Here is a 288,358-nt window from a genome sequence, read left to right on the forward strand (position 1 = left end):
TTTTGAATCAATTTAGCTACATCTTTATGTTGTATATTAAAATCCAATGTAGCGCTGGTAGATTTACAATCTACCACAGATTAGGTAAATTTAGTAAATTGGGTGTTAGGAAGGTTAAAAGTTTGCCTCTGTTCCAGCTTGGCTGACGTTGTGTGTGTTTCCGTGCTGACCGGTGTGTGTCGCTGTTACCATTAGTCAGTGTTGGAAAGGCAACTTGTCGAAGTGTATGGATGCTCCTCTGTCTCGGAGACAAGCTCGGTGGAGGTGGTCCTCCGAGTTGCATTCTGGGAAGGGGGTATTTATGGGACAGACGCCATGTTTTAGGGTTCGTTTCACAGCCACCTGCTGGCCCTCCTGGCCGACAGGTATGCGTCCTGTGTGACGAAGCTGGACAGCCGAGGAGATCCCAGGGGAGGACCCGTCTTGGAGAGATCACGCAGCGTGCTGGTCTATAGAGGGGCCTGGTGACTCGGTTGCAGGACATATCCAAGAAAGAAGTAACCATACAGCATAGTGTCGCCGGTTCGGCTTAAAGGTTCAGGCACTGTGACTAGTGGTGTAGTGGAGCCCCCTCCCACACCAAAATATACATTTTTTTCAGGCAAAGGGTTTTACCCTTGCTGAAATTGCTATGCATGTCGACACGCACAGAAATTCCAAGGAAAACGAAAAGAATTTACAGTCACCAGTACAGGACAAACATATACCATCAAAGATTTCATAGGGTGCCACACTGAGGGAGTAGTCTATGTGTTACAGTGTAGCTGCAACCTCCAATATGTAGGCCGAACCAAAAGAGCTCTCAAAACAAGAATACAGGAACATGTCCAAAACGTAAAAGCAGGCTTCCCCAAACACAATGTGTCAAAACATTTTGCTCAGGTACGCAATAAAGACCCCACACGCCTACAATTCTGGGGCATAGAAAAATACAAGAAGGCATGGAGGGGCAGCTATTTGGTAAGAACCATCAGCCAAAAAGAATCCAAATGGATTCATACCATGCAAACTCTCGTACCAGGAGGCCTGAACGTGGAATTTGACCTAAATTGCTTTTTGAGCAATTTCTAATTATGGGCCCACGTCAGCTCCATATAGGTCAACCCCATTGGCCTATGGGACGAAGTACTTCAAATCCTGGGATTAATAAAAATTCCGTAGATACACTTCAGAAGATATTTATCCAGATATTTTATTTCTATTTTAAGCTTTATTTATTTATGTATCTACCCTCTCTCTTAAAAACAAGCAACGTAGAGTCCTCGATAATACTACATGGTCTTTGTTAAAAAACCACCATACGGTGCCGGTAATATGTATATATGTATATTTTTTATATTTTTTTTTTATATATATTTTTTACATATGTTATAAGCTGTTAATTACATTTTTACTAATGAATTTTTAAACTGATCTTAAATTTACACATTTTTAATAGGTTATATATCCATCTCTATAATGGATTACTTTTGGGAATGTTTAATAAAATTTATTTTTATTGTATATATAGATACACTTTTAGGGCACTCTCAGACTCCCTCTACCTATATAACTGAATTAGCCCATCCCATATTTAGGCTAATTTACAATCTAATATTAATCGGTGTCTCTGTATGAATACTGAATGAAGGAACCACTCTCTCATTATATCACATATGATTGATTTATTTCATTTCTAGCACACCTTCAATAGTTTACAAGACTGAAAATTTAACACATCCTAGCCTTGTTACATATACACATTATATATCTTATATATATAATTATTTTTTATGTGCACATTTATCAACACATATATTTATTTCTGTGATGGTCTATACCACCTTAATTGACACGTATGTTTTATACCATCTGTACACTTCACTGTATTTACTCACAGATTCTATATCCCTTTCCCGATTAAATATTGGACTTTTAGTTTATCTAATAACTTGTGCGACCTACGAGAAACAAAAACAAACACTTGATTACACACATAAATGTTTCCTTCCAAAAAAATGGCTACAGATATTAGGACACATACGTAGAGACATACTACACTCTAGCCACAACAAAATGGCCAATACACATTATCCATCGATCTAAGGGAAAATGGCCACCATACAAATTTAGCATTGACCACATTCAAGGTGGCTGCTATAATACTTCCAGCACCTCGCTATTTAACACAGAATAGAGCAACCAATCCGGTTCCCCAGATAAAGATATGTGACGTGTCGTAACGCGTAGGGATTGGCCGGAGTGAGAAGAACACAGGAAGAGAAGCGAGAGTGCGCTGAATGCGCCACACTAGCTTTACTTTGCTGTATCTGCTTTTTAATTTTTGTTTAAATGTAAGAGTCTATTTTTACACTTAATAAATGTCCCCACAATTTAACATACTACACTAGTGGAGCTCCCTTTCTTTCTCTCTCTCCTTCATCCCTAATGCCGAGCTGATTACACTGGAGCTATCTTAGAAGGCATAGCAGGTGATCCTAGAGGAGAAATCCATCACCAAAAACATTGGCTGACAGCAGTGACTACATCCATGGATTATTATTCCCAACAGCTATGATATCATAGCCTGGAGGTGAGAGTTCCGAGAGACTATATTGATAGAAAGTTCAGAAGGGCAACACTCCCCAATTACTTCATTAAGAAACCTTATATTGGATTTATACTTTATCCCTATTATGGACTCTCTACTATAATTTACCCAGCGTAAAGGACTTAATTTCTCCATCCATTATTGACGTTTATTTTTATCTTTGACCAGAGTACATGCACTGATGTGTCTGTTAGCAATAGTTTTGCACCAATATTGTTTTGTCATCAGTTGCTGATTATTATTTATATCACTTAATTACTTATTTAGAATGCTTGTATACTTCTGCACTTATGTAATATATTAATATTTTCACGTCATTATTCACAATCACCTATTTATGTACTCTTTCCTAAACACTTTTTTCACCTAGAGGAAGGATCCCAGGATATAAAATCACTGCGCGAGATCACGTTTTGATTTAACCCCTCACAGATACTCTAGTTGGAGTGCAGGAACGAGCCCTGCTGCAAAGAGATCACGTTTTGATTTAATATTTTTATATGTATGTGTCATAACACACATTTGAGATTTTGCTGCAGTTATTTTATTTTTTTACATATTTTTGCACGGTAGTGATAGCGCAAAGGACACTTTCACACTAAATCTGTGAGGGGTTGCAGTGTTGTGGCACCAGCACCAGTGCCTAAGGCCCAATTTTTTAGCCCCTGTTTAACAGGGGCGTGTAATTACAATTTTTGATGCAATATTTTGCAGGAGGGTTCGTTGCTGCGCTCAACTAGAGTATTTGTGAGGGGTTGCAGTGTTGTGGCACCAGCACCAGTGGCTAAGGCCCAATTTTTCAGCCCCTGTTTAACAGTGGCGTGTAATTACAATTTTTGATGCAATACTTTGCAGCAGGGCTCGTTCCTGCATTCCAACTAGAGTATTTGTGAGGGGTTGCAGTGTTGTGGCACCAGCACCAGTGCCTAAGGCCCTAATTTTTCAGCCCCTGTTTAACAGGAGCGTGTAATTACAATTTTTGATGCAATTCTTTGCAGCAGGGCTCGTTCCTGCACTCCAACTAGAGTATCTGTGAGGGGTTGCAGTGTTGTGGTACCAGCACCAGTGCATAAGGCCCAATTTTTCAGCCCCTATTCAACAGGGACATGTAATTACCATTCTTTATCTAATATTTCACAGCAAGGCCCGTTTCTGCACCCACCAAGAGTAACTGTGAGGACTTACAGTGTTGTGGCACCAGCACCACCACCACCAAAGGCCCAATTTTTCTACCACTGTACAACAATGGCATGTAATTACAATTCTTGATCTAATATTTCACAGCAGGGCCCGTTCCTGCACCCACTAAGCGTAACTGTGAGGGCTTACAGTGTTGTGGCAACACCACCACCACCACCAAAGGCCCAATTTTTCTGCCCCTGTTCAACAGGTGCATGTTGGCAACACCAACATCTAAGACCCAAATTTCTGCAGAGTATATAGGGCAGAATCCTACTTTCAAACATCCAACTTACAAACGACTCCTACTTGCAAATGGAAAGAGACAACAGGAAGTGAGATGAAATCTACCCCTAGGAAGGGAAATTCTCTCCTGTAAGAGTTAATATGGGAAAAACGTGTCTCCTCTCCACTGATGCTTTATCACCAATCCTTGTTTCACTAAAAACCCCAAATTTAAAAAAAAACATTTGTCATTGGAACAGAAAGTGAGGTGAAATCTTCTGAAGAGGAGCACAGACAGCAAAACAAATGTTACAGGGGTGATAACCCTTCCCTATGTTTTCCAAAAGCTTAAAAATAGATTTTTTTGGCTTATCGCTTCCAATTTTGATCACTTATTATTAATCAAATGTGTTCTTGGGTATAGAGAGCAACAATTTTTGTTTTTTGTTTATATTTGTGTGTATCTCACTGTTGTGTTGCAGCTTTTTTAGGTTTTGAATTCCAGCGCAGATTTCCCTTTTTAGCATGATGTGCAGTGTTAGTTTTCCGCCACACATAGCGTTTTACGTTTAGGCCAAAATGTTAAATTTTGGTCTCATCTGACCAGAGCACCTTCTTCCTCATGTTTGCTGTGTCCCCCACATGGCTTCTCACAAACTGCGAATGGGACGTCTGCCACTCTTCCATAAAGGCCAGATTTGTGGAGTGCATGTCTAATAGTTGTCCTGTGGACAGATTCTCCCACCCAAGCTGTGGATCTCTGCACCATGGACCTCTTGGCTGCTTCTCTGATTAATGCTCTCCTTGCCCGGCCTGTCAGTTTAGGTGGACGGCCATGTCTTGGTAGGTTTGCAATTGTGCCACACTCTTTCCATTTTAGAATGATGGATTGAACAGTGCTCTGTGAGATGTTCAAAGCTTGGGAGATTTTTTTATAACCTAACCCTGCTTTAATCTTCTCCACAACTTTATCCCTGACCTGTCTGGTGTGTTCCTTGGCCTTCATGATGCTGTTTGTTCACTAAGATTCTCTAACAAACCTCTGAGGGCTTCACAGAACAGCTGTATTTATACTGAGATTAAATTCCACACATGTGGACTCTATTTACTAATTACAGTAGGTGACTTATGAAGGCAATTGGTTCCATTAGATTTTAGTTAGGGGTATCAGTATTTTTTTACAAATAAATATGTGAAAAGTGTGGCCTGCATTTGTATGCATCCCTCTTTACTCTGATACCTCTAATTAATGTGAAGCCCTCAGAGGTTTGTTAAATCTTAGTGAACAAACAGCATCATGCAGGCAAAGGAACACACCAGACAGGTCAAGGATAAAGTTGTGGAGAAGTTTAATGCAGGGTTAAGTTATAAAAAAAAATCCATCATCCGAAAAATGGAGAGTATGGCACAACTGCAAACCTACCAAGACATGACCGCCCACCTAAACTGACAGGCCGGGCAAGAAGAGCATTAATCAGAGAAGCAGCCAAGAGGTCTATGGTAACTCTGGAGGAGCTGCAGAGATCCACAGCTCAGGTGGGAGAATCTGTCCACAGGACAACTATTAGTCGGGCACTCCACAAATCTGACCTTTAGGGAAGAGTGTCAAGAAGAAAGCCATTGTTGAAAGAAAGCCATAAGAAGTCCCGTTTGCAGTTTGTGAGAAGTCTTGTGGGGGACACAGCAAACATGTGGAAGAAGGTGCTCTGATCAGATGAGACCAAAATGTAACTTTTTGGCCTAAAAGCAAAACGTTATGTGTAGCTGGAAAACTAATGCCGCATACACACGGGCGGCCTTTTCGACCGGACTGGTCCAACGGACTTTCGACGGACTTTTGAATGAACGGACTTGCCTACACATGATCACACCAAGGTCCGACGGATTCGTACATGATGACGTACGACCGGACTAAAATAAGGAAGTTGATAGCCAGTAGCCAATAGCTGCCCTAGCGTTGGTTTTTGTCCGTCGGACTAGCATACAGACGAGTGGATTTCTCGATAGGAACTGGGTCATAACGATGTAAAGATTTGAAGCATGTTCCAAATCTAAAGTCCGTCAGACTCTCGACAGGAAAAGTCAGCTGAAGGTCCGATGAAGCCCACACACGGTCGGATTGTCCGCCAGATTGTCCACCGGATTCGGTCCGTCGGACCAGTCCGGTCGAAAAGTCTGCTCGTGTGTACGCGGCATAACACTGCACATCACCCTGAACACACAATACCCACCGCGAAACATGGTGGTGGTAGTATTATGTTGTGGGAATACTTTTCTTCAGCAGGGACAGGGAAGCTGGTCAGAGTTGATGGGAAGATGGATGGAGCCAAATACAGGGCAATCTTAGAAGAAAACCTATTAGAGTCTGCAAAAGACTTGAGACTGGGGCGGAGGTTCACCTTTCAGCAGGACAACGACCCTAAACATACAGCCAGAGCTACAATGGAATGGTTTAGATCAAAGCATACTAATGTGTTTGAATGGCCAAGTCAAAGTCCAGACCTAAATCCAATTGAGAATCTGTGGCAAGACTTAAAAATTGCTGTTCACAGAAGCTCTCCATCCAGTCTGACAGAGCTTGAGCTATTTTACAAAGAAGAATGGACAAAAATGTCCCTCTCTAGATGTGCAAAGCTGGTAGAGATATCCCCAAAAAGACTTGCAGCTGTAATTACAGAGAAAGGTGGTTCTACAAAGTATTGACTCCGGGGGGGGGGCTGAATACAAATGTACACCACACTTTTCACATATTTATTTGTAAAACATTTTGAAAAACATTTATCATTTACTTTCCACGTCACAATTATGTGCCACTTTGTGTTGGTCTATCACATAAAATTACAATAACATACATTTACGTTTTTGGTTGTAACATAACAAAATGTGGAAAATTTTAAGGGGTATGACACTTTTTCAAGGCACTGTATATACCACAGAACAGTGTTTCTCAACTCCAGTCCTCAAGGCACCCCAACAGGTCATATTTTCAGGATATCCCTCAGATGAAACGGCTGTGTTAATTACTAAGGTAGTGTAACTGATCAAATAACATGTACAAAATAATGGAAAGTCTGAAAACATGATCTGTTTGAGGCGCCATGAGGACTGGAGTTGAGAAACACTGCCATAGAATATGTAACATATTACCCTTACATTGCTAGTCACAGACAGTAAAAAAATACCCCCTAAAGCATGTGTGGTTAGTGCTAATAAAATACCCCCCAACAAACTTTATGGTCAGTGGCAATAAGATTCATGCTTTCAAAGCATTAGTGAGGGCAGCTTCTGTACACGTATCGGTTGTATAGATTTTGTTATGAGTTCACATCCAGACTATCTTTTCTGGCTTTGATAAATTATTATTATTTTTTTTTTCTATTACATCTTGGTTAGCTTTTTATGTGTGCTGTGCTGAATGAAGTATTGGGAAAATTAATTGTCAGTAATCCAATAATTCTATTTCCAGGAGGCCCTTTTTTAGTTAAGTTGAGATTGTTTGCTTTGCCTATTTCTGGTTCTATTTTACAGAATGGGGCAGCAGAGCTCTGGGGGTCGTGTTAGGTGGAACTGTCTATTATGTAAGCCACGTTCGAAGATTACTGGAAAATTTGTTACCGGTAGACGTGTGCAATTCGTTTAGTTCCAAATTTGTTTTTCAACTAATTTCAACAAATTCATTTATTCAGAAATATCCGAATTAACAAAAACCCGTTTAACGAATGTTTCCGAATAGTCGTAAATTTGAATATTAGAAAATTTGTAAATTTGTACATTTGTACGTTCGTACATTCGTAAATTAGTACATTCGTAAATTCGTACATTCGTAAATTAGTACATTCGTAAATTTGTGCATTCGTAAATGCGCGCATTCATAGATTTGTGCATTCGTAAATTTGTGTATTCGTAAATGCGTACATTCGTGAATTAGTAAATTCGTAAATTAGTAAATTAGTGAATTCGTAAATTTGTAAATTCGGAAATCTGAAATGATAATTAACTAATAATAACTTAACTATTACTAACTAATAAATTATAGGTATTGTAATTTCCTTTCAAATTTGGCTGTTAGTGAACATAACAAATACAAATTTATCCGAAGTTACGAATTCTCTGAAATAACAAATTCCGTATCCAAACGAATGGAACGTAATGAATTAATAATAATTAATAACAATAATAATAATAAAAACTTTTTATTATTATTATTTATTATTAATTTGTTCCATTCCATTTGTTTAGATGCAGCATTCTTTATTTCGGATCATTTGTAACTTCGGATAAATTCGTGTTACATTCACTAACAGCCAAATTTGAAAGGAAATTACAATACCTATAATTTAATAGTTATGATTTTCGAATTTTCGGGTTTTTGGATTTTCAAATTTTGAATTTACAAATTTCCGAATTCTCTAATTTACAAATGTACGAATTTAGGAATATACAAATTTTCTAATTTACGAATTTACGAATGTATGAATTTCCGAATGTACGAATGTGCGAATGTACGAATTTCCGAATGTAAGAATTTATTAATTTACGAATGTGCGAATGTACAAATGTACGAACGTACGAATTTAAGAATTGCGATCATAACGAATGACCCGAAAAATGAAAAAAAAAAAAACTAATAAAACGAACACATTTTTTGGCAGTGCACATGTCTAGTTACCGGGTAACTAAGTCTCACTTCTGTTTCATTCTTATAATCTGCAGAAACACAATATAGAACATACCTTCCTGATGTAGAAGTCCTAACATTAAAGTCTCCAGGTCATTTATGTCTCCTGGAAAATAAAATTCCTGCAGTTTGTAAATTTTATTGGGAAAAAATATACATATACATTTTATTGTTATATTATATGTATGCAAAGGGCTGCTAATAAGGGGTTACTGCTGGCCCTGCTGTACGGGCCCCAAGCCCTATCAGTTCAACATGGTTGCCTCGTCAGCCGACAAGCAGGGGTGAGGGAATCATGGACAAGAAGGGGTGATTGGTGTGGCGGGGGCATTTACTAGAACCAATTCCCTGTTTGTTTTTCACAGCAGCTGAAAGCCAGCTTCTCCTCTTATCTCTCCCACTGGCTTTCAGCTGCTGCAGGGGAGCCACATGGGAGCCCTCCTGTCCACAATTCCCTTGCCTCTGTTGCCTGACACCCCCTGTCACCATGCTTCGTTTGTGTTATGTAATTATGTAATACACAGTTAGCTCATAACACAAGTCTTACTTTAAAGTGGTTGTAAACCTCAGACATGAAATATGAACAAAGCATATCCCTCTATAGTGTGTACTTGTCTCTAGGAGCACTAAGTGTCATTTCTGTCTGCTGCTTCATTCCTCTGCTATCAGAATGAGTCACTTCTGACAAGTTTTCCTGAGAAAAATGGTGACAGGAGAGGGAACTCCAGCTAATTGACAGCCTCAGCTCTGTTCCTGTGAGCTGTGTGTGTCCTTCCCTCCAATCAGCTCTCAGAGTTCTCCTCACTGAGTCCTGCAGAGTGTAACTTCAGCTCTTCGCCCCTTTTTTTCTAACAGCTCAGACAAGCTTTATAAATGCTGGACTTTGAACAGATGTAGAGAAGACAAGACTGCAGATAAACAGGTACAATTTATGTAGGAGGATTTGTTTCATCTCTGTGTATCACCTGAGGACAGTCATTTCACTGGTTATATGGAAGGGTTTAAAACCACTTTAAATATGTTATTCAAAATGTGGTTATACTACTTTTGTCATATATTACCTCTGTCCACCTCTGCTTGCCACACTGAACTGTCACCATCTTCTACGGCTATACCAAAGCCTTTATCAGTTTCCTTGTCATCCACAGTCACCTCTGTGAAGGGGTACAGCCCTGATACATAACTACTTTGAAACAGCAATGTCTGCGAATAAATAGTCAAGAAATAATTAGTGCAATGCAGGGCAGAGCCTTCAAACAAAGAACATTTATCATTTGTCATCACTCCCATTGCAAATCCAAAAATAAGGGGTTTACTCCTCATTTGTGCATAGTCTGAAGAGCCATGCAAATCACTGCTTTAAAAACTGGGGACAGCCATGCATCCAGAACCTCTGGGTTACAGCACAGATACAGCCCACAGTGGAGGGTACTTTAAGCCCCTCTCCATACCCTGTCTTTAGTGAAAGTGTGATGTTATCTCTCATTCATCATCAACTTCTTTGCTGGGTGTTTCACATACAGCTTGTGCTACAAGCGAGACTTAGGCACAGAACTTTAACCACTTCTGAAATAGTTGTTGCTTTCACATTCCAACTATAGGCCTATTGATTAATCTGTATATGGCAGCTTTCCTAGATTTGCTGGGCTAGTCCATCATCTTGGTCTCTGTTCTATCATTGATATGTCTCGGGGCCGTGTCCCGGAATCACAGCATCAACTACAACAGCACCCGTTTCCCGGAAGGCATTATGCTGTGCATGAGGGTAGTGTTGATGAAACTTCTGGATGGCTGATTATTTTTGTTTTCTGGTCCACCCTTCTGCCATTGGGAGTTGAGTGGATGGAGCCTGATGGATAATCTCTGCTTCCTCATAAATGAAGCATGCTCAACCCGTGGCCGATGACCTCAAACCTATGGCAACACACACATCCTCTTTTGGATGTACAGCACTCTACTGAATTATTGCTGGGCCTCAATCATACCCAAGCCTCTATTGTGAACGGCTCCCCAATCTTCTCTTTTCTTCCAGGAAGAGGAGCTTTTACCAGAGTGTATTACATCTAGTGGCATCCATGTTTGGGTCCCATTGACTTTAACAGGGTTCGCCGTTTGTAAAATATACTGTATATGTGTGCGCACTGGGCTGTTTGTGCTAATATAAAATACTTTCCTATCTATTTACTAATGCTAGCAGCATATGGACTAAAATACTTATGGTTGATTGAGAGAGTTTAGTTCCACTTTACATACACTTAAAAAAAAAAAAAGCTCCTGCATAGAAAAAGAGTTTAGGCTTCTCTGGTTTAGAGCCCTGTTGTATAATGTTCACTGTGCTGTACTACCCAATGACAAAGGCAGTGGTGGCTGGTGGGTTCTTCTTTTGGGGGGGCGGCAGATAACCAACACCACCCCCGCCCCCAGTTGACACGGCACTGAGACAGCACCCAACCCCCCTGGTGGTCCGGCACTTACCCGCTCATGTGGCGGGGCTGTGGTGTCCACTCCTCCTTTCCTGGAGTGCGGGCAGTGGTGGCTCCAGTGTCCGCTCCTCAAGCTTCCTCCGCCATGTGTCTCCTCTTCCGCCAAAGCACTAGGCATGCAATAGGATCATCTGATGCTTTGGCCAATGGGGAAACAGGTCTCACAACCTGCCACCTGATTGGCGGGGAGGACCTTTAGTGTGAAAATAGCGAAAATGTATTCTCTATGGTCACACAACAGGGTGGGATCAGTGTGCAGTGCTCTGAGCCCCGAGTCCACCCTTTTTTGAAGCCTATTAGAGCCTCTGGCTCTACTCACATGCTTCAAACCCCCCCCCATTGGAATCCATAGTCCGGTGCACTGATATGAATAGGGGGGACGGCACCCCTATCCCCCCTTATGGACAGGCCTCCACTGGAAAAAGGGTGCCAGATGCCCATAATCATCTCCCCCATCCTGCGCCATGCTTTGTAGTTCATCCTGATGATCCTATATCACTACTGTGTCTCGTAGGAAGGGAACGCAAAGTGTGTTAGATGTGAACATTTTTGGGGGGTGCGCCGAGGAGAGTGAGGGTTTCACGATGGGATGTGAAGCCGGATACCAGATACAATAAAATAATGTTTCTGTAGTTCCAAAGTACACATTTTATTTAATTTTTCCCACTTATCATAACTCCAAAATTATCATTATAGTAAAACACAAAATAATTGTATTTAGGAATTAAATTTTGTATCTTTTTAACACACATAAAAAAAACAAAACCAAATATAAATAAGTAAATCTAAGGTCTGCCTATGTACAGTAACAAAAAAAAAAAAAAGTGACAAGTGATCCCTTGAGAAGTAACCATCTACATTCAATGATGAATGTGATCATCATGCAACCAGGTTTCCAAACTGACACGCATGTTGTTCTTAATGGAGGAAAATAACTACAGAACGAAAATATATAAGAGAATATCAGTATTAGTTCTACCTTGGGCAACACGCGGGCATTCTGAGATGCTTTAACCTCATATTTTCTTCCACAGTAGAGAAAGTCAGTCTGGTGAGGTTTGTATAGTCTGTCATAGCGAAGGTTCTTCTCAAAACTGTTAATATCCTGTAAGCAACCAGAAAAAATCAACATCCCTAATTTCACAAATATAGTTTTTATCTTAAATTAAACAACCCCCTTACCTAGACAAAATGAGATGCAAAGAAAAAAACCAAAAAAAAACAAAATACAAAACAAAACATACTTACTAGTCCATGGAGTTCAGCTTTGTCTTTGCACCTTGCAGGCAAAGCTCCCCTTGTACTTCTCTGCTCCCATGCTGCCATCTTGAAATGAGATCCAGCACATGCGCTGTGTCGGAGAGACACAAAGCACTACCGATCGCTGGGCCATCACATGTACGTCAATAATGGGAGGACATTATACCACATCCTCCCAGAACAAGCATGCTCACACCCGTCCGTCATTTCACTATACAGCGGGCGGGAAACAGTTAAATGGATGAAGGTCCACTTTAAAGATTCAATGCCAGGCCCCGATGGCTACACTCCCAAACTTTTTAAAATGCTCAGAGACTCAATTACCCCCTCTCTCCTATCGGTGTACAATTTTATATGGGACGGGGGCCCATATCTTCCGACAGGCCATCAAGCAAACATAAAACTGATTGCAAAAAAAGGTATGGACCCACAGAACCCAGGGTCATACTGCCCAATATCACTGCTAAACATTGACTCCAAAATACTATCCAAGATAATAGCTACCCGTTTGGCAAGCATTGTGCCTTCTCTTATCTATCACACGTAGTCAGGGTTCACCAAGGGCAGATCGGCTGCTTCCAACCTACAAAAGGTGTTAGCCGCCTTAGAGTATGCAAAACAACACCCCCTAGAAGATGTAGCAATTATAACTTTAGATGCCAAAAAGGCCTTTTGCAATGTTAGTTTTCAATGGCTATCCCTAGTAATGCAAAAATTTGGTATATCAGGCCCCTTTTACCATTTCATACATAACTTGTATTCATCCCCGTCAGCCACAGTAATAGCACCAGGAATACAATCTAACCCCATAAGACTGCACAAGGGGACAAGACAGGGATGTCCCCTCTCTCCCCTGCTATTCAACCTGGCCATTGAGCCCCTTTCATGATACCTTAACACCACAGCCCCCATTCAAGGAATCCCTTTTGGGCACGAGGAATTGTGAGCCGCCCTGTTTGCGGATGACATTTTGTTATTCATGACTTCCCCCCAAACAGATATTCCTGCCATACAAAATATTTTCAACTCCTTTCGCAAGTGTTCTGGCCTGAGAATAAATTTTGCCAAGAGTGAAATCCTCTCTTTGGGTGCACACACGTCCCGACCATGGGTGTCCTCCCCCCCTTTTCACATAAACGAGAAGCATATCACCTCTGATTTCGAAAATTGTGGGCGAGCCGGAGGCCTGGTCCAACCTTCCATTATCACTCTTTGGGATATGCGCACTCTTCAAAATGGTCAGTTTTGCTCGCCTTTTATACCCACTACAAACATTTACTACTTAAACATAAAGCTGTACAGTCTTTACATAAGGCAATTTCTGCCTTTTTATGGAAAAAGGGTAAACCGAGAATAGCTCTAACAAAACTTTTTCTCCCAAAGAGTAAAGGGGGAGCCAGCCTTCCAAACATTAAATTGTACAACCTTGCATGTTTAGAGATCAGGCATGGACTGGCTATCACAACTGTCAAAATACTCCAACTATGACCTGGAATCTGCCATGGTCCACCCGATAAATCTGTCAGCACTCCTACATAGCTCTCTGCGACAAATCCCAAGCCATATCAAACAAAACCTGATGTTTAGAGATACGATAATAGCATGGAGAGAAGTAAGGGAAAAATTAGGACTCTCACCCCATGTATCCAAATTCCTCCCAATCCAAGGCAACCCCATGTCCCCCCTTGGTCTACAAAACGTACATTTTTCCAAATGGAAAGACAAAGGGCTGACCAGAGCCTATTATCTATACCACTGTGCAAATGGTGCCCTTAAACCTTTTCATATCATAGCGAAAGAATTTAACCTACCCACCCACCACTTCCTTCCAGTCTCACAATTCTCAGACTTCATCAGCAAGACTTGTTCAAGGAAAAACATTAGATTCCAACCATACTTTTTGGATACTCTGCTTGAGGAGCACAGATACTCTATCTTGGACTTATACCACCCTCTGAACGGGAAATTTGCAAAACCTTTACATGACACTTCGCTCAGATCCTGGATATACCTATATACTTGACTCTATGTGTAACCGGAGCTCATATTTTAAATCTTTGTAGTCTTCAAAGTATGTTCGGAGCATTTTTCTAATAAAAACATTTTTTTACAAAAACTTTTTCGCTTGCTGCTTTAAAACCCAATGGGGAACTTCCACAATTCTTTTTAGAAAAAAGGGGGTCCAACCCGGTACTAGCAAGGTGTACCTAATATAGTGGCCGGTGAGTGTATACAGTATGTGCTTTTAAATTATTGTTGTCTGAACAAATAATGATGAGAAGTCACAATTTCACAGTAACCAAGGATATAGTCACAATTTACCATTTCAACTGATTGGTTATATGGCATAAGATATAGATGGATTCTGAACTTCCTGTGATCTGGATCGGTAACACCGGATATCCTCCAGTATATCAAAACCATGCCATGAAAGGGTATGAGTTTAGTTATTCCATCACTTAGCCACATGAATGGGTATAAAATGATTCCAATAGGGGAAAAAGTAGGATTCTCCAGGACAACATAGTATGGCTCAACTCTAGTTGGTGCTTCCAAGGTTATGTTATCATCTTTGAAGTGAGCACATTTAATACACGAGGTGTCTTCTTTAAAACCTACAAATTAATTTAGAAACAAAAAAGAATGTTTATTTTTTTATTTTTATTAAATGATTTACACAGACTGTGGGGTTAGGTTGGATAAGTATGTTTTTGTCTTTTCATGCCTTTTTAAGCTGGAAACCATATATTTTCTCCACTTGAACCTGGAAAAAAGTGACCTTTCTTTTTTCTTAAGAGGATCACTACAGAAGACACATGTGATGGGGAAATTAAAGGATAAGTAGGTAAAAAAAAATGTGCATTTACTATTTTTGTTTTAGGAGCCTGGAAAACATGGCACCAGCAATCAGCAGATCTCTGATGCCATGCAGGTCTCACAAAGTCAGGAAGACTCAATGAACTACCAAAGAACTCGACAGCAAAGGCTGCCAAGTTTTCCCCACTCACAGAACACAGAACTGGATGACGCGGCTAGGGTGGGCGGGAGGAGCCACGTTTTTTCTTTTTAGATTATGGGAGCGAATGGGGAGAGAAGATCCCCCACTCGTTGCCAAAAGGATTGTGCGTCCCCACCCCCTTTCCTGACCGGCCGGGCTGCGTGCTCGGATAAGGGTCTGGTATGGATTTTGGGGGGACCCCCACACCGATTTTTCGACGTAGGGGGTTCCCCTTAAAATCCATACCAGACAGAAGGGCCCGGTATTCCCCCAGAGGGGAATTCCCTCTCGCGCCTGCCGCAGTAGGAAAATGTGTTTTTCCTATTGCAGCTAGCGCGAGATGTAAAGTACACTGTCGCCGAGAACCAGTGCGATCTCCGATCGCACTGGAAACATTCTCGCGGCGGCGTATTGTAGTTTGTACAAAAGTCCGATGGCTTTGTGTACACACGATCGGACTTTGCTCCATCGGACTTTTGTTGCCAGAAAGTTTGTCCGTTCGCACAGCCAACAAAAGTCCGATGGAAACTGAAAAAGTCTGTCCGATGTAGCGTACACACGGTCGGATGTTGCTCCAAAACAGCTAATTTGCATGTTTGTTTTCAAAAAGTCCGATCGTGTGTACGGCCCTTTACATGTTACACCCTAAATATGGGTGTAACATGTTACGAAAGATGAACTTTTTCTTTAAATCCTTATCAGTCTTCTGATAAACTACAGTAGATTGTTTTGAGCTGTTGTGTGCAAAAAAGACCAGTCGGTTGAGAGCAGATGTGAAGTTATAACTCAAATCTTACTTTCTTAACTGAACTCAATAAGAAAACCCCATAACTAGCATTAGGATATTTAATAAAGTGGTTGTTACAATAATTTGGAAAATAAATTAACAGGTTAATGGCAAATCATATTACATTTATAATTGTGGTCAAGCGAAACTTCTACTTTTTTTCCTCCTTCCCCCTCCTCTGACATATTTGGAACATAATTATTTTTTTGAGGTGGAGTGGGTATCCAGTTTTCAGAGGTACCCATTACCTCAACTAGTTGGATTGACACTGCAATTCCACTGGAGGTTCTCCCCCCCCCCCATCCCGCAACCTTCTGGGACATGTCATAGGTCCCATAGGGCTGTGGGTCCATTCACAAGTCACAGCTAGCTTATCACAGTTAAGATACCAGCTCTGGAGACTGAATAATGGTGAAGAATTGGCCTGGGTGAGGATTGCGCAAGATCTTTGGACATGTGAGTGTCTGTTTAATAAAAGTCAGCAGCTATAGTTTTTGTAGCTGCTGACTTTTAATTTTTGAAAACATGGCTGTAGAACCACTTCAAAGAAGGTCTGCTTATTACATTGAGTCCCCCACCTCCATGTCAAAACACCACGTCATGCCTCTTAGGAAAAAAACAAAAGAATAGATAGAACACATACTTACCTTACATCTGGCTTCCACCTTTGGTGGATAGGTGACCTTGATGTTGCGAACCTTCCAGCAAAATCCTGCAAACAATAAGGATCTGAAATCTTGAGAGAAGAAGCTCATGCTCTGTGCTGGAATGTCTTCTCACGGAAAGCATCTTGATGTTACCAGAAACCAGGTGTGTCGTTTTCTCTGCAGGTATGATGGGGGTGTTTTGGAATGGGGGTAGAGGTCCTAATGTGGACATTGCATTTTAGTGCAAGGTCAACTTTAATCTGTTATCTTTTTGCCCAAAAAACCACATGGACAATATCATTATATTTTTCTGATCTATTTTTGTTTTTTTTAAAGCATCATGCTGCAGTTTGATTGTGCAGTACAGAAATTATAGAGAAAGTAAATAATGCACACACATGCCCAGACCTTGTACCTTTAGGTTCCATGCACACTGGACTTAAAAAACGTTGATTCTACAGGCGTTTGACGTTTTTTTCACCTGCCTCTAGAAGGACTTCTATTGTGTTCTATGTGTCTTTGCACATTATGACTACTACAGGCATTTTCTGTCAGAGGCAGGAAAAAAAAAACCTTCTCTATCGTGTTTTCTAGAGAAGTTTAGGAACTGTAAAAACGTCAGTCTCTCCTAAACTCCTCTTATCTCCAAACATCAAGTTTTAACGTTTTTTTTTTTTTGTAAAAAAAGGTGTGTTGTCTCTGTACATCATTTCCTGGCTTTATAGGAAGTATCTTTTGACCCTGTCCATCTTTCTATGAGAGAGCCACACATTCAGACATGACCAGGAGGGAGGTCACACAACATCAGTTGATTGCAGCTGTGCAAGGACATGCCAACCTCTGGGATAAATCTCACCCAGATTATAAAGAGAGCATTATAAAACATTCATCCTGGGAGGAGATAGTGTGAACTGGAGCACCCTGAGTATTCAGAAGAGTAGAATTGAAGAGTGGAGTGGCAAGGCTCTTAATGGCTCAGGAATCTCTGCTCACAATATCCTTTGCTCTTTTTGTCAAAAATGGCACCCAGCAAAAAAGGGCTGTGAAATGCTTATTTTGGGAGTTAGGCCTCATGCACATGAGACGCCGGTGCAAACTCTGCTGAACACATGTTTTTAAAAGCTGAAACCTGCATTTAGAAACGCCGTTTTGCCGAGTTTAGTCGCGTTTTAGCGCTTTTGCGTCTAGAAGCGTCTGCAGAGCAGCGAATGACATTTTGTGACCCGACTGTGTTAGCACACCAAATTTGGGGTTCCTAGCACCAAGTGGCCCCGAGATACGGGGCCCCAAATTCGGGTCGCAAAATGTCAAGCATTTCTGCAGCAGAGAATTACATTTTTCGACCTGACTTTGGGGCCCCATATCTCAGGACCACTTAGTGCTAGGAACCCCAAGTTTGGATATGTTATAGTGTTAGTCCAACTGTGTTAGCTCACCAAATTTGGGGGTCCTAGCGCTAAGTGAGCCTGAGATATGGGGCCCCAAATACGGGTTGTAAAATGTTCCTTTAAAAACACTTATAAACGCAAACGCGGCTAAACGGCGGTACCGGCGTTTAGCCACGTTTGGTGTCTGAAAAGTGGAAAACTTTTGCGTCTGAACCCGTTTTTTTTGCTTCAGGAAAAACGAGGTTAAATGCAAATGCCTAAAAACGCCAAAAAACGAGACTGTGTACATGGACACAAAGGATAACATTGAATGGGTTCAGGGGCAGTTGACAAAAGTGCCCAACTGCCTCTGAACGCGAGTTTAACAGCGTCTCGTGTGCATGAGGCCTAAAACTTTTGCAGAGGGGAGTGTAGTGCAAAAAACGCCTATAAACTAAAATGCTCTTAAACTCTCATAGACTCGCCTAAACTATGTGCAATATGCTCTCAATTCGCATTGTTTATGCCACGTTTTTTCTGCTCCTAGTGTGCATGGAGCCTAAAACACAAGTCAATCATAGCAATTTCCATCGTAAGCTTTGGTAGATAAAACCAAAAGTGAGTTATATGTTTCAACGGAATCTGAGATGACCGAAAAATGTAATCTTACCTTTTAAGCACAAACAATGAGGCAAGTACACTTCAGAGACCACGCCAGGTTCCAGATCAGTTTTTATGTTGAAGAGAGGACCTAATATCTCATATTTGCTTTGTAGATTGTGGAATAGGGAACTATAACTATTCCAGGAATCCACTTCATATTCAATGGTCACCGGGCGTGTCACCTGGAATTTAATTCTAGTCTTTGAACAACGGAAGAGTCCAGCAGATTGAAGTTCCAGCCTGGGACACATAAGCAGAACAAATGGATCATTAGTAGACAGCAACGTTTACTGAGCCCAGTATAAGCATTAAGGTCAACAACACAACCTTGGAGGACTCATGGGTGTATACACCTAGGCTGAAAATTGTCAGCATATACATTTAAAGTAGGTTCATGGAGACCGATCCCCCATATAAAGTCCATACCAGTCCTTACAGCTTTGTTGGCCAGTGTCTATTGTTCTAAAGGTAACAGCATAACCCAATGTACATGAATGTCCTGAGAAAATGTGTTTAACTACTTTTGAGTTGTCCCATCATGTGGGATATCAACTTGTTTACACATTTATGCCCCGTACACACGGTCGTATTTTCCGATGGAAAATGTCCGATCGGAGCGTGTTGTCGGAAATTCCGACCGTGTGTGAGCTCCATCGGACATTTTCCATCGGATTTTCCGAAACACAAAGTTTGAGAGCAGGATATAAAATTTTCAGACAACGGAATTTCCGATCGTGTGTACACAAATCCGACGGACAAAGTGCCACGCATGCTCAGAATAAATAAAGAGATGAAAGATATTGGCCACTGCCCCGTTTATAGTCCCAACGTACGTGTTTTACGTCACCGCGTTCAGAACGATCGGATTTTCCGACAACTTTGTGTGACCGTGTGTATGCAAGACAAGTTTGAGCCAACATTCGTCGGAAAAAATCCTAGGATTTTGTTGTCTGAATGTCCGATCAATGTCCGACCGTGTGTACGGGGCATTACAATAATATTAGACACATTTTAGAAGTAATAGTTTTGATACATTTGTTTGTAGGGATTGCAATATAGGTTTTATTGGCTATTATGTTGTATTATTGTTGGTTACATGAGGTTATGTACTGCAAATTTTACAAAGAAGACCTCTTTCAAACTGGTGGGCTTTTGCGATGCTAAAATGCACTTTTCCAGCACAACAAAAGTCCCCCCCCCCCGCTAAAGCAACTTGTGTCCATGTTGATGGGCACAAGGGCCTCCTCCCCACAACCCTGGCCCAATGGTTGTGGGGGTCTGTGGGGGGGGGGGTTATTGGAATCTTAAAGCATCCTTTAACAATAAGGAGGCCCACAGATTCCAGCCCCCCTACATTCTGTCAGCCAGGTTCGCCAGCTGAGAGCAGTAATGAATCCCCGGTTTTTAAGGACACCAATGGGTGACTGGTCCTTAACAACCAGCTAATCACTGGTTGTTAAGGACGCTGGCAGGTGCCTGCTTCTAACAACCAGTGGAAAGCCATGAAAATGCATGCAAAAATTCATGTAAACTGCATATGCATTGCATTAAATTATAACGCAACACATTAAAATATGCAAAATGCATATCTGAAAAACAAATACCGTGTTTTAAAGTGCACCAGTGTGAAAGGACCCTAAGAAAATGATGAGCATTTTTAAACATTTGTTTAGTTTCTAATTACTGTTGTAACATATTGTATTGTATTGTATTGTATTGTATTGTATTGTATTGTATTGTATTGTATTGTGATTGTACAGTCTATCTGACTTTTAGCTCATTCTGTGGAACCTGAACATCATATATAGTAGCACTTTTTCTACTGCTGGTATACAGTATATGGCAGCTTTATTCTTCCCCTGTCAATAGTTGTTAGGTAAGCATCAGGTGCCAGCATCCACACGTCCTTAATAACCTGTGATATCTCCCACCCCCATACATTTGGGGAGAGTGATAGTGGCTGATATTGCAAAAATACGGCCTCTGTGGAAGTGTTTCTGGTTATGTCAGTATGGAGCTGATATGTCTCTGCAGACATGTTTTTGGATGTGTCAGTATATTATGGATTGTATCTCTGTGGAGATGTTTTAGTATGGCATTAGAATATATTAAAACTTAACTTAACCACTTGCCGACCAGGCTTTTTCTGGCACTTTTTGTTTACAAGTTTAAATCAGTATTTTTTGCTAGAAAATTCATTATAACCCCCAAAAATTATAAATTTTTTTAGTAGAGACCCTAGGGAATAAAATGGCGATTGTTCCAATTTTTTATGGCACACAATATTTACGCAGCAGTTTTTCAAATGCAATTTTTTGGAAATAATACAAATTTAAATGAATTGAAAAAAAACACAATATATGCCCCAATTTTTTGTAAAATGTGAAAGATGGTGTTCAGCTGAGTAAATAGATACCTAACATGTATGCTTTAAAATTGTGCACACAAGTGGAATGGCGACAAATTACGGTACTTAAAAATCTCCATAGGCAACGTTTAAAAGCCTTTACAGGTTTCCTGTTTAGATTTACAGGGGAGGTCTGGTGCTAGAGTTATTCCTCTTGCTCTAACATTCACAGAGATACCTCACATGGGCAGTGCAAATAGCATTTACATACGCGTGTGTGACTTACATACGCATTCGCTTCTGTGCACGAGCACGCTTACATTTTTTTTTTCTTATTTATTTTACTTTTTATTTTATATTTTTAAACTGTCCTTTTTTTTATTTTAACACGTTTATTCCTATTACAAGGAGTGTAAACATCCCTTGTAATAGAAATAAGGATGAAAAACCCCAGATCTCTTCTTTACCTTTAAAAGCAAAATATCAAAGAAAAAAAAATAGAAAAATTACTTCCAGCCTGGACCAGAAGTGACATCGTAACATGGCTCAGGTCCTTCAAGGCCATAGAGGTGGTCAAAGAGGGTCTACTCTTTGTTCGTCTATGAGAGCAGCTGGTCGCACCATTGGATCGGCGAAACGGTGGACACGGTAAGCTGGAGAAACACCAGTGAGTGGTGGGAGGGGGGGACGCCCCCTCTTGCCACTTTGGAAATCATTCCAGCGGCTTATGAGCCCCTCAGAATGCTTTTATGAGAAAGACAGCGGTCAGCTGGAAAATAACAGTACAGGGATATAGCTGATATCTTCAGCCATAATTCTGATAAACCACTTGTCGACCACAACGTTTATATATACGTATTGCAATCAGCAAGTGATTAAGGAGCATAATAAAAAAATTTAAAAAAGTTCAAAATCACTATACATTCTCACCTTGGGTCAAGTTTTCTTCCTCCACACTAACAATTCTGATATTGCTAAGATAAAATAACAGACTTTAAAACATGAGTTGACAGATACGTTGCTCATACCTGTATACCATTCCTTTTACAACTGGCAAGGCTAGAAGAGCGGAATTCTCATCCTATAATAAAGAAAACAATTATCATAAAGATACAAACTTATATACAGTTTGGCGCAGCATTGGATCCTGACACAGACTAAAAAGACTCTGAAGACACAAATCTCTCAATGGGTAGATCGCACAGTTCTCTACTGAATCACCCATTCCCCGAACCCTGCAAAATACCCTCCCAGCCCTTGTTCAGCCCTAACTCAAGCATTAACCTTTTCTTTTTCTCCTCTTTGTGGATATATGACTTCAGCTTCCATCCTCAAAGTGTTGGCATCTTCCTCCTTTAATTCTCATTAGTGTGCAACACCACACATTTCCATCGTTATTTAGGGTGTAGGAACCTCACATTCACTCACCACTTCCACATCCAGTTTAGCTCTTTTTAGTTTTGGACCGAATGTGCAAGAGTCATATATTTTGTCTTTTTTTTTCCCAGAAATGATGAGAACTTGGCTCACCAACACAGAAAGACTCAGACAACAGTTAAAAAACTGAAAGACTATCTAACCCTGATCCCTTTCTTGAAGGATACGTTCATCTTTAGTTACACCCATATTTAAAAAGGTGAGCTTATCCTTTAAGAGAGGATGGAGGTTCCTCTCTCCCGAAGCTGCTGTCCGACTTTAAAATCGACATGGCTGTTCAGAGCTCGACCCGCAGAGCCGCATCATTCATTCACAGTAATCTGTAAATTAATAGACTACAAGTCCCATCTGCCACTGCAGCAGCTAGCTTGTAGCTCTCAATGAACTATGGGGGTGCTGACGAGTCCCCTTGTACCTCACGGATATGTTCTCCAGATTTCTAACAGAAAGCATATACAGAGGCAGAGGCTAGAAAGCTGGGGGATGTGTCTGCAGGAGCCTGACATTGCACCTGTGACCCACTGATTGGGCTGAAATGCTCTGCAGGTTCCTATAAAAAAAAAAAAAAACAATGAATGCAAATTTTTTTCTTCAACGATATGTGCATTATTTTTTTTTCCTTAGCTTTAGCTAAGAAATATTTGACCTTGCTAAAAAATAAAAAATAAATTGCCCTTACTGCCTTCTTTAGAGTTATATCCTGTGGCCCCAGGAACAGATGGAAATCTTCCTAATACGGACACAATAAAATGATAACAGGGGGCGCATGCGCGGCATGGAAAGGAACGGTCACAGCTAAGCAGAGCTCTGTCCTTCCCGGGCTTACAGCCACATAAATGGGGACATTTTCACCCGCAACAGACACAATTATAGGCATCCCCACACACTGAACAAAGTGTATGCCTACATCGAGGAAGAAGAGAGGAGGACACGAGACGTTCCTCACACATTACCTCCTGAGATCAGCAGAGCAAAGCAGCAGAGTCTCCCTCTCCTGCTAAAGAACCGCTGCAGAATTCTGAGGCATCTGGAACAACACCTGAAAACAGTAAGTACATTCCCCTCTCAAAAGCTGAATTGGACATCAGCCTAGATAAACTATGCACCAAATTACTCACTAAATTCCAGTCAGAATTGCAAAAATCCACCTCTACTCTATACTAAAAAATAGCAGCCCTGGGCACACGTACAGATCTACTTGAAAATAAACATGATGAACTTGCAATTAACAAAGCGCAAAGTGCACCCAATGACACAATAAGACCCAAAGAATAATCAGTGTGAACAACTTCACATAATATAGTAAGTGTCCAATCAATTGTGAACTTCTAGCATAACCACCAATAATGAATACAATTTGATAAAGTCACATGTGGTGTGATGCAACGCGTCAGTGAGGGAGGAGCCAGGTGCCGCTGCTTCCAGGGTACGGCCAAACCTGGAAGCTTTCACTTTCGTTGCTGATCGTTTTTTATCCCTGTGTAAGTTATTACAGCGCTTTCATTAAAACAATTTTAATCTACTAGACTATGGAGCCCACTTTTTTTCCTTTCATTCTATATCTGAGAAATACTGAGTGTGGGAGAGTGCCATTCCTTCCTTTACCAACCTACACTCCCTCTGGGAGTTGGGACCTCGATTGGAAATCGATTCTGGAAGCCGCTCCGGTGCTTACATCCCTGCCCACCTGTGGATCTTAGCTTGATTCAGCCCATTGGGGGCCGCCACTGCAGGTGAGAGGCTGGGGGAAATTATCACCGCACATCGGAACAAAACTGGATGAATTAGACATCTGCCACCACTGTACTTGCACTTTTTTTCACTTTTAGAAGGACTTCTTGCTGTTTACATTTGAAGTCGCATTGAAAATTGCATTGCATGTTTTTGGACTGCACAATATATTATTATCACCTGAAGTCGCATTGAAAATTGCATTGCATGGTGTTGGACTGCACAAAATATTTTCACTTTTTATTTTGTTTGATGCTATTTTTGTTACTAGTTCCCAGTGGATTGGACACCTAATATATCACATGCTAATATTGTCATTATTTATTTCATTTGTTTATCTGCATATTATTTTATATTGTAAGCACATTGCACTTTGTAATTATTTCCTTCTTGGGAGTCGCACTGATTAATTGCATTGCATGTTGGTGCATTGCACTTGATTTTTTCACACATGATTATTATTTATATCATATGTTAGGTATGTGAATTGATTGGACATGCATTCTATTGTTCACAGCTATTGTATTCATTATTGGTGGTTATGCTAGAAGTTCACAATTGATTGGACACTTACTATATTATGTGACGTTGTTCACACTGATTATTCTTTGGGTCTTATTGTTTCATTGGGTGCACTTTGCGCTTTGTTGGTATACACAATATCTTTGCATCTATTTATATTTTTTTATTTACATTTTCAGTTTTTATTTTGGCACATTATTTTAGGCCTTTGACCATTTTGTCCATTTTATTTTGTCATATTGAGATTGAGGTAGCACAACATATTTCATTACACTTTATTATTAGGGTTATGTGAGTACACTATTTTATTTTGGTGGCTCCTTGTGTTTTATCTATTAGTGTGGTTTTTGCGCATTAGTTGTTTCTTATACATGAACTTGCAATTGCATTTAATGATTTATCCAGAGAACATGAAAGTCTATCCTCAGCTTTTACACAATTACAAGCACACGTGAAGGATTTAGACAATAGAAACAGAAACAATAAACTAAGGATTAGAGGGACTCCAGAATCCATTACTGATTTACCTGCATATAGCACCAACCTATTTCTGTTTCTATGTGAATTCCACCGCTCAGGTAGATCCAAGCCAAGGTGCATACGTCCTTAACCTCCAGAAAGAGGAGAGCCCCAGGTGCTGTCTAATGCTGGTACAAGTAGATATGGACGAAGAAATCTGGACAGCCGCACACCGGAATAAATTATATTCGCCTTTATTCGTAGAACAGGATCATGGAGTACACAGGGCACCACAGTGGGGTGGTACAGAAAAATAGCTGACACGTTTCACACTTACATTAAGTGCTTACTCATATTTCTGTTTCTGCTACACCATGCTTTAAGACAAACCCCCCCTTCGTGATATAGTCCTTTGCATGAAATACTTTTTAGTGAAGGAGGAAATAATGAGGGCTGCACGTGGTCTCAGAAACATTACTCTGGAAGGAGTTCAACTACAGATATACCCGGATATTTCACAAGCCACACTGGACAGACACAGGAAAATGAAAGATATCACCACGGTTCTTTCCACAGCCAGAATCAGATACAGATGGGGGTTTCCTTTTAAGCTGATCATTCCACACAATGGTACAACCTATATCGCCACCTCTATCCCTGAAGGTCAGGAGGATATCCTAGTCAAATTGGGCCTATGGAACCCCAATAACCTTCCTCGCACCCCGTCCACTCCTAGACAAGCCCCTATATGGAACACCCCCTCACTTCGTGGAGATAGATGCAGAACCAGACACAAAGTTGGCCAATGGAGTCCAAATTAACTTTATATCCTCAAAAAGAGTTTTTAGAAAGTTATTAATACTCATTCTTTATATATGATTCTTCAGTTGTTCTCTTCCTACCATTTTTTTTTCTTTTTTGGAGCAGATATGCCTTTAGTCATGTTTTACAACATATACATACTTTATTATTTCAGGCAGAAAAAAGCACTGTTTGCTATACTGATTCTATATGCTAAACTTTTTCTTTTTTCCAGTAGCTAAAACTGTTGTCATTATCCCAAAAGGAATCCAACACTGACACCTTCAGCCTTAAATTGGAACTGTGAGTATATTACACCCATTTCCACCTAATATACACAACAGTTCTCACTGAAGCCTTAATGCTGTCATCTTGTGGCCTTAAATGGAACTACGGATATTCCTCAAACTACTAAAGAAGTAAAGACTACTATCCATTTACCACAATAATATCTAACAGTATTCAGTTGAACTTAGAAGAATTGCTAACCGAGCAGCACTCAGACATTTTTTTTTATATTTTATTGTTTTTTTCTTTTCCCTTAATCCCAACCAAACACTTTCCTTATGTCTATTACTTCTAAATTCAGCTGGGATTCTGGATTTTCCACACTGAATTCAGACTCAATTTTTTCATTAGTCTGGAAAACTGAGGAGGTATATAACCAAATATTACCACAGACTTGTCCGAAATACCTCCTCCACATTGACTTTTCTGTATGGGTATACAAAATGGACACTACTATACCTACATAAATTTATATAAGATCACTATGCAGGTATTCCTCGGTAGTACACTTATGTATCTCTCCAAAATTACAATAAGACTATTTGTCAGATAAGGGTACTCACTGAGGCCGAGATGCTGAGAGCGGTAACCTCTTGCGACTAAGCGCACTCCACTCCTGGAGCTTTTACACAATTACAAGCACACGTGAAGGATTTAGACAATAGAAACAGAAGCAATAAACTAAGGATTAGAGGGGCTCCAGAATCCATTACTGATTTACCTGCATATAGCACCAACCTATTTCTGTTTCTATATGAATTCCACCGCTCAGGTAGATCCAAGCCAAGGTGCATACGTCCTTAACCTCCAGAAAGAGGAGAGCCCCAGGTGCTGTCTAATGCTGGTACAAGTAGATATGGACGAAGAAATCTGGACAGCCGCACACCGGAATAAATTATATTCGCCTTTATTCGTAGAACAGGATCATGAAGTACACAGGGCACCACAGTGGGGTGGTACAGAAAAATAGCTGACACGTTTCACACTTACATTAAGTGCTTACTCATATTTCTGTTTCTGCTACACCATGCTTTAAGAAAAAGGGCACAAAGAGGCACGAGTCACCAGCAGACTGGGCAGGTCTTGCGTGAAGGTCACCGGCAGGAAGACAGCTGTGCAGGACTGGAAGATGCTGAAGCTCAAAAAGGAAGATGAACAGCTAATCCAACAACAGGCCGGGGGTCAAACACCAATGACTGGCAAGAGTCTCTTAGATAGGCAAACTGTCTAGTGCAAAGGACTGTTAGCAGGTCTGTCAGCAGGCTGATGACTTAGTACTGAAGATAGATAGCAAAGTCCGTAAACAGGCCGAGGGTCAAACACAGGTAACTGGAGGCAAGTCTGTGAGCAACCCAGGGGTCGAGCACTGACGACAATAGCAAAGTCCAGGAGCAGGCTGAGGGTCAATCACTGGAGACAGGAAGCAATATCCGTAGATAAGCCAAGGGTCAAACACAGGAAGCAGGTGCAGGAGTTCGAGAGGCAAGCCAAGGGTCAGATGCAGGAAGAGATCAGAGCAGGTCAAGGTCAATCAGGGTCACAACAGGAATTTAAGAATCAGGATACAAGCAGGAAACACACGGGGAGCTGAAAGACAAACCAGCAATCTGGCCACAGCACAGAGTGGCTTTATAGGCCAGTGGGAGGCTCATGTTGTGCGAGCGCTATTGCGTACGCGCGTTCGCCGTTCCACTGAGCAGAGCAATATATTACAGCGCACACATGCAAAAAAGACATTTACCTCCAGCAGGGCTAGTTTAAAACACCTAAACAATCTAAAAAATATTAGCAAAAAATATGGGGATTTGGTCACACCATATTGCTATATGCACCTTCTCATCCAGTCCACGTCAACTCTTCTCTACCTTCAACACTCTACTCTGTCCTCCACTGCCTCCACCCACCAACTCACTCACTGCCCAGGAGATTGCCAATCACTTCAAAACTAAGATTGATACAATTCATGAGGAGATCGCCAATGCGCAAAAACCTCCCCCATGCAACACTCCATGTCCACAGATACAATCATTACTTCCCTCATTCAACCCTGCTACTACTACTGAGGTTGCTAAACTTTTATCTAGCACTCATCTAACCACTTGCCCCCTGGATCCTGTTCCCTCGCAAATGCTACGCTCACCCTCTGACTCGATTCTACGCTCTCTAACTCACATTTTCAACCTCTCCCTCTCTTGTGGCATCTTCCCAAACTCTCTAAAACATGCGCTAGTCACCCCCATACTAAAAAAGCCCTCACTGGATCCCACCAATCTCAACAACTTACGTCCCATCTCCTTACTCTCCTTCTCCTCCAAACTTCTTGAAAGACTGGTCTACAACCGATTAAGCGACCATCTGACCATGAATAAACTTCTTGATCCCCTTCAGTCCGGTTTTCGACCTCAACACTCCACGGAAACTGCTCTCCTTAAACTCTCAAATGACCTACTAATGGCTAAAGCCAATGGACACTATTCTGTACTACTTCTCCTGGACCTCTCTGCTGCCTTTGACACAGTGGACCACCCCCTCCTCCTCAAAAAACTCCACTCCTTTGGTCTCCGTGACTGTACTCTTCGCTGGTTCTCATCCTACCTATCCCACCGCTCCTTCAGTGTCACTTACAACTCTACTTCCTCTTCTCCTCTTCCTTTTTCCGTCGGGGTCCCCCAAGGTTCTGTTCTCGGACCTCTCCTTTTCTCAATCTACACCACCTCCCTGGGTCAATTGATTGCCTCCCACGGCTTTAAATATCATCTCTACGCTGATGACACCCAAATCTATCTCTCCACCCCCCAGCTCTCTCCATCTGTCTCCTCACGCATTACCAACTTATTAGCAGACATATCAGCCTGGATGTCACATCACTTTCTCAAACTCAACCTATCCAAAACCGAGCTCATGATATTTCCTCCCTCAGGTGCCACTTCCCCTGATCTCCCTGTCAAGATCAACGGCTCAACTATCAACCCATCTCCCCACGCCAAGGTCCTAGGTGTAATCCTGGACTCTGAACTAACCTTTCGACCCCACATTCTATCACTATCCAAAGCTTGCCGCCTCTGTCTTCGCAACATCTCCAAGATACGCCCCTTCCTAACCAATGACACCACAAAGCTTCTAATCCACTCCCTGGTCATCTCCCGCCTTGACTACTGCAACTCCCTCCTCATTGGTTTACCTCTAAATAGGCTATCCCCACTTCAGTCCATCATGAACGCTGCGGCCAGGCTCATCCACCACACAAACCGCTCAGCGTCTGCTACACCCCTCTGCCAATCCCTCCATTGGCTGCCACTCAGTCACCGAATTAAATTCAAGATACTAACTATAACTTACAAAGCCATCCACAACCTGGCCCCTAGCTACATCTCTAACCTAGTCACAAAATACCAACCTAATCGTTCTCTTCGCTCCTCCCAAGACCTCCTGCTCTCAAACTCCCTTGTCACCTCATCCCATGCTCGCCTTCAGGACTTCTCCAGAGCCTCCCCCATCCTCTGGAATGCTCTTCCCCAATCCGTCCGATTTTCTCCTACCTTATCCACTTTCAGACGATCCCTGAAAACTCATCTCTTCAGAGAAGCCTATCTGGCCCCCACCTAACAACTGTACATTTATCTTCTCAATCAGCACATCACCCACAGCTATTACCTCTTGTATCTCTTAACCTTCCCTCTTAGATTGTAAGCTCTAAGTGAGCAGGGCCCTCTGATTCCTACTGTATCAAATTGTATTGTATTTGTACTGTCTACCCTCAAGTTGTAAAGCGCTACGTAAACTGTTGGCGCTATATAAATATTGTATAATAATAATAATAATATGGTGCTAAGCCCACTTACTGTGACAAAGTACCCCATGATTAGTGATCAGTGGGTCCTACACTATACATGGATTGGGAGATCCTGCTTCTCCGAACCATGAGAGCAATACACTCTTCTATATGGGAGAACTTTGAGGTCTCCACCCATGACACAAGTGGACACTAATGAGAGGCACTTAATGAATTAGAGTGGGGTGCTCCGCACCCAAAGGAATTTGGTCAGAATCCATACAATAAACAAACAAGATATTTGGGGGGCACACCCTAAAAGATGCATTAAAGCTGGTGCAGCCATAGGACCATACAGCAGAGCAAAATATTACAGCGCACACATGCAAAAAAGACATTTACCTCCAGCAGGGCTAGTTTAAAACACCTAGACAATCTAAAAAATATTAGCAAAAAATATGGGGATTTGGTCACACCATATTGCTATATGGTGCTAAGCCCACTTACTGCGACAAAGTACTCCACTGAATCGCGCACGCGCATTAGCTATTTCGCTGAATTGCACACACATTAGCAGTTTAGCTGAATTGCACACGCGCATTAGCTGTTTCACTGTATTGTGCCCAGGTATGCGCCGGAGTGCCGCTCTACCGTGCATGTGCAAAGGAAGGCAGTGATATTGGCGAGACTGGTACTTGCTTCTTTCCTGACACTATTCCAGTTATGATAGTTAAACATATTGCAGTTCTTTGAGACAAGTTTTTTTTTTTTTTTTTGTTATAATTGCACAGTTATTAATATAACATTATTAATCGTGGCTATTTGCCCACATGTCAACATGAATCACTCCCACTCAGTCGTTACCCACCTTCCATTATTATGGATACAATCCAAGTTGTCTAGATGTATTGACTTATATTTTTTCAACTGGTTCACTATATTTTATTTTTTTATTTTCATTAGGAGTTTTTGGATTCTAAACACTATTAGACCGAGATTGAGACAGGGCAGTCTCACAAGTATTCTCAGTCGGTTGGAGATTTTCTTTTCTTCCAACCCCATATTCTATTCCTATCATAGTTTTAAGGTACATTCTTTATTTGTTATCAGATATATATTTGTTTCTATGTGTAATAAGAGATATGGTACATCTCCTAAGAACTTTCTATTCCTCAATTGTATTAAGAGAAATGCCTTTTTCACAAACTTCTTGTACACCTGGTTATCCTCAGAAACAGTAAATTATTGTTGTAACCATAACAATATCTCCAACCTTTTTCATTATACAATATCACTTCCTGTTGGAACCCCAAAATACAATCTACCACCAGAGTATTGCACCATGTTGCAGAGTATTGCACCATGTTGCAGAGTATTGGCAGAGTATTGCACAGTGTTGCAGTGTATTGACATTGAGCAGCGCTGTGGGCACTAAACATCCAGCCCACAGCGCTGCTGCCATCTCTCCCCCTCTCCCCTCGCACTGTACCGATTGGTACACAGAGGGGAAGGAGGAACCGGTTTCATGATGTGACGCCGGTTTGTTTACATGTGATCGCTCCGTCATCTGACGGAATGATCACGTGGTAAACGGCCGCGATCAGCGGCTATTTACCGTGATCCGTGGTGCGCTGGGTCCTCCAGACCCGGTGGTCACGGATGTTCCCGGGTGCGCGCCCCAAGGGACGCGCGGGAGCAACATTCTGGAATGACGTCCCACGGACGTCCACCCAGAATAAGCCAACCGCGCTGTTGCCGTCTTTCGGCTATGGCCCGGTCGGCAAGTGGTTAATGATTTACAACTCATTGATTCATGGAGAGCGTTAAATATAGGGGCACGTGAATATACTTTTTACTCACACCCACATGATTCCTACTCACTCTTGGATTATATTTTTTGCACTTTCATAATCTTAGCCAACGCTCAAGAGGCATCAATTCATCCATGTTCTTGGTCAGACCACCATATAACCACTCTCAGTACACATTTTATAGGTCGTTCTTCAACACCATACTCATGGAGACTCAACGAGTCCTTATTAACAGACCCCAAACATCAAAATGAAATAGCCTCGGCTATTAAAGATTATTTCACATTAAACACTACACCAGACATATCCCCTACTACTCTGTGGCTAGCTCACAAAGCAGTTTTGAGAGGTCACCTTATTAAGATGGCAGCTCAAGCTAATAGGGAAAAGTGGGCAAAGATACATTCCCTCACAAAAGATCTCCAAAAACTATATAAAGAACACACAAACACACATGACCCAGATATTTTTTTAACATGATCTCTCAAAAATGTAACAATTCCATACTTAACATTTAAGGCAGAAAAGGCACTCTACTGGTCGAAAGCAAAATTTTTCCTCTCAAGTAACACTTATTCGACAATGTTTGCTCGTAAACTAAACCAATCAATAAAACCTACTCATGTCTACAAACTTAAAAACAATGTTAACCAATTAGTCACTCATCCACAAGATATTCTTTCCATTTTTTTTCCAAATTCTATTCAGAACTCCTATCCAAACCATCTTCCTCAATCCCACCCACAGCACTATCATGGCTAGACAAAACTCCTATCCCCTCACTAACCCCTTTATAGATTGACCTTTTGAATGCTCCATGCACAGATGAAGAAATCCTCCAAATCATTAAATCTCTCAAAAGAGGTTCTGCACCTGGTCCAGATGGGTTCTCTTCCTTTTATTATAAACAATTTCAACAACTCTTAACCCCTAATCTAACTAAATTATATAGTAAGATTCTAAAAGGAGACCAATTCCCAGAAGAGATGCTTTTAGCCAACATGTCTTTAATCCCAAAACCAAATAAAGATCATACATTACCCCAAAACTACAGACCAATCTCAGTTATTAACAGTGACCTCAAGATTTTTAGCAGATTAGCATCGATAATCCCTTCCATGACATCCCCATATCAATCAGGATTTATTCCAGGCAGACAAATCACAGACAACATCAAACTAGTAACGAATATAATTCAAGACGCCAATATCAAATCACAACCCATACTCCTCTTAAACCTAGATATTAATAAGACATTCGATAGTGTAACATGGAGATACCTATATATAGTGCTGCAAAAATATGGATTTAATGGAGCATTCATCCATGCCTTTCATGCACTCTATCACCACCACCAGGATAAAATTACCAGGTTGTAATTCAGACTTTTTTAAGATGGGTAAAGGCACTAGACAGGGTTGCCACCTTTGTTATTCGCCCTTGCAATAGAACCGCTTGCCACTGCAATATTACAACACCCAGACATAAAAGGTTACACAGCAAATAATAACACATATAAACTCAGTATGTATTGATGACGACATGATATTCTTCCTCTCACAACCCTAACATAACGTTACCAAACCTACTACAAACATTAAAAATTTTCTCCTCCCTTTCCGGGCTAATGGTGAATGTATCAAAATCATTAGGTATTCCTATAAACATTTCCACATCTCAACTAGATAACATTCGATCCTCATTTAACTTCACAGAGTCCCTCCCATACTTAGGTATACATCTCACTCCAGACATCAATAATCTAGCTAACAAAAACTTTCTACCCATGTTACAAAAATTAAGAATGAAGATGAAATTATGGAAATCCTTTAATATTTCATTTTTAGGTAGAATAACAGCCACAAAATAAGAGCCACAAAAATGACTCTTCTACCAAAGTTACTATATATGTTTTGTGCGCTTCCTACAAGATTGAATAATATAATGATCACTAAATTCCAATCAGATGTTAACAAATTCATATGGTCAGACTGTCACCCAAGGATCTCCAAAACAGTATTATAATAGTCACAGAAAAGCGTAGGACTGGGTCTTCCAGATTTTTGGTTATATTATCTAGCACAGCGGTTCCCAACCCCTCTAGTGCTGTGACCCCTTGATAAAATTTCCCAAGTTGTGGGGACCCCTAACAGTAAAATTATTTTAGTAGCGTGGGTTGTCAGCACCCAAGGCAAGACAAGTAATTTGCGCCCTCAACCCACAGATATTTAGCGCTCTCTGAATCCCTTCCACTCGTACAGTATTAAAACCCCTTATGGTACATTTTATTATGTACAACTCTTTCTCTTTGTTCTCCTTTCTTTCCCTTTTATCTCTCTCTATCCTAATTTCTTTTTTTCCCCCCTCCCTCTCTCCATCCATCTTCCTTGTTCTTTCTCTTATTCTTTCTCTCCCTTTTACTTTGTTCCTCTCCCTTCTATGTATTCTCTATTTTTATTCCTTCTCTTACTCCTTGGTGGGGGGAACAGGATGAGTGGCAGTGCTGGCGGGGAGATGGGTTGAGTGGCAATGCTGGGGGAATTCTGATCAGCCAACTTAGGTGCTCTTGTTTAAGGTCTTCTGCTGACACGAGAACTGTAGTGGGGACTTTTAATGGCAACTATAATCACAGGTAGTGTTACTCACTTTGTCTCCGACTTTGTGGTGTCTCTTAGCAGTGACACCTATACCGAAATTAAGAGATAGGGTCTCCTCCAACCCCTCCCATTTTTCATTCCTCACCAGTCAGCTGATTTCTAGTTTCTGCCCCCCCAGCCATGCCGTGAACTGAATAGGCGGCTGCGAAGAGGCTGAGTGGGCAGCCGCGGGCTCCAGGAACAGCCCAGCTGGGTGGCCGCAAAGAGGCTGGGAGAGCGGTGTGGGCTTCAGGAACAGCCCAGGATTCGGTGACCCCTGGCAAATCATCATTTGACCCCCGAGGGGGTCCCGACCACCAGGTTGAGAACCACTGATCTAGCAGCTAGATGGTCCCAAATATCCCAATGGCACATCCAAAACCCTAAAATCCCATGGGTCAAATTTGAAAAAGACTTTTATGGGGTAATAAAGTTCCAAACCATAAATTAATAGTTCTTAATCAGTTAGTCGCAAACTCCTACCAGCTTTGGAAATTACATTATCAAAATTTTTATATGATGTCAAACACGCCCCCATACGCTTCTTTTATAGGTGATCCCAAATTCATATCAATCCACTGAGATTCAGAAGAATTCATATGGTGTATCAATAACAATTTAACCACCCTCAAGACCCTCATAGATGGCACTACATTTACTTCATTCACAGCACTAAAAGAAAATACAATATCCCTAATAGCAAACTCAGAAGATTCCTCCAAACAAGACATTTTTATAATACTCATTTTCAGGTAACAGATATAATATCACCTACATTCTAAGAAAAAAAAAGTTTTAATTCTCCAAGAGCTGCATGTTTAATATCAGAAATATACTCAAATCTGATCAATACAAGCAGTCTGGATAAACATCCCAATATGCTTAAATGGGAACAAGAATGTGACATCACCCTATCCACAGAAAATTGGTCTGACTATATGAACAATCGACTTAAATGCACAAGATCAATCACAATTAGAGAGACAGCAATTAAGCTCTTCACACGATGGTATTATACACCAGCAAAACTCCACTCCATTTTTCCCTCAGTACCTCTTATGCCCTGTACACAAGGTCAGATTTTCCAACGGAATATGCGCGATCGGAGCATGTTGTCGGAAATTCCGACTGTGTGTGGGCTCCATCTGACTTTTTCCATCGGAATTTCTGACACACAAAGTTTGAGAGCAGGCTATAAAATTTTCTGACAACAAAATCCGTTCACGTCAATTCCGACCGTGTGTGGACAATTCCGACGCACAAAGTGACACGCATGCTCAGAATAAATTCTGAGATGGAACAGCTCGGTCTGGTAAAATTAGCAATCGGAATGGATCTAGCACTTTCGTCACGCTGCAATGTTTTAAATAGTTGAATACAGCGCACTCTCTTGTTCTTTATAATGCTAGAAGAATGAAATTGTTTTGCTGCTCATATTCACACAGACTTCTCACAAACTTCTTTCTTTATTATTTCTCGTGATTTAATGAATATAATATTTTGATTAGTCACATCTATCGAAAATAATTTTTTTTTTTTTGGAAATCCTGATATCCTGTTATTTTTTGTCAATTTTTTTTTTACTCCAGAATATATTTGGGTGTGTTTTGTGAGGAGATTGTTTGGTGTTGGTGTCTCTTGTTAATTTCACATTGTATTTTTGAAATGTACCTGTCTACTCACAAACAAACTGTCCTTTTTGAAGGAAAACACACATAGGCAAGTATAATAGAAATAAAAATACCTTTATTAAGGGGTCCTAACTAAACAAAGAGGGAGGCAACGCTGGATAAACTGCAGAAATTGGCGAAGCCTTTGGCCCCCAGGGCACACATTAACTATTTTAATGCCAAATTGGTGGCCTGAGGAGTCCATAAATAAGGGAGTACAATCTGGTCCAGAAGTCCAAGAGATCATGAACAGCAGCAGATGACATGTATTGTCCCCAGGCTACGGTCATACAAGAGCCTGCATCTTTTGTAAGACCAGACTGAACCCAGGGCCATCACTCTCTGGTCTTCCTTAGACGCTTCCTTCCAGGCTGTGGCTCTGGTGTTGGAGGTGTGGCAGGAGGAGGAGGAGGACCTGGAGGAGGAGGACCATGGTTGAGCTCACAAACATGGCTTTGGCTTGTGAGTAGGCCCCTCAACTTCTTATTTAGTGCTTGGAAGATGAGATACTCACATATTAGGCATTGGTCCTCCTCCATTTCCAGCGTTTTTCAGGCTGTTATGTATGCAAAGTCCCCTTGAACACTGTGGGGGTTCTGAGGGCCGCAGTAGCCTTCCAAAATAGGCAAATTGCTGCCTCCTTCATGTTACTCCTCTTCCTGACACTTTTTGGTTGAAGGTGGAGGGGAGGGACCTGGGTATCGGGCAGGCTACTTGGCCCGGCCACCTCCTGGCTGAGACTTTCCTGTGTATGAAAAAGGGACATCGTTTTAGTTTTTGGTTCATCAATCACAACCAGAAATTAGGAATCCAAACTAACATAGATTTAACATCATTAATTTGACCAACAGAAATATTTTGAAGAATGCTATACCTGGCTCAAGCTTGGCTCCTCCACATGTTGCTGCCTGGAAGGCCCAGGTTGGGCATCTGAAGCCTCAGCTGGGGGGGGGGGGAAAGGAAGCGTTGAAGGAAGACTGGAGAGTGCTGGCCTGGGTTCAGTCTGACCTGCCAGAAAATGCAGTCTGTCATAGTACCACAGCCTGGGGACATAAATGTCATCTTCTGCAGCTCCTGATCTCAGGGAATCCTGGACCTTCTTGCGCTCCCTTAGATAAGTGCTCCTCATGCCACCAATTAGGGCCTTCAAATAGGTGATGTCTGCCGTTGGGATCACCGGCTTCACAAATTCCAGCAATTTATCCAGCGCTGCCTTCCTCTTTGTTTGATTCTTATAATGTGGTTGGTTTACCTGCCACAGACAGGGCAGCTCCCTGAACATATCAATGAATATAGGGATAAAGTCCTGATCATTCAATATATCCATTTTCTCTGCAAGACACAACACAAGACAAACCCTAATGTCAGGCTAAAGTCTCCTAATCTTGTCCCAATATAGGCCTCAATCTCTAAGCAGTATAGGCCCAAGTTTAAATGTTACCTTCGTTATCATGATCGGCGCTTCCTATACTCCTTCCTCCGCTCAGATCGTACGTACGACACACGCATGTTACGCTTTATATACACTGTGAAACTCCGCCTGCCCCTGACATTCTTTCTAGTCTATTCCCCACCCCTTCTCATTCGGAGCAGTGGGGAAGAGCACATTTGTGGAGACAGAGCAGGTGCGTGCTAATTACAGCAATGAGGAGGAGGAAAGCCCGGAGCCAGAAATGTCAGGATCCCGGAGGAGATGATTTAAGGCCTCAAATATGTCCTTTGTGGAGATGGTAGAGATGGTCGACATACTGAAGAGGGCCGACTATGACGGGAAGTATGGACCTTACCCCAACCCCAATGTCAGAAAGGCCAAGATCATGGCGAAAGTTGTGAAGAGTCTGCACCGGCATTTTGGGGTGCGGCGATCCAAGGATCAACTGAGGAAACGGTGGTCGGACCTCAAAATCAGGGAGCACGATCAGTATAGAAGGATCAGGAGAGTGCTACAAAAAAGTAAGTAGTTGTCCTGTCTTCCTATTCGGTATTTTTATAATGTTCATGCTGCTCCATGTGCTTTTCTTTACTGTTGTACAGTTTAAAATGGCAACTTTCATGGCCATGGACACATTATTTGTTCATAGGAAATATTGTTCGTTCGCCCAATAAAACACCCTGTTTTGTCCAGATGCATTTCAATGCATTTTTTCTAGCCTACTTCTCTTAAAATAAGTTTGTTGTCTATATGGGTTAGTAACTAGAATGAAATGCAAACTAGATTATGTGTAAGGAGAGGACACTGAGCAGTTGTTTTCACATCTGGACACTGGAGCACTAGTGTGGGACACAAGAACACCATTTTAATTAGGGGGCCCACACAGGTGCTCCAGTGTATACTATAGGGGGGGCTACATCTGTGAAGCTTGTACAAAACAGGCAAGTATTCAAGCTTCATCTTGGAACTCTGCCAAAACAGACAATTGTACCCCACTTCCAAGCAATGTTTCAGATTCCGATTTCTGCCATCAAATATCTGTGTGCTAAGTATACCTATTTTTTTTACATAGGGGATAAAAGACTCAGAGGACACCACTCATCAGAGGAGACAACAGACCCCCCACCTCAGGAAGAAGTGGAAATCCCCCAAACCCAACCAGAGGAGGAGGAGGGAGACGTGGTGGAAATTGTCACCACAACAGGTGAGTGTCTGCGACCACAGGCTCAGGTAAGAGATGGATGCCTGCATATTTATAATACATGGTGTTTTTGTTTTTTATATATTTTTAGGTGATTGTGATGTTGTGGAAGAAGGTCATTTCACCAGTGAAAGTGCCCAGATCCTCATCGGGGAGATAATGGGGTGTAATAGGGACTTGGAAAACATCAAGCAAAACATCAATGATGTTCAAAACAAAATGAAGAACATCATTGATGTTTTAGGGGGAATTTAAAACCCCTAGAAATCCCTAACTTATTTCTGCTTTGTGTTTTTGTTTTTCTGACAATTTTGTGAAAATTTTGTGACATATTATAGAAAAGCCAAATTTTGAAGATGCACACAGTGTGTCAACATGTGCTATCTGCCATCACGGGAGATCAATGTACGCATTTTGGGGGTTCAACCCCTTCCTCAATAATAAATTAGCTGAGAGGAAGGGGTTGCACCCACAAAATACGTCCCTTGATCCCCCATGATGGCAGCTAGCACATGTTGACATTCAGCAATTTGGCTTTTCCAGGGGTGACTTCACCCCATCTGCTGAACGCAATATCAAACACAGTTTATAAATACTCATGTCTGATATTGCCTTCACTTTCTATAAAAGTTGAACTTTGTAAGTTCCAGAGTTGTGTATTTTTTTTTTTGGTTTTAAACATGCCTGTTTTATCTTAAAAGGCAATTTCTACTTTTTAATGGGACCTAAAAAATTGGTATACAACAAACATGTTGGTTTGTTTTAAAAACCTTTTAGAAATGCACATGTGATTATGCTTTGATTAAAAAGATTGAGAATCAACAATGTGTGGCTTCTTCTTTCAATGCTTAAAAGCATTTTTTTGTTGTAAAGTTGGTGTTTTCAGTGACAATGGGGGTTATTTACTAAAGGCAACTCCACTTTGCACTACAAGTGCAGTTTCAGTGCAGTCTCAAGTGCACTTGTAGTGCAAAGTGTATTTTCCTTTAGTAAATAACACCCAACAGTGCTTTATAATTTTATACAATCACGCCATTTTCAGGGCTCCCCAAATTTCAGTCATGGTCAGCTAAAAGAAAGCCAAGCAGTAAATCTAAGCAAATATGTGTTCAGTTTAAAATATATTTTTATTTAAAAAATGTCTCAGACATTGTCTGGCATATTGATGGCCCCCCTACCCGCAAAGTATTCCATGTATCTTAGACGGACCTCGCGGGCACTCTGAGGGGGCAAGCCAGGACGGCCAGCTTCAAGCGCCATCAGGGTTGGTTCATTCATATTAATTCCGGCTTCTGGCCCAACTGAGCCAGCATAGTTCCAAGAATTTCTCCTTAAAAAGTTGTGGAGAACACAGCAAGCTAGGATGATGTGATTGAGTTTATATTCCGCCATGTATATCGGTGTAAGAAATAGGCAGAACAGGCTGGCCATTATTTCATACGTGTTCTCCACCACTCTTCTGGCTCTGGCCAGCCGGTAATTAAAAACCCTCTGGTCCAGGGTGAGGGTCCTCATAGGGAATGGCCACATAAGATGGTCCCCCAGTGCAAACGCTATATCCGCAATGAAGACGAATGGGAGTCCTTCCGCATTGTCTTCTGGAGGTGGCAAGCCCAAGCTGCCATTCTGGAGACGCCTGTAGAACTCCGTGTGGGCGATGACTCCACCAGCTGACATCCGGCCATTCTTCCCCACGTCCACATACAGGAACTCGTAAGTAGCCGACACCACTGCCAACATCACAATACTATTGAACCCCTTGTAGTTGTAATAGTATGACCCCGAGTTGGGTGGTGGGATGATGTGGACGTGTTTCCCATCAATTGCCCTCCGCAGTTAGGAAAGTCCCACCGCTGGGCAAAGTGGGAGGCCACAGTCTGCCATTCCTGTGGGTTGGAAGGAAACTGTGGAGTCAAACAAGAACCAAAAAATAATCATTTTGCACATAAACATTGAAAGCAGATTAGACACAAACATTCTTGGCCAACATCAGTATAACATTTATTTTAGGGAGTATTTAAAGACAAAGGTATAAAGTCCACCTATCAGATTCCTCCCCCCCGCTCATGGGCCATTTAAAAAAATTTAGGGGGGGTGCTTTGGCTAGGTAACCCTCTCCACTTCATTGAGAGATGAATGCCTAAATAATTTGTATTACTTTGGCTAGCCCCTCCTTATTTACACTATTGGCAGCCCACTGGACAGGTAAGAAGTGTCATAATACAAAGATATAAATACACACTGTACACATTTTGGCACATTTTTACATTCTGCTATTACATATCAAGATAATAATAGGATACAAAAACTTTAAACAGTACCATTTGAAAGTATTCAGGCAGGCCCTTGCACTACATGCTTTGAGGAATTCATCCAGAAATATGACCACAAAAGAGATGGGTATAGTGTGTATGGGTTTGGCAAAGTCAGCAGATAGAGGACTGAGGATAGATAGAGGATTGGTATCAGCTGAGTTAACAGTTGGGGGGAGGGAGGGTTCCAAATGATTTTGGGACCCCAAAAAAAACCTCTGGCATTCTGCCAGAATTTAAAGCACAAATCACATTTTTACAAATTTTAGGGGGTGTTTAAGGTAAAGCACTACTATGGAGCTGACAAAATACATTGTTAATTGAGTAGACAAGGTGGATATAGGCCCAGGAGAGCATGCTGGGGAGGTAAGTGAAGGCAAATATGTATGAAGGACAAAAAAATAAAAAAATAAAAAACAGCATGCATGTGGACAACGGGGACATTCACAGCATATTACAATCATGGTAATTAGGGAATGAGGAAAGAAATACAATACATTAGCAAACATTAAATACAATAAAATTAGATGTAAAAGGATAAATCTTACCTTAATATACTCCTTCTGCAGGACCTAGATGATGGCAGAACAGGTCTCTGGGATAATGATCCCCAGAGCCTGGGGGGAGATGCCTGTCGAGAACTTGAGGTCCTGCAGGCTTCTCCCTGTCGCCAAGTACCGCAGCGTGGCGACTAGCCTCTGCTCCGGAGTGATGGCTTGCCTCATGCAGGTATCCTGCCTGCTGATATAAGGGGTCAGCAAAGCCAACAAATGGTGAAATACAGGGTCCGTCATCCGGAGAAAGTTCCTGAAATCATCAGGATTATTCTCACGGATCTCGTGGAGCAAAGGCATGTGACAGAACTGGCCACGCTGGAGCAACCAATTCTTGGTCCATGAACTCCTCCTCACCCTGTTCATGGACTGGGCTTGTGTCAAAGTAAGGACCCCAACACCAAGCAACCCGCACAGCATGAACTCTATGATGAGTACAGTACGTACACGCAACATGGCTAGAAGACGGTCAGCTAGTCAGAACGAAGTAACAGAACGCACTGAAGAACAGCAAGGCCTGTGAAGAGCGACCTGGAAATCAGTAACGAATGGACAAGAACACAATGACAAGTCAATGGGAACTCGCTGCACACACTGAAGACCAGATACAAACCCACAAGCACAAACTGAACAGCAGAAATACGATCTGAAAACCACGAGTCTGAAAAAGCATGAATGGTCTCTCACCAAACTTTTACTAACACGAGATTAGCAAAAGGAGCCCAAAGGGTGCCGCACTTGGTACTGAAGCGCCCTTTTATAGTCTCGTTGTACGTGGTGTACGTCACCGCGTTCGGAAATTCTGACAACTTTGTGCGACTGTGTGTTTGCAAAACAAGTTTAAGCCAAAATCCGTCGGAAAAAATCCATGGATTTTGTTGTCAGAATGTCCGATCAATGTCCGACCGTGTGTACAGGGCAATACATGTTTCAAAGGATGCATCTCCACCGGATCATTCTCCCATATTTTTGGGGATTGTGAAAGGGTTTCTCAGATATAGAAAATACTTGAGGGTTTTGCATCCATAATTTCTGAAAATAACATTAGTCTCACTCTCTCCAACTGTCTTTTATTCACCCTATCATAGGTCTAAATACTTATCACATGAGACTGGTTCACACAATATGCGTTTCCATTCACTGGCTTATCGCATACCACTGGAAATCATCCACACTACCTTTATCCCAATTAAAAACAAGAATCAACAATATCCTCCTTATGGAAAAAATATTCCATACCCTAAACAATACAAAACATATATTTGACAAAAAATGGAACCCTTGGTTTACTCATGCAAAACATATATAATTTATAAACTCTGAATAAATAATTTTCAGTATCAATAACTCATTTAAGAATACTTGAATTATATGTAACAGGAATTGTTCAACCATTGTACATATCAACATGATTTATTGTAATGATGATTCTTTAATCTGTATTTCTCTCAATTTATGATAACCCGTTTTGTACCACTATTTGTACCTAATTAAAAAGTTTGTAAACAAAAAAATAAAATAAAATCATAACAGGATAAAACTCTTACCTACTTTAAGTGTTATGCCCCGTACACACGGTCGGATTTTCCGATGGAAAATGTACGATCGGAGCGTGTTGTCGGAAATTCCGACCGTGTGTGGGCTCCATCGGACATTTTCCATCGGATTTTCCGACACACAAAGTTGGAGAGCAGGAGATAAAATTTTCCGACAACAAAATCCGTTGTCGGAAATTCCGATCGTGTGTACACAAATCCGACGGACAAAGTGCCACGCATGCTCAGAATAAATAAAGAGATGAAAGCTATTGGCCACTGCCCCGTTTATAGTCCTGACGTACATGTTTTACGTCACCGCGTTTAAAACGATCGGATTTTCCGACAACTTTGTGTGACCGTGTGTATGCAAGACAAGTTTGAGCTAACATCCGTCGGAAAAAATCCTAGGATTTTGTTGTCGGAATGTCCGAACAAAGTCTGACCGTGTGTACGGGGCATTAGACTTTGGTGTCTACCTGTAGTGCCAGAAGGAGATACATTATCAACTGGGTCATGCACAGACTAAGCAACGGGGAAACTATTACAGATGTAGATATTTGGGGAGGACTTCTTCTCTGCCAACTGTCCAACCACACAAAAAAGCCTAGTGGAACTGTGCAAGCATTCAAAACATGAAGGAAAAAGCAAACATATGCTAGGATACACAAATTCAAAAATGATGTGTAAGCATTACCTTCCCACAAAGCTTGCATTCCAAAGGATCACTTAGTTGAGGAGAAAAAATATTCTTTGCACATTCTGTAAAAGGTAATAGAACACTTTAGCAAGGTCCAACTGGAATCTTAATTCAAAACCAAAGCAAAATATTTAGAAAACTTGCCTGTTTTTTATATGTAAAGTGTATCTGATAGAAATAATTATTAATGCTAAATACAGTATAATTGATTCTACTACTGGCAATGTGTGACTTCCGTATTTCTGTGTTTACAAGGAGCAGTTTGGCTGTAAAAACCCTAATGCCGCGTACACACGAGCGGACTTTCTGGCAGGAAAAGTCTGATGGAATCGTTTCATCAGACATTCCGATCGTGTGTGGGCCTCATTGGACTTTTTCTTTCGAAAATTCTGACGGACCTAGAAATAGAAATTGTTTTAAATCTTTCCGCCAGAACCAGTTCCTATCGGGAAAACCGCTCGTCTGTATGCTGTTCCGACGGACCAAAAACGACGCATGCTCTAAAGCAAGTACGAGATGGCAGCTATTGGCTACTCGCTATTGAAGTTCCCTTTTCTAGTCCCGTCGTACGTGTTGTACGTCACCGCATTCTAGACTGTTGGACTTTGGTGTGATCGTGTGTAGGCAAGACAGTTTCAGTGGAGCTCCGTCGGAACTCCATCTGAAAGTTCATTCCGACGGAAAAAACGGTCGTGTGTATGCGGCATAAGTGTCACATTTTACTTCTGAGTATGCTTAATTCCTTTGCCACTTCTCTACTACAACTTCTATGACTGAAAATGATGTACAGTATATAAAAAAAAATAAGAAATATGTTTTTAGTCTTAATATCCACCTTAAATCAAATCGCAAATTGCATATTGTACTTGTTTGTAGCCTAAATACCCAAATTTGCACTTAAAACTGTAACTGTGTAACCAGGGGAGGACTGACCATTCGGGCATATCAGGCACTGTCCGAGGGCCCGGAGATCAGCAGCGGGCCCGCCCCTGACTATTGCCAAACATCCAGAGGGGACAGAGAGAGAGAGCTCTGCTGTCTGTCAGCATATACCCCCGATCTGCAGGTTTCCCGGATACTGCACGTACCCTGCTGACATTTCTCTCCCTCCAGCACTACTTTGGGCATAACTATAAGGCTACTTTCACACTGAGGCATTGCAAAACCGCGGTAAAAACGATGAGCGTTTTTAGCGTGGTTTTCCTGTTTTTGCCGCCACCCCAATCCTATTGTGGTGTTTGAGGGAAAAAATCCTGCAAACAGCTTTTTTGGAGCATCTTTGGGGCGCATAAAATAGCGCTGTAAAAACGTCTATCCTAATTGAAATGAATGGGAAACGCTGTAAAACCGCAGTAATACCACTTTAAAACCGCGTTAGCGGTAAAAATAGCACTAACGCCCATGCGTTTTAATCGCGTTTTTATAGCGTTTTTTATGCGTCAGCAAACCTGACCATGTGACCATGTGACCATGCAGTCATGTGACCTTCCCCACAGCTTCTGGGCGGTTTTAAAGTGGTATTACTGCGGTTTTACAGCGTTTCCCATTCATTTCAATTAGGATAGACGTTTTTACAGCGCTATTTTATGCGCCCCAAAGATGCTCCAAAAAAGCTGTTTGCAGGATTTTTTCCAACGCACAGCCAGCACAACGCCTCAGTGTGAAAGGTTACACTGAGATACATGGGGGGCGTTTTTCATGTGGTATTTAGGCGGTAATTTTAGCGCTAAAACGCCTGAAAAACGCCTCAGTGTGAAAGGGGCCTAAGAGCTGTGAGTACCCCCGCTCTCACACCAATCCAGCCTGTCACTGTCTCTTGTAGCCCTGCAGCCACAGCACAGATGCCTCTGTGATCTTTCCTGCGTGCTCACCCCTCCTCTCCCTGTGATTGATGAAGGAGGTGAAGTCCGTTCCGGCCAGCTACTGTCTCTTCTGGTCTCTCGGTAGGCCCAGCCACTGCACGTTTCTCTGTGTTCCTTCCCGTGCTCTCCCCCTCCTCTTCTCAGGCTTGATAAGAGGTCACTGCACTGGCTCCTTCTCAGCATTCCAGCCAGCACATCTCCCACCCCTGTGTTCTGTGAATCTCCCTGAGCTCCCTCAAACACCACAATAGGATTGGGGTGGGGGGACATTAAGAGCACCTGTCTTTGCTCAGCAATAGCTTGGTCTGTCATTACAAATTCTGGCCCTGCTACCTGCACTCTGCTGTAGGTGAGCAGCAGGTACATCTGGCTCCCTTGCTGGCCTGGCCACATGAGGAAAGGAGAGGAGAACTAATAACCAGGTCCTGTAAAAGGGACATCTACACTGATATGTGCAGTCCCAACAGTGCCCACCAATGTTGCCAATCAGTGCCCTCCAGTGCTTGCAATCAGTGGTGCCACCTACCAGTGCCTCCTCGTCAGTGCTGCCTCATCAGTGGAGCCTATCAGTGCCACCCATAAACGGCTTTTGCTATTTATTTTTCAAGTGCCCATCGGTGCCTCCTCATCAGTGCCGCCTATCAGTGCAGTTTCATCAGCACACATCAGTGAAAGGGAAAAATTACCTGTTTGCTAAATTTTATAGCAAACTATGAAAAAAAATGTTGGTCTTTTTTTCGTTTAGTAAAAAATAAAAACCCAGCAGTGATTAAATAACACCAAAAGAAAGCTATATTTGTGTGAAAAAAAATGATAGAAATTTCATATGAGTACAGTGCTACATGACCGCATAATTGTCATTTAAAGTGTGACAGCACTTTGGGCAAGAAGGGGATAAAAGTGCCCAGTAGGCAAGTGGTTAAATAGGGGCACCCTGGAAGGGCAGAACATACGGGGGGCACTCTACAGGAGGATGTAAGGGGGCACTCTAAAGGTACTAACTCCTCCAGAGATTTCCTTGGTGCTTCTAAAGTGCCCCCTTATTTCCTCCAGAGTGCCCCCTCCTTTCCTTTACCACTGGCAGCAGCTGCAGGTATTTGTGTTTTCTATGCTTCAGTTCATGAATTGGCAGGAGCCTCTGTCTTCTGTTTATTCATTTGCAGTGCAGCTGAGGCTACAGAGAAAAGGATTGTGGATTTGTCCTCAGTCCCTTTCTCTGTTTCATAAATGAGACTTGGGGGGTCTATTTAGACCCCTGATACTTCATCAAAGCGCCCCCCCAAACAGCATTGTGAGAAGAATGTAAAAAAACATATTAAAATTAATTGAACATTAGAATAAAAAAATGTAGAAAATCAGACTAAAATTTCTAATTAGATTAAAAAGCCACACTAAATACGCAGCATAGTTTAGCCACACATACTGTGTGCCACAGCATGCTATGCACACCGCAGGTCACGTTAATGTTGCATCATAAAGATGGCTGCTGCGTGGTGGCCATCTTTAACAGCTTCAGATCTGCGCTATAGCCGAATGACTGCTACAGCGCAGATCTACTTTGCCAGGAGGACGTCTATTTTGCTCGAGCAGCCTGCATGCCCCCTGCAGGGTGCGCGTGGCACGCTCTGTGATCAGCGATTCTATGAGACTCGCTGGATCACAGATCAGAGTAATGGGTCGATCCTGACCCCTTACCACGTGATCAGCTGTCAGCCAATGTCAGCTGTATTTTTTATCCTCATGCTGACAGCGTGAGGAGAAAAAAAAAAAGCCAATCACCAGCAGCTGTCAGAGGGACATAGGTCCCGATCAAGGAGAGCAGCCGCCAGCTCATCTGTGCCCAACTGTGCCACCTACCAGTGCCCACCAGCGCCGCCCATCAGTGCCCACAGTGCCACCCATCAGTGCCCACAGTGCCACCTATCAATGTCACCAATCAGTGCCTCATCAACAGTGCTTCCCATCAGTGTCACCTACCAGTGCCCATCAGTGCCATCTATCAGTGGTACCTATCAGTAACACCTATCAGTGCCCATCAGTGCCACCCATAAGGGCCCATCAGTGCCATCTTATCAGTGGCCATCAGTGCCGCCTTATCTGTGCATATTAGTGCCGCCTTATCTGTGCATATCAGTGCCCATCAGTGCAGCCTATCAGTGCCCACCAGTGCAGCCTATCAGTGCCGCCTCATCAGCGCATATCAATGAAGGAGAAAAATTACCTGTTTGCAAAATTTTATAAAAAACTATGAAACTTTTTTTTTTTCAAAATTTCCCATCTTTTTTGTTTAGCAAAAAATAACCCCAGTGGTGATTAAATACCACCAAAAGAAATCTCTATTTGTGTAAAAAAAAATGATAAAATGTAATTTGGGTACAGTGTTGCATGACAGCGCAATTGTCATTCAAAGAGTGACAGCGCTGAAAGCTGAAAATTGGAGGGGGGTTTAAGTGCCCAGTAAGCAAGTGGTTAAACCTGGGGGCCCCACGATCTGCTATTGCCCCATGAGTTGTCAGTCCACCCCTGTTTGTAACTTTTGGAAATGCCAGTAAAAAGTTGGCTGTGCCAGTAAATGTTGGGTGTTGTGTCAGTAAATCTCAATCTGGTAGGTTGGTAACATTGGGTGTTTACATCAAGCTACCTCTGATCTGTCACATTTAGGTCAAGAAAAATGGAAAGAGACAGCATCTTTTTCAATTGCTTTCTTCCAGGCCTGGACAGACTCGGAGGTAGGTGGGTGTTTACGGACACAAGTCAGTTTACATCCACCTGTCCACAGAGCTACATGGAGCTTATAATCAGGTCCACCCATTGTTGGACTGACTTTTAGTGCTTTTTTGTGAAGATAGTTGCTTAGAACACTTATCTCTTAATGGTGTGACAAGGCTCCCATCTTTGCACTGTGAGTCAATATTATCACATAGTTCCTTTGATCTTTCATGGTTGTGTTTTGTTTCAGAACTTTTATAGGTGTGCCCAATCTCAGAAGGTTTATTGTGTGAATGGACCTTGGAGAATTCATCAATGGGTGGTTTATTTGAACTCTCAATTCTGTACAGTATCCTAGAAGTGTCATTGTTGAGTTGGGTCACTGGGAAACCTTTGCTAGGCAGTTTCTCCAAACTCTCAGAATTTAACCCTATCTTTAAAGTTTTACTGCTGAATTCATCCTTTTGGCATTCATTGTTGGTCAGCTTCTCTGAATTTTCTGAAAAGTACCAAACTGTAGACTTTCGATTAAGCAACTGTGGCGTAGGTTTGTCTTTGATCCGTGTATCAGGAGTCTCATAGATGTCCTCATAGATATTCTCAAAGATATACTCAGTCTCAGAGCTGTCCCATGTCTCTAAGTTCTCAATACTGGATGGCATTTTTTGACTCTTGCTGCTACGTGGTATTAAAATCTCATGTGTTGATTTTGTGTTGGGACTCTTGTCACCATGCAGTGGTTTTGAATCTTCAGTTTTGCACTTTGTTTTATTGGTGTCTGTGAGAGTTTCCTCCAGATTGTGTCTGCTGTAATGAGGATCAGGACCTCCGTAGTTGCTGCTTTCATGTACCACTGTACATGTGTGAAACAAAGAGAATATGTTTTAATATGAAAATCATAGGACAGGAAACAATGTACAAAATGTTTAATTGATATGTTTTTGTTAAATGCAAACCAATTTTCTGATACTGACAGTCCAATCCAATTGGTCAAACCTGTTTTCCCACTTTTTAAAAAAAATATTTTTTTACTTTTATTTATGTCTACAATTTTTGATTTCATGTAATACACAATTGAATATATTTTATTATATTTAGCTTTTTTGTATGTATTGTAAAATATTTTATTTTTATTCATTGTTTTTTTTTTACTTTTTCTCATACCTGAAGTAGAAGCTATCAAGTTTCTCAGTTTTGTAATTAGGGTTTTATTGTTGTTTTTTTCAGTTTTTGAAATGAGAAGCAAATCACAGGCCAGTTTCTCAATAGTGGGCTGAAGCTTCAGGATCCGAATCTTCTCCTCATGGCTGCTGTCCTCCACATCATCAATCACCACAATCACATTGTCTCTCCCTGTGGTTGCACACAAGTATCAACCATATTAGTCACATTCTTGTTCCATCACCTTTACCCTTACCATTCCTCCTCTCTTTCCCTCCTGTCCTTTTCATCCTTTCTCTTCCTTCCTCTCCACTTGATCCCTCCACTCCTCTTTTCTTTATTGTCTTCTTCCTTCTCCTTTCCCTTCTCTCCTCCACTGTAAGGAAATGCTTGCCAATAGACAAAATAACTCCTCTTGGTGGATTTTTTGCACAGGCTAATACATGTTCCTATTTGTGCTCACAGGAATCGGGCACTGGCTAATGCCCTTCTGCATTATCATGAGTGTCAGTGCTTATGTGTACCTGTGAGTGTGACAGATGTGACAGGCTATTTAAACTCAGCCAGTGCTCAGGATCAGTGATGATTTGTCTTCAGCCTCCTGTGACCCGTGATTCTATATCCTGATTCCAGTTGCTGACCTGTCACCCGGCTTGTCTTGACCATTCTCTGAACTCCACTTGCACTGACCTTGACTTGTCCCCTGACCTCCACTTCTGTCTGCTCCATTGGCTCCTACTTTAGTGATTGGTTCCAGACCCAGCTTGTTTTCTGATTACGCTCCTGCCTGTGCCCTGTATCTAATCCATCCGTCTGTGTATGACCCGGCCTGCCTGACTTTGCTACTCTGCCTGCTGTCACCAGTACTAGCTGCTCACCTGCTTGCCTGCTTACTGAAGCCTTCTGATGACTTCTGATGCCCAGCGTGGACACCTACCCTGCTGCTAGCAAGACTTACAAGCACTCATGCCACTCTGTACTCTTGTGCCTCCTGTCTACACTATTGAGTCAGAGGTGTAAGGAAGGCCTTCCTCATCATATCAGGCTCTTCTACCAGGTACGTGATATCTCCACTTCTCTCCTATCCTGTCCTCTAGAATCATATCTTCTCTTCCTCTCATCCTCTCTTCTCACCTCCCCTCTAGAATTATATCCTCTCCTCTCCCCTATATATTTATCAGTTAGTCTAACCTTCTCTTATGCCCTGTACACCTGGTCGGACATTGATCGGACATTCCGACAACAAAGTATATAAAGAAAAAATGGGGAAATGGCGCTAACCTATTATGACACAGTATTTAAATTGCAATTGCAGTGAAAATAAAAATCAAAATAAAAGTAAAAATGAAGACGGCCGTCTTTGAAAACGTCCTATGACGAAACGCGTAAGGCGGAGTCACGCTCACACGTCACACCTGGAAGCTCTGGCTGGAACGCAAGCTGGGACGCATGCTAGGACTGGCTTCCCGGTCTCATTCTTGTCTATAGCTGTGCTGCACTGGGTCTATTGTTTTATGGATTATATACTTTTTAAATAAACTAGATATACTTCACTACGGAAGCTCCCTGTTTCTTTTTGTGTGGAGGAAAAGACAGATTGGTGGTGGTGAGTTACGGAGGAGCCCAGCTCTGGGACGTTTGCCGGGAATCTTCAACCGGATTGCTGGTGCAAACCTACGGAGGAGCGGAGTACAAGCGGGACATCTAAGGGGACATCCATCCCAAGACACCCACTCTATGCCCATTACCCCTGCAGGGGTGATTGCTTCTGGTGAGTGGGGGAACATTGGGGGAGCACTTGGAGTCACCAGTCTTTATGAGCACAGAAGTCACAGTTTTTATCTTTATTTTCATTTGGATTGCATATGGTGGGATCTCAGCTCCGTTTTTTTTAGCAGAGACTTTGTTTGTTTTTTCACAGAGACTTTGCTTTTTCTTATAGACTTTGTTACATACACTATAAACGAGGTTACTAATAATTATATAACCGTATACACACTTGGTCTGGATTTCATACAGATCTTGTTTATACACTTCACATGAGTCAATGTGTGGTTTAATTATACAATTACACACATACATGGACTTTCCGGAACTAGTTTAGTAGATGCTTCACTGCTCATCTCATTAGAAACACAAAATATTGGATTGAATATACACATTGATTATACACTTCAATATCTATTATCACTGTTGTTTGCCCCAAGGGGTGATACACTGTAATAACTTTATGGTTTTTTATAATTAGCATAGCTGTGATTTAAAATACTGTATGCTTAAAATACCTTCATGCACGTATATGGTACCTACTTTAACATTTATTAATTTCACTGGGTTTTGCACTATTTAATTTTATCATGTTCATTTTTACTTTTATTTTGATTTTTATTTTCACTGCAATTGCAATTTAAATACTGTGTCATAATAGGGTAGCGCCATTTCCCCATTTTTTCTTTATATACTTTAATAGCTCCCAGTGGGAACTAATTAGGGGGAGGCTGCAACCCTCCATCTCCTGAGCCCGTACTTTTAACTTATTATTCATTCCGACAACAAAATCCATCGTTTTTTTCCGACGGATGTTGGCTCAAACTTGTCTTGCATACACACGGTCGCACAAAGTTGACGGAAAATCTGATCGTTCTGAACGCGGTGATGTAAAAAACGTATGTCGGGACTATAAACGGGGCAATAGCCAATAGCTTTCGTCTCTTAATATATTCTGAGCATGCGTGGCACTTTGTCCGTCGGATTTGTCCACACACGATCAGAATTTAAAGGATCGGATTTTGTTGTCGGAAAATTTTATAGCCTGCTCTCAAACTTTGTGTGTCGGAAATTTCAATGGAAAAAGTCCGATGGAGCCCACACGCGGTCGGAATTTCTGACAACAAGCTCTGATCGCACATATTCCGCTGGAAAGTCCGACCGTGTGTACAGGGCATTAATCTGTAAATATATCTTTTACCAAGTAACTGATTCAGGCTGTCCAGTTCCTCGTCGTAGAGTGATCCGGGTATATCAGTGATGCTGACCCGTCCTCTCTTCTTGGTGTGATATATAATCCCGAAAGAGCACTGAGATGCATTATCAATAAACTGATGAAAACCACTATTGGATATGACGGTGGACCTCACATCCTGAACACAATCGCTGAAGTCCCTCGATGAGAAAAGTGTCACCAGCCAGGCATAATCACCTTTGTCAGATCTGGAGAATATGCCAATTGAGTGTTTCATTGCTGTTTTCCTCTGAAAGAAGATACAAAAACAGGTAAATATTTAAATCCATATTGGAAATGAACCTTAATGAATTTTTCTATTAGTCTGCACAAAGCCTTAAAGATGAAGTTTAATCTCCTTAAATTTTGCCTTTCCTGGTTCCTCCCAAACTTCTAATGGATTTTTGTTAAATAAAAACCTTTCTGCTTTCTTTACATGCTTCATGTTGGACCAAATGATGTCATCCCTGAGTTGCTGTGCCACTCAGTACTCGGTGGGCTGTCTCTTGGGAGGAGTAATGCAAATATCAAAATGCCTTGATGGGTGGGTGTCAGCATAGAGTAGTGGGCACCCTTAGACACTTTGTATTTGCATGCAGACCACCATAGGTGTGATGCTGAGCCTCTATGCATGAAAGAACTGAAATCCAATGAATGAAAGGGACAGGATAGTAATGTTGAAGAGGAAAGGCCTAGATGATACTGGATTGCCTCCAGCCAGGAAATGAGGCTCTGTCTGACTTGCTGCAGCTCCTAATGCACACTGTAGCAAGCTCACAGTGTGCAATAAAATCAGAGAAAGCAATTTGAGTACAGGAGACGAGTCGTTACAACTGTGCAAGACTGAAGGGAAGGCCAGAGTTCATCTTCACACCATTTCAATGACATCCTCTGGAATAGTTAAAATTTAACATTTTTTTACACCCATAACATGGGGCTGACAAAGCATTAGGGGTTTTCCTGCTTGTTTTCAGACTAATTCTCCAAACTGAAACTCCAGAGCAATATGAAAACAGCCCAGGAAACAACAGGCTTTTTTTTTAAATCAGGTAATTATATCCTGTTAGACATATTAAATGGAACTGGATGGAAATCCAAACATATTTATATGCATCATTTTATATTTCCCTAACTAAAATAAAATGTAAAAAAATATATTTTTATTCCGGACCATAAAAAGACTACTGTGTTAAACATTTTTGAGCTCATGTGTAAAAACTGAATAACCTATAGCCGTAGGAGTGAGACTTACACTTATGGAAATCTATCAAGATAAGATGTTACCATCACTGTACTCTTATATGAAGCGCACCCCATAACTGAACAATATTCTTAGTAAGTTCATACCTTTCCTGATGTTGCGTGTTGGAAGTGGTGTCTCTACAGCAGTATGTAGGTTGTCCTGGTGTGGTTTGTGTCTGTTTGCTCTTGTTAGTTGTAGGTCCTTCTGCTCTATAACATTAATAAATGTTCATAGTGTATCCATCAGAAATCTGAATTGTAAGCTGATACAGAGGTGTCTGGTGGTGTTAGTAGTGAGGTGTGCACTTTGTCCCCCTTTATGATCCTGTTTATTACTGCTCAATCCTTGAAAATTCCTTTACTGATTCACCAACACCTTTTGCCTTTCCAGCAACCTTTGGGATCTCTCTGTCATGGTGAATATTCTCTTCTAAACAGAAGCACTATATAGAACATAAACAAGACCTTTCATCCTTATTAAAACTTTTTTCAAAGTCACTTCCTTCACACTCTTCCTTATACAATCTCATGTAATTTTCTTTTATTAGTTTAGTAAATATACTTTTTTTTTTTTTTTACTGTGTTCCTCTTCTACTTTCTTATTTCTTGCCTAAAAGAAAATGCAAACTGTGACAGTGCTGCAATTCTCTAAGCCCAGTAGAGCTTTATGTTTCATAACAAGAAGTCAGAAGAAAAAGTCAACTTGTTTCTTGGGCTCATAATTTCTTCATCAGGGCTAGGAAACAAGACATTACAAGATAACATAAACAAGAGGAGGATCGAAGAGGCAAGAGTGACATTCCCTCGGCCACCCATAGCCTCCCAGGATATCCACGTCACATATCTCAGAAGGCTTCTGGTCAGGAAGGCCTCATTCACACCCATGAGAATAGCAGGATGTTCAACTGAAAGACAGCTGGACAGTTGCACAGACCTGCGTGGATGTCCCAACACATCTCCCACTGTACATCTGTGCAGGTCTGATGCATGGATTAGGATGCAGTCCCATGTGGGTGAAGATGGCTCTTGTACAGATTGGTATGCCTGTGTGAATGAGGCCTAAAAGTATCCTAATCCTACATGTGAAGGGGCATCTCTGTGATGTACAGAAAGTGCTGCTGACATCTACAAAGGAAAAAAGTGCTTCCCAAGATACAAGTCATTAACAGCTTGTTTGACAGCAAACAAACCCCTCTGAGGGTCTGCTTTGTATTTTGGGGGACATTTGGATGGGTGTGTGTGTTTTCTTTTCTTTTTTTTAAGAAGCTGGCAATAAAGTACATTTTGCTTGTTTGTAAATGTCATTTTTGCTTTAGCACATCCTACAGCAAGAATGAAAAAGATGCACAGAGACCCTTCCAAAATACCTACCAGACTGTTGTGAATGCCACAAAAAAAATGTGTGAGGTCCTCCTAAAAATCCATACCAGATCCTTATTCTTAGCATGCAGCCTGTCTGGCCAGTAAAGGTGGGAGGATGAGCATGCACCCCCCTGAACCATACCAGGGCACATGTCATCAACATGGAAGGGGTGTATAATTTGGTATAGTTTGTATAATGGTTTTGTGGGTCTGTGGGTTGGGAGCTTATCAGAATTATGAAGCCCCTTTAATGATGAGGGAGCCCCCAGATTCTGGCATCACCCCTATGTGAATGAGTATAAAGTACATAGTACTACTATTCTGTATGGAGTACATAATGCCCTACTTATTCACAAATAAAAAGCATTGTAACCTAGAAATAGACAGCCCAACATTTCACATATCCCTTATTTAAAAATAAAAATCCCCACAAATGTCACTCATTGTCAATGCATCATATAGCACAATGCCGTCTGCCCACTGACTCTAACGAGACATTACCGATCCCGACAGTACACATAGCCAAATGAGAGTTCCCTAAGATGTCATCAGCTTTATAAGGGAAGGGGAGGGATGATGGTGGTGACATCATTGACGAAATATGACCATGGCCATATTTCGTCAACGTCATTGCACATATATGGCCGGTGATTCTGAGTGATATCACTGGTTCCTAGGGATACTGTGGGTGCAAATTTCCTCCATATGAACCAGAGACAGCAGGAAGCTATCACATAAAAGGTGTAGAAATGCTCGGCTCCTGCTCAATAGGCAATAGTTTGAGTCTTTGTCCGGACCCCCCAAAAACCAAAGTTTGATCCAAACCTAGGTTCAGACTAAAGCATTGTCTAATCCTTAAAGTGTAAGTAAACCCCCCCTATAGTTTTCAACCAAGGAAGCTGCCATCTTTGCCTCTGTTTAATCTACAACTGCTATGATGCTGCACATGTGATCAGTTATGACACCAGCCATTGGATGGTTTGACACTTTGGTTGAGAACACAACCAATGTGAGTGTTACATTTCCGGCACGTGAAACTGGTTTATGGATGGGTTTACTTCTGCTTTAAAAAAAAAATCCCTCTGGGTGATCTATGTACATTGAAAGGATTATAACAACCTTTTTTACAGACTCCTACTTTTTGTTATTCGGAAGAAATCGCTGTTTGTTCCTCTGTGTTTAGTGAGTCTAATTATCAGTCAGCTGGGGCAACTGCAGGGCTCTAATGAGGAAAGCTGCTGGGCCTGCATCCCTTTAGACATGCTCCTATTGGAAATATATATCGTTTATTTGATTTTGCATATGCTAGGGCCTCCATACCAGTAGGTACGTCGTCATGACCAGAGGCATAGCACATCAGGGCCCTAATGGTTTCAAATTGTATGCTCTCCTCCTCATTTACTGCCTCCTCAGGCATAGCCTGGGCTATATGTTGCGCCTGAGCTGCCAAGTAATAAGCCCAGGGATTAGGAAGGGCAAGGTCTCCCGTTTCCTTAGACTTTTGTAATTGTTCTAGTTGTATCTTTGGGGGTTTTTCTAGCCATATGAATCCTCTAAAAATGGAATTAATAATTCTAAACATCTTCAGAGGAATCACCATAGGTGTGTTGTGCAGCATATATAGTAGTTGGGGCATAAAAATCATCTTTATCAAATTGACTCTTCCGACCAAAGACATTCTAAGGCGGGACCAGATTTTTGTCTTATCCCGAATCCTATTCAATAGTGGGGTCAGGTTAAGGGAGACAAAATCAAGTGGTTCTGATGTGACCTGAATACCCAAGTACTTAAGGCCAGTAGACACTAGGGATTAGCCGAACACCCCCTGTTTGGTTTGCATCCAGAACATGCAAACAGGCAAAAACTTTGTTCGAACACTCAAACACCGTTAAAGTCTATGGGACACGAACATGCAAAATCAAAAGTGCTAATTTTAAAGGCTTATATGTAGGGATGAGCTTCGAGTTCGAGTCGAACTCATGTCTCGAACATCGGCTGTTCGCAAGTTCGTCGAACAGCGAACAATTTGGGGTGTTCGTGGCAAATTCGAATGCCGCGGAACACCCTTTAAAAGTCTATGGGAGAAATCAAAAGTGCTAATTTTAAAGGCTTATATGCAAGTTATTGTCATAAAAAGTGTTTGGGGACCTGGGTCCTGCCCCAGGGGACATGGATCAATGCAAAAAAAAGTTTTAAAAACAGCCGTTTTTTCAGGAGCAGTGATTTTAATAATGCTTAAAGTCAAACAATAAAAGTGTAATATCCCTTTAAATTTCGTAGCTGGGGGGGTGTCTATAGTATGCCTGTAAAGGGGCGCATGTTTCCTGTGTTTAGAACAGTCTGACAGCCAAATTACATTTCGAAGGAAAAAACCCATTTAAAACTACTCGCGGCTATTGCATTGCCGTCCGACAATACACATAGAAGTTCATTGATAAACTTGGCATGGGAATTCCCCACAGGGGAACCTCGAACGAAAATTTAAAAAAAAAATGATGTGGGGGTCCCCCTAAATTTCATACCAGACCCTTCAGGTCTGGTATGGATTTTAAGGGGAACCCCGTGCCAAAAAAAAAACGGCGTGGGGTCCCCCAAAAATCCATACCAGACCCTTATCCGAGCACGCAACCTGGCAGACCGCAGGAAAAGAGGGGGGACGAGAGTGAGCCCCCCCTCCTGAACTGTACCAGGCCACATGCCCTCAACATTGGGAGGGTGCTTTGGGGTAGCCCCCCAAAACACCTTGTCCCCATGTTGATGAGGACAAGGGCCTCATCCCCACAACCCTGGCCGGTGGTTGTGGGGGTCTGTGGGCGGGGGGCTTATCGGAATCTGGAAGCCCCCTTTAACAAGGGGAACCCCAGATCCCGCCCCCCCCTGTGTGAAATGGTAAGGGGGTACTTACCCCTACCATTTCACTAAAAAACTGTCAAAAATGTTAAAAAATGATAAGAGACAGTTTTTGACAATTCCTTTATTTAAATGTTTCTTCTTTCTTCTATCTTCCTTCATCTTCTTCTTCTTCTGGTTCTTCTGGTTCTTCCTCCGGCGTTCTCGTCCAGCATCTCCTCCGCGGCGTCTTCTATCTTCTTCGCCTCGGGCCGCTCCGCACCCATGGCATGGGGGGAGGCTCCCGCTCTTCTCTTCTTCTCTTCTTCATTTTCTTCTCCGGGCCGCTCCACACCCATGCTGGCATGGAGGGAGGCTCCCGCTGTGTGACGGCGTCTCCTCGTCTGACGGTTCTTAAATAACGGGGCAGCGGGAGCCTCCCTCCATGCCAGCATGGATGCGGAGCGGCCCGGAGAAGAAAATGAAGAAGAGAAGAAGAGAAGAGCGGGAGCCTCCCCCCATGCCATGGGTGCGGAGCGGCCCGAGGAGAAGAAGATAGAATACGCCGCGGAGGAGATGCTGGACGAGAACGCCGGAGGAAGAACCATAAGAACCAGAAGAAGAAGAAGATGAAGGAAGATAGAAGAAAGAAGAAGCATTTAAATAAAGGAATTGTCAAAAACTGTCTCTTGTCATTTTTAACATTTTTGACAATTTTTTAGTGAAATGGTAGGGGTAAGTACCCCCTTACCATTTCACACAGGGGGGGGGCTGGGATCTGGGGGTCCCCTTGTTAAAGAGGGCTTCCAGATTCCGATAAGCCCCCTGCCCGCAGACCCCCACAACCACCGGCCAGGGTTGTGGGGATGAGGCCCTTGTCCTCATCAACATGGGGACAAGGTGTTTTGGGGGGCTACCCCAAAGCACCCTCCCAATGTTGAGGGCATGTGGCCTGGTACGGTTCAGGAGGGGGGCCACACTCTCGTCCCCCCCTCTTTTCCTGCGGCCTGCCAGGTTGCGTGCTCGGATAAGGGTCTGGTATGGATTTTTGGAGGGACCCCACGCCGTTTTTTTTTTTTTTTTTTTTTGGCGCAGGGTTCCCCTTAAAATCCATACCAGACCTGAAGGGTCTGGTATGGAATTTAGGGGGACCCCCATGTCATTTTTTTTTTAAATTTTGGTTCGGGGTTCCCCTGTGGGGAATTCCCATGCCGTTTTTATCAATGAACTTCTATGTGTATTGTCGTACGGCAATGCAATAGCCGCGAGTAGTTTTAAATGGGTTTTTTCCTTCGAAATGTCATTTTGCTGTCAGACTGTTCTAAACACGGGAAACATGTGCCCCTTTACAGGCATACTATAGCACCCCCCAGCTATGAAATTTAAAGGGATATTACACTTTTATTGTTTGACTTTAAGCATTATTAAAATCACTGCTCCTGAAAAAACGGCCGTTTTTAAAACTTTTTTTGCATTGATCCATGTCCCCTGGGGCAGGACCCAGGTCCCCAAACACTTTTTATGACAATAACTTGCATATAAGCCTTTAAAATTAGCAGTTTTTATTATTCATGTTCGTGTCCCATAGACTTTAACGGTGTTCGCGTGTTCGAACAAACTTTTTGCCTGTTCGCATGTTCTGGTGCGAACCGAACAGGGGGGTGTTCGGCTCATCCCTACTTATATGCATGATATTGTCATAAAAAGTGTTTGGGTACCCGGGTCCTGCCCCAGGGGACATGTATCAATGCAAAAAAAGTTTTAAAAAGGGCCATTTTTTCGGGAGCAGTGATTTTAATAATGCTTAAAGTGAAACAATAAAAGTGTAATATTCCTTTAAATTTCGTACCTGGGGGGTGTCTCTAGTATGCCTGTAAAGTGGCGCATGTTTCCCATGTTTAGAACAGTCTGAAAGCAAAATGACATTTCTAAAGCAAAAAAAAAGTCATTTAAAAGTGCTAGCGCCGGCTATAATGATTTGTCGGTCCGGCAATACACATAAAAGTTCATTGATTAAAATGGCATGGAATTTCCCCACAGGGGAACCCCGAACCAAAATGTAAAAAAAAAATGCGTGGGGGTCCCCCTAAATTCCATACCAGGCCCTTCAGGTCTGGTATGGATATTATGGGGAACCCCGTGCCAAAATTTTTTTAAAAAATGGCTTGGGGGCCCCCCTCAAAATCCATACCAGACCCCTCAGGTCTGGTATGGATTTTAAGGGGAACCCCGCACCAAAATTAAAAAAAAATGGCGTGGGGTCACCCCAAAAATCCATACCAGACCCTTATCCGAGCACGCAACCTGGCAGGCTGCAGGAAAAGAGGGGGGATGAGAGAGCGCCCCCCCTCCTGAACCGTACCAGGCCACATGCCCTCAACATTGGGTGGGTGCTTTGGGGTAGCCCCCCAAAGCACCTTGTCCCCATGTTGATGGGGAGAAGGGCCTCATCCCCACAACCCTTGCCCGGTGGTTGTGGTGGTCTGCATGCGGGGGGGCTTATCGGAATCTGGAAGGGGACCCCCAGATCCCAGCCCCCCCATGTGAATTGGTAATCGGGTACCCCTACCATTTCACAAAAAAAGTGTCAAAAATGTTAAAAAAGACAAGAGACGGTTTTTGACAATTCCTTTATTAATTTCTTCTTCTTTGCCCGTTTCTTCTTCCATCTTTTTTCTTCTGGTCTTCCTTCGGTGTTCTTCTTCTTCTTCCATCTTCTTCTTCCCCCGCGTCTTCCTCCGCTTCCTTCTCTGGTCTTCTCCTCTGGCCTCTTCTTCCTGCTTCTTCTCCGCCTTCGTCCTGTGCACAATCTGCCTTGGAGTCACCCTGTTTACATAAATGGGTGACCCCGCTCCCCTCTGACAACTTGGAGAAAGCCACAGGGATATCCCCGTGCATCAGAGGGTGGCGGGGTCACCGGGTGGCCCCGCCCTCCATTATGTAAGAACTCTCAGCTCAACAGAAGCGTCACACAGCAGAACACTCCCACTGAGGTGGATCGTGTGGAGGACGAAGGCAGAGAAGAAGCCGGAGGAAGATGCCGGACGAGAAGACCAGAGAAGGAAGCGGAGGAAGACGCGTGGGAAGAAGAAGATGAAGGAAGAAGAACACTGAAGGAAGACCAGAAGAAAGATGGAAGAAGAAATGGGGAAAGTAAAAGAAATTAATAAAGGAGTTGTCAAAAACCGTCTCTTGTGTTTTTTAACATCTTTTGTGAAATGGTAGGGATACATTTGTACCCCATTACCAATTCACACGGGGGGCGGGATCTGGGGGTCCCTTTGTTAAAGCCCCCTCCCGCAGACCCCCACAACCACCAGGCAAGGGTTATGGGGATGAGGCCCTTCTCCCCATCAACATGGGGACAAGGTGCTTTGGGGTGCTACCCCAAAGCACCCTCCCAATGTTGAGGGCATGTGGTCTGGTACAGTTCAGGAGGGGGGGCGCTCTCTCATCCCCCCTCTTTTCCTGCGGCCTACCAGGTTTTGTGCTCGGATAAGGGTCTGGTATGGATTTTTGGGGGGACCCCACGCTATTTTTTTAAAAATTCTGGCGCGGGCTTCCCCTTAAAATCCATACCAGACCTGAAGGGCCTGGTATGGAATTTAGGGGGATCTCCAGGCATTTTTTTTTTAATTTTGGGGGGAAATTCCATGCCATTTTTATCAATGAACTTTTACAGTATGTGTATTGCCGGACCGACAATTCATTATAGCCGGAACTAGCGCTAGCACTTTTAAATGACTTCTTTTCCTTTAGAAATGTCATTTTGCTGTCAGACTGTTCTAAACACGGGAAACATGTGCCACTTTACAGGCATACTATAGACACCCTCCAGGTATGAAATTTTAAGGAATATTATACTTTTATTGTATCACTTTAAGCAATGTTAAAATCACTGTTCCTGAAAAAACGGCACCCCGATGTATGGAGTCGTCTGGGAGGCCTTTACTATTTTTGCCAAGAGGCGGCCTGTCTGCTCTCCCTCCTCATAAAAGACCTGCTTGTTAAAAAATCTTTTCCTATCTGCCGCCTCTCCTGTAATCCGAACAACCGTCTCTTGTGCAGCTAGCCACACTTCCCTAGCTGCGTCAGAGGGGTCTGCAATATATTCTGCCTCTAGCCGGCATACCAACTGTTCCATCTGATCTTTAATAGCATTTGTTTTAATGCCTGAAACCACAGTGATCAATATTCCCCTGAGAAACGCTTTGAATGTCTCCCACGTTAACCTTAAATTGGGATGATCTTCATGACGTCTCCAGAACTCAGAGATCTCAGCCAACACCCACTCATGGGAAGGAAATAGGTTGAGCCAAAACACATTGAGTTTCCACGGTGCCCTAGGCAAGTCAGCAGCCGGCATGGCAACCAAGGAAACCAATAGGGGCAAATGGTCTGATACACCCCTTACCAGGTATCTAATGTCCTCCAGCAAATGTGCTGTTTGGGGTGTACAGAGACACATGTCAATCCTTGACAGGGAGAGGTGGGTCTTAGAAAAGCAGGAGAATTGTTTCTGCAGTGGGTTACGACTGCGCCATGGATCAGGCCATCCAAACTCCTCCGTGAATTTCTGCGATGCCATTCGAGCTCTTATGCGAGAAGTCGCCGGAGGAGGGTGCTTATCCAGAACTGGATCCATATAGCAATTTAGATCACCCACAAACATAAAGGGAACATCTGGGTGGCCCAACTGGTATGTCAATATCACCCTTAGTACCTCTGTAATAAAAGGAGGTGGCACATATATGGCAGCAAGTATACATTTCAATTGGTGGATTTTACACAGTAGTATCACATAACGCCCCTCATCATCTATCAATTTGTCTATCAGTTGAAAATCTGAAGCGCAAAGCACCAACACACTCACACCTCTAGATTAAGAGTTGTGCGTGGAATGGTACGCCCAACCCACCCAGGAGAATCCTAGGCATGAGACCGTCTCCGGTATCAAGTGAGTCTCCTGCAGTGCGTAAATGGCGGGGGAGTATTTTTTAAGAATGGTGGTTACCATGGTACGTTTCAGAGGACTTTGAATTCCCCTAATGTTCCAAGAAAGCAAAAAAAAACAGTACACATTTAAGTATATTCTTATAGGAAATGTAGGGTAAGGCATCTTGTGTACCCTAGGCGCTTTAGGGTATGCATAGTTGTGGTGCGCCAAGTGTAACAAAAATAGAGTACCGAAATGATGAGGGTGGCCTCTTGCACGGTTCCGGTCCAAGCACCCCTGGTGGTGGGTACAGGGAGTGCGAGGGCAACGAAAGGGTGCAGGTGCCTGCAGGCAGGAAAAAAAACGGGGAAAAAAACTGCGCTAAGATATGTGTAAGTGAAATGTGTGAAAATTTGACCGAAACAAATAAAATTGTGAAAAGCAGCAATTATAATTATATGACACCCATATAGCAATTAGATATAAAAGCATAAGAATCACGCTCATTTATAACTATAAACAATAAATATTACATGAAGTGAATAAATTGATAATCACTGCAAAAAAAATTGATCAAGTGATAAGCAAACTTGAATATGTGTAAGATTCAAAACATAAAAATGAGTCTCTGTGAATAATAACAGCAAATATCATCCACCCGTGCAAAACAAAAATGTCCACATAAGACGATCTTCATCCACGATGTAACGTAAAGATGTGATCCACCATCGGTATAGAAGGGGTTACTTCTTACCAAATAGACATGATCCCCCACTATAGAGGATCATAAAAAGCATAACAGCTGTGACTCTGAAAGTATCACCCATGCTGGTCTGCTGCTGTGTCCTCGGTTCATCGCATTGTATGGGCCGGCTCATAGGAAATGCATAGCATGTAACAAGAATATGGAAACTCCGATAGTGTAAAACCTTTTAAAATTTATTCAGTAGCATAGACAAAAACACACTTACAGAAGTCGCTTCATAAGATAAGCCTTAAGTCCGATGTGTCGGTCGTACACACTCGGACAGACCCGTCCTACTGGAAGTGAGAGCAGTGACTGGAGGTGACGTCCAGTGCCTGCAGGCAGGAGGCTGGAACTTGGAGATACAGGAACCTCTGCTAAGGAGATGTCGGAACTGATCCCAGACTTGTTCAGCGGGAGCCAGATCAGGGTCAACAGCAGAATCAGGAAAAAGGCAGAAGTCGGCAACAGGCTGGCAGCTGGGTACCAAATCAGAAGGCAAAACCATAGTCAGGAACAGGCAGAGGTTGGCAACAGACTGGCAGTGGGGTACAGAATCAGAAGCTAGAGCCGTAATCATAAGTCCAACCCAAGGTCAGTATTGCAGGTAGAGGCAGTTTCAGCAGGCAGGGGAGATCCAAGAGAATGGTCAGAAGATAGCTGGGTTTTCTGGAACAAGGTCAATCAGGCAGAGTAACAACAGGAACACAGGGACAAGCTGAAGACGATCCAGCACTGATGCTAGGCAGACTCTCTGTTTATATAAGGTGCTATGTGCCAGGATTTGCGGCAGTGTACGTGCGTGCACAGTAGAGCCTTAGTGCACTGGCGCATGCGCGTTAGCGCATTGGCACTCATGTGTGCGCATTCGCATGGAGGTGCCATTGTGCATGCCCACTCTGGATCTCATTTGTCTCTGGCTACAGTTCCATGCATGCACATTGGCATTAGCGGAACAAGGGTTGGCAGCTGCTGCACGGAGACGGGTGCTTGCTGTGTGAGTTCTCTGACACCCCTTTAATGATGAGGGAGCCCCCAGATTCTGGCATCGCCCCTATGTGAATGAGTACATAGTACTACTATTATGTATGGAGGTACATAGTGCCCTACTTATTCACATATAAAAATAATTTTAACTTAGAAATAGACACCCAAACATGTCACTCATTGTCAATGCATCATATATCACAATGCCGTCTGCCCACTGACTCTAACGAGACATTACCGATCCCGACAGTACACAAATGAGAGCTCCCTGAGCTGTCATCAGCTTTATAAGGAAAGGGGAGGGATGATGGGGACATCATTGACGAAATATGGCCATGTCCATATTTCGTCAACGTCATTGCACAAATATGGCCAGTGATTCTCAGTGATATCACTGTTTCCTAGGGATACTGTGGGTGTAAGGTTCCTCCATATGAACCAGTGACAGCAGGAAGCTATCACATGAAAGGCGTAGAAATGCTCGGCTACTGCTGAATACTTTGAGTGTTTGTCTGGACCCCCCAAAAACCAAAGTTCGATCCAAACCTAGGTTCAGGCTGAAGCATCATCTCATCCTTAAAGTGTAAGTAAACCCCCCCTATAGTTTTCAGCCAAGGAAGCTGCCATCTTTGCTTCTGTTTAACCACTTGCCACCCGCCATATAGCAGAATGATGGCTGCAAAGTGGTTTCAATATCCTGACTGGGCATCATATGACGTTCTCAGAATATTAAGCTGCTGCATGCCCCCGGGGGCGTGCATCGCGACAATCGTTGTTGCGGTGTGTCAGTCTGACACACCGCAACTCCCATCTTGGAAAAGAGTCTCTGACGGAGACTCTTCACCACGTGATCAGCCGTGTCCAATCACGGCTGATCAAGATGTAAATAGAAAGAGCCGGTAAACGGCTTTTCCTCACCCGCGTCTGACAAACGCAAGTAGAGGAGAGCTGATCGGCTGCTCTCCTGACAGGGGGGGTCTGTGCTGATTGTTTATCAGCACAGCCCCCCCTCGGATCCCACCCAGGACCACTATCATGCTGCCCAGAACCACCAGGATGGCCATCCACACTAGACAACTAGGTATGCCCCCCTAGACCCCCAGGGAAATACTAATTTGTGCCCAGGCAGCTGCCAATCAATGCCCAGGCAGCTGCCAATCAGTGCCCACTCACAATGCCAGTGCCACCAGGGATGCCTATCAGTGCCTCATATCAGTACAGCGTATCAGTGCCCATCAGTGCCACATATTAATGCCCATCAGTGCCCAGCAGTGCCGCCTATCAGTGCCACCCATAAGAACCCATCTTTGTAGCCTTTCAGTGCCCATCAGTGTTGCCTATCAGTGCCCACCAGTGCCACCCATGAGTGCCCATCAGTGCTGCCTATCAATGCTCATCAGTGCTGCATATCAGTGCCACCCATCAGAGCCACCTACCAGTGCCCATCAGTGCCGCAGTGTTTTTTTTTTTACCAATGATATTGCAAAGGAAAACACGTGTTAAAATTGCAGGAAAAGTACCTTCTCCTGCTGGCTTCTTTAAAAAAAAAAAAGAAGAGAGAAACGGGGACCTCAAAAGGTCCCCCAACAGATTTTTTGCTTTTTTGTTTTTAATATAATAGGTTTTTTTTTTTTTTTTTTTAGCTATCTCTGCTTCTTTTCATATATGGCCAGGGATTCCAAGTAAGTGAACAGCGACAATGAAATTACTGGCAGTGCCGGCATCCTTAACAACCATTGACAGCGGGAAGCTATCATGTATAATACAGTAGCAGAAGTAATACCACTATTATACGTTATGTTCAGCTTCTGCCAAACGGGTCAATCTTTAGCCATTCATCCGAATGCCCAAATAGCCAAAATCTGATCTAAACTTGTGTTTGGACTGAACCTTGAGCTCATCCCTAAAACATGGGAAGCCATGCTAAGGCCCCTTTGCACAGTGCAGTCTCCAACTCTAAATTATCGTCCAAATCTGAACCATACAGGATATATAGCAACAAATACATTAGAAGCGGGCTTACCTTAGAGGTAGACTCCTTTGCCGCGTACACACGATTTTTGTTCGGTTGTTGGCTCAAACTTGTCTTGCATACACACGGTCACACAAATGTTGGCCAACAATTCCAAATGTGGGAACGCGGTGAAGTACAACACGTACGATGAGCCGATAAAAAGGAAGTTCAATAGCTAGTGCTCCATCCTTTGGGCTCCTTCTGCTAATCTCATGTTTATCTCGTGTTAGTAAAAGTTTGGTGAGAGACGAATCGCGCTTTTCAGCCTCGTGCTTTTTAGTTTGTTTCTGCTTTTCAGCTTGTGCTTGTCGGTTCGTATCTGTTCTTCAGTGCCTGTTGTCAGTTCGTTCCTGTCTTTCAGTGCGTTCTATTTATAGTTCGCTTCTGTTTTTCAGTGCGTTCTTGTCCTCTCATTTCTGATTTTCAGCTCATTCTTGTCAGGTCCTTTCTGATTTTCAGTGCATTCTATCAGTTCGTTCTGAGCAGCCGACCATTTTCTAACCATGTTGTATTCTCGTCGGAGAGATTGTGCTGTTGTTGGGCTTGGTGTTGGAGTTCTTGCTTTGACCCAAGTCCAGTCCATGAACAGGGGGAGGAGGAGTTCTTGGACCAAGAATAGGTTACTTAATAGTGACCAATTCTCTCATATGCCTTTGTTGCGGGAGCTCCAGGAGAATAATCCTGATGATTTCAGGAACTATCTCCGGATGACGGACCCCGTATTTCACCATCTGTTGGCTTTGCTGTCCCCCTATATTACCAGGCAGGACACTTGCATGTGGCAAGCCATCACTCCTGAACAAAGGCTCGTCGCCACCTTGCAGTACTTGGCGAAGGGGAGAAGTCTCCAGGATATCAAGTTCATGACTGGGATCTCCCCCCAGGCTCTGGGAATCATTATTCCAGCGACCTGTTCTGACATTATTCAGGTCCTGCAGAAGGAATATATTAAGGTAAGTTTTATCCTTTAACATCACATTCTATGTATTTAATGTTTGCTAATATATTGTAGTTATTTGATCATTCCATAATTACCAAGATTGTAATATGCTGTGAATGTCCTCTTTGTCCTCATGCATGCTGTAAGCTTTTAATGCTTCTTTTTTGTCCTTCATGCATATTTGCCTTCACTAACCTCCCCAGCATGCTATCCTGGGCCCATACACACCTAACCTAGTCACTTAACAATGTATTTTGTCAGCTCCATAGTAGTGCTTACCCTAAACACCCGCTAAAATGTGTCCAAATGTTATTGTTGTCCTTAAATTCAAGCAGAGTGCAAGAGGCTTTTTTGGGGGGGTCCAAACTAATTTGGAAGTTAACCGATACCAATACTCAATCTGCTGACTTTGCTCAACTCATACACACTATACCTACCTCTTTTGTGGTCATATTTATGGATGCATTCACCAAAGCATGTAGTGCAAGTGCCTGCCTGAATACTTACAAATGGTACTGTTTAAAGTTTTGTTCTCCTATTATCTTCATAGGTAATTGCAGAATGTAAAAATGTGCTTCAATTTGGACAGTGCGTATTCATATTTTTGGATTATGACACTTCTTACCTGTCCAGTGGGCTGCAAATAGTGTAAGGAGGGGCTGGCCAAAGTCCCACACATTATTTATGCATTTAGCTCTCAATGAAGTGGAGAGGGTTACCTGTCCAAAACATCCCCCTCCCCTCCCCACCCTAAAAATTTTCAATGGGCCATCAGAGGGGGTGAGGAATCTCATAAGTGTCTTTAAATACTCATTTCAATAAATGTTATACTTATGTTGGTCAAGAATGTTTGTGTCTAATCTGCTTGCAATGTTATGTGTAAAAGTACATTTTTTTTTACTTGTTTGACTCCACAGTTTCCTTCCAACCCACAGGAATGGCAGACTGTGGCCTCCCAATTCGACCAGCAGTGGGACTTTCCCAGCTGCGGTGGTGCGATGGATGGGAAGCACGTCCACATCGTCCCACCCCCCAACTCGGGGTCATACTACTTTTATTCCAAGGGGTACAGTAGTATTGTGATGTTGGCGGTGGTGTCGGCAACTTATGAGTTTCTCTATCTGGATGTGGGGAAGAATGGCCATATGTCGGATGGAGAAGTCATCGCCCAGACTGAATTTTACAGGCTTCTCCAGAATGGGAGCTTGGGGTTGCCACCTCCAGCGGATAACGTGGCAGGCCTCCCGTTTGTCTTTGTGGCGGATGAGGCCTTTGCGCTAGGGGAGCATTTGATGAGGCCGTTCCCCATGAGGACCTTGACCCTGGACTAGAGGGTTTTTAATTACTGGCTGGCCCATGCCAGAAGAGTGGTAGAGAATGCCTTTGACATATTGGCCAGCCGGTTCCGTCTTTTAGAAACGTCAATAAATATGGCCAAATACAAAACTGAACCACATAATTTTAAGCTATTGAATTCTCCATAATTTTCTGTGTAAGAATGCAGCAAACTATATGGCCTCAGTTGCGAATGAGGCCGACTTTTCTGCCGCAGAAACAATGACCGCGCTGGAAACTGGCCGTCCTGGCTTGCCCCCCCAAAGCGCCCGCGAAGTACGGCAAAGACTACTTTGTGGGATATGCCAGAGAATCTGTAAGCGCTTTCAAATAAATTTATTTTGAAAAACTAAACTCATATTTCATTTGATTTACTGTTTGTGTTTCTTATCTGTCTCCTAGGTTCTCTAATGGCCTTTTTTTGCCCATTCTCTTCAATAGTGCAAACGTAACTTATTTGATACATGAGATGACAATCTCTTCTTCAGCTACTTATTATGGTGTGCTGTGGGTCTGCTACACACACACACAATGTTTTTGTTGTTAATGTTTGTAATGCATTAATGATAAAAATATTCATCCTTTTCAACTCCATGAATTAATTGCTTGTAGTCCCTAAAATGGCCTGATTTTTGCAAATTTTACAGCACAGTGGGGGTTATTTACTAAAGGCAAATCCACTTTGCACTACAAGTGCACTTGAAAGTGCACTTGTAGTGCAAAGTGGATTTGCCTTTAGTAAATAACCCCCATTGTCCCTGTAACTACACCAACTTACTTAAAAAAATGGTACTGAGCATTGAAAGAAGAAGCCACACATTGTTGAGTATAAAACATTTTACTCCAAGGACATTCACATGTGCGTTATAAAAGGGTTTTTTAACAAACCAACATCTTTGGTGTATAACATGTATGTGTGACAGTAGATATAGCCTTTTTTGTGACTAAACAGGCATGTTTAAAACCATAACATACACATCCCCAACTCAGGAACTTACAAAGTTCAACTTTGATAAAGTGAAGGCCATATGAGACATTAGTATGTCAAAACTGTGTTGAATTTGCCTTCATCAGATGGGGTGATCTCACCCCTATAAAGCCAAATTTTGAAGATGCACACAAAATATTACTCAAAATGTGGATTTCCCTCCTGATCCCATGCCTAAAATGTGTGTCTTTTTCCTACATCTATTTTTCTAAAGCTACAAAACACACAGTGTGTCAACATGTGCTATCTGCCATCATAGGATATCACTGTACGCGTTTTGTGGGTGGAACCCCTTCCTCGAAACTGAAATAGGTGAGAGGAAGGGTTTACACCCACGAAACACGTCCATTGATCCCCCATGATGTGAGCTAGCACATGTTGACACACTGGGCCTTATTTCATAAAGGACAATCCACTTTGCCCTACAAGTGCACTTTCAAGTGCACTTGCAGGGCAAAGTGGTTTTGCTTTTTTGAAATAAGCCACAGTGTATTAACATGTATTAACATGTCCTTTTTGATGTGACATGTGCAGAAAAACAGGCAAACACTTTAAAGTGGTGCCAACAAAAAAGAGAAGGTCATGCAATGCTCGACAGTAGGTATGTAAAAATTAAAGATTTTATTGTTACATACAAAACATCATAAAAATTCCAATATAGGTTGTACACACTTGTTCAAGGATACATCTAGAAATTTAAAACAGATGATGAAGTATACTCATTCAATAGTAGCATTGGAGTGATTGTCCCAACATGTTTCGCCACTTTTGGCTAATCAGGGGACATTTTAAAAGCAAAATATATGTAACACTGCATATAAAAAAAGTACAAGCATTACATTGGCTTGAAATATAATACAAAATAGTAAAGTAATTTAATGACGTACAAGCACAATAGGGTATATTAGGGTATACTGTTGACCGCTGGACCCATCAACAAAGGTTCACCCATATGCAAAACTCATACCTGCAATTAAATGTTGGGAACAAGGAAAACCCTCGCTGAGTGGTACGCATGGAATATGCTGGAAGAGGCCCTGATGAGCTTGTCAGCTGTGATCTAGCCAAAAAGTATTAATAAACGTGTATTTTATAATTAAATTGGGGTGTATGTTCTATTCATAAAATGGGGGGTGTTGTTAAGGGGGGGGGGAGGAGGAGGGGAAGGGGGAAGGGAAAGATTTTTTACTCACCTTTTTTCACATTCTTTATTAACCCTCCCCCTTTCACCTTGCTTCCTCTAACCCCCACACCCACCTCTCTTCTTCCCCTTCCATTCCCTCCTTCCCTTCCCCCCAATTTTCCCTTCTCCCCTTCCCCTCCCCTCCTCCTTTCCTGCCCCCCCCCCCCCATTTTTTGAATAGAACATACATGAATTAGAAGAAGGGGATTTTTTGACAGTTTCTCAGGTTTATGCCCTTTTCTTCTTTTAGTTTCTCACTGCTCAATCATGAGACCTTTGTAAAGAAGACTCCCATTTATCTCCCACTGGATTCTAAATCTAGCTCTCTCTGTGCTTCAGAAATAAACTTTTGAATCCCTATTAGAGACATTCCTTACTCTACTCTCACCTAAAAGGTGGTATTCATTGCATTCAAACTGTGAAAGTGGTTTTCATTTGGGTTAAAATTGTACCTATTGCAATTAAACCCATTTAATACATCCTGTATACCATTCAAATAGCAGGTCTGAAGGAATGATTTCAAATCAAATTAGTTGATGGCAAGAAACACAAATGACAAATGATTTTTTACAAACAATTGAACAAAAATCTAACCTTGCATGGCCAGCTTGAGGCTTCCTTCTTGTCGAAAGCTAATGCCCAGCTCCTATTGCATTCCCTGTCTGTTTGCTTGACCAAGGATGGCTTTACAATGAAAAACAATTAAAATCTTGTCCCCCATCACCACCCTCCCTAACCTTTATTCCAGGGATATGCAATTAGCGGACCTCCAGCTGTTGCAGAACTACAAGTCCCACGAGGCATAGCAAGACTCTGATAGCTGCAAGCATGACACCCAGAGGCAGAGGCATGATGGGACTTGTAGTTTTGCAACAGCTGGAGGTCCGCTAATTGCATATCCCTGCTTTATGTGATACTCCAGCCTTTTTCCAGAATCTCAGGCCTTACAATTAATCATGACAAATCATGGGCACAAAATATTTCTTTACAGGACAGCACCAAAAACAGCCCTTGAACAATCGTATACGTTTTGCTGGGAATCGGAGGCTCTCCCATATCTAGGTATCCAACTGACGCCCTCTTTCAACACCTTATATTCTCAGAACTATCCTGCACTGTATAAACGCCTAACGACAGACATGGCTGGATGGCTATTACACCCTCCGTCGTGGTTTGGCAGACAACACTCTTTAAAAATGAATATCCTCCCAAGACTTATATTTTTTCGTACTATTCCAGTGGTATTGGTTATGTCTGATCTGATTGTATTTCAAAAGAATCTTCTTCAGTTTATATGGGGAGACAAGAGGCCTAGGGTGAAGAAACACACATTGTTTACCCCAAAAAAGAAGGGAGGACTGGGAGTTCTTGATCTGCTGAAATACTTCTATGCGGCTCAGTTACAAAACAACAGTGATAAATTTGCGCTTACTCTAAAATGTGAGCAGCCGACACAACAAATAGAATTTTTGTTAAAGTGACAAGTAAAGCAAAGTGTAGCGCTACAAAAAATAAAGTACAAATGATAAATGCACAAAATGTGAAAAAATAAATTACATATACTGTGGTGTCTAAATTGAGGTTAAACATCCATCAATGTGCTAGTAGTTTACAATCTATATATAAATAGGGCCATCATGGTCACCAGCTGTGAAAAAAATGGTGAAATGAAATGAAAATGATTGGAGGTTTACCGGAGGGTTTGAACCCAAAACAGCATACACCGTATGGGTCAAACCAGCTTGTATTGCCAACCTGCAATAGAGGGAAGATCTTGACAACCTGGAGGCAATGGAGTTTCAGGAGACTTCATGGAAGTGTCTTCTCCGCACAGATAATTAAGCATCCCGAAACGTGGCCCATATAGAATAAAAAAGGAGCCACATAGTCTAATTGCGTAAACACAATAATTTTAATAAAAAGAAATACACTTACATTTAAGTAGATAAAAAGCGCTTGTGTATAAAATAAAGGCGGCAGTGGAGTCCTCCCAATGCGTTTCGTCTAACAGGACTTTGTCTAAGGGTATCCATCCACTGCAGCCCGACTCCTTAATATAGGCACTGTAATCCCTGTAATGAGAATCCAGCCCATTCAGTTCATTAATTTGGCACTTCCGGGTTGTCCAAAATGGCGGACCTGCGTGCGTTACAAGCCTCGATCTCATGGGTGTACTCTGCGTTCCAACGCCAAATTTGGTTATCGACCCAAATTTGGGAGAGGGAAAGGCTATTAGCTATTATGCGGACACTCACCAGCTTCTTTAACCCCTGCAGGGGTAACACGCAGTCACAGTGTATGCCACTGTGCGGCAATCCACAGGCAGTTACTGGGTCAGGATGATGTTTTAGGCATAAAAGAAAAAGGAGATTCCCATAGCGTAAAACCATAAACACTCTTTATTTAAAAGCAGATGACAGAGTGGTACTCACATTTTAGCAGTTTAAACAGGCAACCAAGTGTCATCAAAAAGGAAAAACGTCAGGTTTTAAAAGTTGTGTTTCACTGGGAGATAATGCAAAGGCGTCAGATAGGCGACGCCCTACGTGTTTCGTCAGAGGACATCTACGGGAGCATGACCCCTTGCCTCATCTCCCCTCCTTTTATGCTGTGCGATGCGTGCTGTGCGCTTGCGCTCCACGAAAATCTCCGGCGGCCATTTTGCCTTAGATTTGCAGACCGAAGTCCACGGCCATTTTGCGTGTGACTTTGCAGACCGGAGCCATATAGGAGCGTCTAATAAGGTGACTAGTGCCTTGTAAACCGCGGCCATTTTGTCAGTGGTTTTGCGGACCGAAGCCTTGTAGGAGCGGTTAGTGAAGTGTTCATTTACCTACAGTATACAGGCCGACGTCCGCGGCCATTATTCTGTGGTTTAAACTGGCCGGGGAAGGACTATGGAGTGACACCGTACAGACGAAAAATGCCGTTTGCAATGGTGTCACCTTATGCTAGTGAATAAAGATAACCATAAATGTGTTAAAAGTAGGCAGTAATTGGTCCATCGCACAATATAAACGGGTGATAATTATTCCCTGACGAGATACACATTAAAAATACGTAAATGACATATAAAAATACAACCATATATATTTAATAAGAAAAACTAAAAATAAAACTACATTCTAAAATATATAAAATAATAATAATTTGTTCATATTTAAATCTGCACGCATGCATGCTTACACAATTCACATACGAACAAATGAATAACTGAACCCCTAAAAAATGAACCCCTAAAAACGAGAGGGGGAGGAGGGGGGGAGAGAGTAGAATTGGTCATCCATGGAACAAGAAATATTAAAAGAAGAAAAGGAGACTTTGTATTATTATATGGATATGATACTTCCAAATTGTGTTTTAAATATAGTATTATTTTAATAATTAGTAAGAAAACAATTTAGGTCGACATCTATGTTCATTCCTGCTGGTTGTAATGTGTCTAGCTGGAAGATCCATCTGGTTTCGTTTTGCGACACTTTCACTTTTTTGTTATCACCCCTCCATTGTCCCTTAATCTTATCAATGGCATAAAAAGTTAGGCCTGTGGGGTCTCTGTTGTGGTGAACTCTAAAGTGTCTAGATACACTATGCTTTTTGAAACCATTTTTTATGTTTGTAATATGTTCTCTGATTCTTATGTGTAATTTCCTAGTTGTACGTCCCACGTACTGTTTGCGACACGGGCATTCTAATACATAAGTGACGTGTGTGTTATTACACGTTATCAGATCCCTAATGGTGTATTAATTTCCATTAGATGACTAAATTTAGTCGTCCTTTTGTTTGTTTTTTTGCTCACTCTGCACGGCAGACATTTGCCATATTTGTAAAAGCCTCTTAAATTATTGTCTATTTTAATTTGTTTTGGAGGGTCAAGGGCATTATGCACTAGTTTGTTCCTAAGAGTTGGGGCCTTCCTATAGATAAAAATAGGCTTGTTTGGTAACACAGAATTTAGAACCTGATCTGATTGGAGGATTGGCCAGTATTTTTTAATAATAGATTCCATAGTTTTATATTGTCTATTGTATCCTGTTAGGAAGGCAAAACCCATGTTTTTATTTTTTTCTTGTTTGCGTGGGTTTTGTGTACCATCTATTAATCCATTCCTGTCCATATTTTTCACTTTTTCTTTCAATAGTATTAAGTCCCTTCTTTTATATCCCTTATCAGCAAATCGATTAATTAGAACCTCTGCTTGTTCGTCAAAGTCAGTTATGCTACTGCAATTTCTGTGTATTCGCACCAGTTGTCCCTTTGGGATATTCCCTATCCACTTTGGGTGATGGCAGCTACTTGTTGGTATATAGCCATTCCTGTCTGTGTTCTTGAAGAACGTTTTTGTGTTGAGGTGTCCATTTTCTTTATATAGCTGGAGGTCAAGGTAACTTATATTTTGTTTACTCCAATTGCCGGAGAAGGTTAAACCATAGATGTTATGATTAATTTCAAAATACCTTTAGTTCCTCTTCAGTACCTCCCCATACTATGACGATGTCATCTATATATCGTCTATATAATTTCATGTTTGGCCTGTTAATACTGTAGATTTGTTCTTCCTACCATTTATTAAGGAGCAGATTAGCTATACTGGGGGCATACTTAGCCCCTTACGTCTACGGGGTCACGCTCCCGTAGACGTCCTCTGACGAAACGCGTAGGGCATGGCCTATCTGACGCCTTTGCATCATCTCCCAGTGAAACACAACTTTTAAAACCTGACGTGTTCGACTTGAACTCGAAGCTCATCCCTATTCCTAGGCATGTTTTACCATGGCATTTCACCCATGAAGAAAAATAATTATGTGGCTATTCATCTGATAAATAGGTTAAATATGTTAAATGTTATTGTAAATGATATTCCAGTCATAATCAACCTAAAAAACAATAACTTTACCCATATTCCTATGAGAAACAGGTCAAATATATTAGATAGGATGTTTAGCTAAGATATTTCACCCATAATCCCCATGTAGAAAAAAAATATATGCATATTCTTATCAGAAATAGGTTAAATAGGTTCCTATGCATATTTATAAATAATATTCCACCCATAATCCCCATGTAGAAAAATAATTATATGCATATTCTCATCAGAAATGGGTTTAATATGTTGCTATGTATATTTATAAACAATATTCCACCAATAATCCCCATGTAGAAATATAATTATATACATATTTATATCAGAAATAGGTTTAATATATTCCTATGTATGTCTAACTACAATATTCCACCCATAATCCCCATGTAGAAAAAGTATATGCATATTATTATTAGTAATGGGTTAATTATGTTCATTGTCGGGTGTTAACATGATATTACTCCAATAATCCCCATGAGAAATAATAATTCTACCCATATTCCCATCAAAAACAGGTCAAATGTAATTTTTACATTACTTCTGTATCCTGTTGTACAGCTGCATATATATCAGCAAGTGAATAGTTAAACATTAGCAACTGCTTCTTGCAACATTGTATCAAGCACTGCAGGAAAGAATAATATATTTTGAGAAACAACAGAGTCATTACCATGTATATATGTGTATATAGTACACTGACATCTAGTGAGAGTTCTCAGTATTGCAGCCAATAATCCAATCATCCCATCAGCCCAATATGCAGTTTAGTACGTCCCGTAGACCAGTTGCACATGGATGTCAGAATTTACTGACGTTTATATTCAGGACTTTGTTGACAAAAAGAACCTGAGTAAAGTGTTCTGTAAAGATCTGGCGTAAAGGAGCATAAATGTATACAAATGTAAAATTCATATCCCCCCCCCCCCCCCTTATATATTTATACATGGAGATCATATCCCCCCTTATATATTTATACATGGAGATCATATCCCCCCCTTATGTATTTATACATGGAGATCATATCCCCCCTTATGTATTTATAGATGGAGATCATATCCCTCTTATGTATTTGTACATAGAGATCATATCCCCCCTTATATATTTATACATGGAGATCATATCCCTCTTATGTATTTGTACATAGAGATCATATCCCCCCTTATGTATTTATACATGGAGATCATATCCCCCCCCTTATGTATTTATACATGGTGATCATATCCCCCTTATGTATTTATACATGGTGATCATATCCCCCCTTATATATTTATACATGGAGATCATATCCCTCTTATGTATTTATACATGGAGATCATATCCCCCTTATGTATTTATACATGGTGATCATATCCCCCCTTATATATTTATACTTGGAGATCATATCCCTCTTATGTATTTGTACATAGAGATCATATCCCCCTTATGTATTTGTACATGGAGATCATATCCCTCGTATGTATTTATACATGGTGATCATATCCCCCCTTATGTATTTATACATGGTGATCATATCCCTCTTATGTATTTATACATGGAGATCATATCCCCCCTTATGTATTTATACATGGTGATCATACCCCCCCTTATGTATTTATACATGGTGATCATATCCCCCTTATGTATTTATACATGGAGATCATTTCCCCCCTTATGTATTTATACATGGAGATCATATCCCCCCTTATGTATTTATACATGGAGATCATATCCCCCTTATGTATTTATACATGGAGATCATATCCCCCTTATGTATTTATACATGGAGATCATATCCCCCCTTATGTATTTATACATGGAGATCATATCCCCCTATGTATTTATACATGGAGATCATATCCCCCTTATGTATTTATACATGGTGATCATATCCCCCTTATGTCTTTATACATGGAGATCATATCCCCCTTATGTATTTATACATGGAGATCATATCCCCCCTTATGTATTTATACATGGAGATCATATCCCCCTTATGTATTTATACATGGAGATCATATCCCCCTTATGTATTTATACATGGAGATCATATCCCCCCTTATGTATTTATACATGGTGATCATATCCCCCTTATGTATTTATACATGGAGATCATATCCCCCCTTATGTATTTATACATGGAGATCATATCCCCCTATGTATTTATACATGGAGATCATATCCCCCTTATGTATTTATACATGGAGATCATATCCCCCCTTATGTATTTATACATGGTGATCATATCCCCCTTATGTATTTATACATGGAGATCATATCCCCCTTATGTATTTATACATGGAGATCATATCCCCCCTTATGTATTTATACATGGAGATCATATCCCCCTATGTATTTATACATGGAGATCATATCCCCCTTATGTATTTATACATGGTGATCATATCCCCCTTATGTCTTTATACATGGAGATCATATCCCCCTTATGTATTTATACATGGAGATCATATCCCCCCTTATGTATTTATACATGGAGATCATATCCCCCTTATGTATTTATACATGGAGATCATATCCCCCTTATGTATTTATACATGGTGATCATATCCCCCTTATGTATTTATACATGGAGATCATATCCCCCTTATGTATTTATACATGGTGATCATATCCCCCCCCTTATGTATTTATACATGGAGATCATATCCCCCTTATACATTTATACATGGAGATCATATCCCCCCCTTTTATATTTGTACATGGTGATCATACTGTATCCCCCCTTAACCGGTTCCCGACCGGCGCACGACGATGTACGTCGGCAGAATGGCATGGACAGGCAAATGGGTGTACCCGTACGTCCCTTTAAATTTGCCCCTGTGCCATCGCGTGTGCGCCACCCGGGAGCTCGGTAAGTCGGGTCGCGGTTCCCGCGGACTCAATCACCGCACGGATATCTGGGATCATCTCACGGAGAGGACGAACGGGGAGATGCTAATGTAAACAAGCATCTCCCCGTTCTACCTAGTGACAAGTGTCACTGATCACAGCTCCCTGTGATCGGGAGCTATGATCAGTGATGTGTCACAGCTATCTCATCCCCCCCTACAGTTAGAAACACTCCCCAGGACACACTTAACCCCTACAGCGCCACGTAGTGTTAACCCCTTCACTGCCTGTCACATTTACACAGTAATCAATGCAATGTTAATCGCACTGATCACTGTATAAATGTGAGTGGTCCCAAAATTGCGCCAAAATTGTCCGACGTGTCCGACCAAAATGTCGCAGTCATCGCAGACATCACCGCCATTGCTAATAAAAAAAAAAAATAATAAAAATGCCATAAAACTATACCCAATTTTGTAGACGCTATAACTTTTGTGCAAACCAATCAATAAACGCTTATTGTGATTTTTTTTTTACCAAAAATATGTAGAAGAATACGTAGCAGCCATAACCAAGGGAAACATTTTTTTTATATATTTTTGGGGGATATTTCTTATAGCAAAAAGCAAAAAATAATGCGTTTTTTCAAAATTGTCACTATTTTTTTGTTTATAGCGCAAAAAATAAAAACCGCAGAGGTGATAAAATACCACCAAAAGAAAGCTCTATTTGTGGGGGAAAAAAAGATGCCAGTTTTGTTTGGGAGCCACGTCGCACAACCGCGCAATTGTCAGTTAAAGCAACGCAGTGCCGAATCGCAAAAAAAGCTCTGGGCTTTGGCCAGCAAAATGGTCCGGCGCTTAAGTGGTTAATCTCCTCTTCTCAAGCGTGAATAAATTCAGTTCCTCTAATCTTTCCTCATAGCTGAGCTCCTCCATGCCTCTTATCAGTTTGGTTGCCCTTCTCTGCACTTTCTCCAGTTCCCCGATATCCTTTTTGAGAACTGGAGACCAAAACTGAACAGCATATTCCAGATGAGGTCTTACTAATGATTTGTACAGGGGGGGAAATGATATCTCTCTCTCTGGAGTCCATACCTCTCCTAATACAAGAAAGGACTTTGCTTGCTTTGGAAACCGCAGCTTGGCATTGCATGTTATTATTAAATCTGTAATCTACTAGAACCCCAGATCCTTCTCCACCATTGATTCCCCCAGGTGTACTCCCCTAGTATGTATGATGCATATTCTTAGCCCCCAAGTGCATAACTTTACATTTATCTACATTAAACCTCATTTGCCACTTAGTTGCTGTAGTACGGGTCTATATTCATAATTCATTTTAGTTATTGATTTACAAGAAACTTAGTAATAGTTTTATGTTGGTGTATAAGTAGTCACTTCTATCTATATACAACATGCTTAATACATGAGACATCGGCTTCATTATGCTATGGGAAGTTGGGAACCTTTGACCTTTTCTTTTCACCAGTTGTAGCTATTGTTTTCCCTGCTATATATATAAAACTGTGAGGCCAGGGATTAAGTTTGTGTTGGATTCAGACGGGAAGTACAAATCAAGGACCATCATCTCCAGGAACTTCAATTGAAGGAGTTATGAACTCCCCTGGTTTGAATATGTTGTATTTATCTGTATTGTATCATCTTTAATCAAAGCTAATCGATACTACTTGTGTGTTTTAATCATTATACTTCTTCCACAAATCCGAAGGGTAAATATATAAACCTGTCAATAAATGAATAAATGTAACACGGAATTGAAACCCTTGTTATAGTTCCTGTGAGGGGGAAAAAGGACTTGGGAGTGTAGTCGCTCCTTCCCACTGCCAACTGATGATGCAGCCACGCAGGGTACATTGGGAACTGTAGTTCTGGAGAGGTACTGCACTGTGGAGGCTATTGGGTGGCAAAAGACAAGGAGATGATCCCCTGCATACAGAGGTGGAGAAGACTGTCTTTGCCCGGGCATTCTCAAACTGAGCGGGATCTTTCTGAGCTGCGGACCAGAGCTTTTACATTGGTGGCTACTGCAGGGAGCCAGACAGTTAGACATTTTGCCTGTGAGCCTGTACAGGGACAGGGGTGCCATTGCTGATCCTGTGCAAAGACCGGGTTGCCATTTCTGAGTCTGTGCAGAGACCGAGGTGACATGGCTGAGCCTTTGCTGAAACCAGGGTGTCATTGCTGAGCCTGGGCAGAGACCAGGCTACCATTACTGAGCCTGTGCAGAGCCTGGGGTGCCACTGCTGTGCCTGTGCAGAGCACGGAGTGCCATTGCTAAGCCTGTGCAGACAATGGGGTACCATTGCTGAGCATGTGCATAGACCGGGGTTCCATTGCTGAGCCTGTGTAGTGATAAGGTTGCCATTGCTGAGGCTGTGTAGAGACTAGGGTGCCATTGCTGAACCTGTGCAGAGACCGGGGTGCCATTGCTGAGGCTGTGTAGAGACTAGGGTGCCATTGCTACCTGTGCAGAGACCGGGGTGCCATTGCTGAGCCTGTGCAGAGACCAGAAACAGCAACTGAGGACCTAAAGGATGAGTACCGAGCCTTCTGGGATAACGGACCACATAGTGTACTGGACAGGAATCATTTTGCACCAGGAGTGGTGAGCGGAAGGAACAACCGTTCTTAAAGAGGTTCAAAAGCCTAAATATTTTTTACCTTAATGCATTTCCCTGCATTAAGTTAAAAAATGTTTAGGTAGCAATATCATCCCCCTCATTCCCCCTGTATATTTACTTGAGTCCTCACTTGATCCAGCGTTGTGCCCGTCTGTAGCAACTCTCTCCTCTCACTTTCTGGTCTCACAGGCTTTTTTGTGGCTTCAGGAGCCTTTGGCTGTGTTCTCCTGAATGCAGCGGATCACAGGGCTGGGTGCAGGATCAATGAAATTGGTCCTGTACCATGTGATCGATGTGTCCAATCACAATAATCACATAATGTAAACAAAGGCTGCATGGTACAGCCATCAGCTTTTTCTTCTCATACAGACAGTGCCTATGAGAGGAGAGAGCCATTGCAGCGATCTTTGAGTGATCTACAGAAGTTACACAGTGTTTTCACCAGCATGTGCCATCAAAACAGCATTTTTTTCACCAAAACCACCAGTGAAGACAGCTACTGCGTCCCAGTGTCCCTGATTGCTAAACACACCACTGTCCTTGACCACTAACACAAATGAACCTGATATTTAGCCACACCAGACACACTGGGGGTTATTTACTAAAGGAAAATCCACTTTGCACTTAAAGTGCACTTGGAAGTAAAGTCGCTGTAGATCCGAGGGGGACATGCAAGGAAAATAAAAAACAGCATTCTAGCTTGCACATGATTGGATGATAAAATCAGCAGAGCTTCCCCTCATTTCTGATCTACTCCTTAGATTTAGAGCGACTGCACTTCCAAGTGCACTTGCAGTGCAAAGTGGATTTGTCTTTCGTAAATAACCCCCACCGTCTCCAGACCAGTGCAGCCAGCCTGTGTCCTTATTCCAAACCTGTGTCAGTGATGCCCAGCGAGTATACACACAAGTGAGATTACCACCACACCATTGCCCGTGTCAACAGAACCAGTGAAGCCAGCAACACTGTCCTAAATACTATCCCACTGTTGTAATATGTAGGATATTATATGATTATATATATATGTACACATACATTACAATATTGACCAGGCCAGAATTCATTTGACAATGGTTGAGTTGTTCAAGTCAACTCAATTTTAACATATCAAAGGGACAGCTGATAACCCTTTTATGTGTTATTCTTTTGCAAGTCTACCTAGGTATGTGAGGTCTGGGCTGTTAACCTAATTGAACATTTCAAAGGGTACATTGTTTACATACTTAAGGATGATAAAGGACCATAGAAGAAGTATTTATTGATAGTAATTAGACTTGAGGGGGTAACAATAAGATCAAAAAGTATTTTGGGTTGACCTAGCAGAAACCCCCCCTAGTGTACTAGTTTTTCAGGGTGGGGGGTGATTCAAGCTGGCAATCAGTCTTTTCATTCTCCATGAAAGTGATAGAAGGAACTGGGTTCTCTGAAGGTGTATGAATGCTGCACAAATAACCTGTCACCTATTTTATATTTACTCTGTTAGATCTTGTCATCTGTTGCAAGTATCTTATGGACTTTGTTCTGTCTGAAGTTTCAATAAATGCATCTCTCTGGAAGAATCTGGTTGCTTCTGGAAATTACTCACATTATAATAATTACTTAATAATCATCTACCCACCTTACTACATCACTACATCGGTGCCATTCAAGTGACCAGAAGAGCATTTTCAGGACTTAGTAACAGAAGTCGGTGATGACAGCAATCCTGTGAGGTGGACAGAAGTCTGGTGGAGACCCAAGAGCTGTGCTGTGACTCCAAAGTCTGGTTGTGACAAGAGAGTCTGATCCACAAAATTGAACAGGTTTGGAACCCCAGAATTATTCTCTGGAGACTGGAAAACAAACAAAAAGTCGGTCGTTTACCAGAAGACCTGAACTGGAAGCTGAAGAAGCAACTTCAAGGTGGAGCCTCAAATGCGGTTAGTAAAATATTTCCTTTTTTTTAATTACTAGTACTATAGTCAAAATGTTTACTCAGTGTGAAGCCAGTGTCAGTTCTGATAAAGTTAACAGATGGGTATTAAAATGTATTAAGTGTCATGGTGGTCCTAGAAAAATGTAAGCAGACATGAACTTTTATGAAGGAATTTTTAGAGAAAAATGTTTTTAATAACAAAATTTCAGAAAGTAAAAGAAAAGGTTGTATTCTGCAGGGCTTGTTATCTTGCTGTTTAATTATGGAAAGTTCTTTGAGAGGTAAGGTTGAGGAAATTGCCCAGTTACAGAATGCATAATAGCAACAAGGTCTGTGAGAGGTTAAAAAACCAAAAATCAGAAACTGAGACTGTAAATTTAAAATTGCATGCAGTTACCATTGGGGAAGCTTTGCTTGAGAAATCTAAACGTTGTGATGAATTATCAGAGGAAAATGAGAGATTAAAATTAAGAATTATGGAATTAGAGAAGAGATCTCAGGAATGCTGGTATGCATCAAATCTTGGATTCAGCAATCTGCAGCAAAATACAAACTCAAACTTTTTATCAAATGAAACAGAACCTCATGTTAAATCTGATAATTCATTGCCAGCCGCACCCAGTGTGACCACCACAGTTAACAACAATAATAGTAATGCAGGTGAAGTTAAGCTTGTAATGAAACCTCTGAAACCAAAAGAGTAATGCAGCGTACACACGGTCGGACTTTTCGACCGGACTGGTCCGACGGACACCGACGGACCAAATCCGGCGGGCAATCCGATCATGTGTGGGCTTCGCCGGACCTTTAGCGGACTTTTCCAGTCGCAAATCTGACGGACTTTAGATTTGGAACAGGCTTCAAATCTTTACGTCGTAACTCCGCCGAACCCAGAAATCCGCTCGTCTGTATGTTAGTCTGACGGACAAAAACCGACGCTAGAGCAGCTATTGGCTACTGGCTATCAACTTCCTTATTTTAGTCCGGTGTACGTCATCACGTATGAATCCGTCGGACTTTGGTGTGATCGTGTGTAGCCAAGTCCGTTCGTTAGTAAGTCCATTGGAAGTCCACCAAAAGTCTGTTGAAAGTCTGACGAAAGTCTGTCAAAAGTCTGTCGGACAGGCTGTCAGACTTTTGTAGCTGAAAAGTCCGACCGTGTGTACACGGCATTAGATGCAATTCTAAAAGAAACAGGAATGGTTCCCTGCCATGATTTAAACTGATTTTTAAAATGGTTTTGTGACTTGCAGAATGTCAGAGATGTGTACAGTCTAAACCCGTCTGATTTAGAAATAGGGTCTTGCAACATTCTATAGGAAGTGGTCTTTGGTAGATCTGTATTCAGCCTCTTAGGACAAGGGACATATTACTGGAATTATTGTGTGTTTTGTATGGCATACGTTATGATGTTACTATTCGTGGGAAGATCCAACAAATGCAAAATGAATCTCCCCATGAATTGTCACATAGGATAGCAACTATTATGGAATTTTTGGTCGGTAATAATCTTGCATTTGAGCGTGGAGGCTTGGTACATATGAGTATGGTTCTGGATGTTTAGGACAAATACTGAACATAAAGATCAGAAGAAAATATCTAATGATAACAGCAAGGGAGGGAACACTGGGTCAAACATCAGTAATATTAATATCAAAAACAGAGCTGATCAAATAATATTAAGAAAATGTCCAAGACCTTGATACCATTTTCTCAAAACAGAAATATGACCACCCTTATGCCTAGTTTGGTGTAGGGTCCCCTTGGCAACTCTATGTCGATTTGCCCCCCCCAGATAAATCTGAGAATTTTGGATTGGAATTTCTGGAGTTGGTCCCGCAAGATTGGTATAGGAAGTGACCTGAAAAGATAGAGAATGTGTGGCAGTAGAGTCATTTTTACAGAGTTAACCCTGCCCAACAAAGAGAACCCCAATTTGCCCCAAAGTGTAAGATCTTCCTCTAGTTTGCGGTACATCGGGGGAAAGTTAACAGCATACAAGCGGTCCACTGAGGCAGCCAGATTGACTCCTAAGTAGGGGATAAACAAATCGCTCCATATGAATTGGAATTTATCTTTTAATAATGCGACTAGGTTTTCTGTTAGGTTTACATTTAATGCCATAGGTTTTGAAAAGTTTACTTTGAGACCTGCCACAGCACCAAAGTTATCCAATAGTTTACATATGTTAGGTAGTCAGATTAAAGGAGAGGTGACGAAGAGTAGGATGTCGTCCGCAAAGAGGGTGCACTTGTGAGTTTTTGCGGGCCACACTGTACCCCATGGATATCCGTGTGGTCTCTAATGGCAATGGCCAGCATTTCAATGACAATAGCGAAGATCAGAGGACAAAAGGGGCATCCCTGCTGTGTGCCTTTAAATATCGGGAAGGAGTAAGAGTAGAATCCCTGTAATCAAATTTTTGCTTCAGAGTTTGATTAGAGGGCCCCTATCATGTTCATAAAGGTTTGTCCAAATCCCCATTGATGCAAGATAGGTATAAGGAATGACCAGGAGACAGTCTCAAATGCCTTCTGTAGGTCTAGGGAGAGCAGAAAGCCCGTTGGGGGGGGGGGGGGGATTACCATCTCGACTGGACCTTAGAAGAGAAATGATGTCACTGCTCTTCAAATTTGGTCAGGGCCTTGTCATTCCGGTATAAAGCCAACTTGGTCCTTGTGGACATAGAAACTAATGAAGGAGGAAGGTCTGCCATAATTTTGGTTAGAATCTTGAGATCATTATTTATTAAGGATGTGGGGTGGTAGTTAGCGACTAAGCTGGGGTCTTTGCCTGATTTGGGAATCACTTTGATGAAGGCTGAGTTCAGGGACTTATCAAGCTGGGTTCCTTTATGTAGCTGATTAAAAAAGCGGGCTAAATAGGGAGTTAAGGTAGTGGCAAAATGTTTATAATATAGGACCGAGAATCCGTCCGGACCGGGAACCGAGTTTTTTTTAGATTATTAATTAACTGTGTAACCACTTCTGCCGATATCAGTTCCTCAAGGCTATCTCTATGGTAGTCCTTAATCGTGGGGATTTTTATAATTAAGAAAAGTTTCTAAGGAGTTATCTTGGCTCGTTTTTCCAGTACTATATAGTTTCTTGTAAAAGTCATGGAAAGCTTCCATGATCTTTTGGGGATTTTGGGAAAGAGTATTACTTCCTATCTTAACTTTAGGTAAGGTATGCATCTTTAGTTTAGAAGTCAATGTGGTCGCCAATATGGATCCTGCCTTGTCCCCTTGATGATAAAGCGGACGTCACTCCAGCGTAAGCTTTTTTCGGAAACAGCTGTTAGAGACAGTTTCTCCATGAAAACAGAAGTGGGGCCTTGTTTATGTTGTTTGTTAAGGAGTAAGAAGTCTTTTTCTAGTTTTTCTATATCTGCCTTTTGCGCCTTTCGTAACCTCAAAGCCATTTGAATGAGCTTTCCTTTAATGGTAACCTTATGAGCTGCCCATAATGTAGTTGGGTAAATGTCCTCTTTATCATTCAAAAGGAAGTATTCTCGAATATTTTGTTCTGTTTCAATGACATGGGTTGGGTTACTAAGGATCGAAGCATTAAGTCTCCGGTTGGCCCTTTTTTTCTGTTCCGAGGATCGTCCTATTGTTAGGAAGAAAAGAGTACATTGTCTACATTGCTCGCAGGCTCCCATGAGTTCTCTTCTGCAGAGTATCCCTTCCATTTAATTAAGAACTGAATTGTCCTACCTCTCCATCGACAGTCAAGAATGGACTCCACTTCAAATTCTGTTTCATCTCCTACCAGGAACAGAGGTGGGCGTACTTCTTCTCTCCCTGGAAAAGGACTAGAAACAGTATGTTTAAGCATAGAAACATGAAATACAGGATGAATTTTATAAGACTCTGGCAGGGCAAGTTCAAAAGCTATTGGATGAATTTCACGTCTTTTTTCAAATGGACCAACAAACTTTGGTCCCAGTTTTCGGGACGGACATGGCAGTTTGAGGTTTGCTGATGAAAGCCACACTTTGTCCCCTATCTTAAAGGAAGGTTTTCCTCTTTTCTTTCTGTCATATTGTTTTTTTGTACTCTTCTTGAGCTTTTTGCATTGTGTCCTGAAGTGTTTGGTAATTTGTTTGTATGAAATTTATTCTGTCTTGAACTGCCGGAACTGACAACTCGGGAATGATATTGGGTAAAAATGAGGGATGGAAGCCGTAATTTGCCCAGAAGGGTGACTTGGTTGGTAGCAGCGTGGACAGAGTTGTTATATGCGAATTCCGCACAGGGCAATAATGAAATCCAGTCGTCCTGAGAAAAAGAACAAAAATACCGTAGGTATTGCTCTAGCGTCTGGTTGGTCCTTTCAGTTTGACCATTACTCTGTGGGTGGTAGGCTGTGGAGAAACATATCTCGATTGATAGTAATTTGCAGAGATTTCTCCAGAATCTAGAGGTAAATTGCACACCTCTATCTGACACAATGTTGTCTGGTATGCCATGCAATCTGAATCTCTTTTATAAAGATCTTTGCTGTGTCCATGGCGGAAGATGTGCCCATCATTGGCAAGAAGTGTGCCATATTGGACAGTCTACTACTACCAGGATAGTTGTAAATTCTTCTGAGGGGGGTAAAACTATTATAAAGTCCATGGATATCTTTTTCTAAGGTTGTTCCGGGACTGGCAGTGATCTTAACAGGCCCAATGACTTAGCGTTGGACCCCTTGTTACATTGGCATGTTGTACAGGAGTTAACATATTTCCTGCAGTATGATCTCAGGGTGTTTTTCAGACCCCAAAGTGGCCAGCAAGCTGGTGGTCATGAAAAGTTTTTAGAACTTGAAGCCTGGCTTGTTGTGGGGCAAAAATTCTGTCTTGATGCCAAAGGAGTCCCTCCTGACTTCTTAGGGAGGAGATTTCTGCCTCTATGCACTGAGTGGATGCCTGCTCAATTGAAGTTCTTAAATAAGGCTGGATCAAGAGGAAATTTTGAGGAGACAAACTCGTACTGGGTGTGATCTCTTCAGGGGTATCAGGGAACATTCGGGACAGGGCGTCAGCTTTTCCATTCGTAGACCTTGGGCGGTAGGTGATATGGAATTTAAATATAGAAAAGAATAGAGCCCATCGAGCCTGTCGGGGTCTCAACTGCTTGGCAGTGCGAAGATACTCTAGGTTCTTGTGGTCTGTAAAAATTAATATAGGGTGGATGGCACTTTCCAGGAGGTATCTACATTCCCCCAGAGCTTAATTGCTAAGAGTTCCCGATCCTCTGCATCGTAGTTCTTCTCAGGCTGGCTCATCTTCTGAGATGAGAAGGCCACGGGATGAAACAATGCTTTGGGACCCTGGCATTGGGATTGAACTGCCCCTGTGGCTACTTCCGAAGCATCAACTTCCAAGATGTAGGGCAAGGCAGGATCAGGATGCTGTAAGATCGATGCACAAGTAAAGAAGGATTTCAGTTGGTCAAAGGCGGTTTGTGCTGCTATGAACCACTGGAATTTGATATGTTAGTGGGTTATCTGGGTAATAGGTGCTACGGTGGTAGAGAAATTCTTTATGAATCACCTGTAGAAGTTTGCGAAACCTATAAACCTCTGAACGCCCTTCTTATCGGATGGAGCCTTACTAGGTATTTGAAATGTCCGAACATTATTCTGAACGCTGTTTTCCACTCGTCCCCCTTACGGATACGGACAAGATTGTAAGCTCCGCATAGGTCTAGTTTGGTGAAGATATGAGCCATACGGAACCTCTGGAAGAGTTCGGGGACCAGGGGGAGTGGATATCGCTTTTAAGGGTAATTTTATTTAGTTCCCTATAGTCCACACATGGTCTCAATGACTTTTCCTTCTTCTCAACAAAGAAAATGCCGGCACCGGCAGGAGGGGAGGAAGGGCGGATAAACCCATTTTCTAAGTTTTTATCACTATATTCCCTCAATGTCTCAAGTTCAGTTTCGGAAAGAAGAAATATATGGTATCTCAGCCCCCGGTAGTAGCTTAATGGGACAGTCGTAGGGACGATGTGGAGGAAGGGTATCCGCCTTCTTCTTGTCGAAGATGTCTAGGAATTCCCGGTAGGCTGCTGGTATATTGTGTTCCACACTGAGTGCAGGTAGTACAGTCAGACAATTAGAAAAGTCCTTGGATTCAGGAACAAAGCAATGCTGCGGGCTGTAGGAAGAAGTGAAGAGTACTCCCTTTTTGGACCAATCAATCTCAGGATTGTGTGCCTATAGCCATGGGATTCCCAGGATGACAGGGAATATAGGGGAGCTCAGGACGTTAAAACGTATAAATTCCTGGTGACCTGAGTTGGTAGAGGTAAACACAGGTGCTGTTTCTTGGGTGACAGGCCCGGATTTAGGCATTGAGCCATCAGCCAGATGGACTATCAGTCTTTGCTTTTTGTGATGGAGAGGAATAGCGAGTCTTTTTGCCAAGATCAGATCCAAGAAACAGCTACATGCCCCAAAATCAAGTTTTGCCTGGAGCTGAACTTCTTCTCCTGCCACCTGTAATGAGACAGGAAGAACAATATGAGTTGGGGAGGACTTGGAAACCTGGAAGTGGACCGCAGTGCGGGGGGTTGACTTCCTAGGTCTCAATACAGGCAAAGGTTCACCTGTCGCCAAGCTGCATGGGTTTCAAGGTAGGCGGGGCTTTAGGCAGCATCCTGGTGGGACGAAAGGTTTGAACACGTTCAGACTAGCGTTCCCGTAGGCATTTGTCTAGCTGAAGTTCTCCCTCTAGAGCTTTAAATAAGTTTAAAACATTTATTGACATTCAAAAGTTTATTCATAAGGTCAGTATTCAGTGCTACATGATTTTGAACCCCTATCGTTCTAACATTGCGGTTTATGCTGACATGGGGAACTCTGATTTATTCAATGCTTCATTATTTAACCCTCCTGGTCACTTGACCCCTTCAATCTCTGTTTTTAGAGGTTTGGTTAATAATGATTTGCAGTTGTTGCAGGTTAAGAAGAATAGGAGGGAGTTTACCTTTAAAAAAGGATTGGAGCTTCTCAAGGAACGATGAGGAAAATGATATTGTCGTACGCTCCGCCGATAAGGGGGACGGGATAGTTATACTAGATAGGGAAGCTTATAATAACGAAATGTTAAGGCTACTCTCTGATCGAGAGACTTATATTCCTTTGAGAGGAAAGCCTTTCTCTGATTACAAAAAAAGAATTAGTTGTTTTGGTGGAGGAGGGATACCAGCAGAGGATTATCTCTAAAAAGGAGAAGGCTTTCCTAGTTCCAGCTGCTCCTAGGGTTCCGGTAATTTATTACCTACCCAAAGTGCACAAGGATCCGATTTGCCCCCCTGGGAGGCCGATCATTAGTGGGATTGATTCGGTGACTTCCAGGGTGGGCAAATACTTAGATCATTTCCTACAACCCTTGGTGGTTAACACTCCATCTTATTTGTGGGATTCCACACAGGTTATCAATGCACTTGAACTTGTGGAATAGAAGGAGAGCTATATTTTTGCTACTGCTGATGTCTCTTCATTATATATGGTTATTTCACACCAACATGGCAGAGAAGCAGTTGAATTTTTCTTGAAGAGTGATACTCTTCAAGACAAACAAAGATCTTTCATCCTGAGCCTTTTGGACTATGCTATGGAACACAATTATTTTTGGTACGGTGGTTCTTACTACGCGCAAAATGGAGGTGTGGCCATGGGGGCCAAATTTGCCCCCAGTATGACCAATCTCTTAATGGCCAAATGGGAGGAAGATGTCATCTATCATGAAGAGATACATAGACGACATCCTCCTCCTGTGGGATGGGGACTTTGAATCCCTTAACGATTTTATAGCAGGGTTGAATAATAATGATAGGGGCATCCTCCTTACGCATGAAGCCAGTAAAACTGATATTCATTTCCTTGATCTTAGGATTAAAGTTGTGGATGGTGCAGTGGTCACATCAACCTACTTCAAGGAAATGGGTCGGAATGGCTATATTGATTCCAGGAGCTGCCATCACAAGTCCTGGCTTAAATCAATCCCTAAGAGCCAATTTTTGAGACTGAAGAGAAATTGCACAAATCAGAAAGATTTTGTGCAGGAGTCCTCAATACTCAGGGAAAGGTTTCTAGAAAAAGGGTATGATGCCAATGAACTGGAAGGAGCCTTCAGAAAGGCTCTGGATAAAAACAGGGGGGACTTATTGGTACCTAAGCCTAAAAGGGTGGATGATAGTTTTAAATACTCACTCGTCACTACTTACTCCAACCAGCATTATGAAATCAAGAAAATTATGCAAAGACATTGGAAGGTTCTAAAGGGGGATAGGGTCCTAGGGTCTAACTTACCCAATATGCCCATGTGGTATATAGTGGGGTTCCTCCTTTGAAATTACAGTTGGCTATTAATGTAGTGGACCCTCCAAAACAACTTTCTTTTTTTCAGAACATGGGGGGGTATTTTCCTTGTAGGAAATGTCCCATTTGTAAATTGAATGCCAATTAGAATAGGAGAACTGAGTCATTTCAGTCCACCTCGACTCAGGAAATATTTTCTATAAAACCGTTCATTACGTGTTCTACCAAGAATGTTGTATACATCATTCAGGGCGTGGCCTCGCAGTGCTTGCCATCACGTGTTCTGAAGAGTTTATTTGCACGGGCGTTCTGCCTCTAATTATCCCGGCTTTTTAATGATATTTTTAATGATATTTTTTTACTGGAATTTTTTTTTATATTCTCTTGTGGTTTATTTTAACCAATAAATACCCTAAACGCTATCACACTATTGGAGTTTTTTCTCCTTATACCTTTGATTTTGTATACGGACTCTTCCATTCCTGAGTCCCCCCTCTGACGTTGGAGCAGTTGGATCATCCCGTCTATACGGAAGTCGGTGGTATACGCTGTCAAGACCTGGTGATTAACATCTTGTCCCCGCAGAGGGTGAAATCTGCAAGCCCATAAGACCTTGCCACAGTGGAGGTCCAACATTTGGGGTAAGCGCACACCTATTACTTCTCTCGCTGCAATCAATGCACATCTGATCAGAAGTATTTTGACTCATCAATCCTTAGTGTGTGGTGATGAAACATATGAAGCGGATGGTTTCCTTCTTTATCTAATGCAATTCATATGATTATGGACTGATTATAAGTGTTTTTGGTTTATGATTTTTGACTTTCAACATATTTTTTGCACTTTTGCATAAATATTCCATGCACTTATTGTCATTTGGGTTGGGATTTACATACACATTGTGTCTCCTAAGCACTTTCAAAAATTTTTTCATTGTTAGAACACCTTTTTATAAAAAAAATATTTTTTTTCTATTGCTAGCGCAATTAAGTTTATTTATATGTTTACCACTTCATAGATATTTGGAGTTTTATTTGCAGCTGCACCTTTTGTATATATATACTTTTCTATCACGCATTGCTCATTAGCGCAGGTTGATTCTACCATTTTCTTACATCATTCAGTGCCCCTATGGTCTTCAATACATAGGGCACACCATACGTATGTTGCAGACAAGGTTGAACATGTTGCTAATATTAAGAGGGGGTTTCTTAAGCATAGCCTCTCTAAACATTATGCCTTGAAACATAACTGTAACCCTGAAGGCACCACCTTTCTGGGTATTGATAAGTTTTCTGGCCATTGGAGAGGGAGCAATATGGTTAGGGACAGTGGCGGCTGGCGCTTAAAATTTTTTGGGAGGGCGCAAACTGAAAAATTAAACTTTTAGTAATGCAGGGCTGTAAATAGGTGATTATGTATCATTACTGCTAGGTAAAACTGTGCCTGTCAATTGCAGCCTCACTGTCCCCATTATGTGGGGTTGCCACCATTCCTGTACCTGCTGTGCCCATTATTAGGGGTTTCCACCATCCCTGTTCCAAATTCCCGGGTCTGTACACCTGCTGTGCCCATTATGAGGGGTTCCCACCAACCCCTTTGCTGAGTTCCAGGGTCTGTACACCTACTGTGCCCATTATGAGGGGTTCCCGTCATCCCTGTGCCGAGTTCCCAGGTCTGTACACCTGTCCCCATTGAGAACGTCCATTTGATGACGAAACGCGTCTGGGTACACACGCAGCGACGCTACCACATGACCAGGAAGTAGAACGAGCTCCGCTTTGTGATTTTATGCCGGCCGGCGTTTTGTACAATATTTATGCAAAATTCATCCTTCTATTTGTAAGTGCATTACTTTTATCTAATAAAACGTTCCTTGAATGTATTACACCATGGATAGTTTATTTCCTTTTTGGGTCATGTACTGAGGACATGGATTTCCTGGCTACAGAGGGTGAACCAATCATTTCTTGTCACCCATGAAACAATTCCTAGTGTGATATAGAGCCTAGCTACCACTGTGAGTCGGTAAGCACAATTTACAGCCACGGTGGTGGGATATCACCCTTTGTTTTTGTGTGCACACCAGGGTGTTGGTACGTTTGTATGTCCACACAAGTATATAACCATACTACACTATGGCTAGCTTTTTTGTTATTTTTCTCCTATAATTACTGAGGGAATCATATCTTGAATCTGGACAGAGCAGATCGGTTTCCAACCCAAAGGCCCTGGCTGGGTTTAAGCCATTCGTCTATTTTGTTTGGTGTTCTGGTAAGGGCAACTTACTCTTGTGATTTCTGGACTGTCAATTCATCCATATATGTTGAAGTATTCTGGCGATCTGGAGTTTTTTTCCATCATAGGAAATATCTGGACTTTATTTTATTTCTAATTTTTAATTTTTAATTTTCAATAATTTTTTTGTGTGTTATTCAATTTTCTCACCTTAATAACGTTTTAGATAACGTAATAAGTATTTAGCGCGGTTTATTATTTTTACAGGTCTGTACACCTACTGTGCCCATTATGAGGGGTTCCCACCATCCCTGTGCTGAGTTCCCGGGTCTGTACACTCGCTGTGCCCATTATGAGGGGTTAATTTTGTTTATTGAAAAATCTTACAAACAACAACTTATATACAATAAAACCATAATAAATAAATAAAACATATTTACAAAATAATTGAATATGATTATACAAAACAAGAACATAATAAATGATACAAACCAGATTGCGCACTACACAATCCCTACGGGAGAGCCAGATTAAGGAACATCACCGTCACCATGCATGTAGCCTTTCCTCAAAAATATATTTGAACTTGAAAATCTAGGGGAGTGAAACAAGAATACAAAGAAAAGCTGCATACCCCGAGATCAACAGGCAGCAGCTACAGAGTCCTGATATTCCTCCACACCCTTATCCAGGCCTCCTGCTGCCACCTGCCTTTCTCAAGACCCTGAATCTTCCTAACCTCACCCAGAATGTCCTGCACCACCACTTCAACAGGGAGGATTTTACTCCGTAAGGATACCTGACACCATGAACTCCACGTGAAATAACGGACTACTAGACTAACTAAAAAAAGTGTTTTCAAATCATAATCCCGACGAGTCTGAAATGCCCCATACACCCACTCTGCATAACTCATATGGGGGAGGAAGGGTATACTCAGAGCCCTCCCAACCCTCTTGTACACCTCTATATTAAAAGGGCATTGAAGTAGAAAGTGATAAATGGACTCCACCACTCTTCCACACTTCACTCTCGGGCAGCCCCGATCACTCATGTAAAGAAACTTCAAGTTGCCCTTCACATATAGTTTTCCATGAAAGGCAAGCCAAGCCTGATCCCTAAACTTCATTGGGATTCTCTCCAAATTAATCAATCGCAAACCCACCCCCAAAATCAGGCTTGGGCAATCCCTTAGGCCAGTGGCTCGCAAAAAACAGAGCTCATGATCCGCTTCTCAAGAAGTTTCCTTGGAAGACATCTGACTTCTCCTGCTGTTACTTGCCACTGCCGAAGCATTTTCAAACACGGGGCAACATAAGCCGGAAGCTGTTCATGCTTGACCCTCAGGCTTTTTACTGGCCCACCATTCTCCCAGTCTCGCAGAAAGGGCCTTAACCAGGACTGGAAAATACTAACCCACCCAGGCGGTCTCTCTGCCAACATGTTACCAAGATTATACTTCACAAACATCAGAGAGAAAAAGACTACAGGGTTGACCATCCCTAGACCACCCTCCCGCCTAGGAAGGTAAGTCACATTCCTTTTGACAAGGTTTATTCTGTTCCCCCATAACAGCTGGAAGAAACAACTATGGATCCTGGTATAGAGAGAAACGAGCAAAATGCAAACAAAACTGACATACAGAAAAATCGGAATCAGGTAAGTCTTGATCAGATCAACCTTTTCCCTCAAGGAAAGCTGCCAACCTTTCCAGCTTGCCACCTTGACATCGGCATTCTCCAGCCTGTTCACACAATTTGCATGACCATAGTCACCTGGGCCGAATTCAATGCCTAGAACTCAAATTTTTTGTTGGGGCTCCGGGAAGTCATCCGGAAGAACAAAGCTCTCACCTTCCATGCCCATCCAGAAAGCTTCACACTTGTCCTGGTTTACCTTTTTAACCTGATGCCACAACCTTCAAAGGAGGCTCACCAGCGATGCCCAAAGGTACCCCGCACAAAAGTCCACTCTCTAGCCTTCTAATGAAGGGGTCGATTGCAAACACATATAGCAGAGGACTCAATGGACACCCCTGACGCACACCCGAGACAACCGCAAAGGGCTGCCTGACCCAACCATTAACCAGAGGAAAGCTTTCAGCCCCTTTGTACAAAATCTTGAGCCAGTCAATGAAACCCCTCTCCAGGCCATATTTGTCAAGAAGGTGCCACAAGTACTCATGATTAACCCGATCAAAGGCCTTAGCCTGGTCCAATGTCAGCAAAAATTTACCCCAACCAGCAGCCCTACAACGCTCCAAGGCCTCCACCGCTGAGAAAGTGCTTCTACCTTGGACCGAACAGTGCTGGTGGCGGGATAACAAACTGCCTGCCACTGGTGATAATCGCCAGAAGAAAATCTTTGCCAGTATCTTTCTATCGACATTAAGAAGGCTAATGGGGCACCAATTCCCAATCATCGAAGGATCTTTACCCTTTGACAGAAGGATCAATGCAGATTGCCTCATGGAGGGAGGGAGAGAACCTTCATTCAAACAGCCATTAAAAACCTCCGCAAGGTAGGGAGCCAGGATCGTCTTAAAACATTTATAGAATTCGGCTGTCAAACCATCTGGCCCTGGCGTTTTCTCGATGGCCAGTTTATCAATATCCTGGATGACCTCATCTGCACTGATTTCATCTGTCAAATTCATCAAAGGAACATTACTTTCCATACCTGGTGCAGAGTCCAAAAAAAACAACGTCCTTGTCCGATCAAGGTTCCTTCCTCCCAGGAGATCGGCATAGTATGACCTGACAACCTCCAGGATCCTTGACCTAGACTTCGTCAGAGAGCCCATACTGTCCCTCAGGCCACTGACCGTCTTAACTGCTACGCTCTGTTTACAGTTCTGGTAAGGGTCGGGCGAATGGTATTTCCCGTAATCCCTCTCCTGAACCAAAGAGGCGTGCCGATCATATTGATGTCTCCTAAGGAGGAGCTTTACCTCAGAGATCGCCCCAGAATCTCCTCCATTCGAAACAAGGCGGTCAAGTTTCCTCCGCAAACGCTGGTAGGTGATATACTTATCTTGCTGCTCCTTTCTTCCTATGGCCTTGAAAAGCCGCTGTTTAACAAGCTCCCACCATTCTGACTTGCTGTTGCAAAAGTCTAGGATCATTACCTGTGCTTGAAAAAAAACCTCAAAGGATTGTCTTACTCTATCGTCTTCCAGGAGGGCCGAATTCCATCTCCAGATACCCCTCCCTCTAGGTGGCATGTCTGGGGCATTCAGAGTCACAGATAGAATACAGTGATCAGAAAACTCCACTGCCCGACACACAGGTGCCGAAAAAGCGGAGTCTCCCTTTAAAAAAACCTATCTATCCTACTCTGACTATTACCTCGCTGAAAAGTGAACCCCGTGCTATCTGGGCAGCGCTTAATGTGCGCATCTACCAGACCTGCTTCCCTAACTATCGCATTAAGAAAAAGGGTGTCATAGCCCAGCTTATCCCTGAAACCTCTCCTGTCTTTAGACCTAGTAATGGTGTTGAAATCACCTCCAAAGATAACCTGCTGGGCCGTAAAAAGAAAAGGCTTAATCTTTGTAAAGAGGTATTTCCTGTCCCACTTCGTCTGGGGACCATAGATGTTAATCAGGCGCAAGTCCTGCCCCTTCACAGAGACATCTAAGACCATGCATCTCCCTATCTCTACCTCAATTACCCGTCGGCACGTTACCATACCAGAAAAAAGGACCGCAACTCCGCTGTAAGGCTCGGCTGCAAGAGACCAAAATGAGGGACCACGTCTCCACTCCTTCTTTGCCAGATGTATATTGGCCAGACTACTCAGATGGGTTTCTTGCAAAAACAAAATGTCAGCATCAAACTCGCTGAGCAAAAATAAGGCCATATGACAAGCACTTACTGATCTTAAGCTGGCAACATTAATGGTTGCCACTTTTAATGGAGTGGGAACTGCCATTAGGGTAGTTGAGGCAGCCGTTTCTTAGCCTGGCTACTCCCTCTTCCTGGAGAACCAGTGCGCTTCATTGCACCATGGGACTCATCATCAATAGAGGACACTGAACTGAACGAGTCCCACTCATCATCATCATCAGACAGGACCTTAAACTTATTTTCCAAAGGCAAAACTTTAGGATTTAAGGTAACTGAACCCCTTTTTTTCCTTCTTTTGCCCCTCCTCCTCCTATTCTCCAACCACTCCATGTCATCCTTAGACAAACCAGACTCAACAGCCTCCCCACACCTATCCTCCCCTTCACCCCCCCCCCACTCCCCCTTCACTTATCTACCACCAGGCCAGCCTCTCCACCATCCTCCCCACTCCTCTGCACCCCACGATCCTCAATAGAAACCTTGCAGCGTCGGGGGGAGGGGGATTGGCACCACACCTGACGCACCTGCCTCAGCATCTCTTGCTGCCTCTGCAATTTTAGAAGACACAGAAGGATTGGACACATTTTCGGCAACTGGTACCTCACCTACAGAAGACACGGGCACACTAGGTAAACGCACAGACTGGGGAAACACAGACACATTGGGTGTTGGCACAGAATGGGGAGACACATTAGGTATTGGTACAGACTCAGATGGACTCACAGGCACCCCAGCTGCTGAGCTCTGAGCATCCTCCATGTCCAGGCGGAAGAACTCTCTCATGAGCTCAGGCTTGTTGTGCATTGCCTCAAGACACTGACTGTAAGGATGTCCCACCGCATTGCACAGATTGCACCTGATAATATTACAATCCTTCGCCAAATGTCCTATACCCTGACACAGAGAGCACTTCATCACTGGACAGGAGGATGCAAGATTCCCTTTATCACCACACTTATTGCAGAGCTTTGGCTGGCCTGGATAAAAAATGGTCAGCCTGTCCCTCCCCAGGAAAGCTGAGGATGGCAGATACTGGACGACATTGTCAACGACCTTTAATTTTAGCTGCACAGACCATCCCCCCGTCCATATTCCCCGATCGTCCACAATCTTTTATAGGGGGCTCAGGATGTCTCCATACCTTCTCAACCAAACAGTTAAATCCCCTTGTGGTATGGACTCATTGCGGACCAAAATTGTGACCATTTTAATGAGGGGCGGGTGTGATACAAGCTTTGGGATGAGTCCTTTCCAGTCCGGCAGGCCCCTACACACGTGTTCATACTTCTCCTAAAATATGTCCAAAGACTCCGGATGGATAAAGGACAAATCATACTCATAGGAACCTGCCGGACTGATCAGGGCGAAGATATCTGTCGGTGTAAACCCCATCTGCAGAATCTTATCCACCACTGCCCTCCTATGTGGGGGGATTCCACCGCCTTCCCATTTTAACTGAACACCTTTCCTCCTTTTAAACAGGGAGGAAGATAAACCATTTTCATGCTCCCTCCCTGCTTGCTGCTCCTTCCCAGAACCTGTAGCAGCAACACCAGCATACGTTTTTCTTACACCAGCAGCATTTGCAGTCTTGTCCTTAGACACATTCAAACCTGCTGGCAGAGAGTCTGAATCAGCTGGGATAGCAGTCTTCTGATTAGCAGAGGCAGGACCCTCCCCCTCCCCTGAACACACAGTTTATTTACTGGGATCAATCACAGTCATGGCTGCTGCAGACTCCTGGAAAGTTGTAGCACTACTGCACCCAGCATCTCCTCCACCATTCACAGGAACAGCCGCTGTGCCTGGTCCAGGCAAAGTCTCTGTATTGTCCATGGACCTCTCTGCAGACTGAAGCTGACAGTTATTAGCAGATGTTATTGCATGCTGTGTATTGTCTATGGGTCTGGGCTGACTGCCTGCAGCACTACAACCCTCAGCAAGCACATCGTCATTAAAGTTCACACCATCCTGCACACACACTGTACCTGCACCTTGTCTCTCCACAGGTCTTTCTTCCACAGGGCTAGGAACGGTGTCCATCTTCTCCTCATCATCCTGGGAAGCCACACCTGGAGGTGATTCAGGTTTATTGATAAAATCCAGCATGCCAGAACCTTCAACCTCCTGCTCAGATGTTCCACATTGCTAGGGAGTGAAGGGGACAGAGGCCTCCACCATTGAGGACTCAGCAGATGTCTGGGCCCACTTTCTCACCCTCTGCTGTCTGTACCTGCATCTCCTCACTGGTCTCCTCACCCTCCATGCAGGAAGCAGCTCCTCTTCTCATTTGGCTGAATCTTTCTTCATTCCTATATTTTTCTTTAAATGCTCCACTATTCTCCTTCAGAGAACTCACCAGTTCTTTCTGTTTCCACAGAGCTTGTTCCAGGTCTTTCAACTCAGGCCTCAGAGCCGGTCTTTTCTTGCTGAACACTTTGTCACAAATCTGTTTTTTCTTTTTAAATTCGTTTTTCAAAGCTACCAATTTCTCCTCTACCTTCTCAATCCGCTTCAGCATTTCAACAACCCTCCGTCTAAAGGCAGACAGGGACTCATCTTTCCTTAGGCCAGGCCCAGTGTCGTCCACAGGCTGAGGCCTATCCAGGGGGCCTCCACCAAGGTCCTCTCCAGGATCCTGCATCACTCCTGGGGCAGAGGAGCAACTCTAGCCCCTGGTCTCTGGAAGCACAGAAGCAAAGGAACTAGCAACCTCACACCTCACCGTCAAGGAGCAGAATGGCAGTTTCCCACCATCCCTGTGCTGAGTTCCTGGGTCTGTACACCCGCTGTGCCCATTATGAGGGGTTCCCACCATCCCTGTGCTGAGTTCCTGGGTCTGTACACCCGCTGTGCCCATTATGAGGGGTTCCCACCATCCCTGTGCTGAGTTCCCAGGTCTGTACTCCCGCTCTGCCCATTATGAAGGGTTCACACCTTCCCTGTGCTGAGCTCCCGGGTCTGTACACCCGCTGTGCCCATTATGAGGAGTTCCCATCATCCCTGTGCTGAAAAAAATTCTTCTTTACAAGTGTGTTCTCAGATCTGGGCATTCCTCTCTAGGGGTCCAATCACTGACTGACTACCTCTCCATCCAACATTACTTTTTAACTCTTCCAAACTGTTCAGTAGCTCGGTACATTCTCTGCACTCATTTAAGGTGGCCATAGAATAGATGATTCCTTTTTAATTTCATTCCTACTACGGCCACCTTAAATGAGTGCAGAGAATGTACTGAGCTGCTAAACAGGTAAAAGAGATATAAAGTAATCTGGGAAGGAAAGGGTGGCAGTCAGTGATTGGAATGGTCAGATCTGAGACAGGAGGCTGCAGGATGAGAGCAGTGAAGATCTATGCAAACAGGAGATAGTGAAGGAGGGGGGAGGGGGAGGATCGGTGTGATAGGGAAGACAGAAGGGGAAGTAAAGTTGGAGAATAAAAGTGCTGCTGTGGAGTCACTCAGGACACAGTGATAATTGCCACTTCTGTCCCCCTCCAGTCCTGGCATGTACTGTACCTGGAGATTTCTGTGTGATCCCTCTGTGTGCACTGCTGGATGCAGAGTCCATGTCAAAGGGAGATGAATGGACAGCTGCCTCTGCCTCTGCACTGACCTATCGCTCCTTGTCTGCCCAGAGCCTGCCACCGTTCTTCTGCTGGTGATTCCCCTCACTTGCTGAAGCAGACAGGCAGCATGTGAGCCAATGACACCACAGGTCAGATAAAATCCTCACCCTACAGACCCGACAATCAATTACAACAGGAAACCTAATGCTAGAGGTGGAGTTTTCGGGGGACGCAGAGCTTATAGCCCTGGGTACACTCTAAACTATGCCAATAGAGCTTCTTAGCCCCAATCACGTGTTTACACATGGGTCATCCCTCCAATAGCACCCCTGTGTCTGGCTCCCTTAACACACCCACTTAAAGGGACACTTTAAAAAAAATGAATTTATTTTTTTAATTTTTTTTTTAATAAGTAGCTTTGGGGGGCTGCCACTGGTTTGGGGGGGTCTCCAGATTAGAAACAAGGTGGATCTATCAAGCCCAAACATTCACTCCCTTTGGAATGAATGTTGAATGGGATATTAATTCTTTCTTTAATAATGGTTGAATTGTATTAAAGTTTTGTATCCTATCCCGCTGCCATCTAGGCTTGGAAAGGTGTCTGGAAGACATTTGTTATTGTACCCTCCTTTTTGCAAAAGGATATGCTTCTATCATTTTATGGTTTGATATAGATCAAATCCTTTATATTCTCTGTATTAAAATTCTTTGTATTTTTTGTAGATGTAACGTTGCTTTTCTACCACAAGATGTCGCCGTTTCTCAGGCCTTTTCCACGTCCAATTATTTCAGTGTAAAACTGATATTGTCCTTTTTGCTCATTGATCACTTTTTAATGATGTTTTAATTATGCCTTTTAGTTTTTTTATTTAAAGAGGGAGTTTACCTAAAAATATTAAAAGCCAGCAGCTACAAATACTGCAGCTGCTGACTTTTAATAAATGGCCATTCTCTGTGAGGGAATCAGTAAGTGAAGCGGTGCGGCTTCACTTCCCGGTTCCCTACTGCGCATGCGTGAGTTGCGCTACGCATCCTAAGTGGTCCCCGCAATCTCCTGGGACCTGTGTGTTTCCCAGGAGACAGCGGGGGGTGTGGGAGGGGGCGTGACTCTCGTGGGAGTCTATTCCAGAAAGTGGGTGCAAATACCTGTAGTAGACAGGTATCTGCACCCCCCCCCGAAAGGTGCCAATTGTGACACCGGAGGGGGGGAGGAGTCAGATGAGTCAGATCTGCTTTAATATTAGGTAGTTTTTTTGGTGACCAGAGTTTAGCTGTGTTCTTCCTGTTTCCGAATGCAAGTTACTTCCGGTCTGTGGGGCGCACCTAATTTCTGGCATCTAAGACGGTCCGTCCCTTATCAATAAGAGAATCACACACCCTTTCTATTCTATGTTCTGTCATTGTGTCCAACAATATAGCGTCAGCTGCTTTTTCATTGTTTATTGTATAATTTTTAAATGCAACAGATTTATGTGTTTTATTGTTTGTCTAGCTGAATGGCCAGTTGGATGAGACCTTCTAGAGTTGAGGAGGTTTTCACTTTGGCCAATTCATCTTTAAGGGATTCAGCCTCAGCTGATACTGATATCTCAAGGCTGCCTCATTCCACCCTGAGTCTGTGGACCATTCCACCGTATAATCTTCCACAGGGCGCTGACCCTGCTGTTGGGTATGCAGAGTAGCTTCAGCAGTGGCCACCCGTAGTGGGTCATCATATAATTGTGCCATGGTTTCGAAGAATAGGTCCACAGAGTTAATGACAGGACTCTTCTGCTCCAATATGCCATGGGCCCATGCTTGAGGTTCATCTCTTAGTGAGGAAATTATGAATCCTACCTTTACTGTTTCAATAGAAAAAGTATGTAGTTGCAGAGCCAAGTACAGGAGACAGGCTTTTTTAAATGATCTGAATTTATTTCGGTCTCCAGAAAAACGTTCCGGTGTTGGCACTCGTGGTTCCAGAGGGGGTATCGCCACAGTAGGAGTAGCCACGGTGCATTCCTGGGCTGGAGCGGCAGCAGGAGAGCAGGCTGAAGATGGGCCTTGATCTGTGGGTGCAGGTGTCACTGGCAGGTGCTGCAGGTGGCCCTCTTATTGGAAGTATCCTTCCTGAAGTTTTTGGACGACTTGAGTGAGGACCGTGATTTGTTGACATACGGCTTCCAGCAGGGAGACACCTTCGTCAGCCTCTGACATGGCTGGTTTATCTCCTGTCAAGAACTTGGTAGGAGGCCGAGATGCTGGGAGGGCTCCCCTTGCGGCCGAGCGCAGCACACCCGTGAAGGTGACACAGGAGGTGTGGTGCCCATAGATGCTAGGAGGGTTCCCTTTGCGGCCCACCGCAGCACACCCCTAAAGGTGACACAGGAGGCGTGGTGCCCGCAGATGCTAGGAGGGCTCCCCTTGTGGCTGAGCGCAACACACCCCTGAAGGTGACACAGGAGGCGTGGTGCCCACAGAAGCATGGGTTGCCTGATTGCTGGAGCTGGTTGCCAGGAACTTTCTGGGAAGGCAAGGTATACTGCAAGGCAGGCGTGCTTGGAAAGTCCAGGAGATGCGGACCAGTGGAGCAGACCTGATAGCTGAGTCAGGAGCCAGGCCAGGGGTCATTCACAGTAGGACAGTCCAAGATCAGTGTGACCAAGGGTCAGCCGAGTCCTTGCACAGGAGACTGGTAAAGCAGAGTCCGTAAGCCAGGCCGGGGTCAGATGCAGGGAGCAGGCAGGAATAAGTCATGGTACAAGTCAAAGGGTCAAGTTGGGGGATCAAGAAGAGCAGGTCAAGGCAAGGTTGGTACACAGGAAATTAGATAAGCAGGATATACAAGGCACAGGAACACAGAGGGAAGCTGACGATAAACCAGCAATGCACCATTGTCAGCAGCGGGTTTAAATAGGCAGTGGCGCCACTATCACACTGTGCGTGTGCCGCTATGCATGCCTGTTCGCCTGTTCACGGCGTTGCGTGTCCTTGTGTGTTGATTCGCGCCAGCGTCCTTTTGCCTATGCCGGTTCGCGATCCCTGCACTATTGCGCCTGGGGATGCGCCCATTTCCCTGATACCCACTCTACCCTTAAACACACAAACATTGTCCCTCAATAAGAGGGAAAGTCCTGGACGAGAGAGAGGAAAATTCCGCTTCTCTGGGGTCAGGAGGAGGTGCATGAGCATCGCTCCGGTCACAGTGCCCCCCCATATTAAACTAGCGAGGGCTACAAAATAGGAGGCAACACAAACACCTGTAAAGTAAAGAATACACATTAAAACAAGCCTTGGTGAGGCAAGTGCATGGCATGAGAGAGGGGGAGGAGGGGGTGGTCTGGCTACTGGTAAGCCGGGGATGGCGTGGAGGGATAGAGGATATGAGCGTCACGCTCGGGAAAGAGAACATGGGGCAAGAGTCTGCTAAAGACCATTTAAGATAGGTAGGGTAAGTCTAGTGGCAGTGAAATAGATTAGCCAATGCCCCAGAAAGAAGGATGGGTGCTGTCCAGGTGATTCCTGCTGGTATAGTGGTTGAGAATGAGAGTCATCAGGACTGCACATAGCTATGTATGGACAAGATATGCAATATTACATAACCGTAGTCAGGCAGTTGCATCCTAGGAGGAATACTTTGGGTCAGGGCATCTATGTAGAGTGGGTCACCGGGAAGGCTGTTTCTACAAAGAAAAAGTATTTTCACTGGACTGTAGTAAAAAGACATCAAAGGAATATGAGAGGGTAACATTCTGATGAGAGGGATTGAGAGGGATTCCAGGATGTCTGTAGAGTGGACAGCATAGCTAGTACAGGGTCTTCAGGGGCCAGGCCCAAACAAGAGGGGAAGATGAGATCTCAGCGATTTTCACGGATCTATTTCAGGTGAGTCGGCCTTCCTTAGCTTTTTTTGAGTTTGATTTTTTGCCAATGTGAGGTAAGTGGGCTAGCCGGGGGGGGGGGCCTCTTGGACGAGCTGGATGATGAAGTTTGCATCGGGGGAGGAGGGTTCCTGGATAATATGCCCAGCTTCTGCAGTAAATTCTCTTCTTCATGAAAGGTGGAGAATCTGTATGGCTTGTTATTGATCTCAAATTTGAGACTGAAGGGAAACAGCCACCAGTATTTGATGTTCTGCTGAGTCAGTGCCGCCAGTAGGGGTTTGAGTGCCCGTCTCCTCTGGATTGTGGAAGCAGAGATGTCGGCTAAGATCTGGATCGGGTGCCCCATGATTTGTAGTTGGGAGACGGATTTGGCCCTTTTCATGACTTCTTCTTTAACCGTATAGTAGTGAGGCTTAACAAGAATGTCACGGGGGAGTCCATCTGATCGTGGGGGCCCTAGGGCCCTATGGGCTCGGTCAAGTTAAATTCTGTGGGAGCGAATATCAGGGATAAGTTCTTTGATGAGGGAATTAACAGCTGCAGGGATATCTGTGATAGATTCGGGTAAACCCCTGATTCTAAAATTGTACCTTCGAGACCTGTTCTCGAGGTCATCAATTTTGGCCATCGCGAAATGCAGTTGGTTGTGAAGGTCCTGTTCCACCTGCATCCATGTTTTCTATGGTTTCAATGCGAGAGCCCAGGGATTGTAGATCCATTTTAATATCAGAGGTTATTTTAGCTGCAGTCTGGGCCAAGCCCCTGTCCAGCATCTCTGTAAATTTAGTAAACATTAATGCTATGTCCTGGGGCTGTGAGGGGAGCTGTCCTGCGCCAAGCAGAGGGTCACTAGGCCCCAGTGAGGTGGCAGTCATAGGAGACATGAGAAGCTCATTCAGGGTTTGATTGAGGAGGGACTCTGTGGAAGCTGGTGAGGTTGGGCCCCTGGGTGGTGTGGTGTTGGGAGATGCTTCACATACCTCTCCTCTCTGTGAGTCCCGCCAGGCTGAGTGAGCAGGGATTCCTGGATGTGTTGCCTCGTGCAGCGGCTGCTCCACCACTATCTTGGAATTCTCGTCAGCCTCCAGGATCATGTTAAATTGTGCCTGCAGACTGTGCCAGGTCATCCCTGTGGACATATATGTGGTCCAGAGGGTATGCCCACCTTTAGGCTTCCGTGCTGGGGTGTTTTAGCCGATGCCTTTGGCTATGAGGAGCTCCGAATGTCCGGAGCGGAACGGAGCTCGGTGACTAAGCGTCCATCTTCCAGAGCACCACGCATGCGCCTCTTTTTTTAATTCATTAAAGTCTATTTTTTCCAAAATTGCAAAAAAAACATAAAAAGTTTCAACGACTGCCATTTTACTGATTTTGACTTGTAAGCAACAAATGTCAGAAAAAGGCCCAGTCAGCAAGTGGGTATTCTATTTAGATCTGGAACTTACCCATGTAGACAATATGATTATCACCAAAACCCACTTTAAACCTACAGGGGGTACCTCCTATCCCCAATTATAAAACTTTACATCAGCTGCTATGGAAAAGAAACATTGCACAAGGACAGCTTTGTAGGTTGGAAAAGAACTGTAGAAATAAATCAGATTACATCGGAGTGACACCCTTAACAAAAATTCAGGGAGAAAAAATACCCCAGTGAGTTGATCAATCAAGCCTTCAAGTATTATCTAAATGTATCCTTGTCTGATAGAGACTTGGACTTAAATGACTGAGCAACCTAACATCTTCAGTCTCAAATATTGACTGTACAGAATGCTTTGCACTAAAGAACAAAGGTGTGCACGCTTGGCCTTGGGTTTGCAATATATAGTAGCCCTCAAAGTGCCATCATCCTGAACATAAATTTCATTCTCAAGGAATGCAATTCATTCCTGATTACTCTGCATTGTAAACTTGAGATTAAATGTATTGCCTCCAATAGCCATAAATTGGGTTAGCTGAGTACTTGTCAGACGATAACATGAAAACATCATCAATATATCTGTACCATAACATATTATGGGGCAGGTATACAGTATAGATGTCATCAGAAAATAGACTACGTCCCCACCTCCAGGTACAGGTTGGCGTATGATGGGGCACAACACGTGACCATTGCAAAACCCTGCACCTGGAGGTAGTGGGAACCACCAAAGAAGAAAACATTGCTGGTAAGTGCAGGTGATACTCGAAAAATTTGAATATTGTGCAAAAGTTCATTTATTTCACTAATGCAACTTAAAAGATGAAACTATTATATGAGATAGACTCATTACATGCAAAGCAAGATAGTTCAAGTCGTGATTTGTCATAATTGTGATGATTATGGCTTACAGCTCATGAAAACCCCAAAGCCACAATCTCAGAAAATTAGAATATTACATGCAATCAATAAAACAAGGATTGTACATAGAACAATATTGGACCTCTGAAAAGTATAAGCATGCATATGTACTCAGTACTTGGTTTGGGCCCCTTTTGCAGCAATTACTGCCTCAATGCGGCATGGCATGGAAGCTATCAGCCTGTGGCACTGCTGAAGTGTTATGGAAGACCAGGATGCTTCAATAGCGGCCTTCAGCTCTTCTGCATTGTTCGGTCTCATGTCTCTCATCTTTCTCTTGGCAATGCCCCATAGATTATCTATGGGGTTCAGGCCAGGCGAATTTGCTGGCCAATCAAGCACAGTAATCCCACGGTCATTGAACCAGGTTTTGGTGCTTTTGGCAGTGTGGGCAGGTGCTAAGTCCTGCTGGAAAACGAAGTCAGCATCCCCATAGAGCTCATCTGTGGAAGGAAGCATGGAGTGCTCCAAAATCTCCTGGTAGACGGCAGCATTGACCCTGAACTTAATGAAGCACAGTGGACCAACACCAGCAGATGACATGGCTCCCCAAATCAACACAGACTGTGGAAACTTCACACTGGACTTCAAGCATCTTGCAGTGTGTGCCTCTCCATTCTTCCTCCATACTCTGGGTCCTTGGTTTCCAAATGAGAGGCAAAATTTGCTATCATCAGAATAGAGGACTTTGGACCACTGAGCAACAGACCAGGTCTGTTTTTCTTTAGCCCAGGTAAGACGCTTCTGACTTTGTTTGTTGTTCAGGAGTGGCTTAACAAGAGGAATACGACATTTAAAGCCCATGTACAGGATCTGTCTGTGTGTGGTGTCTCTTGATTCACTGACTCCAGCCTCAGTCCACTCCTTGTGCAAGTCCCCAACACTTTTGAATGGCCTTTTCCTGACAATCCTCTCCAGGCTGCGGTCATCCCTGCTGCTTGTGCACCTTTTTCTTCCACACTTTTCCCTTCCACATAACTTTCTATTAATGTGCTTTGATACAGCTGCAGCGGTACCCCCGTAAGGGCTGCTGACTTGGTACTTAGCAATCTGCCAATCACCCTGCTGCCATACTCCCCACTTTCAATCAAAGCAAAGAACAGTCCGTTTTATGGTTTTGTCATATTTATTTCTGGATACAAACTTGGATGGGAGAAGGATAATATGAGATGCCCTTATTCTTTCACACATTACAAGTTGTATATAGTTGTTCAATGGCTGTGGCCTTGCAAGAACACTGAATACACTCCTTTTTTCCCATCTTTTTTAGTTTTAGTTTCATTTATTCTTCTGCAGACTATTACTTCATCTTCTTCTGTGCAAATTCTTACTGCAAAAACATATATCAATGTCCTAATTCCTCCCTTTCATTTGAACAAACAAAGAATTACTCTGAATAACTCCTCAGTTGTAGACCCTGATGGGATTATCCCTGGGAATCAAAAGGCCAGAAACTCACACTGCTTCTTCCCAATGTCCCAGGGAGTTAGACACCCCCACAGTCTTTGGAAGGCACTGCCATTTTGCTAACCAGGCCCGGAGATGACTTGATATCCCCACACGATGACCTGACACATAACCGTGAACGGACTTCTGCTGTCAGCCAGTCCAGGACCATTAATGCTGTGTTCCCCCAGCCACAGCATTTTACACTGACCTTTTCTTTAGAGGGTAATAGTTTCTTTTGTTCCCGATCATGAGATGTTACTCTACTCTCCTCTGCTTGACTGCTACTTCTTCTTCTAGATGTCCTCCAGCATGCAAGTCCTATGTTCCCCGGTCACAGCAGCTTGATACTCTTTTGAGGATGGAGATCTTTAGCTCCCTCCTGATGGTTCCTCCATCCCTCCTCCCCACGTGGGGACATCCGGAACATCACCTCAGTATTCCATTGTCGCTTTCTAGTTTTCACTCCTCCCTGGAAGCATGTGACCCCAGCTTATATGAGAGGCCTGCCTCCTGCCAATGCAAGTTAATGATTGGTCAGGGCTCCTCACATGAGCTGCCTGCCACTCAGATCTCAAGTCCAACCTCTCTTCCAGAACCATCCATCTGAAAGCAGGGGAGGTATCTCAGAGTCAGATTGCAGGTGGCCACACCCCCCACTACACTGATTACTGCCAGTCCCAAATCACAACAACCAGGCCTAGCCTAAAGCACAGGCCTGGCTAAATTTACCTGCACTTGGGTCCTGGGCTAGAAAAATACTACTCTGTCACCTACCTTTAGGTAGAGGGTGTTACACAGCACTTTGGGAAAATCTAACTTCTTTTGCAATTACCTTTTAAGGCTTTCCCTCCTTATGGAGGGTGTCAATGATGGTTTTCTGCACAACTGTCAGGTCAGCAATCTTTCCCATGATTGTGATTCCTACTGAACCAGACTGAGAGACCATTTAAAGGCTCAGGAACCCTGTGCAAGTGCTATGGCTTAATTAGCTGATTAGAGTGGGACACTTTGAGCCTAGAATATTGCACCTTTTCACAATATTCTAATTTTCTGAGATTGTGGATTTGGAGTTTTCATAAGCTGTAAGCCATAATCATCACAATTATGACAAATCACGGCTTGAACTATCTTGCTTTGCATGTAATGAGTCCATCTCATATATTAGTTTCACCTTTTAAGTTGCATTAGTGAAATAAATGAACTTTTGCACAATATTCAAATTTTTCAAGTATCACCTGTATGTGTTGAAGAAGCATTAAAATAAATCTACTACTGTATATGGCCAGGAGGACTGACTCCTTTCTTTCAGGAAATCTCCAACCACTTCCATGCGGGATACTACAATACAATGCTTCTATGTGAGAACATGGGGTGGGGGTTAACAAAATGTTGTCTATGGATCTTTGAACGGTTTTGTTGCACATTATATGTGCATAAGCCCAATAGCTAAATTTGTGGTATTTTAGGATTAGTAATGATCCATTCAGTTTTTATTAAATAAATTTACGAAATAAACATTGGAAATGTTTTTAAAGTATTATTGTTGTTACTTGATGTATCTTTAACCGCATCTGGACCACCCACCGCACAGGGCAGGGCGGCCCGACTGCGCGAAACAACATACCTGTACACTGTTTCCTCTTTCTGGATCTGGGGCGCGCACACGCGTCACCGGTGACTCTTTCCCACTGTGATTGGACACAGCGGGTCCGGCGGCTGCTATGGCCGCCAGGAACCGACGATCGTTCACTGGAGAAGCAGAACGGCGGTCGGCCTATGTAAACAAGGCAGACCGCTGTTCTGTCACAGAGGAAGAGAGAGATCTTGTGTTCCTGCTAATCAGGAACACAGATCTCTCTCTTCCTCCAGTCAGTCCATCCACCCACACAGTTACAAAGTACACCCTAGGAGCACACTTAACCCTTTGATTGCCCCTGATGTTAACCCCTTCCTTGCCAGTGGCATTTATATAGTGACAGTGCATTTTTTTTTAGCACTGATCAATGTGTTAGAGTCACTGGCCTCCAAAATGTGTCACTTAGTGTCCGATCTGTCTGCCGCAATGTCGCAGTCCTGCTAAAAATCGCAGATCGTCGCCATTACTGCCATAAAAATATCCCATAGTTTGTATTCGCTTTAACCTTTGCGCAAACCAATCAATATACGCTTATTGCGATTTTCTTAGGTTTTTTTGCCAAAAATATGTAGAAGAATATATATTGGCCTAAAATGATGAAGAAATGTGTTTTTTTTTTTTTTACATTTTTTGGGGGGATATTTATTATAGCAAAAAGTAAAAAATATTTTTTTTTTTCAAAATTGTCGGTCTTTTTTTGTTTATAGCACAAAAAATAAAAACCGCAGAGGTGATAAAATACCTCCAAAAAAAGCTCTATTTGTGGGGGGAAAAAAAGACATCAATTTTGTTTGGGCACAGCATCGCATGACTGCGCAATTGTCAGTTAAAGTAACGCAGTGCCGAATCGCAAAAAATGGCCTGGTCGTTAAGGGGGGTAAATCCTTGCGGGGCTGAAGTGGTTAAAATCTGTCTTTTTGGTTTATTTATGAGAGAGAGTCAGACAAATGGAACAGAAAATGACTAGTACCAATAACCAGTACATTAAAGTACTGGATTATTAGATATTCCTGTCAATCCTTTCCAGACACTGGAGACCCTGCCCTGGTTATTGAGGTCTATAACCAATAAAATGGATGAAGTATTACAGAAGAAAGGGGAAAAAACACAATGCATATAACTCCTTCATGTTTTGCTTTTTTATGTAATCTATAATTATCTTTAGAATTTTTTGACAGCAGACAGCTGTTAGAAATCTGCAGGAACCTTGTTTGACCAGAAGGTGTCAGTCTTCAGCTCTACACATCATTCAGAACTCTTATGAGCCCTCTGACCTCAAAGTCTTTGTACCTTTGTTGTCTTTCCTTTCACTACATCCATTTTTTTTTAGCATTCAGCCCACGCCCAGTGTTTCTGGGTGTAAGTCCTAACTAGGGCCTCCTAACCAAGATTCTCCAGTCATATCCAGACATGTCTTTTAATTATGGTATAATGTTGATCGTTCATCATTTGAAGTGGTGTTGCATAATGTTTTGTATTTTTATTACTATGTATTTTTTTTTATTTATGTATTTATTATTATGCATTCTTTGTATCATTTTTTTAAAATATATCTGTACATTTTTGCTATTATGTGCAGAGCTAATCGGGTGGACTGTAGTGGACATTCCTTGTGTAGCAGGATTTGTTTCCCCCATTGAGCATTCCCTTGTTCCTCCTTTCATGCTGCTCAACTGCTGTCTGCCAGAGTTGTAAATAGTGCAGATCACGATCATACGGACACCCCCCCCATCCATCTCCCTGATTGGTTGGCCCATAGAGAGCTAGCCTGACAGCTCAAAATCCTTCCTTTCCCATTGGGGGGGCTTGCCTGATGAAGGAGGTGGGACCTCTGAAACGCGTTGCGGCCGTCCCCGCTGCTTGTTTGTTTTCGATCTCCTGTCAGCAGTGCACGTGAGAGCCTGAGATGCCACGGGTTTTTTTCCTTTGCTGCAGTGGGTCCATACCTGTGCCCTGCGGCTGTCCTCCAGTCCACTGAGATCGCTGATTGTTGCCTGCACACCACATCAGCCCTGTACACAGCGCACAGGAGTTTTCCATGTAAATGGATCTGTAATAAATTGATGTTGCTTTAATCCATACTTACCTGGTGCCCTTTCTGTTGCTTTGTTTGCTCATGAGGAATTCCCAGACCTGGCTGAGGAGCTGCCAGTGACTTAATGCAGTGCTGGGACCAGATCTTCTAGAGCCCATGGTGAACATGCCAAACTGTGCCCCCCCTCAAGATGTATGAGCATTATGTGTCAGCAGCCCCCCCCCCAAAAAAAAGGAAATTGAGCACTAATCTACATACAGTACTTATCCTCTAAGCATAAATTCTCCCTACTCCCAGAACAAATCTGCTTCCCCTGTTGAAATCCCCCCAGTAGAAATGCCCCCCCCAAAAAAATCACCCCTTCTACCACAAATCCTCTCCCCTTCAAATCCCTCAAACCCCCCCCCCCCCACACACACACACACACACACACACTTCAAAACCCCCCTCTAAAGCACAAATCCCCACCCCTATATCCCTCCTACCTCAAATCCTTCCTACCAAAAAAAAAGTCCCCTCCTAGCACAATATTCCCCTCCTCCATCTACCATATCACCTCTTCTAGCACAACCCCCCCCACATCCACATCCTCTTCCACCAACCCCCCATCCTCTTCCACCAACCCCCCAACACAAATCCCCCAAATATCCCCCCCTCCTAGCACACATCCTCTTCCACCAACCCCCCCAACACAAATCCCCCAAATATCCCCCCTCCTAGCACACATCCTCTTCCACCAACCCCCCAACACAAATCCCCCAAATATCCCCCCTCCTAGCACACATCCTCTTCCACCAACCCCCCAACACAAATCCCCCAAATATCCCCCCCTCCTAGCACACATCCTCTTCTACCACCCCCCCTCCTAACACAAATCCCCCAAAAATCTCCCCTCCAAGCACACTTCCTCTTCCACCAATCCCCCCCCCAACACAAATCCCCCAAATATCCCCCCTCCTAGCACACATCCTCTTCCACCATCCTCCCCCCTCTAACACAAATCCCCCAAAAATCCCCCCTCCTAGCACACATCCTCTTCCACCAACCCCCCCCAACACAAATCCCCCAAATATCCCCCCTCCTAGCACACATCCTCTTCCACCAACCCCCCAACACAAATCCCCCAAATATCCCCCCCTCCTAGCACACATCCTCTTCTACCACCCCCCCTCCTAACACAAATCGCCCGAAAATCCCCCCTCCTAGCACACATCCTCTTCCACAATCCTCCACCTTCTAACACAAATCCCCGAAAAACCCCACCTCCTAGCACACATCCTCTTCCACCAACTCCCAACACAAATCCCCCGAAAATCCCCCCTTCAAGCACACTTCCTCTTCTACCAATCCCCCCCAACACAAATCCCCCAAATATCCCCCCTCCTAGCACACATCCTCTTCTACCACCCCCCCTCCTAACACAAATCCCCGAAAAACCCCACCTCCTAGCACACATCCTCTTCCACCAACCCCCCCAACACAAATCGCCCGAAAATCCCCCCTCCTAGCACACATCCTCTTCCACCAACCCCCCCTCCTCCTAACACAAATCCACCAAAAATCCCCCCTCCTAGCACACATTCTCTTGCACCAACCCCCCCTCCTAACACAAATCCCCCAAAAATCCCCCCTCCTAGCACACATCCTCTTCCACCAACCCCCCCAACACAAATCGCCCGAAAATCCCCCCTCCTAGCACACATCCTCTTCCACCAACCCCCCCTCCTCCTAACACAAATCCACCAAAAATCCCCCCTCCTAGCACACATTCTCTTGCACCAACCCCCCCTCCTAACACAAATCCCCCAAAAATCCCCCCTCCAAGCACACATCCTCTTCCACCATCCTCCCCCTCTAAGTAAAATACATTTTCCTAAAGAACAGTACTTTGGGAGACCATGAACACTCAAAAGAGATTATTTAGTAAAACGTACAAATTTTATTACACATAATAGACTTTATATCAAAAAGAAGCTAAAACACATGATAACACTGGAATGCACATGGAATGAGAATATGTAACAGTGGAAGAAACCCAGACCAACTGTCAGACAGACAGATGAAGTCCAATGCGTTTCGACATATGTAGTAAGGGTCTTCTTCAGGGAAGGGAAGGAGAGGGTTAAGAAGACCCTTACTACATATAGAACATTACATATTCTCATTTCATGTGCATTCCAGTGTTATCGTGTGTTTTAGCTCCTTTTTGATATAATGTCTATTATGTCTAATAAAATTTTTACTTTTTACTAAATAATCTCTTTTGAGTGTTCATTGTCCCCCAAAGTCCCGTTTTTTAAGGAAAATTTCTTTTACATGTTGTATAAGGTATGTGGACCTGAACCTCTTTTTCCCCATACAATCAGTCTCAACCATTTTTCTGTCCTCCTCCCCCCTCTAACACAAATCTCCCGAAAATCCCCGCTCCTGGCTAGGGTTGCCACCTGTCCGGGATTCACCCGGACAGTCCGGGTTTTGAATCCTGTGTCCGCGTTTCAGTCCACCTGAAACCTGGACACATTATTCAGACAGGAATGTGGCTTGGAACAAGTCCTGACAGGAGGGTGAGGGGGCACCATGCACGCTGTATTACTATTCTCTTTGGAGTGCCTAAAGGTGTCCCAGGTCTGTGATATATAGTGTATTTTAAAACTAAAAAAATTTGCTGTGTGCCGCTAAAGTGTTCGGGTTTGGTTCGAAGAAAAAGTGGCAACCCTACTCCTAGCACCCCCTCGAAATTTCCTCTCTTAGAACAATTCTTACCCCCTGTGGCCCCCCCCCCAAATTCCCCCTCCCAACACATATCCCCCCATCTCTTCCTGGTGCCCCCCCACCTCACATCATACTACACTGCCCAGAGCATCTGCCCTGTCTGCCCACCCCTTGTCCCTGGCTGTATGTGTCCTTTTCGCCCATCTGTGAACTGTTCACCCCGCCCCCCCCCCCTCCATCCCTACTGTCTTCTCTGCCAAAGTATGGACTTTATGGACTCTTTTACTATCAGGTTTATTTGCATGTCAGTGAAGTGCTGACTCACTTGTTATTTTATAGTTTCTGTTTTGCTTCTTTTCTTATTTAAAATAAAATGAGAACCTTTGCGCTATTCGGCCGCTAGCGCTGTGCTTTTAACCCCTGCTAGTGGCTGAGGAAAGGGTTACTAGCACCTGTGTTGCGGCGCTGCCGAAGTGCTTTGCCATCGCTTCATCAGCGATGCCCATTCATTCCAATGGGCAGGGGTGGTGGAGGAGGGGTGTATACATACAATGCTCCCACACCACCCGAAAGATGCTGCTTGCAGGACTTTTTTTCCCATCCTGCAAGCGCACCGCCCCAATGTGAAAGCACTCTGACTTTCACATTGGGGTGGCTTGAGAGGTGCTTTTTAGGCACTTTACAGGCGCTAAAATGCCTGAAAAGCGCCCCAGTGTAAAAAGGGTCATACAGTGCCTTGCAAAAGTATTCACCCCCCTTGGCATTTTTGGTGTTTTGTTGCCTTACAACTTGGAATTAACATGGATTGTTTGAGGATTAGCATCATTTAATTTACAGAACATGCCCACAACTTTGAAGATTTTTTTTTTTTATTGTGAAGCAAACAACAAACAGGACAAAATAACAGAAAAGTCAATGTGCATAACTATTCACCCCCCTAAAGTCAATACTTTGTAGAGCCGCCTTTTGCGGCTATCACAGCTCCAAGTCGCTTTGGATAAGTCTCTATGATCTTGCCACATCTTACCACTGGGATTTTTGCCCATTCCTCCTTGCAAAACTGCTCCAGCTCCTTCAAGTTGGATGGTTTGCGCTTGTGAACAACAATCTTTAAGTCTGACCACAGATTTTCTATTGGATTGAGGTCTGGGCTTTGACTAGGCCATTCCAACACATTTACATGTTTCCCCTTAAACCACTCAAGTGTTGCTTTAGCAGTGTGTTTGGGATCATTGTCCTGCTGGAAGGTGAACCTCCGTCCTAGCCTCAAATCACACACAGAGTGGTACAGATTTTGCTCAAGAATATCCCTGTATTTACAACCATCCATTTTCCCTCAACTCTGACCAGTTTCCCAGTCCGGACTGCTGAAAAACATCCCCACAGTATGATGCTGCCACCACCATGTTTCACGGTGGGGATGGTGTTCTTTAGGTGATGTGATATGTTGGGTTTGCGCCAGACAAAGCGTTTTCTTTGATGGCCAAAAAGTTCAATTTTAGTCTCATCAGACCAGAGCACCTTCCTCCATACATTTTGGGAGTCTCCCACATGCCTTTTCACAAACTCAAAACCTGCCATTTTGTTATTTGCTGAAAGTAATGTCTTTCTTCTGACCACTCTACCATAAAGCCCAACTCTATGGAGCGTACGGCTTATTGTGGTCCTATGTACAGATACTCCAGTCTCTGCTGTGGAACTCTGCAGCTCCTCCAGGGTTACCTTAGGTCTCTGTGCTCCTCTCTGATTAATGCCCTCTTTGCCCGGTCCCTGAGTTTTGGTGTGCAGCCGTCTCTTGGCAGGTTTGCTGTTGTGCCATGTTCTTTCCATTTGGTTATGATAGATTTGATGGTGCTCCTAGGGATCATCAAAGATTTGGATATTTTTTTATAACCTAACCATGACTTGTACTTCTCAACAACATTGTCCCTTACTTGTTTGGAGAGTTCCTTGGTCTTCATGGCAGTGTTTGGTTAGTAGTGCCTCTTGCTTAGGTGTTGCAGCCTCTGGGGCCTTTCACAAAGGTGTGTCTATGTAATGACAGATCATGTGACACTTAGATTGCACACAGGTGGACATCATTTCACTAATGATGTGACTTCTGAAGGTAATTGGTTGCACCAGAGCTTTTTATGGGCTTCATAACAAAGGGGGGTGAATACATATGCACATGGCAATTATCAGCATTTTATTTCTGAAAAATAGTTTTATGTATCTATTTTTCTAATTTTACTTCACCAACTTAGACTATTGTGTTCTGATCCATCACATATAATTCAGATTAAAAAAACATTGAACTAAAGGCTGTAATGTAACAAAATAGGTAAAAAGCCAAGGGGGGTGAATACTTTTGCAAGGCACTGTAAAGTAACACAGTGCCACGATCGCAAAAAAAATGGCCTGGTCATTAAGGGGGTAAATCCTTCCGGGGCTGAAGTGCTTCATACCGCTTTAAAATAATCGCTGGTGATCCTACCATAAAGGTCATTGTTTAGTCACTTCCTGTTATTGAGTGACAACACTCTGTCCCTCTCTTCCAATTGGTCTCCTGTGGTGCCACACTCTAATGCCCCGTACACACAGTCGGACTTTGTTCGGACATTCCGACAACAAAATCCTAGGATTTTTTCCGACGGATGTTGGCTCAAACTTGTCTTGCATACACACGGTCACACAAAGTTGTCGAAAAATCCGATCGTTCTGAACGCGGTGACGTAAAACACGTATGTCAGGACTATAAACGGGGCAGTGGCCAATAGCTTTCATCTCTTTATTTATTCTGAGCATGCGTGGCACTTTGTCCGTCGGATTTGTGTACACACGATCGGAATTTCCGACAACGGATTTTGTTGTCGGAAAATTTTATAGCCTGCTCTCCAACTTTGTGGGTCGGAAAATCCGATGGAAAATGTGTGATGGAGCCCACACACGGTCGGAATTTCCGACAACAAGGTCCTATCACACATTTTCCATCGGAAAATCCGACCGTGTGTACGGGGCATAACAAATTGTCCTTATGAAGACTATAAGCAGCTATGCTGATGCAGATTACACAAGATTTAATGTTGGCACCATCAGTAAACCTGCCCTAAGAAATGCCATGCAGCTATTGCGGTAGTACATGCAGGCATGAAGTGACTGAAAACAGGCTGCAGGAGAAATGCACAACTGGGGTGCAACAAAGGATGAGAAAAAATGTTGGAAATATTTATTAAAAAAAAAATAGTGCATCAGCAAACGAAATGTATCTTGGTTAGGTTTTCTCATTTACTTTAACTGGTTAAATCGTTATTTTAATAAGCTGTTTGGAAATACAAAGTTTGCTCTCAAGGATCTTGTAGTCCTGAAAACTTGAAATAAAAAAAAAAAAATAATAATAATTAAAGTATGACGAAGAGATAACCAGCTGCTTGGCCATAACCCTGACTCTCCCACTTTCATTATATTTAACGGGAACATTTTAACCACTTCCCGACCAGTTGCCGCAGTATTATGAATATACAGTCAGGTCCATAAATATTGGGACATCGACACAATTCTAATCTTTTTGGCTCTATACACCACCACAATGGATTTGAAATGAAATTAACAAGATGTGCTTTAACTGCAGACTTCCGGCTTTAATTTGAGGGTATTTACATCTAAATCAGGTGAATGGTGTAGGAATTACAACAGTTTGTATATGTGCTTCCCACTTTTTAAGGGACCAAAAGTAATGGGAAAATTGACTGCTCAGCTGTTCTATGGCCAGGTGTGTATATTCCCTCATTATCTATATAGTATCCCCCTTTTTTCCCTCATTATCCCATTTACAAGGAGTAGATAAAAGGTCCAGAGTTCATTTCAAGTGTGCTATTTGCATTTGAAATCTGTTGCTATTAACTCTCAATATGAGATCCAAAGAGCTGTCACTATCAGTGAAGCAAGCCATCATTAGGCTGAAAAAACAAAACAAACCCATCGGAGAGATAGCAAAAACATTAGGTGTGGCCAAATCAACTGTTTGGAACATCCTTAAAAAAAAAGAATGCACCGGTGAGCTCAGCAACACCAAAAGACCCGGAAGCACACCGGCCGGGCTGCAAATCCATGTCCAAGTCCAGAGCGGGCTGCTCCTTCAGCCCGCGCTGCTCATCTGGCCTCTCCGCGTCTGGCCGGCTGCCTATTCGGGTCAGGAGTCGAGACAGGCGGCGGAAACTATGCCTGCCCTATGACTGTCTGTGAAGAGGAAGGAGGAGCTCCGGTGGATGGATCCCATCCTAGTGCCTGCTGCAGCCTGGCCAACCGCCCAGAGAGAATGTGAGTGCCCAGCCATGCCGCCCTCCTGTGTGCCTGGATAGGAGTAGCGGCAGGGACAGCTGCATATGGAGGATATGTATATTCCTCCTGCAGCCGCTGAATGATCGCTTCTTCTGAGGGCGTTCATTGGCTGCAGAAAGAATATGGAAAGATCAATTCCTCCATATGCAGCTGTCCCCGCCGCTCCTCCTATCCAGGCACACAGGAGGGCGGCATGGCCGGGTACTGACGTTCTCTCTGGGAGGTTGGCCAGGCTGCAGCAGGCGCTGGGATGGGATCCATCCATCGGAGCTCCTCCTATCCAACTCTTTTACTGCCCCGTGCTCCCTGGTTCCTCCCAGTTCTCCCTGCATACCCCCTCTGCTCCCTGGCTCCCCCCCAGTGCTCTCTGGCCCATTCCCCCCCACTGTGCTGTTCAGTCCCCCCCACTGCTTCTCAGCTCCCCCCATGCTCCCCCCCACTGTGCTGTCTAGTCCCCAATTCCTGTGCTCCCTGGCTCCCCCACAGTGCTGTCTAGTTCCCCCCCCCACTGCTCCCCAGCTGCCCCACAGTGCCCTCTGGTCCCCTCTGTGCTCCCTGGATCCCCCCATGCTCCCCCCTCCACTGTGCTGTCCAGTCACCCCCCCACTGCTCTCCACCTCCCCCCAGTGCTCTGTGCTCCCTGGCTCCCCCCACACTGATATCCCACCACAGTGCTCTCTGGTCCTCCCTGTCTCCCCCCATACTCTCCCCCGTGCTCTCCGACCCCCCGTGCTCTCTGGCTCCCCCCAACAGTGCTCTCCAGCCCCCCCAGAGCTCTCTGTTTCCCCGTGCTCTCCAACTCATCCATATTTATGGATCTGACTGTGTGTGTGTGTATATATATATATATATATATATATATATATATATATATATATATATACTGTGGCAGGTTGGCTCCCCTGGGCGAATCACCATATCTGTACGTCGGCCGCTTTAAGAGCACTAGGGGGCGCCCGCGATAGCTCCGAGTCCTGAGAGACACAGAACAGAAGTCTGTCATTGTAAACAGACAGATCTCCATTCTGTCAGGGGTGAGGAAACAGATCTGTTGTTCCTGCTGATTAGGAACAGCGATCAGTCTTCTCCCCCAGGCAGCCCCCCCCACAGTTCGATCGACCCCTAGTGTTTACCCCTTCCCTGCCAATGACATTTACACAGTAATCAGTGGCTATTTTTAGCTCTGATCACTGTAAAAATGTCAATGGTCCCAAAAAAGTGTCAAAATTGTCCGATGTGTGCGCCACAGTATCACAGTCCCAATAAAAATTGCAGATCGCCGCCATTACTAGTAAAGAAATAATAATAATAAAAATGCCATAAATCTATCCGCTATTTTGTAGACACTATAACTTTTGCACAAACCAATCAATATACGCTTATTGCGATTTTTTTTTTTCTTTTACCAAAAATATGTAGAAGAATACATATAAGCCTAAACTGAGGAAGATATTTGTTTTTATTAAAAAAAAAAAAAAAATGGATATGTATTATAGCAAAAAGTAAAAAAAAAATTTTTTTTTTTTTTTTTCAAAATTGTCGCTCTTTTTTTGTTTATAGTGCAAAAAGAAAAAAAAATGCAGAGGTGATCAAATACCACCAAAAGAAAGCTCTATTTGTGGGGAAAAAAGGACGTCAATTGCGTTTGGGTACAGCGTCGCACGACTGCGCAATTGTCAGTTAAAGCGACGCAGTGCCGAATCGCAAAAAATGGCCTGGTCAGGAAATGGGTAAATCCTTCCGGTCTGTAAGTGGTTAAATGAAAATAATATGTCAACAGAGAAAATCTAACCAGATTTCAGGTCCTTGAGGCACCATAGGGATAATAGACAATCCCTGTGTCCAGGGGACCCGTTACCCATATTAGGTCCCCAAACTGCAATATACCACCTCAGGAATGATATTAGCTAACTGCAGACACTTGTATATTGTATTGGAGTGTGTTTTTAAAAAAATGACATAGCTGTTTGTGCATTAAAACTGCATTTAAGTTTGTTGTGAATGTGAATCGAATGTTCTAAGGCTACGACCTGCAGATCAAATGCGTGAATGTGGAAAACCAATCGATATAGTCACTAGATTGAGCTGAAGAGCATACTTATTAACTATGATAGTCAGCACCATCTAGTGGCTATAATGTGGTATTCACACATTTTCAATCTGAAGAATATTGCCTGAGAACATTCAAATTTTGCCCCATTCGCACAGAACAAATTTGCATGCAAGTTTGAAGGATGAAATAGCTACGTCGCACTTTTTTATTTTTTATAAATACACCCCTTACTGATCCAGCTACATTGTCACTACAAGCTGACTGCACCAAATAGAGGCCACTACAACAAAGATGGGTCCACGACCATTTTACAGGCTTCCAAATTAAACCTCCTTCAAAAACCCGAAACCTCACACCAATCGCTATGACTTCCAGACTATCATATGACAGTAGGGATCCTGGGAGGGAAGCTCTTTCAGCATCTGCAGATCCAGTGGTGGCCCATCCATTAGGGGCGCAGGGGCGCCGCCCCCCCCTTATCTGTGCGCCCAGCCCATAATCTACATGCAGGGCGCTGGACACATGGATTTCAATGTTTTTTTGTTTTTTTTAAGCACATGATTAGAGCCTGAGGCTCTAATTGGTTTCTAAAAAAGTGGACTCGGGGCGCAGAGCACTGCACCCTGAGCCCACCCAGTTGTGTGACAATAGCGAATTAATATTTGCTAATGTCTTCCTGCTTCTCCTCCCGGACAATCAGAAAGCGAGTCCTGAGACCCGATTGGCCAGGGGGGGTCTTAGGACTCCCAGCCAATCGGGTCTCAGGACCCACTTCCTGTGCGGATGGGAGGAGAGACAACGCCTGTTCAGCCAGGAGCCTAGAGAGAGGCGCAGCCTCCGAAGGTAAGGCCGGGCTGATCGTCGCCTTCCCGTCCGTCTACCTGCGGTGGGAGGCTGGTGGTTGTGCGAGTGAGGGGTGAGGTTTGTTTGTTTTGTTTGCCGCCCCCCCCCAAAAAAAATATTGAGCACCAGCCGCCACTGTGCAGATGCCCAACTGAACTCTACACACTTCTCCCAGCAGACAACCCCTTGGAGCTCCTCCCAACCAGCCTACATCCCTCCAAACAGGTCACCCACAGTCCAATACTCCTCACTTTTATGCTGGAGCTTGGCGCTCCAGCATAAAAGTCTTGTAGATGTAGTTTCCTCTTCCAGCAGATGATCACAAATCCTCACAAGGGAATGTATACTGAAAAACAAAACAAATGCAGAGCGCATCTAAAGCCTCGTACACATGATCGGACTTTCCGTTGGGAAATGTTCGATGACAGGCTGTTGGTGGAAAATCCGACCGTGTGTCGGCTCCATCGGACAAATGTTGCCGGACTTTCCACGGACAAATGTTGTATGGCAGGTTTTCAAATTTTCCGCTGACAAATGTCTGTTGTCGGACTTTCCGAGCTTGTGTACACAAGTCCGTCGGACAAAAGTCCAAAGTACAAACACGCATGCTCGGAAGCAAGGACGAGCCGGAAGTGGTCGGTCTTGTAAACTAGCGTTCGTAATGGAGAATTAACATTCGTGGCGCGGCAAATTATGAAATCTCCAAATGCAGCGCACAATTCTCTTCTTCTTTAATGGGATAATAATGAAGCTGCTTTGCTGGTGATACTGATGGAGTTATTGCAAAACAAGTTTTCAAAGTTTTTTTTTTCTAGTGATATCAAGAATAATATTATGGGGGCGTGGCTTGTGCACAAACGAAATGGCCGCCTAAGCCAACAACTCTGACAAGACACCGGGGACAAGCGACTTATTCATCGGCACAGCGCACATTGGGAGCCCTCACAAAGCTCCACAGCACTACCGGAGTTCGATCCATGCAGTCCCACAAACGGAAAGAAGATAGATACCCCAAGAAGATAACTGACTTCTTTACAATGCCAGCAACACCTGGAGAGAACTGGCAAGATGGCGCCAGCGGGGATAACACACAGGCCTCATCTTCCTACACGGATCTCCCAGATGATGATCCTGGAACAAGGGCAGCAGAAAGCGATCAACTACCCACCCGGAGTACGCCTCCTCACAGCTCGGAGCCAAATAGCTTAGTAAAGTCACGAAAGCGAATGGATCCCGCGGCGCAGGCCTCAGGCACTATGAGCTCTGCCTCTCCTCCAGACCAGGTAGGCCTTAACATACCATCCTCTATTGCAAACTACCCCACATCTGGCCAACCAGTCCTGGACACTACAATGACATGCTCCTATCCCTACAATCATCCTTAATGATAAATATATCCACCATGATTGGCAAATTTTCATCTGAAATTCAGGGGCTGGGGGAACGGGTACAACACATTGAGCACAAAATGGATTACTGCACCACAACTGTAAATGACCTCATAAATGCTTACAAAGATCAATCAGACGACACAGATTGGATCAAAACAAAGCTTGCGGACCTCGAGGACCGTTCGAGGAGAAACAACGTTAAGCCCTGGGGGGTCCCCGAGTCGGTAGCCCCGATTGATCTGCTAAAATACATAGGAGATATGATTGCCCAACTGCTACCCGAAATATTACCGATTGAACGCAGTATCGATCGTATACACCGCATACCAAAAACGAAATGTCTGGAGGCATCAATTCCCAGAGATGTTCTCATGAAAATCACTTCTTTCCCACAAAAGAGAAACTACTGGCAAAGGCCTGATCAGCCCCTGATCTCCCAGCTCCATACACTGGGATACACTTATATGCCGACCTCTCCCAATATACCCACAACATGCGGCGCCAGATGAATACAATCACTAAAGCCCTGAACAACCATAAGGTCCCATATAAATGGCAACACCGGCCACTGTGATTATCACCAAAAATGGGGCATCACACACAGTATCTAACCACGACGATGGTCTTCTACTACTGCAGTCATGGGGAATAATCCTTGATCTCCTAAACAACATGAAGAAGTCTCCTGCTGGACATCAAAAGCCAACTCCCCAGCATAGGGAATTCCGCAACTCCAGAGGAAAATGACTTTTACGCTGAATTTTACTTCCCCAACAACTTATAACCCCGGCCATAAGTCTAGCTGAAGTGACACATATTCAGAACTTTACCCCCCATTTGGTCAGTATTACCCGTTAGGTATACTGACTATTGAGTTACAGTTAATAGTTACCTTTTTATCGTTATCACATTTTCGCCCACACCAGTGGGACACAGTGACTACTAACCAACCAGCTGCACAACTCATCTGCCACCCAGGATACGGATAGAGCCTAACCAGGCCTACCAGTGTTGCATCTGTGTTCTAACCGAACTAATTTTTTTTCATCCTCACCGCCACAGACTATACAGGGCACAGTAACTACCCTTTCCTAGCCGCTTGAGACTGGAAGGTCACCCAGAGGACTCCATCATCTGATACCCAACTGAGAAGTGGACATCCGCCCAATAAAAGTGAGTTTGTGCTTTAACATTTTCACATTGACATCCACGAATCTATAATGGCTATCAACGTATTGTTCATTAATGCCAAGGGACTGAACCACCCAGCCAAGAGAGCCTCCCTATGGAAAACAGCGCTGACTCATGACAGCGATATTGTATGTGTTCAAGAAACGCACTTTGCCTAAAACGCTACCCCCAATTGCCAGCATAAGGCATACCCACACATCTACAAAGCGTGTTTCTCCAAGAAGCAACGAGGAGTACTAATTGCCATCACAGATACCATATCTTTTCAACTACATAAATGTTCATTGGATCCAGAAGGTCGATTTATAATACATGTATGTACCTTAAACATTGTTGCATACACTTTGGTGACCGTTTATGCCCAGAATCATAGACAACTGCACTTCCTCAAAGACAGCCTTAAGGCAATCAGAGAAATACAACAAGGTCTCTTGCTAATCTGCGGGGATTCACCTCTCCACTAAACTCTTTTTTAACGAACAATGACTTGTATGATGCACGGAGGTGTGGTCACGTGGCTGAAAGGGATTATAGGGATTATACATACCTTTCCCCCGCGTCACAACATATTCTCACATAGACCTATTTATATCAGATAAGTGGTTACTGCAAAATATTCATGACTCCAAAAATCCACACCATCGCCTGGTCAGACCACGCACCTGTAAGCATCAAAATTACAAACAAATCAGCCAATCCTAACTCTTTGATCTGGAGGGTTAACAACTCTCTCCTTCAGTACCCACCCAATGTCACATACTTGTCCCAGAAATTGGAGGAATTCTTCCTCAATAACACTGGCTCAGTGGCTGACCCAGCGGTCCTGTGGAATGCACATAAATCCTTCATGAGTGGATTCTTTATACAACTTGGCTCCAAAATGAAAAAAAGGAGGATGCAGATGTTGGAAGAATTAACTGCAAAAATAACTGCAGTAGATCTCCAAAACAAATCAAACCCCTCATCCACACTACAATCCCAAATATTCAAATTGTGCCACGAACTTTGCTCATTACTACTTGAGGGATATGAACTGAACCTTAGGAAGATAAAGGCTAGATCTTACATAACAAGTAATAAAGCAGGGAAGGCTATTGCCCGCCGCATCAAAGGGCAAAGTTTAAAAACGAGGATAGCACATCTAATCCATCCCACTACCCAAAACTAAATCTTTAATCCCCAAGCCATAGCGGATGCATTCAGCTCCTGTACAACCTTAAATCTGACAGAAACATCCACCAACCCATTCAGACTGAGATGCAATCCTTCCTCAGTCAGATCAATCTACCCTCACTATCGTCTGACCAATTATCATATTTGAACAATCCTTTCATAGAAACAGAAATACAGTCGGCCATTGACAATCCTTCCTAATTCTAAATCCCCTGGGCCGGACGGCTACACTGGGGAATACTTCAAAGTGTTCAACAAGACACTAACCCCACACCTATGCAAACTATTCAACCACGCTGCATCCCCCTCCTCGTTTCCTACTGAAATGTTATCGGCACTTGTGATCACCTTACCTAAGCCCGGTAAAGAGCCTACCACCCCCCAAAATTTCCATCCCATATCACTACTGAACCTAGACCTCAAATTATACACCAAACTACTGGCGAATAGACTTGTAGACATTCTCCCATCACTAATACACAGAGACCAAACAGGCTTCACCAAATGTCTTCAGACTTCAGACACCACCAGGAGACTGATTAATATTATCCACCATTCCAACTCAACAGGAACGCCTTCTCTGCTTCTTTCTTTGGATGCAGAGAAGGCGCTCGATAGAGTAAACTGGAATTACCTATCCATGATTCTTCTAAAATTCGGTTTTGAAGGACGTATCCTCCAGGCCATATTAGCCCTTTACCCCAATCCATCGGCACGAGTATACACATCTAATTTACTATCAACTCCATTCCACATAACCAACGGAACAAGGCAGGGATGCCCTCTATCCCCTTTCATTTTTAATCTGATAATGGAACCCCTAGCTGAACATATTCGGACTAACACCAACATAACAGGCATCACTATAGGAAACGCAGTAAATAAAATCAGCCTATTCGCGGACGATGTAATCCTGATGATTACTAATCCATCATCATCCCTTCCAGAAGTCCAAAAACTCCTAACCTGGTTCGGAGAGGTATCCTACTATAAAGATAAAGCCACAAAATCTCACATTCTTGACCTAGGATTAGACGCAGTGCTACGAAATCTCTTACAACAGCAATTCCCATATACCTGGGCAGACAAAAGTATACCCCACCTAGATATCCATCTCACGAGCTCCACAAAATCTTTATTTTCACTCACATCGCTTTACGAGCCAAAATCCAAGCTGATCTCCACGATTTATCCAAACATGAGTTCTCCTGGTGGGGAAGACTTGCTGCGTTCAAAATGATCCATCTCCCACAAGTTCTATACCTATTTAGGACTCTCCCCATCCCTATACCTGCCAGCTTCTTTCTATCCCTCCAAGCCATGCTATCACAATATGTCTGGCGCGGGAAAAAATCCAGATGCTCGCACTCAAAACTCATTAAACATAGACTGTATGGTGGGGTGGCTTACATAGATTTTCGAGACTACCTCCCGGCCTCCATACTAACTCAAACAAAAGAATGGTTTCTTCCCTCTCCTACCACCATTTGGGGCTCCATTGAATCCACGTACAACACATATGGCCCGACAAACCTTTGGCTATTCGCTGCTCAGATGGGAACTAAAATCCCTTCATACTTACCTCCATCCATGAAAATAGCCATTAAAACCTGGCTATACTTATTGTCCAACCACCCTACGAACGTGCCACAGACCACCTTGAAAATCCCCTTACAAGCTTTAAACTTCATCATGAACCAAATATCCTTCACCTCCTGGAATAGAAGAGGCATCAAATATCTACATAACTTATACTCAGATAGCTCTCTCAAAACCTTTTCTGCCATCCAGAAAGAATTCAACATCCCTCAAACTGATTTCTATCAATACGTTTGAATCAAACTTTGCTTACAAAACTGCCCAAACATCCCTCATACCATACATGCATCAGCATGGTCCTTCCTGTCATCACCTGTTCCACTACAAAAGGGAATCACATTATTTTATAACATCTTCCAACAAAAACAGATTTTCGTTAAATCGCCTTCACACATCCAATGGGAAGCAGACTTACAACAAACTTTCACAACTCTTCCGTGGCACAAGGCATGTAAAATCACACAAAAAGCCTTCAATTGTTCCACTCTAGTTAAAATAACTCTTCAATGGTACTACACCCCTGCCAAAATATCTAGATTTAATCCTCAACTTCCAGATAGTTGTTGGAGACATTGCGGACTACGAGGGGACCTCCTACATATAATGTGGAACTGCCCCAAACTGCTCCTGTACTGGAGAAATGTATTTCATATGATCTCCGACGTATCTCAACAACAGGTCCTACCGACTCCGGCCCTGGCAATCCTCTCTCTTGGCATAGACCGATTTCCCTACACCTTGCAATATACAATCGTTCAACTACTTCTAGCTGCAAGATTAATGCTCACCAGAAATTGGAAAAACATTGTTCCTCCCACAATAGCTGAAGTAATCGACTTAACTCACTTACACTGCACATATGAACGGATGTTGGCGTCCTCCACAGCACGTCTCCACGTATTTCTCAACCACTGGTCGCCTTGGATCTCCTGGTACACAAATACTGAATTGATACCTTCTCCCTAAGTGTGTATAACCAACTCAGATACCACGATGAGGTGGCCACACTCCTTCTCAGGCACAGATTGCTCCCATAGGGGTGTCTGAGGGAAGTGGGGTCATCTCTTCTACTGCTGACCAGCCCTACCATCTTTTATGATGTAAGGGGACATACAACCGAAACAATTATCTATAGACTGGACATAGATGGTTGACGCACTGTTTCCAAGCATTATTTTGTGCACCACCTATATCGAATCCCGTTTAAGTTACTGTATAATTGATATACAACTGTTGAACTTAACATATTTCTGCCTTTTTTTTATCTTATTGTATTAAATACCAATAAAAATCTATTGAAATAAAAAAAGAATAATATCATGCTTTTTTTTTTTTTTTTTGGTCAAGTTACCACAACACCATTATCCCGTAGTTTTTTAAGATCAAAGATACAACTATGTTGGCGTCCCTTGTTAATTTACATTGTATTTTATAAAATGTAACTCCCAAACTGTCATTTGAAGTCAAACACATAGCCAAGTATTATTCTACACAATTATTTTATTGTGCAATAAAAAAAGAAAACAAATAAAATTAGACATGCTATCTGCCAATAGAACTTAACCAAAAAGTGCATTCTATGCATCCAAAAATATAGAAAATATACCAAATCAAATCATTATTATTCAACCAAAAAATAATGTCAAAGCAATAACTCCAAGGCCAATAATAAATAGCACGTTATCTCCTCAGATTCCGCAACATGGCTGGTTGACAAACGGCTGTTCAGAAATGAACTGAAAAGTGCGAAATGAAAAGTGCGAAATGAAAAGCGCAAATCAACACTCACTCAACTTCTACTAACACAAAATTAGCAGAAGGAGCCCAAAGGGTGGCGCTAAAGAGCTGAAAAACAACATAGTACCTCACTACGTTTGTAATTGCTGGCCAACAATTGTGTGGCCGTGTGTATGCAAGACAAGTTTGGGCCAACGCCCTTCGGACAAAATCCCACGGTTTTGTTGGTGAACAATCCGATCGTGTGTATGAGGCTTTAGAGTATTGGTAGGCAAGCAAGAAAATTGAAGTATGCAGCTCACCATAGCGGGTGAGAAAACACCAATTTGTGTCTCGGCTGACAAGCTTTCAAGCAAGAACTCACAGTCAACTTCCAAGAGGTCTTCAACAACACATCCCAAGGTTGGGTGTAACACACATAACTTCCATCATGTTACACATGCATTGTCTGTTTATTTGCCCTTAAATAATATTGTTTCTTCCTCACTCCATAGCTAGGGGATGCTCTATGTAGTTAACCCCACCCCTTCCTCTTCATGCTTTTGTCTTCATTCATCACATGTACTGTATTCTGCTGGATCTAGACACACTATGATCTGATGTACATCTGTTATGATCTGCACAAGTTATTGGATTGACTGCTTGCCGACCATATAACGTACATATAAGGTGGCAAGGCGGCTCTGTTGCTCAGGATCACATACCTAGTATGTGATCTCGCACTTCTGGGTCTGGGGCGTGCTGGTGCGCCACTGGCGACCCACTGTGATTATACACAGAGGGAGCTGATCTGCGGGTACTCAATGTCCGCCGGCACCCACTGATCATTAGAGGGGAGAGAGAACAAAGATCTGTGGTGCCGCACATCCACGGAGTCCTATGGTGGTAAAAGCCCAGCCTCAGCCTGGGCACCTGCCAGGCCACACTCCCAACGCGTTTCATTCGCCACTACCCAAGTGTTGTCATGAGGCAGAAGATACCATGCACGTGGGGAGTATATGAGCATCATTGGAAGTCACTCAGGATGTATAAAGGGCTAGCAGGTGTGTATGGTTGATAATTCAAGCTGTGAGGGAGGAGTAATGAGGTGACCTGCCGATCATAAGCAAGGCAGATCGCCATCCTGTCAGTAGGTATTGATCCTGTGTTCCTGCAAAGCAGGAACACAGATCTTTGCCTTCCCCTAGTAAAAGCACCTCCCCCGCAGTACACAAGCACTGGCTAGGCACACAGTTAACCCTTTGATCACCCATGATGTTAACCCCTTCCCAGCCAATGTCAGTAGTACAGTGACAGTGCATATTTTTAGCACTGATCACTGTATTAGTGTCACTGGTCCCCAAAAAGCGTCAAAAGTGATAGTTAGTGTCCGATTTGTCCGCCACAATATCGCATATCGCCGCCACCCTAGTTTGTAGACATGATAATGTTTTTTACCAAAAATTTTAGTAGAATACATTTTGGCCTAAATTGATGAACAAATTTTACTTTTTCATTTTTTAATTGGATATGTTTTGTATCAGAAAGTAAAAAAATGTTGTTTTTTTTTTTTTTTTTAAATTGTCGCTCTTTTTTGTTTATGGTGCAAAAAATAAAAGCCGCAGAGGTGATCAAATACCACCAAAAGAAAGCTCTATTTGTGGGGAAAAAAAGACATAAATGTTATTTGGGTACAGTGTCGCACAGCCGCACAATTGTCAGTTAAATTAACACAGTGCCGTATTGCAAAAAATGCCTGGTCATGAAGGGGGGTAAATCTTCCGGAGGGCAAGTCGTTAATAAAAGAAAAAAAAGGAGTAGCACTAACAATGAGCAGAGACACATACATGTGTCCATTCACAGCATACATATACACAGTGTGGATCAGCTCAGCAAGATGGTGGCTGGCCCCTCCTAGCTTGATGTCATTACACAGGTCCCATGGTGGACTGAAACCGCACAGTTCAAGCAGCTGACCATAGAGATTATATCATTCTCCTTTAACCACTTCAGCCCCGGAAGATTTTACCCCCTTCCTGACCAGAGCACTTTTTGCGATTCGGCACTGCGTCGCTTTAACTGACAATTGCGCGGTCGTGCGACGTGGCTCCCAAACAAAATTGACGTCCTTTTTTTCCCACAAATAGAGATTTCTTTTGGTGGTATTTGATCGCCTCTGCGGTTGTTATTTTTTGCGCTATAACCAAAAAAAGAGCGACAATTTTGAAAAAAAAGCAGTATTTTTTACTTTTTTGCTATAATAAATATCCCCAAAAAATATATAAAAAACTTTTTTTTCCTCAGTTTAGGCCGATACGTATTCTTCTACATATTTTTGGTAAAAAAAAATTGCAATAAGCGTATATTGATTGGTTTGCGCAAGATGTATAGCGTCTACAAAATAGGGGATAGATTTATGGCATTTTTAATTTTTTTTTATTAGTAATGGCGGCGATCTGCGATTTTTATGGGGACTGCGACATTATGGCGGACACATCAGACACTTTTGACACATTTTTGGGACCATTGTCATTTATACAGCGATCGGTGCGATTGAAAATGCATGGATTACTGTGTAAATGACACTGGCAGTGAAGGGGTTAACCACTAGGGGGCAGTGAAGGGGTTAAGTGTGTCCTAAGGAGTGATTCTAACTGTGAAGGGGCTGTGCTTGAACACACAGGACAGTGATCACTGCTCTCGATCAGCGCAGTAGATCTCTGTCCTGTCACTAGGCAGAATGGTAAATGCTTTGTTTACATCGGCATCTCCCCCCGTTCTTCCTCTCCGTAACACGATTGACCCGGCACCCAGCGGACATCGAGCTTGCGGGACCCACGGTCACCGCTTCTTAAAGGGGACGTACCTGTACGCCCTTTTGCCTGCCAGTGCCATTCTGCCGATGTACATCGGTGTGCGCTGGTCGGCAAGCGGTTAAGGGGGTGTGGCAGGGTGTGTGTCCTATGCCTACATACTTTTGATAATAGGTGTCCCTCATTCCCGTCTCAAACAGTTGGGAGGTATTGTCACAGCCCATGCTATCACAAGGGATCTTGTTCATCCCTTGTGATAACAAAGTTGATCAAAAAAATAATATATATTAAAAGGTACAGTGAAAAAAAAAATGAATGTAATTAAAATAAATAATAAAAAAATAAATACATTTTAAACTCCCCTGTCCCCCGATGCTCACACACAAATACGAAGGCGCACATAAGTCCCGCACACATATGTAAAGAGTAGTCACATTACATGTGTGAGGTATTGGCGTGAATGTTAGAGCGAGAGCAATAATTCTAGCACCAGACCTCCTATGTAACTCTAAAATGGTAACCTGTAAAGGCTTTTAACCGGTTCCCGACCGGCGCACACCGATGTACGTCGGCAGAATGGCACGGCTGGGCAAATGGGCGTACCTGTAAGTCACTTTGTATTCGCCGCCGTGCAGTTGCGTGCGCGCGCGCGGCAGCCGGGAGCTCCGTGAGTCGGGTCGCGGGTCCCACGGACTCGATCGCTGCGGGGATACCCGCGATCGCCTCACAGAGAGGACGAACGGGGAGATGCTAATGTAAACAAGCATCTCCCCGTTCTGCCTAGTGACACTGTCACTGATCTCTGCTGCCTATCATCGGCAGCAGAGATCAGTGACATGTCACATGTAGCCACGCCCCCCCCCCCACAGTTAGTAACACATCCCTAGGACATACTTAACCCCTCCCTAACCCCCTAGTGGTTAACCCCTTCACTGCCAGTGTCATATTACACAGGAATCAATGCATTTTTATAGCACTGATTGCTGTATAAATGACAATGGTCCCAAAAATGTGTCAAAAATGTCCGACGTGTCCACCATAACGTCGCAGTCACGATAAAAATCGCAGATGGGCGCCATTACTAATAAATAAAAAAATAAAAATAAAAACGCCATCACACGCTATCCCCTATTTTGTAGACGCTATACATTTTGCGCAAACCAATCAATACACGCTTATCGTAACTGCCATAATGTAGCAGTTACGATAAAAATCGCTGATCGCCGCCATTACTAGTAAAAAAAAAAATAATAATAATAAAAATGCCATAAAACGATCCCCTATTTTGTAAACGCTATAACCTTTGCGCAAACTAATCAATAAACACTTATTGCAATTTTTTTTTTACCAAAAATATGTAGAAGAATACGTATCGGCCTAAACTGAGGAAAAAAAATTTTTTTTTTTAAATATTTTTTGGGGATATGTATTATGGCAAAAAGTAAAAAAAAATGAGTTTTTTTCAAAATTGGCGCTATTTTTTTGTTTATAGCGCAAAAAATAAAAACCGCAGAGGTGATCAAATACCACCAAAAGAAAGCTCTATTTGTAGGAAAAATAAGACGTCAATTTTGTTTGGGTGCAACGTCGCACAACCGCGCAATTGTCAGTTAAAGCGACTTAGTGCCGAATCGCAAAAAACGCACTGATCAGGAAGGGGTTAAATTCTTCCGAGGCTGAAGTGGTTAAAGCGTCGCCTATGGAGATTTTTAAGCACTGTAGTTTGTTTCCATGCCACGGGCGTATGCAATTTTAAAGTGTGACATGTTAGGTTTCGGTTTTCTGGGTGTAACATCTTTTTTTTTTATATTTTACCAAAACATTTGGTATTATATTGTGGTTTTTTTGTGCATTAAAATGTAATAAAGCGGGGTTTTTTTCCCCAATACATGTGTGTGAAAAACCGCTGTGCGAGAATAACGTGACAAAAAAATTGCAGCAACCAGCATTTTTTTTTTTTCGTCCTGGGCCTGTGCTTTCAGAAAATATATCATGTTTTGGGGGTTCTAAGTAAGTATCTAGTAAAAAAAAAAATAGATTTTTATATGTACAAGAGAAGTGTCCGATTTGGTTTGGGCAGCTAGTGGTTAATCTTGGAAGTAGTCATTGTGATTTTCATACAAAAACACTAAGTCGTTTACATTGCTCAGAAAAATTGTTATATTAAAAGGCAGTTCCTTCCTTGAGCAAATAATAGAAATGATTCACCAATGCTAATGAAATCACAGATACAGAACATGAACTTAGTCATCCTGTGCAGCCAGTGATAAGCCCTGGAAAAACTGGTTCTCCGGCAACCACTCTGGTTGTAGGCTGAACATTGAACCTGGGTGTGAGAGGGAAATGTAAACATTTCAGACTTTGCTGGCAGGTAACAAAGGTCGCTCAGATCCCTACCAAGGTGGAAAAGACTTCTGAACAGGCTGAAACGCCCAACTCAGCTCTTTGGGCCGGAATATAAGGGGTTACGTGGCTTATTTGGATCCATAAAAGACGTTTTAAGAAGGATTTTGGGTGCCGAAATTCCTTCCTGCTTTCATGGTGATATTAGGATGTTACATTCCCATCTATGTGCGCTGAGGAATACCAGATAAGAGGAAGAGGAGAGGCCTGGAAAATGTGACTTTCCTGGAATACTATCTAAGGAATAGGTGAAGAGTCAAAGGCAGCCAAGAAGACCAGCAACAGACCCAGTTCTTCAATACCAAAGATCATTTCTGGCCAAAGGAAAACACCTGGAGACAGAACCCAGATTATCTGAAGGATACCACCATCCCTCCATTCATGGTATGACAGCTGCAAGTCCTAGAGATCTTATCAAGGTAATTCACACCAAACCATGGGCGACGTTATCGCTAAAAGTGAGGTCAGAAGGGCGATTCTGAAACCGGTGGGAGGTGGGAAGCAGCAGAATAACCCAAGTTTAAGAATCACTTTCCTTTACAGAGTCGCTCAGTAGATCACTCAATAGTGAGGGAACCACATCTCTGGGGCCAACGAGATAGTGACTCCAAGGAAAAAATTAGATGGTATTAGTGATGCTGTTGATCCTGTTGATTAACAATTTGTCTACCAGCACTGTTTATAAATGGATATTTGACATACGCATCAAGTGTTAGGCGCACCTTCATCCAAAAATGGCAAATTGCACTAGACCTAGGAGGTTTTTCTGCACACTTCACAGTGAGAGCAATAATTCCAGGCCCATCATTAAGGGTTGCATTTCAACTGATTGCCTGTAAAGGGTTTTAAGGAGTTGCCTATGGGCAATTTTGGGTACCAATTTTTTTTCCCCATTTTACAGGTGCCTGCCATTTTAAGGCTTGACATGTTGGGTATCTATTTACTCACCGCAACTTCATATTTTACTGAAATCTTGGGTGATATATTATATGCATTAAAATGAACTGATCTGACTGACCTATAAGAACTTAAAGTATAGCTAAAGGTAAAACTTTTGATTTAGTTTTGGATGGCGCGCAGAGGGGTTAGAACCACTGTCCGTTTTTATTGCTGTCTGTGCCCCCCATTAAGGAGACTCCCCCTCTTTATTTGTCCTGTTTACTATTAAATATTGAAAACTAAAGTAAAGAAAACCCCAAATTTTGGGTTGTCCCCAGAAAAGTAATAGAGGAGAAATCTTTGAATGGGGACACTAGTTCTGGTGCCCTGGGGGGCCCCAAGAGATTCCCTTAATTCCCAGAGATTTTCTCTCAATTTCTGTTTGGCTATGGGGACAGGAAGTGAAGGGAAATCTCTCCAATGGGACACAGATGGTGAAAAAAAAAAATCTGACAGGGGTTATAGCCCTCTCTTAAAAAGTTTTGACTATAGTTCTTCTTTAACATTCTTCTCCTTGCAGTGGGTTCCTAACCCCACTCCACGGGTGAACTCATTTTGCCTAGGATGATAAATAAAGTAATACTTTATATACAGCTTATTCCTAGTTCCCCAAGAAGCTGGTGCTCTCCCCACTGTCTGATTCTCCTGAGAATTTTATTTATTTATTTATTTATTTACAGAATCCTGTTTTCAACTTTTTTTTTTTTTTTTTATTCATTTTTGTTTTTGTTCCAACTCATTAAGCTTTGACAAAAAAACCTGGAAGCTGATTGGTTTCTATACAGAGCTGCACCCAATTTTGCACTCTCCAGTTTTAGTAAATCAACCCCTTTCTGTCTACATGCATTCCAGCTAATAGGTGTGCTGAAATAGTACACCATTGGAAGCCCATGTAACAGAGTGACACTGACAACCCAGAAGCACAACTGGGAGAGAGACAGGGGACAGAGACAGAGGGTTGTGACACTATAACTGGAATATCAGGAAGTGCCTGAGCTAGGACCTTCATGGATCACAAGGTATTATTTTAACTGCTTGTTCAAAATATTAATTTTGCATTTAGAAATCACATGAACATGTTAAAGTCACTAAACTCTGGTTTATATATATATATATATATATATATATATATATATATATATATATATATATATATATAATATATATATATATATATATATATATATATATATATATATATATATCTATAGATCTATATATATAGAGATCTATAGATTTAGATATATATCTATATCTATATATATATATATAGATATATATCTATATATATCTATATCGATATAGATATAGATATCTATATATAGATATAGATAGATGGATGGATGGATGGATAGATAGATAGATAGATAGATAGATAGATAGATAGATAGATAGATAGATAGATAGATAGATAGATAGATAGATAGATAGATAGATAGATAGATAGATAGATAGATAGATAGATAGATAGATAGATAGATACATAGATAGATAGATAGATAGATACATAGATAGATAGATAGATACATAGATAGATAGATAGATACATAGATAGATAGATAGATACATAGATAGATAGATAGATACATAGATAGATAGATAGATAGATACATAGATAGATACATAGATACATAGATAGATAGATACATAGATAGATAGATAGATACATAGATAGATAGATAGATACATAGATAGATAGATAGATACATAGATAGATAGATAGATACATAGATAGATAGATAGATACATAGATAGATACATAGATACATAGATAGATAGATACATAGATAGATAGATAGATACATAGATAGATAGATAGATACATAGATAGATAGATAGATACATAGATAGATAGATAGATACATAGATAGATAGATAGATACATAGATAGATAGATAGATACATAGATAGATAGATAGATAGATACATAGATAGATAGATACATAGATAGATAGATAGATACATAGATAGATAGATAGATACATAGATAGATAGATAGATACATAGATAGATAGATAGATACATAGATAGATAGATAGATACATAGATAGATAGATAGATACATAGATAGATAGATAGATACATAGATAGATACATAGATACATAGATAGATAGATAGATACATAGATAGATACATAGATACATAGATAGATACATAGATAAATAGATAGATACATAGATAGATATATCTATATCTATATATAGATATATATCTATATATATATATATATATATATAGATATATATCTGTATATGTATGCTTTCATCCCCCTCCTGCCCAGGCCAATTTTCAGCTTTCGGCGCTGTTGCACTTTGAATGACAATTGCGCGGTTATGCAACACTTCACTAATATAACATTTGTATCAATTTTTTTTTGAGACAGATAGAGCTTTTATTTTTTTTTGGTGGTATTTAATCACTACTGTTTATTTTTTTGCTAAATAAATAAATAATAATAAAAAAAAAAAAAAACGAAAATTTTGAAAAAATATGTTTTTCTTTGTTTCTGTTACAAAATTTTGCAAATAAATAATCATTCTTCATACATTTAGACCAAACTGTATACTGTTACATTACTTTGGTGAAAATAACCCAAACCAGTGTATATTATTTACTCTTTAGGAAAGTTACAGAGTCCACAAACTATGGTACATAACGTATTTATTGGCGTATAACACGCGCCGGCGTATAACACGCACCCCAAGTTTAGGAGAGAATTTTAAGGAAAAAAACTTTTAGGAGGGAAGTTTACATTACATTAAAATGCCCATCAATGCAGCCTTTTCAGTGTCAGTGCAGCCTTGCCCCGGTGTCCATTGCAGCCTTGTCAGTGCAGCTTTGCCCCAGTGCAGTCTTGTCAGTGCAGCCTTGTCAGTGCAGCCTTGTCAGTGCAGCTTTGCCCCAGTGGTCAGTGCAACTTTGCCCCAGTGGTCAGTGCAGCCTTGCCCCCAGTGTCCATGCTTGGACAGATTGCCACCGACATACACATAGCATGTACGGTAGTTTTAAATATGGCGCCGTGGAGTTCGGAGGGACTCGGCGGAGCTGAACGAACGCCGCCGAGATACACATAGTCGAGTGTTATCGGCTCTTTCCGGCGCCGCTCACAGTCCCGCCCAGTCCCGCCCTATGATGGACATAACACAGGTCCAATGGCGGGACTGGGCGTGACTGTGAGCGGCGCCGGAAAGAGCCGATAACACTCGACTATGAGTATCTCAGCTCCGACCAGTCACTGTGATCTCGGCGGCGCTCGTTCAGCTCCGCCGAGTCCCTCCGAACTCTGCGGCGCCATATTGAAAACTACACGCTATGTGAATGTCGGCAGCGATCGCCGCAGATAGAGCACAATTAGCGGGGATCGGCGTATAACACGCACCCATGATTTTCCCCTGATTTTAAGGGGAAAAAAGTGCGTGTTATATGCCGATAAATACTGTATATATGAAAATTGATCAACCGGATGTACTGACGGCATATTTCATTTCTTGAGGCCTGAAAAATGACAGTACAAATACCCCCCCCAGGGTTAGGGTTGTGGGGAAGAGGTCCTTGTCCTCATCAACATGGGGACAAGGTGCATTGCCGGGGGGGGGACCCCTCCGGCAAAATGCCCTCCCATATTGAGGGCATGTGGACTGGGTATGGGTCATGGGGGTGGCCTTTCGGGCTGCATGCTCAAATAAGGGCCTAGTATGGATTTTGAAACATAAAAACATAGAAAAGTAATGCAGAAAAGGACAATGTAGTCCATTGAGTCTTTTTTTGGGGGGGGGGGCGGGTTTGTTTTTGTATTGTTTTTTTTTTTTTTTTTTTCATTAATTTTGTTTTCTGAGTATAGAGTTATGTTTGTCCAATGCATGTTTGAAGCCATTTACTGTTGACTGTCTCACTACCTCTGCTGGTAGTTTATTCCAAGCATCAACTACCCTTTCAACTATTTCAAGCATTTTTTTGACATGGGGTCCCCCTTAAAATCCATACCAGACCTGGAGAGCCTGGTATGGATTGGGGGGGGGGCAAGCACTGTTTTTTTTTTTTTCAATGCTGGCTCTTGTTTATATTCTACTGTCAGCAGGGATCACCTATCGGTATTAGGACACCAACACCTTTACAACCGATGACTCATCCGTGCTGCTGACAGCAGTGATAAGTCACCGGTTAGAAAGGCGGTGGGTGCCGGCTCCTTAAAATACCAAAGCTCTAAAGCTTTTTAAAAACATTGTACAAAAATGTGCAAAAACGCACATAAAAATGAGCAACAAAACACCCCCAAAAAAAAGCACAACGCACAGGTTTGAATGCAGCCTAAAATATCACCAGCTTCTAAAAGATGGTAAAGTGTAACAAAAGTAAAACAAAGGTAAAACATAAAAATGACATACATGTTGTGGAATTAAAATATCATTTCCTTTCCTTCCATTTCTTTAAAATCACCATCCATTTTACATTTCTTCCGTTACTTCTTGGCCTAAGCAAATGGTGTCATATATGATGTCATATATCCCAGGAGACTTCAGGAGAGGAGAAGAGGAGGAGAGGTTTTCTTAGCTAATCTTACTCTCCTGCATGCATGCTTGAGCTAAGGGCAGATGGATTCCAGGAAGTTAATGCTACATAAATCATTTGCCCTTTCTCAAGATGGCCAAGACCTGAAATGCTAGGGGGGTGTTTTTCAAAGTGATTTCTCAACACAATAAAGCATGGAGTGTTTTTGAAGCACGTGACAACTCCCTTAGAGCTATCCACCTCATCCACTGGGCCCACATCAGCCAGAAGTTCAGCCCCTATCTTATATTATCCACAGATGACCGCGTCGACTGGTCTTTTCTGTGAGCGGTCTTAGAAACTTTCGGACTAGGTCCCCAGATGCTGACATGGATTATGGCCTTATACTCGACACCCACTGCCCAAGTTAAGGTGAATGGCTTTTTCTCCTCCAGGTTCCCGATTAGGAATGGCACAAAACAGGGGTGTCCTCTCTCCCCTCTGCTCTTTGCCCTAATTTTGGATCCCTTTTGCGCTCCATACGGGCCAGGGGGGTAAAGTATGGCAATACGAAGCACAAGTTATCGGCCAATGCCGATGATGCGGTGGTCCATCTTATGGAACCCCTGATTTCGCTGCCAAACCTTATGAAGGAGCTTTAACGGGTTGGGGCACTCTCTAACTTTAAAATCAATTATTTCTAAATTTGAGATTTTACCGATCGTGCTCCCCTCGCCATTGGCAACGAGTCTACAAGTGGCGTTCCCCTTTACATGGGCCAAGTCCTCATTAAAATATTTAGGCATTCAGCTAACAGATCGATTTGAGACCCTATATAATAGTAATTACCCCACATTATTGGCGGCAGTTAGACAAGATCTTCAAAGTTGGTCTAAGAATGCGTTCACATGACTAGGGCGGGTGAACATAAATAAAGATGAACATCCTCCCACGTATACTCTTCCATATGCAAATGGTGCCTGTGCTGTGCCCCTACCTACTGTAATACCTTTTTTTTTCGACACTTACAAATATGATGACTGACTTTGTGTGGAATGCAAAGAGACCCCGAAGGGCCATGCAAGTGATGAGGCGCCCAAAAAAGACAGGAGCTTTAGGTGTGCCTGATATTGGACGGTACTACAGGCTATCGTTCTTCAGCAATTTTTAAATTGGTGCTTCCATACCCGGTCTAATCGGTGGCTTCCCCTGGAAAATATTTAGCAGGAAGGAACTTGGTGTACGCCCCGTGGCTGCCGAGGGAGCACAGGGGGCTGTCAGATGCCACCTCACCTTTAACAATCCAGGCTCCTAAAGTCTGGGATCGACTTAATTGCTTACACTCTCTGCCCCCCGTGTCTCCCCTGGCCCCGCTCAGGGGCTACTTATGGTTTGCCCCGGGGCAGCAGATCTCCTTTTTTGGAAGCTGGACAGATGACACGAATGTCAGCTGTGGTAAGTTCCTGGAGAACAGTAGACTCCCTACACTTGAAGCTCTTAGGGCTCGTCACGGTAGCTTCCCTATAGATTTCTGGCGAAATATTAAGATCAGATCTTCAAAGTTGGTCAAGAATGCGTTCACATAGCTGGAGCGGGTGAACATTATAAAGATGAACATCCTCCCACGTATACTCTTCCATATGCAAATGGTGCCTGTGCTGTGCCCCTACCTAATATCTTTTTCTTTTGACACTTACAAGTATGATGGCGGACTTTGTGTGGAACGCAAAGAGACCACGAATAGCCATGCAAGTGATGAGGCGTCCAAAAAAGACAGGAGATTTATACCCGGTCTAATCTTTGGCTTCCCCTGGAAAAATGTTTAGTAGAAAGTAACTTGGCGTATGCCCCGTGGCTGCCGGGGGAGCACAGGGGGCTGTCAGATGCCACCTCACTTTTAACATTCCAGGCTCTTAAAGTCTGGGATCAACTTAATTGCTTTGACTCTCTGCCCCCCCTGTGTCTCCCCTGGCCCCGCTTGGGGGCTACTGTTGGTTTGCCCGGGGCAGCAGATCTCCTTTTTTGGAAGCTGGGCAGATGACAAAAACGTCAGCTGTCGTAAGTTCCTGGAGAACAGTAGACTCCCTACACTTGAAGCCCTTAGGGCTCGTCACAGTAGCTTCCCTATGGATTTCTGGTGACATATTCAACTTTGTCACTTTTTTGCCACACAGGGACACCCTATCAGGGATATCCCTATCAGGGATATTTCCCACTTACGCCATTTGAGCTCCTCTTTATTGCAGAAGAGCCTATCGCTTACATGGTCTCCGAACTCTACCAACTGTTGGGCTCCGCCACCTCTGTCACTAAACCACTTTACATCAGGGAATGGGAAAGGGACTTGGGGATGAGTTTCCGGGACACAGCTGGACCATTTGTATCAGCTCACTCATTCTAGCTCCATAGAGTCTAGAACCCAAGAAACGAACTACAAGATATTGACTCGCTGGTACCGGACACATGCTGCTTTGTCACGGATCTATCCCTCCATCCCTGACCATTGCTGGAGAGGCTGTGGCCACTGTGGAACATTGTTACACTTGTGGTGGGAGTGTCAGGTGGTCAGGGCCTTTTGGGAGGATATTAAAACTCAGCTAAAGGAATTATTGGGCTTAGATTTTCCGTTCTCTTCGCTGCACTTCCTTTTTCATGTCCCTCCACTACCAGTCAGCCAATACAAGAAAAGAGCCTTGCTGCATCTCCGAAATGTGGCTAGATGCTTGCTCCCCATTTATTTGAAGTGTGCACATGTCCCAAGCTGAGAGGGATGGATACGGAACGTGCAGGAGATTAAGGGAGCTGAAGAATGGGTGGTAACTTGTAAGGGCACTAAAGAAAGGTTTAATTATATATGGGCACTGTGGTCAGAACACACCTCTGATCCAGGGCATGCCTCGTCTAGCCTTGAGAAGGCATTATTGGAACTACAGTAGCTGAACCATCCCTCATCGGACACCCCCGACACTGCACTTTACCTGGTTAGACAGTTCCTATAACCTCAGATGGACCATTATTTCTTTAATACTTCTCCTTTGCAGCAATGATCATTGGTGTGAGCATTCATCAACATTTTTCTAATGGAAGCACAGGTATGTGCTCTTGGGAGAGAGTTCACCCCCTCCTCTATACTATTCTTTTTCCTTTTCTTTTTGTTCGAATATGTTATTGTTCTGAATAGGTCTGTCACAATTACGATCAATGGTGGCAACCCCTCCCTCCCCTTCTGGCCCTAGGGAGGGGACTTATTTCTGTGTTCTCTCCTGCTTTAGCTCGCTCCCCGGATGGGACCTCTGGTTGTGGGAGGTCTGACGGAGGCCTATTAGGTCCCCCCCTTCGCCAGAGGCCTGCAGGGTAGAACCACGCTGGTCCTGTCCTTGTGGACAGGACGATTACTAATGGAATGTTTTAATGTTCACTTGACACTGCCTATGCCTGCCTTGGTCAAAATATGTGTTAGCCTTATAATGTTCTTCTTAGTAAGAAAAGTTTGACATGTTACGATACGGTGTATGCCACGTGATGGCGCTCACGCCAGTTTTATGTACATTACATGTTTTTCTTTTATATTTCACAAATGCTCGGAACAACTATTGCCATTTGTATCTTTTTACTCTGCTAAAAATAAAGATAAATAAAAAATAGTGTTTTTGGTTTGTGGTGCTCAGATGCAGTAAACATCCGCTTCAACTTTTCTTTTACCCGTGCCCGAGTTTTATTCTGGAGTGACCCCCATGTTGGCCCTTTACTCCCCTATGGATACATTACACTGTTAGTCCCCTAACAGAGCACAGAACCCAATACTGTACAATTTTTAGTCCTACCACTCCTTGTACTATACCTGATATTGTATACACCTACTTTCTATATTTAGGAGACAAGTTACCATGTTATAATTGTATCAGATTCTTAACATTGCTTAACAACTGTTATCACCTACAGGAATGTGGATAGACGAGTCTCCTAATGACCCTCTTTCCTGTGATTGTCATCCCTTCTGTACCCGTGCTATGCATAACTTTATATATATATATATATATATATATATATATATATATATATATATATATATATATCTCCGGGTAAAACTGTACATTTAAAATAAAGACATCATGTTACTGGTTACTCTGTATGCCTGTTCTTTTCCTATTTAAAACGATGGAGGAAGGCGCTGTTTAAAATTTTAACCCTTTATTAGGACATGCAGTGTTCAAATGTATTTTACAGATCAAAATCAAGGACTGCAAACACAGTACAGACAGGCTTAATTATGTTGAATTAGTATTTCAATAAATACCATATTTATCTGCGTATAACACACAATTTTTCCCCCTGAAAATAGAGGGTAAGTCATGTGTGCGTGTTAACCGCCAATATTGGGTCACATACAGTCCCACCTCCTAGAATACTCACATTTCCCGGCATTGGACCAGTGTTCTGTCTATCATAGGAGCCGGTCCAGGAGGCGGGACTGCGTGTGACTGCGAGCGCCGAGTAAACAGGAGATCCCTCTGTGTAATCTGGCAATGATCAGGCTGCATTGATGGACAATGGTGAGGCTGCAGATAGAATCTGATCAGGCTGCAATGATGGGCAATGGTGAGGCTGCAGATGGGCACGGATTAGTCTGCATTAATGGGCAATGGCAAGGCTGCAGTTGGGCATGGATCAGGCTGCATTAATGGGCAATGGCGAGGCTGCAGATCAGCACTGATCACACTTCAATGATGGGCAATGGTGAGGCTGCAGATGGGCACGGATTAGTCTGCATTAATGGGCAATGGCAAGGCTGCAGTTGGGCACTAATCAGGCTGCATTAATGGGCAATGGTGAGGCTGCAGATGGGCACGGATCAGGCTGCATTATTGGGCAATCGGGAGGCTGCAGATCAGCACTGATCAGGCTTTAATGATGGGCAATGGCGAGGCTGCAGATGGGCACTAATCAGGCTGCATTAATGGGCAATGGCAAGGCTGCAGATGGGCACGGATAAGGCTGCATTGACACTGACCCTTATTTTGCTTCAAAGTTCTTTATTTAAAATGTAATTTTTTTTCCTGAATTGTCCCTCTTAAAATTAAGGTGCGTGTTATACACCAATAAATATGGTATTATGTATTCATTTAATTATTGTGTACTTTAACTATTATTAGCATTAGCATTGCAAAAATATTGGTATCGGTTGTGCAAATGCTCCAATACTAAAACTGATACCATAAGACCCGGTTCACATATATGCAATCAAAAAGAAAGTATTTAGGAGCACCCCTCGTGTGCCCCTGACACAGGAATGAATGGACTATCTTGGTACCCAAGGATAACAATGAAATAATAAAAATAGTTAACTTTTATTAATCCATAGTTAAAAACAAAGACACATGTCCATAGAAATAAAGTGTAACAATTAAAAAAAACTTGACAAAACATTATTTTCATGCGGTTGTTTATTAATGGAAAGTAGGGGTGCAACGGATCAAAAAACTCATGGTTCAGATCGTTCCTCGGATCAGGATTCACGGTTCGGATCATTTTCGGATCAACAAAAAAAAATCTCCCCCACTGTAATATCCACAATCTCCCCCACTGTAATAATATATTAGCAGGGTATGGCAGAGTATTGCAGGGTATTGGCGGGTATATTGGCAGAGTATTGGCAGAGTATTGGCAGGGTATTGGCAGGGTATTGGCAGAGTATTGGCAGGGTATGGCAGAGTATTGGCAGGGTATGGCAGAGTATTGGCAGGGTATGGCAGAGTATTGGCAGAGTATTGCAGAGTATTGGCAGGGTATGGAAGAGTATTGTCAGGGCATTGCAGGGTATTGTCAGGGCATTGCAGAGTATTGTCAGGGTATGGAAGAGTATTGGCAGGGTATGACAGAGTATTTGCAGGGTATGGAAGAGTATTGTCAGGGCATTGCAGAGTATTGTCAGGGTATTGCAGAGTATTGTCAGGGCATTGCAGAGTATTGGCAGGGCATTGCAGAGTATTGGCAGGGCAAGGCAGAGTATTGGCAGGGTATGGAAGAGTATTGTCAGGGCATTGCAGAGTATTGTCAGGGCATTGCTGAGTAGTGGCAGGGTATGGCAGAGTATTGCAGGGCATTGCAAAGTATTGGCAGGGCATTGCAGAGTATTGTCAGGGTATTGCAGAGTATTGTCAGGGTATTGCAGAGTATTGTCAGGGTATTGCAGAGTATTGTCAGGGCATTGCAGGGCATTGCAGAGTATTGGCAGGGCATTGCAGAGTATTGGCAGGGCATTGCAGAGTTTTGTCACTGCTGCCATCCGAACTCTCCCCTCCACTGTACAGATCAGTACACAGAGGGGAGAGAGGAACCGGCGTCATGACATGACGCCGGTTTATTACAAGTGATCGCTCCGTCATTTGACGGAGCGATCACTTGGTAAACGGCCGCCGGGTGTACCAAGATGACCGCCGCTCTGGAGCTAGGCCGAAGCCGCAGCCTTTCTTATGGCCGAGGCCACAGAGCGCTCTGCGGATCGCGGGTGTCCTGATCCGCGGAGGTTGATCCGTACGGATCATGGATCAATGAGGATCCGTTGCACCCCTAATGGAAAGTAGTTTGGACTCTTTGGAAGTATGTTGAATCCTTTACATGTTTCACGGTAAGAACCGCTTCTTCAGGAGAAATTACACAATTCATTTTCAACAATACAGTAAAAGAACAAGGTAATGATGAATAAACAAAACGGTATATGAGGGAGGGAGAAAAAAAGGGGGGATTTGGTTGCTTACCCAAATGAGCGAGCAAACAGGAGCAGCAAGGATAAGGGATGCCCGAGGGTGGCCCCCCCACAGCGGGCAGGGGGGCAGTAAAGCAGACACATGTGTAGCGCACTACTCCCTTGGGAGCTGCAGTGTTTGTTCACTTGCCTTACTACCAACCCGCTGCCCTCCACCTTCCAACCCACAGAATTGAGACAGTCAAGATTCCATCAAACTTAGTTTATTTTGTAGAACTTTAACTTGGTTAGGGAAAGGATCGGTTGAGATGCTCTTTGCTATTCTTTCCAACACATATTGCGATACTGTGGTACAGAGTCACTCTGAATAACTCTCACAGATTTGGCGTTAAGTGAAGTAAGTCCTGAGAATACATAGTTCAGATTATAAAGAGCCACTCTGAATAACTCTTAACCCATACTTGCTTCCAGTTATGCTTTGCAGCTTTACACCCTCCTGTTTGTTGCTACTTCCCAACTGTACGGCACCTCCAAATTATGCCCAAAGAACGATACTCTGAATAAAGTCCTTTGCCTGACCGTTTGGATTTTTCCTGGGTGTTAATTCTTTAAGGCCAAATCCCTGCACAGTCTTATTCATTGACCCACACTCCAACACCCTTTTTGAGGTATTGATTCTTTAAGGCCGAAGACCTGCACCTCCTCCTTCAAGACCTGCACTTTAACACCCTTAAGTCTTTGGAAGTACTGTTTCCCTGGGTTTCCACTCACTTGTCTTTCCGATCAACGGTCCATGATTGCCACAGGGGGTCGATCACCCAGTCTTTTTGGTGTTAGTTGAAGCAACTTCCTCCCGATGGCTCCTCCATCTCTCCTCCCCGCATGGCACATTCCCCTCCCCAGAGGGGAGAGCGCCTGAGCTGCACCAGCCCCTACATGCTGTCTTCTTCCTTTCCAAACTCCAGACCTCCCTGGGAGCATGTGACCCCCACCTATATACAAGCCCGGCCCCTTTCCAATACAAATTAATGATTGGTCAGAAGCAAGGTGGTCACACCCCCCCTCTAAACTAGCACTCCCATTCCCCCAAATCAAAACAACCAGGCCTGCCAGAAACCACAGGCCTGACTAAATTTACCTAAAACTGAATTCTAACACGAGAGCACTGTACCTACCATTTGGGTAGTGACCGCTACACACGTAACCAGGTACTTAAAATGAATATAAGGTATAATACCCTAAACAATGTGTTTTCTTTGGCAGAACAGGTTAAGGTAATAATTATCCGAGTACCATAAGGGAATGTATAGAGAAGAAAAAGGGGGGGGGGGGGAGAAGTGGGAAAGGAAAAAACAAGAGGTAAAGAAGAAAAGGTAAGGTGGAAACATGGGGGAGATAACGAAGGAAAAGTGGGGGGGGGGGGACAAGGCAAGGAAAGGACAATGGGGAAAACAGACAGGTAGAAAAGAAGGAAGGAGAGGTGGGGAAAAAAAGAAAGGGAGGGGGAAAAAAAGGAGGATAAAGGGAGGGGAGGAGAGAAAAAAGAAAAAGGGAAGAACAGGGTGATGGAAAGGAAGGAAAAGAAAAAGAAAAGGGGGGAGTGAAAAGGGAGGAGAGGGAAAGGAAGGAAGGGGGAGGGGGTGAGAGAAGGAAAGCGGAGCAGGGCAAGAAAGATAGATCCCTCCCTCTACCTCTCTTCCCCTGCTCCCCTTTCCTTCTTTCGCCCCCTTCTTGTCAACCATGCTATAGCCGAAGGAGGGTACAGCACGGTCGCAAATTTCCAGGAGGGCATCTGTTGACATCCTCCCATAGCCCTGCCTCCCTGTGTGCCCTCTGGGATGCGCATCAGGTGCTCTCTGTGATTGATGAGTCCTTTGGACACAGCTGCTGACAGATCGAGGTAAAGGGCCAATCACAGCGGCCCATTATCATGTAATCAGCTGTGTCCAATCACAGCTGATCACATGTAAATAAATGCCGGTTATCAGCATTTCCTTTGCTCAGCGCTGTCACTGTCTGAGGAAAGGAAAGCCACTAACCGGCTATACTGTTACAGGGGACATTTACACTGATAATCAGGACATAAGCTCAGCCCCATCAGTGCCAATCAGTGCCCATCAGTGCTGACGATTAGTGCTACCTCATTTAGTGCTTCCTCATCAGTGCCCATTAGTGCAGCTTATTAGTGCTCATCAGTGCAGCTTATCAGTGCCCATCATTGCAGCCTCATCAGTGCCCATCAGTGCCGCATCATCAGTGCCCATCAGTGAAGCCTCATCACCGCACATCAGTTAAGAAAAATTACTTATTTGCAAAATGTTATAACAGAAATGAAGAAAAAGAAAAATGTTGATCTTTTTTCCTTTGTTTAGCAAAAAATTAAAAAAAAACCCAGTGGTGACTAAATACCACCAAAAGAAAGCTCTATCTGTCTCAAAAAAATGATAACAATGTCATATATTTACAGTGTTGTATGACCGCTCAATTTTCATTCAAAGCGTGACAGTGCTGAAAGCTGAAAATTAACCTGGGCAGGAAGGGGTTGAAAGTGCCTGGTAGGCAAGTGGTTAAACAGATTTTGTTCTCACTTCCAGTTGTATATACAGGACAGGAAGTCAAGAGAAATTTTCCCAATGGGCCACAAAAGCTACAGGGGTTTTAAACACTCCCTACTCTATCAAAACTGAAAAAAAATGGATTTAGATACATATCTTCTTGGACTAACTTTAAAGGTCATAGGAAAGGTGCACTTTAAAGTTTGGGTTCAAGGACTAGATTGAAATTGAAGATGGCCACTAAAATTACATATCTCCCTTAGATTTACCAACACAGTGATGGCCTAACAGATTGGATATAAATGAAATGAACAGTTGAGGTAGGCTCTCATAGTACATGGCCGATGATAAATCTAAGCGAGATTGTACAATCAGTTTGTAAGGTGTGTTTGCAGCCAGGGGTCATGATAGTGTTATCTCACATTATATGAAAGCATACATTATAGTATTTGGCATGATTATTTCATTATTGTGACTGAAACTAACTTCCTCAAATGGTACAGTGTTACACTATAATGAATGAATAATTAAATAAATAAATAATAATAATAATAGTAATATTGTACCTATTTTTAGTTTTTGTGTCTATTTTCCAGAGAAACACATCCCTTTAAAGATTTAATTAGAGCTCAATAGTTGAAGTCCGAAGTTAAAGCATCAGTTTTTCAAAAGACAAATATTTAACTCTAAAAGAGATGGATACAGAAGCGGGAATTAAAATTAATCTAATGAGACAACGTATGGACCAAAGCTATGGTAAGTTCATGTATTGTTTTAGCTTTCATTTCTGTTAACTACAGATCCAATCGCTTGTATTAGCAACAGAAATGTCGTACACCAAGACACAAAATATTCTAACTTTATTAAAATATCCCCAGGAGCAAATTCTATTCTGACATGTTTCGAGCTAGGCACAGCTTTTTCTCAAAGCTTTCTTCAAGAAATGTGTAGCGCAAAACATGTCAGAATAAATTGAAATACATACTAGCTTTTCACATCTACAAGGAATCACTGTGCTGTGTATTCCACCCAAAAACCACAGGTATGGGGAAATGGAATACCTTTACCTTTTCCTTTCCTTTTCCTTTTCCTTTCCTTTCCTTTTCCTTTCCTTTTCCTTTCCTTTCCTTTCCTTTCCTTTCCTTTTCTTTTCTTTTCTTTCTTTCTTTCTTTCTTTCTTTCTTTCTTTCTTTCTTTCTTTCTTCCCTCCTTCCTTCCTTCCTTCCTTTCTTTCTTTCTTTCTTTCTTTCTTTCTTTTTTTCTTTCTTTCTTTCTTTCTTTCTTTCTTTCTTTCTTTCTTTCTTTCTTTCTTTCTTTCTTTCTTTCTTTCTTCCCTCCTTCCTTCCCTCCTTCCTTTCTTTCTTTCTTTCTTTCTTTCTTTCTTTCTTTCGATCGACACATTTAGCACTTCAATGTGTATTTCAATAGCCAACCCAAATTTAAATTCCAATTACATTGATAAACGTCCAAACACTCCTAAACTCTACTAAACTAGTTAGAAAAATTCAGCTTAGGCCCCTTTCACACTTGTGCGACTTGCAGCTGTGACTTGGGACTGCAAAGTCACATGACAAGTCGTACCCCATGATTTCCAATGAGTATTCATATCTGTGCAACTTCTAGTCGCAGCGACTTCAAAGTAGTCCCTGCGCTACTTTGGTCCAAATTTCTCGAAGGTTACACAGGCATTGCTTCAAGTCGCGTCAATCACAGCGAAAAATTGCGGGAAAATCGTGCGACTTTCAGGTTGCACAAGTGTGAAAGGTGCCTTTAGGTGAGTTTATAACACAGATTTTCTCCTGTCAGGAGAAACTGCGTTTTACAATAAACCAGTATGCATGAGGCTTAAATGTCTAAAAATAATGAGCTTTTACCCTTGTCTAGGAAGCCACAGGTGGGGAAAGCTGGCCATAGAAATTAATAGTTGTACTTCCATGATACTTCCGTGTTCAAAAAAATATATTGTATGCTCATGTGCGGGTAAATGCTAATGCAATGAAGCATTGGTGTTTACACAAGTTTTGGGGCCTACAGCCATTCACTTCTATATCTGGCTGTATGCTTCACATGTGGCTCCCTGGCCATTTTTCACGCTAGACATATTTAATGTCTAAGGACGTCCCTGTGCATGTACCCTTGAACAGATAATAAGAAGTTTAAAAATGAATAAACCATTAAAAAAAATAAATAAATAATAAAGTTGACCGCACTTGAACACCATTATACTGTAGTTTCTCTTTGAAACAACAGCAGAATTCAAACATTGCTAAATTTATGGCAATGGGATAAATTCACAGTTATCTACCGCTTTAAGAACCGTGGTAAAATACCTCTTATGCCCCGTACACATGGTCGGACATTGATCGGACATTCCGACAACAAAATCCTAGGATTTTTTCCGACGGATGTTGGCTCAAACTTGTCTTGCATACACACGGTCACAAAAAGTTGTCGGAAAATCCCATTGTTCTGAACGCGGTGACGTAAAACATGTACGTCGGGACTATAAACGGGGCAGTGGCCAATAGCTTTTGTGTCTTAATTCATTCTGAGCATGCGTGGCACTTTGTGCGTCGGATTTGTGTACACACGATCGGAATTTAACCGATCGGATTTTGTTGTTGGAAAATTTTATAGCTCTCAAACTTTGTGTGTCGAAAATCCCGAGGGAAAAAGTCCGATGGAGCCCACACACGGTCGGAATTTCCGACAACACAATCCGATTGCACTTTTTCCGTCGGAAAATCCGACTGTGTGTACAGGGCATTAGTGTTTTTCAAAAATTGTTTTGCAATTTACGGAATAAAACACTACTAAAATACTGCATGAGCTATTTTATCAAATGATGAAGTGATGTGGTATTTTAGTAGTGAAAGCTGAAAAACATGGTTGTTAATGAGTGGGGGGGCCACCAGCGTCCTTAACAACTAGAAAATATCATGGTTGTTAAGGAGCAGGTAGCTACTGCATCCTTAATAACCATGACACCGCCACCCATGTTAAAGATTTGTTCCCTTTTCCTGGCCTGCCGGGCTGCATGCTCGGATAAGGGTCTGGTATGGATATTTGGGGAGGACCCCAGGTCATTTTTTTTTAATTTTGGCTTGGGTTCCCCTTTAAAATCCATACCAGTACCGAATGGCTTGATATAAATGGGGGGGGGCACACAGTTTTTTTTTCTAATTTTGCCGGCAATTCATTTTTTTGTATTCTGCTGTCAGCGGGGAACCCTACTAACAGCAGATTAATCCTGGCTGTTAAGGACATGGCAGCCGCTGTGTCCTTAACAACCATGATATTTACTGATGGCCGAAACGCGTCAACATTTGTGGATGATGTTATTGCTGTAATGCTCAAATAAATATTTTCTGTGGAGAAGCTGTTGAGTTGTCAGCCTGTACTTTCTATGCTTCTTTTCTGTTCTATGAGGCTTTCTCCTCTTTCTCTCTACTTGCTCCTACTGACTGCAAGTTTCCTCTGTTACTGGTTACCCGCCCTAATAGATGCTTACTGAGGTAACTTCATCCACGTGTCCTGCTTCACCAACATGAGACCCTGTAACTATAATGGTGTCCTCTCCTCTCCTCCATATTATATTACTTAGACTAAAGATAAATCACCGCGCTATAATAAAATTGATACATAAAAAGCATACTGAAGAAAATAAAATTGAAAAACCAAGGTGACAATTCACTAATCAAAAACAAAACGTAAAAGCAGCTGCTAAAAATGGGATACACACATTACATAATAAATACAAAAGAGGAGCAGCGCTGTGACAAAGAAAGTGAAAAAGTATATGTGATATACCCAAATCAAATAAATAAATAAATAAATGAGTAAATACTAGACCCAAGTTTGCACTAGGTACCAAAGTTCATATAAATAGGTAGAAAAAGTCCTATCCAAGATCAATCATAAGTAGTAGACAAAATAGGAAGCGTAGATAGGTAGAAATCCAAATACATCAATATGTCCTTCACCGCACCACTGTGGTATTGATAAAAATGCGCGCTTACCAAACGGCAAGCTTGAAAAAGCTTGCGACCTTAACCCGGTCGGGGCCTTTCAGGATGGAACCATCAAAGGAAAACACACATCACCTTCGCTTGGATTAAGCACGCTCACCACCAATTATCACTGTTTTATGGAGATGTACCCCTGGCGTAAATGGTTTCGTCCATTTTGAAAGAAATGGGGGCCAACGACTCGGCAGACAATCACACCTCCCCGCCAGATATCCCCCTCACCGATGTCCCCTCAAGCACAACGGCTATAATATTCCTCAAAGCGGCCGACATTCATCCCACGGGGAGCTGGGTGTGTGTTCCGATGAATGTCGGCCGCTTTGAGGAATATTATAGCCGTTGTGCTTGAGGGGACATCGGTGAGGGGGATATCTGGCGGGGAGGTGTGATTGTCTGCCGAGTCGTTGGCCCCCATTTCTTTCAAAATGGACGAAACCATTTACGCCAGGGGTACATCTCCATAAAACAGTGATAATTGGTGGTGAGCGTGCTTAATCCAAGCGAAGGTGATGTGTGTTTTCCTTTGATGGTTCCATCCTGAAAGGCCCCGACCGGGTTAAGGTCGCAAGCTTTTTCAAGCTTGCCGTTTGGTAAGCGCGCATTTTTATCAATACCACAGTGGTGCGGTGAAGGACATATTGATGTATTTGGATTTCTACCTATCTACGCTTCCTATTTTGTCTACTACTTATGATTGATCTTGGATAGGACTTTTTCTACCTATTTATATGAACTTTGGTACCTAGTGCAAACTTGGGTCTAGTATTTACTCATTTATTTATTTATTTATTTGATTTGGGTATATCACATATACTTTTTCACTTTCTTTGTCACAGCGCTGCTCCTCTTTTGTATTTATATTATATTACTTAACATGAACACTGTATCCTTTTTACACAGTCCTGCACCTCTTGGACCCAATAGCTATGGTCACAGGAGGTCCCCACATCAAGAATGGGCATTAATACGGCTTGTAAATGTATGTCTCTGCTGGGATTATGTGATTTACATGGCAATTAGAAAAAAAAACTGTGATTAATATATATCTAACTCGGCTTTTCGGATACCTCCTAGCATATCAGGGGCTGTGTCCCCATTGTTCAGATGTGCCATGAGGCATTCTCCTTGTTGATTTATGCATTGCTTCTTTGGCTGTACTTCTTGTACTTGCATTGACGCAATAAAATGTTTGAACTATCGCATGCCTGGACCACTGCTTGTTTACCACATGCATGTGTTTATTTATTTCCCTTAGTGAATTAACTTTAACGCCGTTTTATGCAGTATTTACCGGGTGGTTTTGCTTTTTTTTGGTAAATACCGCTAGGGATAGTGAATTTTTGGTAAATCCGCTAGGGATAGTGAATTGACAATTTTAGCATCACGTGCAATATTTGTGGGAAAAAGTGACAGAACACCTAAATACCGCATGTGATCTGCTTTGGCGAATGGAGCCCAATGAATTTACTATTCCCACTAAGCAGACACCTGTGTTTACCATGTACCCCAATCTGCTTCTCTGCCCTTTACGTCCCGTCCTAGATTTATCTCATTCTTATTGCTGTCTTTTTTGTTCTGTTTAGCCGAAAAGAAGAAAGGAAAGACATCGGTAAGCAAGTTTTCTGTATTTTCATTTTTATAATCTAAATGATTGTTATGCATTCTTTAGTTTATAATTTTATGTACAGTATTTTCAAAGAGTTGAATCCGGCGTGTCTATCAGGTTTCCATTAGGGTGTATTTATTGAAAAAAAAAAGTCCTATGCCGCGTACACACGAGCGGACTTTACGGCAGACTTTGCCCGGCGGACTTTTCGACGGACTTTATGACAGACTTTCCAAATGAACAGACTTGCCTACACACAATCCACCAAAGTCCGTCGAATTCGTACGTGATGACGTACGACCGGACTAAAACAAGGAAGTTCATAGCCAGTAGCCAATAGCCGCCCTAGCGTGGCTTTTTGTCCGTCGGACTAGCATACAGACGAGTGGACTTTTCGACCGGACTCCAGTTTGACGGATAGATTTAAAACATGTTTCAAATCTAAGTCTGTCCAACTTTTGAGAAAACAAAGTCCGCTGGAGCCCACACACGATCGAATTGTCCAACGAAATCCCGTCCGCCGGGCAAAGTCTGCCGTAAAGTCCGCTCGTGTGTACGTAGCATTAGGCCTCTTTCACACGAATGATCCGTTCAGGTCCGCCTGTCAGTTTTTTAGGCGGACCTGAACGGACGCTTCATAAACCTCTATGGAGCGTCAGATGTCAGCGGTGACATGTCCGCTGACATCCGACCTGCTCCGATCCCATAAAGTATAATGGAGGAAAAACCTACTTTTCCATCCGTTATTGGATCGGGTGACGACGGACTCTACGGTCCGTCTTCATCCGATCCCCCATAGGGGAGAGCGGCGCTCTGACAGGTCCGTCGCTGCACAGTGTGCAGCGATGGACCTGTCATCTGCCTGCTCAGTGGGGATTGACGGAACGATCCCCCGCTGAGCAGAGCGGGCTCCGTACACACGACACGTGAAAGAGCCCTTATTCGCCTTTTTTTCCAGCCAGGTCATTAAGCCAAAAGATAACTTAAAAGGTTAGGTATTGATGTTAGATGAGAAGACTTGGCTCACCATTGGGTTTGAATTCATCCCAAAGTCATTCAATGGGGTTGAGATCAGAGCTCTGTGTAGGCCATTCCAGTTCCTCAATGGCACTCTGGTCAAACCATGCCTTTATGGAGCTGGCTTGGTACACAGGGGTACAGCCATGCTGGAACATAAAAAGGATTTTCACCAAACTGTTTTCCACAAGGTTGGAAGAACATAATTCTCTACAATGTCTTTGTATGGTGTAGCATCAACCGTACCCTTCCATAAAAACACCTGACCTCAATCATTTAGAGAGTGTCCATATACACTCACCGGCCACTTTATTAGGTACACCTTGCTAGTACCGGGTTGGGCCCCTTTTTGCCTTTAGAACTGCCATTCTTCGTAGCATCGATTCAACAAGGTAGTGGAAACATTCCTCAGAGATTTTGGTCCATGTTGACATGATAGCATCACACAGTTGCTGCAGATTTGTCGGCTGTATATCCATGATGCCAATCTCCCATTCCACATCCCAAAGGTGTTCTTTTGGATTGAGACCTGGTGAATGTGGAGGCCATTGGCATACAGTGAACTCGGTGTCACGTTGAAGAAACCAGTTTGAGATGATTGGAGTTTTGTGACATGGTGCATTATCCTGCTGGAAGGAGCCATAAGAAGATGGGGACACTGTAGTCATAGAGGGATGGACATGGTCACCAACAATGCTCAGGTAGGCTGTGGCATTTAATCGATGCTCAGTTGATACTAAGGGGCCCAAAGTGTGCCAGGAAAATATCACCCACACCATTACACCACCACCACCAACCTGAACCTTTGATACAAGGCAGGATGTTGTTTACGCCAAATTCTGACCCTACCATCTGAATGTTGGAGCTGAAATTGAGACTCATCAGACCAGGCAACTTTTTCCAATCTTCTATTGTCCAGTTTTGGTGAGCCTGTGTGAATTGTAGCCTCAGTTTCCCGTTCTTAGCTGACAGGAGTGGCAACCAGTGTGGTCTTCTGCTGTTGTAGCCCATCTTCTTCCCCATTCTGATGCTCAGTTTGAACTTAAGCAAGTTGTCTTTACCATGTCTAGATGCCTAAATGCATTGAGTTGCTGTCATGTGATTGGCTGATTAGCACCTTATGTTACAATAAGCAGTTGAACAGGTGTACCTAGAAAAGTGGCCGGTGAGTGTAGTTTTCCCCATACAGGTATGAGGATCAGTTGACCACATACATTTGGCCATAAGGTATATATAGTTTTCTGTGCATACTTTTCATTTTGTATGATTAATGAATCTCCTTTATCCTGTTGGCAGCCCGGCTACGTGATTGGGATGTTAACCACCCTACAGCAGAGCGACATAGCATGGATAGATACGGAGCTGAGGCGTGGTGGTGAAGGCATAAAGGAAATCAAATATTACAATGTGTCTAACATTAAGACAAAAGATTTTGACAAGGCCCTTTCTGATTCTACATTCTGCCTGTACATCCTCACCGAACATAAATGGAAAACTCTCCTTTCTCCTACAGAGAGAAAAAAAGCTCTCGCAAGCTTTGGTAAGTGAGAAGATAAAGTACAGAGATACACCATATTACCAAAAGTATTGGGACACCTGTTTTTACGTGCACATCACATTTAATGTCATTCCAGTCTTAGTCCGTAGGGTTCAATATTGAGTTGGCCCACCCTTTGCAGCTATAACAGCTTTAACTCTTCTAGGAAGGCTGTCCACAAGGTTTAGGAGGGTGTCTAATGGAATGTTTGACCATTCTTCCAGAAGAGCATTTGTGAGGTCAGGCGCTGGTGTTGGGCAAGAAGGCCTGGCTCACAGTCTCCACTCTAATTCATCCCAAAGGTGTTCTACCAAGGTCAGGACTCTGTGCAGGCCAGTCAAGTTCCTCCACCTCCATGTCTGTATGGACCTTGCTTTATGCACTGGTACGCAGTCATATTGGAACAGGAAGGGGCCACCCCCAAACTGTTCCCACAAAGTAGGGAGCATGAAATTGTCCAAAATGTCTTGGTATGCTGACTCCTTAAGAGTTCCCTTCACTGGAACTAAGGGGCCAAGCCCAACCCCTGAAAAACAACCCCACATCATAATCCCCCCCTCCACCAAATGATTTGGACCAGTGCACAAAGCAAGGTCCATAAAGACATGGATGAGTGAGTTTTGGGGTGGAGGAACTTGACTGGCCTGCAGAAAGTCCTGACCTCAACCCCATAGAACACCTTTGGGGTGAATTATAGTGGAGGCTGCATGCCAGACCTTCTCATCCAACATCAGTGCCTGACCTCACAAATGCGCTTCTGGAAGAATGGTCAAACATTCCCATAGACACACTCCTAAACCTTGTGGACAGCCTTCTCAGAAGAGTTGAAGCTGTTATAGCTGCAAAGGGTGGGCCAACTCAATATTGAACCCTACGGACTAAGACTGGGATGCCATTAAAGTTCATGTACGTGTAAAGGCAAGCGTCCCAATACTTTTGGTAATCTAGTGTAAGTTTAGTTTTGGGATTATTACAATCTGTTCTCAATACAGGGAAGAAGAAACCGATTGTGCTAATTGTAGACATGATTGACAGCAGTGATGAGGAGAAGAATCGGATTATAAAGGACCAGCCCAAAATTAAGGACTATATCATGGATCTCTTCTTATTCAAAAGAATAGAAGAAAAATCTGACATTCCACAGGATAGCGGCATTGGCCAAGGATCTATGAGTTTCCGAGGTGAGAATAAACATCTTCAGCTGGTCACATTGTATTATCATGGTTGATATTTGTCACAGAACCCACGTGATTAAAAGGAGGCTTTAAAAAACCTGTGTTTCTGGGTTCTGTTCCTATCCAGAACTCGGCCTGCATGTGATTCCTAGGATTGTGTGGATTTACTCGATGTGCTCCAGTTCACTCCTCCAGTATGTCTCTGTAGGAGTATGGTATAGGCATTAGATTGTAAGCTCTTTGAGGAGAAATCATTTTAGAAGCAGGATCCAGGAGAGATTCTATTCTTCACACTCTCATTTGTTACCCCTTAGAGCCTTTCTCAAGCTTTTTATCACAAAGGAATCCTTGCAACAACTTTCCTGTCTTAGGCAACCCTTGTTAATGATTACTATAGCTTCAGCTTACAGCATATTAGCATTATAGTCACGGTGTAGATTTTCCCTTACATTTGAGGTCATTGGGGCAGAGAAAATTGAGTACTGTCCGTGATACTTTTTTTTATTTGCACTAACATACAATTTTTCAGGACAAGCTTTCGGGGTATGTCCCCTTCTTCAAGGTCCAAGCACTACTGATTCACAAATTTTTAAGCAGAATGTTAAAGGAAAAAAAAAAAAAAAGACAAAAACAAACACATACAAATCAATGGTAATAAAGATAGCAGCAGAGTTAGTGAGATAAGACAGAGGGAGAGCTATAGAATGCAGGGGGGGATACTAGTCACAGAGGGGGTCGTAAAACTTTAGCATAATGTGTAAGGAAACCAAAATCTAAATTCAGGCCATTATTTTTCGTGTCAAAAAAAAAATATCATTCTTAGCTCAAACGTTTTCCTTTCCTGGATAGTTCTGAAATTCCCTTTAAGAACTAAAACATTGAGGTCTTCTATAGTGTGGTCCGATTGTGAGAAATGATGTCCCACAGGTGTGCAGAAACTGTCTTCATTATGCAGGGCTGGTGCAAAGGATTTTTGACACCCTAGGTGAAACCTAATTTTGCCACCCCCCTGGCTCCACCCCTGACTCCACCCCCTTTGTCCTGCCCATGTACATCCCACCTTTTTAATGAAGGGCCCATCAAATGCATCCTCACCAGTGCCCATCAATGCAGCCTACCAGCACCCATCAAATGCATCCTCACCAGCGCCCATCAACGCAGCCTCACCAGCGCCCATCAATGCAGCCTCACCAGCGCCCATCAACGCAGCCTCACCAGCGCCCATCAATGCAGCCTACCAGTGCCCATCAACGCAGCCTCACCAGCGCCCATCAATGCAGCCTCACCAGCGCCCATCAATGCAGCCTCACCAGCGCCCATCAATGCAGCCTCACCAGCGCCCATCCAATGCAACCTCACCAGCGCCCATCAAATGCAGCCTCACCAGCGCCCATCAAATGCAGCCTCACCAGCGCCCATCAAATGCAGCCTCACCAGCTCCCATCAATGAATGTTTGCTTGCTTCCATTCATTTGGGAGTTGGGACACAGACACAGTCCTCTGCCGCAGCTGCGCCTCTGACACTATGTGCGAACGGAGCTGCGGCTGTCAGCTGATGCTGAGACTTAGTTGCTTTTTGCAGAGAGAAGAGGGTAGGAACACCGGTGGCCGGGCGCCCTAGGCAGCAGTGTGTTCTAGGTGGCTGCCTAGTTTGCCTAGTGGTGGCACCGGCCCTGTCTTTATGTTCTTTGATGGTATGTCTGTGCAAATTCATCCTCTCTTGCAACTTCTGTCCTGTTTCACCAACATAAGATCCTTTGCTGCATCTGTTGCATTGGATGAGGTACACAACATTACTGGAGGTAGTAAGATCCCATGATATTGAAGGTCCCATTTGTGTGTGTAACGCTTTTGGATAGCTTGATCTGGTTGCATAGTTTGCAGCGTTTTTTATTGCAGGGTTTGCTTCCATTATTTGTGACTTCATAATCAGAGTGAAGTTTCCTGCTGATTAGTTTGTGTCTGAGGTTGGGTGGTTGTCTGAAAGCCAATAATGGGGGTTGTTGGAATATTCCTTTCAGAGTTTCATCCTCTGTTATAATGGGTTGTAAATCTTTGATTATCTTTTTGATCCCTTCAAGTGCTGGGTTGTATGTGGTGACTAGAGGTACTCGGTGATTTGTTTTTTTCTCTGTGTATTGGAGGAGATTTTCTTGAGGTTTTCAAGGCTGTGTTTATGCTGTTGTTGATGGTTTTGTCTTTGTAACCTTTCTTATGGAAGGAGTCTGCCAGTGTTCTGAGATGTTTATCTCTGTCTTTTGGGTCTGAACAAATTCGGTGGTATCTGATGGCCTGGCTGTGTATGATGGCCCGTTTAGTGTGTTGGGGGTGAAAACTGGAACTATGAAGATAGCTGCATCGGTCAGTCAGTTTTCTGTATATCGAGGTGTGTAGCTTGTCATTCCTGATGTATACTGTAGTGTCCAGGAAGTTGACATGTGTTTTCGAATAGTCCATTTTTAGTTTGATAGATGGGTGAAAAGTGTTGATCAATGAGAAGAATTGGTTTAGATTTTCTTCACCTTCAGTCCATATCATGAAGATATCATCAATATAGCGGTAATATCTGTATGGCTTTTGTTGTATGCTGTTCAGGAATTTGTCCTCCAGGTCAGTCATAAATAAATTTGCATATTGGGGTGCCATTTTGCTTCCCATAGCAGTACCCATACATTGGAGATATATGTCATTATTGAAAGTGAAGTAGTTGTGTGTAAGAATGAATTTGATGAGCTGTGTAACATCCTCAGCAGTGTATTTGTGGTTTGGCGAGGATGATAAGAATCTGTGACATGCCGCCAACCCATCCTTGTGAGGGATGTTACTGTACAGAGATTCTACATCCATAGTGACTAGAAGTGTATTAGGTGGTAATTGTTGTATATTGTTCAGCTTGTTCAGAAAATCAGTGGTGTCTTGCAGGAAACTGACAGTGTTCATGACTAAAGATTTTAACATGTTTTCTACAAGGCCTGAGATATGTTCGGTAAGTGTATTCATACCTGTTATGATGGGTCTGCCTGGATTTCCTGGCTTGTGAATCTTGGGCAGCATGTAGAAGTCTCCAATTTCTGGATTATCCGGAATCGCATTGATGAGTTCTGAATGTAGGTGGCTTGGTATTGTCGCAATGAGATCTTTTAATTGCTTAGTAAAATCCTGGGTCGGATCATAATCCAGTTTTTTGTAGTAAGTAGTATTTGCCAGCTGCCTCTGGCCCTCGTGTATATATTTGTCTGTGTCCATCACAACGACTGCTCCCCCTTTATCTGCTGGTGTGATGGCTATGGCCTGATTATTGCGCAGATCATGTACAGCTCTTCGCTCCAGTGGTGAAAGGTTGTATAGTATTTTCTTTTGCTGGGTGGATATCGGGAATGTGACTCGCAGCCTGAAGCTGTCAATATAGGTATCGAGTTTGGAGTTGCGTCCTTGTGGAGGTGTGAAGTTGCTGTTCTTTTTCTTTTTGTCACCTCCTATTGTCCTAGGATTCCTTTCCTTACTGTGAAAATATTCTTTGAGCCTTAGTCTCCTGAAGAATTCCTCCATATCTGACCATACCTGTAAATTATCCAAATTGGTGGTTGGGCAGAATGTGAGGCCTTTGGAGAGGACTGTTGTTTCTGGTGTAGAAAGTTTATGATTTGACAAATTTATGATTCCGAGTTCCTCTGTTATATCCACATTTTCTGTAAAGTCGGCATTTACACAAGGGATACGTTGGGATTCTGGATCGGGTTCCAAGTTGCTGATAGCAGGAGTTATAGAAGTTGTGTTTGTTTTGTGTTGTTTAGGTTGTATCCAAAAGGTCTGCTCTTGGTAGCTTTTGGAGTTTTTTTTGCTTCCTGTTCATGGCAAGTTTTTGCAGCTGTCTTTGTAAGGTTTCGATTTCATTCTTAATTTGGTTGATGCTTGTAGGGTCCAATGGTGTTGAGGTTTCAAACACAAATGGGACCTTCAATATCATGGGATCTTACACCTGTACCTGCAGTAATGTTGTGTGCCTCATCCAATGCAAAAGGTGCAGCAAAGGATCTTATGTTGGTGAAACAGGACAGAATTGCAAGCGAGGATGAATTTGCACAGACATACCATCAAAGAACATAAAGAAGACAGTTTCTGCACACCTGTGGGACATCATTTCTCACAACCGGACCACACTATAGAAGACCTCAATGTTTTAGTTCTTAAAGGGAATTTCAGAACTATCCAGGAAAGGAAAACCTTTGAACTAAGAATGATACTTCTTTTTGATACGAAAAATAATGGCCTGAATTTAGATATTGGTTTCCTTACACATTATGCTAATGTTTTACGACCCCCTCTGTGACTAGTATCCCCCCCTGTGTTCTATAGCTCTCTCCTATGTCTTATCTCACTGCTGCTATCTTTATTACCATTGATTTGTATGTGTTTGTTTTTCTCTTTTGTTTTTTTTTTCCTTTAACATTCAGCTTAAAACTTTGTGAATCAGTACTGCTTGGACCTTGAAGAATGGGACATACCCCGAAAGCTTGTCCTGAAAAATTGTATGTTAGTGCAAATAAAAAAAGTATCACGGACAGTACTCAATTTCCTCTGTCACAATTGCACTAATACGGCTACAATCAAATTAGGTCATTGGGGAAAATCCCCCCTTCCAAATAGCTAAAAGAACATTTGTTGTCAGTGGTTATCTTTCTGAGAAGTAGGGAAAGAAGTAGTGATTTTTAAGACTTTCTTTCCCTACTTTATATTTTAAGCTGGAGCAAGCTCTGTCCTTATCGGCAATCCTAGCGGTTTGCCATGCAAGAGGACTTGGTGGAGCTTTGAGCTACACCTGTAATTTGCATTGTGGTTCTGAGAAGCTGAGATTCTAAGGTTCATTGCTCAAGGAACTCCTAGAAACCTCTGGAGGAACCCTGGTTGACGAACACTGCCCTAAAGGGATGGTTCCATACACTGTACAAAGTGTAGGATTATGTGTTGTGCTGTAAAAGAATAACATGAAAAAATTGTGTGTGTGTATATATATATATATATATATATATATATATATATATATATATATATATATATATATATATACATATATATATATATATATATATATATATATATACATATATATATATATATATATATATATATATATATACATATATATATATATATATATATATATATATATATATATATATATATATATATACATATATATATATATATATATATATATATATATATATAGTATTGTGACAAAAGTATTGTGACACCTGCCTGTACACACACACATGAACTTTAATGACATCCCAGTCTTAGTCCGTAGGGTTCAAAATTGAGTTGGCCCACCCTTTGCAGGTATAACAGCTTCAACTCTTCTGGGAAGGCTGTCCACAAGGTTTAGGAGTGTGTCTATGGGAATGTTTGACCATTCTTCCAGAAGCACCTTTGGGAGGTCAGGCACTGATGTGGTCGAGAAGGCCTGGCTCTCAGTCTCCACTCTAATTCATCCCAAAGGTGTTCTATCGGGTTGAGGTTAGGACTGTGTGCAAGCCAGTCAAGTTCCTCCACTCCAAACTTGCTCATCCATGTCTTTATGGACTTTGCCTTGTGCATTTTTGGTTCAATTATGATATCAGGAAGGGCTTCCAAAATCAATTTGAACAATTTTTCATAATTTTCTGTTCCTGTAACTTACACATTTTTAGGCCTAGTTTGGATTTCCATTGATTTCAATGGAACTTCCAGTCTGACAATTCTGAATTTTAGAGTTTTGAGGTAAGTTTTTCTTTATTTGAAGATTAGGAGAACAACAGTTCTGTTTTGGCTTTTAGATTTTTTTTATTTTTATTTTTTTTACTCAGCTTTGCAGTAAAAAGTATATACAATTATAATTGCAATGGTTTGTCTATCATAATCCCTATAAAAATATCCTAAAGGTGAAAAATCTTATTGTACAATCTCTCTTTAATCACCTTTAGCTTTTTACAATGAGGGTCCATCAATCCATTCAATTTATATAGATTTAAGCGGACTTTCATATTACAGTCTAACATCTTGCTACCCACGTAATGTGTATGTGTATCAGCAAAATGAATAGGATTTATTGCTTTTATACCATTGAACATCCATGGGCAGCAGTGCTGAATGTGCTCTTACTGCTCTCCCCTGGCACAGTGACCGAGCTGTTAAAGACAGATTTTGGTTCATACTAATAAGTCAGCGGGGCCGGCTCTCGATCATGTGACCACTGTGACAGCCAATCACAGTGGTCACAAGACTCTAGCCTTCCTGCCACCGGGTGGGGGGGGGTGCAGACCCTATTAAAGGGATGCCGGGGCTGGGTTGGAAGGGGTTCGGTTGATTGTTCAGACTACACTGTTTGTGATATACTGTTATATATTGAGTTATATTGTAGTGAAATGTCTGCTTTCCTTAGGTGGATCCTTGAAAAACAAATTACCTGAAGAAAATCTGGATGAACACAGAAATCCTCCATACCATATACCACATCCTACTGGCAGAGGTAGTCCTCCATTTCTTCTGAAGAGCTTATAAGAAACTTATCACCACCATAACATGTTTCTGCACTTTCAGTTAACTATTACAAGACACAAAGACCTCATTATTAGTTTAAAAGGGGTTATTTTCAGAACCAGCCATTAAGCACTGATAAGTTATGCAGTATACAGTATCTCACAAAAGTGAGTACACCCCTCACATTTTTGTAAATATTTTATTATATTTTTTCATGTGACAACACTGAAGAAATGACACTTTGCTACAATGTAAAGTAGTGAGTGTACAGCTTGTATAACAGTGTAAATTTGCTGTCCCCTCAAAATAGGTCAACACACAGCCCATAATGTCTAAACCGCTGGCAACAAAAGTGAGTACACCCCTAAGTGAAAATGTCCAAATTGGGCCCAATTAGTTATTTTCCCTCCCCGGTGTCATGTGACTCCTTAGTGTTACAAGGTCTCAGGAGTGAATGTGGAGCAGGTGTGTTAAATTTGGTGTTGTCGCTCTCACTCTCTCATACTGGTCACTGGAAGTTCAACATGGCACCTCATGGCAAAGATCTCTCTGAGGAAAAAAAGAATTGTTGTTCTACATAAAGATGTCCTAGGCTATAAGAAGATTGCAAGGACCCTGAAACTGGCAGGTGCAGCATGGTGGCCAAAACCATACAGCGGTATAACAGGACAGGTTCCACTCAGAACAGGCCTCGCCATGGTCGACCAAAGAAGTTGAGTGCACGTGCTCAGCGTCATATCCAGAGGTTGTCTTTGGGAAATAGACATATGAGTGCTGCCAGCATTGCTGCAGAGGTTGAAGGGGTGGGGGGGTCAGCCTGTCAGTGCTCAGACCATACGCCGCACACTTTATCAAATTGGTCTGCATGGCTGTCATCCGAGAAGGAAGCCTCTAAAGATGGTGCACAAGAAAGCCTGCAAACAGTTTGCTGAAGACAAGCAGACTAAGGTCATGGATTACTGGAACCATGTCTTGTGGTCTGATGATACCAAAATAAACTTATTTGGTTCAGATGGTGTCAAGCTTATGTGGCGGAAACCAGGTGAGGAGGACAAAGACAAGTGTGTCTTGCCTACAGTCAAGCATGGTGGTGGGAGTGTCATGGTCTGGGGCTGCATGAGTGCTTCCGACACTGGGGAGCTACAGTTCATTGAGGGAACCATGAATGCCAACATGTACTGTGACATACTGAAGCAGAGAATGATCCCCTCCCTTCGGAGACTGGGCCGCAGGGCAGTATTCCAACATGATAATGACCCCAAACACACCTCCAAGATGACCACTGCCTTGCTAAAGAAGCTGAGAGTAAAGGTGATGGACTGGCCAAGCATGTCTCCAGACCTAAACCCTATTGAGCATCTGTGGGACATCCTCAAAGGGAAGGGGGAAGAGCGCAAGGTCTCTAACATCCACCAGCTCTGTGATGTCGTCATGGAGGAGTGGAAGAGGACTCCAGTGCCAACCTGTGAAGCTCTGGTGACCTCCATGCCCAAGAGGGTTAAGGCAGTGCTGGGAAATAATGGTGGCCACACAAAATATTGACACTTTGGACATCAATTCGACATTTTCAGTTAGGGGTGTAGTCAATTTTGTTGCCAGCAGTTTAGACATTAATGGCTGTGTGTTGAGTTATTTTGAGGGGACAGCAAATTTACACTGTTATACAAGCTGTACACTCACTACTTTACATTGTAACAAAGTGTCATTTCTTCAGTGTTGTCACATGAAAAGATATAATAAAATATTTACAAAAATGTGAGGGGTGTACTCACTTTTTGTGAGATACTGTATGTATATATATACAAATAAGCAGGTCCAAACATGGGAAACATGATTGCAGTCACAGGCAGTTTATAGAGTTGCTCTCCCTGCAAAAGAAGCCTTCCTGGGCCCAGGGATACCTGTACTTTTTGCTTCACCCTAATTGGCAGTATAGATAGTCTTCTGCTTCCTCTGAGATAGAACGTTCCTTTAGAAACATTACAGCTGAAATTAAACACAGAATATTGTTTTCAAATGAAGAAATCAGTAAGTAGCATCAGTTAATGCTACTGACTAACAGACTTTTATTGGTCCACTAAGGTCTGTGTCCATGATTTGCCCATAACCACCTACAGGGTAGCAGAAGTGCAGCGGAGCCCAAGCTTCATCAACACCAGATAACAAGATGTTTGTAGGGAGAGACCTATTTTTGGGCCTTCTTCTTAAAATAGAACTTTGTTAACTATATATATATATATATATATATATATATATATATATATATATATATATATATATATATATATATATATATATATATAAAAATTAGAGGTGATTCCAAAGTGAGGACGATGTTAGATTTGATTCACACTGACTTTGAGTCTCAACCTAAATCCAAATTTCAGTGTTTTTTTTTTTAGAAATTAGAATTCCTCAAAATCTTCAGGAAGAAAGAGACCAAGGACGTTTTTTTCCCTTTGTCAGCTGTTGGCTGATCACCTCTAGCTTGACTGCCAGTGCCACCAGGTTCCACCCATCTAGTATTCCTGGTTGGATTTTGTTAGATTGAAGTGGCAGATGTTTGGTCCCATTATCATATCAGGAAGGGCTTCCAAAATCAGGCAGACTGTCATATTACATGTATCGTATATGTGCAGCAGCAAAGAGGGTGCACTTTAATGCCTACATGCCAGACATATGCCTTCATGGACAGCAGAGCTCGTTGAATGCTCCCAGCACAGTGACCCAGCTGTCTTGGTTCATAAAATAGATCAGGAGTCAGTGCGACAAGCTCCCGATCATGTGACGACAGTGACAGCCAATCACACTGGTCACATGACCCGATCCTTCCTGCCCATGGGGTACAGACCCTATTAAGGGATGGCAGGGTTCAGTGGGAAAAGGTTAGGTTGATTCTACAGACTGCAATGTATGCGTCAGCTCATGGTTTGTCAATGAAGAGTTATATAATAGTGAAATGTCTGTTTTGCTTAGTTGGATCATTGGAAAGAAAATTACCTGAAGAAAATCTGGATCAATACAAACATCTTCCATACCGTCTTCCCCAACCTGCTGACTCAGGTAGTCCTCCATTACTTCTGAACAAGACCTTAAAAGAACTTATCACCATCACAACATATTTTTTCTGCGCTTTTAAAAAGATAGTAGAAGACACAAAGGACCTCGTTATCAGTTCAAAAGGGATTCCCTCTAGAACCAGCCATTCAGTACAGACAGGCATACGGGCCTATAGCTTTCTTTATATTAGCCTATATGTCCAGTCTCTCAAACAGGAGAAAGAGACACTTCTACATATTTTGGTAATACAAATCACAATAAGCGTATATTGATTGGTTTGCGCAAAAGTTATAGCGTCTACAAGATAGGGGATTGATTTATAGCATTTTTATTGTTATTATTTTTTTTACTAGTAATGGCGGCGATCTGCAATTTTTATCGGGACTGCGACATTATGGTGGACACATCGGACACTTTTGACACATTTTTGGGACCATTGGCATAATACAGCGATCAGTGCTAATAAAAAGGTACTGATTACTGTAAAAAATGTCATTGGCGGGGAAGGGGTTAACACTAGGGGGCAATCAAGGGGTTAATTGTGTTCCCTAGTGTGTGTTCTAACTGAAGGGGGGATGGGACTGTCTAGGGGAGATGACAGATCGCTGTTCATACTTTGTATGAACAACGATCTATCTCTTCTCCCCTCAGAGAATCACACACAGATGGCAGTTCTCGCTGTGTCACGAGCGATCGCGGGAGCCCGGTGGACATCGCGCCCACCAGGAACTCGCATCGGCTTCGGGGGGGAGCAGCGGGTGCCTGTGCGCGCCCCTAGTGGTGAAACGAGGTAACATAACATAATTTCGCCCAGCCATGTATTCTGCAACAGTAAAACTGTGGCGGCTGGTCGGCAAGTGGTTAACCCAGATAGCAGCCAATCACAGTGGTCACATGACCCGATCTGTTCTATCCCTATTAAGGGATGCCAGGGTTGGGTGGGAAGAGGTTAGGTTGATTGTACAGACTACAATGTATGTGCCAATATTAGAGTTATATTATAGTGAAATTTCTGTTTTTCTTAGGTGGATCATTGGAAACAAAATTACCTGAAGACAATCTGGATCAATACAAACATCTTCCATACCGTCTTCCACAACCTGCTGACTCAGGTAGTCCTCCATTACTTCTGAAAAAGACCTTAAAAGAACTTATCACCATCACAACATATTTTTTCCGCACTTTTAAATAGATAGTAGAAGACACAAAGGACATCATTACCAGTTCAAAAGGTATTCCCTCTAGAACCAGCCATTCAGTACAGACAGCATACGGGCCTAAAGCTTTCTTTATATTAGCCTGTATGTCCAGTCTCTCAAACAGATGAAAGAGACACTTTAAAGGGGGTAGAAAATGCCATATTTATTTAGGTACAGTATATAGTATATGCAAATAAGCAGGTCCAAATCCGGGAACAATATTGCAGTCGCAGGTGGCCTGTTTAACCCAGATAGCAAGCAATTGCGAGTTTGAAAATGACTTGCTAAACTGATGCTAGACTTGCCAGGCTTCACAAGTTTGTTGCACAGTTGCAGCAAGTCCGCATTGCATGACTCCAGATCAACTTTCTTTCCAAACATTCTGCAAGTCTGCTGCAAGTTCTGGTTCAATTAAGTTGTGCAATAGTCATCCCACCACAGGGGGCACTGTGGCTGAATTTTCATACTGTAGACTTGCAGAACTCTTTCTGTAGATTACCACTGCAACTTTGCTCTTGCTAGAGACTTGCCACGTAAATTTGCTACAAATTGGAAAAGTATCAACTAGAACTTGTGCTTTAAGTGCTCTCTAATGCCGTGTACACACGGCAGGACTTGCGAACGGTCTAAACTCTATCGGAATTTCCGACGGAAAGATTTAGAACATGTTCTATATCTGAGTCTGTCGGAAATGCCAACAGAATGTCTGATGGGGTACAAACACGGTCGGAATGTCCGACCGAAAGCTCCCATCGGACTTTTTCTGTCGGGAAGTCCAGCCGTGTGTACGTGGCATAGGTGTACAACTTGCCAGTGAAAATATGCAGCAAGTTAACAAGACTGCCACAGATTTGTGATGAGTTATCCTTGCTATCTGGGAAAGAGTCACTCTTCTAAAAAGCCTTCACTTAGACTCATAGACTCTCTGCTCCCCCATAGTTGGGAGTACAGGTAATCTTCTGCTACCTCTGAAATGAAACTTTCCTTTCAGAAGGACTCTGATTGAAATAAAAAGTAATGCTACTGACTAACAGCCTTTTATTGGTCCACTAAGGCCTGAGTCCATAAATTACCCATAACCACCTGTTGGGTAGCAGAAGTGAAGAAGATCCCAAGATTCATCAAAACCAGATGTTTGTTGAGGGAGACTTATTTTTGTGCCCTCTTCTTATGACACATGTTCATTAACAAAGGACATTTGCCTGGTATAAATAGGGGAGGACTAGGTTTAGGGTAGCAAATTGGCATTTGCCCCTGGGACAGTACTTATAAAATATGTTAGCCCTGGGTGGGGATACATCACCATTCAAACACTGATCAGAGACAGACACTCAATCAGTGACACATGCTGGCCATTATATAACTGCCGGTGTCTTGCCGAGAAATTTCCCCCGGCAGATGAGGACCCCCCCTGTACTGCGCAGGCGCAGCGTTTGCGCAGTACGAACGACTACGGAGCTGCCGAAAATAGCCGAAGCTGAAAACCTTGAGTGAGCTGTACACGGCGCCTGCGCCCTGAGTCCAGGTTCAAGCCCCACCATCCAAGTGGACAAAGCATTGCGAGTGAAGCGAGCCTGCGAGGGGCCCTGTTACAGGCGCCGTGTACAGCTGACTTACAGCTATTCAGCTTCGGCTATTTCCGGCGGCTCGTACTGCGCAAGCGCTGTGCCTGCGCAGTACAGGGGGGCCTTTATCCGCCGAGGGGAACTTTCTCGACAGAACACCGACTCCCTGTTTAGAGCTACAGTCATGACATCTGGCAGTGGGAAATCTTACAGAACCAACTTCATTTGCAGTTCCGAGATGTCAGGAGGCCAAGGGAAAGGCAAGCTGGTGTTGGAAGATGTGTAAAAGTGTACCACAATAAAATATGATTTTTAGAAACGCATCAGCTTTCAACATGTCCACCAAGTAATTATGCAACATTACACACTTTATTTAGCCCACATAAATCTGTACCTCCCCTGAAAGGACCAGTTAGTTTTGTTTTACAGCTGGGAAAAAGGTTCCCAGTTCTGTGGGTATAAAGGTGGATCACATTCCTCCAGCAACAGTCTCTATGTTTGGTTTGTAAGGTTATTATCCTTTGGGGTTGGTCACATGAAGTGATCAGATTCTCAGTGACTAGTCCATCTTTAATCCCAACCACTGTAAACCAGACTTACTGCCAAATGACACTGATGCATCTCCCTGTCCCATTCCATTCCCTTAACGTTATGAAAGGTAGAGGAAAGGTAGTGCTCATGAAGCACTCTGAATTCTTATCCTGGGGTGTTAGCTTTGACCTGAGCCTATAATGTATTTTGAAGTGGGGTGTTCAGGCGGTAGGCTGATCCCTACCTTCAGTGGTGACCAATGCCTTAATATTTAGTGATTGGAAAAGCTGTCTTGGGAAGTCAGTTGTTCTTGTTAAGAGGGAAGTATTTTTTTCTGTTATTTTTTATGTCTATAAAAGTGTAGGGTGTACAAGGGGGCTAAAAGTCTTACTGGATGGGGGTCCTATTACATGGAAGGTATAGATGCAGTTCTAATGGGTAGATGGGGTTTTGTCAGTGAAGAGTTTTATTGTGGTTAATTATCTGTTTTTCTTAGGTGGATCATTTCAAAAACCAATACCTGCACCAAAACCGGATCAATACAGAACGCCTTCATACCGTCTACCAAAACCTGCTGGCACAGGTAGTCCTCTAATACCTCTGAAATAGACCCTATGCAAGCTTATCATCTCTATAACATCATTAATTCTTGCATTTTCACATAGCTAGCAGAAGATGAAGAAGACCTCATTAACAGTTGAAAAGGGGTTCATCCTAGAACCTGGGGTAGCTAAAGTTGTCCCATTTGATGGTAGCGTAACTGGAGGACCTATCGGATGGCAAGATAGCTAGGGGTCTTATTGTATGGCAGAGCAGCTGGGGGTCCTGTTTGATGGCAGGGTAGCTGGGGGGGGCTTTGTGGATAACAGGGCAACTGGGGGGATCTATTAGATGGCAGAGGAGCTGTATATCCAATTGGATGACAGGGCAACTGGGGTGGCTTATTAGATGTCAGGGCAACTGGAGCATCCTATTGGATGTCAGTGTAGCTGTAGATCCAGTTGGATGACCAGGTAACTGGGGTGCCCTTTTAGATGGCAGGGTCCTATTGGATGGCAGAGTAGCTGGGAGTCCCAATGGATGGCGTTTCCTATTAAGATCATCCTATTATACCCTATTAAGAAAATGTATCATCCTTGTATAGAAAACTACCACCCCCCCCCCCTAGAGCCGGGTGCTAGAGTTTACCAATACATTGGTTACTTATTTTGTTTCTGTCTAACAATGATTTTCTTTTTCAGTCTAATCATTCACTCAGATATCAGTCACTAAGTTATCATTCACTCAGTCAGCTATGATAATGTTGCTAGGATTTAAATTTTTTTGCTTAACAAGATTCATGGTACATATATTTTTACCCACAGGCCTTCAGACTGAAACAACACAGGTAAAAAAAATGTGTCATATTAAATTTGCTATGCTATTGCTTTATTATTATTATTATTATTATTATTATTTGGATAGTAAAATGGCTGTAGATTTTTAATGTACAACCGATCCATTTCTGCCATTAGCTTTTTAAAAATTAAAATATTAAAAAATATTCTATCATGCTGATAGAGTAGGTCTGCTTTGGGTAGATTGGAAAAGATTAAAATTTAAAATGAATCAAAAATGTATAGTATGCAACTCATGAATAACTCATAAAGATTGCACATTGTACGTTTTCTAAATGATTCAAACCATGGAAGGTTATCAAAAAGTTTAGCAAAAATATATCATGGCTGGCAAACTTCTGTTTAATACTTGAACACTTATTACTAAGTATAGATTAACTTCTCCTTTGCTTTCTTCTTAGAGATCGGTAGACAGAAAACACATAGTGGGTATTTTCTCCAGATCAGGGGAACAAGATTACGCCTGGCTGGTGAGACTCCTCAAGGAAGTCTTCCAGGATGTTGTTGGGGATGTGAAATGTTGTTTCGTCTCCAACAATGGACAGCAGGAACTCATGGATGGCATGTCTCAGTGCACATTTGGCATTCTTTATCACACCAAGAACAGAGGGAGAGTCAACATTACCGATGTGGAAGATGCTCTGTATGATGAGGAATTGGAAACCATTTCTGCTGAACTTGGTAAGAAATAAGATGTAATAGATAAACAATGTATTTAATCATGGAACGACTGGGCTGGGGGAGGGGTTGACGGGCATGAGATAATTTGCTCCCCATGTCACGCATAAACAAAACAGGTTGGGCCGGTGGTCAATAAGTGGACACACTTCACCATTCAGACTTAATGAGAATGGGACCTGCAGTTGGTGACACCACGTGGTGGAACTTATAATTCTACAGCTTCCCATTGAGAACTTATATCATAGCCACTCATAGAGGGATGTCTTTCAGCACCATATCTCTTTGTGGCTCTGAGATATCATATGACTAAATGGTGAGAGAGAAAAAGAAAACTGATGTTGGAAGATGTAAAGAGGTTTCTCACAATCAACAATATCCTTAGGAACACCACCCTGGCATTGTAGCACATTTTAACTGTTGCAATTCCTATAGCCAACAGCAGTGGTCTCCAAACTGTGGCCCAAGGGTCAGATGCAGCACTAGCTTTTATCTGGCCCTCAGGGGGATTATTTAATCCACTGAAACCAACAATGGGGCATAATTCCCCCTTCCCTCTGACCCAATGAAGGTGCACAATTCCTCCCACTGACACCAACGATGGGGCACAATTCCTCCCAATGACACCTACGATTGGGCCCACTGATCCCAATGAAGTGTCACAATTCCTCCCAATGACACCAACAATGAGGATCAATTCCTCTCAATGACATCTACAATCGGGCCCAATGATGGGGCACAAATTCCCCCAATGACACCACTGATGGGGTGTCATTGTAGGTGTCATTCCTCCCAAAAACACCTACAACTGGGCCCACTGATCCCAATGAAGTGGCACAATTCCTCCCAATGACACCAACAATGAGGTACAATTCCTCTCAATGACATCTACATTTGGGCCCAATGACAGGGCACAATTTCTCCCAATGACACCACCTATGCGGTATATTTCCTCTCAATGACACCTAAAATTGTCCCTAATGAACTATAATAGGACACAATTCCTCCCAATGACACCAAAAATGAAGCATTGGTTTTCCACACTGATGTCAGGACCTTTTTTTACTCCCAATGGCCACAGTCCGGCCCCCCTAAAGTCTGAAGGACAGTACACTGGCCCCATGTTTAGAGAGTTTGGAGACCCCTGGCCTACAGAAATCTGTACTTACCATGAAATGGCCTGTTGGACCCTTCAAGCCAAAGGTCACCAGTCCACCTCTCTGAGAATATTGCAAAAATAATTCCCATCAACAAGGCAAACCAATCCAAGCTACTTATGCTACCCATTAAACACTGCATCTGTGCCAAAATCACAGGCGTGCGCACAGGGTGTGCCAGGTGTGCCTGGGCACACCCTAATAACCCCGTGTGGTGCATTTTTCCAATGTTTAGTCCCCTAATATTTCACCAAATAAAACAAATCTATTTTTTTTATTCTAAAAAATGTAAAAAATTATTAAAATAATATTGTATCTGCCCTACTGCCACCACCAATATCTGCCCTTATGACACCATTCACTGCTCTACTGACACCTTTCGTATATATATACACATGCACACACATATATGTTTGAGCTTTGGGGTGCACACCCTAATGCAATAGGCTGCGCACACATATGGCCAAAATTATTAACTTCAGTGGGCTTGCCTTCATTTGAGTTTTGCATATTTTACTGCAGCAATAACTTAGACAACCCCTTCCAGGGTCACTGGCAGTGCCCAACCTGAAAAGGACAAATAATCAAAATTGACATTAATCGTTTTATATTTTCTCTTGTAGGCAGGAGAAACATCATTGTGGTGATTGATGATCTGGAGGAGGACATGAGCAGTGATTTGGAGAAGACTCGGATCCTACGGGCACAGCCCAGAATCAACAAACTGGCTTGTGAACTCTTCCTCATTTCAGTTTCAGAGAAAGCCAATAGACTGAGACTTTCGACAAAACTAAAACCGCTCAAATTTATTTTTGAAGGTAGAAATTTAATTTTATTTCTTACATAAAAAGTTCCTTTTTAACACGTTTAAGTGTAGCTAAAACCAAAAGCAAAAATGTCATATATTGCAGCTTACCAATTCTTAATTATGGCAGGCGGCATTTGTTTTAGACTTTTCTTCTACCCGTTGATCCTGCCAGAAAGTCATTTTTTTAAAATTTCCTTTAACAGACCAAGCTGTCCTGCAAATGTAGGGTTGAGAAAAACCATTTACCACTGACAGGGGTGCTTACAATGGTTAGCATCTATTTATTTAAAGCTGAAGTAAACCCATCCTTTTAACCGTTTAAAAATAATAGCTAAATTCCCGGCACATGCCGGGAATGTAACACTCCCATTGGTTGTGCTTTCAACCAGACTGTCAAACCATCCAATGACTGGTGTCAACTGATCACATGTGCAGCATCATGGCAGTTGTAGATTAAACAGAGGCCAAGATGGCAGCTTCCTTGGCTGAAAACGATAGGAGGGTTTACTTCCACTTGAAATAAACTTTTATTCCAAAAGAAAAAAAAAAAACTCTTGCTGTAGCTGCTTAAAAAGAGTTAGCTGAAGGTTGGCTTTATATCTGCTAGTCCATTTAACACCCCCCCCCCCTCCTAAGACTGACAATGCTGCTGTCCAAGGGTGGCGCTGTTGCTCCTCAATCCAAAGTGGAGACACCTTAAGACAAAAGGGGTGTCACTGGCCAGATCACCAGGTGAAAATACAGGAAAAAAAAGCCTAAAAAAAGAAATCTAATGCACCCACCGTGTTTTTTTTGTTTTGGTATTAATATGGCTATTTAACCACTGCAAGACTGTAGGACGTCCATGGATGTCCTTTGGGCGAACTGGTAATACCGGCGAAGTGGTTATACCGGGAAGATGCCTTCACCTGCAGGTATCATCCCTGAATCAAAATTTCCAGACAGCGATTTCCTGTTGAGCAGAAGTGATTGTCCGACTTCTGCCATGCCGCTGCCTTCCCCGGGCTCTGCTGTCCAATCGCGGGGCCTGGGAGCAATGCGACCGGTGGTGACGGTATCACTACACAGAGAGAGGAACTCCTCCCTCTCTATGACCCTGGAAACTGGAAGCGACAAAGTCTCTTCCGGTTCCGCCTCTTTGTTTACCTTGCCGTTAGTGACCAGGAAAGCAGCCAATCAGACTGATCTGTGTCTGATCAGATGCATTGGAGGCCAGAGGAGAGATTTGGGGTCTAATAGACATCAGATCTCTCCATAAAGAGGACCTGTCATGGCCCATGCTGTCACAAGAGATGTTTTTTCAGGAATAAAGTTAATACTAAAAAAAAAAAAAAATTAAAGAGACAGTGTAAAAAAAAAGTTTTGGGTAAAATAACCCTGTCAAGACTAATGCCCCATACACGCGATTGGATTTTCCGACAACAAAACTGTGAAATTTTGTTCGAAGGTTGTTGGCTCAAACTTGTCTTGCATACACACAGTCACACAAATGTTGGCCAACAATTACGTACGTAGTGATGTACTAGACGTACGGCGAGCTGATAAAAAGGAAGTTCAATAGTCATGTGATATCTCCATTACAAACGCTAGTTTTACAAAACCGAGCGCTTCCGGCTCATCCTTGATTCCGAGCATGCGTGTTTGTACTTTGGACTTTTGTCCGACGGACTTCTGTACACACGCTCGGAAAATCCAACAACAGACATTTGTTGGTGGAAAATTTTGAGAACATGCTAGCCAACATTTGTTGGCGGAAAGTCCGTCAACAAATGTTCGATGGAGCGTACACACGGTCGGACTTTCCGCCAACAAGCTTACATCCAACATTTGTTGTTGGAAAATCCGACCGTGTGTACGGGGCATAAGTCTATTTCTGACATTTGTTGCTTACAAGTTAAAATCCATATTTTTTTGCTGGAAAATGACGTAGAACCCCCAAACATTATATATATATATATTTTTAGCAGAGGTCCTAGAGAAAAAAATGCCAATTATTACAATATTTTATGTCAAACGGTATTTGCGCAGCGGTCTTTCAAACGCTATTTTTTGGGAAATGCACTTTCATGAAGTAAAAAAAAACTAAACAGTAATGTTAGCCCAATTTTTTTGTATAATGTGAAAAGATGATGTTACGCCGAGTATATAGATACCTAACATGTCATGCTTTGAAATTGCGCACACTCGTGGAATGGCGACAAACTACGGTACCTAAAAATCTCCATAGAAGATGCTATTAAACAAATGTGACGGTTACCAGGTTACAGTTACAGAGGAGGTCTGGTACTAGAATTATTGCTCTCACTCTGACGATCGCAACGATACCTCACATGTGTGGTTTGAACACCGTTTTCATATGTGGGCGCTACTCACCTATGTGTTCACTTCTGCACGCGAGCTCGTCGGGACAGGGTGTGTTTAAAAAAAAAAAATTTCTTATTTATTTTACTTTTTATTTTTATTTTTACACTGTTTTTTTTTTTTTTAAAAAGCATGATGACAGGACCTCTTAAATATGAGATCTGGGGTCAAAAAGACCTCACATCTCATATTTACACTAAAATACAATCATTTAAAAAAATTTAAAAAATAATTAAAAAAATGTCCCTTTGAGAGCTGTGGGCGGAAGTGACCTTTTGACGTCGCTTCCGCCCTGCATTGTTATGAAGACGGATGGGGCCATCTTCCCCCTCACTTGTCGCCATGCCCAGCAAGGGTGAAGATCTGATCGTTCCGCCGCTGCCGATGGATCCGGTAAGCGGTGGAGGGGTTGACCCTCTTCCGCCGCCGATAAAAGTGATCTTGCAACAAATCCTCCTCAGAGACCACTTTTACCTTAAACCGGACCGCTCACTGAAGAAGAGGATACCGGGGTTATGGCAGCTAGCTGCTGCCATACCAACGATACTCCTCTTCAAACAGCCGACGTATAACGACGGTGGGCGGTCCAGAAGTGGTTAAAGTGTGTTTTTTCCCCAAAAATTGTGTTTTAAAAAACGTTGCGCAAATACCGTGTGTCATAAGAAAAAAAATTGCATCCGTCATTTTATTCTATTGGGCCTCTGCTAAAAATATATATATAATGTTTGGGGGTTCTAATTTTAAAAAAAGATAGATTTTTACATGTATGTGAGAAGTGTCAGAATTGGCCCCGGTATTGAAGTGGTTAAGGACCTACAATGTACCTACAGTCCTTTTGATACATCTACTAATGCAAGCACCAATGTTAAGCCTCGTACACACGGTACAATTGTTGGCCAACCGAGCGTCTCATTTTTGTCAAAAGGGCGTGTGCCAGGATCTTGTCTTTCATACTAACTGTACACAATTTTCGTGCCACAGACACGAACATAGTGACGTACTACGTGGAATTTCAGCTCTTGAACGCCGCCCTTTGGGCCCCTTTTGCTAATGTCGTGTTTGGTGAGCATTGATTCTGAGCATGCGTGTTTGTACTTTCGACTTTTGTGTGACGGACTTGTGTACTGACCTTCAGAAAATCAGACCGTTGTCCACCGAAAATTTACTAGCCTGTCATCCAACATTTGTTGGCTGAAGGTTGGACAACAATTGTCTGATGGAGCATACTAATGCCCCGTACACACGGTCGGACTTTGTTCGGACATTCCGACAACAAAATCCTAGGATTTTTTCCGACGTATGTTGGCTCAAACTTGTCTTGCATACACACGGTCACACAAAGTTGTCGGAAAATCCGATCGTTCTGAACGCGGTGACGTAAAACACGTACGTCGGGACTATAAACGGGGCAGTGGCCAATAGCTTTCATCTCTTTATTTATTCTGAGGATGCGTGGCACTTTGTGCGTCGGATTTGTGTACACACGATCGGAATTTCCGACAACGGATTTTGTTGTCGGAAAATTTTATCTCCTGCTCTCCAACTTTGTGTGTCGGAAAATCCGATGGAAAATGTCCGATGGAGCCCACACACGGTCGGAATTTCCGACAACACGCTCCGATCGGACATTTTCCATCGGAAAATCCGACCGTGTGTACGGGGCATTACGGTCAGATTTTAGGACAACAGTCTGTTAACAGACAATCCCCTGCCAACAATCGTACCGTGTGTATGAGGCTTTCGTTTGACAGATGAGGTCCCATTCTGTAATGCAGAGTTGCTGTCAGCAAGCTTTTCTTTAAGAATTGCTACTTTAATGTTTTTTGAAATGTTACCCAATGAAGCATTGTAGAGCCCAATATGAGCAGCAAATTTACAATGTATTTATTTTAAATAAAACAGTTTAGCTTTTTTTTTTTTAGTAAATGTAATTCTTTCTTATTTAGATTTTAATGACCCCAACTATCATTAATTAATTATTTCCTCTACTGTGCTCGTCAGCTTTTTTTTTTTGCCAAATTATGTCTTCCAAAAATTCACAATTGTTTTTAAAGTCTTAGCATTATAAAAACACATTTGCGTTCCAGAAACGCGGGCAGAAATGCTCGTGTCTGGTTTTCAGCAATGCGCAAATGCAGCAAAACATGCAACAAGCTCACGGAACCATTATTTTTTAATGACACCCCCAAATTTGGGGGACAGTCCCATTTTGTTGCAGATTTGTCACACAACAAAACAGGCAAAAGTCATGGTAAAATTTGCTTGGCTCACTGCTAAAAAAAAAAAAAAAAAAGAAGGTATTGAGCTACTTTTGCATATGTGTTGTGCAAAGTAACGCCCACTGAACTGAACGGCCTTCCCTATGCTGTTACATGACAAACACACCAAAAATGCAAAGTGTCGTGTGAATTGGGGCCTTAAATACACGTGATGTGTCATTGATATTTTTATGACATTTGGTGTCATAAAAATCAAGACAAATTGCAAAATAAAAAGAGCACTTTTTATCTATAATAATGCTGGTTGTCTTAATACTTAATAAAGAAATGATTCAAAAGAAAAACATAAACCTATCACTGGTCATAAAAACTGGGAAAAAAAACAATTCTGTTTTATTTTCTATTTTTTTTAAACATATATTGAATATCAGTGCAAAAAAAAAAAAAAAATCTGAAGTACGGACTCAATGATCATTTATATACCAAAAAGATATAGATTTTTCTTTTAAGCCTGGAGACAGCACATAGCTTAGACTTTTTTTTTTTTTTTTTTTTTTTTTTTTTTTTTTAACATATACTGTAGAAAGTAAAACAAAATAATCAAGACGAATTGCAAAAAAAAATGAGCACTTTTTATCTATAATAATGCTGGTTGTCTTAATACTTAATAAAGAAATGATTCAAAAGAAAAACATAATCACTGGTCACACTGGGGGAAAGAAAACAATTCTGTTTTATTTTCTATTTCTTTTTTAAACATATACTGTATATCAGTGCAAAAAAAAAAAAAAATTAGGAATTCAATGATCACATTCCACAGATGGCTACTATCTGTGGTCATTGAGGCAAGACTTATGACTTTCTTTTTCATTTTTTGGTGCTCATATCTGCTTATATACCAAATAGACATAGATTTATTTATTTATTTTTTGAAGCTTGGAGACAGCACATGGCTTTGGCCTTTTTTATTTTTTTTTTTTATAACATATACTGTAGAAAGTAAAACAAAATAATTTTTGCAAGACAAGAAAACACAGGCATCACTTCGGTATCATACTTAAAAACAAAATTGCAGCAAAATTTTGTGTAATAGGCCCAGAGCTGAAATTTGAATGAATGGAGCTATTGGGTAAAAATTACAAATTGTATCACTTTCTGAAAATTGTAGGTCATTATTTGCCGTCTAATTTAAGATAATCACATTATATTTGCTGTGTTTTTTTTTTTTTTTTTTTATTTTACTGTCAACATTTTTTTTTTACTTTGTTTTCTTCTTAAACTGAAAAATGCTAATGTTTAATATCCTAAAAAAAATAAAATAATTTGCAGTCTAAATTAAGATAATCACATTATTACATTTGCTGTGGGGTTTTTTTTTTTTTGTATTTTACTGTCAAATTTTTTTTTTTTTACTTTGTTTTCTTCTTAAACTGAAAAGTGCTCATTTTTAATATCCTAAAAAATAATGTAATGTGATTTTTCTAGGTGACTATGCTATTCTAAAAATGCAGAACGCCGGTAACCCCGACCAGCACAATCATCCTCCGAATACTCGCCCTGTGCCTCCGTATACTGAAAATGGTGCAGGTAATTCTCTCTGATTTCTGAAGAAGCATCTTAAAAGTAGTTACCACCTCTAGAAATCCCCCTCGGGGGTAAATCATAGGGGAGTTGAGCTTTATTTCATCGACATGATGCACAAGATTCAGGAATTGGGGTAACTGGACACAAAGCTTGGGGGAAGAACTTTACAGTGTGGTGGTTCTCTTTAGCCCAGTTGAACCCCAATGGGATCCCTGGGAGTCAGCTTGTATGGAGGGAAAGGATAAGATTAACAGGTTGTAGGGATTGGTCCAGAACTCCAGATATGAGTTTTTTTTTATCTGTCGCAGTAAAAGGGTCTATCAAGAGTTGACAACCAATCCATTTCAGGGGTAATTTTCTGAAAATTGTAGGTCATTCTTTGCAGTGTAAATGAAGGAAATCACATTATTATATTTGCTGTTTTTTTTTATTATTTTACTGTTAAAAATATTTTTTTTTACTTTGTTTTCTTCTTAAACTGAAAAATGCTAAGGTTTAATATCCTAAAAAAAAAAATGTAATGTGATTTTTCTAGGTGACTATGCTAGTCCAAAAATGCAGAACGCCGGTAACCCCGACCAGCACAACCATCCTCCGAATACTCGCCCTGTGCCTCCGTATACTGAAAACGGTGCAGGTAATTCTCTCTTATTTCTGAAGAAGCATCTTATAAATAGTTACCACCTCTAGAGACCCCCCCCACTTCAGCCTTGAAAGAGAACTCTATTCCAATCAAAATCTGAATGTTTTAATGTATAAACTGTAGAAATCACAAAATATAACCAACCACCGTCACACTTTTAAGCTCCTCATGTTGCAGTGGGTAATGCCCTGTACACGCGACCGGTTTTGCCGTCGGAATAAACTCTGAAGGTTTTTCCGACGGAATTCCGCTGAAGCTGTCTTGCATACACACGGTCACACCAAATTCCGACCGTCAAGAACAAGGTGACGTATACAACACGTACAACAAGACTATAAAAAGGGCTCCTTCTGCTAATCTCGTGTTTATCTCGCATACAGACGAGCGTTTTTTCCGATAGGAATTTGTTCCGCCGGAAAAATATAGAACATGTTCTCTATCTAAGTCTGTCTGAATTTTCGACGGAAAAAGTCCGATGGGGCATACACACGGTCAGAATATACGATGAAAAGCTCCCATTGGACTTTTTCTGTTGGAAATTCAGACCGCGTGTACGCGGCATGAGAATATAATAAGTCCAGTGAATACCGTTCCAATATTCTATGCTAACAGAGAACAGAGTATATAGAATTGAATAAGGTAACTTCCAGCTAATGGGGCCATTAGTACTTGGTGGTGCTGCTCCAGGTATAGCGCCCCATTGGCACTCAGGATAGTAAGGATGTCAACATAAGAAAAACTCCTCCAGTGAGCAATGAGCATTTAAACATAAAACCACCACTCACCATAGCCGATCCTTGTGTGGATGAATACATGTGAAAGCTTCATTCAAGGCCACTCCTCGGGCCATGCCCCCTGTCATGTTTTACCCCGCCTACCAGGGCTTAATCATAGGGGAGTTGAGCTTTATTTTATCGTCATGATGCAAAAGATTCAGGAATTGGGGAGATGGAGCACTGGACTCAAAGCTTGGTGGAAGAACTTTATAGTGTGGCATTCTCTTGCCCAGTGGAACCCCAATGGGATCCCTGGGAGTCAGCTTGTATGGAGAGAAAGGGTAAGAGCAAGTTTTATACAGCAGTTGCTTTCGGTCAAAAAAAATGTGTCAATACATAAATAAAGAAAAAAAATGAAATGTATGCAGAGCAAAAGGCATGAGAAGTTCATGGAAGCACATCAAGTATCAAGTATCAGGGTTCTTCCTAGAAATGATGGTAACCCCTTGCTGCTGCTGGTGCCTCCTGTCCCTTTAAGAGGTTTTTGTTGCTGGGAGGTGAGGCGAGGTTTATGATCATTTAACCACTGTCATAGCGGTCACATGGTCACATAGTCGGAAAGCTCTCGATTGCAGGTAGCGTTCAGGGCGCTCACTTTCGGCACAGCTTTGTTTACATTCTGGCACGCATATATGCTGCAACTCAGCGTTAAGGCCCACCTGTGGAGAGGCCACATATATGTGTACCGCTGCCGTGAAGGGGTTAAGTAACTGTGATTAATATTTATATATAAAAAGTACCATATGTCTGCATAGGATGAGCTGCCACATAAACAATCCATAAGCCATTTAGTAGACAGCAGGTACTTCAATAACCCCCCACCCCAACCCAACACACACACACATAATGGGGCAAACCCTTCAAAGCATCAGCTCAACGCTGATGGCCATCATTATCTGGTGACCAAAGAGGTTGTTTGGACACGGGTAAGGTCTTAATGCAACTTGATTTATCCCCAAGGGAAGCTTTTGTACTTCTTACTATGGGTTCATCATGGCACTAACTACCATAAAGGAAAACAGATAGGGGTTTTAAAAAAAAACATTTTTTTCAATGAAAGCCAAGAAGGGTTAAATTTGTGGTATCAAATTTTTTTAACTATGAAGACCTTAATTCAAGTAATTCAAGACCTTAAGTCAACCCCATAGTCCCATAGCCATCAAACCAGCAACGTACATGCTCCCTGCTGATTGAGCTCTAGCTCAGACTCAACAGAGGGCATGTTGGACCACTGTAAAGAGACCACTGCTTTCACACAGAGAGCAAGAGTCTTTCTCTGAAGCATTCTGCCAGGAGAAGGGTTTTTCTACTCAGGATGTGGCTGTTTTTTTACGGAAAACCAAATCTAAAACTTTGAACACCTTTTGCTTTAATGCACCTGGAATGTATTCAGCTGAATTTCAAGTTCCCAAATTCCCACGTTCAATTGTGATTTAAAATAGACATTGAGGGTTATTTACGAAAGGCAAATCCACTTTGCACTGCAAGTGCACTTGAAATTGTACTGAAAGTGCACTTGGAAGTAAAGTCACTGTAGATCCAAGGGGGGCATGCAAGGAAAATAAAAAACAGCATTTTAGCTTGCACATGATTGGATGATAAAATCAGCAGAGCTTCACTCATTTTAGATCTACCCCTTAGATTTAGAGTGAATGCACTTCCAAGTGCACTACTTTCAAGTGCACTTGTAGAGCACTTGTAGTGCAAAGTGGATTTGCCTTTCGTAAATAACCCCCATTGTATTTTATTCCGTGTGGCATAATAAAATCTTTATAGATGATGCTAGGACATCATCACCACTGGCAATGACCTTGTCGCCTTTAGTCCACATTGCCATTACGGACTGCAGGACTTCAAAACATTTTTTGTTGTGTATATATAGTAAGTGGGGCCTTCAAGTCAAACCAGGACTTTTCATTGTACAGGTATAAAAAGGGATGCCAGCTTGGCGGTACTACACGCAGTAGTAAGTGGCAAGTGTGCCCTATTACTAAAAGGCGACGCACATGTCATGGGCCAGTCCAGAGACCGGTGACCAAGATGGCAGTTCAGGCGTACTGACAAATTTTTTTATGCCGAATCTTTGCAGGCATTAGTTAAATGCTGGGATAAGTGTATAAATGTAGCAAGGGGGTGTTGAAAAATAAATGCAGATTCCACTTCTTGAAATTAGATTTTTTTATGATATAAACTTAAAAGTCCTGGTTTGACTTGAATGCCCCTGGTATTATCATTGTATGTTTGTTAAGTTCTGTATTTAATTTTCTGCCTTGTTGACTTAGGTAATGCTTCACCAGTCCAGTCAAGAGAAAGAATGGCAAATGTAAGTATGGACATACTGTACCTTTATTTGGTTATTTTATATTCAATTTTGCAAACATCACATAGACTTTTTAATGCAGTGACAATATAGAGGTAGGGCATCGATAATGCAATGGAATTGATGTATAACTAGGAGATAAATCCATATATATTAGGCTTCTTCAAGTTCTTCTTGTGTTGTGAATAAAAAAGAATGACCAATCACATTTTAGTTTACTGAAGTTGGAACAACAAAATGTGGATTATCATTGGTGGCACTTGGTGTCCAGCAGTGGGTTCTCTCAGGATCCAGAAGAGGACAGAGTCATCAGAGGGGGATGACAGGGGACTGGTGACCTTGCGGGGCTTTACAGTGCTGGATAAATGTGTCCACCTCGTGGATCAGTGGGAAAGAAGGAACCTACTCCTTTAGTAAATTACCCCATTGCTTGCTAGTATGTGATATCAATAGTGTGCTGAATGGTGCAATCAGGAAGCACTTTACTTTTTCTAATTGACTTGAGAAAACAATTGGTGTAGGTGGGTCCTGGAAACATTTTAGATTTATAATACAACTCGGTTGTCCGTCCGTAAATGTCTTTACCAGTATGTACACATTCCTCAAGCTCATTGTAGCAGCAATCTCGTGCTTCACTGAACTCTACATTCTTTCTACAACTGATTTTCAATCTGAAAGCATAAGTTCTAACAAAAGAACCAACAATTTAAAGTAAAGAACAGGATATCTTTGAATGTGAAGAAGGAAATAAAATCCTAAACTAATACGCAAATCTGGTCTGAATGGTGCAAATATTTGACAAAATTATGATGATAATTGTCCATACAGTAGAACCTCACCGGGAGATTGCTCACTATATGACACCATCTCCTCTAACAACACCACAAACCGCTCCTCGTTGTCTTTAGGAGGAAATCCTTTGCAAGCGTAACACACTAGCAAGTCAGAGGCTAAATATTGCCATTATTGTATGTAATATGCAACCTGGCAGCACTTACCCAAAGCTATTACCCAAAGCTATTGCCCAAAGCTCTCAAAATGTTAAATTATTTTCCTGAATAGAATGTGAATTCTTGTTGGCAGGTGTAGGATGACCCCCTACACAGGTGGTGCTGTGCACTCGCCAGGGAGAGTGGAGGATAGGAGGAATGCAAACACCTCTTAGGCCTACATACGTGTTAGCAGGTTAGTGGCTATCCAATTGGATGCTGCTGGCCTGGATGACATCCTGGGTGACCTCAGCGGCCATCTTTATTGAGGGCTTATAAAGTTATTTTGCATGGGGCTAGGTCAGGGACAGGAACCCACCCAACTTCAAGTCTAAACGTGGCCTTACTGAAATCCCGCCATGCATACACAACATGTGGTAGATGGACCCAAAGCTTCCGGGAATGTGAGATGTTAGCAGCATGGCTATGTTATTCTATCCTAAACCTGAGAGTGTGGGGATGGGTTTAAAAAAAATGTATTCCCAAAAATAAAAAAATACTACTACTACCATTCTAAAAAAAAGGAGGTGGGAGGTGCGTTAGAAAAGAAATTTAAAAAAGGAGGTGAAAGTTTACTTTAAGGGTCCTTTCACACCATGCAGTAGAACATATTGGCACATGTTGTGGTGTTGAATCCAACAAGAGGAATGTCCCAAATGCTGTCCACCAACATGTCCGACATACACCTCCATGACTAAGCTCCAGGATCGGGGCAAAAGGTTGTGGGCGTGGCCTGGACAGAGCTGGGCTGAGGCTGCTTTACTAAGGCGACTGTCGGGAAGGTCCCAAACACTGCACACCAACATGCCCAACAGTTGCCTTAGTAAAGCAGCCTCAGCCCAGCTCTGTCCAGGCCACACCCCTGACATGTCCTCGCACAGGGCCTAGTCATGGATGCCACTGTCAGGCATGTTGGTGTGCAGCATTTGGGACATTTCTGTTGTTGGATTCAATACATCTCCCCAGGCAGCACCCAGAGTGTGAGCCACCCGATGGGGGACGATGGAGTATGGAGGGGCACCCCTATTTTTGTGAAGCGTAGTGTGGTTTGTTATGTGTGTTGCCATCCATTTTTTTTTGTCACCTGTTTTGAATTGATAGGTACCTGGAAGGTACTAACACTAACAACAATTTATTTTTATATTTTTACTTTGAGTTGTGTCATGTTGCATTTGCATTTACATGCATTCATGTGCATTGTGCTAAAATGCCGGGTAGTTTGCAATGCCCATGTACACAACATAGTGGTGTGAACGAGATACATATAAAACCATTGTTTTCTTTCTTTTTTATCCAAAAATATTTTATTGGAGAATAGGGACAAGGAACAGAACTTAGCAATGATTTAGAGAGGTAAAAAAATAAAAGGGTCCAGTGCACATCAGATAATATGAAAATTACAATCTTAAAGGAGAAGTATGGGTTTGGCTTTTTTTCCATAATCATACTTACCTAGGTGGCATCTCTGCACTGAGAACCGAGCCATCGAACACCGCTGATGGCTTGGTTCTCTCGGCTCCCCAAGAGGACAGCTGCTGATTGTCAATCAGCAGCTCTTCTGCTCTGCTCCTCCACGCTCACTGGAGCGCTGAGCTGTGGAGGGATGGGGGAGCGGCCGTCTCAGCAGCTCACTGAGATTGCCATCAGCCCAGGCACCTGGCGGATCCAGACTTCTGAGGTTGGGATGACCTAGACTGATCTGAGTGACGTCAGCAGAGAGCGCACTCTGCTGAAAATGGGTCACAGGAGTGCAAAACAAATTGCACTCCTGTGACCCTTAGGAAAAGCCCAGACAAACAAGCCCAGGCTGGACTTCCCCTTTAACAACTTAGTACAGCTTGTGCATTCAGAAATAAAAATTCCCCACTGTCATAGGAAAATAAAGTAAAACTCAAGTTGTTTCAGAACCCGCTAAAGGGTTAGCAATGAGATGATAGAATATCTAGAGCCGTTGTTTCCTAAAGGAGGACAACAACTATGAAAATTGGGGGAAAAAAATGGAGGGAGGAGAGAGGAGGTGGGGGGGAAGAGGGTGGGGATGAAAGGGAATTGGGGGATAGGTAAGATTAGAAAGAAGGGAGCCAGCCCCCTAGCCGTATGTGGTCTTCTTCCAACCGACAGCCCCAGACAGCAATCTAAAAGTGAGGGGGACAGTGGAAATAAGGGCAACTCATATGTTAGATAAGATTAGGGATAAGCAAGGCGCGGCTGCCCTAATCCCTCTAGCTCCGGCACTTAGGGAGGGAGGGAGTCAAAGAGATGTGCTCCAGTATCATAGTGGATCATGCTTTAAAATACAGTATCTAAGAATTTTCAGGGAGTACTTCTGGTAGTTGGCCACTAAGGAGAGGGGTTCATCACATGCTGATTGGTATAAGTCGTTTAGAAGTGAAACCAGCAGGTCCGAATACTCATGAATTTGGAAGGAGAATCAAGCGCAACATGGATCAGTTCCTCTATCTCTCCAATTTTATGGAGATGGATGAGCCACTGAGACATAGACAGCACACGTTATGTGTCCCAGTGTATCAGAATACATTATTTTGCAGAGTTAAACATATGCACGGCTAGGGTTTAAGGAGGTAATGAGGAATGGTGCAAAATAATTTGCACTGGGGTATAATCCAGAGTGTAGATAGTAACCTGAGAAATGATTTCATGTACCTTAGACCAGTAGGCATTGGATAGGACCACAATATATGCAGGATGGTGCTCGGTGCTGATGAACATCTCCAACATAAATCACAAACAATGGGGTTGAACTCATGGAAAACCATTGTTTTCTATGTGCCCTTGCAGTGGCCTGTGTTTATTCAGTGTGAAAAAAGGTCACTGCACATGGTGTGAATGCGCCCTAACTTCCTCTTATGCCCTGTACACACGATCGGATTTTCCGACAGAAAAAGTGCGATCGGATTGTGTTGTCGGAAATTCCGATCGTGTGTGGGCTCCATCGGACTTTTTTGGTCTGAATTTCAGACACACAAAGTTTGAGAGCAGGCTCTAAAATTTTCCGACAACAAAATCCGTTGTCGGAAATTCCGATCGTGTGTACACAAATCCGACGCACAAAGTGCCACGCATGTTAAAAATAAATTAAAAGACGAAAGCTATTGGCTACTGCCCCATTTATAGTCTTGACGTACGTGTTTTACGTCACCACGTTCAGAACGATCAGATTTTCCGACAACTTTGTGCGACCGTGTGTATGCAAGACAAGTTTGAGCCAACATCCGTCGGAAACAATCCATGGATTTTGTTGTCGGAATGTCCGACCGTGTGTACAGGGCATTACAGTCCAAGAAGGACACAGGAAGCAATGAAAAACCTCAGTGACTCCATCCTCCACTGTCTCACAGTGTGGTCTTTTCTTTACTTTTCCAGGCTGTGGCAGCATCCTCCAAGTCTACGGTCGCCATCTTCTCCAAATCAGAGGAGAGTGACTATTCCTGGCTGAGTCAGCAGCTCTCATCTATAGGTCTCGATGTCCGATCGTATAAGATTTCATCTTCCAATCAGCCCCAAGAAACCGCATTCCAGTGCAAGCTTGTAATCTTGTATCACAATATGCATGATGGGAAGTTACGTCTTACAGACGCCAAGGATGCCATGTACCACGAGGAGCTGGAAATGCTCTCCATTAAATTCGGTAAGAGAATCCCAAATGTATTTATTGCTTTTACACTTGAGGTTGGCCTTCACAAGGTATGAAACACAACAGCTTGTGTTTTTCCTGGGTAAATACACTATTTCAATATACATAATTTTATAAATGTATTTTCCGGTAAGTTCTAAAGTGTGGAAAAAATATCCAAAACTGCTAGCTTACTCAGAAATATGAGATCCTCAGTATTACTGAAATGTCAACTAAAGGCAAACCTTTTTTTGTCTATTTTTGGACAGAGTGGAGATGGACCAGATCCCCTGTCAGATATTTCTTGCTGTCTGGGTCCCCATTAGGGAGATTCACCCTCTCATTTTGTCGTGTTTATCATTATCTCTTGAAAGTTGCAAAAACTATTACATTGAATTTCTGCATCCCCCTTGGCCCTTCTGATATGAGGGATGAACAAATAGATGTAAACAAGCTGGACTATTGCACATTAAACAAAAAAAAGATCAGTTCTGCTGTTCAGCACCCTTGCGGACAGCAATACGTATACCGTATATACTCAAGTATAAGCCGAGTTTTTCAGCACATTTTTTTGTGCTGAAAATGCCCCCCTCAGCTTATACTCGAGTCAAGCGCTTTTCTGCAGCAGAGAATGACATTTTCCGAACCAAATTTGTGGCCCCGTATCTCAGGGCCACTTGGTGCTAGGAACCCCAAATTTGGTGTGCAAACCCATTTTCCGAACCAAATTTGGGGCCCCTTATCTCAGGGCCACTTTGTGCTAGAAACCCTAGCTTTGTTGTAGTGCTAGTTCCACTGAGTTTGCACACAAAATTTGGGGTTCCTAGCACTAAGTGGCCCCAAGATACGGGGCCCCAAAATTGGTCAACTGTGTCCATCTGCAGCAATGTCATTTCGGGACCCTTTGGGTCCAGAGACCCCAAATTTTGGCTGCAGCTAGGGGGCATCTAGGAACCCATAACTACCGAGTCTAAAGTTCGGGGGACCTATGGCTGCAAATGGGCACAGTGAGGCATGCAAATGGGCACATTGAGGCTGCAAATGGGCATTGTTGACCCTCTTTTCCACTTACAGTAGCTGCGCATTTCTCACCCTCGTCTTATACTCGAGTCAATACGTTTTCCCAGTTTTTCGTGGTAAAATTAGGTGCCTCGGCTTATATTCGGGTCGGCTTATACTCGAGTTTATACGGTATATACATTGCAGTTTGCAAGTGTTTTACTGGGGTTATGGCTGAAGCTATCAGCCATTACCCCGGTATCTATTTACTTTTTTTCAGTCAGCGACTGGCTTTCTCATGAAAGCGGATCTTTAGGCTAATTAGCAGCTGGATCGCTTTTAGAATCGGCGTGAGTGGACATCCCCCCACCCCTCCTGCCGCTCACTGGTGTTTTTTATGGGCTTACTGCTTTTACCAGTGTGCCCGAAAAATGATCCGATGGGTCGTTCGGCTGGCTATAGAGGTTCCCAGAGACCACATCTGATCGCCTCTATGGTCTTGGAGGACCGGAGCTTCATCATGACGTCACTTCCAATCTAAGGGGGAAGTAAACAATTTTTTTTTTTGCTTTTGCTTTAAAAGGTAGAGGAGAGATCTGGGGTCTTATTGACCCCAGATCTCTCCATAAAGAGGATCCGTTATTCCTTCTTTCTATTACAGGGAATGTTTACATTCTTTGTAATAGGAATAAAAGTGATCAAAAAAGTGAAAATTATAGGGACAGTGTAAAAAATAAATAAATAAAATAAGAAAAAAAAAAAAAAATTAAAGCGCACCATCCCTCCGTGCTCGCGTGCAGAAGTGAGTGCATATGTAAGTGGCGCACACATATGTAAACAATGTTTGCACCGCACATGTGAGGTATTGCCGCAAATGTTACAGTGAGACCAACAATCCTTGAGAAAGATCTCGTCTGTGACTGTAAAAATTTTTAAAGCGTCGGCTATGGAGATTTTTAAGTATCGTAGTTTGTCGCCATTCCATTCACAATTTTAAATCATGTTAGGTGTCTGTTTACTCGGCGTAACATCATCTTTTATACATTACTAAAAAATTGGGTTATACTGTATATTTAAATTCATTAAAGCGGAGTTCTGCTGAAAAAAATATTGCAGCTGCCGACTTTTAATATATGGACACTTACCTGTCCTGGGTGCCCGCGATGCCGGGACCCGAAGCCGATCTGTCCCTCGGCTCTCGGGTGGAGGCGCCGCCATCTTCGGTAAGGGAATCAGGAAGTGAAGCTTTGCGGCTTCACTTCCTGGTTCCCTACTGCGCATGCACGAGTCGCGCTGAGCAATCCCACTGGTCCCTGCTGTCTTTTGGGACCTGTGTGTCTCCCAGAAGACAGCGGGGGGGGAGACAGAGGAGGCGCCGGATGTGACATAGGTCGCCGCGGGGACCTATGCCCCGGAAGTGGGAGCAAATACCTGGATTACACAGGTATCTGCTCCGTCCTCCCCCCTGAAAGGTGCCAAATGTGACACCGGAGGGGGGGAGGAATCCGAAAAGCAGAAGTTAAATTTTTAGGTGAAACTCCGCTTTAAGGTTTATTTATTCCAAAAAATTGCGTTTGAAAAACTGCTGCACAAATGCTCTATGACATAAACAATCCCTTGTTTATGTCACAGAGTGCACTTGCAGAGTGCCGTCATTCACTTGAATGGGTCACAGCCAGCCGGTGCTACACCTGCTGACAGCACAAAGGGGTATAATTGCAGCTGCAGCATGTGAACATGCCCAGCCGCTGCCTCCACAGCTAAAAGGTGGTAGGGGTTGAGGGGTGGTAAAAGAGAGGCTCAGCTGCAGAATTTTTTTGCCCCTCAACCACTAGTGTACTGTAAACAATTAAATGTTTTAATAAGTTAAAAAAAATAAAGTGTTTTTATGTTATTTTTTTAACATTGATAAGTGTTAAAAAATGTTTTAATACATTTTAAAATGTTTGTTCACATTTAGTGCGTGTGTATATGTGTATATATTTAAAAATATATATTTAAGGTATATATTAAGGTAAGTACCATCCCTTGTGCTGATTTTTTAGATAATTTTTTTAACTTTTTTTTTAGGTACATTTAGGCTTTAAGGATGGCAGCTTTGTAAATAAAAATAAAAGAAATAGAAAATAAGAAAAAAAACATAAAAATGTGTATATAAAGGCATTACTTACATTACAACAGGAACATATCAATTCAGCCAATCTTCATTCTTTCATGTACATACAGTGACGTTTACATTTTCATTTTTATACTCAGCAAAGTAGTATGAACAATTAAGAAACTTTATTTGAAACCATATATACATAAATGGACAGTAATCATTGTGTGTTAAATAGCTTTGTCTTTGTTCTGAAATACTGCCACTTGCTGGCCACTAAAGGGACTACAGGCTAGGTGAAACTCATGCCACTACAGAAGTATAACAAGTGAATGTGATACACATGATATATTTCACCCATATAAACAATGACATTCTTTCCACTAGAGCTCAATAGAGAGTGAGACTTGAAATACAGTAAAACCTTGGATTGTGAGCATAATTCGTTCCAGAAACATGCTTGTAATCCAAAGCAAATTTTCCCATAAGAAATAATGGAAACTCAAATGATTTGTTTCACAAACATTGTAGTCCCTATAAAAAGATTATAGCAATGTGATAGGTTGTGTAACCATAAAATTTTCCATCCACAAATGGAAGCCTCCACAAGGGGATTAGAAGTAAAATTCAGCAGGAGCTTCAGAGTATAAAAGAGAAGAGAGGCGCCTCTAAGTGTAGCAATATGGTTACATTTAATGAAGGTCCAACATTTAGCAACTCACATGGTTGATGTTTAGGAGAGGCACGTCTTAGTATGGAGGCATCCGGGGTAAAGTTGTCCACATAGACCATCCCCCGCACTGCCGGCTCTCACCACTGTCAGTCTGCAATCTTGACCGGGAAGACTACCCTGCAGTAGAGTGATCTGAAAGCGAGGCTCGTGGAGCGCAGTGTGGAAGGGATGACATTGATGGCGGTGCGGGGGATGGTCTATGTGGACAGCTTTACCCCGGATGCCTGCATACTTAGATGTTCAACACTGTTCAAACCACACATGTGAGGTATCGCTGTGATCGTTAGAGCGAGAGCAATAATTCTAGTACAAGATATCCTCTGTAACTTTAAACTTGTAACCTGTAAAAATTTTTAAAGCGTCACCTATGGAGATTTTTAAGTACCATAGTTTGATGCCATTCCACGCGTGTGCGCAATTTTAAAGCATGACATGGGGGGGCTGTGAACTATGCAGGGAGGGCTGGGTAGGTGGAGGCTGTGTGATGTGTAGGGCGGCTGTGTAATGTAAAGGGGTCCAGAGGTGCGGGGGCTGTGTAATGTAAAGGGGTCCAAAGGTGCAGGAGCTATGTAATGTAAAGGGGTCCAGAGGTGCAGGGGCTGTGTAATGTAAAGAGGTGCAGAGGTGCGGGGGCTGTGTAATGTAAAGGGGTCCAAAGGTGCGGGAGCTGTGTAATGTAAAGGGGTCCAGAGGTGCAGGGGCTGTGTAATGTAAAGAGGTCCAGAGGTGCAGGGGCTGTATAATGTAAAGGGGTCCAGAGGTGCGGTGTGTGTAATGTAAAGGGGTCCAGAGGTGCAGGAGCTGTGTAATGTAAAAGGTTTCAGAGGTGCAGGGGCTGTGTAATGTAAAGGGGTCCAGAGGTGCAGGGGCTGTGTAATGTAAAGGGGTCCAGAGGTGCGGGGGCTGTGTAATGTAAAGGGGTCCAGATAATGTAAAGGGGTCCAGAGGTGCTGGGGCTGTGTAATGTAAAGGGGTCCAGAGGTGCAGGGGCTGTGTAATGTAAAGGGGTCCAGAGGTGCGGGGGCTGTGTAATGTAAAAGGGTCCAGATAATGTAAAGGGGTCCAGAGGTGCAGGGGCTGTGTAATGTAAAGGGGTCCAGAGGTGCGGGGGCTGTGTAATCTAAAGGGGTCATGAGGTACGGGGGCTGTGTAATTGAAAGGGGTCCAGATTATTATCTTAATTTATTAGCAGGTGAATGCTGCCCTCCATGAATTCACATCCATTGAATCCAGCCCTTAAGTGAAAAAGGGTTGCTGACACCTGGTCTAGCTTATCATCACCTGGTGATTTGGTGTTCTGATCTGGAAAATTACAGGATTTAGAAGTATTTAACATGTGGGAAGTATCTCACCAAAACTGAAATTTCTTTTGCAGGAGATGCCTAAAATATGGTTTGTACCTTAGTGCAGACGTCTAGAAAAATCAGTGATCCAATCACACAAGCAGGAAATTACATTTTGGGGGGCATTTTGTACACCAACAATGTACAGAATGCCTCCAGGCTGCCATATTGCCTTGAAATTTACAGCAGCTGCACACTGAAAAGGAAAGCTAGTTTTTAATAACATGGCTTGTGTAGCAATTGTATATGATATATTATTTTTGTTTACCTGCTATATTTTTTCTAATGAACGGGAAGTTGTATTTCATGGTCACAACAGCAACAGTATGGCAAGGGAATGTATATTGTAAACATATCTATTTTCAGATGTATGACTTGCAATTTCCATTTTTCAAATATTATAAATAATATAATTAAAAAATTTGAAGTCAAATAGCAATGATTGCTTCTATCATGTAAGCAGGGGCGAAATGACCATTCGGGCACTCGGGCACTGCCCGAGGGCCCCATGCCACTATGTCAGTCCGCCCCTGCATGTAAGCATTATATTCAGAAAATGTATGGGGAAAAACAAACTAACATACTTATTTACAATGTTTTTGTATTTATTTTTTTAAGTTTGCACAGTGACCAGTGCAAATAGCAATTAGAAGAAGGTCTGACGGCAGAATTGTATAAAATCGATACTCTATTAAGACATTTTTGGATTGTGAGAAAATACCAAATGTTATCATTTTTGCGATCCTGTGTTTTTTGTGATGGTTCTGCTATATTCTCGTGCTTGCATTCTTGTAGGTTGGGGGAAGGTTAGTTTACTTTCTAAAAATGTAATTTCTCTTTTGGTTTCAGGGAAGCGTAGGCTGATTGTGGTGATCGATGATCTGGTGGACAGCGATGAAAAAATTAAATCTCAGATCCTCGAGAGGCAGCCCAGCACCGGGAGGTTCGCCAAAGACCTTTTCCTCTTCAGTATGAAGGAGAAAAAACACCTCAACGACAAAAATCTAACAAAAGATGGAAAAAAGTTGATGGACAAAATTAGCGCAATAAAGGAATTGCTGATCAAATAAGGGGGGGGGGGGTTATCCTCCACATTTTTTACACAATAAAAACAAATGGCCATCCAACACAATGATACAAGGCTAAGAAAAGACCAACGTCCATTGAGTTCCACCACGTTCTTCCAGAAGAAGCTGTCAGTTAGTGTTGACAAAAGTTGTTCTGCAGATCCAATTCTTCAACTAGTGGACCCTATAAATACAAACAGAAATACCATTTATTCTACCAAAACACCCAGTCTTCACGTCCCATCAGCCCACCTCTCTTTGCAAATATGTTCCAAAGACTGATTACTTTAATATTGAAGAGCCTGCTCCATGCTGGTGACATATTGGCTTCTCTTCATGTCAAGTAGAATAATGAATGATTATGAATGACTAAAAAATGTCCACTCTTAAAGTTGTGTTACTTTGTCGCTTGCACCCTCTTAGGAGTGAAAAGATCAATAAAGTCATATGCAGTCTTATTTTTTCTTTTGGATACGTGTTGTAAGTTTTGTCATTGGGGAGATTCCTCCTCACATCCTGCTGCGCAACTAGCACAGGACGTGTAGAATAACCTCTTTAACCACTTGCCGACCAATTCACGAACATGTACGTGGGCAGAATGTCTCCTGTGCACAAAGCAACGTACCTGTACGTTGCTTTGAAAAGCCCGCCGTGCCCACGTGACCGTGTCCGTGGGACCCGCGGACTCGATGTCTGCTGGTGTCCCGCGATCGTGTCACGGATCTGCAGAACAGGGGGATGCCTGTGTAAACAAGGCATTTCCCTGTTCTGCCTCTACTGCTCCCTGTCATCGGGAGCAGTGATCAGTGTCGTGTCACTGGTAGCCCATCCCACCCCCACAGTTAGAATCACTCCCTAGGACACACCTATCCCCTTCCTCGCCCCGTAGTGGTAAATCCCTTCCCTTCCAGTGTCATTTACACAGTAATCAGTGCATTTTTATAGCACTGATCTCTGCATAAATGACAATGGTCCCAAAATAGCGTCAAAAGTGTCTGATGTGTCCGCCATAATGTTGCAGTCACGATAAAAATCGCAGATCGCCGCCATTACTAGTAAAAAAAAATGATTAATAAAAATGCCATAAATCTACCCCGTATTTTGTAGACGCTATAACTTTTACCAAAATTATGTAGAAGTATATATATTGGCCTAAACTGAGGAAAAAAATAGCTTTTTTATATATTTTTTGGGGATATTTATTATAGCAAAAAGTAAATAATATTGCTTTTTTTTTCAAAATTGTCGCTCTTTTTTTGTTTATAGCGCAAAAAATAAAAACTGCAGAGATGATCAAATACCACCAAAAGAAAGCTCTATTTGTGGGGAAAAAAAGGACGTCAATTTTGTTTGGGTACAATGTGGCACGACCGCGGAATTGTCAGTTAAAGCGACGCAGTGCCAAATCGCAAAAAATGGCCCGGTCATTGGGCAGCCAATTTCTCCGGGGCTGAAGTGGTTAAAGGGAACAAACACAGCAATAAAAACCCTTTTTTGGAAGACTGTAAAAATACACACAAAAGAAAAAAACTAAATCGACCTAATCACTTAAATTCAATACCCTCGGGGGTGCGCATCGCGGCGATCATTGTTGCAGTGTGTCAGTCTGACACACCGCAACTCCGATCTAGGTAAAGGGTCTCTGACAGAGACTCTTTACCACGTTATCAGCTGTGTCCAATCACAGCTGATCACGATGTAAACAGGAAGAGACGTTGATTCCTCACTCGCGTCTGTCAGAGGACAGCCGATCAGCTGCTCCCCTGACAGGAGGGTCTATGCTGATTGTTTATTAGCGCAGCGCCACCTCTGATGCCCACCCAGGACCACCAGGATGCCGCCAGGACCACCAGGGATGGCCACCACATTGGACCACCAGGTATGCCACCCTAGACCACCAGGGAAATGACAATCAGTGCCCAGGCAGCTGCCAATCAGTGCCATTGAAAAATGCCTGCCAGTGCCAGTGATGCCTATCAGTGAAATCCAGTGCCAGTGCCAGCCATCAGTGCCCATCAATGCCCATCAGTGCCACCTTTCAGTGCCCATCAGTGCTGCCTATCAGTGCCCATCAGTGCTGTCTATCAGTGCCACCCATAAGTACCCATCAGTGCAGCCTTTCAGTGCCCATCAGTGTCGCCTATCAGTGCCCACCAGTGCCACCTATGAGTGCCCATCAGTGCCGCCTATCAATGCCCATCAGTGCTGCATATCAGTGCCACCTATCAGTGCTGCCTATCAGTGCCGCCTATCAGTGCCCATCGTCAGTGCCCATCAGTGCCACCTCATCGGTGCCATCTCATTGGTGCTACCTCATCGGTGCCACCTTATCAGTGCCCACCAGTGCACCTTATCAGTGCCCATCAGTGAAGGAGAAAACGTACTTATTTACAAAATTTTATAACATAAACAACATTTTTCTAAATTTTCGGTCTTTTTTTATTTGTTTAGCAAAAAATAAAAACCGCAGAGGTGATCAAATACCACCAAAAGAAAGCTCTATTTGTGGGAACAAAATGATAAAAATTTAGTTTTTCAGTACAATGTAGCATGATCGCACAATTGTCATTTAAAAAGTGACAGCACTAAAAGCTGAAAATTGGCTTGGGCAGGAAGGTGTATAAGTGCCTGGTATTGAAGTGGTTAATATGTAACACTCCACCTCCTTTGCGAGTCCCAGTCATGCCAGCCTTTCCCTTGGTGTTCTTTATGCTAGGGACAAAATTAATTGGGGAATTTACACGAATTGATATAAAAATGGCTACCTTTATTCTCTCTCATTATCTTAGAATACGTGCTAGTATTTTGTATGTTCAGGTGGTTATCCGATGCTCTCATAAAACACTTGGAGAATGGTGCAAAAAAGATTAATATTTCACCAACTAACAGAACGTTTCCTGCAGAGTTTCAGTAAATGTACAGCATACATAAATTATATTGAGTATAGTCCACATTCCAGCATGCTGTCTTCTAACCAATAAATGTATTTTCTTCTCATTTCTCATTGTATTTGTACAGTTTAAGTTAAGTTATGAGGGATTTGTACACACAGTCATTATATTCCATGGGTTCCGCTCTTGTCCTTCTGCCTCCCCAAGTCACCACCACAACATTTGGTCCCACTCCAGGCCCATCACCCATCATAATGTCACCATCATACCTTCATGTTTATTAGTCCCCTCACCATCACACATCTAGAAAGAAATGCCTGCAGTCTTTGACACTATCATACTACCCAGTAGCTGCTTTGAGATGGGGCCCTGGAGCCGAATCTGTGGTGAGTCATTTAGGTTAAAACTACTGTAGATGCAACCCAGCTGAAGGTAAGCAGGGAAGGCTCCTAAAGTTAAAATCCAACTCTGGCCAATATTTTTCTTTTTATTTTATTTCATTTTAAATAGATCATCTGTACTAAAGACTGCACTTCTTTTTTTATAGACTCCTATCTTTGAAAGAAATCTATTTTATTTTAAATAATTTTATATCAATGACAAGATGTAGTAGACAGTAGGAGACCTTAAACTGCGAGCCTGGAGGGCCATAAGTAGAGTTAAGGTCTAAACATCACACACACCTTTAGAGCCTAGAACATTTTTTTCAGGCGCTTCCAGGGTCACACACTCATCCAGCAGTATCAAGCTTTGTCCTGTAGTACTTAGCAGAGTTTTCTGGGTGTCTCATACGCAATCCCATTCTTTTGTAGATAAAGACAAGCCTTCACCCCAGGGACTCATAACTTATTTCAGGACTTACATGTACTACCCATCCTCTCTCATTCCTTTGCAGGCTTAGAACCAGGTAGACATTTCTCCCTCATCAGTGGTGACCACACTTATGGAAAGTTGTACGCACTTAGTGCCCAATCCTCCATCCCTTTCATACACTGCTCATTCCACAGATTCATTCACTAGCTCCTCTGGGAATAATGGAAACCCATTCATCTTTAAGCTTAGGAACTTTAACTGGAAAGTTCTTAAATACTGTATGTAAAAAAGAAAAATGGTACATTGATACCTTAAATCAAGCACTCAAGTCCACCATAAGAACCTTAATCATATATGGTTGATGGACTTCCATACTGTTTAACAGTCCCACTCACTAGAGTATGTTATATGCTTCTACGATCTCCGGATGTCCATGCAGGGATTTGGTTCTGGCCCTGTGCTCCACCAGGCAAGTTGCCTCTTACCATCAGCAAAGTGATGGTGCTTCTGTTACTGCATCCATAGAATGATCTTCACACCTCAACAAACAGGTTCCTTTATAAGTGCTTGAGGATGCCTCTCCACCATTTAAAGAACAGAGCCGCTGTTTCCATACAACAAGGGGGACATGTAGTCAATTTTCTTGAAGACCCCCCACACACCACCTTTCAAGCTGGCAATCTATTATCAAACCCAGCACAATAAAAATGTTTTAAAACCAAAAATGATTTTTTTTTAACTATAAAATGAATTGCTCTTTTCAAAGTCAAGATTCAGTGATTCCTGAAGGATTGAAGCCAAAACACAGCAGTTAGCATCCCCAGATGATGTGGTTAGCAGTTGCAGCCTTTGGGGTTGATTTATTGAAGACAAACAGGCTATTCACTTTGCAAGGGAGTTTTCAGTTTGTGATTGTGGTTAAAATTCACTTTGCAAAGACTACCTAATCACATGCAAAAAAATAACAATAGAAAAAACAATAATGATTGAGATACATAGTTACAGTACATAGTTAATCTGGTTAAAAAAGACACAAATACATCCAGTTCAACCAACACAGAAAAAAAAACACATACACACAAATAAAAAAACCTCCATATACATACAAACCTCCTTATACCCACAGTTGATCCAGAAGAAGGCAAAAAAAAAAAAACAGTAAAGCTGAACCAATTAGCTCCAGCAGGGGAAAAAAAATTATTTCCTGATTTCAGTCGGATAAAGGAAGGCAATCGGATATTCCCTGGATCAGCTTTGCCTATACAATGTTAGTATCCAATTATATTATGTGAATTTAGGAAAGAATCCAGGCCTTTTTTTAAAACAGGCTATTGAGCTGGCCAGTATTCCACATTTTCACAGCTCTTACTTTGAATGAACCCTTCCATATTTGGAAATGAAATCTCTTTTCCTCTAGAAGTAAAGAGTGCCCCCTTGTCCTCTGTAATGACCTTCAAGTCAATAACACCAAGTTCACTATATGGACCCCTTATGTATTTATACATGGAGATCATATCCCCCTTATGTATTTATACATGGAGATCATATCCCCCCCTTATGTATTTATACATGGAGATCATATCCCCCCTTATGTATTTATACATGGAGATCATATCCCCCTTATGTATTTATACATGGTGATCATATCCCCCCTTATGTATTTATACATGGAGATCATATCCCCCCCTTATGTATTTATACATGGAGATCATATCCCCCCTTATGTATTTATACATGGTGATCATATCCCCCCTTATGTATTTATATATGGTGATCATACCCCCCTTATGTATTTATACATGGAGATCATATCCCCCCTTATGTATTTATACATGGTGATCATATCCCCCCTTATGTATTTATATATAGTGATCATATCCCCCCTTATGTATTTATACATGGTGATCATATCCCCCCTTATGTATTTATACATGGAGACCATATCCCCCTTATGTATTTATACATGGAGATCATATCCCCCCTTAATCTCCTCTTCTCAAAAAAGGAATAAATTCAGTTCCTCTAATCTTTCCTAATAGCTGAGCTCCTCCATGCCCCTTACCAGTTTGGTTGATCTTCTCTGCACTTTCTCCAGTTCCCCGATATCCTTTCCATTAACTGGTGCCCAAAACTGAACTGCATATTCCAGAGGTCTTATTAGTGATTTGGATAGCCTTGCAAAGTAAAAAATTGCCTACAAAATGCAAAGTGAACATCCAGTTTGCCTTTAAAAAATCAACTCCTATGTATTTTTTGAATGACAGGTCTGCGTTGAGTTTGGAATTTCACCTATATTTCACACAAGCCCAGAACTTTTAAACGATAGTTAAAAAAAAAAACCCTAGATAAGGCTATTAGCAGAGATGTCAGACTGATAAAGAAAAAGAAATTCTAAAAGCCTATTTATAACCCGGAAGACCTGGAAAAAAAAAAACACTTGGTTTGATTCATACAGAGAACTTTGTCCTTTGTGTTAAGTTGTAAATGCAAAGTTTGGGCTCACATTAATTGTAGAGGAAAAAAAAATTGTTTTCACTTGCAAGAGGAGCAGTAACAAAGATGTAATAAAAACCGATCAATGTGGAAGTGACAAGACAAGACCGCACATACACAGATGACTGCAAGAACCTGAATATCCCATGTACTAGAGAGACAACATCATCCGAGGTTCAACCAATGTCCAATCTACTACTGGACCAGCAAACGGTCTGAAGGTGATTAGACGAAAAAGGTAAGAGTTGTGCCGGTAAGAGAGAGAGAGAAAAACATGATTCACCGTCGTAGAGGGTGGTGGTGGGGGGGGGGGGGGAGGGGGGGTTGCTGTAACTGCAGTTATTTTTAACCCCTTCATGACAAAGGCAAAACAAATCTTAATGCCTAAACACAGTTTTGAAACTTTGACATGTGTTAGTATGACTGTACATATCATCATAACTACTTAGTTTATCCAGGTGGATAAAACCTTGTTCAGGACAAGTTGGGCTTTCATTTGGTTGTAAATAGTAATGGATATCTACTTATTTATTTTTATTTAATTTTATATATATATATATACATATATATATATATATATATATATATATATATATATATATATATACATATATATATATATATATATATATATATATATATATATATATATATACAGTGGGGACGGAAAGTATTCAGACCCCCTTAAATTTTTCACTCTTTGTTATATTGCAGCCATTTGCTAAAATCATTTAAGTTCATTTTTTCCTCATTAATGTACACACAGCGCCCCATATTGACAGAAAAATACAGAATTGTTGACATTTTTGCAGATTTATTAAAAAAGAAAAACTGAAATATCACATGGTCCTAAGTATTCAGACCCTTTGCTATGACACTCATATATTTAACTCAGGTGTTGTCCATTTCTTCTGATCATCTTTGAGATGGTTCTACACCTTCATTTGAGTCCAGTTGTGTTTGATTATACTGATTGGACTTGATTAGGAAAGCCACACAGCTGTCTATGTAAGACCTTACATCTCACAGTGCATGTCAGAGCAAATGAGAATCATGAGGTCAAAGGAACTGCCTGAAGAGCTCAGAGACAGAATTGTGGCAAGGCACAGATCTGGCCAAGGTTACAAAAAAATTTCTGCTGCACTTAAGGTTCCTAAGAGCACAGTGGCCTTCATAATCCTTAAATGGAAGATATTTGGGACAACCAGAACCCTTCCTAGAGCTGGCTATCCAGCCAAACTGAGCTATCGGGGGAGAAGAGCCTTGGTGAGAGAGGTAAAGAAGAACCCAAAGATCACTGTGGCTGAGCTCCAGAGATGCAGTCAGGAGATGGGAGAAAGTTGTAGAAAGCCAACCATCACTGCAGCCTTCCACCAGTCGAAGCTTTATGGCAGAGTGGCCCGACGGAAGCCTCTCCTCAGTGCAAGACACATGAAAGCCCGGATGGAGTTTGCTAAAAAACACCTGAAGGACTCCAAGATGGTGAGAAATAAGATTCTCTGGTCTAATGAGACCAAGATAGAACTTTTTGGCCTTAATTCTAAGCGGTATGTGTGGCGAAAACCAGGCACTGCTCATCACCTGTCCAATACAGTCCCAACAGTGAAGCATGGTGGTGGCAGCATCATGCTGTGGGGGTGTTTTTAGCTACAGGGACAGGACGACTGGTTGCAATTGAGGGAAAGATGAATGTGGCCAAGTACAGGGATATCCTGGACAAAAACCTTCTCCAGAGTGCTCAGGACCTCAGACTGGGCCAAAGGTTTACCTTCCAACAAGACAATGACCCTAAGCACACAGCTAAAATAATGAAGGAGTGGCTTCACAACAACTCTGTGACTGTTCTTGAATGGCCCAGCCAGAGCCCTGACTTAAACCCAATTGAGCATCTCTGGAGAGACCTAAAAATGGCTGTCCACCAACGTTTACCATCCAACCTGACAGAACTGGAGAGGATCTGCAAGGAGGAATGGCAGAGGATCCCCAAAGCCAGGTGTGAAAAACTTGCTGCATCTTTTCCAAAAAGACTCATTGCTGTATTAGATCAAAAGGGTGCTTCTACTAAATACTGAGCAAAGGGTCTGAATACTTAGGACCATGTGATATTTCAGTTTTTGTTTTTTTTAATAAATATGCAAAAATGTCAACAATTCTGTGTTTTTCTGTCAATATGGGGTGCTGTGTGTACATTAATGAGGAAAAAATGAACTTAAATGATTTTAGCAAATGGCTGCAATATAACAAAGAGTGAAAAATTTAAGGGGGTCTGAATACTTTCTGTCCCCACTGTATATATATATATATATATATATATATATATATATATATATAGATATATATATCTATAGATATATATATATCTATATAGATCTATATAGATATATATATATATCTATATAGATCTATATAGATATATATAGATATATATATATATAGATATATATATATATATATATATATAGATATATAGATATATATCTATCTATATATACATATATATATACACACACATATATATATATATATATATATATATATATATATATATATAGATATATAGATATAGATATAGATAGATATCTATATCTATATCTATATATCTATATATAGATATATAGATATATATCTATATATACAGTATACATTACTATTTCAGGCCAATTTTTAAATTCCTTTGATGATGATATATATATTTTTTAAATGTAGCTGTATCTTACTCGCTAATGCCATGACCTACCACAAAAGAACAACCCTAAACAAATTACACTGCTCCTAACAATCGCAAAGATACTACGTGTAAATTATTTGTTGTTTGTCCAGAAACAATAATTGACTATTTGCTTTCTACCTTAAAGTGTTACTAAACCCACAACAGTAAATCAGTCTGTATATGCAGTAAAGCATGCTTGTTATACTCACTGTGGAACTTAAGGGGGTTAATCCTCTGCATTGTGTAAAAAGGCTGTTTGATCTTGTATGTACAGATCCTCCCCCTCCTGCACTGTCTCCCTGGACAAGTCCAGGAAAGACAGAGCCTTTGGAGTCACTCTGCACATGTTCAGTTTGGTGTGTATTGCTAGAGAGTTTTTTTTTTTCTTGGGAGGGTGCATGTGATCAGCACAGGGCCAATCAGCACTGTCCAGACAGAGGGTCAGGGATCCTGCAGCCTCATAGGACAGCTCAGTACAGTATGAAACCTCCTCTTAGAAGCTTCACCAGGAACTGATAGAAGTCACAAGACTGCTATATACTGCTGATGAGAAAAGGTATTTAGAAGTTTATATTTACTAAAATAATTGCATTTCCATGTTCTGTGTACTGTGGGAGACCAGATATAGGGATTGCAGGCTCCTGGGTTTAGTAACACTTTAACTAAAACCGGTGCTAAATCTTAAAAAAATGCTTTTTATTAACCTACCCTAATTACACTGACCCTGACATTGACTCTGAGTATGACCTTTGACACTAATCTTGACCCCCAACCCTGACACTGAAACCCAATGCTTCGACATAAGGATGTGTCATCGGGGGCCCTTAATGACGCATCCTTATGTCGAAACTTTGGGTGGAGCTAAGGACGTGTGACGCAAGACTCTGACCAGAGACACGGCAGCATACCTGGTGGTCCAGTGTGGTGGCAATCCCTGGTGGTCCTGGCGGCATCCTGGTGGTCCTGGGTGGGCATCCAAGGAGGCCCCCCTTGTCAGGACCCCCCTTGTCAGGAGAGCAGCCGATCGGCTGACCACAGTTAAAATGGATGCAGCCAGACTCAGTTGAGGGAGATTTCTGCAGCACATTTGGCAAGTACAGAATCACAGTATATATAAAAAAATATGCAAAGTGGTTGAAGGGAAGCTTCAGAATGGCAAAGATGTTTTTATTACAAATGATGTGAGCAAACTTCAGTTCCTCTTTAACCACTACTACCCCCCCCCCCAAAAAAAATACATTCTGCTACTCCTCCAGAGTATGGCGATACCACGTGTGAGAATTTTACACAGCCTGGCCACATAGAGAGGCCCAACATGCAGGGAGCACCATGAGGAGTTCTAAGAGCATAAATTGCACATCTAATTGAGCACAAGGGGAGATATGTAAATATCCATGGAAAAAGACCCAGTCCAATGGGGCCGCATATTTGTGTTAGGTCGGCGTGAAGGGGTTAAATGAAAACAGATAATATGAAGTGTTAAGTAATTAGATAATATTAAATATAGATTTTTTTTCCTTGGCACTGTCCCTATCAATTATTTTAGTTCTGTCTTCTTTTTTATTCTTCATGAATTCATCTTCACAGAGGATGATGGAGACGAAACATAAGGTTGGCATTTTCTCCAGATCCGATAGGAAGGATTACGCTTGGCTGATATCCATTCTCAAATCGCAAGACTGTAGTGATTGGGTCCAGGATGTCAGATCCACTGTCATATCTAACACATTAACGGCATTCATAGGTGATGCATCTGAGTGCACATTTGGAATTCTGTACCACACCAAGAACAGAGGAGGAGTCAACATTTCTGATATAACCGGAGCCCTCTACGATGAAGAGATGAAAATCCTACATGATTTACTTGGTAAGGGATAGATCAATACACACTGTACATAAATAGCAATTTCAATTGTAATTCCCCTGTACACATTTCATTATTCAAAAAAAAAATGATCGCAGCTTCACCTCATTCACCTTCTAAATGAATATTCTCTACTTTTTTCGTTTTTTTTTGGTTATGCTCCATTTTATACCTAAAAACATTTTACATATTAACTCTTTTTTTAGGAGGAGATGGCTGACACACCGACTCCCGAGCTGACAGGCAGGGAGGGAGGGGGAGAGAGGAGAGACTGCAGGATGACGGAGTCACCTAAACTGACCACGGTATCAGGGATCAGCAGCCATGATTATCGTGGTCAGTTTACATAAGGGAACACAGGAATACAGTAGGCAGGATCAACCAGGTTTTCTAGAACACAGAGAGGGACAAATGACACAGCACAAGTACTATGCTGTGTATCCTGCTTTAAAGGATCAGCAACCCTGCTTGGTTCCTGGCGTTGAAGAGCATGTACACGAAAGGAGAGGTACTCCCACGTTCAAGACAAGTAGGCCCCACCCACATGTTGGTGTTGGACTAGGCGGTGATTATATTAGATATTTCTTGGATGACTTGTCTATTTTTAGCTTTGTCTATCTATAATTTTATTGTATGGAATAAAAATGATATCTTTATAATACATTTGTGCTAAAATGGTTGTAAAGACTGTTTTTTTTACCTTCATGTATGCATGAAGGTAAAAAACCTTTAGGCGTGTTGCTCCCACCACAGGCCTCCCTCATACTCACCTAAGCTCCCTCCCAACCCAGTGATATGCACGAGAACCTCGGCTATTCCAAGACTCCCTCTCCTCATTGGCTTAGACAGCTGCTGTCAATCACAGCCAGTGAGCCAATGAGGAGAGAGCGGGGTGGGGGCACCTCGGCTCTATGTGCCTTATGGACATATAGGACAGAGCTCAGGATCGAGTACACAAGTGGGTTGCTATTGGGGGCAATGGTCAAGGGGAAGGAACCAGGGGTGCTGCTGGGGGACCCGAGAAGAAGTGGTTTGGGGCTGCTCTGTATAAAACCAATATACAGAGCAGGTAAGTATGACATGTTTGTTTTTTGTTTTTTTTTAAGCCGAACCTTTAATATCACTTTAAGTTGAATACCTTGAAAGTCCATTTACTTCTATACTTTTCCATTTTTGACAAAATCTCCATTAACCTAGCTCGGAGAAACATAAGTGTAACTACTCTTTTAAAACATCAACTCAGACTTTATATATACGGTTTCCATTATTATTTGCAAGCACCGTGATCATCCCTTCCCAACTTCTCTCCTTTGTGAATACTTGATTATTTGGGGTAAGGTGCTAAATACTAGGTGTTTACCTTAGTCAGACACAATTCTACAATTAACTCCACTATGTGTATCTACAGGGAAGGAAAATTTCATAGTGGCGATTGATGATCTGAAAGACAGCAGTTATGAGGAGAAGAGACGAATATTGAATATTCAGCCCAGCATCGGAACATTGGCCTGTGACCTTCTTCTCATTTCAAACACAGAGAAAACAAACACACCAACACTGGTAACAAAACTGAAAAATCTTCGACCTTTCCACTCCACGTCAGGTATATAATATGAATTATCCTTTATGTGAAATGATAAAACTCTAATGCCACATGTTTGATTTGTTACGATTTTGCTTATAAACACATTTGGATATCCAACATGAGAGTTATCAATATAAAACCAAACAAAATTTGGAAGCTTCCAATGTATTTTAAATACGTTCAGCAACCGTTCTCTATTTAACCATTTATTTTGTTTTTCTTTCCGTTTAATTTTCATATTAAAATAAAACACTTTTTTTTTTCAGAAAAAGTACCAGAAGTCCACCACAGTCATGATGGTCTTTTCTGCAGCAATGATATAAAGGATAACATCAAAATCAAGACTCCAAACTTCAAAAATAAAAACCCTGAGTTTTCATCCAGATGTGAGAGTCCTATGACACAGAACAATACTCCTGAGGTTCAGATGAACGTTTGTGCTCCTGTGATGTCCAGCAGATCAAAGGATGATGAGGAGCCCATCTACATGAATCTTCTTCCAGGCTTTGATAGTTCTGAGAGGTTGGCTAGCTTTGACAATCCCAATTGCTGCGGCAACATTGAGAATCTTCAGAACTCCTCCAGCAATGAGAATCTGAGGACATGGGGTAGGTCTGAGAGTTGTGAGACAGTGAACAGGAACGAGGGTCCAGAAACATGTAGCGGCTTGAAGACTTTAGACACAGGGAATGTTTGTGTGAATCCTAATGTACCATTTGGAGATGAGCTCTTCAAGGAAATGCTTGAAAAAATACGCATCAAGCAAAACTCTGAAACACAGCCCAGCTACAATAATTCTGAAACAGTGTCCAAGAGCGAGAAGCCTCCTACATTGTGCAACCATAAGAATTCACAATCAACATGCAATAATAAGAGCCCTGAGAAACATTCAAACACCCCAAAACCCAAGATATGGTTCTATGATGAGAATACCCAATCCTGGCGCAGAAATGAGAATCTTGAAACACTGTCCAGTGATAACAATGCAAAGACACCATCCACATCCACTCCTAGTAGTTATGTCCCACAGCCCAGTAAAGGGAATCTTAGAACACAGACAGAGCCATTGACCAAGAATAAAAACCCAGAGAGAATATCCAACAATGACAATATGAAATGGTACTTTAATGAAACTAGTCAGACGTGGTACAGAAAGTAGAAAGTATGACCAAGCCACGCAAACTGTGACACAGACCAGATACAGTGTTTTTTGTTTGAAAAACATTTTGTATTATCTTGTTTTTAACTGATATAAAAACATCTTATCTGCTGGAAATATGCACTGACAGATATGTTTTGACATACAAATACCATCCAAAACTGGTCAGATGTATGTTATCATGCATTTTGGGCTTTTGAGCGAATCAAGCTGCATCCATGATGGTTCATTGGAGTACCTGTGCCCATGAACCTTTAGACAGAGGTAACTATGATTTACTAAACAACTTTAACAAGGTCCAAAAAGCATTACACGGTAATTACATGATACTATGTGCTACTGGATGCTCCTGATCTTAGTAGAAATTAATTGTGGTATTTTTTTAACAAAATAATTTATAAAAAAAGTAGAAATTTATTAGAACATTGTTAAAAACAAACATCCAAAGGTAAGTATTGATATTACAGTACTAATACAAGTGCAGACTGATTTCATCTCTACATGTTTCACCTTGGTAATTGGCTTCTTCAAGAGAATTTATTGATATCAGGCACAGTGAGCACTAAAAATAGAAAGAATTTTTAGAAGGATAGGACAATAAACAGTCACAAAACATCATAAGTATATAACAACAGTTTACAAGTTAGAAACATTCCTGAATTTGGCAGAATGCATAGCGCCAAAACCACAATTGATCATATTGATTACCTGTATGTTTAAAAACTATTTGTGTGTAAATTGAGGCTCCAGAATCATAGGGATATGAAAAATCGGATCATCAGGTATAGCCATAGAGGGGGATGTATCTAAAGTACAGCCACTGGTAATGGTCCGAAACTGAAAGGTTGAGTGATGGAGACAATTAGACCTAGGGTGAAGAATAATCCCCAAACCAATTTTAATTCCCATCCCACAAAAGTAATCTATAACTTTTACCCTATACCAGGAATCCTTTGAAAAGTTCCCAGGCTAGAAGGTTGACTTTTCACCTCCAATTCCAAAAAGGGATGAATAGAAAGACAAAAGATGATAAGAGAGATAGGATGAACTCATTTCTGAACTTTCATGAAGTCAAATCATGACCCCTGAGACAGAAAGATAATAAGGAATCCAATCAATAATTAAATATTCCAAAGCCTGAGGACCAACAACAACACAATTCCACAAGGATAAGTAAAGTTACCTTAAATCAGAGCTTCAACAACCAATCTCTCCCCTATTTATATAAGGGGAGATAATATAATATAATATAATATAATATAATATAATATAATATAATATAATATAATATAATATAAAGCTATCTATATTACCCCCCACATTGGCATACGAGCCCGACTGGCACACTAACCAACTGAGGGTCATAGTAACCCATACTCATGGTGGCCTCAAGCAGTCATTTGGGGCTGAAGGAAACAAAAAAAAAAAAAACAAAAAAAACCTGATATTTACAGAGCCAGGGGACAGGCTGCATATGCTCAGTTTGGTGTGCTCAGTTTGGAGAGTTTTTTTTTTCTTGGGAGAGTGCATGTGATCAGCACAGGGCCAATCAGCACTGTCCAGACAGAGGGACAGGGGTCCTGCAGCCTCATAGGACAATTGTGGGATAATGAAAACTCCTCCTTCAAGCTTTAACCAGACAGTCATAGAAGTCACAAGACTGCTATATACCGATGATAAAAAAAAAGGTATTTAGCCGTTTCTGTTTACTAAAGTAATTGTATTTCTATGTTCTGTGTACTGTGGGAGACCAGGCCAGGGCCGTTTTTAAGGCAGGGCAAAAGGGGCAGATGCCCTGGGTCCTGTCATTGTTGTGGGGCCCAAAGCAGCTGCCTCATACTTGCCAACTATCCCAGTTTAAATTTCCTCGCCCGTTGAAGTTTGAGTCCCGTGCTGTGTCCAGATATCTCAGTGTGAACTGCCGCTACTAATGCTGCCCAGCTCTGCCTTATTGTTTTGTACAAATGACTCACCTGCAGACACTGTGTTTACATGTAAATAACCGGCAATCATATGTAAATAGCGGCAGCATTCATATGTAAATAGATGCATCAGGTGGCATAGATATGTAAATAAAGGCAACATTCATATGTATATCATGCTCCCTACAGTGAGGAGATGATGTGTTGTAACCTCTAGCAACCAATCAGTGAGCAGTATTACTGTACAGTAATCTCTAGCAACCAATCAGTGAGCAGTATTACTGTACAGTAATCTCTAGCAACCAATCAGTGAGCAGTATTACTGTACAGTAATCTCTAGCAACCAATCAACAAGCAGAAATCATGTGCTGTAACATCTAGCAACTAATCAGTGAGCCTTAATGTGTGCTGTAACCTCTAGGAACCAGTCAGTAAGCGGTAATGATACAATGTAACCTCTGGCAACCAATCGCTGCCTGATCTGATACAGTAAACTGATTTTAAGTCTAGTTGCTAGACTTAGCCCCCCCCCATACAATAAATAGACATACAATAAATACCCTGTTTCCCCGAAAATAAGACCTAGCGTGATTGTCAGTGATGGCTGCAATATAAGCCCTACCCCCCAAATAAGCCCTACCCTGTTTCCCCGAAAATAAGCCCTACCCTGAAAATAAGACCTACAAGGACTTTAACTAGGGCTTATTTGGGGGGTAGGGCTTATATTGCAGCCATCACCGACAATCACACTAGGTCTTATTTTCTGGGAAACAGGGTATTTATTGTATGTCTATTTATTGTATGGGGGGGGGGGGGGCTAAGAAAACGTTTGCCCAGGGTCCAATCAATATTAAAGACGGCCCTAGACCAGATATAGTGAATGCAGAGTCCTGGGTTTAGTAACACTAAAGTAAAAAAAAATCTTCTGCTTTTAGAACCAGTTTGAGTAGATATATGAGGTGAACAGGAGGTATTGGTGTTTAATATATTTAGTATGAGATACTTGTATATAAACAAATAATAGCAGGTAATCCTATGGTTTTAATAATGTTTAATATGAATGGGAATAAAACAATAAAACATTGTGGATTCCTAATTATTTTGTTGGTGTACTTATGACTCGCTGTACTTTTCAAGTCTCATGTTTTAAAAAAAAGAAAAAAAAACATATTGTGTATTTTTTATGTGATGCTACAAAATTGAAAACAAAATGCCCTGGAATGATAGATTTTTTTTTTTGTTTTATCAAACAAATAGTAATGTTAAAAAAAAAAAAAAAAAAAGATAAAAAATAGGGAGAGAAGGGGAGGAGTAAATAAAGACTAATTAAGGCTGTGTAGGGATTTTTTTTAGTTAAAAAAATCCAAAGTGCAAATATTCCAATTTCACTTCAATTTAAAGTGACATGTGAAACACTGGCTTCCGATCGCCCAGCGAATTAAATTCAAAATACCAAAAGCAACATACAAAGCCATCCACAACTCTGCTCCAAGCTAAATTCACCAATCTTGTCTTCAAATATCACCCAAACCTTCCTCTCAAGACCTCCTGCTCTCAAATTTTCTTATCTCCTCCTCCCATGCTCATCTCCAGGACTTCTCCAGAGCCTCTCCCATCCTCTGGAACTCTCTACCTCAATCTGTCCATCTATCTCCTACTCTGGCTCCCTTCAAGTGATCCCTGAAAACTCATCTCTTCGGGCAAAGCCAATCACGCCTCCAACTAAGCTTTTATCACTTCCATCAGTTTATCCCCCACAGTCACAACCTTTTGTACCACTTGCCGCGCCCTATTAGATTGTAAGGGCCCTCTTAACCCTCTTGTATTGTATTTGCATTGTCTCCCTTTATATTGTAAAGAGCTGCATAAACTGCTGGCGCTATATAAATCCTGTATAACAATATAATAATAATAATAATGTTATGAGATGAGTCTCATTTTTTTTTTTTTTTTTTTTACACGGCATTGCCTTTTAAAATATTGAAGCAAAATATAAAAATGTTTTAAAATTTAGAATTTTTAGACTGAGCCCAACTATGCGCCATACAGACCATCAGATAAGATGTAAAAGGTTTTATTATTTTATTTCTTGAAAAAATATAAAGTGAAAAAGGTCATAAAACCTAGAGAAGAATGAGGAAAACAATGTTAAAGATTGTGCTGTGCTTGTAAAAAGAACAATTAAAAATATAAAATGTATAGATATCTTGGCAGCCTTCAAGGACACTTCCCCCTGCTGTAAATCCTGGAATGTTCACATCTCATATGTCAATAGACAGAGGATGGTTATATGTCAACTCTTTAAAATATGCTGCCTGAATAATTCTCCCAATTGGCCAATGAGATTCAGGTTACAAAATGAAACTCTATAAGCTTTAACTTAGAAATTCTCCCTCTATGACCAATGGATAAATTCATGCATTGCATGAATCTATCTATGGCCGCCGCTGCCACCCCCTATTCAGGCGCCCGGCCCCTTTTCGGGCGCCCGGCGCCTGAATTACAGCGGGGGGGGGGTGTTTTTGAAGCACCTGATTAAAGCCATAGGCTCTAATAGGCATAAAAAAAAAGGTGACCTGCGACCGCCATGCTTGGCACTTGCAGTTCACCCGGGTGTAATAGAACAGCAAATGAATATTCAATGTCCTAACGCTGAACCGTCTCTCCGCCAATCAGGTGCTCGGGTCTGTTACCCATCACCTGATTGGCTGAAACAACAGGCGCTGTGATTTAACACCTGATGGGAGGAGAGGACGGGAAGAGACACGTGAACACACCGCACGGAGGACACAACAACGCTTACCGCCATCACCCGCTGCCCCAAAAGACAGGGTAAGTGCCGGGCAGACGGCGAGGTGGTGGGGTGGTCACAGTAGCGGCATTGGATGGGCAGAGTGGCAGCATTTGATGGGCACAGTGGTAGCATTGGAAGGCACAGTGGCAGTGCTTGATAGGCACAGTGGCAGCATTTGATGGGCACAGTGGCAGTGCTTGATGGGCACAGTGGCAGCATTTGATGGGCACAGTGGCAGCATTTGATGGCACAGTGGCAGTGCTCAATGGGCACAGTGGCAGCGTTTGATGGGCACAGTGGCAGCATTTGATGGGCACAGTGGCAGCATTTGATAGCACAGTGGCAGCGCTTGATTGGCACAGTGACAGCATTTGATGGGCAAAGTGGCAGCATTTGATGGCATAGTGGCAGCATTTGATGGGCACAGTGGCAGCCTTTTATGGATACAGTGGCGGCATTTGATGGCACAGTGGAAGCATTTGATGGGCACAGTGGCAGCATTTGCTGGGGACAGCGGCAGCATTTGATGGCACAGTGGCAGAGTTTGATGGGCACAGTGGCAGCCTTTGATGGGCACAATGGCAGCATTTGATGGTACAGTGGCAGCATTTGATGACACAGTGGCAGCATTTGATGGCACAGTGGCAGCATTTGATGGGCACAGTGGCAGCCTTTGATGGGCACAATGGCAGCATTTGATGGTACAGTGGCAGCATTTGATGGCACAGTGGCAGCATTTGATGGGCATAGTGGCAGCCTTTTATGGACACAGTGGCGGCATTTGATGGCACAGTGGCAGCATTTGATGGGCACAGTGGCAGCATTTGATGGCACAGTGGCAGCGTTTGATGGGCACAGTGGCAGCCTTTGAAGGGCACAATGGCAGCATTAGATGGTACAGTGGCAGCATTTGATGGGCACAGTGGCAGCGTTTGATGGCACAGTGGCAGCATTCGATGGGCAGAGTGACAGCATTGGATGGCACAGTGACAGCATTTGATGGGCACAGTGGCAGCCTTTGATGGGCACAATGGCAGCATTTGATGGTACAGTGGCAGCATTTGATGGCACAGTGGCAGCATTTGATGGGCATAGTGGCAGCCTTTTATGGACACAGTGGCGGCATTTGATGGCACAGTGGCAGCATTTGATGGGCACAGTGGCAGCATTTGCTGGGGACAGTGGCAGCATTTGATGGCACAGTGGCAGCGTTTGATGGGCACAGTGGCAGCCTTTGAAGGGCACAATGGCAGCATTAGATGGTACAGTGGCAGCATTTGATGGGCACAGTGGCAGCGTTTGATGGCACAGTGGCAGCATTCGATGGGCAGAGTGACAGCATTGGATGGCACAGTGGCAGCATTGGAAGGCACAGTGGCAGCGCTTGATGGGCACAGTGGCACCATTTGATGTACACAGTGGCGGCATTTGATGGCACAGTGGCAGCACTTGATGGGCACAGTGGCAGCATTTGCTGGGGACAGTGGCAGCAATTGATGGCACAGTGGAAGCATTTGATGGGCACAGTGGCAGCCTTTGATGGGCACAATGGCAGCATTTGATGGTACAGTGGCAGCATTTGATGGCACATTGGGTTTTTTAATGGGCACAGTGGCTGCCTTTAAAGGGCACAGTGGCTGCATTTGTTGGCACAGTGGCTGCTTTTAAAGGGCACAGTGGCTGCAATTGATGGGCACAGTGGCTGCAATTGAAGGGTACAGTGGCGGCATTTGATGGCACAGTGGAATTGATGTTTTTTTTCAGTATTTTTCAGTTTGTTTTTCTCCCCCCAAAAATTTTGAGCACCAGCCGCCAATGGATTCTATTTTATTTATTTATTGGGGTAAATCTATGCAAATTTCTTTTTATACTAGGTTCACATCTAGCCATTTCCTGTGTGCCATGTTTGCATGGGTACAGCACCTTATCCATTTGAATGGACTGATGTACCTGCAGGAAACACAGGAAATAGGTCCCTGTACCTTTTCAAAATTGCAGCCGCACTACAACCACATGTACCCCATGTGGTTTCATGCACTTACCTCTTCAGATGTATGGTGGTGCCATTAAGAATTAATGGCAACCCTGCGCATCTGCTAAAGAGAAGCTTGTTTTTCCTGTGGGTGCGGGAATGCATATAAATGTCATACGTGTGAACCTAGGCTTACGAATTAGTTGCAATTGGTCACGTTCAACCAAACTTCCTTCATTAATGTTGAAAACATTCACAATTTATCCAAGCAGTATGCTTACTTCTAATTGACAGTTCCTGGGCACAATAATCCTTCAGTTTCACATCTAAAAATGTATGCAGGTGATGTTTAGTAGGGAAAATTCTGTGTTTTGCTAAGACTAATCTACTGTTTATATGTCTGTCAACTGATTTCCTTGAAAAGGTTGGTTGAAAAGGTTGGTTCAAGGTGAACTGAACTTTGAAGATGTGTCCAAAAAAATAGCAGGCAGTAAGCAAATCAATTGGTTATCCATATTGAATGTGGTCTACCTTCAGCTGATCTTTTCCCTATTATTGACTTACCATGCTTTGTTCTGCATGGTGTCTCTGTGTGGAGGAGGCCATCTTGGTAAAGGCAGAGCTTTGATTCCTATTTTTAGAACCTCCAGTAAGGAGAACACTGAGCAGCAAAACAGTCCAAACCTTACTCCAAATCTCCTGAGACTAGCAGTCAACAGAGCCTTAGCTCTCAAACTTATACGCACTTTAATGGCATCCCAGTCTTCATCTGTAGGGTTCAATATTGAGTTGGCCCACCCTTTGCAGCTATAACAGCTTCAACTCTTCTGGGAAGGCTGTCCACAAGGTTTAGAAGTGTGTCTATGGGAATGTTTGACCATTCTTCCAGAAGCACTTTTGTGAGGTCAGGCACTGATGTTGGACGAGCAGGCCTAGCTCACAGTCTCCACTTTAATTCATCCCAAAGGTGTTCTATCGGGTTTAGGTCAGGACTCTGTGCAGGCCAGTCAAGTTCCTTCACCCTAAACTCACTCATACATGTCTTTATGGACCTTGCACTGGTCCAAATCATTTGGTGGAGGGGGGCATTATTGTGTGGGGTTGTTTTTCAGAGGTTGGGCTTAGGAGCTCTTAAGGCATCAGCATACCAAGACATTTTGGACAATCTGATGCTCCAATCTTTGTGGAAACAGTTTGGGGTTGGCCCCTTCCTGTTCCAACATGACTGGGCACCAGTGCACAAAGCAAGGTCCATAAAGACATGGATGAGTGGGTTTGGGGTGGTGGCACTTGACTGGCCTGCACAGAGTCCTGACCTCAACCCAATAGAACACCTTTAACAAATGCTCTTCTGGAAGAACGGTTAAACATTCCCATAGACACACTCCTTAACCTTGTGGACAGCCTTCCCAGAAGAGTTGAAGCTTTTATAGCTGCAAAGGGTGGGCCAACTCAATATTAAACCCTACTGACTAAGACTGGGATGCCATTGAAGTTCATGTGCGTGTAAAGGCAGGTGTCCCAATACTTTTGGTAATAAAGTATATGAAGCTGTGAGCACAGAAATGTCACGTACCATTATTTACCAATAAGTATCCCGCTATATTTCAGAAGAAATTCTTGACATAATCAAGCATGATTGGTGCTTAATCAGCTGCAGTGGAAGGAGAGAAAAGCATTGGAGGACTAACAGACCTTCTTAAACTCCAAAAGGAGGGCCTGTGACCTGCCTAATGCTATAACATAGTTTGAGAGACCGTTGGGTGCCAATGAAGTGAAGCCTTGTTGTGTGGGAGCTGTCTCGCTTAATCTACTGAGCTTGTTTGAAGTTTTCCTTCATTACACTACGTGTGCAAATCTAAATGTTCCCAGTGCCTCTTTGCCTATGTTGTTCTGGAGTACCTAAATGTGTGTGGGCAGCAGGAAGGGATTATAAACATACACTTAATGGTCCATAGAATCCAGCAATTTCTTGCTTGCAGCCAACATTTTACATGTGAATCTCTTCTTCTTCTGTGCCACCATTTTGGATCCAGGATCATTGGGAACCAGGTGTTAGTTCCTAAGTTTGGCACTTGGTCTCCTTGTGACACGCCACTATATAATGCTTTACAATTGGGAAATCACTCATAAATTACGGCAATCTTGTGACATGCCAGCATTTATTGCCCGGAGGCCTTCTGGGATCTGTGATGTGGATATTCCAGAAGGCTGTAGGAAGCTGAGAGAATGTCATTCTCACCTAGGGGTCCTCTTCAGTCTTCCCCTTGTTTACATTGCCTTGTTCCCTAGCCCTGATGAAGAGAGAAACCTGAGCCTCAGAAACACGTTGGCTTTATCTTCTGTCTTTATGTTATGAAACATAAACTCTCTACTGGACCTACTCCAGACTTGTAGTGCTCTCAAAATTTGCGTTTTCTCTCAGCAAGAAATGGAATGCAGCTAAAAAAACAGATAGATTTGGCTGTGACCCACCGTCAATTCAAACTTCTTCTATTCATCACCACAGCAGCCAAACAGACCATTGCGAAAGCCTGGAAACCCCCTCCTTTATGCATTCTAGCAATGAAACACAGAATCACTCAAGCTATGGGTCACGCCAAGATTGCGGCAGTCCCATTAGGCAAAGTTTCCTCCTACGAAAAACTGTGGAGGTCCTGGACCACTCAATACCAACCCCCGGACTTTAATAACTCACCGTGACCTATTGATTATACAGGCCATGGTCCTCTCTAGGGACTCCTCTGACCTCCACTCCCCCCTCTCCTTTTTTCTGGCTTACTTATTTCCTACTGCCACCTACCCTCCCCTCCTCCAACCCACTAAGCAACCTACCTACATCTCGACTGGGATAAGATGTGGCCTTAGTCCCCCACGACCCCTGTGCTCTTTTTATAGGACTATTTTTACAGCCTAGCTTTGATCCAATTTACAACATGTTCTGCATAGCACTACTTTGTTGGACCTAGCTTCCTCCTTATTGCCTTTGACAAATATTATGTTGTGTTGACTTGTTATTTGAACTTTCCTGATTGGACTTGTTTGTCATGTGTTTTGGTATGTATATTGAAATATGTTCAATAAAACATCTGAACAAGAAAAAAAATAATAAAATGACACGACTTAGGTAACTGTAACAAACTGTTGATTCTAAGGTCCCTGAGGAGGACACACAGCCAGAATTCGAGGTTAGAAGAAACTCATATATTGAGGAAAGGGTTCTTTATTTTTTGAGCAGTAAACATGTTGAATATACAGGACTATGGGAATTGTTAGATAATACAAAATCTCACACACGTAGGTTGAACTGGATGGACCTGTATCGTACTTCAATTTGATAAACTCTGTACCTATGTAGCATGTTATTTTATAAGAGGGAGTGGAGAGGAAGTGGCTGAGAAAAGGTTTGAATACAGGAGATAGCCTGCTTCAAGTTCTGTTTAGTGCTCTGACACTTTCTCTTTAGAAGAGAAGACTTAACATGATAGAGAGATCCCAAAGGTCGCTGGATAGCTGGAGGTGTTAGGGGAACAAGGAAAAAATAATTCAAGGAACGAACTGCGAAATAAACAGGATCATAAAGGGGGACAAAGTACAGACCTCACTAATAACACCACCAGCCACCTCTGTACCGGGCTGATCAACTCTAAACTTCCATCGTTTAATGAATATACTGTGAACATTTACAGATAGAATGTTACACAGCAATAGGACAGTCACCTAATGAGAACACAGGGACACAAACCACGCCAGGACAACCAGAAATCTGCTGGAGAGACACCACTTCCAGAACCTCATCATCCAGAAAGGTATGGCCTGACTGAGCCCATAGTTTAGTTATGGGAGGACAAAAAATGGGGTGAGATTTTTTTTTTTTAACATCTGGGTACATCAGTGGTAACGTTGTACCTTTATAGATAGACATACGTGCAAGTCTCACCTCTATGGCTAGGGCAGGACGATGGGGCTGGGAACTTAACATCTGGGTACATCAGTGGTAACATTGTACCTTCATAGACAGACATACGTGCAAGTCTCACCTCTATGGTTAGGGCAGGGCGATGGGGCTGGGAACTTAACAACTTAACAGCAGAGGTCTCACCTTTGGGTCTTGGGAAAAAATAAATTGATAAAATGCATTATTCTGTATATATATATATTAGGGTTGCACCGATACTAATATCGATATTGGTGCCGATACCGAGTATTTGCACAAGTATCGGTACTCGTGCAAATGCACCGATACCTGAAACCAATACTTTCAGGCTCGGCTCTTTGAGCTGTCAGTGGGTCTCCCCTGTGTTAAAGAAGTCCGGTAATTGGAGCTGTCAAAAAAAAAAAAAGAAAGCAGCCGGCAATGTTTATTAACAACATTGCTCAGCCCTGAAACACTAAAATAAAAAGAAACATTGTTTCTTTTTGTATATTTCTGTTTCTTCATCTGCAGATCAAACGGATGAACAAATGTTCCTCTGTTTAACCCCTTAATAACCCCATAATTTACTCTAATCAGCCTTAATTAACCCCCTATTCTCCTCCATTTAATTATTATTTTCCTGCTTTCTTTCTTTTGTTCACATCTATTTTATAAATGATAAACAATTAAAACTTTTTTTTGTTTTTGTTTGCTTTGTTAGTGAATATTTTTACACATATATTAACATATATTTACACATTTCACATTGAAAAAGTGCTAAATTGAAAAAAATCAATTGTAAAAAATATGGTATCGGTGCATCCCTAATATATATATATATACATATATATATATACACACATGTATATATATATATATATATATATATATATATATATATATATATATATATATATATATATATATATATATATATATATATATATATATATATATATATATATATATATATATATATATATATATATATATATATATATATAGTTATTTTTTTAATTTTTTTTTATTCAGTGGTAACTGAATATTAGGGGTCTATTTTTGGATGCTTTCATTCAACCTTCACACAGCTTTCATCCAAGACTCACACATTATTTTTCAAGTTGAATTTCAAGATGTGTGAATCATGGAAAAATCCTATTGACCTCCCAATGTGTGTTAAATAGATTATGACAGTTATTACAAAACGAATGTTCCAGGTAAGTTGTGTGACTTGAATTTGTAAGGTGTAATTTTTTTTCTAATTATGGAGAAAATGTCTTTGATGGGGTGCAACCAAAATTGATAGTTAGTGTCTATCTAATGTATATACCAATTTGTTAAAATAAAGTGATTGTAAACCCTTATTTTATTTTTTTAATAACTTATTTTATTTTAATAACAAACATGTTATACTTACCTGTGCTGTGTAATGGTTTTGCACAGAGCAGCCCCAATTCCTCCTTTTCTCGGGTACCCCGCTGGTGCTCCTGGATCCCCCCCCCCTCTGTCCAGTGCCCACCATAGCAAGCTGCCATAGACACACACAGTGTGGCTCAAGCCCCCACCCCTGCTCACTGGCACATTGCTGGATCGAGGCGGGGCTCAGGTAAGCATAAGGCGGGGCTGGGGGACAATGGGGGGGAGCTGTACCTTAATGCAGACAATGCTTTAAGGTAAAAAAATCTTTGGCCTTTCGAACCACCTTAACCTTTCAGAGGAAGGATTGCCTATTCATTTTGTTTTTCATCTCTTTGTCCTGCATTAAACCAAATTCCTATTTAGTTCAGTAAAGCCTAACTTTATTAAAAATCGAATTAAATGTTAAATATAAAATCTAGAAACAGAAACTGAACAACGGTAGAAAAAGGACCGAGTGTTCCATTATTTATATATTTATTTATTTTTGTGGTGTTTTTTCATTTTTTTATGAATTTTTTACTTTTTTGTCTTTTTTAGTACAGATTGTTGTCCCAAACATGTTTTTATACCAAACTATTGCCATACTAATCCCTATAGTTCTTAATGCACTGAATAAGTTGCCTATCTGCTTGGATGCCATTATTGCCCTTGGTTCACACCTATGTGTTTTCTAGTGCATTTTGCAGAAATGGAACACAGTCCATTCAACATGGATCTAGTTCACATCTGTGAATTTGAGCCAATGCATTTTTTGGAAAGGGTCGGGGACTTTTTCAGTTTGCATTTTGCATGTGTTAGGCTTCAATGGACCTGCACCAAAAAATGCCAATGTTCTCTCTAGCACTCAAGTAGCATTAAAGTCACATCAAAGTAGTGCAGTAATCTTTACATGTCCAAAGTTGCATTTGAAGGTTAGAGTTAAGGGCTAGAGTTAGGGTTAAATGTTAGGGCTAAGATTATGGTTAAACATTAGTGTTAGGAATAAAGGCAAGGGTTAGGGCTAAAGGCTAGAGTTAGGGTTGGGGTTAGCTGTAATAAGACTATTAACATCTAACCCTAACTCTAACTCTAACATTTAAACCTAACCCTAACTCTAACCCTAACATTTAACCCTAACCCTAACTCTAACCCTAACATTTAACCCTAACCCTAACTCTAACCCTAACTCTAACCCTAACACTTAACCCTAACTCTAACCCTAACATTTAACCCTAACCCTAACTCTAACCCTAAAATTTAACCCTAAACCTAACTTTAACCCTAACATTTAACCCTAACTCTAACCCTAACATTTAACCCTATCCCTAACTATAACCTTAACTCTAACCCTAACATTTAACCCTAACCCCAACTCTAACCCTAACATTTAACCCTAACCCTAACCCTAACCCTAACTCTAACCCTAACATTTAACCCTAACCCTAACTCTAACCCTAACTCTAACCCTAACATTTAACCCTAACTCTAACCCTAACATTTAACCCTAACCCTAACTCTAACCCTAACATCTAATGCTAACTCTAACCCTAACTCTAACCTTAACATTTAACCCTAACCCTAACTCTAACCCTAACATTTAACGCTAACTCTAACCCTAACATTTAACCCTAACCCTAACTCTAACCCTAACATTTAACCCTAACCCTAACTCTAACATTTAAACCTAACCCTAACCCTAACATTTAACCCAAACCCTATCTCTAACTCTAACATTTAAACCTAACCCTAACTCTAACCCTAACCTTTAACCCTAACCCTAACTCTAACCCTAACATTTAACCCTAACCCTAACTATAACCCTAACATTTAACCCTAACCCTAACTATAACCCTAACTATAACCCTAACTTTAACCCTAACTTTAACCCTAACTCTAACCCTAACTCTAACCCTAACATTTAACCCTAACCCTAACTCTAACCCTAACATTTAACCCTAACTACAACTCTAACCCTAACATTTAACCATAACCCTAACTCAAACCCTAACATTTAGCCCTAACCCTAACATTTAACCCTAACTCTAACCCTAACTCTAACCCTAACATTTAACCCTAACCCTAACCCTAACTCTAACCCTAACATTTAACCCTAACTACAACTCTAACCCTAACATTTAACCATAAGCCTAACTCAAACCCTAACATTTAACCCTAACCCTAACTTAACCCTAACATTTAACCCTAACTCTAACCCTAACTCTATCCCTAACATTTAACCCTAACTCTAACCCTAACTCTATCCCTAACATTTAACCCTAACTCTAACCCTAACTCTAACCTTAACATTTAACCCTAACCCTAACTCTAACCCTAACACTTAACCCTAACTCTAACCCTAACATTTAACCCTAATTCTAACCCTAACTCTAACCCTATCATTTAACCCTAACCCTAACTTTAACCCTAACATTTAACCCTAACCCTAACTATAACCTTAACTCTAACCCTAACATTTAACCCTAACTCTAACCCTAACATTTAACCCTAACCCTAACTATAACCTTAACTCTAACCCTAACATTTAACCCTAACCCTAACTCTAACCCTAACATTTAACCCTAACCCTAACTCTAATCCTAACATTTAACCCTAACCCTAACTATAACCTTAACTCTAACCCTAACATTTAACCCTAATCCTAACCCTAACTCTAACCCTAACATTTAACCCTAACCCTAACTCTAACCCTAACTCAAACCCTAACATTTAACTCTAACCCTAACTCTAACCCTAACATTTAATGCTAACTCTAACCCTAACTCTGACCCTAACATTTAACCCTAACCCTAACTATAACCCTAACATGTAACCCTAACCCTAACTCTAACCTTAACTCTAACCCTAACATGTAACCCTAACCCTAACTCTAACCTTAACTCTAACCCTAACATTTAACCCTAACCCTAACTCTAACCTTAACTCTAACCCTAACATGTAACCCTAACCCTAACTCTAACCTTAACTCTAACCCTAACATGTAACCCTAACCCTAACTCTAACCTTAACTCTAACCCTAACATTTAACCCTAACCCTAACATTTAAACCCTAACCCTAACTCTAACCCTAACATTTAACCTTAACTCTAATTCTCACCCTAAACTTAAGGGTTAAATGTAAGGGTTAGGGATAAGGGCAAGTGTTATGACTAAGGGCTAGAGTTAAGGTTAAGGTTGGCAGCAATTGTTAGGGTTAGAATGCTCTCAGTGATGGCATCACTTGGTCTAGAATAAGGTATGTAATGAAATCAAAATGGTTTTATTTAAAAATTCCATTAGCGTATTGATGAGGAAACAGGGGTGGGAGGAACCAGGAAAGGCAAAATGTAAGCAAATAAATTTTCAGCTTTGAAGCTGTGTGCAGAATAATAGAAAAACAAATCATTAAGGTCAATATCTAGTTTAATATTCTCCTGCTTTTGTATTTTCTTCCAGAGGAAAACAGAAATGAAGCACTCGATTGGAATATTCTCCAGATCTGACAAAGGTGATTATGCCTGGCTGGTGACACTTTTCTCATTGAAGGACTTCAGCGATTGTGTTCAGGATGTGAGGTCCACCGTCATATCTAATAGTGGTTTTCAGCAGTTTATTGATGATGCATCTCAGTGCTCTTTGGGGATCCTATATCACACTAAGAACAGAGGACGAGTCAACATCACCGATATACCTGGATCACTCTACGACGAGGAACTGGACAACCTGAATGAGTTACTTGGTAAAGGATATATTGACAAATGAACAGAAAGATAGACTGACTTTTACAGAGAGGAGAGGAGAATCTATGGTTTTTGAGGGTAGCAGACAGAAAAATAGAGAAGGAGAGCATAGAAGAAGATATGATTCTAGAAGAGGGAGAAAGATATATTTCTAGAAAGGAAGAGAAGGAACAGGAGAGGAAAGGAGAGGTGAAAAGAGGAGAGGAGTAAAAAAGAGAGGATATCATTTTAGTAAGGTGGTGAGAGGACTAGAAGAGGACAATATTACTCTAGAGCAAGGGTGTCAAACACTATTTCATTGTGAGCCGTGAGTATTGTGAGTAGGGATGAGCTTCGAGTTCGAGTCGAACTCATGTTCGACTCGAACATTGGCTGTTCGCAAGTTCGCCGAACAGCGAACAATTTGGGGTGTTCGCGGCAAATTCGAATGCCGCGGAACACCCTTTAAAAGTCTATGGGAGAAATCAAAAGTGCTAATTTTAAAGGCTAATATGCAAGTTATTGTCATAAAAAGTGTTTGGGGACCTGGGTCCTGCCCCAGGGGACATGGATCAATGCAAAAAAAAGTTTTAAAAATGGCCGTTTTTTCAGGAGCAGTGATTTTAATAATGCTTAAAGTCAAACAATAAAAGTGTAATATCCCTTTAAATTTCGTACCTGGGGGGTGTCTATAGTATGCCTGTAAAGGGGCGCATGTTTCCTGTGTTTAGAACAGTCTGACAGTAAAATGACATTTTGAAGGAAAAACCCATTTAAAACTACCCGCGGCTATTGCATTGCCGACAATACACATAGAAGTTCATTGATAAAAACGGCATGGGAATTCCCCAAAGGGGAACCCCGAACTAAAATTAAAAAAAAAAAATGACGTGGGAGTCCCCCTAAATTCCATACCAGGCCCTTCAGGTCTGGTATGGATATTAAGGGGAACCCCGGCCAAAATTAAAAAAAAAAAAATGACGTGGGGTTCCCCCTAAATTCCATACCAGACCCTTCAGGTCTGGTATGGATTTTAAGGGGAACCCCGCGCCCAAAAAAAAAAAAAATGGCGTGGGGTCCCCCCAAAAATCCATACCAGACCCTTATCCGAGCACGCAACCTGGCAGGCCGCAGGAAAAGAGGGGGGGACGAGAGTGCGCCCCCCCCTCCTGAACCGTACCAGGCCACATGCCCTCAACATTGGGAGGGTGCTTTGGGGTAGCCCCCCAAAACACCTTGTCCCCATGTTGATGAGGACAAGGGCCTCATCCCCACAACCCTGGCCGGTGGTTGTGGGGGTCTGCGGGTGGGGGGCTTATCGGAATCTGGAAGCCCCCTTTAACAAGGGGACCCCCAGATCCCGGCCCCCCCCTGTGTAAAATGGTAAGGGGGTACAAAAGTACCCCTACCATTTCACTAAAAAACTGTCAAAAATGTTAAAAATGACAAGAGACAGTTTTTGACAATTCCTTTATTTAAATACTTCTTCTTTCTTCTATCTTCCTTCATCTTCTGGTTCTTCTGGTTCTTCTGGCTCTTCTGGTTCTTCCTCCGGCGTTCTCGTCCAGCATCTCCTCCGCGGCGTCTTCTATCTTCTTCTCCTCGGGCCGCTCCGCACCCATGGCATGGGGGGAGGCTCCCGCTCTTCTCTTCTTCTTCATCTTCTTCTTTTCTTCTCTTCTTCATTTTCTTCTCCGGGCCGCTCCTCACACATGCTAGCATGGCGGGAGGCTCCCGCTGTGTGACGGCGCTCCTTTCGTCTGACAGAAGAGAAGAAGAGAAGAAGATGAAGAAGAAGAGAAGAGCGGGAGCCTCCCCCCATGCCATGGGTGCGGAGCGGCCCGAGGAGAAGAAGATAGAAGACGCCGCGGAGGAGATGCTGGACGAGAACGCCGGAGGAAGAACCAGAAGAGCCAGAAGAACCAGAAGAACCAGAAGATGAAGGAAGATAGAAGAAAGAAGAAGTATTTAAATAAAGGAATTGTCAAAAACTGTCTCTTGTCATTTTTAACATTTTTGACAGTTTTTTAGTGAAATGGTAGGGGTACTTTTGTACCCCCTTACCATTTCACACAGGGGGGGGCCGGGATCTGGGGGTCCCCTTGTTAAAGGGGGCTTCCAGATTCCGATAAGCCCCCCGCCTGCAGACCCCCACAACCACCGGCCAGGGTTGTGGGGATGAGGCCCTTGTCCTCATCAACATGGGGACAAGGTGTTTTGGGGGGCTACCCCAAAGCACCCTCCCAATGTTGAGGGCATGTGGCCTGGTACGGTTCAGGAGGGGGGGGCCGCACTCTCGTCCCCCCCTCTTTTCCTGCGGCCTGCCAGGTTGCGTGCTCGGATAAGGGTCTGGTATGGTTTTTTGAGGGGACCCCACGCCGTTTTTTTTTTTTTTTTTGGCGCGGGGTTCCCCTTAAAATCCATACCAGACCTGAAGGGTCTGGTATGGAATTTAGGGGGAACCCCACGTCATTTTTTTTTTAAACTTTTGACCGGGGTTCCCCTTAATATCCATACCAGACCTGAAGGGCCTGGTATGGAATTTAGGGGGACTCCCACGTCATTTTTTTTTTTTTAATTTTGGTTCGGGGTTCCCCTTTGGGGAATTCCCATGCCGTTTTTATCAATGAACTTCTATGTGTATTGTCGGCAATGCAATAGCCGCGGGTAGTTTTAAATGAGTTTTTTCCTTCAAAATGTCATTTTGCTGTCAGACTGTTCTAAACACAGGAAACATGCGCCCCTTTACAGGCATACTATAGACACCCCCCAGGTACGAAATTTAAAGGGATATTACACTTTTATTGTTTGACTTTAAGCATTATTAAAATCACTGCTCCTGAAAAAACGGCCGTTTTTAAAACTTTTTTTTGCATTGATCCATGTCCCCTGGGGCAGGACCTGGGTCCCCAAACACTTTTTATGACAATAACTTGCATATTAGCCTTTAAAATTAGCACTTTTGATTATTCATGTTCGTGTCCCATAGACTTTAACGGTGTTCGAACGAACTTTTTTCCTGTTCGCATGTTCTGGTGCGAACCGAACAGGGGGGTGTTCGGCTCATCCCTAATTGTGAGTATCTGTAAGACTATATAAATTTATCCAGGGCTTTTTTTTTTGTGAGAGAACCACCCCCCTCCTCTGAAACACATCGACTGATGGGTGTGGCCAAATCGCATTAACGGTGGGTGGATCTTAACCGCTTCAGCCCCGGAAGATTTTACCCCCTTCCTCACCAGATTCAGCACTGCATTGTTTTAATTGACAGTTGGGCGGTTGTGCGATGTTAATCCCAAACAAAATTTAAATCCCTTTTTTGCCACAAATAGAGCTTTGTTTGTTTTGGTGGTATTTAATCACCTCTGCAATTTTTATTTTTTGTGCTATAAACAAAAAAAGAGCGACAATTTTGAAATAAAAAGCAAGATTTTTTTACTTTTTGCTATAATAAATATCCCCCAAAAATATAAAAAAAACACATTTTTTCCTCAGTTTAGGCCGATATGTATTCTTCTACATAGATGGATAAAGATGTGGTGTTGCGCTAATCCCTTAAATGAACAATAACTCTACATGTGCTACCACAGTGATGGTGGGTGTCTCTAAAATGTACAACATTAAATCATTACTGCTTAGAGAGTGCCTCTATAATAAAAATGTGCAGTGCTGGTATGACTTCTAGCAAAAATATTATATAAATAAATACCTAACATGCAGGTGATCTGCTAAATACAATAATCAAAAAACACAAATACATGAAAAGTGAACAGTGCTTGGGAATGGTTGTGCACATAATAATTAAAAAAAGAACAACTTAAGCATTCCTGGTCTCTAATAGAACAGGTGTGCACCTGGTGTGACTCAGCACGCACCTAGGTGTATATATACAACGTGTATACAAGTGTATAATAAACAGTGACAGTCTTAATAATAATAGGTGGTGAAAAGTTCATTAACATGCATGCAGCACACATGCAAAATAACAGTGCTCCACTTGAAAATAATCTGTTCAAAGTCCTCTGCCAAGAGGAAAGCTGCTCTTGTAAACCTTCTGTGTTGGTAAGTTACAGTAGTGAGCTGGCAGTGGAGGGCAAGAGCCAGAGCCCTGGGTGCAAGGGCCACATTAAATGGTCTGGCGGGCCGGATTTGGCCCGGGAGCCTTGTGTCTTGACACATTTGCTCTAGAGGGAGGCAAGGAGAGGAGAGAAGAGGGGAGGAAGGAAGGAAAAGAGAGGAGGGGAGATAAAAATAGAAAAATGAGGAGTGGAGGAATGGAAAGGAAAAGAAGGAAGAGGAAGGATGAAAAGGACAGGAGGGAGGTTATAGAGGAATGGAAAGGAGAAGATGAGAGAATGTGACTAATATGAGTGAAACTTGTGTGTGTCCACAGGGAGAGACAATGTGATCGTGGTGATTGATGATGTGGCAGACAGCAGTGATGAGGAGAAGATTCGGATCCTGGAGGGTCAGCCCACTATTAGGAAACTAGCTTCTGATTTGCTTTTGGTTTCAAAAACTGAAAAAAATAACACCAAAACCCTAATGACAAAACTAAAAACCTTGACACCTTTTAATACTACTTCAGGTATGAAAAAAAAAAACATATAAAATATCTAAATATAATACAACTTTTTCAAGTGCATATTAACCATTTAAGCCCTGGACCATTTGGCTGCCCAAAGACCAAAGCACTTTTTGCGATTCGGCACTGCGTCGCTTTAACTGACAATTGAGCGGCCGTGCGACGTGGCTCCCAAACAAAATTAACGTCCTTTTTTCCCCACAAATAGAGCGTTCTTTTGGTGGTATTTGACCACCTCTGCGGTTTTTATTTTTTTACGCTATGAACAAAAAAATAACGACAATTTTGAAAAAAAAACGCATTATTTTTTACTTTTTGCTATAATAAATATCTCAAAAAAATCTATAAAAAAACATTTTTTTCCTCAGTTTTGGCTGATACATATTTTTCTACATATTTTTGGTAAAAAAAAAAAAAAAATCACAATAAGCGTTTATGGATTGGTGTGCGCAAAAGTTATAGCGTCTACAAAATAGGGGATGGTTTTATGGCATTTTTTAAAATATTGTTTTTTACTAGTAACGGCGGCGATCAGCGATTTTTATCGTGACTGCGACATTATGGCAGACAGATCAGACACTTTTGGCGCGATTTTTGGGACCATTCACATTTATACAGCGATCAGTGCAATTAAAAATGAGTGAAGGGGTTAACCACTAGGTGGCGCTGTAGGGGTTAAGTGTGTCCTAGGGAGTGATTCTAACTGTGAGGGGGGAGGGGCTATGTGTGACACGACACTGATCACCGCTCCCGATTACAGGGAGCTGTGATCAGTGTCCTGTCACTAGGCAGAATGGGAAAATGCTTGTTTACATCAGCATTTCCCCGTTCTTCCTCTCCGTGAGACAATCACGTGTATCCAATTGGGCAAGCCCATTTTCCAACTTCTATTAAAATAAATTTTACTTTATTTTATGTTTAACAATATTTGACAATAGTTGATTTAACCGCTTGCCGACCGGCTCACGCCGTTATACGTTGGCAGAAGGGCACGTACAGGCAGATTAACATACCTGTACGTTGCCCTCTAAGAAGCAGTTTGCGGGCGCACGAGCGCTGCCGGCGGTGCGTGCGCGCGCCCGCCGCAAACTGCTTCTTAGAGGGCAACGTACAGGTATGTTAATCTGCCTGTACGTGCCGTTCTGCCAACGTATAACGGCGTGAGCCGGTCGGCAAGCGGTTAAATCAACTATTGTCAAATATTGTTAAACATAAAATAAAGTAAAATTTATTTTAATAGAAGTTGGAAAATGGGCTTGCCCAATTGGATTGGACTGGCCAATATCAGACAAATGGTTACATATTACAAACAAATAACAACCTTTTGCACATTGCTTCCTACCCTATGATCTGCATATGAAAACATTTTCTTTTTGTTTCACACATGTACAGCGTTACAGGGAAGCAGCACCCACAGAGTTCCTGAACCTCAGTCCGGCAGACACAATCTGGAGGAAAAGCTCACAGACGCCAATAAAACAAAGCACGGAACTGAAGATATAAAACCACTGCATGGTGACAGGAGTCCCAACATAAAATCAACATATGAGGTTTTAAAGCCATTGAACAGCAACAATAGTCCAGAAGTATCATTCAGCAATGAGGGTCCTCAGATATGGAATGACTATGTTGATTTTAAGTCCATGAGGAAAAGTTCAATACCAATAGGCAGCAATGAGGAGTCTGAGATACCATTAAGCCCTCCACAGTTCTGCAATATTTACTATGAAAGTCAAAAAATACCATCCAGCGTTGAGAGCTTAGAGACATGGGACAGCTCTGAGACTGAGAACATCTATGAGACTATTGATACGTGGATTAATGACAGACCTGACCCTAAACCTAAAGAAAAGTCAACGAATTGGTACAGCTCTAAACATTCAAAGATGCTGCCCGGCAATGAATACCAAATGGATGAATGCTGTAGTAAAACTTCTAATATAGGGATTGATTCTGAGATATCAGAGAAACTGCCTAGCCTTGACACACCATTAAGGAAAATGATTCCTATGCCACCACCTGCACGTAAAAGTCCCAATAGTCAGTCCAACAATGCAAACTTTTCTAATGTGATGGACGAACTGAAGGACCATTACCCAACCAACCAGTTGAACAATGAAACTTCTAGGATGCGGTACAGTTCTGAGAGATCAAAGAAACCACCCACTGATGAATTTTCAGAGATCCATTTATACAATAAACCTCCTGAGATTGGGTATACTTATAAGAGTTCTGAGCCAAAACCCAGCTGTGAGAGGTCAACGGATCTATGTGATAATAGCGACTCAATGTGCAAAGGTGAGAGCCTTGACACACCATTAAGGAAAACGAGTCCTAAGCCACTATCTGCACGTAAAAGTCCCAATAGTCAGTCCAACAATGTAAACTTTTCTGATGTGATAGATGAACTGAGAACAAAACTAAATAAAATAAAGACCTAGCCCCACCACACCTCTTCTTACACAATGCATAGCCACTTGCTGACTGCCCCAAGTGCAGTTTTACTCATGCACTTTCAGGTAGAGGGCGCGAATGCGCGCCACTAGCAGCTTGGTACGATCAGCGGGTACGGCGCACTCGAAGTCCGTCGGCACCCGCCGATCATCCCGCAGAGAGAAAGAACGGCGGTCTGCCTATGTAAACAAGGCAGATCGCTGTTCTGACAGGAGGGAAGGCATGGATCCTGTGTCTCTGCAAAGCAGGGACTAGGATCCATGTCTTCCCCTAGTAAAAGCACCTCCCCCACAGTTTGGAAAAACACTGGATAGGCACACAGTTAACCCTTTGATCGCCCCTGAAGTTAACATCTTCCCAGCCAGTGTCATTAGTACAGTTCTAGTGCATATTTTTTTAGCACTGATCATTGTATTAGTGTCACTGGTCCCCAAAAAGTGCCAGTTAGTGTACAAATGTCCGCCGCAATATCACAGTCCCGCTATAAGTCGCCGATCGCCGCCATTACTAGTAAAATAAATAAATAAATAAAAATGAATACAATTATCCCATAGTTCATAGACGCTATAACTTTTGCACAAACCAATCAATATACACTTATTGGGAATTTTTTTGCCAAAAATATGTAGCAGAATACATATTGGCCTAAATTTATAAAGTAAATTGGATTTTTTTTTTAACTTTTTCCGTGGATATGTTTTATAGCAGAAAGTAAAAAATATAGTTTTTTTTTTTTTTTTATTGTAGGGCTTTTTTTTATAGCACAAAAAAAAAATGCAGTGGTGATCAAATACAACCAAAAGAAATCTCTATTTCTGGGAAAAAAAAGGACACAAATGTTATTTGGGTACAACGTCTCACGACCGCGGAATTGTCAGTTAAAATAACGCAGTGCCGTATCGCAAAAAATGGCCTGGTCATTAAGGGGGTCAAGTGGTTAGATATAGGCATCATTAGAATGATAAGGAATTTGCTTTTCTGTAACCTTATTGTTTTTACTCCATGTTTTTGCCTGTTACCTGCAAGAAAACATATGGAGACAGTTCTTACTTTATAACATAGATAAAACAGAGGGTGAATTTGAGGCCTTTTCTCCAGCAGGACAGGGGTCCCTACTATTTGAGTGGTGGACGAACATTTGCACTTTATTTTCATTCATATATAATGACATGTGGCCATGCTTTAATGGAACAATCCTTCGATACTGATCACACTGTACTCATATTGACATCAAGATGAGTTCTATTAAAGTGGAGTTCCACCCAAAAATGGAACTTCTGCTTTAAGTGTTGGTGACCCCCTGACATGCCACATTTAGCATGTAATTTTTTTTTGGGGGGGGGCAGATGCCCTCTTTATAGAGGCACCCAGCTCCCACTTCCTCACGGGGCTCCGCAGCACCGGAAGGAAGTTCACCTCTCCCCCCTCCCTCCCTGCAATATTTTGGGACGTGTCACAGGTCCCAGAAGATTGCCCGGCTATTCACAGTGCACAGTGTGGCTCACGCATGCGAAGTGCGTGCCCGACTGTGAAGCCACAGCCGGGCATCCACAGTTACAATGCTGGCGCCACAGAGAGGAGGGGGTGGGGCTTAGTTTGCTCACATCGCTGGACCCTGGGACAGGTGAGTGTCCGATTATTAAAAGTCAGCAGCTACACTTTTTGTAGCTGCTGACTTTTAAATGGGTGGATCTCTGCTTTAAATACAGTAGTTTACTGGTTTTCCTTTTCCTGAAGAAGCCAGCAAGACCCATGAAACGCGTAGACATATGTGATTCCATGTTAGAATTATGTATACCATGTATAGTGCTTATTTTTTATTTACTGTATGTGTGATATTTTTTACCATCTAGTATCCAATGTACAGGTAAAAAAATTGGTAGACGTGTATGCAAAACAAATTCAACAATTTGTGATATTGATTTTATCTTTGAGGGTAGCATTTACTCCCGGCGTTTAATGTTTAGAAATGTTTGTAATAAATATGATCTATTTTTGCTGTGTTGGTATTATTTACTTCTATTACATGTGTTGATGACTTGACAACCTCAATTTGTGGATAGGGAATTGGCTAGATAATGATTAGGGATGAATCAAACTGTTTGGCTAAATTCAATGGGTTTCGGATGCCGAACCCTATTGAAATCATAGGGGAGCTGAATCTGTCAAATTAAAAAATGTCCATTTCCTGGGCAAATAGGCAAAGGGTTGTCAAAAAAAATGTACGGGGAGAGGGGGGTACTGCCCTGAAGAACAGTTACCAGTGCAAACATTGAAAAGAAAAAAGTGTATGGGAGCCTTTAAACAAAGGAAACATGTTTGTAAAGGATCGGCAAGTAGCATCTCCCATCTGATTTCTATTGAAAAAAAATCACACAGACCCCTCCGAAGGTCATCCAAAATATTTATCAAATTTCATATCAAATATCAAATGATATTTTTAAAAAAATAATCTTTTTTTTCTTTTTTTTGTAAATGTCACATTAGCTGTAGCATGCCATGCAAAAAAAAATATATATATAGAATTCCCTCCCTAAATGCATACCTCCCTTGAGTCTGGCATGCATTTTAAGGGAATACTTAAAAAAATGCACAAGGTCACCCCTTAAAATCCATATCAGCCTCAAAGGGTCTGGTATGCATTTAGGGAGGGAACTCAATACCATATCTATTTTTGCAGGTCTTGTAGGGACATTAAAGTAGTTGAAAAATGTGAAGATTTTTAACCATCATTCAGCATTCTATACATGAAGATAAAAAAAACCTTCAGTATGCAGTTCCCCCCGCAGCCCCAATATTTACCTGAGCTCAATCCTCATCCAGCAATGAGCAGTTGCTGTCCCGACTCTGTGCGGCTCATTGGCTCAGAGGCAGCAGTGGAAACTATTGTCAATCACAGCCAGTGAGGAGGGAGTATTGTCAGGGCTGAGCCCCCTTCTGGGGGCCTTAAGTATGCATGAGTGCCCTCATATCAAGCGATATGCTATGGGGACACACAGCAGGGGAAAGGAGCCCAGAGTACTGGTGGGAGACCCAAGAAGAGGATTGGGGCTGCTCCACGGCTCTACACCCATCCCAGACTGCACTCTTCCAGTCCTTCTGACTGTGTGTCACTCACCAGCCCTCCTGGCTGCAACTTGTTGTTCCTCCTGGAGAATTGCCAGGCAGTGCTCTCCTGCTATCCTCCCCTTGCTCCCGTGCCTCCTGTCCAAAACACCTTCATGTGTTTTGAGAGGGTCCCATCCGCACCCAAGCCCAGGCCCAAGGTCACCCCCCCAGACTGGGGATCTGTCTTAGAGGCCACGACAGCCTAGCACTCCATCTCCAGCTTCCACCCGAAAAACCACTCCCCAGCTGGGCTGACCCTGAGTATTTAAGGAGGCCTGCCCCCTGCCAACCCAGGTTGGGGATTGGTCAGGGTCCCCAAGATACTCCAGCTAGCTCCTCCTGACCCCTCCCATCTGGTTCCAGAAACTTCTCCATGTATCTAGATAGCCTGGGGGGGGGGTTACCAGAGGAGCTGCTGATAAGTCATCCAGGTCTGCCTGAGTCACTCCCAACCCAGATCAAAACAGACAGGCTTGGCTGCCAGCCAAGCCTGGAATTTACTCGCAAGATCAAAAACCTAACTACTGTAGCAATCTATAAATGCTAGAGGGTGCTACATTTGTATAACATGTTTGTTATTAAAAAAAAAAAAAACATTTAAGCCTTTAGTATCCCTTTAAGGGACATCCTCATGCAAAAAAAGAAAAAAAAATGCCAGAGCTCACCCTAAAAATACATACCAGATCCCTAATACAAGAATGCAGCCTGGCTGGAAAAGAAAGAGGGGATGTGCATGTGGCCCCTCCTCCTGAATCATACCAGGTCACCAGGGCTGGTGCAAGGTTTTTTGACACCCTAGGCGAAACCTCATTTTGCTGCCCCACCCCCGGCTCCACTCCTGACTCCACTCCCTTTGTTCTGCCTATGTACACACCAACTTTTTAATGAAGTTCCCATCAAATGCAGCCTACCAGCGCCCATCGATGCAGCCTACCAGAACCCATCAATGCAGCCTACCAGTGCCCATCAAATGCAGCCTACCAGCACCCATCAATGCAGCCTACCAGTGCCCATCAAATGCAGCCTACCAGTGCCTATCAATGAATGTTTGCTTGCTTCCATTCATTTGGGATTCGGGACACAGACACAGTCCTCCGCCACTGCTGCGCCTCTGACACTATGTGCGAACGGAGCGGCGGCTGCCTGCTGATGCTGAGACTTAGTTGCTTGCTGCAGAGAGAATAGAGTAGGAACACCAGTGGCCGGGCACCCTAGCAAGCAGTGTGCCCTAGGCGGCTGCCTAGTTTGCCTAGTGGTAGCAGGTCACATTCCCTCAACATGAGAGGTACCTTTGCAGGGGGAACCCCCTTTGCAAAGCATCTTGTCCCCATGTTGATGAGGAAAAGAGCCTTGGGCAGTGATTTTACTGTTATTCCCACCCCTTCACTTACGTGGTCGGGAGGATTCACGCACATGTAAGCCTATGTGTCCGTGACAGCACCTACTGCTTCCTTATGCCACGTACACACGACCAGTTTGTCCGTCAGAATAAACTCCAAAGGTTTCTCCGGAATGCCGACAGAATTCCATTCCAGCGGTCTTGCCTACACACGGTCAATCCAAAGTCCGATCAAAGTCTGACCGTCCAGAACGCGGTGACGTACAGCACGTATGACGGGACTAGAAAAAGGATGTTCAATAGCCAGTAGCCAATAGCTTACGTCTCTCTTGCTTCAGAGAATGATCGTTTTTGGTCAGTCGGAACAGCATACAGAAGAGCGCTTTTCCCGATAAGAACTGGTTCCGGCGGAAAGATTTAGAACATGTTCTATTTCTAGGTCTGTCAGAATTTTCTAAAGAGAAGGTCCGATGAAGCCCACACACGAGCGGTTTATACGATGAAACGATTCCGTATGACTTTTCCTGTCGGACATTCCGCTTGTGTGTACACAGAATTAGGAACCATTTAGAGCAGGAAGGAAGTTGTCTTTCATAAAAACGGTAGAAATACCACTTCTCTATTTGATGCTCGGCTCCTGAAAAACAAGAGGCTGAACAGACAAAGGTTCAGGTGAGGAGCAAACAGTTCAGTCAAAACCTAAAAAAACAAAATTGCAGCGCTAACAATGAATTACACCAAATAGTCCATATGAGTCCATGTAAAGTGCAGTGATCCTTAGTTATGCAAAATGAATCTAATGATGACCAAATGGCAAATCAAATAGTCTGTAAAAATCCTTAATCAATGTTAGAGCTGCAATTTTGTTTTTATGTTTATTCAAGGGTTGTGTATTTCCTCTATTGCTAGCAGCTATCCCTAATGTGTAGCGCTGATTATTTATTTATACAAACCTCGGACCAAACAGCACAGGACTCATGAGGATAACCACTTGCTGCCTGGCCACAGTACATACAGTCCATATGTACTGGAACATCACGGCGCACATGATGCACTGATCACTGTGTGAGGTGGACACAGGGGAATCGTGGTGCTAGGTACCCGGCCGATGTGAGCAGCTGGGGTATTATGTGATCACTATGACCAATCATAGCGATTTCGCAATTACAATGGAAACAAAACAATCATAAATTGATTCCATTCATGACTGCTTAATTACAATTGTGATGCTGTGATTGGCCCACAGCTATCATATGGCACCTGGTACCCTGTACCATGTGATTAGCTGTATCCAATCATAGATCGCAGTAGTCAGCAAGCCATTATGATTTAAAGCCATTCACGGCAGTAAAAATGATTGCTTATAACAGTGATCATCACTGTTATAAGCAATAACAGTGTAAAAAAAAAAAAATCCTGCTCACACCCCCTCCCAGATTGGTATAGTGCCACTATGGTGACAATGAACTACTCTGATAACAGTATGTAACCAAAAAAAATCTTAAAAAAAGAAAATAAAATGTTAAAAGAATTATTATTATTATTTTTTTTTTTTTTACATACTGTCACCAATCAGTATCCCTAATCACTGCCACATCAGGCGTATGATGACACTGCACTGATGAAAAAATATGTGTTTTTTTTGGACAGACTTTCTTTTCTTGTCAGCTTATCAGTCTTTTGTGATGGATGCTTGAGGAGCAATGATTCAGTTATAGTGTAAAAATGTGAGGCTGAAACGAAAACATAACAAAAAACATGCGTTATAATAAATGTGGTTCAAGAACCTATGGGTAATGACCCACCATAGTGTGAGTATAAACAACGTGAATGGTAAAGTCCCACAGTACAATATAAAAGTGAAATCCAGTATGAGTGAAGCAATCTTCTGGTATATAATACTTCTACATGGAAATCTTGAAGTAGAAAGAGGTTAAACACTCTTACCAGAACAGGTGGATTCGGATGCCAGTGACACCGAATCAAACGAGCTTAGAGATCCAGATGGATGGCTGTCCCAGAAGGAGGTGGAGGTGCCGGATCTCAAAGGACATCTCCCCTTAACTGGAACAACTGCAGTGGTGTCCACCACCCGAAAAGGATCCTACATTCGGTAGGGGGCATCCAGGTCTCGTATCCAATAAAAGAGTGTGGAAAGAAAAGAATGGAGTGCTCCAATCGTGCAGATCAAAAAGGTAGGTTTATTGGAACAAACCAATATTCAAATGATAAAAACGTGATCACATAAGATAAAATAAAGTCTAGGGAATAGTATGCCTTGCCGACGCGTTTCGTACAATTGGACTTCTACAGGGGCATCAAAACTGATTCAAAAATGATTCAGTTATAACTGTACTCAAGCTTTTAGGATCTGAGGTGCACCCTCCTCTCAACAGCATCCCCTACCATTTTTCCATTTTTAACCCCCCCTTTTTTTTCTGCCCCCTTTCTTCCTCATCTTTTATTTCCTCTCTTTTTTTCTTTCCTCTTTTAACCACCGGAAGTTTTTTCGCTCCGGGAGATATGGCAAAGTTTTTGTTCATATACCTACCCGTCTGGTTGCTCCGCTTATAGTTGGCTTATAGAAAGCTTATAGTTGGCTTTCTTCCTGTTCCATCCTCAGTGTTGGCTACTGGAGACATTATAAGTTGGACATTGTTGTGGAAATTTTATGAAGATGTATTATAATATGTGTTGTCATAAGTGTCTCCCAGTGTTAGCACTCCCGCAACCCACTCTAAAGAGCTGACTGGGGCAGACTGATGCCAGTTGAGATCCGTTTGGTAGTGGAAAGCTCCTTGGGGATGTAGAGAAGTGTTTGCAGAGTGAGGATATGTCCACCAGCAAAGGGCCCCTGTGCGATGCACAGAACGATGTGTTCGCTCTGCAAAGACATTATCGGTTTAGCGGATGTGCGCTCATGTCACTCCTGTTTGCCCGATCAACATATTTTTGGTGCCATGAGCATACACCTGCAGATAATCTCACATCCACAGAGACAGTAGTATAGTCCGTGTATGCTTTGTTCTCTGAACAAAGCAGAATAAGGATTCACGAACAAACAATAAGAATGGGATTCTTTGAATTGTTGTGGTCGGGAGAAGTGTTCATGATCTCAGGCTCCCTGTGATACAGAGACAGGGGGCTGGAGATTGTACACACTACACCCCCCCCCCCGCTCACACACGCCCATACACACGCCCATAAGACTCCCCTAGTCATTGTTGTATAAATTGGTTGTTGTATAAATTCATTTCTCCTGTGTTGACATTCACAACCTGTGTAGTTACATCCTGTGTTGTCATATCCTTATTTGGTCATATCCTGTGAGGTCACATCCTGTGTAGGAGGCGATTGGCTGTTGGAGGCAGGGCTTTCAGTTTGTGGCTTCCTGTTTGTGTGTGAATAAAAGAACAAGTGAACTGCTCGGTAAGACAGTCGTGCTGAGATGAGGACATAAGAATGTGGTAATGTCTGTTTACTGGGGAAAGGGGGAGACATGGGTTACTTAAGGATGCATTATACCAAACCTCTGGATGGGTGCTTAATAGCGTAAGAGTATAGTGGGTTTATCCACGACAGACATGAGAATATGTTCCAAGCCCAAATGACGGGTAGTTCTTCATATACTATTCATTGTCCAAGAAGGTATTAAAGTGTGCTCACAACTTATTTAATTGTTATGCTAATCGCAATCAATAGCTGAGAGATGAAGAAATTGTCTTTAACTTGATACGTTCTGCCTCATTGTATTCCTAATGTGCCTCCTTATATGCAAGTAGCTCTACGAGTATTCATATTCTCATGTACGATCTGCTGAACGCTCTATGTATGTCTCGCCAATTTTGACCTTCTCAGGTGGCTACTTGTCTGTAATTTCACTTGTAAAATAAAGAATTTATAAAAAAATTAAAAAAAATGTTTTTTCCCCAAATTTTTGGAATTTGTTTGTTTATATAATAAAAAAATAAAAAAAAAAACCCCAGTAGTGAACAAATCCCAGACAGCTCTATTTGTGTGAAAACAAAATGATATAAATGTAATTTGTGTACCTCACAAACCGCTCAGCGTCTGCTATACCCCTCTGCCAATCCCTTCATTGGCTGCCACTCAGTCACCAAATTAAATTCAAGATACTAACTATAACTTACATAGCCAGCCACAACCTGGCCCCCAGCTACATCTCTAACCTAGTCTCAAAATACCAACCTAATCGCTCTCTTCGCTCCTCCCAAGACCTCCTGCTCTCAAACTCCCTTGTCACCTCATCCCATGCTCGCCTTCAGGACTTCTCCAGAGCCTCTCCCATCCCCTGGAATGCTCTACCCCAATCCGTCCCATTATCTCCTGCTTTATCCACTTTCAGACTATCCCTGAAAACTCATCTCTTCAGAGAAGCCTATCTGGCCCCCACCTAACAACTATACATTTATCTTCTCAATCAGCACATCACCCACAGTTATTACCTCTTGTATCTCTTGACCTTCCCTCTTAGATTGTAAGCTCTAAGGAGCAGGGTCCTCTGATTCCTACTATATTAAAGTGTATTGTATTGTATTTGCACTGTCTACCCTCAAGTTGTCCCCTGACAGGAGCTCAAGTGCCGGAGCCATTGGTAGCGGTGGAGACGATCGGGTCCTCTCCCCTGACAGGCCTGGAGCCGACTGAAAGGAAGAAGGCCCCCTTGGCTCCATAGCATTGGAGGGCGGAAGTGACGTTGAACGTCACTTCCGCCCAATGCTCTTAAAGGTTGAAAAATTTTTTTGTACAAAAAAAAAAGACCTTTATTGATTTTTATTTATTTTTTAATGCATTTTAGTGTAAATGTGAGATTTGAGGTCTTTTTGACCCCAGATCTCACATTTAAGAGGTCCAGTCATGCTTTTTTTCTGTTATAATGGATGTTTACATTCCTTGTAATAGGAAAAAAAAAGTGATCCAATTTTTTTTTTTAAAAGGACAGCGTAAAAATAAAAAATAAAAAGTAACATAAATAAGAAAAAAAAAATGTAAGGAGCCCCGTCCCGCCGAGCTGGCGCGCAGAAGCGAGCGCATATGTAAGTTGTGCCCGTATATGAAAGCGGTGTTTGAACCACACATGGGAGGTATCGTCATGATCGTTAGAGCAAGAGAAATAATTTTAGTCCTCCTCTGTAACTCAAAACTTTTAGACTTCGCCTATGCAGATTTTTAAGGGTAAACGTTTGTCGACATTATAAAAAGAAAAAATGCAGCGCTGAAAAAAATGTCGCAAACAATGTGTGTAATATGACAGTGAACCAACACCGTGCTGAAAGTGACTAGTAACTACTAAAATAAATTAATAAAAATCTAATAAAATTCAATTAATCGTGCAAATGAAAAAATATCAAATTGATCGTGCAAATGAAAAGAATTATAAATAACAAATTTAGTGAAAACAGTTCATAAAGTGCAATAAAGTCCAAAAATTGGGATATCCAAAGCAAGACCCTGGGTCTGTATTCCTCCACTGGTGCTGCCCGTCACCTGATAGTAAGGTAATGGAGGCTTACCGGTTTGTCGACATTCCACTAGTGGACGCAATTTTGAAGTTTGACATGTTGGGTATCAATTTACTTATGCATTTTTCCTTATTATTTCTGATCATTTTGCCTTTTATCGCACCATGGAGGGAAGTTGCATCAAGCTTACAATCGTGCATACTTTTTTCATCCACTCATTGGTTTAAATTTAAATGTGTTGCTTTCAGTATATGTTAGTTTGTGTTTTTTGCTCTTTGCCCCCCCCCCCTCCAGGTGTTTTTGATTTTAGGCATTAACAAGGTCTGATCGTGTGGAGAGGTTCTTTCTAATACAACTTCACATTTGATTGGTTGTTCATTTTTTTACCTTCCTCTATATATACACATGATCAGATCTTGTTCATTTAGCTATGACTAAGCATCTATCCATGATGTGAAACGCGTTAGCTGGTTTTCCCTGTCTTCTATGCACAAGATTTGACTGTTTTTGGATTTTAATCGTTTAAATAAAGATGCCTTTATTTAGCGGTGTGCCGCGGTCCAGGATTTTTTCCTTTCTTACAAATTTGAGCAGAGCCAGCACCTGCAGGATCGTAATAGGGAGGGTGTCTTCAACAGGTCTGGAGCTTTGTGAGCTGCAATTTTTCTTTCATATCAATTTATTTGGCGTAACATTATCTTTCACAATATACAAAAAAATTGGGCTAACTTTACATAATGTATTGCAATGACCGCCATTTTATTCTCTAGGGTGTCTGATATATATATAATGTTTGGGGATTCTAATTAATTTTCTAGTAAAAAAAAAGATTTTAACTTGTAAAAAAGACCCGGCCCTTAAGTAGTTAATAACTACTTAATTCCCTATATTTAACATCATATATGCCTGATTTTGGACTAGCACACACAAACTTTTGTTCACATCATACAGGACAATGGGATTGCCAAAGATGCTTAGAAAGAAGTCAACTGTAGACTATGTAACAATAGTGAAAACTCCACCCCATAAGCCACAGAATAACCAGCAAATATAGTCCTTGTCAGACATGATTTTATTAGATTCTGCACATGAAAAAATGGACATACACTTAAAAACAAACATCAAGCTCCCCAATATGCATATCTAATATCTATATGAATATACTTATCTAATCATAATTCAAAATCTTGCAGCCTGGTAGCAATAATCACCTTTCTAAATGCGGAATAAGCACATATTGTTAGAGACTATTTGCATGTCACTTGAACTTTATTTTACTGCAGGCGCTGATATGGTTCTGGTGAACAAAGTACAGATAGACTGCATTGCATCAGAAGGGAAATTTGTTTACTTCTCATGTTGTTGTTTAAAGGGTAGGAACCTATTCTGAAATTATTGTTTGGTAGATTTGGTTAGGGTTATGCCCAGGTATGATTTTCCCGGGGCTTTCCACTGGTAAGAAAAGAGATTTGTTAATAGGTTCCTAGTCATCCTGTCTACTCCTAATGCCCCGGAAATTCCGCCAGCAAAAGTCCGATGTGAGCTGTTGGTTGGAAATTCCAACCGTGTGTATGCTCCATCGAACTTTTGCTGGCGGAACTTCCGCCAGCAAAAGATTGTGAGCAGGTTCTCTATTTTTCCGAAGGAAAAAGTTCCTATCGGAAATTCCGATCGTCTGTAGCAATTCCCACGCGCAAAATTTCTACGCATGCTCGGGAACAATTCGACGCATGCTCGGAAGCATTGAACTTCATATTCTCGACTCGCCGTAGTGTTGTACGTCACCGCGTTCTTGACGGTCGAAAGTTTAGAGAACATTTGTGTGACCGTGTGTATGCAAGGCAAGCTTGAGCAGAATTCTGTTGGAAAAACCATCCAAGGTTTTTTTGTGACTGAAATTCCGATCATTTGTATGGGGCATAAGTCTAGAATATGGGATTTAGCATCACTGACTTTGTAGTAGGATATGTTTCTGAAGTTCATAAGGATTTGTTGCATTCTTGGTAGGGAAGTAGTCACATTAGTAATCATGAGGATTACATCGTCTGCGAATAGACATATTCTGTGATCCGTATACCCTTCTTTAACACCAGAGATAAGTGGGTCTGAATGGATCCGCTCTGCCAGGGGCTGTCAGGTCTGGGCTCAGCCCTTCCTTCTCTGAGCTGGCCACTCAGCTGTCGGCTAATTGCCAGCTTCTATCTCTTCACAGTTACTCAGCTGTTGATGATATACTGCTCATCAGTCCTGCCTACTTAAGCCGTCCAGTCCAGAGGATCTCTGCCTTCGCCTTAGTCAACATCACAGAGCCTATCTCCTGCGATCCTGTTCAAGTCTTGCTTTGCTGTCATCCCTTCTGGCTCCAGATCTTGCTTGCTGTTCCACTACATTGATCCCTGACTTCTAGGCTTGGCTGACTATCCGTTCCGGTTTACTGAACTTTGGCTATTTTTTGACTACGTTTGTTCTTTTGACTTTTATTATTAAACAAGTGTGATATGACTGTACTTCTGTTTCGGCCTGATTTCATTGTTTCTGACAGGGGCTCCATAACTAAATTGAAGATCAAAGGGGAAATGGGGCATCCTTGACTTGTTCCATTCGTTATGTGGAAGGGGTGTGAGAGCATCCTGTCCACATAAATCTGGGCAGAGGGTTTGGAAAATAGAGCAGATATGGCTGGTAAAATTCTGTCTTTGGATCCAAATTTATATGAAACTGACTTAAGGTATTCCCAATGCACCCTGTCGAACGCCTTCTCTGCATCTAAGGAAAGAAGCAGAGAAGGCGTTCTGGTGCGTTCAGAAGAGGGGGATATCATTAATTAGGTGTCTGGTTGAGTCAGCTGATTGTCTTCCTTTGGTAAACCCTGTATGGTCTCTATGAATAAGTGAAGGCATGTAGTTCATAGGCGTGTCGCTATCAGTTTGGCATAGAGGAGTGATATTGGGCGAATGTTTTGAGGTATGTCAGGCTCTTTATCGGTTTTTTGGCAGGGTTATAACCAATGCTTTCAATATTTCTACTTTAGAGGCTGAAGAGGAGGTGGCATCATTGAATACCTGGCAGAGGTGTGGGGGCTAGTGTGTTTTTAAGAAATTTGTAATATTTACCTGTCAGCCCATCAGGGCCAGGAGATTTACAATTGGGTAGAGATATAATAGCCTTTAGTAATTTGTATACTTCTGATATATGTGAATAACATATTTCACCCATGCTTAAACTGACTCTGTTGCCTTATGAAAAAAATTAAAATAAAAAATGTTTTCTGTAAAAGACCACGCAATGTGGTACCATCCTCTGCCCCCTATAAGAGGTGTAAAGGCGTGTGGGTGATATCACAGCACACAGTGGGGGTGAGAGGGGAGGGGGGATGCAGGCATCCAACACTCCTGAAAGTACTGGATGTGGAGATGTGGGAATTCTGGTAGCGGTCGTAACTCTGTAAGAGGGCAAAGATCTGAGGAATGGTTGGAGGAACAGGTGAGTAAAAACATTCTTATTTTTCAGAAGTTTTTAAATCAACTGCTTAGTCGGCCTTCTGGAGCGATCATCCTAATTACCCCTTAGGATCCCTTTGACTGTATCAGCCCAGTCATCAGAAGTCTAGTTGGAGGCCAAGGTGCTGAGAGGGCTCCCCTTGCGGCTGAGTGCAGCACAACCCTGAAGGTAGAACAGGGAATGCAGTGCCCAAAGAAGCAGGGTTTGCCGTTGGCTGTGGCCTGATAACTTGATCACTGTGGAGCAGCTGGAGCAAGCTGGATGCACTGTGTGGTAGGCGTGCTAGAAAGGAGCCAGACATAGCGGGTACCTGGGAAATCTGGTAGGAGGATCAGAACCCAGGCCAGGGGTCATACACAGTAAGATCAGTCCTTAAGCAGATTCAGGATTCAGGTAGGGACACTGGAACAAGTCAAGGTCTTTCATAGTAAGACAGCCAGAAGCAGAGTCGGTGAGCCAAGCCAGGATCAAGCAGTGGAGCAGGCAGAAGTAGGTCAGAATATAAGCCAGGGGTCAAGCCAGGAGATCAGGATAAGTGGGAATAGGAAGCCGGGTCATTCAGGAGAAGTCCAAGATCAGAATGCAGGAACACAGGGGAGCTGATAATAATCCAGCAACTCAGGAAAATCAGCAATGGGTTTATATAGGCAGTAGGCGTCAGCAACCTTTGCCTGCGCACTGCCGTCACTAATCTGTGTATATCCGTTAGCGCTGCCACGCATCTGAGTACGCCAATGCGCCTGAAGGTTTGTCTGGTGAAGCCATGATGAGTATTGGCGACATTACCAGACCTATGGCCATTTCCCTGACACCAGTGCACACCTCATTTAATCATACTACAAACCTGTGACAGACCTGTGACAGACCCAACCAGGACAGGGGCTTTTGGAGGGTACTGCAGGGTAGCCTCTTGCCTACTGACTATGAACCCTGGAATTTGAGGGAGCTACGAGCATTTAGGAAGATGTCCTGTTATATAATGCAAGATGACATGTTATTACCACATTTAACAGTCAAGGAAGCCATGATGGCCTCTGCCAACTTGAAACTCAGTGAGAAGATGCATGTGAAAAGAAAGCTGATTAATGAAATTTGGATAGCCCGAGTCTTCTTGAATGCTGGAGAACTGTTGCCAGACAGACTGGGGTGGGTGCTCCCTGACTATCATAGATGGCATAGGTGTGCGCAGCCTATTGCATTAGGGTGTGCACCCCCAAGCTCAAACACATATGCCTATGACAGTGTCAGTGGAGCAATGGACAGTGTCAGTAGTTTTTATTTTTATTATTTCATTTATTATTATTTTTTAAAATTTATTTTTTTTTTTTAATAATTTTTTTTTTTTTTACAGGTTTTTTAGGAGCCCCATTAGGGGGCTTTGATGAAATAAAAGGGGTCTAAACAGGGGGGAATCTGTGCCACACAGAGTGATTAGGGTGTGCCCAGGCACACCTGGCACACCCTGTGCGCACGCCTATGATAGTTGGTCTAGGTGCCTAACTGTTAATTAGCTAACTGGTTAATTAGTTAGCTGTTAGAAGTTTGCATTGTTCATGTGGTGACTGCCCCTATTTTTGAATAAAAAAATGTGTATAATAACCTGTATTTCTGTTTAATAAAGTGGTTCCTGTTTGCACCTAAGCTATGGTCATCTAGTTCTTGGGTGCAATTCTCAGCTATAACACCTCGTTCCTATGTTCCAGCGTCGATGAAGCAGCTCTCTGGTGGAGATACCCAGTCGGGTGTCAGGAGTCTGTCACATTTTACACACGGATGAAGGGGGAAGATCTTTGAACTCCCGAAATGCTTTGAATTTTTATGATACAAGATTCTGAATACAATAAATCTTGACTTCATACTTTTAGTATTTGGTGCTTTTCTCCTTATACAACTAAGCTCATCTTTCTATCACCCTCCTCTTTTCTCCTATCATCATCTTGCACTGCAACACACATGACTGGCTCTTTGTGCTGCTTCTCTATCTCTCAGTCTAAAGCTCTGCTGTACTATTGCTAAAGGCTGATACTAGGCGGAAATGCTTGCATTTGAAAAAATATACTCAATGATACATTAATGATTACAGAGCTACAATATATGCCTTTTATATTTGCCTGATGTTCAGCTTAAAAAATAAATAAATAAATAAATAACAACCGCAGGAGGCCCAAGAAAACTTTTAAAAGCTGGAAGTATGTAAAACATTTCCATTTTCTGGGTGCAAGTAAATTTAGTCTGACAGAGTTCTTAGATGTTCCCCACTTCTCTTCAGTTCTCCAAACCGTTCAGTGATGCCACTTGTTGCATCATCCAACACAAATGGCACAAGACATGACAGTCCATTTATTTCATGGACTTCTCATGGAGTTAGAGATACCAGGAAAGTGACAGTGACACCCCATCATGAGGAACCAAAAGTATTAAAATGAATATATCAAAGTTCAGGCCCATGTCACTGTAGAGATACTACTACTGGTGGCAACCTGTTAACATAAGAGAACTGATAGAACACTCATCTACTCATGTGGCCTTCTGCCTTGTAGGCAGGGGGTTGCTTTGTTGCCCCTTAAAAGTGTTTCTTCTTTAAATTCCTTCCAGTAGGGAGAGGATTTTATTTCCTCCTGGAAGGATTACATATATACCCTGGGTGGGGCTTAGTTAGTGATGACTGAGCCTGGCTAGTGGGTAAACAAGAGCCAAAGAAGAGAGATGCCTTAAGAAACACCCCTTTCAGTTACAAGCCATGGATGCCTACAATTGGGCACACTACAATACACGGGAAAGAGAACTGCTGACTGATTGAAAACTGGGCAATGATGATTACAATGGGGGAGCTGTGATTAATGGACTTATGCTGAGAAATGTGCCAATAAAATGGAGTTGGACTGAGTCTATGGCTTCTTCTTGTGTTCGAAGTTAGTGGAATCTTGGTAATCTTGCTGTTGTAAAGTGTGATAGCGCACCCTTGGGCCACACTAGACAGTACACCACATGATGTACCCACTTGGTGAAGAGGGATACTGGTGTGCCAAACTGTATGCAAACCTGGCTGGCTAGGTGATGATAGTAATTAGGGGAATTAGAAGCATGCTTAAAATAGAACTACAGGCAAAACTTTTTTTTTTTTTTCGTTTTGGATAGAATAAGGAAGGGTTATAATCCCTGTAAGGTTTATTTTTGCCATCTGTGTCCCATTGGGAAGATTTGAAAGACAAAAACAGAACATTCCATAGCTCGACTCACCAACCAGTCTGCCAACTGACCGAATAAACCTGTCCAACAGTCTGCGTTAAAAACAGGGGTTTAGTTAGCATGCATTTGCAAACGCATGCATAAGCTGCAAGGCCTCTTCATGGCACCCTGTATATGCTTGCAGTCCTAAACGCTACTGAATTTATAAGCGTCTCCACAATGGAAGCACATGCATTAAATGGATAGATGAGGGGGAGGTGGGCCTGGAGGCAGCCCAATCCCCCTTAAAGAAATCTTCCATTGGGAAGATTTCCCTTCACTTCCTGTCCCATAGCCAAACAGGAAGTGAAAGAAAATTCCTGGAAATTAAGGGAATCTCTTGGGTACCCCCTGGTCACCAGAGCTAGCATCCTCATTGCAAGATTTCCCCAATATTACTTTTCTGGGGACAACCCAAATTGCGGGATTTTCTTTTACTTTTGCTTGCAATGATAATGGTAAACAGGGCAAATAGAGAGGGTAAATCTCCCTAACAGAGACACAGACAGCAATAAAAACTGACAGGTGTTCTATTCTTTCTCTTCTCTATCCAAAGCTATAAAAAAAAAAAGTTTCCCCTAAGTTATATTTTAAGATGTTGGGCACGGCGCACAAGGCATCCCTAGTCAGAGTCGTGTGATTGCCAAGGATGACTAAGAGTATGGTGAGAGTGTAAAAGTCGTGAATAACGCTTTGCATATTGTCAGAGGCACACCATACTTGTAATAGTGAAGTAGAGTGCTTAGGTGGCAATGGACAATGGACTGACCATGTGACCTCAGCTAGGCCTGAATGTATAAGCCCCGTGTCCTTTTGGTGGCTCCCATTGTGTCATAAAGTACAATACTGGGGGTACAATGTTGGTCAGAACTACAGGGGTACTAAATGCAAAATGAGCAGCATACCAAGACATTTTGGACAATCTCATGCTCCCAACTTTGTGGGAACAGTTTGGGGTTGGTTGCTTCCTGTTCCAACATGACTGCCCACCAGTGCACAAAGCAAGGTCCATAAAGACATGGATGAGCGAGCTTGGGATGAAGGAACTTGACTGGCCCGCACAGAGTCCTGACCTCAACCCGATAGAATACCTTTTAGATGATTTAGAGTGCAGACTTCAAGCCAGGCCTCCTCTTCAACATCAGTGCCTGACCTCACAAATTGCTTCTGGAAGAATGGTTAAACGTTCCCATAGACACACTCCTAAACCTTGTGGACAGCCTTTCTAAAAGAGTTGAAGCTGTTATAGCTGCAAAGGGTGGGCCAACACAATATTGAACCTTACGGACTAAGACTGGGATGCCATTAAAGTTCATGTGCGTGTAAAGGCAGGCGTCCCAATACTTTTGGTAATATAACGTATCTCTAGAAGGATCCTTGGTAAGAACAAGGAAGTTCTGATTCCTCTACTTATGACACCTATTGGGGTTAAAAATTACAACCTGATGCTGTTCATCTCATGGTGGTTTATGATCACCAATATATTATAAGAAGACAATCTCAGCATGGAAGAAGCAGCTGACTGAGCTAATATAATACAGATTGAGCAGCAGTTGGATAAGACATTGGAAAAAACATATTCTAGCTAGTGAATAAAAAGTGACAAAGGTCACATCATGCAGCTCGGGTAAAGAACAAGGAAGAAGAGCTTCGGAAATATGAAATATGATTAAACATTTAAGAAGACTGTTCAAGATATTCATGTAAAAAGTACAAGGAACTATTGTTTGTTCCTAGTTAGTGGTAAACTCTCCTGGTTGATGTAGGTCACTTTGGGCTGCAGAAAAGAAAGAGACACAACCATCTGAGAACCGGATAGAGTTACTTTGAGTTATTTATCTACGGTACCACAGGAAGATCTAATATCTCATATGTGTACCAGAGATGTCACCAGCTGCCAGACCATCCATGTCAGAAGGTTCCCTGTATGTCATATGAGGAATGGAAGTATGACTACCACATAGTAAGTACCAAAACCCAATGTAGATGTACTGTAAACCCAATCTTTAAAATGTCATATAAGCTTTAATTTTATCAATATTTTAACAATCATAATAACTGTTTTAAAATCTGCAGCTTTCATTAAAACAATATCCTGCCACGAAGGCCCTTGTTTGGACTCTTATCAGGTGATAGCGCTTTCTCCCTTTTTCCCAATTGTTCTTGGGTTGTCACCTTGTCACAAGCTCTCTGTCTGAGGTACGACAGAGCCGAATTATGGTGTGAATACAGACAACTAGTTAAACTTTAAGGGTTCTATTTAATCACTTGCCGACCAGCCACAGCACATATATGGCGGCATGTACAGACACAATCACGTACATCTACGTGCCTTTTTTGGGCTAAAGGGGGCTGCTGTGTCCACTGGATCCCGGTACTCAGGGCCCGGTGTTTATCACATGATCACAATGTCATCAAAGCTGTTATGAATGAATTAATTCATAACAGCTTTGTTGACTATGCTGTGATTGTCCCACAGCAATCACATGATACCTGGACCAATCACAGCACCCTGTACCATGTAATTAGCTGTAGACAATCACAGATCACACTTAACCCATTAACAGTTGAAACCTTTGTTGTTACAATGATCGTCATTGTAACAGGAAAGAAAGTGTACAAAAACAACACTGAACTATTCTGATAAAAGTATGTTAAACAATGTGTAAAAAATGTATAAAATAAAAAAATGTAATAAAAAATTATTTCATTTTTTTTAACATACTGTTACCAGTCAGTGTCCCTGATCACCGACACACCAGTCATATGATGATGCTGTACTGCGCTGGTGACAGAATGTAAAAAAAAAAATAAAATTGAAAAACAAATTCTATTTCTTCATTTTCAAAAAAATTGTGACAAAAAATTACAACTTCAAAAAACTCACCATGTATCTTACTAAATACCTCAGACTGTCTACTTTCCAAAAAGGGGTCATTTGGGGGGTGTTTGTACTGTCCTGACATTTTAAGGGCCTCAAGAAATGAGTTTGTTGTCTGATGTTGTCAGACATCAGAATAGATCAATTTTCAAATCCATATCCTATAGTTTGTAGACGCTATAACTTTCACACAAACCAATTAATATACACTTATTGGGATTTTTTTTCACCAAAGACATGTAGCAAAATACGTTTTGGCCTAAATTTGTTTGATGTTTTTGGTCTTCTTTTAGTGGTGATCAATTACCATCAAAATAAAGCTCTTTTTCGTGTAAACAATGATAAAACTGTAATTTGTATACAGTAATGCATGACCGCGCAATTGCCAGTTAAAGTAGCTCAGTGCTCAATAGCAAAAAAATGCCCTGGTCATGAAGGGGGTAAAACCTTTACGGAGCTTAAAGGGATTGTAAACCCTCAAGATTTTTCACCTTTTTTACACATTCTATGCATTAAGGTGAAAAACCTCCTGTGATGCAGCTGCCCCCCCAGAGCCCCCCTTTTACTTACCGGAACCCAGTCTTTCCAGCGACGGGGATGAGCACACCAGCTCCAGCCGGTGTCTCGGGTCCTGATTGGATAGATTGATAGCAGCACAGCCATTGGCTCCCGCTGCTGTCAATGGGGGTGAGTCCTGCTGTCTGTGTCAATGAACGCAGCAGCAGGATATGGGAGCGCCTCCTCTCAAGTTCCCCCGAGGGAGAGCGGCTCTCCAACGGGGCACTCGAGAAGAGGAGGAGCGTAGCCGAGGGACCCCAGAAGAGGAGGATCCGGGCCACTATGTGCAAAACCAACTGCACAGAGGAGGTAAGTATGACATGTTTTTTTTTTTCTTAAACCACTTCAGACCCAGTAAGATTTGGCTGCTCAATAACCAGGCCATTTTTTGCGATACGGCACTGTGTCGATTTAACTACAATTGCGCGGTCGTGCGACACTGTACCCAAAAACAATTGACATCCTTTTTTTCCCACAAATAGAGCTTCCTTTTGGTGGTATTTGATCATCTTTGCGTTTTTTATTTTTTGCGCTATACAACTATAGCACTATATATCAAAAAAAGCGACAATTTTGAAAAAAACACAATATTTTGTACTTTTTGCTATAATAAATATCCCTAATTTCTTTAAAAAAGCTTTTTTTTCCCTCAATTTAGGCCGATATGTATTCTTCTACATATTTTTGGTAATAAAAATCGCAATAAGCGTATATCGATTGGTTTGCGCAAAAGTTGTAGGGTCTACAAAATAGGGGATAGATTTATGGCATTTTTATTATTATTATTTTTTTTACTAGTAATGGCGGCGATCTTCGATTTTTAATGAGACTGCGACATTATGGCGGACACATCGGACACTTTTGACACTTTTGACACATTTCTGGGATGACTGACAATTATACAGTGATCAGTGCTATAAAAATGCACTGTATACTGTATAAATGTCACTGGCATGGAAGGAGTTAACACGAGGGGGCGATCAAGGGGTTAATTGTGTTCCCTGCATGTGTTCTAACTGTAGGGGGAGGGGACTGACTATAGGAGATGACAGATCATTGTTCCTAGCTATTAGGAACTCACAATCTGCCTCTCCTCTCCTCACAGAAAAGTGGTGTGTGTGTGTTTACACACACACATCCCTATTCTGCCTCTTGTGCCTGCGATCGCATGTGGCCATCGATCACGAGCATCGGCACCTCCGTAGTGCAGCATACGCGCGCCTGCTATTCAGCTTAAAGGAGCCGTCGTACAGCTATGACGGTTCGCGGGATCGTGCCGACCTGCCGCAGCATAATGAAGGCGGCTGGTCGGCAAGTGGTTAAAAACAAACCTTTACATATCCTATAAGTGGCTAAAAAATGCTGTGAAAACATCACAGCCCTCATATAATCCCTGCGATTTCTGCAACTTGTTTACTTCCTATGATCCTCAGCTCCATCTAGTGACCATAATGGGGTATTTTCCTTTCAGGAAAAATACCTCATTATGGCCACTTGATGGAGCTGAATATCATAGGAAGTAAGCATATTATAAAATTAAATAGACCCCAACGCGTTTATTTATATGTTTAGTTATTTTATGATGACCAATTAACTATATAATAATTATCACTGTACAATGAAACAACTGTGGCAACAGTTCTATTTATTCATTTTTATCACCTTTTGATTTTCAGGACCAAAGTTGACAAGTGAGTGATTCAGGGAGATTTGAGAAAAAGAATGACTGGAAAAGGAGTTGACAAAATGAGTGAGATAGAGAAACAGATGTACAGTAAACTCTCCCAGATAAGACAAATCCTGGAAAAGACACCAGGTAAGTCCCGGGGACAAGTTTATCAACTTATGGCTTTTCATGCTGTTAACTGAAAATCCGCGTTGAATGTTCTAAAGCCTCGTACACACGATCTGACTTTCCGACGGGAATTGTGTGATGACAGGCTATTGGCGGAAAATCCAACCGTGTGTACGCTCCATCGGACAATTGATGATGAATTTTCCGCAGACAAATGTTGAATAGCAGGTTTTAAATTTTCAGCGAACAAATGTCTGTTGTCGGATTTTCCGAGCGTGTGTACACAAGTCTGTCGGACAAAAGTCTAAAGTACAAACACACATGCTCGGAATCAAGAACGAGCCGGAAGCGGTAGGTCTTGTAATCTAGCGTTCGTAATGGAGATCTAACCTTCGTGACGTGGCTAATTATGAAATCTAGAAATGTAGCGCACAATTCTCTTCTTCTTTAATGGGATAATAATGAATCTGCTTTGCTGGTGATACTGATGGAGTTATTGCAAACAAATTTTCAAAAGGTTTTTTTTCTAGTGATATCAAGAATAATATTATTATGTTTTTTTTTTTTTTTTGGGGCAAGTTACCACAACACCATTATCCCGTAGTTTTTAAGATCAAAGATACAACTATGTTGGTGTCCCTTGTTAATATTACATTTTATTTTTTAATGTAACTTTCTACTCCCAAACTGTCATTTGAAGTAAAACACACAGCCAAGTATTATTCTACACAATTTTTTTTATTGTGCATTAAAAAAAAGAAAACAAATAAAATTAGACTTGTTATCTGCCGATAGAACTTAACCAAAAAGTGTATTCTATGCATCCAGAAAATATAGAAAATATACCAAATCAAATCATTATTATTCAACCAAAAAAATAATGTCAAGGTAATAACACCAAGGCCAATAATAAATAACACGTTATCACTTCCGATTCCGCAACATGTCTGGTTGACGAACGGCTGTTCAGAAACTAGGTGAACAGCGCTAAATGAAAAGTACGAAATGAAAAGCACGAATCAGCACTCACTCAACTTCTACTACCACAAAATTAGCAGAAGGAGGCCAAAGGGTGGCGCTAAAGAGCTGAAAAACAACGTAGTACGTCACTACATTTGTAATTTTTGGCCAACAATTGTGTGGCCGTGTGTATGCGAGACAAGTTTGTTCCAACGCCCTTCGGATAAAAGTCCACGGTTTTGTTGGCCAACAATCTGATAGTGTGTACGAGGCTTTAGAGTGATGGGGGAGAGGTGCAGAATATTGGAGGGGCCCCTATAAAAAGTCATCTATTGTTTAAAAGAACACTGTCACATCCCCGTAGAAATCTCAAGCAAAAAAGGATAACATTTTTTTAATTTTAATGCAAAAAAACACAGATAATCAATTTTTTTTGTAAAATATAAAAGATGATGTTACACCAAGTAAAATTATACCAAACATGTCACGCTTTAAAATTGCACACGCCAGTGCAGTGGCGACACACAATGTAAATCCACAGGCAAATCTTTAAAAGCCTTCACAGGTTAAACCTTTAGATTTACAGAGGAGGTCTGGAGCAACAATTACTGCCCATGATCTGACATTCACGGTGGTACCTCACACCGTTGCTGTTTGCGTGCGTGCGGGTCTTTCGCTCGCTAGCAGGGCAGGACGACGGTACTTTTAACTTTTTTTTATTATTGTTATTCATTTATTTCATTTTTACACTGTTGCTTTTTTTTTTTTTTAGTTTTTTTATTGCTGTCACAAGGAATGTAAATGAGCTTTGTGAGAACAAAAGGCATATAACAGCTCCTCTTTATGGAGGGATTTGTGGTTTAGAACTCCAAATCCCTCCGCTGCCCCTAAAAGCATTCAAAACACTAAGATCAGTGTTTTTGAATACTTTTAATTAAAAAAAAAAAGTGCTGTTGACATCTAGGTAAATCTGGGTAAATCGGAGGTGATGTCAGGTCATCGCTTCCGGGGTAACCATCAAATACAGCCGATCAAAGCCCATCCCCGCTTTGCTTGGCTGTCCTGGTGGGATAGGAGAGCCGGAGAGAGCCGCTTGTAATAGCAATTGAGCAGCTAGTTAGCGGCTCCAATTGCTTTTACAAGAGAGCTGACCGCTGCCTCTCACAAAATGGTGCAGCTACAGACATCATGCCAGTATAACCACCGCTGGGCGTAAAGTGGATAAAAACACAAATTCTTTAAGGTCAACGCTCTTAAAAATGTTTTCCATGTTGTTACACAAAAAGATATCCAAATACCTTATAAACATTAAAACATAATTGTGACAGAGTATACATTACGTCACAGGAGACTGATTTCTTGTGGCCTGACGCGCTTCTTGGCCATAATCCACTTCTTCAGGAGCCATCAGTGTGCTTATTCACAAAACAATCTAAACAAAAACAATCATAATTGATAAAAAAAAGTTCATCATCTCTGTATAATTTCACTAGGGCGACAACCCTGAGCATTTCCCCTTCCTCTGGGAATATTCCTTCTCATTTTCTGTTGTGTCTCCAGAGTAGGAAATGAGTGGAATTTTCTCCAAAGAGAACACACTTATGCCATGTACACATGATCGGATTTTCCCACGGGAAATGTTGGATGTGAGCTTGTTGGTGGTAAGTCCGACCGTGTGTATGCTCCATCGGACATTTCTTGTCAGACTTTTCGCCAACAAATGTTGGCTAGCATGTTCTTAAATTTTCCGCCAACAAATGTATGTTGTCAGACTTTCCGATCATGTGTACACAAGTCCGTCGGACAAAAGTCCAAAGCACAAACATGCATGTTCGGAATCAAGGATGATCCGGAAGCACTCGGTCTTGTAAAACTAGCATTCGTAATGGATATATCACATGACTATTGAGCTTCCCTTTTATCGGCTTGCCATACGTCTTGTACGTCACTAGGTTTGTAATTGTTGGCCAACATTTGTGTGACCGTGTGTATGCAAGACAAGTTGGAGCCAACACCCTTCAAGCAAAATTCCACGGTTTTGTTGTCAGAAAGTCCGATCGTGTGTACAGGGCTAAAGACTTGCCTGACGAGGATTGGGAGTGCATCCATACCCTTATTCACAAGGGATCAGTCCAGGAACATGGCTACAAAATAGCATTACAGTGGTACGAAACCCCAGTGCAGATGCATACATTTGCACCTACCAACTCTTACTTATGCTGGAAATGCTGTTCAGATTTAGGTACCCTCCATCATGAGCGGTGGACCTGTCTAAATCTCCAACCTTTCTGGTCAGAAGTCTATTGAATTATATCTTCAGTTACCAATTACACCTTGGATTTCACTCTGACCCAATTCCTTCTGCACCATACCTCCCTTCCCCCCAAAAAACTACCAGAAGTCCTTAGTGAGGCAGGTGGTGAATGCTATTAAGCTTTGTGTCTCAGTACACTGGGGCTCCCAGCAAGCCCCAACCATTCAAGAATGGTCCTCCAGACTCCACACAATTGCAGAGATAAAAGATTTGATTGGGAGAATCCTTCTAGACTTTTATTTGAGAAACTCTGGTTGGTTTCTTCTCTTAACCTCGTAAGGTAGGTCTAATTGGATACTGGTAGCTATCTCATTATTTTGTGATTAAAGCAGCAGCATAGAGGTAGGTGAGAGAGGACAGATCTGAGGTCAGGTTGATGTGACCCTCCTCCCACCCTAACTATACTCCACCCTTTCTTGCCATATCTTGCCCTACCTCTACTTTCCCACTCCCCCCTCCTTTTCCCCACATCCTAGCTCCCTTCCAGTCCTTTCTTGATCCTTGCCCTTTTTCCCTCTCTTTAATTGCTCCACACATCCTTCTCCACACTAATCAAATACTTTAGCTGGTTGATCTGGAGCATTGGCTGTCCCTCTACAGCCCCCAGTCTACCTGGAGACCTTTTCCGTACCTAATGCATCAGGAGCAAGTCTTTATGGAATTAAATAAATAAATAATAAAAGAGAACACAGACAGCAAAATCTAAAACTGACCCTCCCCTATTCTACCCAAGCCATAAAAGGGAACTTTTCGACTATAACTACATTTTAACAAATGGATATCTGGACTGGTTTGGATTTGTGATAACATTCTTTAAGGAGTAGGAAAAAAAAAGTTATTCTGCAATCTGGCATCAATTATCTGGGTATACTGAATGGGAAGTTAATTGTTTAATTTACCTTGGTTCACTAAATATGTTGTATTGTATTATCTATCAGGACGTTTATGTTCTCCTTGCCAACAAGTTCAGAATGGAGGATCCATCAATAAGGTAAAATATCCTCAACTCAATACCATCTCAATGTTCCAGATATATTCCAGAATAGGTTTTCATCCTACCTATCCCACCGCTCCTTCAGTGTCACTTACAACTCTACTTCCTCCTCTCCTCTTCCTTTCACCGTTGGGGTCCCCCAAGGTTCTGTTCTTGGACCTCTCCTTTTCTCAATCTACACCACTTCCCTGGGTCAGTTGATTGCCTCCCACGGCTTTCAATATCATTTCTATGCTGATGCCCCCCAGCTCTCTCCATCTGTCTCTTCACGCGTCCCCAACTTACAAGCAGACATAGCCTGGATGTCACATCACTTCCTCAAACTCAACCGATCCAAAACCAAGCTCATGATATTTCCTCCCTCAGGTGCCACTTCCCCTGATTTCTCTGTCAATATCAACGGCTCAACTATCAACTCTTACCCCCACGCCAAGGTCCTAGGTGTAATCCTGGACTCTGAACTAACCTTTCGGCCCAACATCCTATCGCTATCCAAAATTTGCTGCTTCAACCTCCGCAACATCTCCAAGATACGCCTCTTCCTAACCAATGTCACCACAAAGCTTCTAATCCATTCCCTGGTCATCTCCCGCCTCGACTACTACAACTCCCTCCTCACTGGCTTACCTCTAAATAGGCTATCCCCACTTCAGTCCATCATGAACGCTGTTGCCAGGCTCATCCACCTCACAAACAGCTCAGCATCTGCTATACCCCTCTGCCAATTTCTCCATTGGCTGCCACTCAGGTAACAAATTAAATTCAAGATACTAACTACAACTTACAAAGCCATCCACAACCTAACCCCCAGCTACATCACTAACCTAGTCTCAAAATACCAACCTAATTGTTCTCTTCACTCCTCCCAAGACCTCCTGCTCTCAAACTTCAGGTCTTCTCCAGACCCTCTCCCATCCTCTGGAATGCTCTACCCCAGGGATGTCCAAACTACGGCCCTCCAGCTGTTGCGGAACTACACTTCCCATGAGGCATTGTAAAACTCTGACATTCACAGACATGACAAGGCATGATGGGAGTTGTAGTTCCTTAACAACTGGAGGGCCATAGTTTGGACACCACTGCTCTACCCCAATCTGTCCGATTTTCTCCTACTTTATTCACTTTCAGACGATCCCTGAAAACTCATCTCTTCAGAGAAACCTATCTGGCCCCCAACTAACAACTATACATTTATCTTCTCCCTCAGCACATCCCTCACAGTTATTACCTCTTGTATCTCTTGACCTTCCCTCTTAGACTGTAAGCTCCAAGGAGAAGGGCCCTCTGATTCCTACTGTATTAAAGTGTATTGTATTTGTACTGTCTACCCCCAAGTTGTAAATCGCTGCGTAAACTGTTGGCCCTATATAAATCCTGTATAATAATAATAATATATGGGTTGATCCCTTCATAACTCTCTGTAAGAGTGCTGCAAGTGTGCAGGTCTCCTGCAATGATAATACCAGCTCATTTGACCTTCTGGATACTGCTACATGATGGAAGTAACAAAATATTGAGCCTCCAGTTTAGAGTGTTAGCCTGGGGATGACAGTTGTTGGGTTCGACTTCATTACCGCTACCGACTGAAGAATGTAATGAAGAAATTGGTGGTGGTGGGGATTTACCAACTGTTTTTATTTACATAGCAGGGTAAGGTACCATATGCATGTAACCTTGTTACTGTGGCCATTGCAGCCTGCAAGTGTAATTTTCTGGGTCAGTATTGTTTGGGGCTCTTTTTCTCTATGTGCTTTAAAAATAAATAAAAAACATATACATAAAAAACACATAAAATACATAAAAAAACAAAGATTAAAAAAAAATTAAAATAATGAAGAATGGTGTTAGATATTAATCTGCTGTCATAAAACAGTTTAATCTACAGATATGTAAAATCTCATGCACCAATTGTCTCACCTCACCTAATGTTGGTATGAGAAATGTTTATACCGGTAAATCGAACATTTGAGAGTTGTGGAACTTTGACTCCTCAACGAGCTTAGAAATGTAAATCAACTCATAGCAAGAGCCACTTCACTGCAACATGTGTTGGGAAGACCTCTGTGTTTTATTTTCCAGCCATGCTTATGCTATACAAAATGTGTGATGGGGCAGATAAATTCCAACATGTCCAAAATATCTGTTTCTTGACTTTCTAACCATGCATTTTTTAATAAGGGGCCCATTAAATATCAGATTACTCCAGTCTTGCATGTTCTTACTCACAGTAGACTAATAAAATTTTTTTTACTCAAAATAGTTTTTCTGTTTGGGTAGATCAGACCTTATACCTCACATTTGTTAGGAGTCTCCTAGACTACTTTAGGGAAATTACTCCCTATCTTAACTTACCTTCACTTACCTTACCTTAGGGAAATTCTTACCTACTGTTATGGCATAGTTTGCTCTTATTTTTCAGGCTAATACAGTAAGAAAAATAGGAAAGTTTTCATATAGACCTTCTTCTACAATTTCTAGTTGCCTGCCTGTTGTGTTAATGCTCAGGCCTTCAGTACTTTCTGAGTTACTTTCCTGGAACAAGTCAAGAGTTCTGAATTTTCTAGCTGCATAATTTAAAGGAGTTGTAAAGGCAGAAGGGTTTTTATCTTAATGCATTCTATGCATTAAGATAAAAAAAAAAATGTATGTGTGTAGCAGCCCCCCAGCACCCCCCAATTACTTACCTGACCTCCTTCTCTCGCCAGAGATGTCCACGATCCCCTCTGCCATCCAGTACACTCCTCCTGATTGGCTGAGACAGAGCAGTGGTGCTATTGGTTCCTACGGCTGCCAATGAAATTCAGTCAGCTAATCAGGGGAGGGAGGGGGCGGGGCCAGTTCGGGGCCCTGTGTTTGAATGGATACACAGAGCTCTGATGCTTGGGTGACCCCTTAAGCAAGCTGCTGGCTGAGGGGGCACTCAAAGGAGGGAGGGACTAGGAGCAGCAAATAGGGACCCAAGAAGAGGAGGATCTGGGCTGCTTTGTGCAAAACAAACTGCACAGAGGAGGTAAGTATAAAATATTTGTTATTTTTAAAGAAAAAAAAAACAAGCCTTTACCATCACTTTAAAGTAATATTAAAGGCATTTTTTTTAAAATAACAAACATGTTATATATACTTGCTCTTTGCAGCAGTTTTCCACAGAACAGCCCCAAGCCTTCTCTACCCAGGTCCCCCGCTGCCGCTTCAGGCCTCTCCTTCGTGCTGAGTGCCCCAGAGCAATCTGCTTGCAATGGGGGCACCAAAGCAGGCTCGCTCCCAAGAAGAGAGAGAGTCCCTGGAGAGCCGAGACACGCGTGCCCATTGCTGGATTGCGATGGGGCTCAGGTAAACATTAATGGGGGCTGGGGGGCTGCTGCACACGAAGAATGAAAACCTGCAATGAAAATGAAAAACCTTGAGACTTTACAACCACTTTAAGATAGAGGATCAACAGGACAGCCAGTTGATGAGCATTTATAGATGGAGGTCAGACATGGAACCACCTATCTCTATAATCACAGTCTTCTTTTAAAGGCCGTAAACTGTCCATGTCCAGCTGTTGCTGTGCTGTATGTAGACGCCAAACACTGATGACTTACACCCCACAGAACCAGAACCAGCAAAAAAAAAAGAACCAAGCGTTCACAAGCATCCCATATTTAATCATAAATCTAGCATCCTTGATGTCCACCACACCTTTACAGAAGGTTTTATGATGGAGTGCTTCACTATATGGGAGTTATGGATTATTACACTTTTTCCAGAATTTTGATGATTGAAATACATATTTGTCTCAGATGGTAAGTGATGGTATGCTAATTTGGGATGCAGACACATCCCCTAGTGTCCAGCAAGACACACTCCTAACTGTGAGGGTATGTTGATTAAACATTTGGACTCTCCTTGACACTGTACTGTTAAAATGGTATGCATATTCTAAGTAAACTTCTCTCTGGCTGGATCATGACTCTGATGGTAAAAAATGTTTATAAGAAAAAAGTTGTTTGGCTGTATATTATCACTGCATATGTCTGCCTTTGTACAATTTCAACACTTCTCTAATGTTTGAGACCATGTTAGAGAGTTTTTAAAAGTTATGGTTACGAATGCACTGACCTGAACCTTTTTAAAGCAGGGACCAGGGCACGAGGTTGGGATCTTCTCCATGGAGGTGATGGATCCTGGATGGCTGAAAGCTGCATTAAATTCAAGGTTTTTCAATAGATGGGTGAATAAAAGCAAATATACCATCTCCAAAGACACAAAGAAAAAGGATTCCATTTCTGGGAGCACCTTCTGCATTTTCCTTACTGATCAGTTCACGTGGAATGTTACATCAAGTTTAGAAAAGAGTCAAGCGTTCAAAGAATTTGGTAAGAGCCACACAGCGGTAAGTACTTTTTTTCGCATTGCCTACTACCTGCTTCTGCTTTCATAGTATGACCCTATTACCCTGATCATGAAAACCCTGTGTATTGTCCTGAAGGTAATCTTTTTTCTTTTTTTGTCCATGGATATTTTTGGTACAGGAAGTAAACCCCACATAGTGGTAATTGATGATGCAGAGGACAGCGGAGATGCAAAGAAGAAAAAACTCCTAAAGGATCTGACCATGAGTAAGATATATATCAAAGATCTCTTCCTCTTCAGCAAACTGGAAAAGGAATGTGACTTCATGACTTACCTCAATGGTGATGACCGAACAGACTCTATGCCCATTGGTAAAGGTAGGTACCTACTTGGCAAAGATTGGTACGTTATGGCCCCTTTTACACTGAGAGACCAATCGGGTCCGCCTGAAAAACTGACTATTCTTTGCTCTCTATGGAGTGGCGGATGTCAGCGGACATGTGTCTGCTGACACCCACTGACATCCACTAAAAACAGATCACCACCCAACCGGCGGATCATATGACAGTCAGATGGGAACAGACAGGCAGTCTGTTTCCATCCAACAGCCCCATAGAGAACAGCGAGCTTTGCCCGTGTCCACTATGCATCAGTGGAGCGGACATGGACCTGTCATCCGCCTGCTCAGCAGGGATCAGCGGAGAGATCCATGTATGCATTCTATGCATTAAGATACCTTAAGTGTGCAGCAGCCCCCCTCAGCCCCCCTAATACTTACCTGAGCGTCATCTCGATCCAGCAATGTTGTACAAGAACCTCGGCTGCCCAAGACTCTCCTTCCTGATTGGCTGAGACACAACAGAGGGTGGCTCCATATCTGAATGGACACACAGAGCTGCGGCTCGGCTCAGGTGCCCCCATAGCAAGCTGCTTGCTGTGGGAGCACTCGGCAGGGGGGAGGGGCCATGAATGCCGATGGGGGACCCGAGAAGAGGAGGACCTTGGCTGCTCTGTGCAAAACCATTACAAAGGGCAGGTAAGTATGACAGGTTTGTTATTTTTAGAAAGAAAACAAGACTTTAATATCACTTTCACCACTTGCCGACCAGCCGCCGCCATTATACTGCGGTAGGTCGGCATGATCTCGATAACCGTCGTAGTTGTATGTCGGCTCCTTTAAGTGGGATAGCAGGCGCACGCTGCATGGGGGGGGTGCCGATGCTCGTGGCTGCACTCGATCGCGAGCACGAGAGGCAAAAAAAAAATAATAATAATGAAAATGCCATAAATCTATCCCCTATTTTGTTGACGCTATAACTTTTGCGCAAACCAATCAATATACACTTATTGTGATTTTTATTACCAAAAATATGTCGAAGAATACATATCAGCCTAAACTCAGAAAAAAAATTAGCTTTTTTAAGAAAAAAATTGGGATAATTATTATAGCAAAAAGTACAAATTACTGTATTTTTTTTCAAAATCGCCGCTGTTTTTTTAATAAATTCAGAGTCTGCGCTTAGGATATTAGAAGGGCTGCTGCCTCCCCTTAATTAATTCCTAATTAGGAGTTAATTGGATGTATTAGAAAAGGAAAAATGGGGAAGTTGGCCCTGCCCTATTAATCAATAGAAATTTACCAAACCTTATAAAATTATAAAATTGTGTGTAAAACAAAAAAGGTACTTTTATAGGTAACTAAACCCCTTCATTGGTGCCAAAATTTATAAATATATAAAAAATGTTTCTTTAAAGTGAACGTGCTGATCCTCTGTGTTTCTTAAATACTTATCACGGTGTGTGGGTTTGGTTTAAATTTGCTTCACCTCTGTTACAACATATCAACTTTGTTAAAAATTGTCATTCAGTAGCCTCCTATAGTATTAGTGTCACAAAATTAGGGGCTAACAGTAACCATGTGAGGGTCTCCTTATATCCCTTTTAAATACGGTACCAAAAGTGCACTGTGCATAAAGTGAAACAAAGGTGCATTGAACTATAAATACTAAAATACATATAAACTAAATTCATATAAACAAATCCATAAAGACATAAGTCCAGACCATTAGTATTCTTATAAAAAGTACATCTGTGGGAAATGAAAGTCCCTGAAATAAACCCAAACAGGGTAAAAAAGTCTTAATATTAGAAGAAAGGAGGTTTAGGAACGTCAGGATCGGTTAGCATGCATTCACAGCTGTCCAAGAGGTGGTAATAGGTGACTCCTGTGCGTATAGAAACTGGTGACTCCAAGTGCTCCCCCCCGTGCTCCCCCACTCACCAGAATCCGTCACCCTCAAAGGGGTATTAGGCAAGAGAGTGGGTGCCTCAGGATGACTGCCTCTGTTGGATGTCCCTCTACTGCTCTGCTCATTTATGGGTTCCTTCTTATGTGCAGATCACCGACTACAGTGGAGAAGAGCCGGGGGATTACAGAGGAGCAACCACACCATCATCTGTGTCCCAGAATAGTACCCATCACCATAGGGGATGTCCTCATTCCACAGGATTTAACAGCACGGAGGTGGAAAATAGTGGAAACATCCAGACTCGGAGAAGGGGATCCTCACTACCAGCACATAAGAAGGAACCCATAAATGAGCAGAGCGGTAGAGGGACATCCAACAGAGGCAGTCATCCTGAGGCACCCACTCTCTTGCCTAATATCCCTTTGAGGGTGACGGATTCTGGTGAGTGGGGGAGCACGGGGGGGAGCACTTGGAGTCACCAGTTTCTATACGCACAGGAGTCACCTATTACCACCCCTTGGACAGCTGTGAATGCATGCTAACCGATCCTGACGTTCCTAAACATCCTTTCTTCTAATATTAAGACTTTTTTACCCTGTTTGGGTTTATTTCAGGGACTTTCATTTCCCACAGATGTACTTTTTATAAGAATACTAATGGTCTGGACTTATGTCTTTATGGATTTGTTTATATGAATTTAGTTTATATGTATTTTAGTATTTATAGTTCAATGCACCTTTGTTTCACTTTATGCACAGTGCACTTTTGGTACCGTATTTAAAAGGGATATAAGGAGACCCTCACATGGTTACTGTTAGCCCCTAATTTTGTGACACTAATACTATAGGAGGCTACTGAATGACAATTTTTAACAAAGTTGATATGTTGTAACAGAGGTGAAGCAAATTTAAACCAAACCCACACACCGTGATAAGTATTTAAGAAACACAGAGGATCAGCACGTTCACTTTAAAGAAACATTTTTTATATATTTATAAATTTTGGCACCAATGAAGGGGTTTAGTTACCTATAAAAGTACCTTTTTTGTTTTACACACAATTTTATAATTTTATAAGGTTTGGTAAATTTCTATTGATTAATAGGGCCGCTGTTTTTTTGTTTATAGCGCAAAAAATAAAAACCACAGAGATGATCAAATACCACCAAAAGAAAGCTCTATTTGTGGGGAAAAAAAGGACATCAATTTTGTTTGGGTGCAATGTCGCACGACCGCGCAATTGTCAGTTAAAGCGACGCAGTGCCGAATCGCAAAAAATGGCCTGGTCATTGAGCAGCCAAATCTTCCGGGGCTGAAGTGGTTAAGCGACATTCTTGAGCCATTCCAGGGCTTTTCTCTGATTTTGAAATACTGTAAATATAAAATGACTTTACAGACTAATAAAATTAGAGATGACTGCATTTCTGATGTGTAAATTAAATTAAATTTAACATGTTCATTTTAAATACATATATATATATATATATATATATATTTCTTCTGTTATGTGATTATTTTCACCCATAACTAGTGTTATTTCAGGGGTAGATACATTAGAACATTAGTTCCTAACTACCCCAAACCCAATGTTAATTCTTGCCATGCAGCACGCATGGCGAGCAATTAAAAAAATACACTTTATTTTCAGTAATATTTTATGTACTTATTTTATCTATTTTCACCTATATGATGGTGTTCAAGGGTAGATCCACCGGTGTCCTGTGTTCATTGACCAGAGCCCTCCTTCAATAATGAGAACCGTGTGATATTCTTCTGCCAACTGACTATTTTAAACCCTCATTTATGCTCTTTAATTGGTAGATCCACTAGTGTCCATCCAATCTATGCCAACCCAGGGCAGACAGGTAAATACTGCCCATACAGCAGACATAATGGGGGAGTATAACATCTAATGTTGGTGTTTTTTAGTAATAATCTATTTTTTTTCTGTTATGTGACTGGTTCCACTTATATCTGATGCCCTTTCAGGAGTAGATACATTAACAATGTTCCCGGCTACCCCCGACCAGTACAGACATGTTACTACTGCCCATGGAACACACATTATGAGTAAGTATGAAATTTAATTTATTTTCAGTATTAATTTGTAATCATCTGTGTGCATTGACCAGAGTCCTCCATTAATAATGGGAACCATGTGATATCCTTCGGTCATTTGACTATTTTAACCCCTATTTAATGTTCTTGTATTGGTAGGTCCACTGGTGCCCATCCAAGCTGTGCCAAAAAAGGACAGACATGATAATTCAGCCCCTGCAGCCTACATAATAGGTGAGTATGAAATTTAATAAGGAAATTTTAAAAATATTGTTTATTTTTAGTAATAATTTCTTTTCTTTTGTTATTTGACTATGTTCACTCATATCTTATTCTATTTCAGGGGTAGATACATTGGCACCATTTCCGGCTACCCCAAACCTGAACAAAGCTGTTAGTTCTTCCCATGCAGCACACACGATGCATACGTATGAAAATCAATGTGAGCAATAACAAAATACATTTTATTCACAGTTATTTTTAGGTACTTTTTTCATTTGACTATTTTCACCCATAGTATGGTATGATCTATTCGTGGCCATACCAACAGCTGTATGGACTGACCAGAATGCTCCATTAATAATGAGAAATTGAGAATCAAATTATATTCTTCTATCATCTATTTTAACCACTTCAGCCCCGGAAGATTTGGCTGCTGAATGACCGGGCCATTTTTTGTGATTCAGCACTGCGTCGCTTTAACTGACAATTGCGCAATCGTGCGATGTTGTACCCAAACAAAATTTATGTACTTTTTTTTTCCCAACAAATAGAGCTTTCTTTTGGTGGGATTTGATCATCTCTGCGCTTTTTATTGTTTGCGCTATAAACAAAAAAAGAGCAACAATTTTGAAAAATACACAATATTTTGTACTTTTTGCTATAATAAATATCCCCAATTTTTTTCTCAGTTTAGGCCGATATGTTTTCTTCTACATATGTTTGGTAATAAAAGTCGCAATAAGCGTATATTGATTGGTTTGCACAAAAGTTATAGCGTCTACAAAATAGGGGATAGATTTATGGCATTTTTATTTATTTTTTTTACTAGTAATGGCGGAGATCTGCGATTTTTATCGTGACTGCGACATTATGGTGGACACATTGGACACTTTTGACAATTTTTGGGACGATTGACAATTATACAGCGATCAGTGCTATAAAAATGCACTGTTTACTGTATAAATGTCACTGGCAGGCAATAGGTTAACACTAGGGGGCGATCAAGAGGTTAACTGTGTTCCCTGACTGGGTGTACTAACTGTAGGGGGAGGGGACTGACTAGATGGGATGACAGATCGTGTTTCCTAGCTATTAGGAACTCACGATCTGTCTCTCCTCACCCAACAGAACCGGGAATTGTGTGTTTACACGTCCCTGTTCTGCCTCTCGTGCCAGTGATCGCTCGTGGCCGCTGGTCACCGCGAACGTCGGCCACAAGCATCGTACCCCTGCAGTGCTGCGGGCGTGTGCCTCCAGCAGCACGCGTGCCCCTGCTATCCAGCTTAAAGGAGCCGACGTATAGCTACGACAGCTCGCAGGATCGTTTCGACCTGCCGCTGTATAATGACGGCGGCTGGTCGGCAAGCAGTTAATCCCTATTTTATGCTCTTTCATCGGTAGATCCACCAGTGCTCATCCCAGCTATGCCGGACCAGGACAGACATGTTAGTACCCAACATGTAGCAACCATGATGGGTGAGTATGAAATCTAATGTGGACATTTTAAAAATACTCTTAACAGTGATACCTGCACTCAAACTAACTAATTAAAAGGAAATCAGCCAGCATGATTGCTGACTTTAAATCTAAAAAGCTTTGTGGGTAAGTACAGCGCTAAGTATGTGATGAAAAAAATATTATTATATATCCAAAATGAAAATAGAGGTGCACTCAAGAAGTGAATAATAAATCCAAAATACAAAAAAAATAGTAAGTCCATCAAGTGTCCCAAAAGGAATAGTAGGATAGATAAAAGAGCCAACTCCAGACTACAAAGTGACCCCAAGGTGATCCTCTATGCAAGAGGCACAAATAGTGATAGTCAAAAAGCTCCTTACCAGAAAATGTTGACCCTCTAGAACGGTCAAACATCGCTTTCAAACAACCATCATTGGAGCCTTTCATGTTAGACGTCCGGCCAGATGTTTATAGCACTCTCCCAGTAGGCATTCAGATGGCAGTTTTTCCCCAAAATTTAAAATGAATTCATGAAGAATATAGAGACAAGAAGACTCATAGTGTAGTAATTAGAAGATTAAATATATTAAAACAAATAATTAAACTCACATGATTAAAAAGCCGATATACATATAATAACTATGAAAAACCAAATACAGAAATCACTCCATGGTGCTCTGCATGATGATGTCACACGTCACATAGACTTCTGCCTACGCATTTCATCATAGAGTGACGTCATCAGGGGCGTGACTAGTGTCATATTTTGCTGATTTATTTCCACCTTTTATGATCTGCTCTGCACCATGTCCCATTTTAAAAATATATTTTTATCTCAAAAAAATAATATAGATTCTTGTTTTCACTCATATCTGGTGGTATTTCAGGGGTAAATATGTTATCACCACTCCCAGCTACCTTGAACCCTGACAGACCTGTTGCTTCTCACCATGCAGCACATCTGGCGGGTAAGTAAGAAAATCAATGTGGACAACAATCCAATGACAATTTATTTACAGTAGTATGTCTGTCATCTGACTATTTTTACCTATATGATGGTATGTTCACTCCAGCATCCACTATCAAGGAAGGACATGGTAATAATTCCCATCTAGCACACACAATGGGTATGTACAAAAATCAATGTAAGCATTTGAAAAAAATGTAATTTTAAAATTAAAAAGTAAAATTTAATTTTTCTGCTATAAAACTTTTTTATTTATATGATTTTATTTCAGGAAAGGAATTGCTAGTGGTGACCTCACCTACCTCAAGCCTTGACGGATTTAATAACTCTTCCTGTCCAACACAGATAGCGGGTGAGTATAATGATCATGGCTGCTCTCTATAATGATCTCAAAAATCCAAATCTATGCTGCCTTTCCTATGGTTGTGTGATTTTTAGGTCCCTTTCACACGAACGGACCGTTCAGGTCCGCCTGTCAGTTTTGTCGGCGAACCTGAACGGGCGCTCCATGTTAGTCTATGGAGCGACGGATGTCAGCAGTGACATGTCCGCTGACATCCGACCCGGTCCGATCCGTTAAAATCAGACGGATGGCCCTACGTTCGCATCCGTCCCTGGGGGATCGGATCGGGTAAGATCTGATGAAAATGGACATGCTATTTTTTTAATTTCTTCTGTTATGTGATTATTTTCACCCATAACCAGTGTTATTTCAGGGGTTGATACATTAGAACTGTAGTTCCTAGCTACCCCAAACCCAATGTTAATTCTTGCCATGGCGAGCAATGAAAAAAAATACACTTTATTTACAGTAATATTTTAAGTACTTATTTTATCTATTTTCACCTATATGAAGGTGTTCAAGGGTAGATCCACCGGTGTCCTGTGTCCATTGACCAGAGCCCTCCTTCAATAATGAGAACCGTGTGATATTCTTCTGCCAACTGACTATTTTAAACCCTCATTTATGCTCTTTAATTGGTAGATCCACTAGTGTCCATCCAATCTATGCCAACCCAGGGCAGACAGGTAAATACTGCCCATACAGCAGACATAATGGGGGAGTATAACATCTAATGTTGGTGTTTTTTAGTAATAATCTATTTTTTTTCTGTTATGTGACTGGTTCCACTTATATCTGATGCCCTTTCAGGAGTAGATACATTAACAATGTTCCCGGCTACCCCCGACCAGTACAGACATGTTACTACTGCCCATGGAACACACATTATGAGTAAGTATGAAATTTAATTTATTTTCAGTATTAATTTGTAATCATCTGTGTGCATTGACCAGAGTCCTCCATTAATAATGGGAACCATGTGATATCCTTCGGTCATTTGACTATTTTAACCCCTATTTAATGTTCTTGTATTGGTAGGTCCACTGGTGCCCATCCAAGCTGTGCCAAAAAAGGACAGACATGATAATTCAGCCCCTGCAGCCTACATAATAGGTGAGTATGAAATTTAATAAGGAAATTTTAAAAATATTGTTTATTTTTAGTAATAATTTCTTTTCTTTTGTTATTTGACTATGTTCACTCATATCTTATTCTATTTCAGGGGTAGATACATTGGCACCATTTCCGGCTACCCCAAACCTGAACAAAGCTGTTAGTTCTTCCCATGCAGCACACACGATGCATACGTATGAAAATCAATGTGAGCAATAACAAAATACATTTTATTCACAGTTATTTTTAGGTACTTTTTTCATTTGACTATTTTCACCCATAGTATGGTATGATCTATTCGTGGCCATACCAACAGCTGTATGGACTGACCAGAATGCTCCATTAATAATGAGAAATTGAGAATCAAATTATATTCTTCTATCATCTATTTTAACCACTTCAGCCCCGGAAGATTTGGCTGCTGAATGACCGGGCCATTTTTTGTGATTCAGCACTGCGTCGCTTTAACTGACAATTGCGCAATCGTGCGATGTTGTACCCAAACAAAATTTATGTACTTTTTTTTTCCCAACAAATAGAGCTTTCTTTTGGTGGGATTTGATCATCTCTGCGCTTTTTATTGTTTGCGCTATAAACAAAAAAAGAGCAACAATTTTGAAAAATACACAATATTTTGTACTTTTTGCTATAATAAATATCCCCAATTTTTTTCTCAGTTTAGGCCGATATGTTTTCTTCTACATATGTTTGGTAATAAAAGTCGCAATAAGCGTATATTGATTGGTTTGCACAAAAGTTATAGCGTCTACAAAATAGGGGATAGATTTATGGCATTTTTATTTATTTTTTTTACTAGTAATGGCGGAGATCTGCGATTTTTATCGTGACTGCGACATTATGGTGGACACATTGGACACTTTTGACAATTTTTGGGACGATTGACAATTATACAGCGATCAGTGCTATAAAAATGCACTGTTTACTGTATAAATGTCACTGGCAGGCAATAGGTTAACACTAGGGGGCGATCAAGAGGTTAACTGTGTTCCCTGACTGGGTGTACTAACTGTAGGGGGAGGGGACTGACTAGATGGGATGACAGATCGTGTTTCCTAGCTATTAGGAACTCACGATCTGTCTCTCCTCACCCAACAGAACCGGGAATTGTGTGTTTACACGTCCCTGTTCTGCCTCTCGTGCCAGTGATCGCTCGTGGCCGCTGGTCACCGCGAACGTCGGCCACAAGCATCGTACCCCTGCAGTGCTGCGGGCGTGTGCCTCCAGCAGCACGCGTGCCCCTGCTATCCAGCTTAAAGGAGCCGACGTATAGCTACGACAGCTCGCAGGATCGTTTCGACCTGCCGCTGTATAATGACGGCGGCTGGTCGGCAAGCAGTTAATCCCTATTTTATGCTCTTTCATCGGTAGATCCACCAGTGCTCATCCCAGCTATGCCGGACCAGGACAGACATGTTAGTACCCAACATGTAGCAACCATGATGGGTGAGTATGAAATCTAATGTGGACATTTTAAAAATACTCTTAACAGTGATACCTGCACTCAAACTAACTAATTAAAAGGAAATCAGCCAGCATGATTGCTGACTTTAAATCTAAAAAGCTTTGTGGGTAAGTACAGCGCTAAGTATGTGATGAAAAAAATATTATTATATATCCAAAATGAAAATAGAGGTGCACTCAAGAAGTGAATAATAAATCCAAAATACAAAAAAAATAGTAAGTCCATCAAGTGTCCCAAAAGGAATAGTAGGATAGATAAAAGAGCCAACTCCAGACTACAAAGTGACCCCAAGGTGATCCTCTATGCAAGAGGCACAAATAGTGATAGTCAAAAAGCTCCTTACCAGAAAATGTTGACCCTCTAGAACGGTCAAACATCGCTTTCAAACAACCATCATTGGAGCCTTTCATGTTAGACGTCCGGCCAGATGTTTATAGCACTCTCCCAGTAGGCATTCAGATGGCAGTTTTTCCCCAAAATTTAAAATGAATTCATGAAGAATATAGAGACAAGAAGACTCATAGTGTAGTAATTAGAAGATTAAATATATTAAAACAAATAATTAAACTCACATGATTAAAAAGCCGATATACATATAATAACTATGAAAAACCAAATACAGAAATCACTCCATGGTGCTCTGCATGATGATGTCACACGTCACATAGACTTCTGCCTACGCATTTCATCATAGAGTGACGTCATCAGGGGCGTGACTAGTGTCATATTTTGCTGATTTATTTCCACCTTTTATGATCTGCTCTGCACCATGTCCCATTTTAAAAATATATTTTTATCTCAAAAAAATAATATAGATTCTTGTTTTCACTCATATCTGGTGGTATTTCAGGGGTAAATATGTTATCACCACTCCCAGCTACCTTGAACCCTGACAGACCTGTTGCTTCTCACCATGCAGCACATCTGGCGGGTAAGTAAGAAAATCAATGTGGACAACAATCCAATGACAATTTATTTACAGTAGTATGTCTGTCATCTGACTATTTTTACCTATATGATGGTATGTTCACTCCAGCATCCACTATCAAGGAAGGACATGGTAATAATTCCCATCTAGCACACACAATGGGTATGTACAAAAATCAATGTAAGCATTTGAAAAAAATGTAATTTTAAAATTAAAAAGTAAAATTTAATTTTTCTGCTATAAAACTTTTTTATTTATATGATTTTATTTCAGGAAAGGAATTGCTAGTGGTGACCTCACCTACCTCAAGCCTTGACGGATTTAATAACTCTTCCTGTCCAACACAGATAGCGGGTGAGTATAATGATCATGGCTGCTCTCTATAATGATCTCAAAAATCCAAATCTATGCTGCCTTTCCTATGGTTGTGTGATTTTTAGGTCCCTTTCACACGAACGGACCGTTCAGGTCCGCCTGTCAGTTTTGTCGGCGAACCTGAACGGGCGCTCCATGTTAGTCTATGGAGCGACGGATGTCAGCAGTGACATGTCCGCTGACATCCGACCCGGTCCGATCCGTTAAAATCAGACGGATGGCCCTACGTTCGCATCCGTCCCTGGGGGATCGGATCGGGTAAGATCTGATGAAAATGGACATGCTATTTTTTTAATTTCTTCTGTTATGTGATTATTTTCACCCATAACCAGTGTTATTTCAGGGGTTGATACATTAGAACTGTAGTTCCTAGCTACCCCAAACCCAATGTTAATTCTTGCCATGGCGAGCAATGAAAAAAAATACACTTTATTTACAGTAATATTTTAAGTACTTATTTTATCTATTTTCACCTATATGAAGGTGTTCAAGGGTAGATCCACCGGTGTCCTGTGTCCATTGACCAGAGCCCTCCTTCAATAATGAGAACCGTGTGATATTCTTCTGCCAACTGACTATTTTAAACCCTCATTTATGCTCTTTAATTGGTAGATCCACTAGTGTCCATCCAATCTATGCCAACCCAGGGCAGACAGGTAAATACTGCCCATACAGCACACATAATGGGGGAGTATAACATCTAATGTAGTTGTTTTTTAGTAATAATCTATTTTTTTTCTGTTATGTGACTGTTTCCACTTATATCTGATGCCCTTTCAGGAATAGATGCATTAACAATGGTCCCGGCTACCCCCGACCAGTACAGACATGTTACCCTGTTTCCCCAAAAATAAGACCTAGCGTGATTGTCAGTGATAGCTGCAATATAAGCCCTACCCCCCAAATAAGCCCTATCCTGTTTCCCTGAAAATAAGCCCTACCCTGAAAATAAGACCTACAAGGACTTTAACTAGGGCTTATTTGGGGGGTAGGGCTTATATTGCATCCATCACCGACAATCACGCTAGGTCTTATTTTCGGGGAAACAGGGTAATACTGCCCATGCAACACACACGATGAGTAAGTATGAAATTTATTTTATTTTCAGTAATAATTTGTAATCATCTGTGTGCATTGACCAGAGTCCTCCATTAATAATGGGAACCATGTGATATCCTTCGGTCATTTGACTATTTTAACCCCTATCTAATGTTCTTTTATTGGTAGGTCCACTGGTGCCCATCCAAGCTGTGCCAAAAAAGGACAGACATGATAATTCAGCCCCTGCATCCTACATAATAGGTGAGTATGAAATTTAACAATGTAATTTTCAAAATATTATTTATTTTTAGTAATAGTTTCTATTCTTTTGTTATTTGACTATGTTCACACATATCTGATTCTATTTCAGGGGTAGATACATTGGCACCGTTTCCGGCTACCCCAAACCTGAACAAAGCTGTTAGTTCTTCCCATGCAGCACACATGATGCATACGTATGAAAATCAATGTGAGCAATAACAAAATACATTTTATTCACAGTTATTTTTATGTACTTTTTTCATTTGACTATTTTCACCCATAGTATGGTATGATCTATTCGTGGCCATACCAACAACTGTATGGACTGACCAGAATCCTTCATTAATAATGAGAAATTGAGAATCAAATCATCTATTTTAACCACTTCAGCCCCGGAAGATTTGGCTGCTCAATGACCGGGCCATTTTTTGCGATCCGGTACTGCGTCGCTTTAACTGACAATTGCGCGGTCGTGCGACGCTGTACCCAAACAAAATTTACGTACTTTTTTTCCCACAAATAGAGCTTTCTTTTGGTGGGAGTTGATCATCTCTGCGAATTTTATTGTTTTCTCTATAAACAAAAAAAGAGCGACAATTTTGAAAAATACACAATATTTTGTACTTTTTGCTATAATAAATATCCCCAATTTTTTTCTCAGTTTAGGCCGATATGTTTTCTTCTACATATGTTTGGTAATAAAAATCGCAATAAGCGTATATTGATTGGTTTGCGCAAAAGTTATAGCGTCTACAAAATAGGGGATAGATTTATGGCATTTTTATTATTATTATTTTTTACTAGTAATGGCGGTGATCTGTGATTTTTATCATGACTGCGACATTATGGTGCACACATTGGACACTTTTGACAAATTTTTAGGACGATTGACAATTATACAGCGATCAGTGCTATAAAAATGCACTGCTTACTGTATAAATGTCACTGGCAGGGAAGGGGTTAACACTAGGGGGCGATCAAGGGGTTAACTGTGTTACCTGACTGTGTGTTCTAACTGTAGGGGGAGGGGACTGACTAGATGGGATGACAGATCGTGTTTCCTAGCTATTAGGAACTCATGATCTGTCTCTCCTCACCCAACTTTTACACACGTCCCTGTTCTGCCTCTCGTGCCGTGATCGCTCGTGGCCGGCGGTCATCACGGCTATCGACCACGAGCATCGCACCCCTGGGCGCGTGTGTGTGCCTCCAGCGGTGTGCGTGCACCTGCTTTCCCGCTTAAAGGAGCCGACGTACAGCTATGCCGGCTTGCAGGATCGTGCCGACCTGCCGCCGTATAATGACGGCGGCTGGTCGGCAAGCGGTTAATCCCTATTTTATGCTAGCAACCATGATGGGTGAGTATGAAATACTCAAAAAATACTCTTAACAGTGACACCTGCACTCAAACTAACTAATTAAAAGGAAAGCAGCCACCATGATTTGCTGAGTTCAAATCTAAAAAGCTTTGTGGATAAGTACAGCGCTAAAATTGTGATGAAAAAATTATTATTATATATCGAAAAATAAAAATAGAGGTGCACTCAAGAAGTGAATAATAAATCCAAAATACAAAAAAAATAGTAAGCCCATCAAGTGTCCCAAAAGGAATGGAAGGATAGATAAAAGAGCCAACTCCAGACTACAAAGTGACCCCAAGGTGATCCTCTATGCAAGAGGCACAAATGGTGAGTGTCAAATCTTACCAGAAGATGATGACCCTCAAACATCGCTTTCAAACAACCGTCATTGGAGCCTTTCGTGTTAGATGTCCGGCCGGATGTTTATAGCACTCTCCCAGTGGGGATTCAGTTTTTCCCAAAAATTTCAAATGAATTCATGAAGAATATAGAGACAAGAAGACTCATAGTGTAGTAATTGGAAGATTAAATATATTAAAGTGGTTGTAAACCCTTTACAACCACTTTTTACTACAGGCAAGCCTATAATTAGGCTTACCTGTAGCTCCACGGTTTAGGAGATATCCCTTTATTTGCATGTGCCGACGTGATCGGCACATGTGCACTCAAGCAACGTGCGTGCCGTTGCTCCAGTTAGACTGTGCCATTACCGGCGGCTCCTGCGTGCATTCGCGGAAGTGACGTCATGGCAGCTCCGGCCAATCAGAGCGCCGGAGCCATGATACCTGGAAGTAACCCCCGGGAGCGATGTCAGCCGCTGGAGTGATGAACTAGGATCGCTGCGGGGTCTTCGATCTCAGGTAAGTAATTCATAATGAGCTAGTATGCTTTGTCTTGCAGGTTTTTTTTTTTTTAATTTTTTTTTTTTAGGGTTTACAACCACTTTAAAACAAATAATTAAACTCACATGATTAAAAAGCCGATATACATATAATAACTATGAAAAACCAAATACAGAAATCACTCCATGGTGCTCTGCATGATGATGTCACACGTCACATAGACTTCTGCCTACGCATTTCGTCATAGAGTGACATCATCAGGGGTGTGACTAGTGTCATATTTTGCTGAATTATTTCCACCTTTTATGATCTGCTCGTTTTACCATGTCCCATTTTAAAAATATAATTTTATCTCCAAAAATAATATAGATTCTTGTTTTCACTCATATCTGGTGGTATTTCAGGGGTAAATATATTAGCACCACTCCCAGCTACCTTGAATCCGGACAGACCTGTTAGTTCTCACCATGCAGCACATCCGGCGTCAATGTGGGCAACAATACAATGACAATATATTTACAGTAATATGTCTGTCATCTGACTATTTTTACCCAGATGATGGTATGTTCACTCCAGCATCCACTACAAAGGAAGGACATGGTAATAATGCTCATCCAGCACACACAATGGGTATGTACAAAAATCAATGTAAGCATTTGAAAAAATTGTAATTTTAAAATTAAAAAGTAAAATTAAATTTTTCTGCTATAAAACTTTTTTATTTATATGATGTTATTTCAGGAGAGGAATTGCTAGTGGTGACCTCACCTACCTCAAGCCTTGACGGATTTAATAACTCTTCCTGTCCAACACAGATAGCGGGTGAGTATAATGATCATGGCTGCTCTCTATAATGATCTCAAAAATCCAAATCTATGCTGCCTTTACTGTGGTTGTGTGACTTTTAGGCTGGGTTCAAACGAGTGCGAATTGGAGGTGGGTTTCCCCACCTCTAATTTGCATGACAGGAGATTGTGAACGGCTCTCAATGGAGCCAGTTCACACATCTCCGGAGCGGCTGCAGAGTGGATTGTACAAGGGTCCTGTGCATCTTTGGCTCTGTTTCAGGTCCGAATTCAGGCATAAATGCGGGCCTGATTGGTCCCTGAAACAGAGAAGAGGGGCGCAACGGACCCCTGCTGTCAGCATCAGTGTAAACCCAGGCTTATTGTAAAAGTTAAGCTTATTTGTTATTTTATTTTGTTGCTTTTTCACTGTTTAAGGCCGACCATACATGGTTCGAATCTCAGCCAGTTCAGCAGGAAACAGGCCAAGATTCGAAGCGTTAATGGGCAGGCTCAATGTACCAAGTTGATTGACTGATCAACTTGCGTACAACCAGCCTGCCGGATTCACTTATGATTATCGCAAGTGGCTGCTAGTGTAGTGTCTTCTCCTGACAGGGACAGCTTCCCTCGCCTGCTCCTGCCCCCCCCCCCCCTGTTGGGAGAAGACAATGGCCTGACAGGAGGGATTCCTGCATGAACACGTGTCTGTATTGATGGGGGAATTGAGTAAAATTTGCTCCATGTATGGCCGGCCTTAGTCTTTAATAGCGTCAATCCAGCTTATCAGCTGAATAAACACAAAGCTGAATATATTATAGTACTAAAAACAATGGGGTTGATTGACTAAAACTGGAGATTGCAAAATCTGGTGCATCTGTGCATAGTAACTAATCAGCTTCCATTTTTTTTGTCAAAGCTTAATTGAACAAGCTGAAGTTAGAAGCTGATTGGCTACCATGCACACCAGATTTTGCACTCTCCAGTTTTAGTAACTCAACCCTAACATGTTTCACCCCTATTAGGCCTAATTGTAGACAAATCCTACAATTAAGCCCAATACAAGGGAAGCACATGAGAGGGACTTGGCCACAAATGAGGACCATCCAGAAAGCCAGCGTGGCTGAACAAAGTACCCATATTTGTGACATCATCAGTGTGTGGCCCTTGGCCAAAGACCTTTGATATACACAAGTAAATGGGGGCTTTGAGCGGCTCTTGTTTTGAGATTCTGCAACAATAAAAACAAATCTAAGTTGAAAGAAAATTGGTGCAAAATTTCTGATTATACGTCCTTAATATAGAACCATTTTATATACTCCTGTGAATTTTTTTCACCCATATGACGTGCCATGTTTTTAGGAGAAGATCTACTATTATCAATCCCATCAATTGCAAGGCAAAGGAGATGTGCTAAAACTTCCAGTCCAGCAAATGTGATGGGTAAGTACAACAACCAAGGTGAGCATTTTAAAAACTCATTTTTACAACTATGTTTATTTTATTTATTGCTTTACCTCCTTCCATCTAAACACCTCTTCTCCTTATCTCTCCTCTCTTTCATCTTAACCTCTCATCTTCTTCTCCCTCCTCTCTTCCATCTAAACCCCTCATCTTCTTCTGCCTTTCTTCCATCTAAACCCCTCATTTCCTTCTCTCTCTCTTCTCTTCTATCTTAACTCCTCATCCACTTCTCCCTCCTTTCTTCCATCTAAACCCTTCATCTCCTTCTTCTGCCTCTCTTCTATCTAAACTCCTAATTTTCTTCTCCCTCCTCTGTTTCATCTTAACCCTTCATCTCCTTCTCCCACGTCTCCTCCATCTAAACCCTTCATCTCCTTCTCCCATCTCTCTTCCATCTAAACCTCTCATCTCCTTCTGCCTCATCTGCTCCATCTGAACCGCTCATCTTCTTCTCCCTCCTGTCTTCCATTTCAACCCCTCATCTTCTCATCTCCCTCTTTATTGTTCTATACTCATCCTTCACTGTTTAGATATATTTAAAGGCATTGAACCAGAAGGTCGACAAAATGATTGCAGAGCTGACAAAACCTGAATATTCTAGAGATCAACAATATCAAGCCCATCTATGTATACTTTGGGAAATGTTTTCCTCACTTCTTGCTCTGTCTGATACCTGTCACTTGGACAAGAAGTGTGGAAATCTCCCTAAAGGAGACTCAAACAGCAAGTAAAACCTGACAGAGGTATTAGAACTTTCCTACAAGTGAAAACTTTTTTGTTGCTGTTTTTGTCCCCATTGTAAGGATTGTGCCCCAATTTTTGTTCTGCCTGACAGCCATCAAATAGACACCAAACTCGAGGAAATCTCTATAAAATAATGGAAATGTACAGCAGCAAAACTTTATAGATCTTCTAACTCTTCTCCACCCCATTTGGACTTTAAAGCAGAACTCTGGATTTTGTTTTAAAGTCCAAATTCAGCTATTTTCTTGTTCCAATTTAAAATTTTTGATTAATTTTTGTTTATGACCAGTTTGAGTTCTCCTGTAACAGTAAAGACATTACATACTGTTTTGTCATGTGAATTACCCTATCTATCTGATACAATGTTATGTATGGACAGATCCTCCAGTGCCAGCTTCATCCACTCCCAAACAGCACACATCTGTGTGTACTACTGATCCTAAAGATATGATAGATGTGTCTTACGGCAACGGTGAGTAGACATGTGCATTTCATTAAGAATCAAAATTCAGACAAAATGTTTGTTATTTGGAAATATCTGAATCTCTGAATTACAATAGTAACACATTTTTTTTTTTTTAATTCTTTATATAAGGTATGCAGCAAAACATTACAGCATGACATGACAAACCATAGTCGATGACACCCGTTAATAGAAATGTATATAACATGAACAGAGAATTTATAGATATCAATAAAGTAACAGACAAGGTCCCAGCACATCAATATAAGGTGTCTATAAACTTTAAACCGTAGCCTCTACAGCAAGTATACCTTGCATTGTGGTGGAAAAAATATAGAAAAACATAATGACATACCATACTGAACGAAGAAAAAAGAAAAAAAAAATGGTACCAACTAGCATGTATGGAACCCTTATGAGGTGGGGAGTGGAGCATAGGTGTTACATGGTAAAGGGGCCTATGCCCCTCCCCCACACTAGTTGTACCTAACTATCAGAGCATACCAAGTAATATTTTTTGGGTTATGGAAGGAAAGAGTAGAAACGCTAGGTGTCTATAAAAGGAGTGAAAAGAAAAGGGGAAATAATAAAAGGAGAAAGAGAGGAGCAAGGATGGGGTGCTTTGGCAGAGTTGACAGCACAAGACGTCAAGTTCCCATAGAACAGGGGTGTCCAACCTTTTTTTAAATGGACCAGATTTGATGAAGTGAACATGCATGAGGGCCGACCATTTTGCCAGACTTTCTTTGAACCATTAAAATTCGCTCTAAGTGTGTTTGTCCGAGCACTAATACACTGCCCAACAAGAATCCTCCTGCCTTTGTGGCTGTGTGTGGTGAAGAGATGAGCTTGGGCGTGTTATTTGGATATACCGTATTTATCGGTGTATAACATGCACCTTCACTTTATGAGGGACGTTTCAGGAAAAAAACATTTTAAATAAAGAACTGTGAAGCAAAATAAGACTCAGTGCCCATTAATGCAGCCTAATCAGTGTCCATCTGCAGCCTCACCCTTGCCATGAATGCAGCCTCACCCTTGCCATAAATGCAGCCTCACCCTTGCCATGAATGCAGCCTCACCATTGCAATCAATGCAGCCTCACCATTGCCATGAATGCAGCCTCACCATTGCCATGAATGCAGCCTCACCATTGCCATGAATGCAGTCTCACCATTGCCATGAATGCAGTCTCACCATTGCCATGAATGCAGCCTCACCATTGCCATGAATGCAGTCTCACCATTGCCATGAATGCAGCCTCACCATTGCAATCAATGCAGCCTCACCACTTCCATGAATGCAGCCTCTCCATTGCAATCAATGCAGCTTCACCTTTGCCATGAATGCAGCCTAACCATTGCCATGAATGCAGCCCCAGCACTGCCATGAATGCAGCCTCACCATTGCCATGAATGCAGCCTCACCATTGCTATTGGTGCAGCCTGATTGATTTCCATCTGCAGCCTCAGAAGGGACAGGGGGGGTGGGACAAGCGCCAACAGATTACATACAGGGGAATCTCCTATTTTCTCGACGGCCTCTTTAATACAAAGTTCCGCCTCCTATGATAGACAGAACATTCATCCAATGGCAGCCCAGGAGACGGGACTTCCTATTACAGACACCGCAGAAGATTCTCCTGTATGTAAATTGACGACACTCGTCCCACCCCCTCCAAGGAACGATAATTACAGTATATATCTTAATCACCAGGGGAGCAGTATTAAACCAAAAAGCGGGCCACAATTGGCCCGCGGGCCAGACTTTGGACATGCCTGCCATAGGGGAAGGAACCTCAATTTAATAGTAACAAAATTCAACAAATCTGAAAACAACAAATTCATTCCTATTCATTTGTTTAATTCGGATGACATCGTGCAATAATTTGGGCCTTTTCTTAATGTTTGAAGCATCCAAAATAACATAACAAAATAACAAATGATCCAAATTGATTCGGATCCATTCAATTTTTATTCTTGTGAGCGTAGCAAAAAATATTCAAATAAGATTCTTTTTGTCCTTGGGTTGAACTTGAGAGACCATTTGTTTAATGTGGAATACGATGATTCCTACATATTGTGTTTGGGTTGGACGGAGGTGCATTCATCAGACTCTCTGAATGATAACATAAGGAATGAATCTGAAATTAATTTTGTTCCATTTGTTACTTTCATTTCATTTCTCTTTGTGGGTTGGACTCGCAGGGTGACTCAGAGTGCATAAGTAATATCCCAAAATAACCAATTAACATTAAAATGAATACAGCCAATCTACTTCCAAAAATGTAAATCGATTCGCAACAACGAATACACAAAAAGAATCTGAATAATACAAAACGAATTCTGGAAACAAATCATTCTAACATAACGGATATGACGAAACTAAATGTTTTACTTAACAAAATTAAACACATTTTTCCGTCGCACACATCACTAAAGGCGAACATCCAAAAAATAAATGGTTTTCATAGCTACAGATTATCTCATATTACAGTTGAAGAAAAATAGGTAAATGTATAGAATAGTAAGTCTTATTTGTTTAGTTTCTTTTGCAGAGCTAAAGACCAATATTTCTCCAAAGGTAAGAAATTAAAAAAATTATAAACTAATTCCAAGCCATTGCTCTGTAATTGCATACTTTGTTTTATTTTTCTTAAAACCAATATAATGGGAGCTCTAAAGCTTCCAATTTTTCTCAATACCTGAAAAATATTAGTTGTAATCTATAGTATGTGCTGAATCTCTTGACCCCAAATTTTGCATGCTCAAGGTTGCCCCAACCACAGACACAGAAAATAAATAAATGATGTCTTTGTCACTATTAACACCTTCCCGAACCAGCCTAGAGCAGATTGATGGCCAGGCGGGCCCTTTGTCCTTCTGAGCGGACATCATAGGATGTTCTCTCAGAAGGCACCATTTGCGCAACGGCGGGATCTGCCATCTGTACCATGACACCGAATAATCCAGTTGCATTCAGTAAAAAATGGTTGCTTATACTAATGAAATTCATTGGCATAAGCAATCATAATGTGTAAAAAAAAAAAAATCCTGATCACTTCTCCAGAGTAGTACAGTGTTACTATTGTAACACTATTGCTCTGTTAACACTGTGTTGTAAAAAATATAAAAAAAAAGAAAAAAATTGAAAAACGTGTTAGGAAAATGAAAAAAAAAAATTGTCACAATAATTTTTTTTTTTACGTACTGATTAGCACCGCACCAGTTATATGATAACACTGTACTGCGCTATATGGTGATTTTTTTTTTTTTTGGGATTTTCCAAAAAATCGTGACAGAAAATTACAACTTCCAAAAACTTTCCATGCCTCTTGCTAAATACCTTGCACTGTCTACTTTACAAAAAGGGGTCATTGGGGGGGGGCATTTGTTTTGTCCTGACATTTTTTGGCCTCAAGAAATGAGATAGGCTGTCAGTCGATCAGTAACATATATATATAAAGAGAGAGAGAGCGCACGGCTGCCCTAGTGTGATAACGTTTATTCAATTAAATTCATAAATTTAAAAAGATTGCACTCACAGAGTTGATTTCTCGCAATTACACCAACAAATGTGTATGCCTCCTCTCCCGGCCTGTGGGGGTGACTAGGCTCCAAGAGCTGATGAGCGCTGATGATCTTGGCTTCAGCGTCCCGCTGCACGGTACATGGAGCAGCGCATGCGCACAGACCAGCTGGCGCTGCATGACATCAATCACGGCCGCGATGGGGAGGGATTACAGGTGGATCGTCTCCTCAGACGAGCGAGCGGGTGGTTGCTATGTCAACATGTTTCGGAGGCGCAGCCTCCTTCTTCAGGTCGCGCCTTTCATCTCAATTTTCCCTCATTATATGCAAAACCCAAAGCCCCTCCCTGGAACAAGTAATAGGAGGAAATAGGCCGGGAGTACGGGCTTCACATAAATTAAATATTGGAGGGGAGGGAAGGGGAAAGAAGCAGAAACTTTAGCGAAACGACCCTACAGTACATTAGTCTTTACAAATCATTTTAAAATTAATAAAAACACATTACTGCCAAAAATTATAAAATATAAAAATCACAATCATAATTGCAGTAATACTAGCGATATTAAATATAATTCACATCGAGAACAAACACATCGATTTACATTTAAAAGAGAGAACCATTATAATTTTTGTGATATTTAAGGTATTTGACATTCATCCATAGTCAACTATAATACTATTAGTTTTAATATATAGTTTGAATATAATTTAAATATCATTTTATTTAATTTTATTTACTCTGTTTTAATCCGATTTTAAAATAAATACAATTAAATAAATAGAAATAAAAACAAAAATGAAGATAAACCAAAATTAAAATTACAAACACAATTAATATTACATTGGCAAAGGTACTGAATTTATTCTTCTCCTCAGTCTTCACGAGTGAATCGGGGGGCTTCAGTAACCAAAACTGCAGTGTTTACCCTCATGACACAACACAGGAAGCACCTCCATGGTTAACAGAGGACGGAATTAAAATTAGACTTGAGAAACTTAACATTAATAAATCACCGGGACCAGATGGCTTGCATCCGAGGGTACTTAGGGAACTCAGTCAGGTGATTGCCAGACCATTGTTCCTAATTTTTACAGACAGTCTATTGACTGGAATGGTACCAGCTGATTGGAGAAAAGCCAATGTAGCACCAATATTTAAAAAGGGCCCAAAAAACATCCCTGGGAATTACAGACCAGTTAGCCTAACATCAATAGTATGTAAACTCTTGGAGGGGATGATAAGGGACTATATACAAGATTTTAGTAATAAGAACAATATCATTAGCAGTAATCAGCATGGATTCATGAAGAATCGTTCTTGCCAAACCAATCTATTAACCTTCTATGAGGAGGTGAGTTGCCATCTAGATAAAGGAAGGCCCGTAGACGTGGTGTATCTGGATTTTGCAAAAGCATTTGACACAGTTCCCCATAAACGTTTACTGTACAAAATAAGGTGCGTTGGCATGGACCATAGGGTGAGTACATGGATTGAAAACTGGCTACAAGGGCGAGTTCAGAGGGTGGTGATAAATGGGGAGTACTCAGAATGGTCAGGGGTGGGTAGTGGGGTTCCCCAGGGTTCTGTGCTGGGACCAATCCTATTTAATTTGTTTATAAACGACCTGGAGGATGGGATAAACAGTTCAATCTCTGTATTTGCAGACGATACTAAGCTAAGCAGGGCAATAACTTCTCCGCAGGATGTGGAAACCTTGCAAAAAGACCTGACCAAATTAATGGGGTGGGCGACTACATGGCAAATGAGGTTCAATGTAGAAAAATGTAAAATAATGCATTTGGGTGGCAAAAATATGAATGCAATCTATACACTGGGGGGAGAACCTCTGGGGGAATCTAGGATGGAAAAGGACCTGGGGGTCTTAGTAGATGATAGGCTCAGCAAAGGCATGCAATGCCAAGCTGCTGCTAATAAAGCAAACAGAATATTGGCATTAAAAGGGGGATCAACTCCAGAGATAAAATGATAATTCTCCCGTTCTACAAGACTCTGGTCCGGCCGCACCTGGAGTATGCTGTCCAGTTCTGGGCACCAGTCCTCAGGAAGGATGTACTGGAAATGGAGCGAGTACAAAGAAGGGCAACAAAGCTAATAAAGGGTCTGGAGGATCTTAGTTATGAGGAAAGGTTGCGAGCGCTGAACTTATTCTCTCTGGAGAAGAGACGCTTGAGAGGGAATATGATTTCAATTTACAAATACTGTACTGGTGACCCCACAATAGGGATAAAACTTTTTCGCAGAAGAGAGTTTAATAAGACTCGGGGCCACTCATTACAATTAGAAGAAAAGAGGTTTAACCTTAAACTACGTAGAGGGTTCTTTACTGTAAGAGCGGCAAGGATGTGGAATTCCCTTCCACAGGAGGTGGTCTCAGCGGGGAGCATTGATAGCTTCAAGAAACTATTAGATAATCACCTGAATGACCGCAACATACAGGGATATGTAATGTAATACTGACACATAATCACACACATAGGTTGGACTTGTAACTATGTAACTATTACAAATCTGTTCAATTATAATATGAAGTTTGGCAATTATTTATTTTTTATTATCAATTAAAATTTCATTAATTTTTTTTCCAGGGCCCCAAACTACACATTTATGATGTTATTTTTATTAAAATGTGGATGACATTTTTAGATCAGGGTACCTATCTCTAGCTCATTGTTGAGCCCCTCAGGTGTCATGCTATTAAAGGTAAATATCCAGAAGGTCTCCCGTTTGCATAAACGGATAAACCTTTTCACCTCCTGGAATTGACATAGGTATGGACTCTATGCCAAACAGCTCCAAGCCTTTTGTGCTACCCCCGTGTGAATATTTAAAATGGCGTGGAACACAAACATGCTTCTCTATTTGTACTCTATAAATCTACGGTGTTTGCCAAAGCGTGTACGCATCTACGTCAGTAGATCAGGATTGATCCATTTTCAGATATATCCCATAGATTGTAGACTCTATAACTTTCCTATAGACTAAATAATATAACTAAATAATATACACTG

At 42.0% G+C, this 288,358-nt stretch overlaps 2 protein-coding genes and 1 long non-coding RNA gene across 6 annotated transcripts; all 3 read left to right on the forward strand.

The window, feature by feature from the left end:
* Nucleotides 1-92,443: 92,443 nt before the first annotated feature.
* On the forward strand, nucleotides 92,444-197,332 carry LOC141148242 (uncharacterized). Of its 4 annotated transcripts, none has more exons than XM_073635497.1 (17): nucleotides 92,444-92,592; nucleotides 150,428-150,587; nucleotides 155,443-155,468; nucleotides 157,779-158,022; nucleotides 159,012-159,200; nucleotides 165,616-165,702; nucleotides 168,690-168,776; nucleotides 169,799-169,885; nucleotides 172,565-172,651; nucleotides 173,433-173,455; nucleotides 173,867-174,146; nucleotides 175,924-176,118; nucleotides 182,174-182,275; nucleotides 182,808-182,909; nucleotides 185,974-186,014; nucleotides 190,385-190,649; nucleotides 196,657-197,332. In XM_073635497.1, exons 2-17 carry the CDS (start codon nucleotides 150,527-150,529, stop codon nucleotides 196,875-196,877), a joined length of 2,097 nt encoding a protein of 698 aa, XP_073491598.1. In that variant the 5' UTR covers nucleotides 92,444-92,592; nucleotides 150,428-150,526; the 3' UTR covers nucleotides 196,878-197,332. The 4 variants fall into 4 exon arrangements, with proteins under 4 accessions (XP_073491598.1, XP_073491597.1, XP_073491600.1 ...); XM_073635496.1 differs by lacking the exon at nucleotides 92,444-92,592 and adding an exon at nucleotides 135,033-135,561; XM_073635499.1 differs by lacking the exon at nucleotides 92,444-92,592 and adding an exon at nucleotides 136,954-137,100.
* A 32,451-nt stretch (nucleotides 197,333-229,783) lies between these two features.
* Nucleotides 229,784-233,192, forward strand: LOC141147532 (uncharacterized). Its single transcript, XM_073634767.1, has 2 exons — nucleotides 229,784-230,695; nucleotides 232,085-233,192. The coding sequence occupies exons 1-2, from the start codon at nucleotides 230,653-230,655 to the stop codon at nucleotides 233,131-233,133; spliced, it is 1,092 nt and encodes a 363-aa protein (XP_073490868.1). The 5' UTR covers nucleotides 229,784-230,652; the 3' UTR covers nucleotides 233,134-233,192.
* Nucleotides 233,193-279,123: 45,931 nt separating this feature from the next.
* LOC141147533 (uncharacterized) lies at nucleotides 279,124-281,926 on the forward strand. Its single transcript, XR_012245060.1, has 3 exons — nucleotides 279,124-279,164; nucleotides 280,490-280,570; nucleotides 281,715-281,926. It is a non-coding gene; the product is annotated as an uncharacterized lncRNA (long non-coding RNA).
* The last annotated feature ends 6,432 nt before the right edge of the window (nucleotides 281,927-288,358 follow it).

This window comes from Aquarana catesbeiana, linkage group LG06 (assembly GCF_042186555.1).
Source record: "Aquarana catesbeiana isolate 2022-GZ linkage group LG06, ASM4218655v1, whole genome shotgun sequence".
Taxonomy (NCBI): domain Eukaryota; kingdom Metazoa; phylum Chordata; class Amphibia; order Anura; family Ranidae; genus Aquarana; species Aquarana catesbeiana.

Excerpts from the sequence above, each read along its gene's own strand:
- LOC141148242 (XM_073635497.1), top strand. The coding sequence starts at position 150,527 with ATGGATACAGAAGCGGGAATTAAAATTAATCTAATGAGACAACGTATG. Across the intron at positions 155,469-157,778 it reads AGAAGAAAGGAAAGACATCG|CCCGGCTACGTGATTGGGAT; the intron begins GTAAGCAAGTTT and ends TCCTGTTGGCAG. Across the intron at positions 172,652-173,432 it reads ACCAAAACCTGCTGGCACAG|GCCTTCAGACTGAAACAACA; the intron begins GTAGTCCTCTAA and ends TTTTACCCACAG.
- LOC141147532 (XM_073634767.1), top strand. The coding sequence starts at position 230,653 with ATGACAAAACTAAAAACCTTGACACCTTTTAATACTACTTCAG. Across the intron at positions 230,696-232,084 it reads ACCTTTTAATACTACTTCAG|CGTTACAGGGAAGCAGCACC; the intron begins GTATGAAAAAAA and ends ACACATGTACAG.